Source organism: Scyliorhinus canicula, chromosome 4 (genome assembly GCF_902713615.1).
Source record: "Scyliorhinus canicula chromosome 4, sScyCan1.1, whole genome shotgun sequence".
In the NCBI taxonomy this organism is placed as follows: domain Eukaryota; kingdom Metazoa; phylum Chordata; class Chondrichthyes; order Carcharhiniformes; family Scyliorhinidae; genus Scyliorhinus; species Scyliorhinus canicula.
Window position 1 is genome coordinate 77,356,430 of NC_052149.1, and position 288,358 is coordinate 77,644,787.

The following is a 288,358-nucleotide window of genomic DNA, read 5'->3' on the forward strand; positions in this document are numbered from 1 at the left end:
GAAGCAGCAGTAAAACTCACTGTAGGCATATTCATACCCATGGATTATAATGCCTTACACAGAGAAGTTGGGACAGCCCACACGTTATAAATGATTGCAAACTGAATTGATCTAGGATGTCTTTTCCTGTTCTTCAGTTAGTACGCTTAAGAAAATGAAAATTTGGATCAATGGAGAAATTGAAGCGTGTACATGTCCATGTGTAATTGTATTAATGTCTCAATGTCTAATAATATCTAAGGGAATTAAATGTTTTGCTTGAGGCAAATCAATCTAAGTGAACAAGCAACTTTACAAAGTGTAAATTTAAAAAAGCACCAACTGATTAGTGTATTTAAGAGTAGATGCTCCCAAATTTATGTTACAAAATCAGAAAATTGTAATTGGATTATATATACACTAGTGAACACAATTTAAGGAATTAACACTACCTCCAAGATCAGTCTACTTTACCTGAAGTACACTATTGAGGTAACATGTATTTCCCAGGTTGTTCAGACCCACAAAAGGTAGAAGCTCTTCCCTCTTTTCATATCCAACTGCAGAAGATATCAATAGGGCTCCAGAAACAACTTTATCACATCTATTTTAGGGATGGGTTGGGGCAAAAGAAATGCCAGTACAATAATCAGTAATTTGGAGTAGTTTCAAAAGACCTTGCAATGTTTTTTTACAATTTAAAGTACCCAATTCATTTTTTCCCCAATTAAGGGGCAATTTAGCATGGCCAATCCATCTAGCCTGCACATCTTTGGGTTGTGGAAGTGAGACCCACGCAATCACGGGGAGAATGTGCAAACTTCACACGGACAGTGACCTGGGGCTGGATCAAACCCGGGTCCAAACTCCATGAGGCAGCAGTGCTAACCACTGCACCACTGTGCTGCCCAAGACTTGCAATTTTTGATCATAAAATCATGATATAGTAAATAAAAATAATTCAAACCAGTGAAATAAATTACTCCGAACCAAAAAGGGACACAGGCATGACAACCAGGTATACGGTGCAAGAGACAGACAGTATTAGGGGAAAGTAAAAAATTAACATGATAATCATAAATTGGCAAATCAAAATGCTCTGTTTGGGTGGAAGTCAGGTAAATAAATTTACATCTATTACCCATTATGCACTCAGTGCCAGTCAGAAGCTAGCCTGTGAGATTTGGCACGGTAGTGTAAAATATTTTAAAATCTTCTACATCAAGGGAAATTATGCAACTTAGATGTGGAATAATTCCCTATATTTATTATTTGATTGCCTGTTTATAAAAGACAACTCCTTACAGGAGTTGCTTTGGGCAGACAAAATATATATACCAAAGAGTTTCAGCAAACAAAAAAATCCTACCGCAGAGCTTTACTCATCCCAGATGCATTTTTGTCAGGAAAATATTTGGTTGATAGGGAAGGAAACTTTATGTCAGTTTACATTTTGTCCATAATACTTTCTTTCTTTCACTTCCTTTGACCACTTATAAAGCAACCTTGTGAAAAGGCCACAATATAGATTTGTTATCTTTCCATTTCTGCTCGAACACCCTTTTCAGGGTACCGAACATAATTGACAGCAGCTCAGCAACTGCCAGGAGCTCATTTGGGTCCTGGTGGAATTCCAGCCAATCATGCAACTATATCTTTTTAATAAATTTGGACAATCCAATTCTCTTTCCCCAATTAAGGGGCAATTCAGCGTGATCGGTCCACCTACCCTGCACATCTTTGGGTTGTGTGGGGTGAAACTCACGCAGACACGGGCCGAATGTACAAACTCCAAACAGACAGTGACCCAGGGCCAGGATTGAACCCAGGTCCTCAGCTGCAGTCTGTCATGCAACTAGATGAGAGGTATTGATTCTCCTTGCACATTCCTCCACTGTATTCACTTTTCCACCTTCATCAGATTTTGCATAGTTATGCATTATGTTACACGTTTCAATTTGCACATGATCCTATGTTACACAAATTGAAGGTCCTGATTATCAAAAGATCAAATATCATATTGTATTTGAAGCACCAACAATTTGTACAATAGACAGTAGATAAATCTGTAACCGTTTTAATTTCAAATGCTTTATCTTCAAATGGAATCACAAGAAATTGTTTCTTCAATTTTTGCCAGACATCACCAGGTGTGCATTGCAGGTTGCATTAAGTGTCAGAGAGGGGCGTCATGATGGTTAGCACTGCTGCCTCATGGCGCCGAGGACTCGGGTTCAAGCCCAGTCTGGGGTCACTGTCCGTGTGGAGTTTGCACATTCTCTCCGTGTCTGCATGGGTCTCACCCCCACAACCCAAAGATGTGCAGGGTAGGTGGATTGGCCATGCTAAATTGGAAAAAATAATTGGGTACTCTAAATTTACATTTTTTTTTAAATGTCAGAGAGTAGTTTGAGACAGGTTGCTGCAATTGCAGCACATGCAATGGAAACTAGCAAATGGCTTCAAAATAGTTTGGAAGTGTGTATTGAGGAAAGCTTCCTATTGTTTTTGCATGCCTAATGTTATAATGGTTTGTTCTAATTATGTTGTAACATTAGACAGACATGATGGTATCTATTTGTTCCTCTAGATTTGCCACACACCCGTCTTATCTACACCACAACCTTCTTTCCAAATATCCTCCATTTAGTTTAGTCTCGTAAGATCTAAAAATCAGAATGTCAATAACACTGACTTCCATCCAGTACAAGCACCAACAATGGAAAAATATTACTTCGTCCATACTTCCTCTAATAAAGCAGCAGGAATATGCAGTATTTTTTTTAAATTTAATGTACCCAATTTTTTTTCCCCCAATTGAGGGGCAATTTAGCGTTGCCAATCCACCTAACCTGCACATCTTTGTGTTGTGGAGGTGAAACCCATACAGACAGGGGGAGAATGTGCAAACTCCAGGCGGGTCCTCAGCGCTGTAGGCAGCAGTGCTAAGCACTGCACCATCGTGCCGCCCCAGAATATGCAGTCTTAAATAAAAATAGCATCCTGCATTGAACAATGCCAGAAAGCATTTTTATGCAGTTCCTCGTCCTACAAGTAATGTACCTCAATTGTCCAATATATTACTAAAAATACATATTAGAACAATGTGATCATAGATTTGGAATTTATTGTATTGATTAAATGTGCAACATACTTATCCATCTTTTTTGGCTCTGGAGGGCTTTGTTCATTTTCTTGCTTGTCAGTAAAATCCAGTGCCCGTTTAGCTTCTTTTTTCTGAAAGAACTTAAGCGAAAGTCGTTTCCTTTTGGTAGGGCTCCCCCTTCCATTACTCTCATTCTGCACAAGGCCTGGCATCCTATTTACTAGTGAAGAGAAACAGTAACTTTGTGGATTGAAATAAGACAGTTGACAGCTGTAGTCCAGCAGGTGTTAAATTATACATGGATTTAGCAAATGATGAGGTGTATTCCTGTTGAAAAAGTTAGAAATCTCTACTCAGTTGTCTTATGAAACCAATGCAAATTTAAAATTACAGAAACATCTTGTCAACCGAATGTACATCTATTGAATTTACACAGGTATCAGAATCCAACCTCGTGCTGTGCATGAACAGACATGTAGACAAACATGTAGACAAACATGTAGGACCCATCACCAGTAACACAACAAAACAGGACTGTGATGGCCAGCTGTAATCACAAGTACTTCCAGAGCCAACAAATAATTTGCTTATAGAATGTCAACTGAAAAAAAAATCCAGTTGAAGAGTATTTTTTTTTTTACAAGGAGTCAGTTGAGGCTAGTTTGTGATGTCATTGGCATTATGACAATGTAATTACCGTCCACATTTGTTATTGATCCCAGCAGTTCTGCACGTGAATGTGTAAGTAAAAGATGCACAATCGCTTCCATAAATGAGCTGAATAAAGTATTTGGCATGCATGCCTTCTCATACCTTCTTAAAAGACTAAATTTAATCTAAATATCTTCAATTCAGCAGCCTAGAATAGTCATTCAATCAAGCTTAATTTTGCAACAATAAACAATTTCTGCGATAATTTTCCAATCATCCTTCCCCCCATTTCCACCCCTGGTGAACCCACTCTCCCCTTCCCCGTTTCCCCACCTCGTCCGTCGATCCTCCCCTTCCCCACCCCTCTCATGAACTCGCCCTCTTCCCCGTTATCCCACCAACCCTCCCACGTTTCCATCTCACTTTCCAATTCCCCTCGCCCCCCAACCACCCCGTTTCCGCCTCTCACTAACCCAACCACCCCTTCCATTTCCCCCTCCCTCGTCTATCCTCACCTTTCATTTCCCCCTCCCGTCAACTGCCCACCCTCCTTCCCTAATCGCCCTCACCTGCTCTCCCTCCAATTTCTCCATCTCGCCTGCCCACCCAGTTTCCCCTCCGTCCACCCGCCTCTTCCCCCTCGCTCACCCACCCCCTCTACCATTTGCCCCCTTTTATCTGCATACACCTCCAGCCCCCACTTGCTTGTCCCGTTTGCCCCTTCTCACACCTGACACCCCCCCCATTCGCTCTCCCTCAGGCCCCCCCCCCCTTCACTCTCCCTCAGGGACCCCCGCCCATCGCTCCCCCCCCCCCCCATTCACTCTCCCTCAGGCACCCCCGCCCATCGCTCCCCCCGCCCCCATTCACTCTCCCTCAGGCACCCCCCCCCATTCGCTCTCCCTCAGGCACCCCCCCCCATTTGCTCTCCCTCAGGCACCCCCCCCCCCATTCGCTCTCCCTCTGGCTCCCCCCTCCCCCCATTCGCTCTCCCTCAGGCACCCCCCCCCCCATTCGCTCGCCCTCAGGCACCCCCCCATTCGCTCGCCCTCAGGCCCCCCCCCTCCCCCCATTCGCTCTCCCTCAGGCACACCCCCCCATTCGCTCTCTCCCCCCCCCCCCCACATTTTGCTCTCCCTCAGGCTCTCCCCCCCCCCCCCCATTCGCTCTCCCTCAGGCGCTCCCTCCCCCCCCATTCACTCCCCCCCCCCCCCATCCGCTCTCCCTCAGGCTCTCCTCCCCCCCCCCCCCCTTCGCTCTCCCTCCCCCCCCATTCGCTCTCCCTCAGGCTCTCTCCCCCCCCCCCCCCCCACCAGTTCGCTCTCCCTCAGGCTCTCTCCCCCCCCCCCCCACCAGTTCGCTCTCCCTCCCCCCCCCCCCATCCGCTCTCCCTCAGGCTCTCTCTCCACCCCCCCCCCCCATTCGCTCTCCCTCAGGCTCTCCCTCCCCGTTCGCTCTCCCTCAGGCTCTCCCTCTGGCTCTCCCCCCCCCCCCCCCCCCCCCCACCCACCAGTTCGCTCTCCCTCCGGCTCTCTTCCCCCCCCCACCAGTTCGCTCTCCCTCAGGCTCTCTTCCCCCCCCCCCACCAGTTCGCTCTCCCTCAGGCTCTCTTCCCCTTCCCCCCCCCACCAGTTCGCTCTCCCTCAGGCTCTCTTCCCCTTCCCCCCCCCCACCAGTTCGCTCTCCCTCAGGCTCTCTTCCCCTTCCCCCCCCCACCAGTTCGCTCTCCCTCAGGCTCTCACACCCCCCCCCCCCCACCCACCCCACCAGTTCGCTCTCCCTCAGGCTCTCTTCCCCCCCCCCCCCCCCCACCAGTTTGCTCTCCCTCAGGCTCTCGCCCCCCCCATTCGCTCTCCCTCAGGCTCTCGCCCCCCCCATTCGCTCTCCCTCAGGCTCTCACCCCCCCCCCCCATTCGCTCTCCCTCCCCCCCCCCCATTCGCTCTCCCTCAGGCTCTCACCCCCCCCCCCATTCGCTCTCCCTCAGGCTCTCACCCCCCCCCCCCCCCATTCGCTCTCCCTCAGGCTCTCCCCCCCCCCCCCCATTCGCTCTCCCTCAGGCTCTCACCCCCCCCCCCCATTCGCTCTCCCTCAGGCTCTCACCCCCCCCCCCCCCCCCCCATTCGCTCTCCCTCTCCCTCTGGCACATCCCCCTTTCGCACCCTCTCATCCCCTCAAACCCGTTCTTGCCTCATTCTGACCCCCTCCTTTCCCCCGCCCCGAGCCCCTGTTTTAAGTCCCGTTCCACTCCCGCTCCAGTTGCGCTGCCTCAAAACACCTCCTCCCCTCCTGCTCTGCCCCCAAAATGTTCCCCTACCCCTCTCCAAAGCATCCCCCACCCTCTCCCCCATGCACACCCATTTTGCTCTCCCTCACCCCCACGCACACACCCGTTTCGCTCAGGCACTCTACCCCTTTCGCCCTCTTCCTCTCCAGGCACACCCCCTTTCGCTCGCTCTCCCTCCCTCACTCACTCTCACCCGGCCTTATTGATTCCCGAGCTTCTTGCCGGTACTGTTCTGAGCGGGAGCAGGCCCGGGTCTGGCGGCCGCAGCCTGTCTGGGTGTCCCGGGCTCCGGTAAATTCACTCACTTGGCAGCGGAGCTTGGCGCCCTTTCCACCACTAGGACCCAGTGAGTCGACTGCAGAGAACGCCTGCGCTGTCTTTTCATTATTTAAAAAAGCTACCATTTACTAATAGTCAGCTATTTTAGCAGTACAAAAATAAAGTTTCTAGTTAACACTTAAATTGATTTTCATTGTTTTTGCATTTCACTTATAATTACTGCAGGATATATTTTAGTGAACTAAATGGGGCTATTTCGGAGCGAGGGCTCAGGAGCTCCCGGAGAGCAGCAGGGAAGCTGTTTGTGTAACAGACAGTATAGATCACCTAAACACACAGTATAGATCAACTAAACACACAGCATAGATCGCCTAAACACACAGTATAGATCGCCTAAACACAGTATAGATCACCTAAACACACAGTATAGATCACCTAAATACGCACAGTTCTGATCACCTAAACACACACAGTATAGTTCACCTAAACACACAGAATAGATCACCTAATCACAGACAGCACTGATCCCCTAAACACAGACAGCACTGATCCCTAAACAGACAGCACTGATCCCTAATCACAGACAGCACTGATCCCCTAAACACAGACAGCACTGATCCCTAAACAGACAGCACTGATCCCCGAAACAGACAGCACTGATCCCTAAACACAGACATCACTGATCCCCGAAATACACACAATATTGATCTCCTAAACACAGACAGCACTGACCCCCGAATCACACACAGTACGTATCCCCTAAACACAGACAGCACTGATCCCTGCAATAGACACAGTACTGATCCCCTAAACACACTCAGTACTGATCCTCTAGACACAGAGGGACAGTCCTGATCCCCTAAAGACAGTACTGATCCCCTAAACACAGACAGTACTGAATCCTAAACACAGACAGGAACAATCCCCTAAACACATACAGTACTGATCCTGCAAATACAGAAAGTACTGATCCCTAAACACAGACAGTCCTAGTCCCCCAAACAGAAACAGTACTGATCCCTCAACACCGGCAGTACTGATCCTATAAACACAGACAGTAATGATCCCCTAAACACAGATTGTCCTGATCCCGAAACACAGACCTTACTGATCTCTAAACACAGACCTTACAGATCTCTAAACACAGACCGTACTGATCCCTAAACACATACCGTACTGTTTCCTAAACACAGACCAGTACTGATCCCCTAAACAGAAACAAGAACAATCCGCTAAACAAAGACAGTATTGATCCTCAAAACACAGACAGCACTGATCCCCTAAACACAGACAGCACTGATCCCCTAAACACAGACTGTACTGATCCCCTAAACACAGATAGGAACAATCCCCCACACAGACAGGAACAATCCCCCACACAGAAACAGGAACAATCCCCCACACAGGAACAATAATAATTCCCCCATATAGAGACAGTAATAATCCCCTTCACAGACAAAAAATAATAATCCCCCATAGAGGCCCCCGTGTATGCGTAGGTCTCACCCCCACAACCCAAACCTTGTGCAGGATAGGTGGATTGGCCATACTAAATTGCCCCCTAATTAGAAAAAAATTATTGGGTACACTAAATTTATTTTTTTAAATCCCCAACAGAAACAGGAACAATCCCTGACACAGAGACAGTAACAATCCCCCACACGAAGATAGTGATCATTCCCAACAGAGGCAGGAACAATCCCACACACACAGACAGTAACAATCCTGTAGGAGTCTGCACATTCTTCCCATGTCTCTGTGGGTTTCCTCCGGGTGCTCTGGTTTCCTCCCACAATCCAAAAATATGCAGGTTAGGTGGATTGGCCATGCTAAATTATCCTTAGTGGCCAAAAAGATTAGTGTGGTTATTGGGTTACAGGGATAGGTTGGAGCTGGGGGTGCTCTTTCCAAGGGCCGGTGCAGACTCGATGAGCTGAATGGCCTCCCCACACAGAGACAGTAACACTCCCCGACACAGAGACAGTAATAATCCCTTAAACAGAGCCAGGAACAATTTCCTGCAAGAGACAGTAATAATCCCTGACAGAGACAGGAACAATCTCCTGCACAGAGATAGTAACACTCCCCCACACAGAGACAGTAATAATTCCTGACAGAGATAGTAATAATCCCTTAAACAGAGCCAGGAACAATCCCCTACATGGAGACAGTAACAATCCCTCACACAGAGACAGTAATAATACCTTAAACAGAGCCAGGAACCATCCCCCACACAGACAGTAATAATCCCTTAAACAGAGACAATAATAATCCCCTACAGCGACAATCCCCCACACAGAACCAGGAACAAACCACCACAGAGACAGGAATAATCCCCTACACAGAAACAGTATTAATCTCCTAAACACAGGCAGTAATAATCCTCTGCAATTCCCTCTACAGAGATTAATAATTTCCTACATAGAGACAGTAACAATCCCCTATATCGAGACAATAACAATCCCCTATGTAGAGACAGTAATAATCTCCCACACACTTTCAGTATTAATCTCCTACAGGGAGCCAGTAACAATCCCCATCCCCTATACAGAGACAGTAAGAATCTCCTACTCAGAGACAGTAACAATCCCCTACATATAGATTGATGCAACCATCAATTCACTCGAGACACGAGTAGAAGTAAACCGTGGCTTTAATCAATTTAGAACAGTGCCTGCCTGCGACTGAACCAATGCTGAGAACTGCCTGCAGGTCGACTGCTCTTTATACCTCCCTTCAAGGGGGAGGAGCCATGGGCGGAGCCCATACATGCCCCAACATGGTCCCCTATGGATAATGCCATACAATGGCCCATAGGAGAAGCCCACAAGGGCAACAGTATGGCACAGATACAAATATACAAATACAAGTGCGACAGCACAGATACATTCACCACATGTTAAAAAATGAAGACACCGGGGCCGATCTTACTCAGAAAGCAGGGCCGAGGGTGACGGGTTCATAAATTCAGCTGGTCCGGCGCACAGATTGTGCGCTGTGATCGCCGAAGCTCTGGCGTTGTTGTTGGCCTGGGTGTCGAACTCGTCCGTGCTGGCATCGGAAGTGAGGGCGCTGGCCCGAGTGTCAAACTCGTCCGTGCTGGCATCGGTAGTGAGGGCACCGGTGCGTGTACAGACGTGGACTCCGGGAGCTTCTCTTCTGGAGCTTCATTCCTGTGGATCGGTGATGGTGGGCAGGAGGGAGCGCGGGAGCCATATAGGGGCGGGGGTGCTGGTCGTGGTAGGTTGGGCGGGATATGGTGGAGGGGCGGTGGTGGTCGTCGCGGTGGAACCGGCGGGCGCTAGGTCCCGGAGGGAGACCGTATCCTGTCGACCATCAGACTGTTCGATATAAGTGTACTGAGGGTTGAGGTGTCGGAGCTGGACCCTCTCTACCAGAGGATCGGACTTATGGCTCCTGATGTGCTTTCTGAGTAAGATCGGCCCCGGTGTCTTCAGCCAGGACGGAAGCGAGGCCCCTGAGGTGGATCTCCTAGGAAAAACAAATAGTCGCTGGACCTCGGACCTGATAAAAGTCCTGTCCTGTATGCTATACCGCCTGCTTCTGGTAGCAGTCTGGTTTGCAATCAGCGGTGAGGTTTGCGAAGAGTGGGGTAGGGTCGACTTTTAGGGTAGCGAGGCTGCATATGATGAGTGGGGTGTAGGGTCCCCCAGAACTTCAGGGTTAGGCTCCTGAGGCTGCATTGGAAATCTAGTCCCAATAGGAGAGGAGCGCAGAGGTCTGGGAGCACATATAATTTAAAATAGACGTACTCGCCGCCCTGTATTGCTAGGGTTGCAATAGTGCACCCTTGGATTTGCACCGAGTGTGATCCAGAGGCGAGGGAGATGGTTTGGTGCGCCGGGAAAATTGTGAGCGAGCAGCGTCTTACCATGTCCGGGTGAATGAAGCTCTCTGTGCTCCCGGAGTCGAAAAGGCAAAGCGTCTCGTGCCCGTTTACCCGGACGGTCATCATAGAGCTCCGGATGTGCTTGGGTCGCGACTGGTCCAGGGTGACCGCGCTGAGTTGCGGGTAGCTGGCGTGGTCGGAGGTGCTGGGGCGGCTCCGCGATGGCTGCTCTTGTGGATTGTACGCGTCGAGTGGCGTAGCAGATGGCGGCCAAGATGGTGGCCCCCGATGGTCGAGCGTGGCGGGAGGTGAGGAAGATGGCGTCCAAGATGGCGGCCTCCATGGATTGCATGTCACCGGCCGCGTGGGAGAGGATGGCCAAGATGGCGGCCCCCGTGAGTCGCACGTGCTGTGAGGGCTGGAAGATTGCTGCCCCCACGGATAGCACGAGGCTGATAACGTGTCTGCAGGGGGCGGAGTCGGCAGACATGCTGCCACACTGCGGGCCTGTGAGTCTGAGGATTGGGCCTGTGAGTTAGAGTTCTTGGACCTGGCCAAGCAAACTTTGGCGAAATGTCCTTTTCTCCCACAGCTACTGCAGTTCGCATTACGGGCCGGGCAGTGCTGCTGGGGGTGTTGGGACTGGCCGCAGAAATTGCAGTGTAGCCCCCCCATGATGGGTGGGCGGCAGCGCGGCACAGGCCTGGGGTAGTCTTTGGTCGGGGGTCCACGAAGGGGACTTTGAAGTCGCGTAGGTAGTCGTCTAGCGATTCCCCGGGACGCTGGTGGTGAGTGGCGAGGATGTGTAGACCTCGTTCACGGGCCGTACATAGAGGCGTTCGAGCATCGCGAGGGCTTCTGCATAGGAGGCCCCGTCGAGTTGAACAGAGATTCGATGGCTCACCCGTGCGTGTAGGAGGCTCAGCTTCTGTTTGTTGGTGACGGAAGGCGTCAAGAAGGCTGCAAGATAGTCCTTGAAGCAGTGGAGCCAGTGCAAAAAAATTTATTACGCCTCCGTGGCCTGTGGATCAAGTTCCAGTCAGTCAGGTTTGAGGGCCGATTCCATAGTTACATTTAAGTTGATGCGACCATCAATTCACTCGAGACATGAGTAGAAGTAAACCGTGGCTTTAATCAACTTAGAACAGTGCCTGCCTGTGACTGAACCAATGCTGTGAACTGCCTGCAGGTCGACTGCTCTTTATACCCCCCTTCAAGGGGGAGGAGCCATTGGCGGAGCCCATACATGCCCCAACATGTTCCCCTATGGATAATGCCACACAATGGCCAATAGGAGAAGCCCACAAGGGCAACAGTTTAGCACAGATACAAATATACAAATACAAGTGCGACAGCACAGATACAAATACACTGGTGGATAATTTGTATAATACATTCACCACATAGACATTAATAGTCTCCTACACTGAGACAATAACAATGCCTTACACAGAACCAGTAATAATCTCCCACACAGCCAGTAACAATCCCCTATGTAGGCTGAGCGCCAACTCTCCGATACTTCCTCTTACCTCCCCCTGGACCATGACCAGACCACTGAACATCAAACCATTATCTCCAACACCGTTAGTGACCTCATTTCCTCCGGATGTCTTCCCCCTCCGACTTCCAACCTCATAGTCTCCCAACCCCGGACAGCCCGCTTTTACCTACTTCCCAAAATCCACAAAAAGGACTGTCCCGGCAGGCCCATTGTGTCAGCATGCTCCTGCCCCACCAAACTTATTTCCTCTTATCTCAACTCCATCCTCATTCCTCTGGTCCATTCCCTCCCCACCTACATCCGGGATTCCTCTGATGCCCTGTGTCATATTGACAGCTTCCAGTTCGTGGGCCCCAACCGCATTCTATTCACCATGGATGTGCAATCCCTCTACCCCTCCATCCCACACCAGGATGGCCTGAGAGCTCTTCGCTTCTTTCTCAAAAAGAGGCCCGGACAATTCCCATCCACCACCACTCTCCTCCGCCTGGCTGAACTCGTTCTATCTCTCAACAATTTCTCCTTTAACTCATCTCACTTTCTCCAAATCAAAGGTGTAGCAATGGGTACCCGCATGGGTCCTAGCTACACTTGCCTTTTTATGGGGTGTGTGGAACATTCCTTGTTCCAGGCCTATCCGGGCACCCTGCCACAACTCCTTTACCAATGGCTATTTTGGTGTCGTGTCATGCTCTCGCCCGGACCTGGAAAAATTCATCAACTTCGCTTCCAGTTTCCACCCCTCCATCACTTTCACCTGGACAATTTCAGACACTTCCCTTCCTCTCCTTGATCTTTCTGTCTCCATTTCCGGCAATAGACTATCCACTACAAGCCCACTGACTCCCACAGCTATCTGGACTACAGCTCTTCACACCCTACACCCTGTAAGGACTCCATCCCTTTTCCTCAACTCCTTCGCCTCCGTTGTATTTGTTCCGACGATGCCACTTTCCAAAATGGTGATTCGAAAATGTGTTCCTTCTTCCTCGACCGTGATTTTCCACCTACAGTTGTGAACAGGGCCCTCAACAGCGTGCGGTCCATCTCCCGCGCCACTACCCTCTTTCAATCTGGTCTATTGAATTCGCTGCTCCCAATGTGGTCTCCTCTATATCGGAGAGACCAAACACAGACTGAGTGATCGCTTTGCTGAGCATCTTCGGTCTGTGCGCATTCAGGATCCTGACCTTCCTGTTGCTTGCCATTTTAACAAAAGACCCTACTCCCATGCCCACATGTCTATTCTTGGCCTGCTGCAATGTTCCAGTGAAGCGCAACGCAAACTGGAGGAACAACATCTCATCTTCCGGTTAGGCATGCTACAGCCTTCCAGCCTGAACATCGAATTCAACAACGTCAGATGATCAGCCCCACCTCGACCCATTTGTTTTCATTTCATTTTAACTGTCTTTTACCATTTCTTTCTTTCCTGCACCTTTCTCCTCTCTGCTTCCTCCTTCCCCTCCCCCCACACCTACAGTTCATCCTCTGATGTTAGTTTCCCTGCTGTTTGACCTTTCACATCTTTTGTCCTCTCTGGGGACTGCCATTAGCACTCTTTCCCCTTGGTTTCTGTGACCATTAGCACCAAGTTTCCCTGGGTTTCTGTGGCTATGACTCATCTTTCATTCTCACTCCACAGTATAAATATTTCCCACTCTCTGTCTGTTAGCTTTGACAAAGAGTCATCGGACTCGAAACGTTAGCTCTTTTCTCTCCCTACAGATGCTGCCAGACCTGCTGAGATTTTCCAGCATTGTGCCTTTCATTTCAGATTCCAGCATCCGCAGTAATTTGCTTTTAATCCCCTATGTAGACCGAGTGGTCATGTGAGAATGTGATCCCATGGCTACATAAGAGGTCACGTGACAAGAGTGGGCCCCAGGAGCATGGGCAGAGCACAAGTGTTGAAGTAGCTGTTAAGGTAGTGAATAAAAGACCATGTTGAAAGTCCTTGCTGTCAGTGATTCAAGAACCCACAACATCTACATAGTGTCAGAAGTTGGCAATATGACACAAGGGCTTTGCCGAATTGACCCAATTGTCTTTGATGAAAATTTTGCAGATAATTGGGGAATGTTTGATAAGGAATGGTGGATTTACTGCGGTCCTGCATTGTCTGGCAAGTCAAAAGAAGTACGGACTTATGCTCTATTAATCTTAGCGGACCCCGAGGCTGGAGAGAAATTTGAGTGGTTTATTTTCCAAACAGAGGAGGAAAAATAGGACCCTAAAAACTTCTAAAAAAGTTTGAGAATATCTGCTTCCCGGTAAAAAACATAATCCTCAATAGGCATGTGTTCAATTCAACAAATCAAAGAACAGACCAAACAATCTTACACGGACACTCTGAAAATACTGGCAAAGAAATGTATGTTTACAACTCTCACTGATGAACTAATTAGGGGTTGAATCATTTGTGGAATTCATATTGATTTAGTCTGCAAGCAGCTGCTACAGGAGAAGGACCTATCATTCCAAGCAACCATCAGTACCTGTTTTTGTATTCTGTCATGGGATGAGGGCATCGTTGGCTTGGCCAGCATTTATTGGCCATCGCTAATTACCCTTAAGGGGGCATTTAAGAGTCAACCACATTGCTGTGTGTCTGGCGTCACATGTAGGCCTGACCACGTAAGGATGGCAGATTTCCTTCTCTAAAAGACATTGCCAACTTGGGTCACTGCCTATGTGGAGTTTGCACGTTCTCCCCATGACTGTGTGGGTTTCCTCCCACAGTCCAAAGATGTGCAGGGTAGGTGGATTGGCCATGATAAATTACCCCTTAATTGAAAAAAAAGAATTGGGTACACTAAATTTTGAAAAAGAACAATGTTTTCAAGGTCATCAGGAAATTTTAATTCCAGATCTTTTATTGAATTTAAATTCCACTATCTGCCATGGTGGGGGATTCGAACCTTCCCGCCAGACCATTACCACTTGGTCTCTGGATTACTAGTCCAGTGACAAGACCACTACATCACTGCCTCCCCTGAACCTGTATGTTGAACAAAAAATCAGAGAAAAGCAGAGATTTTAGGAAGGAAACTAAAGTATTCAAAGTACAGGAAGCGTCCTGCAATGGCCAGCACCCTCCAAACAGAACAGTTTGTCCTGGATATGATAAAAGATGCAACACATGTGGAAGAATTTCACTCAGTGCTGCAGATCGAAAACAGGGCAGCCTTTCCCTGCTATGTGGAAAGAGCTGTTCTTGGCTGTTGTCCCCTGCAGAACCTTCTTACCCATTACAGACAAGGCAAATCGTGAGGAAGACATAGACATCATGACAACAGAGGTGCTGTCCTCTCATCGAATTCAGGAATTCATAGATGCCTTACAGCTGGACATCACATGCAGATAATTGCATAACATCATCATATGGGGCTGGCCAGAAATCTCAAGGGAGCTTCCCCATGATATCTGCACATTCTTTGCCAGCAGAGATGAACTAACAATACAGGATGGACGAATAATTTTGTGGCCACGCTTTTAAAACGTGGATGCCAAATTGCTAGCTAAGATTCTGGCCACAAGAATTGAGGATTGCGTCCCAGGGGTGATAGAGGAAGACCAGACTGGGTTTGTTAAAGGCAGACAACTCAATACCAATGTGCAGAGACTTTTAAATATTATTATGATGCCCTCAGAGGGAGGGGAGTCAGAGGTGGTAACAGCGATGGCGCAGAGAACGCCTTTGACCGGGTGGAGTGGGAGTACTGGGGAAACGCTGGGGAGGTTCGGGTTTGGCGAGGGCTTTATTGGCTGGGTGAAATTGTTGTACCAGGCGCCTGTAGCAAGTGTATGTACAAACCGGCTGAGGTCGGGGTACTTCGAGCTTCACCGGGGAACGAGGTAGGGGTGTCCCTTCTCCCCGCTACGATTTGCCTTAGCTATAGAACTACTAGCTATGGCGCTGAGAGCCTCGAGGAACTGGCGGGGACTGGTTCGGTGGAGGGGAGGGGGGGGGGGGGGGGGTGGAACATCGGGTCTCGCTATACGCGGATGATTTGCTCCTGTACATTTCGGACCCTGTGGAGGGGATGGGGGAGGTTCTGCGGATCCTGAGGGATTTTGGTAGTTTTTCAGGGTAAAACTGAACATGGGAAAGAGCGAGTTGTTTGTGATCCTGGCCAAGGGGCAGGAGGAGAGACTGAAAGAGCTGCCACTCAGGATGGTAGAGAAAAGTTTTCGTTACCTGGGTGTACAGGTGGCCAGGAAATGGGATGCCCTGCACAGGCTCAACCTGACCCGGTTGGTGGAGCAAATGGAAAGGGACTTTAAAAGGTGGGACATGCTCCCTCTGTCACTGGCAAGGAGGGTGCAGACCGTGAAAATGACTGTCCTCCCCAGATTTTTGTTTGCCTTTCAGTGCCTCCCCATTTTCATCCCTAAGGCCTTTTTTAAGCGGGTGAGTAGGACCATTACGGGCTTTGTGTGGGCAAATAAGACCCCGTGAGTAAGGTGATCTCTGTTGGAGCGCAGTTTGGGGGGGGGGGGGGGGTTGGTGCTGCCGAACTTTTGCAACTACTACTAGGCGGCCAATATAGCTATGATTAGGAAGTGGGCGATTGGGTGGGGGGGGGGGGGGGGGGGCAGGTGGAGGCTGCGACATGTAAATGTACTAGTCAGAGAGCTTTGATAACGGCTCCTTTGCCGTTCTCGCCGACCCGTTACTCCACAAGTCCGGTGGTGGTGGCGACACTGCGGATCTGGGGACAGTGAAGGAGGTACAAGAGGGTGGAGGGAGCGTCAGTCTCTGGACCCCGATATGCAACAATCACAGGTTTGTCCCAGGTAGGATGGATGGTGGGTTCCAGAGCTGGCAGAGGGTAGGCATCAGAAGGATGGGAGATCTGTTTATAGAGGGAAGCTTTCCCAGTTTGAAGGCGCTAGAGGACAAATTTAATCTGCCGCCAGGAAACGCCTTTAAATATCTGCAAGTAGGAGCCTTCCTGAAAAATTAGGTAGTGGCCTTTCCGACTCTGCAACCACTGAGGATACAGGACAGGGCTGTCTCCAGCACCTGGGTGGGGGAGGGGAAGGTGTCGGATATCTACCAGGAACTACAGGAGGCGGAGGAAACCCCGGTGGAGGAGCTCAAGGGCAAGTGTGAGGAGGAGCTCGGTGAGGAGTTGGAAGCGGGTCTGTGGGCAGAGGTCCTGGGCAGGGTTAATTCCTCCTCATCATGTGCCAGGCTCAGTCTAATTCAATTTAAGGTGGTCCACCAGGCACACATGACGGCAGCGAGAATGAGCAAGTTTTTTGGGGTAGAAGACAGTTGTATGAGGTGCAAGGCCAGCCCTGCAAATCATGTCCACATGTTTTGGGCATGCCCGGAGCTTAGAGTGTTCTGGCAAGGGTTTTATTAATGTGGAGAGACTCAAAGCCCCCGAGTGTAGAGACGTGGGTTAGTGACATGGCTGGGTTTCTCAGTCTCGAGAAAATAAAGTTTGCCTTAAGAGGGTCTATGCTAGGGTTCTCTCGGAGGTGGCAGCCGTTCGTCGACTTTCTCGGGGAAAATTAAAATGTCAGCAGCAGCAATCCGTGGTGGAGGGGGTCGGTGGTGAGTGCTTCATTGGGATGGTGTGGGAAGACTGGGTCGCGTAGGGTAATGTCTATTTAATTGTTATTGTATATTCTCTTTTTGCACTATATTAATGTTCACTCTAGTTTGTTTTGCTTTTATGGTTACTACCGTTTTATTATGAAAAATTCTGCAAAACCTTAATAAAAATACTTTACAAAAAATAATAATTTTGTGGCCAGCGATTCATCATTCCCACTGCTGTTCAGAGGTACCACTGCAAGAACCACCAAGCATATCCTGGGTGTTTCGGGAAGTTTGAAGGGGTTTTAATTCTTCTAACATTTTCAGAGTAACTGTTGGTATAACCCTGTCAGAGCCATCATAAGTTTGCAATTGAAATCACATTTCCAGATGGTATAGCCCAGAGGAAGTTTGAGCTGCTGGGCAATTGGGGTTTGAACCCTTACCTGTGAATTTCCGAGAGGGATTTCCCAACACATCTTTGGGGTTCTTCCAATCCATCACTGGGAAGTTTGAAAGTTATGGCCCATGTTATTGTATTGTCTGTAACTATTTATAAATAGCTAAGAACACACGTGTTATGCATAAGTGTTCCAATGTGCTACACTTCACAGCTGCACTAGAGATTGAAGTAGCATGTGTACAAGAAACAGATCTTCTGCTTCTTCTTTGAAGCAGACAGCATGGCAACATTAAACATGGGCAGGATTCTCTGTCCCGCCGCACCAGTGTTTTGGTGCGGCGCACCCCCGCCGGCAGCAGGGTTCTCCGCCCCGCCAGCCGGCCAATGGGATTTCCCATTGTGGGCAGCCCACACTGTGGGGAAATCCCCCAGCGTGGGTGCGCTGCCGGTGTAACGTAGAATCCCGACAACGGAGAATCCAGCCCCATGAGTTCCTGATCTTTACCAATATAAAGTGTGATTATTAATAATATCTGGGATCCAAAAGATAGGAGCACACAGCATGTTGTAGCAGATAGTGTCTGTGAGTAAACCTAAAGCATTTTATTCATTTTTATTTTTAAATTTTTAAATTTACAATGCCCAATTTATCTTTTCCAATTAAGGGGCAATTTTTAGCGTGACCAATCCACCTACCCTGCACATCTTTGGGTTGTGGGGGCGAAACCCATGCAGACATGGGAAGAATGTGCAAACTCTACACGGACAGTGACCCAGAGCTGGGATCGAACCTGGGACCTCGGCGCTGTTAGCCAGCAGTGCTAACCACTGCATCATTGTGCTGCCCTTAAACCTAAAGCATTTAAAACTAATTTAGTTCCAATTTGGAAAATCTACCCACATTCGTACCAGAAGAAAAATGTAGTCATTGTGTGAAATGAAAAACAAAATGTCGACTGGCACAGCAATTAGTGTTCAGTGCAGTCCACAATGAATTAGGATGCTGATGATGTTGTAGACACATTTGCTTCAGTATGTAGCTTCCTAAAAGATACTAGCAATGACAAGAGGGCGGCACAGCGGCACAGTGGTTAGCACTGCTGCCTCACAGCACCATGGACCGGGGTTCGGTTCCGGCCTTAGGTGACTTTCTGTGTGGCGTTTGCACTTTCTCCCGGTGACCATGTGGGTTTCCTCCGAGTGCTTTGGTTTCCTCCCATAGTCCAAATATGTGCAAGTCAGTGGATTGGCCATAATCAATGCACGGAGTTACAGGGAAAGGGTGGGGAAGCGGGCCTAGGTAAAGTGCTCTTTTGGAGCATCATTACAGACTTAATAGGCCAAATGGCCTCCTTCTGCACTGTAGGGATTCTATGGTCAGCTAAAGCCTTCTTGGGCAGGGGATATAGGATTACACTTACCATATATACTCGCGTATCCTGCGATCTCGCATATCATGCGACCCCTAAATTTTCGTCCCCAAAACATGATTTTATCATATATCTTATGTATCATGCGAGTCACTTTTTTGAGATACCAGATGACACTAGGCTAGGCTTTCCGCCGTAAACAACCGAATGAGAAACAGCTGTTTTGCTGTTTCTAATCACGATAATAAACAGTTACCTAACACGTAACAAGTACCGTAACACATAACAACGATCGAATACATTCTACCCTTAGCCACTATGGAGAAAAGATCTGCGAAGAAATATACTGCCAAATTGAAGCTGCAAGTTGTTGCCGAAGCGGAACAAAGCAACAACCTTAAAGCTGCAAAGCTGTTTGGTGTCGGAGAAAGCGGTGTCCGAAACTGGAGAAGAATTCCAAGCTTCATTTGATGATGACACTGATAACAATGAAAGCGAATTTGAAGGATTTTAGTTTACCTGTAATAGTTTGTTTTAATAGTGTTTTTATTTTATTAAATGTTAATTAACCTACATATGTATTCCTGTTTTATATTTCATTATGTCCAAAAATAAATATAATAGTTTCATTAACTACTGGGTACTATTTGACTTACCGTAAATGGGTACAGTCTGCTTAACAGCCTAACAGCCTAATCTTGGCCAGCACTTCACACCCGCAAATTTTGTATCTCGCGTATCATGCGACCCCCCAAATTTAGGTTACAATTTAGGTTTTCAAAAGTCGCATGATACACGAGTATATACGGTATTTAACAGCTTGGAGTTTAATGAAGAGGACTGTTATATTACTCTTTGGTAATATATTGTTACTCTTTGCTTCGTAATCTAGAATGGTCTGATGGTGTGATTCTGAAGAAACCACCAATCTTTAACTTAAAGCAAAACTGATTTATTGAATAACGATTGATTAATATTGAGTTTGCACACTCCACAGAACTATAACTAGTAATCAAGCAATCTATATTAAAGTAATAACTAATTTAAACTACACATGCTAAATTATGCTGTGATCTATCTCTCTTACACTCTACTGTATAGTCACTCCTGGTTGGAAGAGACCCAAGATCCTTTGAGTTCTCATTTTTATAGTGGGAACTGGTGGTTGTGTTACACTGAGATGTAGTAATTAACCCTTTACTTGTCTACATATATACATATCATTACCAATATAGCAAAAATGTAGACAAAACTTATTGAAAAATTCAAGAGCAATCTTCAGGCAACATGAAATCTTTGGATATACCGGTATGAATTTCAAAATCTCAGCCAGGAATTAGGCGAGCCGATTGATAACTTTGTAACAACGTTTAGAATGCAGCTAAAAAATGTAAATTTAAGGATAAAGGTGAAAGGCTGATAGATCAGTTAAATTGGGGTTCTACACACGCAGAAGTACAGAAAGTGTCAATCAAGAAGCATGAGCGGAATCAGTTCACATTATGGCAGGCTGTACAACACTGCCAGAGCACATGAAGCTCAGAGGCAGACCAGTTGTGTACTGGATAGGCATATATAAAAACTTTGAAAATATGGTGTCTCGATGCCAGAAGTGCAGAAACGCACAGCAGTTACTGACGTACTATCCAGACCATGGCATGCTGTCCCAGAAGGAAAGAACAGTTGTATCTGGGTCAGATCCTAACCAAAATAACTGTCAGGTACCTGGGATCAACCACAGAAACCAGGAACCAACAAGAAACCAACCTGAGACCAAGAACAACACATTTCACCCCAATTTTCCAACTTGCTTAACTAGTTATGTCCGATTATGGTTTATTTGGAGCAGTTAACGTCAACTGGGGGCAGGTTAAAATCGGGCACACCCTTGACCTGATTAGCGTCGCACTAATTGTCTGTACCGTGAGCTGATTTAAATGTTGCTTTTGAGCAATGTATAATTATCAACCTCATAGTACAGGAATGGGACTGGTGTTAAATCTGCAAGGGCTTGAAACATGCTCATTTCCAAAGTAAAATTTCCACATGCAAAATATCAATATATGTATCATTTCCATATGTTGATACAAAGGCAAAAGAAATAGTGAGGGATGTGGCTGAGACCAGGCAAGGAGCTGGCAACAGCACCAAAAGAGGAGACCTCAGCACCTGGGAGTAATACCATCTTGATGAGCCTGCTGCACTTGGGCATCCTCACTCCCACTTTTCCAGCTGTCAAAAAATCAAAATATTGTATCCAATATATCCCACTGACCATGAAGCATTTACATTTCTGTGCAAAAGTTAACAGCCATTGTAGGGTTGTCAATGATGTAGATGACATCATTGATTTCCCACATCTGCGCAGAGCAGTACGCATGCACAGATGGGTACTGGTGGCCATCTTGCATGGTTTCTCTATATGTGCCACTTATCAGATGAACGGTTAATCTGCCCACTTGTGCTGGTTATGGGTGTTGTAGCTGGACGCAGTTTAGCATTGCAGTCTGGAAGTCCAGGATAGGACATGTGTTAAGCTCTGCATTTATGCATGTAATTGAATGTGGTGTAAGGTGAGGCTGCTTTATTACTCGGCAGGAGTGTCAGCCTCCACAGTCATATCTCCTGCGGTTTGAAGCTGGGTCATGACACTACAGGCTCATAGCAACTACAGGCTCATAGCAACAATGAGCAGCTCATCACCCCAGAGTGAGACAGGGTGAGTCTGCATAAGAATTCCATATCGTATTATGTGGGATTGGGATCGTTGATCAATGCACAGAATTACAAAGTACATATTTCATGGGATGGAAGCTTTGACCTGACAGAAAAACCAATGTGTTTCGTTTTTCTTCCCATTGTTTTATTCATACAGAGCATTACACACTGACAGCATAATCGACAATTTACATTGAGAGCATGTTTTGTTTAAAACAAATTTAGAGTATCCAATTCATTTTTTCAAATTAAAGGGGCAATTTAGTGTGGCCAACCCACCTACCATGCACATCTTTTGGGTTATGGGGGCGAAACCCACGCAAGCACGGAGAGAATGTGCAAACTCCACACGGACAGTGACCCAGAGCCGGGATCGAACCTGTGACCTCGGCGCCGTGAGGCAACCGTGCTAACCACTTGTGCCACCGTGTTGCCCACATTGAGAGCATGTTGAGATGTACTTAAGGAATTGGAGCATTCCATGTGGTGAGTGAGCCACTGCTGGATTTCAACTCCAGTACAACAGTTGACTACCATCTCTTTCCCTTGTCAGTTAATGTGGTGTCCACAAAACGCACATGGTGTCTGGCATGACTAAAGTAACTTTGTTTTAAAATCTCCAATAAAACTTATTTGAAAACTTATTTTACGTAGAATACAACAAAAGCTAACCAAGCTAGTTGAGAGCCACATAATTTAGGAAACGTGCAATATAAGATCTGTCTGCAATTTCCATTTTTACAAAGTCGCTTTTGCTCATCCAAGAGTCACTGCTTGGAAGTCTGAAGAAATGCCTGTGCAAACCTTTAGATGTGTACCACATTCCCTTTCTTCATCCTCCACTGGGACGTTTTACTGGATCAGCAATATTTTTAGAATCAAAACACAATGCGCTGGATTCTCCGCCCCGCCCACCGCAAGAACGCCACGGGAAAGCCATGTACAATGGAGAACTCCATTGACCTCAGGCGGGATTCTCTGGTCGCTGGGCAGACAAGGCCGGAGAATCCCGTCCAATGGCTCTAAAATGACAAACTCCTTTGCGGCTGACCGATTTGCTGATTTCTATGCAAAATCAGAGAATTATCTCTTAGCGTGGTTTCAGATCTGTACTTCAGTTCACAGAAAGCATATGGGTCCAAACCGAGGTGGTCAAAAGAAAACTTGGTTTATTGCAACGCAATTATATTTACAATATACATCAGAGCCCAGCCGAGTCTGTGCCGAAGTTTCCATACGTAGCCGTCCTTATACAGATCTCAGTCATGATTGTCCTTGGGCTCCCCGCCCCCTTAGCGGGGGAGCTCGTATTCAGCAAGATTCACAGGGAGACTGATTGCTCCAACACCGTAGGTCTCATGTGGGTTATAACATCTTGTTCACCCTAAAAAGTAACACATGCATTCTGCGTACTGTGTCCAATCCTCTAAGCTTGCATTGAGCATGTCCAATCTTCCAAGGCATATTTACAAAAAAAGACCTCTCCAACTTTAGTCCAGTGAAAAAAGGACAGAGACTCATGCGGAGACTGATTGCACCAACCCTGTAGGTCTTGTGCGGGTTATAGATCCATCCTTGTACATTCTGTAGTGCACAAGTGCCATTTCTTCCCTATTAACAATATGGCCTATTCCAACCAAAGTGGCAACCTCCCGAGCAGAGAACACTCGCAAATGGCCTTTACCTAGAGGTCCTATCGCTGCTACACACTGATGATTTCCTTTTTTTGCAACATTTTGTTTTCTTTAAAAAAAATTGAGAGTACCCAATTCTTTTTTTCCAATTAAGCGTGGCCAATCTACTTAACCTGCACATCTTTGGGTTTGTTGGGTTGAGACCCATACAGACACCTCCCGCCCCCTGTTGACCAGGATCTACTGGCTTCCAATGACCCATGGTTAACCGTATATTTTTTTTAATTAAAAAAAAATAAATAATTTAGAGTACCCAATTATTTTTTCCAATTAAGGGGCAATTTAGCATGGCCAATTCACCTAACCTGCACATCTTTGGGTTGTGGGGCGAAACCCACGCAGACACAGGAAGACTGTGCAAACTCCACACGGTCAGTGACCCAGGGCCGGGATTCAAACCCAGGTCCTCAGCGCCGTAGGCAGCAATGCTAACCACTGTGCCACCGTGCTGCCCCGGTTAACCGTCTATTAACCAGAACAAACAGATTCCAACCAGTCAAGACAGCTGGCAACAATTGGGTTTCAATTTTACATAGCACAGTTGGCTACAGGTCTGGAACCTAAGAGCTGGGGGAGTCTTATCTTGTCATCGCCGACTACTACTCAAAATTTCCTTTTATCTGCAAAATGAAAGTCTTGAGAGCCACAACAATCATCTTAGCAGTACGAGTTTGCTGAGTAAGGGATTCCTGGGAGATTAATATGTGACAATGGCACTCAGTTCACATCCATGAATGTTTTTTTTTAAATTTAGATTACCCAATTAAGGGGCAATTTAGTGTGGCCAATCCACCTAACCTGCACATCTTTGAGTTGTGGGGATGAAACCAAACACAGACATGGGGAGAATGTGCAAACTCTACATAGACAGTGACCCGGGGCCGGGATTGAACCCGGGCCCTCAGCGCCGTGAGGCAGCAGTGCTAACCACTGCACCACCATGTCGCCCTACATCCATGAAAGTTAAGAAATTTACTGAACAATATGTGTTCAACATCATCACTACATTACCCTTGATGACATGGGTTTATAGAAATGCATGTGAACAAGACTGAAACATTGCCTTATTGTCACTTGGATCCATGCTTCTCAAGGCTGACATGAAATCACCTGCAGAGTTGCTAAATAGAAGAAAATAAACGGCTCCTCCGCAGGTACAAAATACATCCTCCAAGTGACCAAGAGGAAGTGAGACAAAATTAACTGAAGCACAGGAAAAGAAGAGGTCAACACTTCAACAATAATGCTAAATCTCTGCCTGAAATCTCTCCTATTGAAAGGAAAAAGTGAAAACCTGGAGCTCAGCAAAAGTTGTTGCTGAAGCCCAGACATGAAGATGACACATAATTGAGACTCGCGGAGTGGTGCGGTGGCCAGTGCTTTGAGAGACATCCCCATGCAGGAGGCCTCCTCCATTTGGACCCAGTCCGCCTCCGGTTTCCTTAGCCACCCCCTCACTCTCTCCGCGTTTGTCGCTCAGTGGTAGCATAGAAGGTTTGGCAGGGCCAAGCCTCCCATGTGACGCCCTTGCTGTAAGATGGTCTTGCATATCTTAGGGACTCTTCCCCATCCCATATGAAGGCCATCATGAAGTTGTCGACCCTGGTGAAGAAAGATTTGGGGATGAAGATCAGGAGGGATCTGAATATGAAGAGGCAGCATATTCATTTTGATTGTTTGTACCGAACCGGTTAGCAAAAGAGGGAGCGAGTCCCATCTTTGCAGGTCCCTCTACACCTCCTCCACCAGGCTGGAGAGGTTCCATTTGTCGAGCCTCTCCCAGGTGTCGGCCACTTGGATCTCCAGGCACCTGAACTTTTTTGGGTCACTTTAAACAGTAGTTCCTCATTCCCCTGTGCAGCCAAAAGTATTTGGAGCTGGTAGCATTCGTCCGTACGCTCGCCATAAGGGTGCTGTGTGGTAGTCACCACTCGCAGTATTACATGTGTTATGGTAAGGCATGTAGAACAGAGGTACATGGGTAAATCCCTGCCTGCTGGCTCCGCCCAGTAGGTGGCGTATAAATGTGTGTGCTCGGCAGTGCTGCAGCCATTCTGGTTCCAGCTACAGGAGGCACAACATCTTTGTTCAATAAAGCCTTGATTATTCCACTATTCTCGTCTTTGTGGTAATTGATAGTGCATCAATTTATTGAGCAAAGACTTTTTTTTAAACGATGAATCTCCGCATCAAGCCTGATCGCCTGCAGCTGAGCCATCAAGCAGCCAACGCTACTCCACCTTTGAGCACTGGCTAGCCTGCTTCGAAAGCTACCTCAGAACATCCGCTGAGGAACCCTCGGACTCGCAGAAGCTCCAAGCCCTTTATTCACGGGTGAGCCCTGACATTTTTCCTCTCATCCGGGATGCGCCCACTTACTCCGAAGCGATGGAGCTCCTGAAGGAACATTACGTTCGACCAGTCAATCAACTATACGCCAGGCACCTCCTATCCACGAGACAGCAACTTCCCGGGGAGTCTCTGGACGATTTCCGGCATGCCCTGCACATCCTGGGTAGGAACTGCGACTGCCAAGCAGTTTCTTCAGTCCAGCACACAGAACTTTTAATTTGACATGCTTTTGTTAAGTGCATGAGGTCTGAATAAGTCCGCCAGCGGCTACTGGAAGGGGGTACGCTTGATCTTGCGGGAACTAGGCAGCTCGCGAACTAGTTCGAACTGGCCTCCTGTAATGTCCAGTCGTACGCCCCGACCGCGAGGCACCCTCATGGGCATCGTGGGCCCCACCAGTTGCTGACTCCAGCTCACCGCAACCCTGCGCCGTGCGGCAGCCAGCCAACCCTGGGGGGCCCAAGTGCTATTTTTGCGGGCAGAACAAACACCCCAGGCAGCGCTGCCCGGTGCGGAGCGCAACCTGCAACAGATGTGGGAAGAAGGGACACTTTGTTTCTGTTTACCAGGCCCGGTCAGTCGCTGGTGTTTCCAGGCCCGGCGTTCCTGCACCCTCCACGTGTGACCCTGGGGCGCCGCCATTTTCCTCCTCGCAAGCCACGTGCGTCCCATAGGCGCCGCCATCTTCGATGCCGCAAGCCACATGCGGCCCGTGGATGCCGCCATCTTTGATGCCGCCCGCCATGTGCGCCACCATCTTTGATACCATTTTGGATGGCGCCTCAGGACCCCTGCTTGTCTGGCTATTCATCGCTGGCCACTACCCCCACCCCCGCTGACCAGCCTGGGACCTCCCAGCATCTGCCGCAGCTCGCCTCGATCACACTGGATCAGTCCCGGCCTCGCAACCTCGCGACCACAACAACGATGGTGAAGATCGATGGACACGAGACGACCTGTCTTTTTGACTCCGGGAGCACAGAGAGCTTCATCCACCCCACTACGGTAAGGCGCTGCTCCCTCCCGGTATACCCCGTCACCCAGAAAATCTCCCTGGCCTCCGGATCCCATTCGTGGAAATCCAGGGGTACTGCATTGTAACCCTCACCGTCCAAGGCGTAGAGTTTAGCAACTTCCGGCTCTACGTCCTCCCCCACCTCTGCGTTGCCCTGTTACTCGGCCTGGAATTCCAGTGCCACCTCCAAAGCTTAACCTTAAAATTCGGCGGACCCCTACCCCCCCCCCCTATTAAGCCTCACGACCCTCAAGGTCGATCCACCTTCCTTGTTTGCGAACCTCACCCCGGATTGCAAACCCTTCGCCACCAGGAGCAGACGGTACAGTGCCCAGGACAGGACCTTTATCAGGTCGGAGGTCCATCGGCATCTGCGGGAAGGGATCATTGAGGCCAGCAACAGCCCCTGGAGAGCTCAAGTAGTAGTAGTAAAGACTGGGGAGAAGCATAGGATGGTCATTGACTACAGTCAGACCATCAATTGTATACACAGCTCAACGCGTACCCCCTCCCGCGCATATCTGACATGGTCAATCAGATTGCGTAGTATTGGGTCTTTTCCACAGTGGACCTGAATTTCGCCTACCACCAGCTCCCCATCCGCCCGGAGGACCGCCAATACACTGCGCTTGAAGCAGATAGCCACCTCTATCACTTCCTTAGGGTTCCCTTCGGCGTCACTAATGGGGTCTCGGTCTTCCAACGAGAAATGGACCGAATGGTTGACCGGTACGGACTGCGGGCCACCTTCCCGTACATAGATAACGTCACCATCTGCGGCCACGATCAGCAGGACCACGACGCAAACCTCCAAAAATTTCTCCAGACCGCCAAACTCCTTAACCTCACATACAATAAGGAGAAATGCGTGTTCCGCACCAACCGCTTAGCCATCCTTGTCTATGCCGTGAAAAAACGAGTTCTAGGGCTCGACCCCGACCACATGCGCCCCCTCATGGAATTCCCACTCCCCCACTGCCCAAGGCCCTGAAACAATGCCTTGGGTTTTTCTCCTACTATGCCCAGTGGGTCCCTAATTATGCAGACAAGTCTTGCCCACTCATTCAGTCCACAGCTTTTCCCCTGACGCTGAGGCCCGCCAGGCCTTCAACCGCATCAAGACAGACATTGCAATGGCCACGATGCACGCGGTCCACAAGTCCCGCCCCTTCCAGGTGGAGAGCGACGCATCGGACGTAGCTTGGGCCGCCACCCTCAACCAGGTGGGCAGGCCGGTGGCCATCTTTTCCCGCACCCTCCATGCCTCCGATATTCGGCACTGCTCTGTCGAAAAGGAGGCCCAAGCCATTGTGGAAGCTGTGCAGCATTGGAGGCATTACTTGGCCGGCAGGAGATTCACTCTCCTCACTGACCAACGGTCGGTTACCTTCATGTTCAATAAAACACAGTGGGGCAAGATCAAAACGACAAGATCTTGAGGTGGAGGATCGAGCTCGCCACCTATAATTACGAGATTTTGTATCACCCGGGAGCTATCGCCCGGGGAAGCTCCCCCTGACGCCCTATCCCGCGGTACATGTGCCAGCACACAAGTGGACCAACTCCGGGCTCTCCACTAGGACTTCTGCCACCCGGGGTTCACCCGGTTCTTCCATTTCATCAAGGCCCGCAACCTGCCCTACTCCATTGAGGAGGCCAGGACCGTCACCAGAGACTGCCAGGTCTGCGCAGAGTGCAAGCCGCACTTCTACTGGCCAGATCGAGTGCACCTGGTGAAGGCCCCCCGCCCCTTTGAGCGCCTCAGCATGGACTTCAAAGGGCCCCTCTCCTCCATCGACCGCAACACGTACTTTCTGAACGTGGTTGATGAGTACTCCTGGTTCCCTTCGCCATCCCATGCTCCGATATGACTTCTGCCACGGTCATTAAAGCCCTCCACAGGCAGCACGGTGGCGCAGTGAGTGAGCCCTGTTGCCACACAGCTCCGAGGTTCCAGGTTCGATCCCGGTTCTGGGTCACTGTCCGTGTGGAGTTTGCACATTCTCCCCATGTTTGCGTGGGTTTCACCCCCACAACCCAAAGATGTGCAGGCTAGGTGGATTGGCCATGGTAAATTGCCCCTTAATTGGAAAAAATGAATTGGGTACTCTAAATTTATTAAAAAATAAAAAAAATAAAAAATTAAAGCCCTCCACAGCATCTTCACTCTGTTCGGTTTCCCCATCTATATCCACAGCGATCGGGGATCCTCTTTTATGAGTGATGAGCTGCGTTTGTTCCTGCTCAGCAAGGGCATTGCCTCGAGCAGGACGACCAGCTACAACCCCAGGGTAAACGGGCAGGTGGAGAGGGAGAATGGATGGCCTGGAAGGCCGTCCTGCTGGCCCTGCGGTCTAAAAACCTCCCAGTCTCCCGCTGGCAGGAGGTCCTCCCCAACGCGCTCCACTCCATCCGATTGCTCCTCTGCACCGCAACTAACGAGACCCCTCAGAAACGTGTGTTTGCCTTCCCCAGGAAGTCCACCTCCAGGGTCTCGTTCCCATCATGGCTGACAGTTCCTGGACCCGTCCTTCTTCGCAAGCATGTGCGGACCCATAAGTCGGACCCTTTGGTCGAAAGGGTCCACCTCCCCACCTCCAACAAGCGAGCCCGCAGTACGCCTGCGTGGCACAACCCGACGGGCGCCAGGACACAGTCTCCCTCCGGGACCTGGCACCCGCTGGATCCCCACCCACAGCCCCTGACCTGACCCCCCCCCCCCCCCCGGCTGCCTCATTCACACGTGCGCCACTCACCCTCCCTCCAGCGAGCCTCACCCCAGCCCCCGCCCCAGCCGCACGCTCCCGGAGTCACAGGTGACCAAGTTGGCCCCTAGATCACCACCAGGACTGAGGTAATCGCAGGGAGGGTCAAGGCCCCCAACAAACTGAACTTGTAATTTTCTTTTTCTACCACCCCCGCCGGATTTTTTTTAAAAACAGGGGGTGAATGTGGTAGTCACGACTAGCAGTTTTACATGTATTACGGTAAGGCATGTAGAATAGAGGTACATGGGTAAATCCCGGCCTGCTGGCTCCGCCCAGTAGGCGGAGTATAAATGTGTGCTCTCGCTGGTGCTGCAGCCATTCTGGTTCCAGCTACAGGAGGCACAACATCTTTGCTCAATAAAGCCTCGATTATTCCACTACTCTCACCTTTGTGGTAATTGATAGTGCATCATGCTGTACAGGAGCTTTACCCACGTGGTGAACCCTGCTCCAAACACACACCTTTCAAGCACCTCCGTGAAGTATCTCCACTCTACTTGATCAAAGGCTTTCTCAGCGTCCAGGGAGACGATCACCTCTGGTGCCCCCTCCCTGGATGGGGTCATTATTACATTCAGCAAGCACCTGATGTTCACTGTTAGCTGTCTGCCGTTGACAAATCCGGTCCGATCTTCCGTGATCACTTCTGGTAGACAGCTCTCCAGGCTCTTTTTTTAAATATTTAGAGTATCCAATGCTTTTTTCCCAATTAAAGGGCAATTTAGCGTGGCCAATTCACCTACCCTGCACATCTTTTTGGGTTGTGGTGGTGAGATCTAGGCAGACACAGGGAGAATGTGCAAACACCACATGGACAGTGACCGAGGGTTGGGATCGACCCGGGTCCACGTCGCCGTGAGGCAGCAGTGCTAACCACTGCGCCACCGTGCCGCTCGAACCTTTGCGTCAGTGTTTAAGAGAGAGCTGGGTCTGTATGCTCTACACTCTGTCGGGTCTTTGTCCATTTTGGGTATCAATGAGATCGAGGCCTGGGCCAGCATGGGTGACAGGACCCCCTTCGACAGTGAGTCGTTGAACATATCCTGCAGGTGCGGGACCCACCAGGCCCGTAAAAGTCTATCGGGAACCCATCTGGTCCTGGTGCTTTCCCTGACTGCATGGAATTAATGCATCCCACTTCCGGTGATGGCGGGCGGGAGACAGCCGCACACTGGAGGGCTCCCGCTTAGGAATAGAAATTTTGGGGTTTTAAACGCCCGGTCCCAGGGCAACAGCGGCTGAAAAAGCTGTAAGAAGGCACAGGGAGAGCATGGGGAGGAGGCCAGTAGAATGTTTGCGCAACAACTAAGGAAGAGGGAAGCGGCTAGGGAAATAGGGAGGGTAGTGGAAGGTAATCTAGTGGGTGACCCAGCAGGGCTGAACAAGGAAGCTTTTCACTTCGGAACCCCCCCGGGGGACCATGGGGGATGAGGCGATTCCTGGACTGACTGACCTTCCCAAGAGTGGGGAGGGGGTTGGTGGACGGACTGGGGGCCCTGGTCAGCATCGAAGAGGTATTGGGGGGCCTGAAGGTCATGCAGTCGGGTAAAGCCCCAGGGCCGGACGGATATCCGGTGGAGTTTTACAAAACATTTGCCGGGATAGTGGGGCCGGTGCTGGTCAGGGTCTCTAACGAGGCAAGAGACAGAGGGAGTTTACCCCCGACGATGTCGCAGGCCACCATCTCGCTTATTCAGAAACGGGATAAGGACCTGGAGGCTTGTGGGTCATAGAGGCAGATCTCTTTGATCAATGTAGACGCCACGTTATTGGCCAAGAACTTGGCGACCAGAATTGAGGACTGTGTACCGGATGTAATTGTGAGGACCAAACTGGGTTTAAAGGGGAGGCAGCTGGTGGCCAACCTAAGAAGGCTGCTCAACAAGATTATGATGCCCCCGGAGAGAAGGGAGGTAGAGATAGTGGTAGCCATGGATGCTGAAAAGGCTTTTGACCTGGACGAGTGAGATTATCTATGGGAAGTACTAGGACGGTTCGGGTTCGGGGCGGGGTTCATCGACTGGGTTAGGCTATTGTATCAGGCCCCGGAGGCGAGTGCAAGGACGAACAGGACGACATTGGACTACTTTAGACTTAACCATGGGACAAGACAGGACTGCCCTCTCTCCCCTCTGCTGTTTGCACTGGCCATAGAGCCGCTGGCAATTGCACTGAGAGCTTCTAGGGGCTGGAAAGGGCTGGTCCGGGGGGGAATGGAACATAGAGTCTCGTTATACGCAGACGATCTGCTGTTATATATATCGGACCCAATGGTGGGGATGGACGGTATTATGGAAATCCTGAGGGAATGTGGCCGGTTCTCAGGATATAAATTGAACATGGTGGAGTCGAGTCCCAGTAAGAGTGGGGCACAGAGTTCGGGGAGTACGAACAGCTGGAAGTTTGAGTAGCTGGTGCCCTGAATCGTTAGGGTCTCGTCGGTGCACCCTTGGATGTGAACAGAGTGTGAGCCCGAGGCGAGGGAGGTAGTTTGCCGTGCAGGGAAGATAGGGAGCGAACAGCGTCTTACCAGTTCTGAGTGTATGAAGCTATCGGTGCTCCCGGAGTCAAAGAGGCACGGTGTCCTGTACCCGTTGATTTTAACAGTCATCATAGAGTTCCGGAGGTGTTTCGGACGCGATTGGTCCAACATGACCGCGCTGAGTCGCGGGTAGTCGGTGGCTCGATCAGCTGTGCTGGAGTGGCCCCGTGATGACTGTCCGCTGAGGTCGTAGTCATCGAGATGAGTTTCAGAGGTTGAAGAGGATGGAGCCCAAGATGGCCGCCCCCGTGGATCGCACGTGGCGGGCGGCGTGGAAGATGGCGGCCCCCATGAGTTGCACGTGGCCGGCCGCGTGGAGGAGAGTTGCCAAGATGGCGGCCCCCATGTGTCGCACGTGTCGGGTGGGGGCGGAGTCGGCATACAGGCTGTAGCATTACGGGGCCTGCGGGCCTGTGAGTTTGGGAAGCGATTGCTCTGGGCTGCGGGAGAGCTTGGAGTAGGAGCTTTCTTCGCCAGGCATACCCGGGCATAGTGTCCTTTGCGACCGCAGCTGCTGCAGGTCGCGTTGCGGGCTGGGCAGTGCTGCTGTGGGTGTTGGGGCTGCCCACAAACATGGCACGCTGGTGCTGCATAGTGGGTGGGTGGCCACGCGGTGCAGGCCTGGGGCAGTCGCTGGTCGGGGGCCCATGATGGGGTCGCTTGGTCCGCAGGGAACGAGGTGAGGCTGCGGAACGAGACCTCCATGGTTGTAGCTAACTCTACAGTGTCCTCCCAAGTTCTGGGTCCCTTTCTCAAGCAACCTTTGGCGCACATAGTTGGACTTGAGCCTTGCCACGTATACATCACGGACAGCGAGCTCCATATGCTGGGCGGCTGTTACAGCCTGAAAATTGCAGTCCCGAACTAGGGCTTTTAAATTGCGTAGAAAGTCTTCCAGCGACTCCGCGGGGCGCTGACGGCGGGTCGCAAAAATGTGGCGAGCGTAGACCTCATTGATGGGCCGCACGTACATTCGGTCGAGCATGGCCAGGGCCTCCGTATACGAGGTAGTACAGTTAAGTTGCGTAGAGATACGATGGCTCACCCTTGCATGCAGGAGGCTGAGTTTCTGCTCCTCCGTAGTGCTTGATTCAGCCAGGTAGGCCTTGAAACATCTGAGCCAGTGTAGAAAGATTTCTTTCGCCTCTGCAGCCTGCGGGTCGAGTTCTAGTCGGTCAGCTTTGAGGGCTGATTCCATAGTAGTTTTCTTCAGGTTTTCTAAGACTATTAAATTGATGAGACCATCAATTCACAAGACACGTGATTGGAAGTAAACAGCGGTTTTAATAGTCTTACAACTGAGCATGCCTGTGATGAGAGGAACTGAGAGCAGGCTTACGACTGCAGTGCTTTATACTTCCGGTTAGTGGGAGGAGCCATGGGCGGAGCCAAGGGTGGAGCCCAGTACAAACTCCTCACCTCCCCCTATGGGAAGAGCCGCACAACGGCTCATATACAGAGCGCACGAGGACACAATACATGTAATACAACACAGTGTGAATTACTAGGTATATAATTCACCTCAAAAGCCTCACACTCAGCTTCGGCGGACCCCTACCTCCACTCACTATCTGCAGTCTAGCGACGCTAAAAATCGACCCCCCTCCACTCTATGCTAACCTCACTCCGGACTGCAAACCCGTAGCCACTCGCAGCAGGTGGTATAGCCTGCAGGACAGGGTGTTTATCAGAACCGAGGTCCAGAAGCTCCTACGTGGGGGGCTCATAGAGGCCAGTAACAGCCCCTGGAGAGCTCAGGTGGTGGTCATGAAGACCGGGGGAAAATTCCGAATGGTAGTGGACTATAGCCAAACCATTAACCGGTTCACGCTCCTCGATGCGTACCCCCTCCCCAGGATTGCAGACATGGTGAATCAGATCGCCCAGTACCACATCTTCTCCACGGTGGATCTGAAGTCTGCATACCACCAGCTCCCAATCCGCCCGGAGGACCGCCACTACTCGGCATTCGAGGCAGATGGCCGCCTCTTCCATTTCCTCCGGGTTCCCTTTGGCGTCACGAATGGGGTCTCGGTGTTCCAACAAGCAATGGACTGAATGGTGGACCAGTACGGGCTGCGGGCCATGTTTCCGTACTTGGATAACGTCACCATCTGCGGCCATGATCAGCAGGACCACGACGCTAACCTCCATCAATTTCTCCAAACTGCCCAGAAACTTAACCTCACGTATAACACGGAGAAATGAGTTTTTCGCACGACCAGGCTAGCCATCCTCGGCTATGTCGTGGAAAACGGAGTCCTGGGCCCCGACACGGACCGTATGCACCCCCTCTTACAACTCCCTCTCCCTCATTGTCCCAGGGCCCTCAAGAGGTGCCTGGGATTCTTCTCGGATTATGCCCAGTGGGTCCCTCAGTATGCGGACAAAGCCCGCCCACTCTTTAAGGCCACACTATTTCCCCTGTCAGTTGAGGCTTGCCAGGCCTTCACCTGCATCAAGGAGGACATCACCAAAGCGGCCATGCGAGCGGTGGATGAATCCGTCCCCTTTCAGGTAGAGAGCGATGCCTCAGAGGTAGCTCTAGCAGCCACTCTAAATCAGGCAGGGAGACCAGTCGCCTTTTTCTCCCGAACCCTCTCCGCTTCGGAACTTTGACACTCCTCGGTCTAAAAAGAAGCATATGCCATCGTGGAAGCTATACGACACTGGAGGCATTACCTCGCAGGTAGGAGGTTCACCCTCATCACCGACCAAAGTTCATTTGCCTTCATGTTTGACAACTCACAAAGGGGATAAAATCCTCCGGTGGAGGATCGAACTCTCCACCTACAATTATGATATTATCGACCATGGAAGCTCAACAAGCCCCCAGATGCCCTGTCCCGCGGCACGTGCGCCAGCGCGCAAGATGACCACCTGAAAGCTATCCACAATAAGCTTTGCCACCCAGGGGTCACCCGGCTCACCCACTACGTCAAAGCCCGAAATCTGCCTTTCTCCACCGAGGAGGTAAAAGCCATCACCAGGGATTGCCCAATCTGCGCGCAGTGCAAACCGCACTTCTATAGACCAGACAAGGCCCACCTGGTAAAGGCATCCCGGCCCTTTGAACGCCTGAGCATCGATTTCAAAGGGCTACTCCCCTCGACCAATCGAAACATGTACTTTCTGAATGTCATCGATGAGTTCACCCGCTTCCGTTTGCCATCCCATGCCCCGATATGACCTCCCACACAGTCATCAGAGCTCTGCACAGTATCTTCACCCTGTTTGGTTTCCCCAACTATGTACACAGCGACAGGGGTTCGTCCGTTATGAGCGACGAGCTGCGCCAGTATCTGCTCGGCAAGGGCATCGCCTCGAGCAGGACTACCAGCTACAACCCCAGGGGAAACTGACAGGTGGTGAGGGAGAACGCGACGGTATGGAAGACCGTCCTACTGACCCTACGGTCCAGGAATCTCCCGACCTCCCATTGGCAGGAGGTCCTCCCCGACGCGCTCCATGCAATTAGGTCCCTCCTATGCACCGCCACCAACCTGACCCCTCACGAGCGGCTATTTGTTTTTTCTAGGGGCACTACCACGGGGGTTTCGCTCCCAGCTTGGTTGAAGACACCGGGGCCAGTTCTCCGGAAGCACGTCCAGGCACACAAAACTGATCCACTCGTAGAAAGAGTGCTCCTACTCCACTCGAACCCCCAATACGCTCTCATCGAATACCCTGACGGCCATCAGGACACTGTTTCCCTCCGGGACCTTGCGCCTGCAGGATCCAACTCCACCACTACTACCGCCGAGGTACCCCTCACACTACACCCCACCCAACCCTCCACGCCCTGCGCCCATAGGTTCACCGCCCGTGCTCCGCGCCCCCGCGCCTATAGGTTTCCTGCGCTCCCCATCGCCCGTCGCACCAGTCGGGTACGAAGCTCGGACCAAATCACTCCCGAATCGTACCCTCACCGACCGCCCCCACCCAGCCACCCGAAGAGGCTGCAACCCCGGTGCTCCACCGATCCCAAAGGACAACTCGGCCGCTGGACCGGCTCAATTTGTAGACCCATCACCCCTGCCGGACTTGATTTTTTTTTTACAGGGGGTGAATGTGGTGAATTATATACCTAGTAATTCACACTGTGTTGTATTACATGTATTGTGTTCTCGTGGGCTCTGTATACGAGCCATTGCGTGGCTCTGCCCATAGGGGAAGATGAGGAGTTTGTACTGGGTTCCACCCATGGCTCCGCCCATGGCTCCTCCCACTAACCGGAAGTATAAAGCACTGCAGTCGTAAGCCTGCTCTCAGTTCATCTCGTCGCAGGCAGACTCTGTTGTAAGACTATTAAAACCACTGTTCACTTCCAATCACGTGTCTTGTGAATTGATCAATGTGAAAATGGAGAATAAAATTTTTTTAAAAAAAGGAATTAATGCATTCCAGGATTTTGCCCAGCTCTAGCAGTGCTTCCTGCCCTTGTTTCCTATCCTCCCCCACCACCGGTATCTCCAGTCTGTCGAGGAACTGTTCCAGCCCCGAGGCCCCCTCCAGTGGATTGGAGGTGTATAGACCTCGGTAGAAGTTTGCAACGGCCTTGTTAACCTCGTTTGGGTCTGCTACCATCCTACCATTTCTGTCTCTAAGATGCATGCGGCTGGCCTTGTCTCCATGCCTATGGAAGGCCCCCTCTGCCTGGAGGAGCTGATGCACTACCTTCCTTGTGGGGAGCAGGTCAAATTCCATCTGCAGCTGTTTCCTCTCCACGGTTGGGGCCGTGGAGTCCCGTCGATCCACCTCCTTTATGGAATCGATCAGACGTTGCTTGGCTGCCCTTTCTTTCTCATCCCTAAGGTCCCAACATGCTATGGTTTTGCTCCTAATCACTGCCTTCAGTGCCTCCCAGAATATGGACCACCCTTTTCTGATTGTAGATTACATAACCATCAATGGCTTGGGATATCTTTGTGCAGAATTCCTTATCGACGAGGAGAGTTGGATCCAGCCTTCTTTGGGGGGGGGGGGGGGTCATTGGGTCCTTCTCCAAACTCACGTCCATGTAATGTGGCGCGTGGTCGGAGGTTACAATCACATAGTAGGCCGCCTTTCTTACCCCTGGAAGCACCATCTTCCCTACATCAAAGACATCTATGCTCAAGTGTGCCTTGTGATTGTGGGAGGAAAAGGAGAATTATTTCTCTCTCAGGTGCTTGAACTTCCAAGGGTCTACCCTCCCACCCCCTCCACACTCCCAATCCGCTCCATAAATTCGTTTAGTTCTCCTGCCATACCTGACATGGTTCCTGTCCTGGGGTTGGATCTGTCCATTTTTGGGTCCTGTCCACCGTTAAAGTCCCCCACCCCCTCCATGATAAGTTGGCGAGTGTCTAGGTCCGGGATTTCGGCCATCACCTTCTTGACAAATTCTGCATCGCTCCAGTTTGGCCGTATATATTTACCAAGACTATCAGGGCCTTTTCCAGGGGCCCGCTGACCATCATGTGTTACCCACCCCTGGATCCATCACTGTGTTTGTAAACATGAATTAAACCATCCTGTTGATTAGTATGGCCACCCACCTCACCCTGGTGTCGAAACATGAGTGAAACGTTTGTCCTGAGACATGGCCTTTGCAATGATGTACACAGAACATTTAGTTGTTTCACTGGAAAGATGATTTATTGATATGACGTGACCATCAATTCATGCGAAACAAGGAGTTGAAGTAAACTGTGGCTTTAATCAACTAGAACAGTGCCTGCCTGCGACTGCTCTGCTACTGAGAGCCGCCTACAGCAGTGTTCTTCAAACGTTTTATCTGGGGATCCATTTTTACCAACCGGCCAACCTTCGGGACCCAACCTGGCCGACCTTCGCGACCCAACACTGGCCAACCTGCGCGACCCACACTGGCCGATCTGCGCGACCCACCATTTTCTCTTACCTTGTTTGCTGCTGACAAAAATGGAGGAAATGGTTTTGGATCCCTTTGGCCCTCATACACGCTCCTCCAATGGAACCTGTTGGGTGAAGGTGAAGCCTTCCTGTGTCAGAAAGTATGGAGTCTCCATCTGTCCAAAGTTCTGCATATTTTTCCTGTAAATTTTTATCAAATAAACTGCCCCCCGAACTTGTAAACAAAAAATAAATAAATAAAATGAGTAAAATAAATGAAAAAAAATGAATAAAACCCCTCCGAACTTGTAAAAAAAATTAAAATGAATAAAATAAATGAAAAAAATGAATAAAACCTCCCCCGAACATGTAAAATAATTAAATGAATAAAATAAATGAATAAATGAATAAAAACCACTACAGAACTTGTAAACCAAAAAGTTGCAACCACTTAAAAAAAATAGCAGCCGCACTGCGCATGCGAGCCCAATTATCGGCGCGCATGCACATTTGGCAAACATGTTTTAAAAATCAGCCGCATTGCGCATGCGCGCACGATCCGCAATGCGGCCGACTTTTTCTTTTTAACATGTTCCCGGCCGCTTGCAGTCGGCGTTATTAAAAGCCGGCTGCTGCGCGGGGATTTGCGTGATCGGGAGCGCCGCGGACAACAGCTCCGCGACCCTCCCGACACCCACCCGCAGGTCACGCCGCTGACTTTGAAGAACGCTGGCCTACAGGGCTACTGCTCTTTATACCTCCCCTCAAGGGGAGGGGCCAGGGGCGGAGCCCACAAAGGCACCAACATGATACATCCCAGGTAATACCTTACAATGGTCCCTAGGTGGAGCCCTCATGGGCAACAGCGTGGTACAGTTACATACATGGTGAATGGTTAATGCAATACGTTCACCACATGACAAACACATGGAAAGATGAATAAAACAGATTACTATATGGACAAGGCTACTAAATGAATTCAGTGAATTCTCCTGGAACTAATCTACCTGCGACTATCCTCTTGTACGTCCTACTAACGACTGCCCGGTATTCAAGTCACATGATGTAGTCTGACGGCACCAGCTGGTTGGAGGTCACATTGCTAACTATCTATAGAACTGTGCACAGACATATCACCACAGGACCCTCTCTCTTAAGTGTGTCTCCTGTTCGAAGGCTACATCCAACCTCAGACTCTTGAGATTGGCACATTCCATGTTACAATTTGGATGGGGTGGGGGGGGGGGGAATATCCTTCCCCCTTCCTATGGGGTCAACCATACTCACCCTGTGGGCCTGGCCCTGTTTGTCCAGGCCTGCCCTTGCTCACGGGCCATTCAAGGCGCATTTTTTGTCATCACCAAGCATGACCTGTTGCAGCCAGCACTATACCCTCCCCTCACCTCCCCCCTCTGCTTCTCCCAATGTGCACCCTCACCCACGTGCTTTCTCCTCCAACTCCCCCCTTCCCCTTTGACTTTACCCCCCTTTGCCCTCTGTTTCCTCCAAAGCTCGGTTTCTCCCATCCCCTTTGCCAGACGCTCCCCCACCCCACGAGGCACACTGCGGCCTCCTCCTTCGCTATACAGTCGGACACCAGCCTGCTCGCTAGTGTAGCGAGCCCCTAACAGTCAATTTCCCTTATTTAATCCCCGGCTATCTCCCCCCCCCCCCCCCCCCCCCCCCCCCATCGCCCTCTCTCTGTGCCTCGGCTTGGTGGTTCACGACCTCTTGCAGCCAGTGTTCTGTCCCCACCCACTGAGCTGTTTGCCCAGTCCATTTTTCTGGATAAACTTGTTGGCCTTCTCTGGGGCATCAAAATAATGTTCTTTAGCCTGATATCTGACCCAAAATTTGGCAGGGCCAAAACGCACCCCACATTTTAGAGCTGTTGGCACCGTTTAATTCTGACCGGCGCTTGGCCAGATCTGCACCAATGTCCTGTACAAGCAGGTGGCTTGTACTTCCCACTTGAACCCTCTCCTGCCATTGCGTGCTCTTCGTCCACTACAGCACAGGAGTACAGCACAGGAACAGCCTTGTGGAGTTTGCACATTCTCCCCGTGTCTGTGTGGGTTTCCTCTGGGTGCTCCAGTTTACTCCCACAGTCCACATTTCAATTTGTGCCTTAAATTACAAGTGTCATAACTGCATAATATCAAACAAAAGTAACCATGGCAAAATTAAAATTACAAAAGAGAGTTAGACCAAAGAATGAGAAAATCAAAACACAAACAAATGAGGATCACTATAAATATTTACATCTACATGTCGTCCCCCCCCCCCCCCCCCCCCCCCCCCCCCCCCCCCCTTCTGTGGCTTTGGGCCCCATCTGACTGTTCTGCCTCAGTTGTGCTGTCTAGTGTTGGCCCCAGCATGTATTACCCCGTGTATTGCTGATCTCTCTGGTTCTCCGCTTGCCCATGGGCCTGTCCCCTGTGGCTATGGCCCTTCTGTCCCATAGTCTCTTTTGGGGGGGCCATTTGTCACCCCCTTCCCCTCCCCCCCTTCCCTTTCCTTTATGATCTGTGGCTTTGTCTGTACCGCTCTATTGGTTGCTGGCTTCGAACAAATCATGGAACAAGTTGGTGAACGGCTTCCACATCTTGTGGAAGTCCTCTTCCGACCCACGGATGGCAAATTTTATCTTCTCCAGTTGGAGGAATTCCAACTGGTCGGACAACCAGTCTGCAGCTTTGGGTGGTGCTGCCGATCGCCAGCCGAGCAGGATTCTTGAGCAGGCGATTAGGGAGGCAGTCTAAGTTGTCAGCCTCCACCCCCCCCCCCCCCCTCCCCCCCACAAAGAGTTCTCAGAATTACAGAAAAATACAGTGCAGAAAAGGTCCTTCGGCCAATCGAGTCTGTACTGCCACATGAAAGCCACCTGCTCTGCCAATCCTAATCCCATTTGCCAACGGAATCACAGAAAAGAGTTCTGGCTGATCTGAAACCCCAAAGATTACCACTTTTGGGCCTGGCTCCATCCTCACTCCCACAACGTTGGGCATTGCCTCAAAGAAGGTCGTCCAGAACTCGACAAGTCTGGGGCAGGCCCAGAACATGTGGGTGCTGTTAGCCAGGCCTCCCTGGCACCGTTCACATGTGTCTTGGATAAGAGGTCACGGATATAGGTTAAGAGGTGGTACGTTTAGAACTGAGATAGTGCAGTGGAATCTGAGGTATTAAATAGTTTCAAGAGGATATATATATGATTTTTAAAAACATGTCAAAGGGATATGGGCAAGAGGTAAGGAGGAGGATTTGAGACCAGGAAGAGATCAGCCATGATATGATTGAATGGTGGAGCAGGCTGAAAGGGCTGAATTGCCTACTTCTGCACCTAATTCCTAAGTTCCTATGTCCTCTACCTCGGGAAGAACCTGCTCATTCGGGTCTGGTTAGGAGCTCTGTGTGCACCACATTTAGCTGCATTAGGCTCAGCCTTGCACGTGTGGAGGTGGAGATCGCCCTGTGTAATGCTTCGATCCAGAGTCCCCCCCACTACTTCTGTGTCCAGTTCTTCCTCCCATTTTTCTCTCATCTTGTCCAGCGGGGAGTGTACTTCTTTTTTTTTTCCTCCTTTTTTTTCATTTTTTTCGGGAAGCGTACTTCTTCCAACAGTCATCAGTACAGGTCACCACAGTTCCCCTTCCCTAGGTCACCCATGTCCAGCAGTTCCTCAACTAGCGAGTACCCTGGTGTCTGGGGGTATGTCGTTGATTCCCAACGGAGGAAGTTCTTGACATAATTTTGTTCCTTTTAGGTAGTTGGAACCTCTCCATGAATTCTTCCAGATTCGCTAATCTGCCTTCTGCGTTCATGTTGCTAACCGTCAGTGTCCCCTCATTCTGGCTCCACATTTTAAAGGTGGCATCCATTGTTGTGGATGTGAAGCTGTGGTTGTTACAGATGGGGGCCATAGTGGACATTTTGGTTAGGCCAAAGTGTTGTCTCATTTGATACCATGTTCGGAGCATGACTACAATCACTGGACTTCTTGACTGTTTGGTTGAGATGGATGGGTACGTGGTTCTGACTAGGGCTCGGAGGGACATCCCAATGCAGGGACTCTCCTCCATCGTAACCCATTCCACTCCCGGTTCCTTCACCCATCCCCTCCCTCTTTCTGCTGTGGTCGCCCAGTAGCAGAACTGTAGATTTGGGACGGCCAGGCCTCCCATTCTTCTTTTCCTTTGTAGAACCCTTGTTCGGATCCTCAGGTACTCCCCCTCCCCCACACACAAACACCATGATTAACTTGTCTACTTTGTTGAAGAAGGCCTTGGGGATGTAGATCAGGAGGGATCTGAACAGGAACAGGATCCTGAGCAGCACGTTTATTTTTTAAAATAAATTTAGAGTACCCAATTTCTTTTTTTTTTCCAATTAAGGGGCAATTTAGCATGACCAATTAACCTACTCTGCACATCTTTGTGTTGTGGGGGTGAGACCCACGCAGACACAGGGAGAATGTACAAACTCCACACAGACAGTGAACTGGGACCAGGATCGAACCCCGGTCCTCGTCACTGTGAGGCAGCAGTGCTAACCATTGTGCCACCGTGCCGTCCGGGCAGCACGTTCATTTTGATCATCTGCACTCTCCTTGTCAACCAAAGTGAGAGTGTGTGCCACCTCTGCAGGACCTTTTTTACTTCCTCCACCAGACTTGTCAGGTTCTATTTGCGGATCCATTTCTTGTCCTGAGCTGTTTGGATCCCCAGTTAGCAAAATTTGTTTTGGGCTTGTTTGAGCAGGTGTCCCTCCAGCTCTGTCCCTCTTCATTGTAGATTCACCGGGAAGATTTTACCCTTGCTCAGGTTGAGTTTGTATCCCAATAGGGCTTCAAACTCTTTTTAAAGATTAATAATCCCTTCCATGTTGACTTGGGGGTCCAAGGTATAGAGGAACCGGTCACCTGTATGGGGTGAGACTTTATGCTCTCTGTCCCCCCTCTGGATACCTCTTCAGCCTTTTGCCGTTGGCTCCATTTCCAGGGCGTGCACCTTGAAGTATTTAGAGCTGATGGTGTTTGTCCATATGCTTGCCATGGGAGCGCTGTACTGTAGTTTCACCCAGGCGGTAAATCCTGGTCCAAGCCCAAACTGCTTCAGTACGTCTATCGTACTTCCACTCGAATCTAGAACATAGAACAGTACAGCACAGAACAGGCCCTTCGGCCCTCGATGTTGTGCCGAGAAATGATCACCCTACTTAAACCCACGTAACCCATATACCCATAACCCAACAATCCCCCCATTAACCTTACACTACGGGCAATTTATCATGGCCAATCTACCTAACCCGCACATCTTTGGACTGTGGGAGGAAACCGGAGCACCCGGAGGAAACCCACGCACACACGGGGAGGACGTGCAGGCTCCACATAGACAGTGACCCAGCCGGGAATCGAACCTGGGACCCTGGAGCTGTGAAGCATTGATGCTAACCACCATGCTACCGTGAATCTGTCAAAGGCCTTTTTGAGTATCAGTGATATTGAGGATTGTGCTAGGGTCGGTGGCAGGGCACCCATACCAGAGAGTCTGCAAACATCTTCCACAGGTGCGGGGCCAATGCTGGCACATATGTTTTATAGAAGTCTGCCGAGAACACTCCTGGCCCCGGCTCTCCATGACTTCCCTCAATTCTTATGGTGCTCCCAGGCCCTGTCTTCAATCTTCCATCATGACTGACATATCCAGTCTGTCGAGGAACTGCTTCATCTCCGAGTTCCACTGCCAGGCTCCCTTGGTGCCCGGGTTCCACCAGCAGTGCCAGGGTACCACACTGCCCAAAGGGCATGCTCCTGAGGGCATACGATCCCCTGGGAGACCCCACGAGTACTGTTCAAACTGGTCCCCATTTGTGAAGACCAGTACCAAACGGCGCTCACCCGAGGTCTCCGAGACAAAGGGGATATATTCCAATGCCTTGGATGCCTCAGGAAACTGCATATTAGAGTGAGACCTGCTCCAATTCACATCGCAACTCTCACAAGATCATGGTAGATCTCACGAGGCATTGCAAGCGAAGTAAATCACAGAACAGGGTCTCCTGGCTTCAATTGGGCACGTTGCACTGGAGCGAGCCGCTTTTTGGGCACAGCGCACCGTTCGATCGCACCCGTTACATATTGTTTTATGATCTGTAAATATTTATAATTAACTAGAAAGTATTGTGCAAGTGTTCTGGGGGGGGCCATACTTTACCACAACATATAGAGATCAAATTGATGTGCGCATAACCAGTTCAATTGCAATCTGGTTCTCGTTTTGAACTAGACAGCGTGACAAGATTAAACATTAGGAGTTTTTGACCTTTATAATCATAAAGCGTGATTATTAACAACATCTGGCACTTCACAGGGCCAGGAACAATTCCCTCCACATAGCCAGAAGCAATCCTCTACACAGAGCCAGAAACAATCCCCTACACAGAGCCAGGAACAATCCCCTACACAGAGCCAGGAACAATCCCCTCCACATAGCCAGTAACAATCCCCTACACAGAGCCAGAAACAATCCTCTACACAGAGCCAGGGACAATCTCCTGCACAGAGAAAGTAACAATCCCCTGCACAGAGCCAGGAACAATCCCCTCCACAGAGCCAGTAACAATCCCCTGCACAGAGCCAGTAACAATCCCCTGCACAGAGCCAGTAACAATCCCCTGCACAGAGACAGTAACAATCCCCTACAGAGCCAGGGACAATCCTCTACACAGAGCCAGGGACAATCCTCTACACAGAGCCAGGGACAATCCTCTACACAGAGCCAGGGACAATCCTCTACACAGAGCCAGGAACAATCCCTTGCACAGGGCCAGTAACAATCTCCTGCACAGAGAAAGTAACAATCCTCTACACAGAGCCAGTAACAATTCCCTCCAGAGAGCCAGTAGCAATTCCCTGCAAAGAGCCAGTAACAATCCCCTCCACAGAGGCAGTAACAATCCCCGACTCAAAGCCAGTAACAATCCCCTACACAGAGCCAATAACAATTCCCTACACAGAGCCAGTAACAATCCCCTACACAGAGCCAGTAACAATCCCCTACACAGAGCCAGTAACAATCCCCTACACAGAGCCAGTAACAATCCCCTACACAGAGCCAGTAACAATCCCCTACACAGAGCCAGTAACAATCCCCTACACAGAGCCAGTAACAATCCCCTACACAGAGACAGGAACAATCCCCTGCACAGAGACAGGAACAATCCCCTGCACGGAGCCAGTAACAATCCTCTACAACAATCCCCTACACAGAGACACGAACAATCCCCTGCACGGAGCCAGTAACAATCCCCTACACAGAGCCAGAAATAATCCTCTAGGCCAGTGCATCTCAAACTATCTGATGTGGTGTACCGGCAGTTTTTTTTTTTCAATGTGCCAGGGACCGGTAAGCGAAACAAGCCAATCCAGGATTACTGTCTCTTTCTTTTCTGGAAACACTCCAAGTACCAGCAGACGATGGCTTGAGTACCGGCACCGGTACTCGTACCACACTTTGAGAAGCACTGTTCTAGGCAGTCCCAGTCACAATCCACTACAGAGCCAGGTAAAATCCCTTACACAGTCTCAGGAACAATCCCCTACTCAGGGCCTGTAACAATCCCGTACACAGGACCTGTAACAATCCCGTACTCAGATCCGAGACAATCCCCTTGCAGAGCCAGGAACAATTCCTTGAACAATCACTAAAACAATCCCCTTCACAGAGACAGTAACATTCCCCTACACACAGCCAGAAATAATTCCCTTTACAAAGCCCGGAACAATCCCCGACACAGACCCAATAACAATCTCCTCCAAAGAGCCATTAACAATCCCCTGCACTTTCTCAGTAACAATTTCCTGTACAGAGTCAGTAACAATTCCCCGCAGAGAGTCAGTAACATTCTCCTGCACTGTCCCAATCACAATCTCCTACATAGATCCAGCAACAATCTTCTGCACAGCCCCAGTAACAACCCCCTGCACAGAGCCAGTAACAAGCTTCTGCACTGAGCCAGTAACAATCCCCTACACAGAGCCTGGGACAATTTCCTGTGTAGAGCCAGTGACAATTTCCTGCACAGAGTCAGTAACAATCTTCTGCACTGTCCCAAGATCAATCTCCTACACGGAGCCAGTAACAATCCCCTCCAGTGTCAGTAACAATCCCCTGCACAGAGCCAGTGACAATTTCCTGTGTAGACCCAGTGACAATTTCCTGTGTAGAGCCAGTGACAATTTCCTGTTTAGAACCAGTAACAATCTCCTGCACAGAGTCAGTAACAATCTTCTGCACTGTCCCAATCTCAATGTCCTACACGGAGCCAGTAACAATCCCCTGCACAGATTCAGTAACAATCCCCTGCACAGAGCCAGTGACAATTTCCTATACAGAGCCAGTAACGATCTCCTACATAGAGCCAGTAACAATCCCCTGCACAGAGCCATTTACAGTCCCCTGCACAGAGCCAGTAACAATCCCCTGCACAGAGCCAGTAACAATCCCCTGCACAGAGCCAGTAACAATCCCTTGCACAGAGCCAGTAACAATTCCCTGCACAGCGCCAGAAACAATCCCCTACACAGAGCCAGTAACAATGTTCAGCACTGATCCAGTAACAATCCTGTGCACAGATCCAGTCACAATTCCCTGCACAGAGTCAGTAACAATTCCCTTCATAGAGCCAGTCACAATTCCCTGCACAGAGCCAGTAACAATCCCCTGCACAGAGCCAGTGACAATTTCCTATACAGAGCCAGTAACGATCTCCTACATAGAGCCAGTAACAATCCCCTGCACAGAGCCATTTACAGTCCCCTGCACAGAGCCAGTAACAATCCCCTGCACAGAGCCAGTAACAATCCCCTGCACAGAGCCAGTAACAATCCCCTGCACAGAGCCAGTAACAATTCCCTGCACAGCGCCAGAAACAATCCCCTACACAGAGCCAGTAACAATGTTCAGCACTGATCCAGTAACAATCCTGTGCACAGATCCAGTCACAATTCCCTGCACAGAGTCAGTAACAATTCCCTTCATAGAGCCAGTCACAATTCCCTGCACAGAGCCAGTAACAATCCCTTGCAGTCAGTAGCAATCCCTTGCACTGTCCCAGTAACAATCCCATGCACACAGACAGTAAAAATCCCCTGCACAGAGCCAGTAACAATCCCCTGCACTGTCCCAGTAACAATCCCATGCACAGAGACAGTAAAAATCCCCTGCACAGAGCCAGTAACAATCCCCTGCAGAGAGTCAGTAGCAATCCCCTGCACTGTCCCAGTAACAATCCTCTACAACAATCCCCTACACAGAGCCGATAACAATGTTCTGCACAGAGCCAGTAACAATCCCCTGCATTGTCCCAGTAACAATCCCATGCACAGAGACAGTAAAAATCCCCTGCACAGAGTCAGCAACAATCCCTTGTATAGAACCAGTAACAATCTGCTGCACTGAGCCAGTAACAATCTCTCGCACAGAATAAGAAACAATCCCCCACACACAGCTAGTAACAAACGCCTGCACACAGCCAGTAACAATCCTCGACACAGAGGCAGCAACAATCCCCTGCACTGCCCCAGAAACAATCCCATGCACAGAGACAGTAAAAATCCCCTGTACAGAGCCAGTAACAATCTGCTGCACTGAGCCAGTAAATCTCTTGAACAGAATCAGTAACAATCCCCAACACAGTGCCAGTAACAAACGCCTGCACACAGCCAGTAACAATCCCCGACACAGAGCCAGTGACAATCCCCTACACAGAGCCAGTAACAATTCCCTGCACACAGCCAGTAACAATCCCCGACACAGAGCCAGTAACAATCCTCTGCACAGAGCCAGTAACAATTCCCTGCACAGAGCCAGTAACAATCCCCTACACAGAGCCAGTAACAATTCCCTGCACACAGCCAGTAACAATCCCCGACACAGAGCCAGTAACAATCCTCTGCACAGAGCCAGTAACAATTCCCTGCACAGAGCCAGTAACAATCCTCTACACAGAGCCAGTAACAATCCTCTACACAGAGCCAGTAATAGTTCCCTGCACAGAGTCAGTAATAATTCCCTGCACAGAGCCAGTAATAATTTCCTGCACAGAGACAGTAATAATCTTCTGTGCAGAGCCAGGATCAATCCCCTACACAGAGCCAGTAACAATCCCCTACTCACAGCCAGTAACAATCCCCTACTCACAGCCAGTAACAATCCCCTACACAGAGCCAGTAACACCTGCACAGACCAAGTAACAACCCCCTCCACAGAGCCTTTAACAATACCTTGTGGACACATGATAGGCAAAATCCCGGATTTAGAGTCACACAACCTGATCATGGGGGGAGACTTTAACACAGTCATTGACCCCAAGTTGGACCGGTCGAAGTCCAGGACAGGGAAACGACCAGCAGTGGCTAAGGGACTGAAGGGTTTTATGGAGAAAGATTGGGGGGGGGGGGGGGGGGGGGGGGGGGGAGATCCCTGGAGGTTCACGCGGCCGAGAACGAAGGAGTTCTCTTTTTTCTCCCACGTTCCTAAGGTTTATTCCCGCACAGACTTCTTTCTCTTGAGCAGGGCGTTAATCCCAAAGGTGGCGGGAACAGAAGACTCAGCAATCACAGTCTCGGACCATGCCCTGCACTGGGTGGACCTGCGGCTTAGTGAAGAGAGAGAGGGCAGCGCCCACTCTGGAGACTGGATGTGGGGCTGCTGGCCGATGAAGAGGTTTGCGGGTGGATTAGCAGGAACATCCAGGATTACCTGGAAACAAACGATACGGGTGAGGTCGCAGCGGCAACGGTCCGAGAGGTTCTGAAGGCAGTTGTCAGAGGGGAACTCATCTCAATTCGATCCCATAGGGAAAAGAGAGAAAGAGCGGAGAGGGAGAGACTGGTGGAGGAGACACTCCAAGTGGACAGGAGATACGGGGAGGCCCCCGAGGCGGGGCTACTGAGGGAGCGGCAGAGTCTGCAGGCGGAGTTTGAACTGCTGACCACAGGGAAAGCGGTAACACAGCTGAGGAATGCAAGGGGGCAGTCCATGAGTATGGGGAGAAAGCGAGTAGAATGGTGGCACACCATCTGCGGATGAGGGAGGTGGCCAGGGAAATCAGAGGAGTAAAGAATAAGGAGGGTAACACGGTCTTGGATCCGGGGGGGGGGGGGGGGGGGGGGGGGGGGGGGAACGTAGTCTTTAAGGAATTCTATAGTAAACTATATGAGTCGGAGTCCCCGATGGGAGCGGAAGGTATGAGGCAATTTTTGGACCATTGAGGTTTCCAAAGTTGGAAGAGGACCTGGTGGAGGGGCTGAGGGCCCCAATTAAATTGGAGGAGATTGTCAAGGGTATAGAGGGCATGCAATCGGGTAAAGCCCCGGGGCCGGATGGTTACCAGGTAGAATTCTATAAGAAATTTTCGGAAATATTGAGGCCACTCCTGATGAGGACCTTCAATGAGGCTAGAGAGAAAGGAACCCTCCCCCCCAACAATGTCACAGGCTTTGATCTCACTCATTCTTAAACAAGGGAAGGACCCGAAACATTGCGGGTCATACAGGCCGATTTCGCTTTTAAACGTGGATGCCAAATTGCTAGCTAAGATTCCGGCCACAAGAATTGAGGATTGCTTCCCAGGGGTGATAGAGGCAGACCAGACTAGGTTCGTTAAAGGCAGACAACTCAATACCAATGTCCGGAGACTTTTGAATATTATTATGATTCCCTCAGAGGGAGGGGAGGCGGGTCTCGCTATACGCGGATGATTTGCTCCTGTACATTTCGGACCCTGTGGAGGGGATGGGGGAGGTTCTGCGGATCCTGAGGGATTTTGGTAATTTTTCAGGGTACAAACTGAACATGGGAAAGAGCAAGTTGTTTGTGATCCAGGCCAAGGGGCAGGAGGAGAGACTGAAAGAGCTGCCGCTCAGGATGGTAGAGAAAAGTTTTCGTTACCTGGCTAAACAGGTGGCCAGGAAATGGGATGCCCTGCACAGGCTCAACCTGACCCGGTTGGTGGAGCAAATGGAAGAGGACTTTAAAAGGTGGGACATGCTCCCGCTGTCACTGGCAGGGAGGGTGCAAACCGTGAAAATGACTGTCCTCCCCAAATTTTTATTTGTCTTTCAGTGCCTCCCCATCCTCATCCCTCAGGCCTTTTTTAAGCGGGTGAGTGGGATCATTACGGGCTTTGTGTGGCCGAATAAGACCCCGCGAGTAAGGAGATCGCTGTTGGAGCGCAGTCGGGGGGCGGGGGGGTTGGCACTGCCAAACTTTCGCAACTACAACTGGGCGGCCAATATAGCTATGATTAGGAGGTGGGCGATGCGGGGGGGGGGGGGGGTGTGTCGTGGCAGCAGCTGGAGGCGGCGTCATGTAAAGTACTAACTAGTCTGGGAGCTTTGATAACGGCTCCTTTGCCGTTCACGCCGACCCGTTACTCCACAAGTCCGGTGGTGGTGGTGGTGGCGACACTGCGGATCTGGGAACAGTGGAGGAGGTACATGAAAGTGGAGGGAGCGTCGGACTGGACCCCGATATGCAACAACCACAGATTTGGCCCGGGTAGGATGATGGATGGTGGGTTCCAGAGCTGGCAGACGGCAGGCATCAGAAGGATGGGGGATCTGTTCATAGACGGAAGCTTTCCCAGTTTGAAGGCGCTAGAGGACAAATTTAATCTGCCGCCAGGAAACACCTTTAAATATCTGCGAGTACGAGCCTTCCTGAAAAACAGGTAGTGGCCTTTCCAACGCTGCAACCACTGAGGATACAGGACAGGGTGGTCTCCGGCACCTGGTGGGGAGGGGAAGGTGACATATATCTACCAGGAATTACAGGAGGCAGAGGAAACCCCGGTGGAGAAGCTCAAGGGGAAGTGGGAGGAGGAGCTCGGTGAGGAGTTGGAAGCGGGTCTGTGGGCAGAGGTTCTGGGCAAGGTTAATTCCTCCTCATCATATGCCAGGCTCAGTCTAATTCAATTTAAGGTGGTCCACTGGGCACACATGACGGCAGCAAGAATGAGCAAGTTTTTTGGGGTAGAAGACAGATGTATGAGGTGCAAGGGCAGCCCTGCAAACCATATCTACATGTTTTGGGCATGCTCTGAGCTTAGAGTGTTCTGGCAAGGGTTCGCGAGGGCAATGTCCAAGGTGCTTAATACACGGGTGGTGCCGAGTCCAGAGATAGCGATCTTTGGAGTGTCAGAAGACCCGGGAAAATAAAGTTTGCCTTAAGAGAGTCTATGCTAGGGTTCTCTCGGAGGTGGCAACCGTTCGGCAACTTTCTCGGGGAAAATTAAAATATCAGCAGCAGCAGCAATCCGTAAGGGTTGGGGGGGAGGGGGGGCGAGTGCTTCATTGGGATGGTGTGGAAAGACTGGGTCGCGTGGAGAATGTCTATTTAATTGTTATTGTATATTTTTTTTTGCACTATGTTAATGTTCACTCTAGTTTGTTTTGTTATTATTGTTACTAGTGTTTTATTATGAAAAAAACCATTAAAATACTTTAAAAAAACATATAAAATTATGAAGGGGATAGGATAGATGCGGGCAGGTTGTTTCGCCTGGCAGGTGAAAGCAGAACTAGGGGGCATAGCCTCAAAATAAGGGGAAGTAGATTTAGGACTGAGTTTAGGAGGAACTTCTTCACCCAAAGGGTTGTGAATCTATGGTTTTCCTTGCCCAGTGAAGCAGTAGAGGCGCCTTCATTAAATGTTTTTAAGATAAAGATAGATAGTTTTTTGAAGAATAAAGGGATGGTGTTCGGGCCGGAAAGTGGAACTGAGTCCACAAAAGATCAGCCATGATCTCATTGAATGGCAGAGCAGGCTCGAGGGGCCAGATGGCCGACACCTGCTCCTAGTTCTTATGTTATTTTAATTAAGGTGATCCTCTAAAGCCATGAAATCGAGAGTGTGAACCACCGAGCAAGATCCCATCAAATAGCCGCAATCAACAGGGGAGGTTGGCCCCATATGACTTTCTAAAGGAAGGGATAATTGAAACTCCTGATATTTAAAACCCATGCGGTACCATCTAAAAGGAAAATTAGCAAGGGGAGGTAGTTTACCCCTCAACTCCCCCCCCGTCATAGGCTCAAACTTAGTAAACTTAACCTTGTAACCATAAAAGTCATTAAAACTACCCACCACTCCAACAATAGCAGTAATTCAAAACACCAGGGTTCAAAACAAACAGCAGCATGTCATCCTCATAAATCATGATCTTGTGTTACTTCATCCCAAATTCCAACCCCAATATCAAAGGGTCCAATCTAACAGATTCCACCAGTGGCTCAATGACCAGTGTAAAGAAAAAGGACAGAGGGCACCCCTGCCTAGCCACTCTCTGAAGATCAAAGTTGGACGACCTCAAACTGTTTGTTAGCACTGCTGCTAATGGTCTATGAAACAATAATTGATCCACTTGATATTATCCTCCCCAACCCAAAGCCTCACAACGGATACACCAGATAATTCCACTCAACTAGGTCAAATGATTTCTCTGCATCTCAGGAAATCACCACCCTATCCAGTGCACATCCCTGAAAAGCCTGTATCACATTCAGCAGACGTCTAATATTATTACTCGAAAACCTTCCCCTCATAAACACAGTCTGATCCTCCAGCACGACTGTCACAAGGATGCCCTCCAAACCATTTGGCCAGACCTCAAACAAGTTTCAAATCGACATTCAGAAGAGATATTGGCCTGTAAGAGGCACACACCTGGGAACACATAATGTTAACTGTTCTCAGAGCTGCAGAGTGCACAATGCAGTTTGAAGCAGTGCAGTGGGGTTAAAAAGAAAGATGCCCAATGTTCATCAGCTGTCTCAACGCAGTCCAGGGCTGAGCGCCTTTTTTAAAAACAAAAATGAGCATGAGCTTTGCACATGCGCGGTACTGAAGCGGGCGTGGGCAGGCAGTACAGGCACATGCGCAGTCCCGATGGGGTCCCGTGGGCCGGCATTCGCACATGCGCAGTCCCGATGGGGCCCCCGTTGGCCGGCAGCCGCACATGCGCAATCCCGAAGGGGCCCCGTGGTCCGGCAGTCGCACATGCGCAGTAGGATCCGCTGGCGGGCGGGAGGGAAGCAATTGGAGATATTGTCCCGAGCGGAATTCGGGAAACTGAGTCCATATCATTCGGCACACATGAAATAGTAGAATGAAAATAAAGTCGGGGCTGTGTTGGATTTGATTGCAGGTTTATTGGTTTCTATAGCAGCGACTGGCGCTGATGATAACCCCGCGGTGTCAGCTCCAGGAACAGGCCTCCCTCCATGTGGATTCCCAACTGTTACTGAAATGTCAGATAGTTGCAGATTTTATTTCTGACTTCTCCCGCCGAAGAGTACGGAGTATACCGCCTGCCTTTTCTTTAACCTGGAGTACCTTCAAAGTGACATAAACTTTTTAAGATGTCCCAGAATTGTTTATTGGAAGAGGTCTGTCAGTGGAATGAGGAGATGTGCAAGAGGAAGATGGGGCATGTTTTCCCTGAACTTATCATATCCTTTAACAGTTTTATTTGAGGTTGTGTTCCATTGATTTGTTATTGCCAATAATAAGTAGAAAGTTAGTAGCAAACATTCTGACAAAGTTAACGGTGAGTATCTTTGATCAATTAAAAATGAGGTAATACACATTTAATAAAATATGTGATAAGCAATAAATTATGGGATACAATTTCTAAGTTATCGAAATCTTGACCAGGGCCATCTTTGGGCATGTCAAAGGAAATTCAACTGCAGATATTGAAAATTTGAATTGAAATTGAAAATCGCTTATTGTCACGAGTAGGCTTCAATGAAGTTACTGTGAAAAGCCCCAAGTCACCACATTCCGGTACCTGTCCGGGGAGGCTGGTATGGGAATCGAACCGTGCTGCTGGCCTGATTGGTCTGCTTTAAAAGCCAGCGATTTAACTCAGTGAGATATAATGTGAAAGCAACCGAAGTCTTGAATTGGAATACAATCTGACACGAGCAAAGAGGATTTATGTGCATTATGGAATCAGTTTGACACTTGAAAACTATTTGTCATTGATAACCACTGATTGCAGACATGTAGTTGCAGAATGTAGTTATAATGCAGTCTGTGTCTTGCTTTAAGTTGAAAGAAGGAAACACTTGCATTTATATACTGTAGTGCTTTTCACAACTACCAGATGTTTTGCAGTCAATGAAATACTTTGGAAGTAAAGATATTTGTAGCAAACGTGGTCATTAATGTGTGTCAGGGGTTCATTTTGCTCTCCAGGATGATCCTCTTAATTTGATCTTTAGATAGTATTGCAGTTGAGCTCTGTTTGATGGTAAGACCAAGGGGTGTGTCTTTCTTTAATTAGAGTAACAACAGAGTAATAACAGTGGCAAAGAATCAGTATGCACAAGTGCCCTTTTTAAGGGGATGCAACTAAAGAGTAATTTAATTGAGTCTAATTAAACTAATGAATATTTCAACTACAATCAGTACCCTAAGCGATGTTCACCGGTTGTAAAAAGCTCCTGTTACCAATGAAGATGTTATTCTTCCTCGCCAGGGCCACTTGGGTACGACAAGACCGTGGCAGAGGGGCAGGCAGCCAGAGCAATCAAGCCCATGGGTCACACTCATCTTCGACTTGTGATGGGGCATTTGATACACCCTGAAGCAGTGTTGCGTGTTTTGATCCAATGTAGACTTAGATTTCACAATTAGTTCTTTTAAACTTATGTAGTGTGTGACGTTGCCCCATCATGGCTCTTTATTGAATGGCTGAAATGGATATTTAAGAGTTGTGCTGTGGGAAGAGGTGGTGGAGAACAATGGTGGCAGGCACAAAAGTGGAGTAAGGGCCACAATCTGATCAACCATGATCTGATTGAATGGTGAGCCAGGTTTGATGGGTCGAATAACCTACTCTGCTTCTATTACATGTGATCTTACATGTAACTAGTATATATTTTGTTGTCAGTTCCTAGCTATTGGTAATTTTACATATTTCATCCAAGTAATTACTCAGTGATGTTTTATTAGTGATATTCTCTTTAACAACAGTTACTGTATATATCAATGTAGTGAAAGGAGTAGTGAACAATTACGTAAGTACGAACTGTACATGCTAGCAGTCTTGTATCTTTCTGTGGAGCACAATAATTAATTACGTTGACAGAACCAAGAGCTGAAATAATGCCTGTATGTTACTTTCCATTTAAATACTTAACAGCTATAGAATATTGTAGGGAAGACAGCTTTCAATACAAATGTTCTCCTCCTTCATTTTTCTTAATGTTAATTTACTTCACAATTCCCTGGGACTGATCAATTCTAGTTGCGAAATGTCAACCGATTTTAGAAGAACGTGAGATAGGAGCAGGTGTAAGCCATATGGTGCTTCAAACCACCTTCTCCATTCAATGTATTCATGGGTGATCTTGAGCTTCAACTCCACTTTACTGTTCTGATTCCTTGAAGAGGCTTTATGAATAAGCTGTTGTATAACAGTTCTGTAAAGGTGGATTTGCTCTTTGATTACAGACTGAGGGGTTCCGAAACTGGAAAATTAGTAGCAGTTGGCTATTGCAGTCTATGAATCTGCTATAGAATTATCCAGCATCTGGCACGTATGTTCCAGCTGACAAAATTATGCTGATCCATAATTAATAATCAATAAGCATGAGGACCCCTAATGAGACTAGTCACTGATGAAGACTAGAGTCGCGGGTGATGGGCAGGAAGCCACTTAATTGCATAATACTAATTGAGACACATACCTCAACACAAATAAGCATAACATATTTTTTGTGTGTATAAATAATATATAGTTTAACATGGACTTTGTTCTTAAGAAGCATCTGGTAGTTCTACACAGACTTAGGTTTCTATTTATATTGTTATTGGAAATAATTAGAACATCTACACATTTTACAGGAGTAAGCAAAATGAGCAGATGATTTCCCATACTCCTACACCTCTCTATCTCTAGAGATCCTTTCTCTCTCCCACTGCTGATCTCATATCTCAAACCTTGCACAGTCTAATTACATCTCCTCCAGAAGATATACTAGCATAATTGTCACTGTAGATCATTTCCAGCCTGCTCCTGTCCCATCAAACTGGCTTTAGAATTTCCTCTGACCCTACTCACCAAATCTCTAATGGACTCTGACAATTTATCTGGCCCCATTTTCCTCCTTTTCATTCTGGACATACCACTCCAGACTCCTCGTTCATTCACACAGCAAATAACCAGTCCCACTCCTGCATGACTACCCTCTGACCTGCATGGAATAATTCTCATGCAGCACAACTCCTTAGTTCCACTCCTTTCAAGTAAAAGGTGTTCAATGGGCATCCAATGGTTCCCATCCACAGTTATCATTTTGTACAGTTTATTCAGCATTATGCATGTTCACTCTGCTGACTTCCTATGCCATGTTGTTGGTCTTAAGCTGATCTTTTAGACTTTTAATTGTAGTTCTAATTTTCACTTATTACAAGTGTACATTATCACAACTGTCTGGATAATACTTCCTACCCAGCTTTCTGTAAAGCCTTCATCGCCATCTGCATCATATCTGTTCTGATTAGTCTGCTTTCATAAGAACATAAGAAACAGAAGTAGGAGTGGACCATATGGCCCTATAAGCCGGCTCCACCATTTGATAGAATAATGGCTGATTTACGTCAACTTCACTTGCCTAAACCAAAAATCAATTCTGACTCAACCTTGAATATACTTAACAATGTACAACCCTTCGGGCGGCACTATGGCGCAGTGGTTAGCACTGCTGCTTCCCGGCGCCGAGGACCTGGGTTCGATCCCGGCCCCAGGTCACTGTCCATGTGGAAGTTACACATTCTCCCTGTGTCTGTGTGGTTATCACCCCCACAACCCAAAGATGTGCAGGGTAGCTGGATTGGCCATGCTAAATTACCCCTTAATAGGAAAAGTTATTCAAAAAATCAATGTACAACCTTCTAGCGTAGATGATTCCAAATCTTCACAACCCTGGGAATGAAGAAATGTTTCCTCGTCTCAGTCCGAAATGATTGACCCCTTATCCTGAGACTGCCTTGTGTTTTAGATTCCCCAGCTAAGGAAAACAACGTCTCGGTGTCATTCTGTTCAGAATCCTGTATATTTCAATGACATCATATCTCATTCTTCTTAATATCATAGAGTATTGACCTGATACCTCTTAATTTATTTTTCAAGGTGTGTTGAAGATTCTCACAGACAAGTTTCTGCCTCACATCAGCTTTGCTGAGAAAGAACAGACCTTTTTCTCTCAAACATTACCCAAGGTATGTGAATTTTCCATTTTGATTACATGTCTATTAATTGTAACTACCTTTTAAAACAATTCCAATAAACGTCATCAGTTTTGTTTTATTCTGATAATTTTCTTCACTGGTGGTGTTCACTCATTGCTCAAGTACTGCTCCATAGGGACCAAGCAGCCATCAATTCATGTGTATTGATAGAATGTTCCTTCATTGGTCCTCATCTAACTTTTGCATTTTTCGTGGGGTCCACTGGCTGGTAACCTGCGGAGTGATCCCTGGTTGTTTTCTCCCCTCCCTCGCATAAGGGTAGTGAGACCCCTTCACCACCATGCAGGCTGAAGTGAACTCTCTTAATATAGTCCAGGGATCAAACCGTGGCCTTTCCTTTACATTGTGCCCAAACTATTCATTGTACAACTACTGAAGATCTAAGATCCTAATATTTTACTTTCCTTTGTTACATGGTGTGTTACGTTGAAATGGCAGCAGGGCAAACTCCAGACATGTGTAATATTGTATCTGGCATCTTATTCACTGCTATATTATCTGAGTTCACCTGGCATATGGAGTTTGCCCCAGATGCAAAATAAGCCATAAGAGTTAAAACAATTAAACAATGCTAAGTAACTGCTTTATATTTCACAAGTAATGGAATACAATGTTGACAAATGTGAGGTTATCCATTTTGGTAGGAATAACAGCAAACGGGATTATTATTTAAACGATAAAATATTAAAGCATGCCGCTGTTCAGAGAGACTTGGGTGTGCTAGTGCATGAGTCACAGAAGGTTGGTTTACAAGTGCAACAGGTGATTAAGAAGGCAAATGGAATTTTGTCCTTCATTGCTAGAGGGATGGAGTTTAAGACTAGGGAGGTTATGTTGCAATTGTATAAGGTGTTAGTGTGGCCACACCTGGAGTATTGTGTTCAGTTTTGGTCTCCTTACTTGAGAAAGGACGTACTGGCGCTGGAGGGTGTGCAGAGGAGATTCACTAGGTTAATCCCAGAGCTGAAGGGGTTGGATTATGAGGAGAGGTTGAGTAGACTGGGACTGTACTCGTTGGAATTTAGAAGGATGAGGGGGGATCTTATAGAAACATTTAAAATTATGAAGGGAATAGATAGGATAGATGCGGGCAGGTTGTTTCCACTGGCGGGTGACAGCAGAACTAGGGGGCATAGCCTCAAAATAAGGGGAAGTAGATTTAGGACTGAGTTTAGGAGGAACTTCTTCACCCAAAGGGTTGTGAATCTATGGAATTCCTTGCCCAGTGAAGCAGTTGAGGCTCCTTCATTACATGTTTTTAAGGTAAAGATAGATAGTTTTTTGAAGAATAAAGGGATTAAGGGTTATGGTGTTCGAGCCGGAAAGTGGAGCTGAGTCCACAAAAGATCAGCCATGATCTAATTGAATGGCGGAGCAGGCTCGAGGGGCCAGATGGCCTACTCCTGCTCCTAGTTCTTATGTTCTTATTAAGTGAAAATATTCTTGACAAATTCAAGCTGTTAACCGTATTTATTTCTTGATCCATATTTGAAATTATTTCCCCTCATTCTTTAGCTTCAGTAAACATAAAATCATTTCCCAGCTGAAGGATCATATTCATGATGGTTTTCTTCCTACTAGGTAATTATTTTGTTTGATGAGCTTGCAAATAAGTTATCCCAGCAGGCAGGAGGGTTGTCCAGTCAGAACACTGAACTGCAGGCAGCGCTGAGAAACACTATACAGGTAGGATTCTTTTGAGTTCAAATGGTTATTATTAGTCTTCTCCTGATTGTAGTTTTTTCCTGATTGACAGGCAGTGACTAGTGGGGTACCGCAGGGATCTGTGCTAGGATCCCAACTGTTCACATTTATATATTAATGATTTGGACAAGGGAACTAAATGTATTACCAACAAATTTGCAGATGATAGAAAGTTGGGTTAGAGGATGAGCTGTGTGGAGGATGCAGAGATGCTTCACTGGGATTTGGACAGGCTCAGTGAGTGGGCACATGCATGGCAGATGCAGTATAATGTGGATAAACTTGAGGTTATCTGTTATGGTAGCAAAAATAGGAAGGCAGATTATTATTTGAATGGGTGTAAATTGAAAGAGGTGGATACTCAGCGAGACCTTGGTGTCCTCATGCATCAGTCATTGACAGTAAGCGTGCAGGTACAGCAGGCAATGTTGGCCTTCATAGCGAGAGGATTTGAGTATCGGATTAGAGGTGTTTTACTGCAATTGTATAGGGCTTTGGTGAGGCCACACCTGGTGTATTGGGTGCAGTTTTGGTGTCCTTATCTGATGAAGAAAGTTCTTGCTGTGGAGGGTGTGCAGCGAAGGTTTACCAGGCTGATTCTTGGGATGGCGGAACTGTCATATGAGGAGAGACTAAATCAGTTAGGATTATATTCATTGGAGTTTAGAAGAGTGAGAAGGGATCTCTTGGAAACTTACAAAATTCAACAGGATTAGACAGGGTAAATTTAGAAAGAATATTCCCAATGGTTGGGGTGTCCCGAACTAGGGGTCATAGTTTGAGAATAAGGGGTAAACCTTTAAGGACTGAGATGAGGAGAAATTTCTTCACCCGGAGAATGGTTAATGGAATTCGTTACCATAAAAAGTAGTTGAGGCCAAAATGTGTAATTTCAAGAAGGAATTAGACCTAGCTCTTGGGGCTAAAGGGATCAAGGGAATATGGGGGGGGGTAGACAGGATCAGGGTATTGAACTTGATGATCAGCCATGATCATAATGAATGGCAGAGCAGGCTCGAAGGGCCCAATGGTCTCTTTCTGCTTCTATTTTCTATGTTTCTAAAAGGCATTTGAAAAAGTTTCACACTGAATGCTATTGGTTAAACTCAAACTGTGGGGCTCCGGGTAAACTGTTAGAATGGAAAAAAAATGGCTAGGGAATGGAAATATGTACTTGTTATGCCAGAGCGTGTGGAAATATTGAATGGGGTGCCCCTGGCTCAACGCTGATACTATTGCTGTTTCTAATTTATATTAATTACTTTGAATGAGAAACTCATGCAAGACAGCCATATTTGAAGATTATATCAAACTAGGAAAGGCAGTGAAATTGCAAGAGGCAGCTCAAAGTACAGGATGAATTGGACAAAATATGTAAAAGTACAATGGCAGATAAAATTGAATGGCAACAAATGTAGAAGGTAAAATCACTTGCAGCACCACATGTACTCCATGAATGCCTCTGAAATAGCTACGGTCCAAGTTGAAAGAGACCTTAGCTGACTTACATTTGAAACCTAACGTGCCCAAAAATCAGTGTAATGAGGAATCTGGAATGGAACCTTTTATGCCAAGGCTTGTTGCAATATTATTTTTATAAACTTTATTTTAACATAATTGCCCCCTGTAAAATGGTTTGAAATATTAAAATGAGATTAAGCGCAGTCTGGTATAATAAAATTGGACGTCTTATTTTTATTAATTCTACTAGGATTGCAGTGACTGAGAGAAACTACTTGAAATTAAATGCAGTTTGTCTTTAGAACTTCAAAATAGTTTTTTGAACGAGGTTTGTGATCCACCTGCATACTTATATCTGTGAATTGCTAATCTAATTTCTGTTGTTTTCTATATGCAGTCTCAGATCCAGCTTTTGGAAGTTCTGGTGAATATTGTACATCATGTGTGCACACTTGAGGAGACTCTGACCTTGGCAAGCATCCATTCACTATCCTTGGCTGCCTTTCATGTCCTGAAGAATACCTTTAGTCACTGCAAGGTGAAATACACAAAATGTACTGCAGAAATGTTTAAATTTCTGTTTGGATCATTCACCATTCCCTATTTATGAGGATGATATTTGGTGCTCTTGAACTGGCATTAGAAATATCATCCATTCTGAGCAGATTTTGGTCCCTTTTGCGGGGGGTGGGGGGGGGGGGGGCGCAGTGAACTAAATTATGTTTGTTTTACAAAAAGCAAAATATTGCAGCTGCTGAAATATTCAAGTAAAGACAGAAAAGCTCAGCAATCTCCATTAAGACTGGCTTAAGAATTAACTTGCATTTATATACAGTAAAGTCACCATGGTCCCAGATAACCATAGGCTGCTTTCCCCTTTGAGGGGGAGAGCTGACTGGTGGTGATAGGAACATAAGAATTAGGAGCAGTAGTATGCAATTCAGCCCTTCGAGCCTGCTCCGCCATTCAATCAGATCATGGCTGATCTCTTCCTGGTCTCAAATCCACCTCCCGACCTGTTCCCCATGTCCCTTAACCTGTTTTTAAAATCACAAATATATCTACCTCCTTCTTGAAACCATATAATGATTCTGACTCCACCGCACTATGGGGCAGCGAGTTCCATAAATTCTGTGAGAAGTAATTCCTCTTTATCTCGGTTTTAAATCATAGAATTTACAGTGCAGAAGGAGGCCATTCAGCCCATCGAGTCGGCACCGGCTCTTGGAAAGAGCACCCTACCCAAGGTCAACACCTCCACCCTATCCCAATAACCCAGTAACCCCACCCAACACTAAGGGCAATTTTGGACATTAAGGGCAATTTATCATGGCCAATCCACCTAACCGGCACATCTTTGGACTGTGGGAGGAAACCGGAGCACCCGGAGGAAACCCACGCACACACGGGGAGGATGTGCAGACTCCGCACGGACAGTGACCCAAGCCGGAATCGAACCTGGGACCCTGGAGCTTTGAAGCCATTGTGCTATCCACAATGCTACCTTGCTGCCCTCAACCACCTCTCAACCTATATCTGTGACCTCTCACTCTAGATTTAACCTGATTAGTCCACTCTGCCATTTGACCAGACCATAACTGATCGAATCGTGGCCTCAGTTCTACATTACTGTCTACTCTTTTTGATTCCTTTGTCAATCACAAATCTATCCAACACAGCCTTAATAAAATTCTTGAACCAGACTTCATTCTTGCTCTCTATTGCGCTCTCCGCTTTTATTCATGTAGTGCTTTGGGATTTTTATGTTCATGTGAGAAAGCAGGTGGGGCCATAAGTTAACCGTTCACCTGAAAGATGACACTTCTTGCTGCAACCCTCCTTCAGTACTGCTCTAAGGTATCAATCGAGAATACTTGCTCAAGTGTCTGGAATTTCAAGATTCTTTTTACGAGGCACAATTGTACCACTGAACCAAAGATGGTGCTGACTACTAAACAAAATATCAGAAGGCTTTAGCTGTTTTCTAGGACTGCTACTTCCACTTCCTACATGTTCAATCTCTCCCCAGAATACCCACGCCTGAGCCCTGAACCTGGGTATTTTGCTCCTTTATTTCCTTTCCTCTATGCCCTGTTGGAGCTCTCTTTTTTCACATTACCCACCCGCATAATTATTTCTCAGGCTAGAATCTAAGGGAAGCTATAGCAATACAATAGTTCTGAAAGAGCTGGCATTTGGTCTTATTCTAATTTTTTTATTCCTATTGCTGTTCAGCATAGTTTACTTAGCCTAGCAAACATCACATTTTAATTAAAACTAAAGATGTTATTCATTGGAGAAGATGGGGATATTGCCGAGCAGCTGGAGAGCTGGAAAGAACCCTGCATCTCTTATTTTGGAGTTGGTTCACTGAATTTAAGCGCCAACTAGGCAATTAACAGGGCAGGGACTGGACTTTCCTGGGACCCCAGAAGCGGAAGTCCAGCAGAATCTGCCAACTAATCAGCAGCTCTTCGTTGTTTGGCAGCAGGAGGAAGATGCTACTGCCTGTACCACACGCTCAAGAGGTCCAGGTTTGTCGATTATTTTTGGAGGGGGATTGTGAGGTGGGTATTTCAGGGGAGGGATGCCGGCAGCAAGGATGGGAGTTACTTTCAGTGGGTTCCCTTTTCCTGGTGCCCGGTCCCTTGATTAGGCCTTCAGTGCATTTGAATGAGAGACTAGCAGAAACACACGAGCAATCCCGTCAGGGTTTACTGATCAGGCTTATCCGACCCACCACTGGGCAGTGGCAGGATGAGGCCATTAAGTGGGCATTTTTCAAGGGTTCAATTCTGGGTGGGTAGGTTGTCTACTGGCTTTCCTGCCATGGACTTAATTGGGGCAGAGGCCACACCTTCTCACCTAATTAAATGCTTCCATTGCCACCAAACGTGCCATTGGGGAGGGCAATAAATTCCATCTTGAGTTTCCACTTTGGGCCAAGTACTCAAGTGTAAAACCAATTCTGAAACATTTGGGGTGAATTCAAACGCATTATATTAATAAACTGTCTTGTTTTGTGCATGGATTGGCCTTTTGCTGATAGCTCTTCTTTTAACTTATATTTAGGACAGTGAGACTTTGTATAGTGGCCGCTTGCATTTGGTTGCGGACCTGTTACAATCTTTATTTAAGGAAGCATATTCCCTTCAAAAGAGCTTCATGGAACTCCTGGATCGGATAGTTCTGGAATCGGCCGATGCTACTGGTGATATTGCATGTATGGTGATAGGTGTGTTTGGAATATTCAATTTTTGAATTTTGTTTATTTCTGGAAGTTGCTGTACTGTTGATACATGTTTATATTAATTAGAATTTCTGTATGTGGTTTCAATAAAATTTAAATACTTTTAATGCCCATAATATTTAAAATTCTTTCTTGGCTTTTGGTGACCCCTCAATTTGCAAAATAGGGTTTTTTATTTCCTATAAAACATTTATTTCACAGCGATTGAGATCGCAGTAGACCTTAATGATAATGGGCCGGATTTTATTGTGAAAATGACGGCGAAGGTAACCATCATTGGATATGTGTCCAATCCATTTCAATGTGATTGAGTTTCTTTTGTGTTGTTAATCACATGTCACTTTAACCAGTGAGCAAAAAATCAACTTCTTTTTAACAGAATACACCAATGGTGACCGAGCCCTTTCATTCTGCTGCCTGCTGTGTTATTGATTCTGAGGATGAAATTACCTCCTACTTCAATCAGAAGCTACAAAATGAATTTATTCCATTTTGTTATAAAGGCTTTGTGTATCCAGCCCATTTATAATGAACTGGATGTTAATATTATCAAATTGTGCATTTTCTTCTAAAGTGTAGTGTTCTGTGATTTTTACCTAAAATTCTTGCTGAAATGCAGTTTAGTCACTGCAGTCAGGACCCAATGAGTGATCGTATATTTCAAAATATCATAGTCATAGAATGGTTACACAGAAGGAGGCCACTGTGTTTATACCAACCATTCGAAAAAACAACTCAGTTATTCCCAAATGCCTGCCATTTTCCCATAGGCCTGCAATTATTTTCTCTTCAGGTGCTCATCAAATTTTCTTTTGAAATCTCCAATTCTATCTGCCTCCTCCACACTCTCAGGTAATGCATTTATTGCATAAAAACCTTTTTCCTCATGTCGCCATTGATTCTTTTGTCATTCACCTTAAATTGGTATAGTCTGGTTCTTTACTTTTCTGTCCACTTGATTTTGAGCTCGTATTTCAAATCTCCTCTCAATCTTCTATTTAAGGAGATCAGTGCCAGCTTCTTCAACCTATCCATGTAACTGAATCCCTCATACCAAAATCCAGCCTCGTAAATGTTTCTTGCACCCTCTCTACTGTCTTCACATCACATCTTTCCTGAAGTGTGGTGCTCAGAATTGAACACAATACTCCAGTTGAGGCTGAACTAGTGTTTTATAAAGGTTTATCAGAACCTCTTTGCTTTTGTACTTTATGCTTCTATTTAGAAAGCCCATGATCTCATATATGCCTTTTTAACTACTTTATCAATCTGCCTTGTCACCTCAACAATGAGTGCATTTATACACCTCTCTCCTAGAACATAGAACAGTACAGCACAGAACAGGCCCTTCGGCCTTCGATGTTGTGCCGTGCAATGATCACCCTACTCAAACCCACGTATCCACCCTATACCCATAACCCAACAATCCCCCCATTAACCTTACACTACGGGCAATTTAGCATGGCCAGTCCACCTAACCCGCACATCTTTGGACTGTGGGAGGAAACCGGAGCGCCCGGAGGAAACCCACGCACACACGGGGAGGACGTGCAGACTCCACACAGACAGTGACCCAGCCGGGAATCGAACCTGGGACCCTGGAGCTGTGAAGCATTTATGCTAACCACCATGCTACCGTGCTGCCCCTTAATATTATCAAATTGTGCATTTTCTTCTAAAGTGTAGTGTTCTGTGATTTTTACCTAAAATTCTTGCTGAAATGCAGTTTAGTCACTGCAGTCAGGACCCAATGAGTGATCGTATATTTCAAAATATCATAGTCATAGAATGTCATCTCCTGTTCCTTTGTTCCTGCTACCTCCTTTAGAATTGTGCTCTTTTATTTCAAATTGCCTCTATTTATTCTTCCTGTAAAAATGCATCACTTCACAGTTTACTGCATTCATTTTATTTTCCAGATTTTTTTGCAATGCTGCTTCTGAGAAATTGCCTTCAGTTCATATGTGTCTGTTAAGATGATAGCACTGCTTCTTGGATATTGACATTACTGACATAAATGTTTCCCATCAAATAATGTGAGCTCGGGATATTTTCAGTTGTACAGGGGAATGAGGCAGGGGTGCCACATGTCCCCCCCCCTCTGTCTGAGTTGGCAATTGAGACATTGTCCATTATCCTGATAGGTGGAGAGGAATAGTAAGGGGAGGGTGGGGGTGTTGAACACAGGGTGTCCTTGTACACTGATGATCTGCTTTTATATGTAACGGATCTGATCCCCACAATGGGTGATATCATGGCACTCCTCAAGCAATCGGGGGCTTTTTCGGGGTATAAATTGAATTGGGAAAAGGTGAACAGGCTGAAAGCAGACTTGCAGAGGTGTGGCAGCTTCCCTGTGTCCTTGGCTGGCAGAGTAAAAATGAATGTCCTGTCACGTTTTCTGATTTTATTTTAGTGTTTGTTGTTTTTTTTAACAAAACAAAATCCTTTTTTGAGGGAGTGGAAAGATTCATTTTGACTTTCTTTTGGGCGGGAGAAGTAGCCAGGATTAGGAAGATTGTGCTTCAGACGGATCAGCAGGCAGGGGGCTTGGCGCTGCCAAGTCTGATATATTACTATTGGATGGCAAATGCTGAGAAGGTGCTAGGTTGGTGTGGAGATCTGTAGCCTTTATGGGTGTGGATGGAGTCGGGCTCGTGCAGCCAGTTGGGGCTAAGAGCGTTGGTTAGGGTCACGGCTTCTCTCCCTTTTTCTCCTGGGAAGTACTCGGGGAATCCAGTGGTGGCCTCCACGCAAGATATGGAGACAATTTCGGTAGTACCTCAAATTGGGGGCGGAATCGAAGTTGGTGCCGGTTTGCAAATGATATGTTCGAGCCAGCGAGGTTGAGCGCGAGGTTTAGTGAATGGGAGGACAACGGGGTTGTTGTGATGAAGGATTTGTTTTTGGAGGGCTGATTTGTGAGCTTTGAGGAGTTGGCGGAGGAATTTGGACTTTCATGGACAGATATATTGAGATATTTACAGGTGTGTGACTTCACGAAGAAGATCTTTCCGGCGTTTCCAGTGGTGCCCCCTTCCTTGCTGTTGGAGAATGTATTGTCACTGGCGGGGATGGAGGAGGGGAGTACCTTGGAGGTTTATGGGAGGCTTCGAGCGGAGGAGTCAGTATCCTTGAAGGGGGTTAAGGCCAAGAGTGAGGAGGAGTTGAGGTCTGAGCTGGAGGAGGGTGTGGTGTGAGATTCTGCATTGAGTGAACGCAACGTCATCATGTGCGAGGTTAGGGCTGAGACAGTTGAAGGTAGTGCATAGGGCCCATTTGACGAAATCCAGGATGAGCAGGCTATTTACGGGGATGGAGGATGCGTGAGAGCGATGTGGGAGGGGCCCGGCTAACCATGTACACATGTTCTGATCGTGTCCTAAGCCGGTAGGGTTCTGGGTCTCCTTTGGCATCAGGGCGGTGATCCTACAAATTGAGCCTTGAGCTCTTGGGGCCATTTTCGGAACTGCCAGAGCTGCAGACTAGGCTGATGTTCTGGCTTTCACCTTGCTGATTGCTTAAAGGCGGGTGCTGGTAAGTTGGAGGTCAGCTTCTCCATCAGCGCCTCGGTGTGGCTGGGGGATCTTATGGAATTTCTGTATCTCGAGAAAGTTAAGTACTCTGTGAAGGACACAGTTGAACGGTTCAATTGAAGATGGCAGCTGTTTATTTTGTACTTTAAAGAGCTGGTCACTTAATTGTTGGGGATGGGGGGTTGGTGTTGGCTGTTGGTAGGATTTTTGTTTGGCTTTCTGGGGGTTGCGGGGGGCAGGTTTTGTGGTGGGGATGGGCGTGTGTTATTACCTGGTACTATTTTTGTTATGTATAAAGTTGAATAAAAATATATATTTTTAAATTCTCATCTTTGGTGACATTTTGGCAATTTCTATATACTTGCATATTTCTAATTATCTCCCATTTTCCAGTGGTTCACAATGTTTTGAAGATTTGTCCAGTCATTTCCAAAATGGATCATGCCTTACATGCTAACACATGGAAGTTCCTTATTAAGTAAGTACAGACTACATTGGTAAAATATTTTCTTTGTCTTCTAAAGTCCTGTTTCTCCAGAAGACTAGCGCCATTTTACAAAGACAATTTTTGCACTACCCAATTCTAAATGATATTATTGGCAAACTAAACTTGTCCACTAAATGCTGGCCATTTCTGACTATTGATGATGGAGGGGAAAGGTGTGCAATTAACTATAGCGAATGTGATAAGTGTGTAGCTAAAATTGAGTTTCTTTTTCACTCGGTTGGCCAAAGAAAAATGAGCAGTTATGATGTTTTGTGTAACAGCTTGACATTCTGTTCCAGAATAAGTGTGAAGCACCGGAAATTGATCGAGACAAAGCTGCCACATGATGAACTTGTAGCTGGTCTTTGTGAGGACATTCTCTATTCTTTCAACTCATGCCTGCAGTTAGCTGAACAAGTGAACCAACCTGCAGGAATGGTAATTATTAATTATTCGTTTTAAATAGACAACATTTAGTAGACAGTGAAACTTGAGCAGAGCAGCACAGTCAATGTCAGCTGCAAGAGTATTTCTTGGTTATCTTTTTTGAAGTACGACAACTGAGCATCTACTTAATGCAGGCAGCATTGAGGGGTAAGGGTAAGGAGATATAAAGAGTTTATCGGTTGCTGTCTGAGCTGCCAGGTACAAAAACTTTTATGCCACCCGATAGCCCTGTCTGGCAAAACATGAAATAAGGTAATGATACTTCCACTGAAAAAATGGACAACCAATCACTTTCGGAGCAAGTTTTCCAAATGTCCCTGAACAACTGTACCACTGCTAGCAAATGTAAACGACTGAAATTAGTGGTAATTAGTGGTGGTGGCAGTCTGTATCATTTTTCTGATCGAGGACAGATTGAACACTGCTCTGCAGCCCAGGAATACAACTTTTACATATACAAATAATGCACGGACACGATACTCAGGCTTGCTGGAAAAACAAGTGGTAATGCAAACAGAAGTGTGGCAAATGAGAGATACATACAGACTAAAAGAAAAGATATCTATCCTAGAACTGATCCAGTCACACTCATTTGTTATATTCTGACGAATGGCATAGCAGAACAAGGAAGTCATTGGAAATTTTATTTTGGAGCAAAAGTGATACTTCTGCCTCCGACACCAGCCACCCAATCAATATCAGGGAAATTGTCCTTGAAAATCTGGGGTTTGAACAACAATTCTATTTTAGTAATTTCCTCTCCACTACCTAACTGTACAACCAGGCTGTGCTTAAAATATAATTGAAGACACTGTTTTATGTTAGGATAACAAAAAGCCTGTAATAAGTCAAGTTAAGCAGTATGTGTGCTTAACTGCTTAAGCATTGAGTGACCACAGACTATTTAACTGTCAGGACAGCAATATATCAAAGTTAATCTTGCCTGTACAAGCACAATTTCCAACAGGTAGGGTGGCACGGTGGCTCAGTGGTTAGCACGGCTGCTTCATGGCGCCGTGGACCTGGGTTCCATCCCGGCCCCGGGTCACTGTCCGTGAGGAGTTTGCACATTCTCCCTGCGTGGGTCTCAACCCCACAACCCAAAGATATGCAGGGAAGCTGGATTGGTCACACTGAATTGTCCCTTAATTGGAAAAAGAAAGAATTGTGTACTCTAAATTAGATTTAAAAATTTTTAAAAAACAATTTCTAACGGGCGTTGTCAGGTAGTGATAAGCAGCAGGAACCATTTCTCTTTTCTCTCATCCCTCACATGATTTCTTGCTTTTCAACCAGTTAAGCTAAGATTTGTTAGAGAATGTTACTACTTTTACCCCTGATGCTATCCAAAAATCTGAAAAAATACTTTTTACACATGTCAGCAGGTTCTCTTGTACCTCCCAAGTTGTAGCAATTTCTTTCCTTATTGCACCCTTTGTCATTATTTGTTATGTTGACCCATTGTGCTGTATCATATTACTAACGTATTCCCCATGTATCTAAACAGGAGATTTGAAATCACTGGACATTTTAGACGTGCTGTTGAGACAAACTGTGCTGTTTTTGTAAACTGTTTTAACTTGAGCCAATATACTCAAATCCTGACCCTTTGTAAGAGTTTGCTTTTTCACATGAGCTTGCATAGGTCAATGTAAAAATATTGAGGTTTATATTTCACTAAGCATCTGCACTTCATCCAGGGAAATGCAAACACTACAGATTGCAAACTCTTCCAGAAGACCATGAAGCTGTGCCGTTTTTTTGTCAACACACTGGTGCATTATGTAAAGGTAATACAAGTTGTTATCAGGTGCTTATTTTTAAAATTGTGTTAGGGCAAAGAGGGTGGTCAAGAGCAGTGTGGGTCCCTTGAAAACTGATAATTGCAATATTGTATATGAACATAAAGGAATGTTCATATGTTGAATAATTACTTTGCCAGTATTTACATTAGGGGAACAGGATAGTATACCAGGCATCCCAAGGAAACCAATATTGAATTCGGAACTGGAACTCAGTAAATTAATGTAAGCAAATTAACTAATGAAGGACACTATGGTACTGAAGAGTGATAAATCCCCAGGACCAGATGGTTTCCATCCCAGGGTTTTAGCAGAAGTAAGTAGAACATTGCAGATTCCCGAACTATAATCTTCCAAAGAACACTCGATTCTGCAACTGTTCCTTTAGATTTGAAAATTGTGCATGTAACTCCGCTGTTTACGAAAGTTGAGAGAGGGAAACCAGAGAATAATAGACCAGTTAACCTAGCATCTGTTGTTGAATAATTACTATAATCTATAATTAAGGATAGAACAACACATTGAAGATTATCAGTTGATCAGAAAGAACCAGCATGGATTTGTAATGACAAATCTGATTCAGTTATTTTGATGACATGATTAAAGCAGTGGACAGAGGATTGTCTATCGATGTTAATTATATAGATTTCCAGAGGCATTTCATGAAGTCCCTAATGTGCATTGTTAACTAAAGTTGAAACTCATAGGATTGAAGGCAGACTATTGACCTGGTTTGGGAAATAAGCTAAGCCGTAGGAGACAGAGTACGGATATTGGGCAGATACTCTAATTGTAGTAACTGCCGGTGTCCCTCAACTATTCACCTTGTATATCAACAAAGCCACATATCCAAGCTTGATTAAACAAAGATAGGTAGCATTGTAAACAATGTAGATGGAAGCATAAAAATTACAAAGAGATGGTAATAGATTAAGTGAGTGGCCAGAATTATGGCAAATAGATTTCTGTGTAGGCAAATGTAACTTACAAAGGACAGAACAGATATATTCTGAATGGTAGAAGAAATGCAGTTCCAAAGAGGGTGTCCATATACATAGATAATTAAAATATCATGAACAATGTTAGCACTCCTGCCTACGGCGCTGAGGATCCGGGTTCGATCCCGGACCCGGGTCACTGTATGTGTTGAGTTTGCACATTCTCCCCGTGTCTGCATGGGTTTCACCCCCCAACCCAAAGATGTGCAGGTTAGGTGGATTGAGCATGCTAAATTGCCCGTTAATTGCAACAAACATAATTGGGTATTCTAAATTTTTATTTAAAAAAAAAATCACAAACAATTACAAGAAATAATTAACAAAGCTAATAGAATATTAACCTTCATATCGAGTGGACAAGAATAAAGAATAACAGTGGTACAGCACAGAAGAATGCTATTCCGTTCATCAGGGAGTGGTATGCTATTTATTATAGATCTCCAAATAGTGGGAAGTGGAAGGTAGAATCTGTAGGCAGATTATGGAAACCTGCAGGGCATGTAGGCTTGTGATAGTTGAGGATTCCCATTACCCTTAGGTAGACTGGGAAAAGGGTAGGATGCGGGGCATGGAAGGGGAGCAATTCCTGCAGTGTGCGCAGGAGAATTTTCTGGAACAGTAAATTTCCAGTCCTATCAGGGAGCAAGCTGTCCTGGATCTGACACTAGGAAGTGAAGCAGGACAGGTGGAGAATTTCAAGAGTGGAGGAACCGTTGGGAAGTAGCGATCATAATATAACACAATTCAATATTACGTTGGAAAAGAAGTGCAGCATGGTGGCGCAGTGGTTAGCACGGCACTGAGGTCCCAGGTTTGATCCCGGCTCTGGGTCACTGTCCGTGTGGAGTTTGCACATTCTCCCCGTGTTTGCGTGGGTTTTGCCATCACAACCCAAAGAGGTGCAGGGTAGGTGAATTGGCCACGCTAAATTGACCCTTAATTGGAAAAAATGAATTGGGTACTCAAATTTATTTTTTTTAAAGTTGGAAAAGGATAAAGGCTAAGATCCCAGATTGGAAAGGGCAGATTTTAGGGTCTAAATGTTGAAGCACAGCAGGTTGATTGGATTTGCATTTTGGTGGATAAAACAGTGGATGAGAAATGGGAGACTTTGAAAGGAGAGATGAGTAGGTACGTACCCATGAGAAATAAATATGGGGTATCCAAAGCTAGAGTACCCTAGATGACTAAGGATATTAATGATAAAATAAGGAAGAAAAAAGAGGCATGATGCATGCTGGAATCATAATAGCAATAGAAATCAGGAAGAGTATCTCAAATGCAGGAAAGTGGCTATAGCTGGAATAAGGAAGGCTAAGAGGGAGCATGAGGAAAGGGTGGCAGGCTGTGCTAAAACAAATTGTGAAATGTTCTTCAAGCATATTAATGGTAAAAGATTAGTGAAGGAAATAGAGTGGGGTCCATAAGAGACGAGCAGAACAGACTGCTCACTGAAGTGGAGGGTATGGCAGTGTTGCTAAATGAGTACTTTGCTTCTATCTTTATCAAATTAGAAGATGGTGACAATGGCCCAGTTGAAAAAGTGAGTGCTGAGCAACTAAGCCATATTGTGATAGATAAAGATGAGGTGCTAAAAAGGACTGGCAGCACTCCAGGTAGAGAAGTTGCCGGGCTCAGATGGAATGCTTCCTAGATTGCTGAGGGAGGTAAGGGAACATATTGCAGAGCCATTGACAAACATTTTCCAGGCCTTTCTGAACACATGTTTAGTCCCAGGGGACGGGAGATTGCAAATTTGATGCCGTTGTTTAAGAAAGGGGCAAAGGATAACTCAGGAAACTACAGACCTGTCAGCTTGACATGTTTGGTGGGAAAACTGATGGAGGCCATGGGCGCGATTCTCCCAAAAGGAAACAAAGTCTCCTAGCGAACGCGTTTGGCCATGTGTTTCCCGGTGCTCGCAGTGCTGAGAAACACATGGTTATTCAACGCAACTTGTGCATAGCCAAGGCCACACACAGCCCCATTTTATACAGTGGGAGCTCTGCTCACCAGAACTCCCCATTGTAGCGAAAGATCGGGACGCCATTTTAAAATGGCGTCCTGATCTCTGAGGCCCCCAAAATTACCCCTCTTCTCCCCAGACCGAACACATGATAGGAGGGACCCTGCCCCCCTGCACCCCACCGCCCCCACACCCCACCCCCCCAACACTCCGCTGGGCAACTTCGGCCCATCTCGGGCTTGCAAGAAATGCCAGCTTCGCATCCTGGCAGTACACCTGCCAGCTGGCAGTGCCAGGCTGGCGCGCAGGTGGCACTGCCGAGTGTCAGGCTGGCACTACCAAGGTGTCCAGATGGCACCAGCAGTGACAGGGTACCACCCGACCCAAAGGGCATGCAGCTGGGGGCTTCTGATACCCTTGGAGACCCCCATGAGTGCCGTTCCATCAGGTCCCCGTTTGTAAGGACCAGTGCTTAACGGCGCTTGCCGATGTCTCTGATGCGAAAGGGTTGATCCTCGAAGCCTTCGGTACCTCGGGAATCTGCACATTAGAGTGAGGCTTACTGCCTTGCACTAATGTGCAGGTTTGCTAAAATGTGATCCTGTGCATTGTGATAGTGACGTGATTGTTGCATATTTGGATTTTCAGAAAGCATTTGATACGGTGCAACATGGCAGGTTGGTTAGCAAATGATAAATGTTTGGGATTGATGGCAGCATGGATTAGAAGTTTGCTAAGAGATAGGAAACAGTAGGTTAGAAACAGAGAGTAGCTATGGATGGGCATTTCTCAGACAAGAGACAAGTTGAAAGTGTTTCCCAGGGCTCAGTGTTGGAACCCTTGTTTTTTTCTGATTTATATATATGATTTAGAAGTGGGTGTTGATGACAAAATCTCTAAATTTGCAAATGATAGTGAGCTAAGGGGAATAATAAATTGTGAGGATGACAGTAAGCAACTTCAGAGGGACAGTGACATGTTGGTCAAATGGGCAGATGAACTTCAATGCAGCGAAATGTGAGGTAATGCATTTTGGCAGAAGAAATATGGGGAGACAATATAGGCTCAATGGTACAACTTTGAGGGGAGTACAGAAGCAGAGGGACCTCTGGGTTCGTGCATAATTCTCTGAAGGTGGCCAGGCAAGTTTTAACAGTTGTTAAGATGCTTATAGGGACCTTTGGTCTAGAAATAGAGGCATAGCGTATAAAAGCAAAGAAGTGATACTACACCTCTACAAATCATTGGCCAGACCACATTTGGAGTATTATGTTCAGTTCTGGGCACCTTAGTTAAGGAAGGATGTTAAAGCCCTGGAGAGAGTGCAGCGATTTATTAGAATGATACCAGGAATGAGGAATTTTAAATACAAGGAAAGATTGGAGAAAATGGGCTTGTTTTCCTTGGAGCAGAGAAGATTAAGAGGCAATCTTATAGAGGTCACAGCTCTGAACAATTTTGACAGGGTAAAGAAGGATACCCACCAGTTGGTATGTCAGTGACTCGGGATCACAATTTCAAGACGGTCAGCAAGAGATCTAGGAGTGAGATGAGGGGAAACTTCTTTACTCAGAGTTGTTGGGATTTGGAATGCATTGCCTGGGAGAGTGGTGGAGGCGGATTCCGTCGGAGGCTTGAAAAGAAAGCTGAGGGCTACAGAGGTAGGGCTGGAGAATGGGACTAGCTCGATAGATCTTTTGGGAGCTGGTGCAGACACTATGGGCCGAATGGCCTCCTTCTGTGCTGTAAATAATTGTTTTAAAAATCAGGCCTCCGTTGGCTCCTTGAAAGAACTAAAAATAGTAAAAGAACTGGGGTGCAAGCAAGGGAGTGAGTGGTCTCAAAGGTTTTTAACTACTCAAACAGTACATTCCTGTTTGAAGCCTTTATTAGTGATTTAAGTTTTAGTTCATTGGAAACCTTTGAAAGCATCACACTTGATGCAAGCACATTGTGAAATTGAATATACCAACGGCAATAAATAGAAAAGTTGGAGAAGGATCATAATTTACAGTGCTTCAAATTCACCCCAGAGACACCCCATTAATGAATGGCACAGTTAAGGCAAGAATTTATGTTACAGTTATACAAATCCCTGGTTAGACCGCACCTAAAATAATGCGAGTCGTTTTGAACATATCACATTGGAGGTAGTGCAGCATAGTTTTAGCAGAATGATAATTGGACTCGAAGGGTTAAAGTATTAGGAGAGTTTACACAAATGATGGCTGTATTCCTGGAATTTAAAATGTTTAGATGTTGATTTGATCAAGGAAGTGATTGGATAGATAGAGAGAAACTATTTCCTCTAGTTGGGGAGTTTAGGACAGGGAAACATGGACTAAAAATTACAGCCAGACCTTTCAGGTGGGAACTTTGGAAACACTTTTATATGGGTGGCAGAAGTTCGGAACCACCTTGATGCTAAGTTAGTCATTCATTTTAAATTTGAGATTGGTAGATATTTGTTTAAGCAAAGGTGTTGAGGAATATAGGGAAAAAGTTGGTATATGGAGTTATTTTGTAGATCAGCTATGATCTCATTGAAACTCTACAGACCTGAGGGGCTAAATGGCTTACATCCTGTTCTTATGTGCTGTAAAATCTTGTACATATATTCCCCAATGAGTGCCACTCTTTTCAAGGTTGTCATTTTAGTAAAAGTTTTAATGCACGCTATTATTTTTCAATCATCTCGGGTACACTTTTATTTTAACATTATTTGAAAGTGAGAGATTGGATTTGTTACTTTGTACTGATTAGTCAGTCCTACTGCTTAAAATGGCACAAAATATAATTTCTACTTGTTACATTAATAATTAGAGGCAAAATACTGCTGTTGTACCACTGTGTGGTTTAATACTCTATGGCAATGACATGCACCTTTGTTGGCAAGTTAGTATGATAATGGAAGTGGTAGCTTTTATCTTTTGGAGAAATTATGCTGGAACACACCAATGTCTGTATCAGGAAACTGTAAATTTAGAAACATTGTTTGCCTTTCACTGCCCTTTTCAGCAGGGAAAAAATAATCTTGAGCTGTAATAATAAGTTACTGAATAGCAGAGAATGATGAAATTAGTTGTGCATTAAAAATTTTTTCTGATCGCTTTCATTAAAACCAGATGTTACTCATTTTAATTTCTAACCTGATTATAGCATTGATCTTCTAAATTCTGATACGTTTTGCACTCCCAATTTTAGGAATTCATTGATTTCCTTTCAAAGTCTTGTCACATCCTGCATCACCTTTACCTTCAAATGTACAGGTATGGCTACACATCAGTTCTGTGTCTGATCATTAACCTGTAGAGGAACTTAGAAAAATATCAATTAAGTAAATTCTGACTTTGTCTGAAGGTCACAGTTTTGAAACCTAGTGGGTCATCTTCCAGTTTTCGTTCAATAAAAGAACGGGTTGGTTTGGTTCTTTTTCCTCTGTTTTCTCCCTTTTCCTGAAGTTATTCTTGCTGGGATATGGTTTGATGAATGCTGATAGCGCATGAGTGAACCTAGGGAGAGAGAATCAAAAGGCTATTTGCCAAAGGAGGACATCACATTGAGTCTGAATCTGTTCTCTCTTGACGCACACATTTCCAGGCTCTCTTATTATTAATTTAAATTGCATCATCCTGCAGTATTTGACTTATAAAGATTTTTGCCATCTCCTGTTATTTTGTTCATTTCTGTGATTCGCCTAACTGCAAGTCGCTGACCGTGCCTCGGCAATTGAGAGACTACGCCATGTAGATATGTTTTTCTTTCGCGAGGAAAGGACTGTTGTGGGCAAGTCAACTGAAACGTCTCTTGTGCACATTTATTAGTCAGTTTAATTGCATTGAAAGTGACCTGGGAGTGAACAGCTTTACAGCCACAATACGAAGTACTGCAAATACTGAAAATCTGACATAAAAACAGAAAATGTTGGAAATATTCAGCAGGTTAGACAGCATTTTTGGGGAGAGAAACAGAGTTAATGTTTCAAGTTGATAACCTTTCATCAATTTTGCATTAACTTGTGGCCAGGTGCAACAAGAATGCAAGAAAGTTACTTTTTTTAAAAAGGGGGCAAAAGTATAAATTTGATATGTGATAATTTTTTGACATATTGGAAAACACTAACTTCCCATTTTAATTCTCTGTGCAGTAAAATAGCTCCGAGTTTGTATGCGCCAATTTTGTCTGATGGACCCTGCGATCAAATTGCTTCCGTTGTCCCAGTTGCTCTGGATGCTCTTGTTTCACAGCTACTATTCTTCAGGCCCTTTGTGGAGATGGTGCTACAAGATAACCAGGGTGAGTTCATGGAATGTGGTTGAATATTGGTTTAATCTTCTTTAAAATAATTAATCTAGTCTGTGCTGTAATGTTCTAGGTGAGGTTAAATTCTTTTTTTTAAAATGTTTTTATTGGCATTTTCAATTTTACATGGTGAAACTTTTGTCTCTGATATTTACAATTTATACAATTTCTTATGTACATACATCTTTCTTGATATATCTTCTTCCCTCTCTGTCCCTTCCTTGGTATCTCTCCTTTTTCGCCCTGGGAGTTCTATCGCTGAGCTCCTGTTTTCCCCTTTTTTCCCTCCTCCTGTGGTTTTTGTTGCTGTGTGTTGGGGGGGGGGGGGGGAGGAGGCGGGGAGGCGGAGCTTCCTGCCCTCTCTCTTTCTCCACCCCCTCCATGCTTACCCCTGTGGTTCCCCTGAGTTTTCTTATCATTTCCACCCCCCTTCCCCTTTGACTTGATGGAACACTTTTCAGCTAAAGTTGCCCTATAATAACATTAATAAATATCAGACTTGCACAATTAATCATTTTGAGATCATAAAATATCTGAAAAAGTAACTCGCGTTAATGCAGTATATTTGGTATAAGATCATAAATATGCTTGCAATACACAACAGATAAAATCCTCCATCACAATCATACAAGCAACCAGATAATAATTTTTATTAGTGTCACAAGTAGGCTTACATTAACAATGCAATGAAGTTACTGTGATTATAATGGGAATCATTGACTTTTCCAGCCAGCTGTAATTCTCTGCATCTGAAAAAGCCATAATTGCAAAGCCAATGTAGCCATATCTATGTGCAGTGTTATTCACAGTAGTTTGGCTAGAACTTGGTCCATTAAATCTAAAAAATAAATAAGTTGCCTTCAAACACCACGATTTTAATGAATTTGGGGAGAGAAATTAATTTGCATGACACAGCTTTATGGGGTACTACATAGCCATCCGCCAGTTCCCCGGGGGCAGGAAGTGCTGAGGCTTTCACCTGAATAGCCTATGTGTCTTTCTTCATCAATGTGAAGCAATAACACCAAGCAGGTAACAGCACGTGTGCTGCCTACCCTGACGGAAACAACAGTCTGCAGCACTGTGCAAACTAATTTCTCCATAAATTTGTGAAAGTCATCATGATAATGAATAGTTACACGTTCTAATTCAGTTAATCAAAACTTCCTTTGTAGCATTCCGTAAATTAGAACTGAAAAGAGGAAAAGCATTGACGTTGATAAATAGTTCATTTTCTTCTGAAATGTCCTTTTTGAAATTATTTTGGGGATTGAGTGCTTAGCTTCAACAATATGGAATAAGATAGAAACAATCTTCATTTCGATCCTGTACTAAGAAGCAGGTAGTCAAAATCCTGGATTATTGTGCAATCAATAGTGCGTTTTAACACTTCAAATGCCATTTAATAATAGTAACCTGATTACAAACAGCAGCAATATTAGTTATGCAATTATACTTGTTGATTTAAGCTTTGGTATAACAGATTTCTAATGAATTTTTAGTGTCACATATAACAATTAAATGTTTGATTCAGCCAACTGATTTTGTTGATGGAATTTTGCTAAATGTCTGTTTCCATTCATGTTAAGATTTCAGTTTAGAGCTGACCTTTCCACAATGTTTGCTGCTGATGAATGTCATGGGCAAGCTTCCATCACAGTCTTGGGAGGTTCAAAGTCTTTGGTATTCTGGCAGCCAGTTTTCAGAGGAAAGGCCAAGGTGAGGGCAATTACTGCATGAATAAAATAAAACAGGACCATGTTTAGCTGTTCTGTTACACTAGAAAATACTGAGGATCTCTTATTAAAGATTCTCCCTACACTCCACACATTTTCATTAATAAGTTAAACTTCAACTCAGTGGATAAGTGCACAATGTGGTGTGGTACTGAGCTATGCACGTATTTGATCTTCCACCCAAATCTGCTCTGCTTGCCAACAGTTTAACTCCAACTTTAACACATGTCTCTGAATAAAATACATGTTTTTTAAAAATCTTTTTATTCTCCTCATTTTCAACATTTTCATCAAATAAACAGCAAAAGAAAAAACAAAACAAAAACAAATACAATAACAATCCCCCAAACAAAAACTGCACCCTGCTCACTGTACAGACCAAAACATCCACCCGTACATTCCAGCTAAAAAACAAAAATAAACAGTCAATCAGTAAACAGTGTAATGAAAGACAACAATAACCCCAACCACCCCGCCCAATGTTTGATGGCAATGAATTCTCAAAAGTGCATATTAAACAGTCCCCATGAAGTGTAGAATCCTTCCTTTATCCCCCTCAACTTAAATTTCACCTTCTCTATGGTCAAAAATTTAAGTAGATATCCCCCCCCCCCCCCCCCAAGCTGAGGCACAGGGCGGAGAAACTGACCTCCACCCCAACAGGACCTGCCTCCGGGTAATCAGTGAGGCGAAGGCTAAAACATCCGCCCCCGCACCTGCCTGCAGCCCGGGCCGGCCCAACACCCCGGAAATGGCTTCTAGGGGCCCTGGTTCCAAGTTCACGTCCAATACCCCTGAGATGATTGTGAAAACCTCCCTCCAATACTTCTCCAGCTTTGGATAGGACCAAAACAAATGAAATGCATGTTAACTGTAAACCCAGGCTGTTGTTGTACCTCCTGGTAACTTGATCTGAATTTAGGATTTAGGAGTCTAGGTTCAAGGAAAGCTACTGCCACTTTGTATCCATGGCTGATTTAAAATTAAACTGAGGACCATATAGTCAGTAATGTTTTGATGTTTTTTAATGGCTGGATTAATGCAATGTATGAATATTGCATAAGATGTTTTATTATGCACTTTTTAAATCATTTGAACTAACCTTGCCTGACGTACTGTGGATATTTTAAATAAGAATGTTGAAGAATTCTATTCTTTGTAGAAAATGTAACTACTAACTCCTTAAGATACAGAAATAAGCACTGACAGCAGGGGAATAGAGCAGTACACAGATAAAAATATACAGAGCACAATATCCTTTCTTTACGACTGATTTTGCAGATTTCACAATTTTAGCAGATTTTCACAGAGGAGCAGAAAGAAAATCAGTAAACAAATCTAGACTTTTAAACTGCTTTGATGGTGCCCAACACTTGTGCAAGTGTTGTTGGCTGCAAGTTTATGGGTCTCACCTACGACTTGTAAAGTTTTCTGCTCGGAGGACCCTGTTTTTAGTTTTGAGTTTCTTGGAATCTGCTACAGAATAGCAGCCATTGTTGAGCATTTGATCTCCCTGTCTTGGTTTCCGAGCAAGAAATGACACCCGTGCATGACAACAGTGGGAATAGCAAAGGATTACAAATTTTCTCCGCAAGAAGAAATAATTAGCACCTAATCTTTTCCATTTTTGGTTGTCCTAAAGTTATCTGTGTTCAATTTTCTTAGCAAGGTAAAAGAGTTTACACCTAATCTTTATACTTTTGCTTGTCCTCAGGTTACCTTTGTTCAATGTATTATTTCATAACTTCCAGCGTTGCTATGCAGAGCTTTCTTTGCCAGTCCAATTGCTAGGAGTGATGATTAAGGGACAGGCTCAGCAAAACATCAGTCTTTATGAGTATGTATGTACCCAACTCTGCTCCTTCATCACATCCCTTCCAGCTTCTCTTTTTCCAGCGTTGGTAAGTGTGAACTTTGACTTAAAGTAAACATTCCATTCTTTGAGATCTTTGAAAAACATTTTTACCCCTTGTATTCCCTGAAATTACACAAAGAATAGTTCTCAAAATTATCCACAAAATGAAGATGAACATGCATGCTTTATTACTGCCTTTCCACTAGATGCTCCTCACGTTACAATTTGCAAAGCATGCCAGAGACTTTAGGTTCCCTAGATCTTGGTCCATTCATCGGAACAAACACTGTCTCAGGAACTACTTTATCAAATCTGACTAAGATTTTCATCACTTCAGTTCACTCAGCCCCTCAATTTTCTATACTCGGGAATATAAGCCAGGTTCAGATAACTTTCTGAAGCTACCAAGATGCCAACATAGTTAACTATATATTAAATATCAGTATATCCAATTCTTACCACATCTTGGACACATTGAATGTCAAAACTTAACCCAACGCAAGAGTTTGGATCTTCTAATCGGCTTTAACCACCTGGAAAATTCTGTCCAGGAGCCCGAGGGATTTACTGGATGCAGTGAAAATACTAGAATGAGGGCATGGTGGTTATACACCTGCCCCACTGCGCCAGAGAACTGGGTTCGATCCCGGCCTTGGGTGATCACCTGTGTGAGAATTTGCCATTCTCCCCGGTTTGCATGGGTTTCCTCACACAGTCTAAAAATGTGCATAAAGGGCAGCACGGTGGTGCAGTGGTTAGCACAGCTGCCTCACAGCCCTGAGGTCCCAGGTTCGATACCAGCTCTAGGTCACTGTCCGTGTGGAGTTTGCACATTCTCCTCGTGTTTGCTTGGGTTTCAACCCCACAACCCAAAGATGTGCAGGATAGGTGAATTGGCCACTCTAAATTGCCCCTAAATTGAAAAAAATGAATTGGGTACTCTAAATTTATAAAAAGAAAATGTGCATAGGTGGATTGGCCACGCTTAATTGCCCCTTAGTGTCATAAAAAGCTTAGGTGGGGTTGTGGGTTGGGGCGGGGGACCTGGCCTGGTCGGGTGCCCTTTCAGAGGGTCGGTGCAGACTTGATAGGCCGAATGGCCTCTGCACTGTAGGGATTCTTTGATTCATAGTGTTTAACGTGCACTTCAGTATTCACTGATGTAAATTGTGTTTAGTTGCAATCTCTTAAGACTAGCTGACAGATTTTCAGATAATTTATGAATCTGCGGAGTTTGTATTAACAATTTAAAATAGTTTTCCTTCTTGCTCTTCACCACTGCAAAAGCCGTTGTCAAAATGGTAAACTTATAACTGTACAACAGCATCCACATCGGGCTCCATATTCAAGCCACTACAAACCAAAATTATATTGACTTATTTTGAAGAATTGAGAACAGTTTAAAAATTGAAAAATTATTGTATTTTCAGCTAAATGTTTCAGTACAACATAATCAGTAAATATTCTACTTAAATTTATGATTATGATTACAGATATGTGCCATTTATTACAGGAATGCACCTTATTGGATGCTGTACTCAGTCCTCACATGTTAACTGCACTACTAGCTACAGATGCATGGTGTTTCCTTGCTCGGTAGGTAATGAGTAGCTAAAGGAATTTTTATTTAATTTAGAATATCTAATTTTTTTTTTCCAATTAAGGGGCAATTTAATGTGGCCAATTCACCTATCCTGCACACCTTTTTGGTTGTGGGGGTGAGATCCACGCAAACGCGAGGAGAATGTGCAAACTCCACACGAACAGTCACCCGGGGCCAAGATCGAACCCGGGTCCTTGGTGCTGTGAGGCAGCAGTGCTAACCACTGTGCCACCCCTCACAAGCAAAATGAAATATCAAGCTTGTAATCTCCACTGATCCTCAATTAACTTATTTCTGATAATGGTTTTAAAAAATGGATCATAGAATCCCTACATAGAATCATAGAGTCCCTAAAGTGCAGGAGGCAGCCCTTCAGTCCATCGGGTCTTCACTGATCCACTCTGCCCTATATCCGTAACCTAACCTGCATATTCCTGGACACGAAGGGGTAATTTATCATGGCCATTCCACCTAATCTGCACATCTTTGGACTGTGGATAGAAACCGGAGCACCTGGAGGAAACCCTCGCAGACACTGCGAAAATGTCCAAACTCCACACAGACATTCACCCCAGACAGGAATTGAACCCTGGTCCCTGGAACTGTGAGGTGGCAGTGATAACCACTGTGCTACTGTGCCACCCCTAGATGGTAAGCAACCGGCCTTAGATTTGAATCCTTAGACCGTAAGTAAATTGTAAATGGTGTTGTGCAACTCCTTTGGGGAATTTAAAATTGTTTGTTGAAAGTTTAAATGCATCCTATTCTCTGTTTGTTTCATCATATGTATTAATTTGCAGTTATGGAAGTGCGGAACTTTGTGCTCATCATATTTCTCTCATTGCTCAGCTGGTAAGCAACTTAAATTGGTAATATACGCAGAAATGATTGGCACCTGTGGGACACCACAATCCTCTACCAACTACCCTGAAAACTACCTTTAACTCCAAATTGGTATTCCCCTTCTGAGTTTAATCAAGTTCGTTGCTCACCCCCTAATTTCATCCCACTTGATCTTCTCTGGTGATCTCACATGCCAAAGATTTTCCGAAAGTCCATGTCCCATATAGGCACTGCATTTCGCCCATCTACTGAGATTTGTCATCACAAGTGTCCCCTTTTAAATTACTGCTGATTACTTGTCACTATTTTCTTTTTATCTAGTTATATGTTGACCCTATTCTTTGATTGAAGACTCTTCAATTTTTTACTTCCATAGATAATGAACTTTTCTTTCTCTTGATCTAGTACATGGTTATAGATTAATTCTGTATTCTGGCAGATTTATACCGTGGACCCAAACCCATAGAGTGCTTGTGATTGTGTCATGTGTGTATTGTAAATAGGAAATAAATGACCACTTTAGGAGAACTTTTTCCAAATGTAGTGCATTTTTTGATTTACTGATGTATTGTGTTTCCATTTTCAGGTAAAATCTTGTTGTGGAGAATGTTACCAGCTGTCCCATTTATCCTTACTGCTCCGACGTATGCTTTTTCTCATGTCAGCAGACCATCAGGTTAGTCTCTAAGAGGACAGGGCTGAAAATTATGTGGACTAACCTGCTGCCAAATTCAGATAACTCACCAGTTCCAGAATTTTGGCAATTTGGTAGTAGTGACGGGCTGCATTTATTTCAGTGGATCTTACCAATTAATTGGGTTGAGCTTTGAACAGTTCTGCTGTGTATAACCATAAAGACTTAGAACAAATAGTCTAATGGGTCTAGGTTATATAGAAAGTGCTGCTACTTTTTTACTTTACAATTATAGGGATTTTGGGTAAACCACGCTATCTTGTAAAGGAGTTGGCAGAGTTTGACTGTGGAACTTTAAATATTGAGGATAATACTATTTCTGAACCTGACCACTTAAAATCAATGAAGTAATTCATAGTTACAGTACTGCATTTGTGGCATTAATTAAGCTGAATAGTTTACTCAGTTTATTAGTGGCATCTTGTGGCTGGAATAGATATTGCACTAGTATAAAGAAACTGGGAATCCGAAATTATGTTATGGGCTGAAAATCTTGCATTGGAGAAGCGGGTAAATCAGTAATTACAAGTTTGTGACAATTTGTCACAAGTTTTAGCATTTTCTGAGATTCTTCTTTGGAAGCATGCTGGACAGGTTTCTCTGATCCTGAAGCTAAGTGTTGGCGCCGTCGTAAACGCCGTCGCGTTTTACGGCAGCGTCAAAAGGCCCCCAGAAGCAGTGATCCTGAGCCATACAGGGGGCCACCATGGCACTGGAGCGACGCACGCGGTTCCAGCTGCAAAGACAGGCGTCAAAAGGGCGCTGCGGGTCTGCGCATGCGCGCTGCGACTGGCGCAAATTTGAGCGTGCGCGCTGCGACGGGCGCGAACTCTCGCATGCGCACTAGCTTCCTTCTCCGCGCCGGCCCCGACACAACATCGCAGAGAGTTACAGGGGCCGGCGCGGAGTAAAAGAGGCCCCCACCAAGAGAGGCCGGCCTGCCAATCGGTAGGCCCTGATCGCGGGCCAGGCCACGGTGGAGGCCCCCCCGCCCCGGCGTCGGAACCTCCACCCCACCAGACCGCCGTTCGCAGGATGGACGCCAAAGTCCTGCTGGGTAAGACCACATGTGAACGGCGCCGGCGAGACTCGGGCTTTCTTGGCGGCCACTCGGCCTATCCCGGGCAGAGAATCGCCGGGGGGGGGGGGGGGCGTAGAGCGGCCCCCGACCAGCACCGTGCTGACCGCGCCAGCGTGAATGGCGCTGATTCTCCGGTCACCGGTGCATCGGCAGACCGGCGTCAGGGCGGCGCCGCGTGAATCGCGCCTGGCCCGGCGGTTTTCCGACCCGGCCCCGGGGTCAGAATCCCGCCCTCTATCTCCATAAATTGTGTTCTGCTTCAGGGCAGAGTGAAGAGCTGCACAGTTTCTGGGTGGCAGCTACATGTGGCAGAGTTGCCACAGAACGGTGTTATCTGCCAAAACATTTTGAAAGTTCTGTTTTTCCATCTGCACTATTTCAAAATTATAATTCGCAAGGAGCTGCTCATTTAGGTGGAGGTACTTTGTTAGGGAGAACTGCTGGCTGAAATTATTTGTGGGGCCTTTTTCATAATACTTGGGGTTCATTGCAGGTTTAATAAAATAATGTCCACTGTTCTGCTCAGAAGCTCTTCTTCTACATTCTGTCTTGCCCATGGAAATCATTGTAGTGAATCATTGATGTTGTACCTGATAGCAGCACATTGTTATTCTTAATGGGAATTCCATTTTGATTTGATGTACATGTGGCGAGAAGTGCTGAGGAGGCTGCAAAGTCAGCCATCTTAATTAGGCAACAGCAGAAAAGAGGCAGAACATTACATCATAACCCATCCAACAGGATGTTTAGACCCAAGTGCACTTTCAGAGAGATCTTACAAAAGCCTGTCTCAGAGGCTACACTTCAGCCATATAGTTTGAAGGAGCTCTTTTCTTTTCTGCAGCAAGGCTCTAAGCTTGAATAATTGTGACTGTGCCTTGGCGTATGTGCCATATACTAGAGATTGACCAGCAGACTAATCAACAGAGGATGTTGTGGACCTGTTAAGGTCAATGTCATGACTTTAATGAACTTTCTTGTTTTTAAATAAATTTAGAGTACCCAATTATTTTTTACCAATTAAGAGGCAACTTAGTGTGGCCAATTCACCTACCCTGCACATTATTTTGGGTCAGAGGGTGAGACCCATGCAGACATGGGGAGAATATGCAACTCCACACGGACAGTCACCCTGGGCCGGGTTCAAACCTGGGTCCTCGGTGCCGGGAGGCAGCAGTGCTAACCACTGCACCACCATGCTCTCCTCATTGAACTTTCTTGATACTAAAGAAGGAACAAATTAGCTGGGTTCCGAAGGGCGCAGGATGTCATTGATGGCACCCATATGTTGCCATCAGGCCTCCATATGACAACCTTTCCACATTAATGAATGTATCATAGTTTCATTCTAACCACCTGAAAGTGGTTTTGTGCCATCAGGATTTGATTAATGCAGGTCAATGGAATGTACCCTGACATCGGCAATGATCTATGACAGCTGATCGTTTCAAAAGTATTCATAGATGGTTGATTGCTGAATGATTTGAGATATCGTTCCCTACCCTAGTTAATGATACCAAAATAGGATCTCTGCAAGATAGCAGTGAGCAATGGAGCATGAGACTGAGATGGAATGCTAGAAAAAGAGTGCACGGGAGCTGTTGTTTCTGGGACAGTGTGTGTAAGTTGGCTGCTATAATTCTTATTGGAAGAGTGACTACATTTCAAAATTACTTAGTTGGCTGAAAAATGCTTTGAGATGTCCAGAGAACATGAAATGTGCTTTATAAATGCACTTTTTCTTTTTGCCTGTTGAATATATCAGGAATGGGCAACAAATTGCTAGTGACGCTCATATGCCATGAATGAATTCGAAAAATCGATGGGAATCACCTTCAGGACCTATATAGGGACAGGAGGAGGTCATTCAGAAACATAGAATTCCTAGAATCTTTCTACGTAAATGAATGTACTATTTAATTTTAACCACATGTAAGTGGTTTTGAACTATCAGGCCATTCAGCTCATCGGCTCTGCACCGTCCCCCTGAAAAAGCACCCTAACTAGGCCCAGTTTCCCTCCCTATCCCTGTAATCCCATAACCCCATCTAACTTGCACATCTTTGGTCACCAAGGGGCAACGTAGCATGGCCAATCCAACTAACATGCACTTTTGGACTGTGGAAGGAAACACACAGAGACACAAGGAGAAAGTGCAAACCCCACAGTCGCCAAGACCCGAATTGAAACCGGGTCCCTGGAGCTGTAGGCAGCAGTGCTAACCATTGTGCCATCGTGCTGCCCACCTGTGCCACCTTGAGCTTGTTTTGCCATTGAGTTAAATCGTGGCTAATCTGTGTTTTAACTCCATTTTTGAACTCTTTGTTCCATATCCCTTGATCTTCTCACGAAACAAAAATCTATTCATATTATTCAAAATTTCAGTTTGTCTCACATCCAGAGTATTTTTGGAGATAATATTCCAGTGTTCCACTGCCCTTTTGTGCACAAGAGTGCTCCAGATCTCACTTGTCAAATGGTTCTAATTTTAAGATTGTGTCCTCCTGTTCTGGATTCCCTCACCATCAACATCCAAAGAGTTATCCTTCACCCCAAACTGAACTGGATCAGCCATATATATATATATATATATATACTGTGGCTACAACAGCAGGTCAGAGGTTGGGAATTCTGCTGTAACTCCCATTCTGACTCACCAAAGCTTGATCACCACCTACAAGGTACAAGTAAGGAGTGTGATGGAATACTCTCCACTTGCTTGGGTAGGTGTAGCCCTAACAACACTCAAGAAACTCTACACCATCCAGGACAAAGCAAGCCTGTTTAATCAGCATCCTGTCCATTGCCTTAAACAGTCACGTTCTCTACCACTAGTGAGTGCACCATCTACAAGTGCAGTGCAGCAACTCGCTAAGACTCCTTCAAAGAAAAGGAAAAGAATTGTAACAGGCAAACTGAATTTTTTGTGCACTATGTAGTATGTCCCTGATCGACTTTGGGATTGTAAAAATAAGAATTTGCCTCCCAGGCTGAAGGATTAAAGTCAATTACTGGTCAGAGATATTGATTTATTGTCCTGGGGCAGTCAGCATCACTCAGTAAGATATGTGAGGACTTGCCTGAAAGCATGTTTTGAGTCATCATATTCCTTTCATTGTATATACAGGTTGTATTTGTGGAGAGGTTTTCTCCCAAGGAGACTAGCAATCTATTGCTATGGCGACAAGTTAATGTTAAAGCTCTGACCCCTGAGCTTCAGAAACCTGTCACTTCTGACATCACCAGGACAGCAATTGATCAGTGCCTGAAATGGCAAAGTAGCAAATGTGCCTTGGGAGAACTAGAACAAGTGGTAAGACATAATTTTATTAGAGTTCAAAAAAGGTACAACAAATAGATGTCCTTGTTTGGCATTATAGATTATGTATAAATTGCACCTTTATCATAAATTCTGTGATGTTAATGTTTTTCAACCTGGAAGTACACAGTACTCTCCTAGAAACATGAATCTTCTGCTGCAGCAGACAATTTCAGGAGTGTGAATTGTCCATTCCAACCTTTGCCCTTCCAGCATCGTGGATCTTGTGTTCCACCATCTCCTTCAGCTTCCTTTCCCAGCCCACTACCGAAAGACTGAGGTGTCTGCTTGTACTTCTGGTTATCATTCACCAAAAAACCTGTGGTATGCGTTATTCCCAATGAACTAGTAGTGAGCTGCATGTTAAGCTCATACATGTTCTCTATTACTCTTAATGTACAACCTCACATCGGCCATACTCAGCTTGCCAGACTCAACACTTAGGATCAGGGCGGGGAGGCGCTCATCATCTAATTGCTAAAGAGAAACCTGCAAAGCCAACACTAACTCTCGTAGCAGACTTTTAATTCCCAATTTGTGTAGCCATTTTGGTCAGCTTAAACTAGGATTTGCCTGAGACCACAAAAAAATTGCAGACGTTGATTTCAACAGCACTTTAATCCACTGCCCCACACAGCAGTTCAGGATACATATAGGGTTGTGGAGTGAAAGGCCAGCAACTTTCCAAATGTGCAATATGAATGCATCCTTTTTCATTCTCAAATAACTTTACTGGTATAGTACTGAACCCCCTTGAGATGCAACCTTGTCTACCAAGCTCCAGAAGTAATGAACCAACACAAGTGGAAACAGGACCCATGTACCCCTGCCACTGCCCCCATCTCTTGTAGCAACACCCCTCACAAAACAAATCATTATATTTGCAAAAATGAAGCTAATTTTGTTATGGAAGACTAATAACTGTTAACGGTTTTCATAATGCCATGGATATTTTTTAAGTGACTAGTCGATGGTTTCCTCCAATACTTAATGTGACAAATGTCCACCCCCAAAATAATTAAATAGCAATTGGTAAGGGCGGCACGGTGGAGCAGTGGTTAGCACTACTACCTCACTGCGCCGAGGACCCTCGTTCAATCCCGGCCCCAGGTCAGTGTCTGTGTGGAGTTTGCACATTCTCCCCCTGTCTGTGTGGGTCTCACCCTCACAACCCAAAGACTGGCATGGGTTGAGGATTGGCTGTCTGACAGAAGGCAGAGAGTTGGGATAAAAGGTTCTTTTTCGGAATGGCAGCCGGTGACCAGCGGTGTCCCACAGGGTTCAGTGTTGGGGCCACAGCTGTTCACCATATATATTAATGATCTGGATGAAGGGACTGGGGGCATTCTAGCGAAGTTTGCCGATGATACGAAGTTAGGTGGTCAGGCAGGTAGTACTGAGGAAGTGGGGAGGCTGCAGAAGGATCTAGACAGTTTGGGAGAGTGGTGCAGGAAATGGCTGATGCAATTCAACGTGAGAAAATGTGAGGTCTTGCACTTTGGAAAAAAGAATCCAAGCATAGACTACTTTTTAAACAGTGAGAAAATTCATAATGCCAAAGTACAAAGGGATCTGGGAGTGCTAGTCGAGGATTCCCTAAAGGTAAACATGCAGGTTGAATCTGTGATTAAGAAAGCGAATGCAATGTTGTCATTTATCTCAAGAGGGTTGGAATATAAAAGCAGCGATGTGCTACTGAGCCTTTATAAGGCTCTGGTTAGGCCCCATTTGGAGTACTGTGTCCAGTTTTGGGCCCCACATCTCAGGAAGGACATACTGGCACTGGAGCGTGTCCAGCGGAGATTCACACGGATGATCCCTGGAATGGCGGGTCTAACATATGATGAACGGCTGAGGACCCTGGGATTGTAGTCATTGGAGTTTAGAAGGTTAAGGGGAGATCTAATAGAAACTTACAAGATAATACATGGCTTAGAAAGGGTGGACGCAAAGAAACTGTTTCCGTTAGGCGAGGAGACGAGGACCCGTGGGCACAGCCTTAGAATTAGAGGGGATAAATTCAGAACAGAAATGCGGAGACATTTCTTCAGCCAGAGAGTGGTGGGCCTGTGGAATTCATTGCCGCAGAGTGCAGTGGAGGCCGGGACGCTAAATGGCTTCAAGGCAGAGATAGATAAATTCTTGATGTTGCGAGGAATTAAGGGCTACGGGGAGAATGCTGGTAGGTGGAGTTGAAATGCCCTTCAGCCATGATTGAATGGCGGAGTGGACTCGATGGGCCGAATGGCCTTACTTCCACTCCTATGTCTTATGGTCTTGTGTGCAGGGTAGGTGAATTGGCCACGCTAAATTGCTCCTTAATTGGGAAAAAAAGAATTGGGCACATTAAATTTATTTTTTAAAATAGCAATTGGTTGAGGATTGTTTGATTGCATGCTGGTTATATTTTTGCATAATGGATGAACCCATACATTTTCAATGTCTTAAGAAAATATTAAATGTTTGCAAAATGTTGTATTGCTTGGCAAATAATGTTTGCTGCTTTTGTCAAAAACTTCTTAAATTAAGGGGCAATTTAGCATGGCCAATCTACCTACCCTGCACATCTTTGGATTGTGGAGGTGAGACCAACGCCTACACTGGGAGAGTGAGCAAACTCCACACGGACAGTGACGTGTGGCCGAGATCGAACTTGGGTCCTCGGTGCCATGAGACAGCAGTGTTAATCACTGTGCCGCCCTGCTTTTGCCAAAACTGCCAACTCCGTTTGATTGTGCCTATTAGATCAAATGTTCAAATGCAAACAAAATTAATTTCCCTTGATTGGCATTGCACGCCTCTTTTGAGAAAGCATTTACTACAGGGTTCAAATATTCCTTCGAGCAATCAATATTTGTTTGCTAATTTTCCAGTAGGATGGCAGTCTTCCAATCAACCAACCCAACATATCTGGAATTGCAGTAGATGACCTCGGGAAGCTAAACTATAATATCTCAGTCAATAGTCCAAGGAAGCTAAACTATATAATATATCAGTCAAGAGTCCAATGTGTACTGCTACAACTAACAAGTCACATCTCTCTTTTCTGGTAATGTTTGTTTCTCATAATAGGTATACATTTTGTTTTCAGTTTCTTGCATGCCATTCACTTTCTTATTTTCTTTTAACTTAAACCAAAGATGACAACCAGATATTTTAACTAATTAATTGGAATTAATTTTGATATAGTAGAATTCATGAGTCATAAGCTGTTTTGTCTTTTACAGAATGTTGCCCTTGCTGCTCTGGTAGCTGTGTGTCACGCCCATGGGGAAGCCTTAAATTTGGGCTTGCAATTATCAATCACAGAAACACTCTGCCAAATGTGGACTGTCATCACTGTAGAACAGGTGAGCAGGGCAGACAAGATGCAACTAATATTCTTATGTGAACATCAGTAAAATGTGTGTAATTCTGTACTTCTAATATTCTATGATAATCTGACCAGGATAATGTAATACATCTGTTGTTAAGTGGGAAGATCTTCCACAATATTCTACTTACCTGATCGATAATACAAACCAGCCCTGATTCAGTTAGACTGGCTTAATACTATAATCATGCTGGTTGTATGTGCACTGATAAACCATTTAAAAAAACACAAGTAATGCCAAAGTTCAAACCATAGTTACTTCCTTAAAACTAGAATAGGCTATCCTTTAACACAGCACATTCCTTCTACTCCATACAAATTTCATCAGTAACTCTTCTATTTTATTTCTCCATAGTATATTCTTGCTCCTGTACACACAATCTTTCACAGGTGAACCTTTCCTCTAATACTTGTGGTTTACCCGGAGTGTGCTTTTATCATGTATCACAAGCTTCTCCCAAATGGACTGCTACTTTAATATTTTGGGGATGCTGATGATATACAGTAAGTCTTCATTTAACATTGCCCCATTTAACATCGGTAAGTTAATGGGGTAAGTTAATAGTAATCTTGTTGAAGGTCACAGAGTAATTTTAACAATGTTTCCCACATAATCCGATTGGTACCGTTTTGGAGTGGCTTCTCCTCTCTCCTTGATCTGAGTTGTGGCCTACCCCGCTCCCCAAACCCCACTATGGCAACTTAGAAGTTTGGAGAGGAGAAGAGGCCACAACTTGGAGGTCAGGGAGGGATGAGGTCGCAACTCGGAGAGGGTGAGAATCTGCAGCGACCAAGAGGATTAGGGAGTAGGAGGCTTGGGAAGCAGGATCCGTTGTAAGGAGGAGGTACAGTAGGTCAGTGCTTTTCAAACTTTTTATCCGGGGACCCATTTTTACCAGCCGGCCGACCTTCGCGACCCACGCCGGCCGACCTTCGCGACCCACGCCGGCCGACCTTCGCAACCCATGCCAACCAATCTTTGCAACCCACGCTGGCTGACCTTCGCGACCCACCATTTTTCTTACATTTAATGCAAGAGGTGAGCCTGCTTGCTCCTCATGATCTCACTCCAATCAGGTTCACAGGAGGAGAGGTAAAACATATTTAGCATCCAAGTTTCATCAGCAAACGAATCAGCCAGAGAGGACAATTTCTTGAGGAGGAAAACGTGGAATTTTGTACCTCAGTTTGTAAACTCTTGAGTAGCTCTCCTGTTGACTGATCATTACAGTAACTCTTCAAGCGGATGAAATCCACCGTCATTGGGATTGACTGGTCACTGTTTCGATTCAATGCTTTAATGTAGTCTAACGGTCAGCAAAAAACTTATAGTCACCCTTCAGTACACAGATGGTGACGATGTGATGATTTCCCATGGCTTTCATTATATCCCTTGCCAAATGTTCAGTTCTGTCCATGATTAAACCATGAGGAATATATACTCTCTCCAGATCATTTGAGTAATGTCTAGGGATGCAAAACACATCGAGGTCATAGCCTTGTTCATCATCGGTGACCACCACGCAGTCAGCCTCTGCCATGCGTCGATCGCATTTTGACCCCGGGTTCAGGTCCCAACACTCCTGTGCCGCATGTGGGCTGATGAGCGGGCACGCTTGCGATTGCGGCCGCATTTTTTTAGTTGGTCCCGACCGTAATTTTCAAAGCTGCTTGCAGCCAGCATTGTTAAAAGCCGGCTGTTGCATGTGAATTCCCACGATCGGGAATGCTGCGATGGCTGGCTCCGCCACCCACCGGGGGTCGTGACCCCCACTTCGAAAATCCTCCTGTAGGTAGAAAGTTAAATTTTATTTTATATTTTAAAACTTATTTTGTTTTAAAAGTTATTTTGTTTACCAATGTAAGAATTTAGTATTTCAATTTGAGGTTATGATGTTGTCATTTTTTTTTCAAGTAAGGAAAGTTTTACAGAACCTAAAGACAGTTTTAACATTGATTTCTATGAAAACCATTGTTTAACTTAAAAGTTGTGATATTTCAGGAATGCAATGGAGACTTACTGTATTTTTGTGTCAGCATGATAAAAGCAAACACTGTATAGGAGTATGGAACAGAAATTAACAAGCACAATTATTTTCTGTTGCACACACTGACGATCAGTATTTTGTCTCCTTATGAAAAAAGCTTTCCTTTCCTTCTCGCAGGTCCTGAGCCAGCATTGTATTCAGCAAACAGCTGCTCTGCTCCTTTCTCTTGTTGCGCTGCTGATTCGAGTAGTAGGTCCAACATCGATAGCTCAGGTAAGGCTGATGTTGGGTGGATTTACTTTGATTCTTCAGAAAAATGACCAAATATTGGAAGTTTGCAGTGTAGATTGTAGCTTTAAATAATAATCTTTATTGTCACAAGTAGGCTTACATTGACACTGCATGAAGTTACTGTGAAAAGTCCCTAGTCACCACATTCCAGCCCCTGTTCGGATACACAAAGGGAGAATTCACAATGTCCAATTCACCAAAGTCAAATAGCAGTGACAGCATGATCTAGAAGTTAATAGCTCCTGCATGCTGCTATAGAAAGCTGAAGGAGTACATGCAAATAGAAAAGAGGTGAGCCTGTGGAGATGCCGATATCTTAATTTGATTAATTGGCACAGGAAACCAATTGATCGTACGGACTTTTGGGGCGATGGGGATGTTGTCTCTTCGGGCCTGATTTTAACTCACGCAAAACCGTACTTACGTAGAGTTAAAGTCAGGTGCTTTGTGTGGGTGGCAACATAGGCCACAGCATTTCCTGTGACATAGCTTAGGAAGAGTGGAAGCAGGAGGCCACCAATGAGAATGGTCAAGAAGTCCAGGTAAGAACTGATAGAAGTTCAGGGTTTCATGTTAATGTGGAAGCACAATTTTGCATAAGTCAAAGAAAGTGACCTTGGATCAGATATTGTTAAGGAAGTCAAGTTCAGGGTTTGAACTGCTATCTCAGCCGTTGAGGCTGGTAGTGCATAAGAGTTTGCAAAAACCAAAGAAAATGCGTTATTTTTTCTAATATATGTCAGGGATTATTTTGGCTTATCCAGGTCTTACCATTGGGAAATAATGGCAACTGCCATGGGTTCAATGGAGGAAACGGTTATGTTAGTACACGGGTGTTATCAGAAAATGTGTGAAACTGGCAGCATTCTTCAGACTTCCACGTCGAGAATGATCGGGAAGGCCAAGGATAGAATCCTGATATGGACTAGAGGTGGCCATGGAAGTAACAGAGGGGAAAGCATTGGAGTTATTGACAATGTGCAACATGTGGAAACAGAACTAGGGGAGAACTTTAGTACAGAGGTAGAACATGGAGATGAGTTGTTTGAGGTGAGTTGTTTGAGGAGACTGAAATAAATAGTATTGTCAGAGGAAAGATAGAGGAAGGTGAAGGGGTACAAACATGGCTGCAGTCACATAGGATATCACTTTGATCAGTGTCATAGATGCACAATTGCAGAGGGCCAGACAGGGTGTGGTAGAATAGGGAGGGCGGTTGTGAAGCAATGATGTGCTTCAGTTCTTTAGGAATAATGGAAAGTGGGAGTTGGATTGATAATTTGGGAGAATTGACTGTAAATCTTTTTGAGGGAGAATGAAAGCTTTAAGATGGGCTGTTCACCGTTTTCATGTGTGGAGTCACATTTAAATTTTTTTTGTCACTCAAATCTCGGCAAGATACGGTTTGGTACAAAATTAAACAAAAAATTAATTTCCAAGTAATAAATTGCTTTTTATTGCAGCATGAGGCAGCACGGTAGCACAGTGGTTAGCAGTGTTGCTTCACAGCCCCAGGGTCCCAGGTTCGATTCCTGGCTTGGGTCACTGTCTGTGTGGAGTTTGTACGTTCACCCAGTATCTGCGTGGGTTTCCTCCGGGTGCCCCGGTTTCCTCCCACAAGTCCCAAAAGACACGCTGGTAGGTAATTTGGACATTCTGAATTCTCCCTTTGTGTACCCCAACAGGCGCCAGAATGTGGCGACTAGGGGCTTTCACGGTAACTTCATTGCAGTGTTAATGTAAGCCTACTTGTGAAAATAAAGATTATTATTATTTAATTGATCATTTGAAATAAGAGTAATTATTAAAATTGACAATGAAAACGTTCCAAGCAACAATAAAGCCTTTTCGCTGAAGAAGTAGAACTGAAGAGAAACAGACTCGGCCCCAAGTCCTGGTCACCAGGAAAGGGGTGGGACCAGGGCCAAGCTAAGAAGTTTGGTTTAGCTAATACTGACCATGCATCCTCCTCTCGTGGCACACACTCCATGCTGGCCTCAGCAGAATTTGTACGAATGCAGGAGTTGGATGCGGTTTGTCCTTCAGCCTGGACTTTCCTTTTCTCCTTGCCTGTTTAGTGGATAGGTTTTTGGGGAGGAAGGCGAAGGGCACAATGTGGGTGCCGGCTCACTTCCAGTCTCAGGATTCCTGCTCTCATCCACGTGTTCACTCACAGGCTACAAACAAAAAGAACAAAGAAAAGTACAGCACAGGAACAGGCCCTTCGGCCCTCCAAGCCTGTGCCGACCATGCTGCCCGTCTAAACTAAAATTTTCTACACTTCCGGGGTCCGTATCCCTCTATTCCCATCCTATTCATGTATTTTTCAAGATGCCCCTTAAACGTCACTATCGTCCCTGCTTCCACCACCACCTCCGGCAGCGAGCTCCAGGCACCCACTACCCTCTGTGTAAAATAACACTTGCCTCGTACATCTCCTCTAAACCTTGCCCCTCGCACCTTAAACCTATGCCCCCTAGTAATTGACCCCTCTATCCTGGGAAAAAGTCTCTGACTATCCACCCTGTCTATACTCCTCATAATTTTGTAGACCTCCATCAGGTCGCCCCTCAACCTCCGTAGTTCCAGTGAGAACAAACCAAGTTTCTTCAACCTCTCCTCCTAGCTAATGCCCTCCATACCAGCCAACATCCTGGTAAATCTCTTCTGCACCCTCTCTAAAGCCTCCACATCCTTCTGGTAGAGTGGCAACCAGAATTGAACACTATACTTCAAGTGTGGCCTACCTAAGGTTCTATACAGCTGCAACATGACTTTCCAATTTTTATACTCAATGCCCCGGCCAATGAAGGCAAGCATGTCGTATGCCTTCTTGACTACCTTCTCCATCTGTGTTGCCCCTTTCAGTGACCTGTGGACTTGTACATCTAGATCTCTCTGACTGTCAATACTCTTGAGGGTTCTACCATTCACTGTATATTCCCTACCTGCATTAGACCGTCCAAAATGCATTACCTCACATTTGTCTGGATTAAACTCCATCTGCCATCTCTCTGCCAAAGTCTCCAAACGATCTAAATCCTGCTGTATTCTTTGACAGTCCTCATCGCTATCCGTACATCCACCAACCTTTGTGACATCCACAAACTTACTATTCAGATCAGTTACATTTTCCTCCAAATCGTTTGTATATACTACAAATAGCAACGGTCCCAGCACTGATCCCTGCGGAACACCACTAGTCACAGCCCTCCAATCAGAAAAGCACCCTTCCATTTCTACTCTCTGCCTTCTATGACCTAGCCAGTTCTGTATCCATCTTGCCAGCTCACCTCTGATCCTGTGTGACTTCTTCTTTTGTACCAGTCTGCCATGAGGGACCTTGTCAAAGGCCTTACTCAAGTCCATATAGACAACTTCCACTGCCCTACCTGCATCAATCATCTTTGTGACATCCTCGAAAAACTCTTATCAAGTTAGCGAGACACGACCTCCCCTTCACAAAACCGTGCTGCCTCTCGCTAATACGTCCATTTGCTTCCAATTGGGAGTAGATCCTGTCTCGAAGAATTCTCTCCAGTAATTTCCCTACCACTGACGTAAGGCTCACCGGCCTGTAGTTCCCTGGATTATCCTTGCACGTAAATTTCACCGGCCTGTAGTTTCCTGGATTATCCTTGCTGCCCTAGATGAGCAGGAGGCCAGGTGGGCACTGTTGCTGCAACTCTGCCTCTCCTTGTGGCCTCCCCTGCCTGCTCCACCATTTGTGATCCTTTTGGGGACCCTGCCTGTACAGGAGAGAGAGAGAGAACGTACGCTGTGAAAAAGAGAAGCCAATCATCCTCCTATTACTCTCTGCTCCTCCAATCAGAGACTGTTTATCTCCTTAATTTGCTGCTGATAGGCTGCCTGGTAAATTTAGCAACAGCAACACAGGAGAAAACAGCCTGCGATTGGAGGAACAGTTCCTTGCAGAATCTTGCACTGAATTTACCCGTGTATTGAACACCGTGGGCCCACTGAGACTAATACACAATTTTGGGACTTTTCTATCTTTGTACCGCCTTGAGCACTGTAACCACATCCCAAACTTTGTTTCTTTCACACTGATTTCCTGTGCATGCCCCTCTTCACCCTACTTTTGGCAACCATACCTTTGACTGTAAAGGTGCCATGCTCTAAATTCCCTTTCTTAAACTCCATTGCTTTACTTTTTCCATCTCCTTAAGACCCTGCACTTTGATCAAGCTCTTGGTTACTCATCCTAATCTCTTTTCCCCTCGTGCTTGTGTGAAGTCTGAAGGTGTTTTACAAAAGCAAGTTGATAAGGAGGTGGTTACATGGCCAGTGTTTGGCATGGGGTCAGCGGAGCAGGTGGTAGATTTCAAGGTTGAAATAAGGCTAGTGATGTGGGGGGGGGGGGGGGGGGGGGGGGGGGTAGATGAAAGAAAAACAACTGAATAAAGTGGAACGGTATCTGAAGGGAGAGGGGTTGGATTTTAAGCGTGAGAATATTCATGAGTTCTTCACATATTGTTAAGCGGCGAGGATGGTGATGATTTCTGATGGAAAAATGTTTGGAGTTGTTCTTTTCATCAGGGTCGTAAAGTGGTGAGAGAACACGTTCCAAAAGATGTGCCGTTAGGTAATTTGGACATTCTGAATTCTCCCTCAGTGTACCTGAACAGGCGCTGGAGTGTGGCGACTAGGGGCTTTTCACAGTAACTTCATTGCAGTGTTAATGTATGCCTACTTGTGGCAATAAAGATTATTATATATGGACCTTGGGATGACAAATTAGTGATAAATACTTGAGGCAATTTGCTCATCGTGTTTTTCCAGTTGCAGATAACCAAATGGTTGTTGGTGGTGGTTATTGTGAAGGGAGGAGTGAGATCTGTTCAGAATCTAATGGGGACAAGAGCATTGGTGAACATGAGGCAGGTTTGCAATAATCAGAGTCAGTGGTGATATCCAGGTGGAAGGCCAGAGCATGGGAAAAATATGTAAGTGTTGGATCACAGGGTTAGCTTTTTCCAGTGGTGTAAGATGACGGTAAAAATGTTAGGTACTGAAAGGTGTATGTGGGGAAGAACATTGTTACAATCTGCATACTGCTGATTTTTAAAAAATAATTTTCACTTTGTGAATGGCTGAAAAGATCTCACAACAAGATTTCAAGTTTAAAACTTTTACTGTATACACAAACTAAAAGCAACATTGACTAAACACAGGGTTGCACGGCGGCGCAGTGGTTAGCGCTGCTGCCTCACGGCGTGAGGACCCAGGTTCGATCCAGGCCCCGGGTCAATGTCCGTCTGGAGTTTGCACATTCTCCCTGTGTCTGCATGGGTCTCACCCCCACAACCCAAAATGATGTGCAGGTTAGATGAATTGGCCACGCTAAATTGCCCCTTAGTTGGAAAAATAGAATGGGTACTCTTAAGTTTATTTTAAAAAACATTGACTCAACACTATTTCAACAGGCAATTTAAAATTCTAAACTATGGAGATGACCCATTTTTAACATTTAAAATGATCGAAAATCTCTCTCCATGGTTATACTTTAACTCTGTCCCTTAAGTTGATGTTCTTTTCTCCTGGAACCAGCCAAAGTGATTCTTGCCTCTCGATTCTTTTCTTTTCCTTTTACAGCCTAATCCCTGAACTGGCTTTTACGGTGAGGGTTACCCTAGAGATCCCTCCCTCTAGCCAAAACTAGGCGAATCTTCTAGTTTTGTTTAAATCCTCATGAATTAAGGCTCTCAAATCTGAGTATGAGCTCTCACCTGAATTCTCGTATGGTGAACCAGAGAGACTTGCTGCTTCTAATTCGCAGCCCTCTCGGATTCTTGCAAATGACACTGTCTGTGAGGTGCAGTGGTACTTTTAATAAGACATCCTGTAAGGCAATCCTACAATAGCTTCCTATGGACTCCCCCTCTCCAAGCCTCTCTCCATTTTACCCTAAATTAAAGAGACAGTCCCAAAACATACAATCTTATAAAATTTCTTATTTGTAACAACTGGGATGGAGAGATCTTGAGGCCACTTAATGATAAGATATGTGAAGGTGTGACTGTATGGTGTGTATGAATGATGTATGTAAATGAGAGAGAAATTGTCAGATGTTCAATAGGATATTATTTTTTTTTAATAAATATTTTTTATTCAGTTTTCATGTTTTATATTGAACAAATTACAAATTGTTAGAGAGAGAGAAAATAAAAAAGAACACGCAAAAATTAACATGTATTTACAGGTGAGCATCTTCGTAGTAATAACTGTGGCCTCCCCCTTTTCGGCGGCATACATATTTTACATTCCCCAACATGTTTATTGGCATTTATTTAGTTTGGTTTTGGGCCTTAGCTAGCCATCAAACCCCCGTAACGAGCCCGTAGCCCCCTCCCCCCCCCCCCCCCCCCCCCGCCGGCTACCTTCCCCCGACTATTCTTCCTCTTGTACGTTGGCCACAAACAGGTCCCGGAACAATTGCATGAATGGCTCCCACGTTCTGTGGAAGCCGTCGTCCGACCCTCGGATGGCAAATTTGATTTTCTCCATTTGGAGAGAATCCGAGAGGTCGGACAGCCAGTCTGCAGCTCTGGGCGGTGCTGCTGACCGCCAGCCAAACAGGATTCTACGGCGGGCGATCAGGGAGGCAAAGGCAAGGGCGTCCGCCCTCCTCCCCAGGAATAGATCTGGCTGTTCTGAAACCCCGAAGACCGCCACTATCGGACATGGCTCCACCTTCACCCCCACCACTTTGGACATAGCCTCGAAGAAGGCTGTCCAGTACTCCACAAGTCTGGGGCAAGACCAGAACATGTGGGCGTGGTTGGCCGGGCCTCTTTGGCACCGCTCACATCTGTCCTCCACCCCCGGGAAGAACCTACTCATACGGTTTCTCGTTTAGTGGGCTCTATGTACCACTTTTAGTTGCGTCAGGCTGAGCCTTGCGCACGTGGAGGTGGAGTTGACCCTATGCAGTGCCTCGCTCCAGAGTCCCCACCCTATCTCCATCCCCAAGTTGTCCTCCCATTTCCTTCTTGTTGCCAATAGGATATTATGATGTGGAGATGCCGGCGTTGAACTGGGGTGAGCACAGTAAGACGTCTTACAACACCAGGTTAAAGTCCAACATGTTTGTTTCAAACACTAGCTTTCGGAGCACTGCTCCTTCCTCAGGTGAATGAAGAGGTATGTTCCAGAAACATCTATATAGACAAATCAGTTCATCTTTGAATTTGTCTAAATATATGTTTCTGGAACATACCTCTTCATTCACCTGAGGAAGGAGCAGTGCTCCGAAAGCTAGTGTTTGAAACAAACATGTTGGACTTTAACCTGGTGTTGTAAGACTTCTTACAATAGGGTATTAGTTGGCTAATTAACTAGCTGTAGGAAAAAACTTGGTTACTGCCGATCCACAAAATTGCATGAGCTGTTTAAGGTGGAAAATGGTGCAAAATAGGACTTTTGTGGTTAAAGATATGGATGTAGCTATTAATCAGAAGCCAGATCCACTGATTTTCTAATGTGCTTGGCAAAATGTCACTTTCTTGCAATGAAGGTCCTATCCTGTTGGATTTCTTTACTGTACTGATTAATCATCCTATTTGTGGAATAGGTGGTATTATTTCTCAGTTCCCTTCTTCCCTTGAATCCCCCTGATCATGTTCGTCTTGCTGCGTTGGACTTCTTGGGTTCCCTAGGAAAGATAGTCATACCACCAGATGTTCAGGTATTTTGTTTTACAGTACTTTTAAAATAAAATTCAATTCCAGTGTGTTTGAATAAAGCATTATATATGTACATAAAGTCATGGGACTTTCTTTAATCCTGCTGGCTAATGTCTTTTCATGACCCCTTTAGCCCTCCTGACTCCTTGCTTAAGTTTCTTTCTACTTTCCTTGTATTCCACACTTACTTTGTTGTTCCCAGCCTTGACAAATGATTCTTTTTTCTTTTGGACTAGGCTCACGTAGGCTCTCGTAATCCAAGGTTCAAAAACTTGCCATACTTATTCCTCATCCTTACAGGAACGTGCCAGTCATGAATTCCTATCAGCTTACACTTGAAAGCCTCCCATATGCCAGATATTGATTTGCCCTGAAGCATCTGCCCCAAATCTACATTCTTCAGTTCCTGCCTAATATTGTTGTAATTAGCCTTCCCCCAATTTAGCACCTTCACTCGAGGACTACACTTATCTGTATCCATCAGTACCTTAAAGCTTACTGAATTGTGGTCACTGTTCCCAAACTGCTTCCCTACTGAAACGTCGACCACCTGGCCGGGCTCATTCCCCAATACCAGGTCGGCCCCTTCCCTAGTTGGATCATCTTGTTTTTGAAAACCCTCCACTATTCTTAGAATTCCCCCTATACCAAAAAGGGCTGACATTCTAAATGGTGAACAGGGATTCTCACTCCCTGACTCTGATGCAGGCTTCAGTGGGTGCTATTCAGGTCAAACTATATTTTCAAGTTATCCCCCGGTATAACCCATACCTTCACCGAAGATTTTATCTACTTACCACTTAGTAGCATCGATGTCTTGGGTCCTGCATTGCTAAGTAAGTAATGTAGACTTCAGGAAAAAAACACTTTTTCAGGTTAAGTTAAGTTATTTTATTATATTTTTTCTTTTAAAAGCTGCAAACACTTTCTTTACAGAAAGGTAAAAAGATTTTGCTTCTGGATCCTGCTGGTTGGTTGAAGGGACCTTCAGGCCCACCTTGACAATCAATCTTCTTTAAAGTCTGGTCTGCTTGACATGTGTTCGCTGGTTTGTTCTGTTGCTGTGTCTTGTCGATCCCATGTATTGAGCTATAAGAGCTGGCTCTGCTAGCTATCTCTCAGCTGACTCTGACTCCTGTTTAAATTCTAGTCTTCCTTAGATATATAGCTGTTTAAGATCGGCTGCTCGTCTTGTCTTTCCCATGACCGAGCTGTATATGCTTCTCTTCTCTCTCTGAGTTCTCCTCCCCTCCTGTTACTGGTCTGCTTCTGCTCCCTGGGTTTATATTCTCTTTCTACCAATTATTAAGTTTTTAGCGCCTTATTGTAAATTAACTTATTTCACTTTGATTGTTAAAAAGTATATTTGATGTTAACATTCTAATACAAGTAAATATTCATTTTGGGCATGGCCTCACCTCTCAGATCTTATTAAATTGTCCTTTGTGATGTTCAAAGTTCCTTTGTAATATTCAGAGATGCTTTGGTTTCAATAGGTGTTACTTTTAATTTCTGACAGTTGAATAGTTTAATTTTCCAATTGTCCCCAGCTCATAAATTTGCCTTTGATTTTGACTTTAAATTATGTTTCTTGTAGACAGGTTGTCTCCAATTTTCTTTTAATTGACTTGAATTTCACACTTAGAATTGACACCAAATTCGACTGAGCATCATCCATCCTTTCCAGCTGTTAACTAAGAGAGTTAATTTCAGTGAAGGTGTGAAACCTTTGCTTTTAACTGTATGCTAAAATTTCACTTGTTTATGACTTTAAAGACCTGCCTGTTTTAAACATTCGTCACTTAATTCAATTGAAACTCTCATCCATGCTTTTCCAGATACTTCCTAAGATAGTTACATTCAATGAAGGTGTGAGCCATTGTTTTAGCTTATTACATGAATCCTGTGTGTTTGCTAAGCCTGCTTGTGAGAAAGAATCTGCATTTTATAATCCTGCTCTTTGCAGCTGCTATTAACCTTTTGTGGGATCTTTCCCTGTATCCTCTCATGGTTCTCTCAGACCAGATATTGCCAGACTTCCATGTTTCAAATTACACATTTTTCTGTATTTTCAAGAACACCCCGTCTTGACATTTGAAACATAACTGTATCATTTGGTTAATTATCCCCCCCCCCCCCATCTAATTGTACTGACTAACATATATTCCGGATCTCTGTCATTTGTATGCATGTGTTGCAATTTTAAATTGTGCACCAAAATCAATTCGTAAATGTATCCATAATCACAGACCAGTGTCGATAGAGTCTTTTTTCGTTCTTTCCAATTACCGTGAACTATAGCTATAGCCGCTCAGGAAGGTAACACAATAGCTATCCGTGTGTTCCACTACCTCCAAACCATTTTACTTCCTTGGGGTAGCAGCACCGTAGAAGCTTCCTCATGTCCCTTAGAGACAGCACACAACTCAGTCCATCGGTAACCAAAAAGGTCTTTTGTCCATCACTGGCTGTTAAATGTCCCATTTTTCTGTCATCCAAATTGCTTTCTGTTTCTCATTGGAATGGTAAATTATGATATCATGTACCACCCACTGATTCCCTTGCTTCATTAATTTAAAAGGTTCAATTGATCCCGCTTGTATTCCTAACTTCCACATTAATGTCTAACATTGTCGTGAACCATGTATGTCTGCCAGTCCCTGGTTTACATGAGAGAATATCTTTCTGACAAATTTCCTTCAAGTCCCTTTCATCTGTCATCATTTCCCTTACAACATGAAAGTGTATATTTTCCATTACAGCATTTGCAACACAATATGCCAACAGCATTCGCAAAACCATATCGAACGGTCACTTTTCCAAATAAATTTTCCCTATTGTTAAATACACAGTAAAAAAAAATTAAGTCTTATCTTAACATATTACTCATTACCTAACCACACAAATAGACTGTGTTACAACTTTACATATTTTCAACTGTTAACACAATTTCAATACTAAAAATAAGATACAATATCGACACATCCCTTCGTGGCTTTGGGACCAATAATTATTACATATTAAATATGGCATGTAAACAACATCAATATTATTTGTGGTGTTCTATGCAGTTAAATCAAGAAAACACACTAAATTACCACTATTTCCCCTCTATTAGTTTAGAAATGCGGATCAAGTTCTTTAACGGCACACATACCCCCATTATCATATATAGTAGTCCCTACCAATTTACATGACATTTCTTCTTTAATAATGATTACAGCTCTTCAATGCAATATTGTTTTGCTGCATTTTAACAATTTTCCCGCCGTGGCATCAAGCTACAAAAATTCTTAAACGATTGTCATTTATCATGTTGGGGTTCCTCGTCAGTCGCTGCTATCTGCCGAGACCCTTAATAACTCCACCGTGTAGTACATACCCCATGGAGACCACAGATCATCCATCAGCTAATGTCCAGTTAGATGTCTGACCGGAGGTTTCACTGTTCAGTAATATTTTGATTTGTTTCTAACCCGTAAAGTTTTCCTCCGGGCTCTGTCATTTAATTCCCTCAAATATGTAGCCAATTGTATCATTAGTTTCCCCCAATCCTGTCTAAAATATTCTTCTCTGTAGTGTAGTTCTCTTCCTTCTTGTAAACTGGTTTGTCTGTTATTTATTTTTTCCATCTAAAAATCAAATGAACAGGTCAAGGGTGGAGAGGGCCCTAATCTTTAATTTGTACTTTCTATTTCCATTTGGTTAACCCAGAAGTGCCCTCTCCAGGACTTCCGGATTTCTTTTGCCACCATTTCTTTCCTTTTTCTTTTTGAACTGGTTTATTTTCCTTATCATTTATGTCCTTCATACAATTAAAGCCTGTTAAGCCTCCTCCTTCTGCCATTGCACCCCTGAGTGAGATTCAAAGAATCTCAAACTCCTCCTCTTTTGCTCACCCAGTGATCACATTTTTCTGTATTTTCAAGAACAATCTACATATTGTTTCAAGAAGCCCTCCTGTATGCTCCTTACAAACTCTGCTCCATCCACGCATCTAGCACTAAATGAGATCCAGTCAATATAGGGGAAGTTAAAATCACCCACCACAACAACCCTGTTACTTTTGACCTTGCCAGAATCTGTCTACATATCTGTTCCACTATCTCCCACTGGCTGTTGGGAAGCCTATAGTAAACCCCCAACATTGTGACTACACCGTTCCTATTCCTGAGCTCTACCCATATTGCCTCACGATAATGTTCGGGTACTGAGAGAGAATTCGAAATGTCCATCTTACCAAACAGCACGTCTTTCGGGACTCATGGGAGGAAACTGGAGCACCCGGAGGAAACCCACGCAATCACAGGGAGAACTTGCAAACTCCACACAGACAGTGACCCAAGCCAGGAATCAAACCTGGGACCATGGCGCTGTGAAGCAACAGTGCTAACCACTGTGCTACCGTGCCATCGTCCGAGGTGCCCTCCCGCAGTACAGCTGTGATATTCTCCTTAACTAGCAGTGCAACTCCCCTACCCCTTTTATATCCCCATCTATATGCCTGAAACATTAAGCTGCCAATCCTGTCCTTCCCTTAACCAAGTCTCTGTAATGGCAACAACATCATAGTTCCAAGTACTAATCAAAGCTCTTTTTTAAAAACATTTTTTAAAATTTTTTTATTTAGAGTACCCAATTCATTTTTTCCAATTAAGGGGCAATTTAGCATGGCCAATCCACCTATCCTGCACATCTTTGGATTGTGGGGGCGAAACTCATGCAACCAGGGGAGAATGTGCAAACTCCACACGGACAGTGACACAGAGCCGGAATCGAACCTGGGACCTCGGCGCCTTGATGGAGCAATGCTAACCACTGTGCCACCGTGTTGCCCTCTAATCCAAGCACGAAGTTCATCTCTCTTACCTGTTACACTTCTCACATTGAAACAAATGCACTTCAGTCCGGACCCTCTTTGATCAGCAACCACACCCTGCTTGCTCTTCCTCCGAGTCCTCATGGCCCTACTCTCTAGTTCCCCTTCAGTTAATTCACCTTTGCTTTGCTTCCCACCCCCTTGCCTTGCTTCCCACCCCCTTGCCAAACTAGTTTAAATCCTTCCATGTGACACGAGAAAACCTCCCGGCCAAAATATTTATGCCCTTCCAGTTTAGATGCAACCCGTCCTTCTGGTACAGGTCCCATCTACCCTGGAAGAGATCCCAATGGTCCAGATATCTGAAACCCTCTCTTCTACACCAGCTGTTTAGCCACGTGTTGAGCTGTACTATCTTCCCATTTCTAGCCTCACTGGCACAGGGAATAATCCTGAGATTACAACCCTAGTCGAATAAACCATTGTTTACTCCAGGAAATTAAAAAAAAATTGTTAATTTATAACGTAAATAAGAATGAATGTTCCAATTTCTTACAGGGCACAGTCCTTCCAAAGCTGCCGTGTCTTTTTGCATCCCTTCTGGCTGACAAGTCCTGGCTAATACTTCAACATGCGCTGCAGGGATTTACACTGTTTGCTGAGGTGACAATTGAGACTTGTCTAGTTATAGTGTTCAGTAGTTTTTCTGATAGTAGGTAATTTACTAAGTTTAGGTTATAATACATTTCCAGGTATGTCAATGGCTACCCCAGGGACAGTATATGTTTATAGACACATAACAGCCTTCAACCTGTTATTTTTCCTAGTGAGAAAATGCAAAACTTGTTGGATCTGCTCTATAGTGAATTGGGAGCTCTGTCAAGATAGAACAAACTCAGTAGGTTCCATAGATTTTGCTAGTCATTTGAATTCATTTACTACTGACTGGGCATAGCCTAGCTAATTGGAGTTTAGAGGATGGCACGGTGGTGCAGTGGTTAGCACTGCTGCCTCACGGTGCCAAGAACTTGGGTTTGATCCCGGCCCCGGATCACTGTCCTTGTGGAGTTTCCACATTCTCCCTGTGTTTGCTTGCGTCTCACCCTCATGACCCAAAGATGTGCAGGGTAGGTGGATTGGCTATGCTAAATTGCTCCTTAATTGGAAAAAAAATGGAGTTTAGAAATTATTGAATGCATGGTTTATTTTGCGCTAGTTTGTTGCCTGTCTTTAACCCTTTAGACTCGGTGGACAATATGTAACAAAACTCCTTGTTTCAGGAGACCTGCCATGAGGCAGTCGTTCCTCACAGCCTGGAGTCAGGAGGGATCAAGAACAAAGTTGTAAGCTTCTTAAACAAGGTACATAAACTGAGTGGGTCCCAGTGAATGTGGATCTCCTGAATTAATTTTCAGTTATTTCATGGTAAAACTCACTTTTTACACTATGAAAGGTGGGTGTCACTTCTCTCTATTTTATTGGTGGAGACACTGAGAAAAATAATTAGCTAAACTTCTCAAACGATAAAATGTTTAATATTTAAACCCATTTATTGTTTTGGGTTGCATGTAATATAATTGCTTATTGTCACAAGTAGGCTTCAATTAAGTTAATGCGAAAAGCCCCTAGTTGCCATATTCCGGTGCCTGTTCGGGGATGCTGGTACGGGAATTGAAACCGCGCTGCTGGCCCTGTTCTGCATTACAAGCAAGCTATTTAGCCCACTGTGCTAAACCAGCCTCTGCTCCGTGTATCGCAACTCCAATTATGTATTTCTGGAACTTCAGTTTGATCTTCCAAACAGCAAATGTGGAGGTTAGGTGGATTGGCTATGCTAGAATTGCCCCTTGCGTCCAAAAGGTTCGGTGAGGTTCAGGGGATGGGGTGGGGTCCGAGTTAGGGCACTGTTTGAGGGTCGGTGCAGACTTGATGAGCCGAATGGCTTCATTCTGCACTGTAGTAATTCTATGGTTCCACAAATATACACACCCTCCTAAAATTTCAGGTTAACTGATGTTTTCTGTATTCAGCTGTCTGAGAAACCATTTAATATCTGCTTCTCCTTTCCAGTAATACATATTTTGTTCCATATTTGCAGGTGATCACAACAGTTGAGTGCAAGGAGTTGCAAGTGGAGAGGTTAAAACAAGAAAATAATATTCTGGATGCACATTTTACTAGCCTAAACATGTGTGCAGTGAATGACCCTGTTGTAATGGAGGTATATATTCATTTCCCACCCTTCTTCTGAACAGGTTTATTGCTGGTTCACCACTTAATTATGATAGTGCCCAAGGTCTGATACTATAAATCTGGTGTCAACTCGGGGGTTATTTTGCTATTACTAGCTAATGCAGGTGAAGGCAGCAAGTGCCAGTGGCTTCTGCTAGGCCAGGGTGAAGACTGAATGAATGCCTGGAAGGAGAGTAATGTGACTCCTGGAAGAAATTCATGGAAAGGCAGAGGGGCTAAAACCTTTAATTAGTTAACGGTATCCACTGCCTACAAATCACACCAGGGTTCACTTCCCTACCTTAAAAAGGCATTGAGAACTGCCACAGGAACTCTGCCAATAGTTGAAGAATTTGTTGCTAGCATGAATCTTCTACCTATTTTCATTTTTCAGCCATCTGCTAAGCGTGCCCGATTGGAACATTGTGAAGAGTACGAGTCAGCATTGCAAACAGCAGAGAATGCTTTTAAAACATTACAGACCTTGATACAAGAAGGACCAGTACCAGAAAGGATAATGGTCCGTTTACAAGCTCTACAGACAATAATCATGGATTTGAACAATGGAAGATAATACATGACATGTGAAGAAATTACATCTTCCTTCAGACAAGGAATAAGTCATTGCTGTATAACGACCAGCAATAATGCTCGTCAACTTTTTATCTTTCGAATAGACGAGGATTGCATGTAGTTAATGGACTATATATGTTCCAGAGTTGATTTGCATCAAATTGACCAAATGTAAATGTACTTGCTGCTCACCAATACTATTTAAATGTTCAACTTGTTTCAAGATAGATTTTAAAATAGTTTTTGAAGTGTCGACGTCCTGCTACATTAACAGAAATGGAGCAGCAGTATCCGCCTTGAACTGGTCAGCTAGAAAAGTGGGGAATTGATGTTAAAATGTGGTGCACAGATTGATTGAGCACAATAAACAAGAAACCAATGTAAAAGGTAACAATTAACAATGACTGCAGTGCTCAATTTTCAACCCAGTTTGATAGCTGACAGTTAAGATTATCCAAGTGCGCATTTCACATCAATGCAAGTTTAACAACATTTTCGACTAGTCTTTTGCACCTGCAGTTCCCCATATGCATTGTTCTTGTAAATATGACACTTTCCCAAAAGAAGTGGGGGAAGGATTTCCAGTAGAATACCATTGTTTCATTATTTTTTTCTTATGGACAGTATTGAATCTCCGCTCTGCTGACATGCACCACTTTAGATTGTCATCTTGTGCATGCTTCCTGGGTAGGTCAGCCAACAAGAAGCAGGAGGGTTGATCATTTCCCCTGCAACAAAGGATTGCTTAAATCTGGGTTAAGAATGATTTTCAAGTTGAAGTATCACGATTTTGTTGTAATTAAGTACAAACCACTGATTGTTATAATGTTAAGTGTAACCATTTGGTTTTTTTTCAAATAGATCTTTATTAATTGTATAAAAATGTAATACATCTGAACCCAATAAATTATTTTACAAGTTATTTTATAATGGCAGTTTGATTATTCTGAATAACCTGAACTCAGTAGTAGCTCTCCAAATAATGTAAATTACAAAAGTAGAGATGACCTCAAATTGCAGCAAATGCCACAGCACGTAAAATTGTCACTTTAAAGGCCTTTTTTGACAACAGCATCCAGATTATCCGAGGGAAAAATTTCTGTTGGATACTGCTCAAAGCATAAGAAGCATTTGCTGTTTCAATCTATGTAATGGAGCTGGATCATGTACAGATTGTGTTTTTGACTTTTGTGAATAAGCCAGAAATATGTATTTTCTGTTGATCGTAGTTTTATCATCACACATTAGTGCATAAGCATGGGTTCTACACTTACAAAAATCAAATTCCTAGTTTGGAATATGTAAATACACTTAAGCTTTCATAAATGATTTTGTAAAATTGCAATTTGAACAAGTTAAAACTCTGTTCTTTTATCAGTGAACCTGAATATTCACGGTAATTTACTCTTAGGAGTTTCAGTCCCAAGTCTTCAGTATTTGATAGCAGTCTAGTTGAATCCTGCAGTTATCAAACCGACTAGCAATGAATAGTTTCACTTCAGGTGGTGTTTACATAACTCAAATTAAGTAATGCATGTGGGGATTGTTGTTTGAACTGATTATTGGGAAAGCAAGGTTCATCTTCAGTAATTCTACATAGCAACGGTCCTTAAAGTCTAATCTGCTGAAAGATTAAAGGGAAAAATATCAGATTTTTGTCCTCAGTGATATTAGTACTATTTAATTTCAAGTACCCAGTAGCAGCATCAAACACAGTTACTTTATAGAGTGAAGCTTTGCTTCGAATATCATGTGCTTTACTTCCCATTGGCAATTCAGTGTGGCCAATCCACCTAACCTGCACATCTTTGGGTTGTGGGGGTGAACTCAACACAGAGTGACCCGGGGCCAGTATCAAACCTGGGTCCTCAGCGCTGTAGGCAGCAGTGCTAATCACTGCACCACCATGCCGCCCTAAAAGGTAAAGATCGATAAGTGCAACATTTGTTTTTAACCAAATATCTTGTAGTCTTCAAGTGATTTCACCCCCATTGAATTTTGAGCAGGTTTGCAACATGTAGACATTCACAGTAAGAACTAGTTTAAATATCCAGACAATAGGGAGCATTTAATCCAGAGTGGATGCTTAGTCCCAGAAGTGGAAGACTTTATTGTTCCAATAGGATTTAGTTAGTTCCACACTATCCCATATACAGCTAAATACTCATTTAAAATTGGTTTATTTGCTGCTGGATACTAAAAACTAAGTTGGCTCATGCACCTGTAAAAGCAGACCTCTAGGAGCTTAAAATCTCTTACCAACTAAGTGCACATGTTTCCACAGGAAAACTTTCCCCACTACTCAAATTCATACATTTGTCCATTCACCATCCATATTCAGGAAATACAATCAAATGCTTATTTATAACTATTTATTTGCTGTGTAGTTTCTAAAATCAAAAATAAATAGTTGCAATTAAGAAACAAAGTATAGTCACTAAAATTTATCAATATTTCAGCACACGGTTATGAAAATTGCAAAATTAAGCCTCCAAATTAAGCCCTTGATTTAAATATTCTATTTGGTATTTTGAGTCAAAGCATCTACATGGAGCATATTTTAAAATCTTTACGGATCTGGTGATTTCCTGATGCCTGCGTCAACAGTATTCTTAGAAGGTCACAGTTGTGTCCAGATATGCATGACACTAAAATTGGACACAATGTAGCAGATGGTTGCAGGGTGGGAAATGTTGGCCCTGCTACAAAGAAGATCTAAAAGTGAGAATGTTTCTTCCATCTTTTTGTATCCCTGTTGCATCATGACAGTTGATACTGACATATGCTGCAACTCAAAACACCAATAGCTATTTTACAGGAAAAAGCAACTATAATTCAAACCACTGACTGCCTCCATTAAAGAGAATCCTTACCAACAGATAATATGGAGTTCCTAAGGCAGGGCTTTGCTCCAAGTGAATATACCATGTCACGTGTTTGGGAAACATTTGACATTCAATAGTAGACTCATTCCAAGTTTGATGTCTGCATGGTGACTTTAACTTCACATTAACTATAAAGCTGAACAGCATGTGCCAGGTGTTTAAACCTTGACTTCTAAACAAGATTAACTCCTCCAGGGAGTCTCATTCTACCCAATATTAGGTGGGATTGGGCTCAGGCTGCACTTTATGTTGAAGTGCAAGCAAAATTGCTTTGTTACAGTTTGTATAAATGTACACAACTAGTAATAATCCTGAATCTTTACACCTGAATCTGAAGAACCTTGCAATTAACTTATCATTTGGATTCAATGCAAGCAACAGAGGAACCACCACCAGATAATATTTAAGGTCTTCATTAAAAAAGTCAATTTCTAAATAAAGCATTTCTGGTACAGTACAGTAAACATCACTAAGATGACTGTTATCACAGTAAACACCAACAAGAAAAGAAACAGCGGATGGTGCTGTGTAGTTCCTAGTATATCCCTCTGTGGATATTCTTTAAAAACTGTTCTTTCAGATATTTGCAGATATTAAAATACCACCATCTTTATTATTCTTTATTCCAGTCAGCTATTCTTGATGTCCAGAACAAAAGCCAAATTGGTTAGCAATGGTCTTGAAAAGATGTAGTCAAAGGATGGTGAGCAAGGTGTTTTGGGGTTTGCATTTGGAACAGGTATTTAAATCAAAGATGTTGATGAAATTGTTTTGGGACAATTTCTTCCACACTACCAACTATTGTCCTCCCAGTTCAGATCATCCTCCCAGCCTTCAGTTTCCATCTGAAAAAGACAAAGTCAGTAAATATTTATGATAACCACTTACTACAATCTCTTCCACTGCTCGGGGAGAACTTGGTTTATAATAGAGATCAGAGGAGTTGAGAAATCAATGTACAGGGCAGTGACGCAGTGCTCCTGTTACCATTATTTTTGCATTTACAGTATTGGAGAAAGTTTTGCCTCTGTTACTCCTACCCTTCCGGCCAACTGTGTTCACTGCCATAAGCCGTGCATATTCATAAGTCTCGATAGGGCCTTTCCTGTCAGATGCATGACAGTTATCCATTCTAGGTATGTGCTTCTTCCCACTTAACCACCCGTAAGGATACCCCACCTCAAGGTAACTAATAAACCAAAAGGTCGATTCATTTTTATGTAAAGCTGACCCCAACCCAATTATTTCCATAGTATCCCTACTGAGCATAGCAGTTCTGAAACAGAGTGACCATCTGAACAGAGTGGCTTAATTGGGAATTTGGAGACATTGGGAAGTTCTGATAAGTATTGGCAAATGGAATCTAAAAACTGAAGTCTAGTTTAGCAGCTTGAATTTAGAATTTTAGGCATTCTGGTAACAGAACGTGCCTGCCATTGACAGTTAACAATTATTTATTTTTGAGCAGATGCTAATAACCAGGTGTAGAGCAGTTGCGTAATCACTGGGAATTTGGGAATAGTATAAAAGCAAGGGGCCTGAGCAGAGCAGTTCTGAAACATCAGCATCTGAACAGAGCAGCTTAATTGCGAATTTGGAGAGAGTGCAAAGTTGATTAAAAGAGGGAAAGACTTAGTATATAAAATCAATATAGAAAGATTATATAGACAATAAAAGTTACAACTACAGGAGCTGACCTGTGAGGATGCGGCAGAGCAAAGCACTCCCGCCACACACTAGGTATGGGCAAGTGGTTTTCTCCTCTTCAAGACTACATTATGGTGAGAGTTCTAGCTTTAAAAAAAAAATCTAAATTACGACTGGGCATAAACTAAGAATATTTTAACTAAAGTTAGGGCAGGGGAACTCAATCCTGTGTTGCACCGCCTGCAGCATGTGAAATTTCATAGATGCTCCTTGTAGTCTCGATGATGTGTGCGTGAAGTGCCATCAGTTTGATTAACTTGAGCTCTGGGTTTTGGAGCTTGAGCAGCAGTTGGAGGCACTGAGGTGCCTCTGCGAGGTTGAGAGTTATGTGGTCATCCCGCAGGAAGTATAATCAGAGAGGAAATGGGTGACCACCAGTCAGAAGAGATGCAGACAGGCAATTAGAAAAGTCACACAGTGCAAGAGAACCATTTTTGTGTGTTGAAGATGGTGAGAGCGACGGTTCCTCCGGGGGGGGGGGGGGGGGGGAAGTGGAAGAGCCATAGTGATAGGAGACTCAATAGTGAGGGGTGCAGGCAGGCATGTCTGTGGCCGCAGATGACACTCCAGGTTGGTGCGTCACCTCCCTGATGCCACGGTCAGGGATGTCATTGATCAGCTGCAGGACATTCCAAAGGGGGAAGTGAACAGAGGTTGTGGTTCACATTGGTACCAACGACATTAGTAGAGGGGTGAGGTACTGCAGCAGGAATTTAGGGAGCTAGGTAGCAGATTGAAAAGCACTACCTCAGAAGTTGTAATCTCTGGATTACTTCCAGTGCATATAGGAATGGGGGGATAGAACAGATCAATGCGTGGCTTAAGAGATGGTGCAGAAGTGAGGACTTTAGATTCCTGGATCACTGGGTTCGTTTCTGGGGAAGGTGGGCCCTGTACAAGTCGGATGGGTTGCGCCTAAACCGGAATGGGACTAACATCCTTGCAGGGAGTTTTGCTAGCGTTGTTGGGGGTGGGGGAGTGCACTAATTTGGCAGGGGGATGATGGAGGGGAGGTAGAATCGGGGGTGATACATAGCTAAATATAGAAGAAAAGCCAAGTCAAGCTGCAAGGCAGAGGGATAGACAGGCTAAAGCATGAAGGAGTAGTCTAGCAAGGCTGGATGGCATTTATTTTAATGCAAGGAGTCTTGCAAGAAAGCAGATGAGTGAAGGGTGTTGATTAACACATGGGAGTATGATATTGCGTTCACAGAAACATGGTTGAGGGAGGGGCTGAACCGGCCACTCAATATTCTGGGTAGAGCATCATCCGGAGGTGTTGCCATATTAATCAAAGAATCAATTACTGCAGTAAGGGGGATGAAATCCTGGAAGGCCCTATGGGCAGAACTTGGAAACAAAAGGGGGTCAGTCACATTGTTGGGAGTGTACTATAGGTCCCCAAACAGTTATGGAGAGATAGAAGGGTAGATATGTAAATAAGTCTCTGAGCAATGTAAGAGTAATAGGGTAATAATTGTAGGGAATTTCAACTTCCCCAATATTAACTGGGATAGTCAAAGTGTGAAAGGCTTTGAGGGGAGCAAAATTGTTAAAATCCACCCAAAAGAGTGCTTATGCCAGTACACACAGTCCTACAAGACAGGGGGCAGTGATGGACCTAGTTTTAGTGAATGAAGCCAAACAAGTGTTAGAAGTTTAATGGGGAGCATTTTGATGAGTGACCATAAGTCATAGAATCATAGAATTTACAGTCCAGAAGGAGGCCATTCAGCCCATCAAGTCTGCACCGGCTCTTGGAAAGAGCACCCTACCCAAGGTCAACACCGCCACCCTATCCCCATAACCCAGTAACCCCACCCAACACCAAGGACAATTTAGCATGGCCAATCCACCTAACCTGCACATCTTTGGACTGTGGGAGGAAACCGGAGCACCCGGAGGAAACCCACGTACACACGGGGAGGATGTGCAGACTTCGCACAGACAGTGACCCAAGCCGGAATCGAACCTGGGACCCTGGAGCTGTGAAGCGATTGTGCTATCCACAATGCTACCGTGCTGTTATGGAAAGGAACATGAATGGACCGGAAATAAAGGTTCTAAATTGGGAGAGGGGGCAATTTAAAAAAGATAAGAAAGGATCTGGCAAAAGTTGACTGGGAGCAGCTACTTAGAACATAGAACATAGAATGATACAGCGCAGTACAGGCCCTTCGGCCCGCGATGTTGCACCGACATGGAAAAAAAACTAAAGGCCATCTAACCTACACTATGCCCTTATCATCCATATGCTTATCCAATAAACTTTTAAATGCCCTCAATGTCGGCGAGTTCACTACTGTTGCAGGTAGGGCATTCCACGGCCTCACCACTCTTTGCGTAAAAAACCCACCTCTGACCTCTGTCCTATATCTATTACCCCTCAATTTAAGGCTATGTCCCCTCGTGCTAGCCACCTCCATCCGCGGGAGAAGGCTCTCGCTGTCCACCCTATCTAACCCTCTGATCATTTTGTATGCCTCTATTAAGTCATCTCTTAACCTTCTTCTCTCTAACGAAAACAACCTCAAGTCCATCAGCCTTTCCTCATAAGATTTTCCCTCCATACCAGGCAACATCCTGGTAAATCTCCTCTGCACCCGTTCCAAAGCTTCCACGTCCTTCCTATAATGAGGCGACCAGAACTGTACGCAATACTCCAATGCGGCCGTACTAGAGTTTTGTACAACTGCAACATGACCTCATGGCTCCGGAACTCAATCCCTCTACCAATAAAGGCCAACACACCATAGGCCTTCTTCAAAACCCTATCAACCTGGGTGGCAACTTTCAGGGATCTATGTACATGGACACCGAGATCCCTCTGCTCATCCACACTACCAAGAATTTTACCATTAGCCAAATATTCCGCAGTCCTGTTATTCTTTCCAAAGTGAATCACCTCACACTTCTCCACATTAAACTCCATTTGCCACCTCTCAGCCCAGCTCTGCAGCTTATCTATGTCCCTCTGTAACCTGCAACATCCTTCCGCACTGTCTACAACTCCACCGACTTTAGTGTCGTCTGCAAATTTACTCACCCATCCTTCTGCGCCCTCCTCTAGGTCATTTATAAAAATGACAAACAGCAACGGCCCCAGAACAGATCCTTGTGGTACGCCACTCGTAACTGAACTCCATTCTGAACATTTCCCATCAACTACCACTCTCTGTCTTCTTTCAACTAGCCAATTTCTGATCCACATCTCTAAATCACCCTCAATCCCCAGCCTCCGTATTTTCTGCAATAGCCGACCGTGGGGAACCTTATCAAACGCTTTACTGAAATCCATATACACCACATCAACTGCTCTACCCTCGTCTACCTGTTCAGTCACCTTCTCAAAGAACTCGATAAGGTTTGTGAGGCATGACCTACCCTTCACAAAACCATGCTGACTATCCCTAATCATATTATTCCTATCTCGATGATTATAAATCGTATCTTTTATAATCCTCTCCAAGACCTTACCCACCACAGACGTTAGGCTCACCGGCCTATAGTTACCGGGGTTATCTCTACTCCCCTTCTTGAACAAAGGGACCACATTTGCTATCCTCCAGTCCTCTGGCACTATTCCTGTAGCCAATGATAACCTAAAAATCAAAGCCAAAGGCTCAGCAATCTCTTCCCTGGCTTCCCAGAGAATCCTAGGATAAATCCCATCCGACTTATCTATTTTCACCTTGTCCAGAATTGCCAACACTTCTTCCCTACGCACCTCAATGCCATCTATTCTAATAGCCTGGGTCTCAGCATTCTCCTCCACAATATTATCTTTTTCTTGAGTGAATACTGACGAAAAGTATTCATTTAGTATCTCGCTTATCTCCTCAGCCTCCACACACAACTTCCCACCACTGTCCTTGACTGGCCCTACTCTTACCCTAGTTATTCTTTTATTCCTGACATACCTATAGAAAGCTTTTGGGTTTTCCTTGATCCTACCTGCCAAAGACTTCTCATGTCCCCTCCTTGCTCGTCTCAGCTCTCTCTTTAGATCCTTCCTCGCTTCCTTGTAACTATCAAGCGCCCCAACTGAAACTTCATGCCTCATCTTCACATAGGCCTCCTTCTTCCTCTTAACAAGAGATTCCACTTCTTTGGTAAACCACGGTTCCCTCGCTCGACCCCTTCCTCCCTGTCTGACTGGTACGTACTTATCAAGAACATGCAATAGCTGTTCCTTGAACAAGCTCCACATATCCAGTGTGCCCAACCCTTGCAGCCTACTTCTCCAACCAACACATCCTAAGTCATGTCTAATGGCATCATAATTGCCCTTCCCCCAGCTATAACTCTTGCCCTGCGGGGTATACTTATCCCTTTCCATCACTAACGTAAAGGTCACCGAATTGTGGTCACTGTTTCCAAAGTGCTCACCTACCTCCAGATCTAACACCTGGCCTGGTTCATTACCCAAAACCAAATCCAATGTGGCCTCGCCTCTTGTTGGCCTGTCAACATATTGTGTCAGGAAACCCTCCTGCACACATTGTACAAAGAACGTCCCATCTAACGTACTCGAACTATATCTTTTCCAGTCAATATTTGGAAAGTTAAAGTCTCCCATAACAACTACCCTGTTACTTTCGCTCTTTTCCAGAATCATCTTCGCCATCCTTTCCTCTACATCCCTAGAACTATTAGGTGGCCTATAGAAAACTCCCAACAGGGTGACCTCTTGTAGGAAGATCTACATCAAAGCAGTGGGACTCATTTAAAAAAGAAATAGAGCACACACAGGGCCATCATGTCCTTGTAAAAAACCCTGGAAGCTGCAGAAATTCTGCACATGGAGGCTTTGTGATCTTGATTCCATTTTAGAAATGCAGCAGAGCACAATCAAACCAATTGTACTTCCCTCAAAACACTATAGCACACATCTATTGGGCAGCACGGTAGCACAAGTGGATAGCACTGTGGCTTCACAGCGCCAGTTTAAATTCCCCACTGGGTCACTGTCTGTGAGGAGTCTGCACGTTCTCCCCGTGTCTGCGTGGGTTTCCTCTAGGTGCTCCGGTTTCCTCCCACAGTCCAAAGACACGCAGGTTAGGTAAATTCGCCATGATAAATTGCCCTTAGTAACCAAAAAGGTTAAGAGGGGTTACTGGGTTATGGGATTACGGGGATAGGGTGAAAGGGAGGGCTTAAGTGGGTCAGTGCAGACTCGATGGGCCGAATGGCCTCCTTTGGCACTGTATGTTCTATCTATGAAGTACTACATTCAACGTAACTACATTCCCTCATTTTATAATAGATTTTAAGATACTGAAGAAAGTTTGTTCAAAACCCCTTAAATCAGAATAGATCATGTAGATATCACAAGGTTACAAAAACAGAATGAAACAGCAATGTTCACATCTTTATGCTGGTATGGAAATACCGTACAGTCTTCCGGATGTGCTTCATAAATCTAGCACTACAAAAGAAGTTAATACAGTAATTTGACAAAGAATGTCCTGTTGCTATTAAGGTGCATATATCTCAAACTCTGGATGCCACCTCTTCATGTCATGATTTAGAATTTATCTGTAAGCCAATCATGCTTAAAAGCAGCCCAGGTCCACAAAATTAACATGGCAAACAGCAAATAAGTGAAAATAGGGTCAGTGCAAGTTAAGAGGTATATATTCAGAGTGCTTTGGTAGTCTCACTTTAAATCTATGCAGACCTTATTTAACTAACTTTACTCATAGAATGGAGATGTCGGTGTGGAGATGTTTGTGTTTAAATGTCAAGTATAATTTACTTAATCTTTATTTGAAAACTTTAGGCAATTGCAAAAATGCATTTGCAGTCCTTGGTCTCTAACTATTGAAGTGCAGTTTGAAATCTTGGCTTATACCATTATAACCAACAGATTGGGCAGAGTAGTTTAAGATACTCAAGAAATACAAGGAACAGTTCCTAGTTTTCTATTAAATACTAGTGGGTGAGCACTCTCGATAGAATTCTGCATAAATGAAATGTGTATTGTGCAGGGTACAAGAGCAAGCCCATATTTCTTCTACAAACAAAACTCAAAGATAGTGTATCCTACTGTTATGCATCAAAGTAAAAACTAGGAATTAATGCTAGTGGATAAGTTTCCAACTCACCTCAACAATGTCTGCTGCAGCAAACTTTGATGTAAGTGCTAAAGTTTGTGAATTATCTCCCAGCATCTTCTCTGTACATTTTGATGCTGCTTCAGTTGCTTTGGCATTATCAGCGGATTGTGATCTTTGTGTTGGCACTAACAAGCTTGTGGAAGACACTTTAATGTCTGGTATCATATCAGCAAAGAGATCCAGTTCAGGGTCTCTCTCTGGCCTTTTCTTGACACTTATGGTGAACTCCTCCCCCAGCCCAAAGTTCAAGGATTTCTTTTGCACTGTTTTCTGCCTGAAGGACGTTTTTCCAATTGAATCTGCTCTTTTACTTGCTGTTATAGGCAAGTTCTGATGGTTCCAGTCATCATTCCTCCAATTCTCACATGATGTTACAGAATGAGTTTTTAGTGCTAAAGAAAGATTCATGGCTTTGGACTGGGCCTTACTCCCAGTGCTGGATGAGACAGAACCCTGCTTTTTAATTGGCCGTTCTTGTTTTATTGTGCTAGGTTCAAAGTCATCCCATGGTTCATCATCTACAGTAATGTTCTCAGATAGATTTCCTGTACTGATGCAATCTATTTAGGCACATTCTCAATTCCTGTATTTCTTTCATTTTCCTCCGACTTGCTCCAATCTGGCCAATCCTCAGCAGATTCATGGGTCAGCACTGTGTTTTGTGTACTGTCAGCACCAGAAATGCCATTCCCACGAATACCATTCATTGACATTATGGATGTTGGTGCTGTGTTCATAAAAAAAAATGCTTCAGTTACTAACTACACCAAACATATTGGTTCAAGTAGGTTTTATCAATCTGACAATAGCTTAATATGGTTCTATCAGAAACAGTTAAACATATCAACTGAAAGGTACGCCTGAATTAGGCAAGTATGGAGATTTATATAATATATATATCTATCAGAAAAAGCACTTACAAAGGCCGATAATTCAACCACTGATTCAGCCATCATTTTCTCTTACAACCCAATGTTTTGGACTGATGGGGGAAATGGAAATAAAAGTTTTTCTTAAAACAAGCATCCATCCTGGCCAGTTAGCAGGGGAGGCAGTGGCATAGTGGTATTGTCAATGGATTGGATTGGATTGGATTGGATTTGTTTATTGTCACGTGTACCGAGGTACAGTGAAAAGTATTTTTCTGCAAGCAGCTCAACAGATCATTCAGTACATGAGAAGAAAAGGGAATTGAACAGAATTCAAGAAAATACATGAGAGCTTTAGAATTAATTTTTAAAAGGTTAGAACGAGTATAAATAAAGTTAAAAGTGGATCTGTTGGGGAGAGCCTGCAGAGAGTCGCCTCGCTCCGGCGCCATCATCTGGAGATGGACTAGTAATCCAGAGACCCAGGGTAATGATCTGGGATCCCGGGTTCGAATCCCACCAAGGTGGTGAAATTTGAATTCAGTAAAAAATTTGGAATTAAAAGTCTAATGATGACCATGAATAACCTAGCTGGTTCATTTGTCCTTCAGGGAAGGAAATCTGATGGCCTTACCCGGTCTAGCTCCAGAGACCCTCACACCCACTGAAATGACCTAGCAAGGTCAAGGGCAATTAGGGATGGGTAATGAATGCTGGCCCAAACAGTGAACGAATAAAACAAAACAGGAATTAGTAAAAGATGTACACCATAATATTTAAACTCTAAGATTACAGTGACGAGATTGGCATTTATACCAATGAAATTTCACTATTAACATATTGAACATATTAACGGATGAGGTTTCATTTCCCAATGACTCCATTTCTTAATAGTGTAATTGCCAACTTGATGTAAAATAAAATAAAGACACACCGAATAAAGATACTCTCAATTGGGTCACATATGCATTCCATATGTTGCAGGCAGTGGCTTCAGTATAATAGTCTCAGCATGTGCTGCCTTTCAAACGTTTACCTGTTTTTGACAATATCTGAAATGTTGACGGGTGCAGGTTTTGAGTGAGATTTGTTCGCCTTTTCTCCTTCCCATCCATGGGATTCTTCTTCGGCTCGGAGATCTTGGAAAACAGTTTGAATGAATTGCTGTTTAAGGCCAGAGAACTGTGACTATTGCTGACATGCGCAGGAGAACCTTCAGAAAAAATGCAAGATTCCAAATCAAAGTTGAGCTTTAGCTATTATTGCAACTTTACAACAGCAGAATAATGGCCCAAAAACAGATGTCGATTAATGTAATCTTAATCCCTCAAAGTATAATCCTAAAATCACAACTCCATGTTCACTGCACCCTTATCACATATAAAATCTTTTTAAAAATTGAAAGTAATTCTTTTCCAATTATGGAGCAATTTAGTGTGGCCAATTCACCTACCCTGCACATCTTTTGGGGTTGTGGGGGCGAGACCCACACAGACACAGGGAGAATGTGCAAACTCCACACGGGCAGTGACCTGAGGCCGGGATCGAACCGGATCCTCGGTGCCGTGTGGCAGCAGTGCTAACCATTGCGTCACCGTGCTGCCATAATACAAATAGAATCTGAAGTGGACATTTCAATTGAGGTTTAGTGATTAAGCAAATGTTTGCACGTGTCTTCGCTGTAGGTAACACAAAACAAATCTGACAAATAATGGGAAAGTAAGGGTCTAACAAATGTGAGCAATTTTTAACAAAAAACTGGATAAGTAAAGAAATAGCATTGCAGTAATGTGACTAAGTGGTGACAAATTGCCTGGGCCTGATGACCTGTATCCTCAGTTTTTAAAATAACTAATTGCGGTGGATGAATTGGTTTAAATTTGCCAGAATTCCTATAGTTCAAGGATTGCAAAGTAGCAAACATGTCCTCTCTTTTTAAAAATAGGGTTAAGAGAAATGGAAAGCTGTAGGCCAGTTAGTCTTACATGAAGAACAAGTAAAATGTTAGAATCTATTAGGAATGTGGCAACAGGGCACTTATAACATTAAGCACTGACAAAAAAGATTCTAATGAAATTTGCACTTCATAATTTAAAACAAAAGAGGTTCTGAGGATGTAATTATTATGGTAGATAAAGGGAAGCCAGTAGATATAGTATACCTAGATTTGCAAAAACTATTTAATAAGGTGCCACACAAAAGGTTAATACAGACTACAATGGCTCATGGAACTGGGAGCAATGCAGTTAGAGGATTGGTTAATGGACAGGAAGGCGAGAATAGGGATAAAAGGGACATGTCCACGTTTGCAGGTTGCAGCTAGTCGATTGCAGCAATAATCGGGGTTGGACCCTGATCATTTACAATCTAAATTAATTACTTAAGACAAAAGAGACCACAAATAATGTATCTAAGTATTCGTACAATACAAAGCTAGGCGGGAATGTAAGCTGTGAGGAAGACACAGAAATAGGTTAAGCGAGACAGCACCAAGATGGCAGAGGGGTATAATGTGGGGAAGTGTGAGGTTATTCACTTTGGTAGCAATAGAAAAACAGAATACTTTTTTAAAAAGTGTCAAACTTCTAAATATTCAACGGACCTGAGTGCACTCATACAAGGAACAAAGTTAGCATACAGGTACAACAAGCCAATAGAAAGGCAAATGGCAGGGCGGCACAGCGGTTAGCATTGCTACCTCAGGGCACACAGGACCTGGGTTTGATCCTGGCCAATGTCCATGTGTAGATTGCTCATTCTCCCTGTATCTGCATGGATCTCACCCCACAGAACCAAAGATGTGCAGGATAGGTGGATTGGCCAAGGCCAATGATATTATGGCTTTTATTGCATGGGGATTGGATATTGCAAGGGGATTGGAATACAAGAATAAGAAAGTTTTGTTAAGATTTGTATGGGCGTCGTTGAGACCATACCCAGAGTACTGTGCATTATTTTATTGTCTATATCGAAGGGTATACTTGCCATAGAGGCAGTACAGCAAAGGTTCACGAGATTGGTCACTAGGATGAAGGGGTTTCCCCATGATGAGAGGATGAGTAAGTTGGGCTTATGTTCGCTCTCATTCAAAGTAATGAAAATACAAGATTCTGAAGGGGCTTGACAGAGTAAATATTGAGAGGCTGTTTCACCTTCTGTCTCTCCCTCAGAATAGAGGTTGATCAATTAGGACTGAGATGAGAAATTATTTCACCAAGGGTTGTGAATCTTTGAAATTCTCTACCTCAGAAGGTTTAGATGCTCCACCACCGAGTATACTGAAGGCTGAAGTAGCAGATGTTTGGTCTATCAGGGATTCAAGAGATATGGTGAGTGGGCAGGAAAATTAGTTAAGGCGATGATCAGGCACAACTGTATTGATTGGTAAAGTAGGCTTGAGGGGCAGTATGTTCTGCGAATCCTATTCTTTACGTTTTGATAATAAGCAGTGAAAAGGACACCGGGGATATAAACAGGTTGGGTGAGTGCACAAGAACATTACAGATGGAATACAATGTGGTGAAATAAGTGATCAGAACGGTGAGGCTGTTTGCATTTGGAGGGCCCTTGGTGTCTTTGTAAATGAATGACAGAAAGTGAACATGCAGATACAGCAAGAAATTGGGACGGCAAATCTGCTTGTGTTTTCTTACAAGGATATTGTATTACAAGAGTAAAGAAGTTAGATTAATTATACAGGGCATTGGTGAGGCTGCACCTAGAGATAGTGTGCTGTTTTACCCAAGGAGGAACATACTTGCCCGAGAACGAGTGCAGCAAATGTTCATTGGACAAGATTATGGCTATTCTTTTACCTCGACTCCACCGTTCCTGCACTAATCCTATATCCCTTAATACCCAAAATCGAATTGACCAGTGACAGGCTTGTCTGATGAAGAGAGATCGAATAGACTAAACCTGGAGCTTAGACCAACAAGAGATGATCTAATTGGAACAAAATTCTTTGGGGACTTGACAGGGTAGATGCTGAGAAAATATTTTCCCTGGCTGGGGAATCTAGAATATACAAGGACATAATGAAATAAGAGGAGTAAAACTGCTTTAGTTGGCTCCACCATTCAATATGATTACAGCTGATTTTCATCAGCCTTAACTTCATCTTCCCATCCATTCCACATTGATTGATGTCCTGATAAGCTATTTGTCTATTCTAGTCTTGTTTTTATTTAATGATGGAGCATCCACAACCTCTGGATTAAAGAATTCCAAAGAGTGATAACCTTCGAGTGAAGACATCTCATCTCAGCCCTGAACAATCAGTCCCTTCTCTTGAGACTGTGCCCCAGTGTAATAGATTCCTCGGATAGGGCAATCAACCCACCCAGTATCTGCCCCATCCCCATCAAGTCTCTTCAGAATCTTGTACGTTTCAGTGAGATCCCTCTCATTCTTCTAAACTCCACAAGAGGCCAAATTTACTCAGCCCATCATAGACCAACCCTCTCATGCCAGGAACCAATCGAGTGAACCCTTGCTGCACCACCTTTAATGCAAGTATATCCTTCCTTAAATATGGAGACTAAAACTACACACAGTATTCTGTATGTGATCGCACCAAGACCCTGCACAACTGTAACAATGCTTCCTTATTGTTGTACTCTTGCAATAAAGGCTAACATACCATTTGCCTTCCTAATTGCTTGCTGTATATGCATGTTAACATTGTGTTCCTTGTACAAGCACATTCAGTTACACTGAAGATTTACGAATTTTACACCTTCTAAAAACATTCTGCTTTGCCATTCATCCCAACAGTGAATAGCCTCCGCATTAAACTCAATCTGTGACCTTGTTGGCCATTCCTATTCCTATATCACTTTCCAGCCTGTGTCCTCCTCGCAGCTTACATTTCCATTTAGATTTGTATTAGTAACAAACGTAGATACATCACTCAGTCTCTTTGTACTGATCCTCGTAGCAGTCCTAGTTACAATCTGCCAATTTGAAAATGCCCCAATTATCTCTTTCTGCTGCCTGTCTGTTAACCAATCCTGTAAACATGCTAAATGCATTACCATGGACCCTTATCTTGCAAATTAGCTTTTACATGGCAACTTAAATGTATTTTTAAAATCCACATATATAGCTCTCTCTTGGCTAGTCCCTCAGGATCGAGGATGATTTGTTTCCAATCTGGTCCGATATGTTGTGAAATGGCTGATGAATCCACTGTCCGAGTGCCAGATTCTGCCACATCTGGTGCTTCAAGGGGTTGGACAGATGGGATGTTTGGAGGCTTGTGTGCTCTTTGATGCCTCGACATGTCTCTATGTGTTCAGTGCCTTTCTGAATGAACCTTCTCTGCTTTGGTCTGCAAGAAGCCAATGTCTCCTGCGAGTAGACAGGTATGTTTGACCCCTTCAAGGATTTTGGGGTCATCCTTAAAGTTTTCCGCTGTCCTCCTGGGAATGTCCTGCCAGAACAGGGATCCGACTAGAACAGTTGCTGATTAAGTCCCACTGATTTTAACTAAATGCGATTTCATCCAAATTTCAAGTTAACTGTTCGTGGGAGGCACGGTAGCACTGTTGCTTCACAGCATCAGGGTTCCAGGTTCGATTCCTGGCTTGGGTCACTGTCTGTGCGGAGTCTGCACATTCTTCCCGTGTCTGCGTGGGTTTCCTCCGGGTGCTCCGGTTTCCTCCATCAATTCCCGAAAGACGTGCTGTTAGTTAATTTGGACATTCTTAATTCTCCCTCAGTATACTCGAACAGGCGGCGGAGTGTGGCGACTTTGGGATTTTCACAGTAACTTCATTGCAGTGTAAATGTAAACTTACTTGTGACACTAATTAAAGGTTATTATTATTGTTATTAAAAAGCCTCTCTGATGTTTCAAAGCCCATTCCCCGACCTACCTTCTTCGTTCAAGGCCTGGAAATGCCCTGGCTGTGGGTTCTTCCTCAATCTGGCTTCAAATTCCTGGACTTCACTGAAAATCTGGACCACTTGAATATACAATTTTTTTAATATAAGTACCACCCAATTATTTCTTTCCAATTAAGGGGCACTTTAGTGTGGCCGATCCATCTATCCTGTGCATCGTTTGTGTTGTGGGGTTAAAGCCCATGCAGACATGGGGAGAATGTGCAAACTCCACATGGACAGTGGAGTTGGGCTGGGATCGAACCCGGGACCTCGGCGCAGTGAGGTAGCAATGCTAACCACTGCACCACTGTGCTGTCCCTGGACCACATTTCTACGTCAGACTACAGAGGAAAGTTGTAAAATTCAGCTTCCAGAATCTGCTATTTTTTTTTCCTTTTCTATCCGAATCTGAAATCTATGGAAAGATCTTTTTAAAAATTTTTTTTTTTTTTTTTTTTTAAAAAGAGTACCCAAGAGTGAAAAATTAATTTACGGGATGTGGACGTCATTGGTTAGGCCAGCATTTATTCACCAACTCTAGTTTCCCTGCAGGAGGTGGTGGTGAGTTGCCTTCTTGAACCGCTGCACTCCTTGAGGTGTAGGTGCACCCACTGTGCTGTTAGGGAGGGAGTTCCAGGATGTTGCCCCAGCGCCATTGAAGGAGCTACTATATATTTCCAAGTCAGGGTGGTGAGTGACTTGGAGAGGAACCTCCAGGTGGTGGGGTTCCCAGGTATCTGCTGCTCTTGTCCTTCTAGATGGTAGTGGTCGTGGATTGGGAAGTTATTGTCGAAGGAACCTTGATGAGTTATTTCTGACCTTATGATGGAAGGGAGGTCATTGAGGTTATTTCTGACCTTATGATGGAAGGGAGGTCATTGATGAAGCAGCTGAAGATGGTTGGGCCTCAGGCACTAACCTGAAGAACTTCTGCAGTGATGTCCTAGAGTTGATATGATTGACCTCCAACCACCACAACCATCTTCCTCTGAGCCAGATATGACTCCAGCCAACGGAGCTTTCCCCTGATCCCCATTGACTCCAGTTTAGCTAGGGCACCTCGATGCCATACTCGATCAAATGCTGCCTTGCTGTCAAGGACAGTCACTCCCACATCACCTCTGGCATTCAGCTCTTTTGTCCATGTTTGAACCAAGGCTGTAATATGAATGAATGAATGAAATTGCTTATTGTCACGAGTAGACTTCAATGAAGTTACTGTGAAAAGCCCCTAGTCGCCACATTCCGGCACCTGTTCGGGGAGGCTGTTACGGGAATCGAACCGTGCTGCTGGCCTGCTTGGTCTGCTTTCAAAGCCAGCGAGTTAGCCCAGTGTGCTAAACAGCCCCTAATACGCCAGGAGCTGAGTGACCCTGGCGGAACCCAAACTGAGCATCCATGAGCAGGTTATTGCTGAGTAAGTACCACTTGATAGCACTTTGCTGATGATGGAATAGATGGTTAGGGCAGTAATTGGCTGGGTTGGATTTATCCTGTCACTTGTGTACAGATACACCTGGGCAACTTTCCACATTGCCGGATAGATGCCAGTGTTGTAGCTGTACTGGAACAGCTTGGCTAGGGGTTCGGCACATTCTGGAGCACAGGTCTTCAGTACTATTGCCGGGATATTGTCAGGGCCCATAGCCTTTGCAGTATCCAGTGCCTTCAGCCGTTTCTTCATAACACGTGGAGTGGCTGAAGATTGATATCTATGATGCTGGGGTTCTCTGGAGACCAAGATGGATCATTCACTCGGCACTTCTGGCTGAAGATTGTTGCGAATGCCTGAGCCTTGTCTTTTGCTACTTTAGCTACTCTACTAATTACATCCTCAATAAATTCAGAAATCTGTAAAACACAATTTCCCTTTCATAAAACCATGTGATGCTTGACCATACTATGATTTAAGCACACTAATACTTCCTTAATACGGCATTCCAGCATTTTCTTAACAGATCATCAGTTAATTGACCTGTAATTCTCCATTTTCTCTCCCACTACTTTTTTTTAAAATTTAGATTACCCAATTATTTTTTCCAATTAAGGGGCAATTTAGCGTGGCCAATCCACCTACTCTGCACATTTTTGGGTTGTGGGGGTGAAACCCACGCAGACACGGGGAGAATATGCAAACTCCACACGGACAGTGACCCAGAGCCGGGATCGAACCTGGGACCTCAGCGCCGTGAGGCGGTTGTGCTAACCACTAGGCCACCGTGCTGCCCTACTCCCACTACTTCTTGAATAGTTGTGTTATATTTGCCAACTTCAAATCGCCCAACGGCTGTTCTAGAATTCACAGAATTTGGGAAAATCATAACCAGTGTGTCCACCGTCTCTACTGCTACCTCTTTTAAAATCCTAGGATACAGGTCACCAGCTCTTGGAAAATCTCAGATTTAGTTGGATTTTAAGCTCTTCCGTATTTCTCTTCTATTGGCACTTATCTCGGAGCCAGACATTTAGGACTAAGATGAGGACACATTTCTTCAGTGAGAGGATTGTGAATTTTAGAATTCTCTGTCCAAGAGGGATGTAAATTCTCAGTCGTTCAGTATATTCAAGACATAAACTGATAGAATTTTGGGTATAAAGGGACAAGTGGGAAAGTGCAGGAGGTGGAGTTTAAGTGGAAGATAAGGCACGATCTTGTTGAATGAGCAGGCTGGTAGGCCAAATGAACTAGAGTTCACATTATATTCTTGCGTACTTTCTTACAAACTAAAACGTCAAAACACTGACATCCAGGTTAAGTGACCATGGAATGGAAAGAAAATGTCAGCAACATTATGACCTACCTTCAGGGGTGATCTCAGCTGATTTGAAGTTGGGCGCCGTACGTTTGAAAATCTTTGCTCTCTCACCTCCAACAACTACATTGGCTCCAAGAAGTGGCACTAAAACTGCTAGGCTGCAGAGTGTTTTTGATACTAGAGTGTTACTGGTATCTCTTAGTCCTAATAACACCTAAACAGAAAACACGAGTTTATTATTTTTCCATGGAATTCAAAAGTAAATGCTGATTGATGGAAAGTTGCACTTACTGAAATAAAGAACTTACGATATACTACGAGCTTTGTATTAACTGCATTCCCAGCAAGTAGTATTTCACTGTCAGGTGACTGCAAGTTACTAATGCTGTCCAAAGATAAGACTGCCATCGTGAGATGCTGCTCATTCATAGTACTCTTATCTTTTGAGTCAGAAGATTGTGGGTTCATGTCTTTTTCCAGAGACTGGAGCACAAAATCTAGACTTAACCTCCAATGTAGTACTGATATTTTGTAGCACGGTTATATTTCTGCGCCATTAGAAGTGTCATCTTTAAAATGAGTCATTTGGTAAAGGCCCCAATTGCCCCCTCAGCTGGGTGTAAAAGATCCTAGAGGACAAATCTGAAGAGCAAGGGTGTTCTCGCAAGTGCCCTGACAGTATTTGCCCTTCAACCAACTTCATTAGACTTGCACCTGCTCCAGGTACCTATTTTTTTAAATTAAAAAAAAAAAAAGTTTTTCCATTAAGGGGCAATTTGGCGTGGCCAATCCACCTAACCTGCACATCTTAAGTTGTGGAGGTGAGACTCATGCAGACATGGGGGGGAATGTACAAACTCTACATAGACAGTGACCTGGGGCCGGGATTGAACCCGGGTCCTTGGCATCGTGAGGCAGCAGTGCTAACCGCTGCGCCCCCTCCCCCCAACACACAAGCTCCAGGTACCCTACAGGGTTTTATATAGCAATTTGCTGTCAGCAGCATACTGAAAGATACAGCATTCTCTACGAAATGTCTGGAACCTGTGTGAACAGGGCAAGCAACTGGATCTGCTTAACCAGATTTAATAATTCCCTATTACCTGATAAATTTGTCTATTTTTGTTACATGTTTGTATATCTTTTAATCTGATTACTTAGCCTATGAATATGAATTGTCCATGTAAGCTGCACTGCAATTCAGCCTTCAGGCAGTGGTGAACATTTTTCTTGAATAAAATACCATTATTATTATGAAGCATTAATGAGCAGCAAAAATTCTGAAGCAGGAGTTAGGACACAAGTTCAATGTCAAATCAGTTAGAGAAAAAAAATTAAAAGGGGAGGTAGGATTGAGAGAAATACAAGAAACAGAAAATAGTAAAATAAAACATTTTTAAAAATATCTCAATTCTAAAATTTAAAGGAATGAGATGACCCACTTATAAAAGTTAGCTGTTTGGCAGTATTTAAGATGTAAATCTCATTAAGATGTTACTTAGACTGAATGACTTCACATTTTGCAATGAGGTTCGTCTACATCTAAGATATCAGTACAGGAATATCTCAAGTGTTCAATACGTTTGAATGGGGAACCAGCCTGTCAGATGCTGTTGCGTGCAGCTTGCAAAGCACCAGTGAATCTTGCTCAGCAAATACTGGATTTTGCGTTTAACTGTTTATGTACACTCGCCAGAAATTGCTGTCCAATTTGCACGAATGCCAATCCTCCCAGATATTTTCATAACATTAATGCATTGCTGTTTGTGGAACTGTGCTGTGTCCAGATTGGCTGCTATGTTTCCCATATCACAACAATGATGGCACTTCATTGGTTGCAAAATATTTTGAGGCATCAAGGTCACGAACACCCCAACATAAATGCAAGTCTTTTTTTTTAACAATGCAAACAAGGGAACTGCTGTGGGTTGTAAGACACTCCTATCTATCAGTGACATCACTTGAGTAGCTAGAAAGTAATGAAGCCAGACATGGTAAATTTTTATTAAAAACTTTTAAAAGTGGACAAGTGGGAGTAATTTGAACAAAGTGTACTCCTAAACATTTTTCTCTCCCTAAGATGGAAATGTTATGTTCCAACCATGGTCACAAACTAAAGGGACATTAAAAACCATCAGTTGCCTCAGGCTCTCAAGAGAAAAATGCAAGAATGTAAAGCAGTCTCAAAAACTCCATTCACAAAAGTGTTTAAGCATACCAGCTGCAGCGTGAATATTGCTCAATTTATAGGGGCAATAAACTGAGTTCAAGTATAACAATGCATTCAAAAAACAAAATGAGAATTCCATGAATCATTAAATATTTGATATAGAATTGGTTTATGTAAATCCAAAGGGATAATATTGTCTTGGTGTATCAGCATTGGCTCAGTGCCAATACTCTCACCAAAGTCAAGCAGTCGCAGGTTCACTCAGAGACTCTTTTGAAAAACATTTTATTGAAGGCATTTTCAATATATACGTAACCAAGTAGTACAAAAGCCAACTGTGGCAACAGGAAACAAACCCCTCCCTCCCTTCACCTCTTCCCCAACAAACACCCCCGCTCTTCCAATTTTTCACCTCAGCACCCCCTGCCCCCCAACCCTCCGGAGTGCTTCATTCCATATTCTGATCCTCAAAGCCCCACCCAACTCCTCTTCCACGGAAGCACCCCCCCTCTTCAACAGCTCTCCATATATATCCGCAACCTTGCCCTCCCCTATCTCACCTCGGACAGAAGCTTATCCTGCAGCACTGGGAGCGGCAGCATCAGATACAATGACACCTCGTTTGTCATGAAGTTCCTAACCAGCAGATATCTGAACTCATTCCCTTGAGCAACTGATATGTCCCCTCCAACTCCTCCAGGCGTGCAAACTTCCCTCCCACAACCAAATCCCTAAAATATTCTACCCCCACCTGCCACCATCCTCGGAATGACACATCCAACCCGCCGGAGCCAGCCTTTGATTATCCCAAATCGGCGCCCAAAAAGAGATGCCTTCCAACCCACCATGATGCCGACACTGCTTCCAAAGCCTCAGTGCCATTACCACCACTCGGGCTCGTGGAATATCTAACCGGCAATAATGGAAAACAGTGTCCTCAAGCTGGTCCCCCTTACACGAGGCTGCCTTCATCGCCCATAAACTAACCGCTCATCCACCACCCATTTCCTAACCATTGCAATATTAGTTGCAATGTAGTTCAACAAGCTCGGCAACGCTTTAAACCACAACCCCCTCTCGACCCCTCTCCACAAACACCCTTCTTCACCGCCCATGCAAATCTCAAGATCATCCCATTAACCTTCCTAAAAAAGGACTGGGACACAAAAATTGAGAAATATTGGAACACAAACAAAAACTTCCAAGTTATTTTTACCACCTGGACCCGACCCACCAACACAATCGCAACACATCCCACCTCTCGAAGTCTGCCTTCATTCCCGCCACCAGCCGTGCGAAGTTCAACTTACACAGCTGAACCCAACTCCATGCCACCTGTATCCCAAGGTAGCGAAAACTCGCCCCACCAACTGAAGCAACAGTACTCCCAACCTCCTCTCCTATCCTGTACATTAATTGGCAATACCTCGCTTTTCCCCATATTAAGTTTACACCCTAAAACCTCCCCCAAAATCCTATTAAAGCTCCCCACCAATCTGAGATATACAGCAAGAGATCATCCGCATACAAAGAAACTTGATGCTCAACCTTCGCCTCAACCCTCAAATTCCAATATGTCCAAAAACTGCCTCATCCCTTCATTCCCCACCCGGAGCCTCTGAATTATACAATCTCCGGTAAAAAGCTTCAAGACCCTGTTCACCACCTTCGGCTCCGATACCACTGTGCCCCATACCTTCCCTTACCCTCCCAATTTCCCTCGTCGCCTGCATCAACTGCTGCACAAGCATCCTTCTAGCTTTCTCCTCACACTCATGTACCACTTCACTGGCTCTATGTATTTGCCCCACCATCTTTCCCGTGGACACCAACCCAAACTCCATCTGGAGCCTCTGCCTCTCCTTTAGCAATGCCTGTTCCGGCGCCACCGAATAGTTCTGATCCAACCCCAATGTCCTCCACCAACCTTAACCTCTCCACCCACTCCCTATATACCCTAATCAATATAAACTCCCGCCTTATTACCGCCTTCTGCGCACCCCACAACGTGGAGGCAGAGACCTCCCACATCTTATTCTGCTCCACATAATTCCGAATGGCCACCTTTCGCAAACTGCCTTATCCGGCAACAATCTAACATCCAACCCCCACTGTGGCCACTGAGCCTCACCCTTCGCCATCTGCAAGTCCACCCAATGTGGCACGTGGTCAGAAACCACAATCGCCGAATACTCCGATCCAACCACCCCACCAACAGCTCCTTATCCAAGACAAAGGAATCAATCCAGGAGTACACCCGGTGCACCCCCGCCCCCACATACATTCCATAAACCCCAATAGCTGCTTTGCCAAAGCCAAAACCTTCTAGGGCACGACCGGTCCAACAACCTCCATGATCAGCTGGTGGGTGTCCAGATCCGGAATCTTTGCTAAAACCTGCCTCAGGAAATCCATATCATCTCAATTTCGGGCATATACATTCACCAGCACCATCAGCGTCCCCTTCAGCTTCCCACTCTCCATCTCCAACCTACCCCCAGGGTCATTTACAATACTTCCCACCTCAAAAGCTAATCTCTTATTGATTAGCACCGTCACCTCCCTTCAATTCCAACCCCAAATAGGACACTTGCCCCACCAGCCCAAACTGAGCCTAGCCTTGTCCTCCAACTTCAGATGCATAGACATAGAACATAGAACAGTACAGCACAGAACAGGCCCTTCGGCCCTCAATGTTGTGCCAAGCCATGATCACCCTACCCAAACCCACGTATCCACCCTATACCTGTAACCCAACAACCCCCCCCCCCCCCCCCCCCCCCCCATTAACCTTACCTTTTTTTAGGACACTACGGGCAATTTAGCATGGCCAATCCACCTAACCCGCACATCTTTGGACTCTGGGAGGAAACCGGAGCACCCGGAGGAAACCCACGCACACAGGGGGAGGACGTGCAGACTCCACACAGACAGTGACCCAGCCGGGAATCGAACCTGGGACCCTGGAGCTGTGAAGCATTTATGCTAACCACCATGCTACCCTGCTGCCCCTCCTGCATCTCCTGAAGAAACACCACTTCCGCCTTCAACCCCCTTAAATGTGTGAAAACACGGCACCTTTTACCCAGGCCATTCAAAGCCCGAATATCCCATGTAATCAACCAGGCTGGGGCCCCCCCTTCGTCGATCAGCCATAGCCTCTCTGTAACAGCACCCCTCAATCCACGCCTTGTTCACCCTCGGGCCTGCCCAAGATGTCCGCCATCGCCCCTTAACCAATTGCGCCACAGCAACTCCACCCACATCAGAGTCTCTCCTCACTCTCCCCACATGGACAAAGAAAGAGAACACCCAACCACCCCCCTGCCCCAACAGATCGACCCCCCCCCCCCCCCCAACTTCACTTCAGTTAACTAGCCAATCAGTAACATAGTGGCCCCACTCGAGACCACTGCCTGTCCCTTTCCCTCCAGCTACCCTTCACCCACAAATTCCCCCAAAACAGTAAAACACGCTTACCCACTCTGCATCGAGACGGTAAATAGAATCGGGTATACAAACCCAAATTCCCCAACTTAACATCTCCAAAGTTCAATGTCCTCACGCCTCCCAGTCCACAGTCTCACAAATTAACTTGCCTCCTCTGGCGTGTCAAAAATCTGGATATATCAGCCCGTACTTCACTCCTTTCTTGCAGAGGGCAGCCTTGATTCGATTGAAACCGGCCTGCAGCTTGGCCACCTCCATACCCAAGACCTGGTAGATCCTCTGCACGGTTCCTTCCAAGGTACACTTCTAGTTTCCTTCACCCACCTCAGTATCTTCTTGTCGAGAAAACGATGCAGCCACACCACCATCACCTCTCTTGATAACTGCCCTAAGCGGCTCCACCACCTTCACCAGGTCATCTGGGACCTCCTGCCTCAGCTGCTGGAACTTAGTATTCAGAAACTCCATCAGTTGCTCAGTAGACCATGGCAGGCATCACCACTCCAGAACCGTCAGCCACCTTTTCCTCTGTCACACCTCGAATAACCTCTCGGCCAGGCTGTTGCCTTCTACTCGTTACATTCCTCATTCGGTACTCCATAAACCTGTCTCATCAATGGAGCACGATTATTCCTTAGTTCACATGCATCTCACTAGCAAAAACCCCTTAAATCGAATGAAAAGGGGTGGCACAGTGGTTAGAACTCCTGCCTCACAGCGCCGAGGACCCAAGTTCAATCTCGGTCCATGTGGAGCTTGCACATTCTCCCCGTCTGTGTGGATCTCACAACACAAAGATGTGCAGGGTTCGTGGATTGGCCACGCTAAATTGCCCCTTAATTGGAATTTTTTTCAATAAAATAGGGTGAAAAAAGGACCAAGCAATTCCACCTAGAGTGGGAGCCACCAAATGTGCAACTACTCACTCCATGGCCACCACCATAAGTCCACTCCAGAGATTTGAGCACATATGGACTTGAATGTCAGTGCAGTACTGATGGAATGTTGCACTTTTAGCAGCGACATCTTTCAGATGAAATATTAAATCCTGTAAGATCATTCGTGAGGAAGTGAAAGGGATTTCATAACTGCAAGCATTTTCATAAAATGGTGTAGATTAGAATTTAGATACCTGTTCGCAGATTCACTGAATGATGCAGAGGGAATTAAAATCAACTTGAAAAATGTGTAACTGATAATCCAAAATTTACTAGTACAAGGCATCTCAACGAATTTACTTGCATTTTGCTTGTGCTGTAAATGAAAACTCCCAATCTTTCACCGACCTGTGGAAGAATTATTTCCTGTAGATCTTCCAGTTGAAAAAGATCTGCATAAGTGTCCAGGTGAGATAGTAATACCATTCGCACATGTTCCTCTCGCACACTATAAAGTTTCAACAGAATCGGGATCACATGTTCACGAAAGACATTGGGTGACAGGAGGCAACTGAATTCATCATCATTAGGTGAGCCTAGAGTAATATAATTCAAACAGCTTAATTGTTGCACATCTGTGCAGCAGTAAACATTTTACAGCATTTAATATTTTATTCCCCTAACAGTACATTATTTTTTAATATAAATTTAGAGTACCCAATTCATTTTTTCCAATTAAGAGGCAATTTAGCTTGGCCAATCCACCTACTCTGCACATCTTTGTGTTGGTATTGTGGGGGCGAAACCCACGCAAACACGAGGAAAATGTGCAAACTCCAAACGGACAGTGATCCAGAGCTGGCTAGCCCACTGCGCCACCGTGTTGCCAGTACACTTATTTTTGATTGATGTCGGTGTTCATTGAGATATAGAGAGAGAGAGGAAGAGCTCTTTTTCACTTTGGACATCTAGTGTCAGCATCAAACATGGCAAGTTCAATTTAAAGCAACCAAATACCAATGCTCCAAAATTATGGCCAAACCCTAACCTCAAATTCCAGCCATTTTATGGACAGGGCTTGTAAATCTATTGCTCAGAAACAATTCAAGGTTTGAGACTTTAAAAAAAATAAATTTAGAGTACCCAATTCATTTTTTCCAATGAAGGAGCAATTTAGCGTGGCCAATCCACCTACTCTGCACATCTTTGGATTGTGGGGGAGAAACCCACGCAAACACAGGGAGAATGTGCAAACTCCACACAGACAGTGACCCAGAGCTGGTATTGAACCTGGGACCTCAGCGCCATGAGGCAGCAGTGCTAACCACTGCAGCACCATGCTGCCTGAGAGTTTGAGACTTTTAACACATTTCCAATACTTGCACAGTAAATCGTACCACATGCAGCAAGTGTACAAACTAACATTACATCAGCCACAAGAACTCATTGTGTTACTTATGGCTTTTCAAGATTGACAATTTTTAGAAACCTAATTAACATGGATTGAACTCCCTTGAGTTGACAGAAAGCAGATTCCTTCATCCATCCGTCTAGAAGTGAATTTAAACTGGCAAAATTGCAGTCTGTGCCAAATCCCATCAGCACTAATCTAATGCTGGCTGCGATGCTAAAATTCTACAAAATATTTCTCTTATCAAATCAAGTAAAAAAAATAGTCACTTGCTGTTTAACAGAAAACATCACTGTTTAAACTTTGGGATGGGGAGGGGAGGATACAGCTTTAAAGGTTAACCTGCAAGGGACAGAATCATCAAGGGGCAGCACTTGGCACAGTGGTTAGCACTGCTGCCTCACAGTGCCAGGGATCTGGGATCGACTCCGACCTTGGGTGACCGTCGGTGTGGAGTCTGCATGTTCTCCCAGTGTCTGTGTGGGTTTCCTCCTGGTGCTCCGGTTTCCTCCCACTGTCCAAAGATGTACAGGTTAAGTGGATTGGCAATGATAAATTGTCCTCGAGTGTCCAAAGATTGGGTGGGCTTACAGGGCTAAGGCAGGGTTTGGGCCTAGGTAGGTGGTTCTTTTGAAGGATCGATGCACTGAAGGGATTCTATGATCAAGAAAAATTGAAGTGCTGGAAATACACCGCAGTGAGCTAAGCTACTGAGAGAAAATAACAGTTATCGTTATCTGTCACTCGATTCTAGGATGCCATTTACTCTGGGTCGCAAATTTCTGCCAGGGTCTTCATGCTGATTTTAAACCCATAGATCTCAAACAAGTTGTTTAAACTCGTAATCTCATGTGGACGCCGGAGTGAAGGACTTACTTTTTCTTTCATTCTCTGCCACAGCTCTGCCTCATCATCAAAGTGTTTGGACTCAAAATTAGTCCCAGCTTGATGGAATGTTGTAACCATTTTGAATAATTGGTAGAAAGCCCCCCCCCCCCCCCCCCCCAAGTCATTAATGGACGTGCTGCCATGCTTCAAGGAGAGCTTCAGAGTTTCTTTGAAGGGTGCAGATTGTACTCCGGATGGGGAACTCCAATGTCCATCACCAAAAGTGTCTTGGTAGCACCACTATAGACTGAGCCCCTAAAGGACATAGCTGCTAGATTGGACCTGTGGCAGGTGGTTAGAAAACCAAGAGGAAAAATATACTTGACCTCATCCTCACCAACCTGCCTGCCGCAGATGCACAGCAAGAACAACCAGCAGAGTTGTGATATGGTACGAATTAAGTAATGGCATGATGGGAAAACTGGTCAATGGAAAGACCGGTCAAAATGTTTGATACAATGTAAGAAAAGCTGCCCTAACCATTTCAGACTGTAAGACTGATAAAGCCAACTCTGCATAACTTGAAGTCTGAATAAGATCAGAGAAGGTCAAGCCATTCCAAAATACCGGACCTCGGCAACTCCTGATAAAACTAACCCAGGGCCGTAGGAATCAAACAAGATAAGTTCAGGAAGAAATAAAAGTCTCCTCCGACCTTTCAATGTTCCCTCCAAGGACAAAATAATGGTATGAGTGATGCGACAAAAAAGGTCGGTTTTATGACATTGCTTCCGTTTCTATTTCCGATCGAATTCCTGACTAAACTGTTGTCACTCAATCTTGATAATGATAATGTATAAATATTGAGCTGATCCTCTGTGAAAGCGCGGACTTGAGTAGGAATCAGCAGTGACACTCTCTGCTCTCCGACCTCAACTTTCAGCCATAAACTGCAGTCTGTTTGAAAATAAAGTCTTGTTATGTTTTCTTAACAAGCGTTGTTGAATCTTTCTACCACAGTCCAGAAGCGGGAAAAATAATGACTTTAACAGAGTCCTTTTGGGGACAAAGTCCAGCTTTACATTGAGGACATCCTCCATCATGTTGTGTGGCATCAAAGTGCGAATTGAGATAGATTTGGAACAAATCTAGCAACTCAAAACTGAGCATCAATGAGGCGCATCAGCAACAGAACTATACTTGACCACAATCTGTAACCTCAAGGCCCAGCATATCCCCCACTCTACCATTAGCACCACCAAGCCAGGGGATCAATGTTGGTTCAATGAAGAGTGCAGGAGGGCACTTCAGGAGCAGCATCAGGCAAACATAAAAATGATGCATCAGCCTGAAGCTACAACACAGGATTACTTGCGTGCTAACAGCATAAGCAGCAAGTGATAGACAATGTTTTTTTAAATTTAGAGTACCCAATTATATTTTCCCAATTAGGGGTCAATTTAGTGCAATCAACTGACCTTCGCTGCACATCTTGGGGGCGAGACCCATGGCGATATGGGGTGAATGTGCAAACTGAACACAGACAGTGACCCGGGGCCGGGATTGATCCCAGGTCCTCGGCGCTATGAGGCAGCGATGCTGACCACTGTGCCACCATGTCACCCTAAGTGACAGACAAAGTAATTCCACAACAGATAGATCAGACCCAAGGTCTGCAGTCCCGTCACATCTAGTCATAATGGTGGTGGACAATTAAACAACTCACTGGAGGAGGCCGTTCCACAAATATTCCCACCCTCAATGATGAGTCAAGCAGTTACAACAATCTTTCAGCCAGAAGTGCCGAATGGATAATCAATCTTGGCCTTCTCCATAGGTCCTCAGCATCACTGGTGCCAAATCTTCAGCCAATTCAATACACTCCACACAATATTAAGAAACTGCTGAAGGTACTGGATACTGCAAAGACTATGGACGCTTACAATATTCTGGTAATGGTACTGAAGACTTCTGATCCAGAACTTGCTGCAACCATAGTCAAGCTGTTTCAGTACAGGTACAACACCAGCATCTATCCAGCAATGTAGAAAATTGCCTACGTGTGTCCTATCCACAAAAAGTAGGACGAATCCAACCCAGTTGTTTCCCATCCCATCAGTCTACTCTCAATCATCAGTAGGGGTCATCAACTGTGCTATCAAAGGACACTTTCTTAGCAGTAACCTACTCACTAGTGCTCAGATTGTGTTCCACCAGGGTCACTCAGTTCCTGATCTCATTATAGCCTTGGTTCAAACATGGACAAAACAGATGAGAGGTGAGAGTGACTGCAGTTGACATCAAGGCAGCAATTGACAGTGTGCGGTATCAAGGAACCATAACAAGATTACAGTCAATGAGAATCAGGGAGGGAAACTTTCCACTGGTCGGAGTCATTACTAGCACAAACAAAGATGGTTATGGTTGTTGGAGGTCAATCCCCGCAGTTCCAGGACATCAAGGAATTTCCAGGCTTGTGATCTGGGTTCAATCATCTTCAGCTGCTTCATCAATGACCTTCCTTCCATCATAAGGTCAGAAGTGGGGATGTTCGTTGATGATGGCACAATATTCAGTACCTCCTCAGCTACTGAAGCAGTCCATGCCCAAATGCAACAAGACCTGGACAATATCCAGGCTTGGGCTGACAAGTGGCAAATAACAAGTGCCAGGCAATGACCACCTCCAACGAGATGTTCTAATTATCGTCCCTTGACATTCAGTGTCCCACAAAGATCCTGAATGTTACCATTGTCCAGAAACTGAACAATCTAATCTAATCTAATCCATATAAATACGATGCTACTAAGAACAGATAAGAGGGTAGGAATTCACGACAAGAGTCCCTCCCGAGTCCCCAAAGCCTATACCGGATGGGTGCAACTCCAACAACTCTCAAGAAGCTTGACACTTAAAACAGCCACTTGTTTGGCACACCATCCACATACATTCACTCCCTACACCACTGAAATGAAATGAAAATGAAATGAAAATCGCTTATTGTCACGAGTAGGCTTCAAATGAAGTTACTGTGAAAAGCCCCTAGTCGCCACATTCCGGCGCCTGTTCGGGGAGGCTGTTACGGGAATCGAACCGTGCTGCTGGCTTGCCTTGGTCTGCTTTCAAAGCCAGCGATTAGCCCTGTGAGCTAAACAGCCCCTTGTGAGCTAAACACAGTGACAGCAGTATCTATCGACGAAATGCACTGCAGGAACTCACCGAGGCTCCTTATCAAGGACCTTTCAAGCCCATGATTGCTACCATCTAGAAGGCAGTGATAGTTTTCACGGCATGATTTATCTCCCTTCTTGCAGATAGTTACAATTGTCACATCCCTGTAGAGAGTGGGGTTGGGAGAGATTGGGGGTTGCCCCCGAAATCTGAGAGATGAGTGTATGGAGTGTTGACATGAGCATAATTCCATCAGCTTTGAAGACCTAGCTAGACTATCATCAGGGTTGCAGGCTTTTGGTTTTTCATCTGATTGTTTGTTGCAGCTCTCCTATTGATGCTGGTTCATCCATGGAATTCTGTAACGGGGACTGGGACTGCCTAGTGCATGTGCTTTCAACTTTTTTCCGGTGACCCATTTTTACAAAATGGCCGCCTCTCGCAAACCACGCCACGTTCACAGTAGATTCTCCATAGTTACTTCTTAAAACATCACATTCATTGTTGGCACTTCTGTATTATTAAATGTAAAAAAATGTTAATGAAAATATATTTTCTATTTTTTGCTGTTATTTGGAGATCTAAATAACTTGAAATAGAAATCTCTGCACAGATTAGCGTGCGAGACTTTTGATCGCAGACTCCAGAGGTGTTTGAAGGGGAAATTAGGAAATTCTTGGAAACACGCCTGGATTTTGGGCTGATGGGGAAGGAAGGAGACTCACCATTGATCGTAAAGTCAGTCTCACTGAGAGAGCGACTGATCTTAGAAAGTGAGTGGAAAGTAGCTCCCAATTTTAAATATACATCAAATCCCTTTTGCACACAGCTCAACTTTAAACGTAGATCTGATTGACAGGGTTAAGAGTAACTGAAACTCGTGGGCAGCACGGTGGCGCAGTGTTAGCACTGCTGCCTCACGGCGCTGAGGTCCCAGGTACAATCCCGGCCCTGGGTCACTGTCTGTGTGGAGTTTGCATTCTCCCAGTGTCTGCATGGGTCTCACCCCCACAACCCAAAAGATGTGCAGGGTAGGTGGATTGGCCACGCTAAATTATCCCTTAATTGGAAAAAAATAATTGGATACTCCAAATTTTTTTTTATTTAAAAAAAAAGTAACTGAAACTCAACAGACAAGAAGATTCCGCTGTCGCAGAAATTGAACCAACACTGACAACGTTAATGGTACAGAAATTCAAATCAACTGACAATGGTAACAGCAGCAGACATTAAACATGCATCTGATTCAGAACCTTAACCCTGAAGTCTATTTCTTTGTGGGATCATTGACTCTGTGCTTATGAGCTGTACTTGAACAGATGCATTTTGCCCCTGACTGGAATGAATGGAGTTCCCAAACCCACACCCGTTGCCCCAGAGCAGAGTTCAGAATGGGGCAACCATGAATCAGCTTTGTGACAATGGACCAATTGAAAGGTGGGGAGATCCCTACAGGATACATCGGAATTATCTGCTAGATCCTGTATAAAGGAGTACTCCGGCTAGAAGTTACTGATTGGGGTACTTATGAAAACATATTCCAGTGAGCAGTCACTTGCTTTTTGGTGGCAGATGCAGGCTTGAAAAAGAAGAGCACGAAGCACTGCTGGAAACTAACTTTGTGCAGAAGGAGTATCTGCAGGAAATAAATTTAAAGGTAATTGATTTTTTTTCTTTTAAACTCTTCAGTTGTAGGTGCAGGTGCTGATCAACCTGGCTGATCAGCTGTTGCAGAAACAGGGGTGGCGACTGGACACTGAGTCAGTGGCGGTGACTGTAACAGTGACCCAGTGAGACAGAAAATTCACAGCACCGGCCTATACATCAGTCTCATGCGGTCACACAGTGTACTGCAGCGAGAATTTACACAGGGAGAAAATGGGAAACAAGGTCAGGCAATCCTCAGGAATCAATTTTGCAGACCTTTTGGTGTTCCATTTTACATCATGCCGAGACCCACCTGAGGGTCGCGACCCCCACTGTGAAAAACACTGGCCTAGTGAGTACCAGTACCACTGGGATTTTAGGGTTGAGAAATTCAAAATGTTCCTTTCACTGTTGACAGATGGTATTGGCATCCTCAAGAGGAATACAACCTTCCTTTCAGCAAAGGTGATTTTGCCCATTTGCCTTTGGTCTATAGGTGGCCTGATGGTCAGCATATTGTTGGACCTCTTGGGTTCACTTCCCACTTGTCCTTTACCTTTCAGATTTGTCTCTGGGTGTTAGCCTCGAGTTCTTGGAATGCAGCCTTGACAACCTTGGGTTGTTCTGCCAAGCAATAAAGGCTCCTCGGTTATGTTCTCGGTTATCACCTATTTCAGCATGGTTTTCACCAAACCAGCGCTTGTGTCGACGATGCTTAAACTCACTTGTCTGGCATAGGAATCTAGTATAACTGACTTTATTTTACCCCACTGTCCTGAAATGGAGTTGGACGCATCACGATTTTCCAGGTGGGTCATGAACTGCACTTGGAATTCTTCCCATTAGTCAGGCTGCTTTAGGGCTGAGACACTGATTTATCTTCCTCTTGGCCTTTCGGGGTCTTGCATTTTCTTGGCGCTAGGTGAAGGTTGCTGACCGACTGAACATAGAAACATAGAAGTTACAGTGCAGTAGACTAGTCGGCCCATCGAATCTGCACCAGACCCCGGAAACAGCACCCCACCTCAGCACACGTCGCCACCCCATCGCGTAAACCCAGTAACCCAACCTAACCTTTTAGACACTAAGGGGCAATTTAGAATGGCCAATCCACCTAATCTGCACATATTTAGACTGTTGGAGGAAACCCACGCAGACACGGGGAGAAAGTGCAACTCCACACAGACAGTCACCGGAGGCTGGAATTGAACCTGGGTCCCTGGAGCTGTGAGGCTGCAGTGCTAACCACTGTGCCACACGCCCTAAGGTCAGTCCCCCACATAGATTGAGTGGTAAAGACATCATAGAACATAGAACATAGAACACTACAGCGCAGTACGGGCCCTTCGGCCCTCGATGTTGCGCCGACCTGTGAAACCATCTGAAGCCTATCTGACCTACACTATTCTATTTTCATCCATATGTCTATCCAGTGACCACTTAAATGCCCTTAAAGTTGGCGAGTCTACTACTGATAGAACATAGAACACTACAGAAAAATCACTTGCCACAAGTAGGTTTCAATGAAGTTACTGTGAAAAGCCCCTCGTCACCACATTCCAGCACCTGTTTTTGGGGAGACCGGTACAGGAATTGAACCCGCACTGCTGGCATTGTTCTGCATTACAAGCCAGGTGTTTAACCCACTGTGCTAAACCAGCTAAATCACTTAGACCTTTGACTTGGACAATGACATAATCCAGGAGGTGCCAATGTTTTGATTATGATGCTTCATATGGTATTGTATTTGTCCTTCTGGTACAACGGGGTTTTGTTATATTGAGGCTAAACACTGTCTGCAGAAGGTCACCATTTGCATTGGCTTTTCCCATCTCATTTTTCCCAACGGTTCCTCTCCAGAGATTGGAGTCACCACCAACCCTGGCACTGAAATACCCCAGAAGGGTTATCTTTTCTTCTTTTGGGATGGCAGTGAGAACTTCATTAGGGTTGGGATGCAACTTTTCCTTAACATCTTCAGCGGAGCCAAAGGTCAGGGCACGAGTACTGTTGACAGAGGGATTTTCATTATGGCTGAGCTGGAGGTGAATCATGGAATTTGACAGTTCAGAAGGAGGCCATTCGGCCCATCGAGTCTGCACCAGCTCTTGGAAAGAACATCCTACTTAAGCCCACGCCGCCACCCCATCCCCCATAACCCCACCTAACCTTTGGACACTAAGGGCAATTTATCATGGCCACATCTTTGGACTGTGGGAGGAAACTGGAGCACCCGGAGGAAACCCAGTGTCAAGAGCATTTCATTCCTACAATTGGAAAGTTATCAGTGCATCTCAAATCCTACTGCTGATGGGAAAACCAACTCCACGCATACAGGGGTCAATATACTCCTGCTAGTTCTTTCAGCTGCCCCTCCCTAGGAAGGCAGGTGGAAAACAGTGCAATTTCCTAGAGGGGTGAAAGTTCAAGCTCCAAAAAGAATGATCTAGGTTTCTCTTTCAGATGTCAATCAACCATTGTGACATATCACCTTAGTCCTTCAACATGATACTCATTCCCTAACCATGTATGTGAATAACATAATATACACGATTATAGATTTTAGGATGGCTGACACAATGACTTTGCCGTCACATCTAAAACCTGAAAAAAAAGATGCTCACGTAGATGAAGTTCATAAAAGCCGGTCTTCAAATTGATGTATATAAGTTTGCCAGACACATGCTATGCAAGCTACATACTATTAGACTTTGAGGATCCATACCTTTCTTTGGTCTGAGAAGGTGAGGAAGGAAGTTTTTGATCGCTACTGGTTCTGCAAACACCAATGGAGTTAGCAGCTGTGGCACCAGACGGGAGGCCATGAGATCTTCAGGTAAAGCTTGAACTCTATCTAATAGGAACCTGTATGAAACAAAAGAGTATCAAACACCACTCCCTACATGCATAAACAGCACTTTAGGAAGCGCTTACAAATGGTGGCAAAAATATTTCAATGGCAAGATTGAATGTTGCAAAAAGAAAACACAGCAAGTCTGAAGGAATGAAAATCCCCTCTGACTATAAGGATTTTGTGCAAGTTTGGATTTTATGCAAGGTTTTACACAAAATAATAGATCCCTCTGGGAATAGTAAAAATCCTCCTCTCCTATATTCCACATTAGAATTAGAATTAGAACAGTACAGCACAGAACAGGCCCTTCGGCCCTCGATGTTGTGCCAAGCAATGATCACCCTACTCAAACCCACGTATTAATTGCAATAATTTGGAAAACTCAAAGAGACCACACTATTGAAAATGTCACACTGGTGTAGTACTACTTGCATCCCTGTTTAATGCAGGGAAATGTGTTATGACGCAAGACCAGGCCCCCAAGTTATAGTGAGATTTGGCGAAGTTCTCTCAAAGTTGCTCCAACTTGGACAGCATCAACAATAGCTCATCTCGCAGTGTTTGAATTTCATCTCCTGTGATTTCATCTCCCTGGATTTCTGAGTAGGCCAGCAGACACTCATCTCGCAGCACAATTTCCGATATTTGGCCGTGTTGAGCAGAATAGTACTGCTCCAAAGGGCACCGTTGCCCGAATGGACGACAGCACAAAATCACCAACCTTCACCGCCTTCTTGGATCTTCAAGGCTTCTTCTGAGTCCTATTCGATTACTAGGGCTTCCCTTAAGACCTCTGCTTCACATAGCCCTTTTATTATTTGGAGCCATTCATCTCTGTTCCTTTTTTTTTTTAAGTTGAACTGGGATTACTCCTCTTCTCCTTTTGGGACCCTCTTTGTCCCCTCTCGTTATCCCTGCCTGGTCACTTGAATCAGATGATTTTTGTGCTGTTTTTCTTCACGCACTTTATTCACAGGAACAATTTCGGAGCCATGGCACCCCAACCCAGATTGTGAACAAACTCTACGCTCGCCATCTCATTGCCCAATATAAAGTATGTAGAACTCCAACTACACAAGGCACCTTCATCAGAGTATGATTTAAATCTACTTAATGCACACCCTTCCAATCAACATCCCACATTACATTCTGATTCAGCAAACATTTTGAAGGTGCAGACCCTTTGCTAGCAATGAGCTGAGTCGAACCAGTATGCCTCTGGATAACAATTTTTCTAGGCTCTTTTCTCCTTCCAATAGAACCCCCTTAGAATCTTTTCAGTTCTATCTCTTCCTACTGTAAAAGCATTACTAGCAGGAGGCGAAAGAGGCCGATGTCCTAGGGGGATAGTGTTTAAGTTAATTTGCTTATTGTTAATTTATTCTGTTGTTTATTGGGGTTGGGGGGGGTTTGTTATATGCGTTGTTACGGGTGGGGGGGGTGGTGTTTATTATTATTATTGTTATTATTGTTTTGTTGATATATATTTTTCAAAAAATTTCAATAAAAATTATTTTTAAAAAAACATTACTAGCAATGGGGCTCTCAAGTTTGACTTTCTGGTGCAACTTTCTCTGTGGAAATTCCTGTCACGGCAGCGCAGTGGTTAGCACTGTTGCCTTAATGTGCCGAGGACCCAGGTTCGATCCCGTCCCCAGGTCACTGTCCGTATGGAGTTTGCACATTCGCCCTGTGTCTGCGTGGGTCTCACCCCCATAAAACCCAAAGATGTGCAGGGTAGATGGATTGGCCACTTTAAATTGTCCCTTAATTGGAAAAAGGAGAATTGGGTACTTTAAATTAAAAAAAAGAAATTCCTGTCACTTGCACCAATGCCACTGTTTTAGCATCTGTTCCCTTTACGGTTACTATCTGCCCTTCGGTTGCAACACATTTAAAATGCAATAGTTCGGATCTGATCATTTTGTAGCTGTTATGTGTGCTTTTCAACAATAGAATTCAGTAACAGAAACAGAATACCTACTTGAAAAAATCATTCTTTTCTTCCTCGGTTTTTAGTGTCAAGCTTTTTAAAAAATTGACAACTTCCAAGAACTCGTTCCTGCTGTTGAGAGACAGCATTTATTAACCGACTGTTATAACCACAGGTACAAAATATCAACTAAATGTTTTATCCATAAAATCAATTTGATCAGGGACATGTTTTTCTCATCTACAATCACTAATACTGTGAAGCTACCCAAGGTGCAGTGACCCTGGGTCTATCAAATTCCCCCAAATGACAGTGTATTACAAATAAAACACTAATTTAAAAAATATTCTGGACACAAGCAGATATTCTAGTATTTTAGAAATATAATTCTAGAATTTTACAGAAAACAATTCAGGGCAGGTGTACGCTCATTAGAAAGATATCCTCAAACATGGTTTGAGACCAATTCAAGCATGTATTGTATTCAGGAACTATTGAGCATTAAGCAAATATACATAGTGGATGGGTGAACCGAGTGAAATCAGTTTGACGTTTCTCTCTTGTTACCCACATGAAGTTGAATTTGAGCTGCAGATCCACCACTGCGCTACTCTGCATGCAAGCATTTCATGAAAATCACTTACCTCTTAAGGGATAGGAACCAGAAATCTAAATATCCATTAACATAATGAATACATTTACTGGCACTGAATACCTTTGGCAGATACATGTTGAATTGTTTAGACAAAAGGCACCTTTTATCATGCTAGCCTGCGTATGGTGAACAAAAGATAATTGTATATTCGGCAATACAATGTTACTTATGGATATGTTTTTGATAGTATGAGAAGTACTGTAGACTACACAGCTTTGATATTTTGATCACTTCTAAATTTAGCAGCCAAAAATACACACTCTCTAGTTAACTCAGGCAATCTCATTTTACTATTTTACAATACAGGTACTTCAGTGGTATTTCAAAGGTCAAACCTAATACATTTGAGTGTATTTACTCTCTCGTCTCTTTGCCACACTGAAGATGGATGTTTGCGTTGGCAGGTTGAAGATTTGATAGCATCAGTAGCCAATCAGGTACACAATCCCCAGATTCACAGATACATATGTACTTAAAGTTTTCAATTGGATCTCATGAGACACGATAGCACAACTATTTTCTAATTACTTGCTGTTTTATATTGTTAAGCAGCAATAGTTCTAAACGTCAATTCACATCCCTTAGACTATACCGATCTTTACTAAGGTGGAACCTAGAGATGTCTTCACTTACCTAAAGAACTCATGAGATAGCAAGCTCTGTAAAGATGACCGTTGCATAGGATCGGAGTTTAAGAGAGCAACTTTTAAGGTTTCATGAAAACTTGTCAGCAAATGCTCTGCAACTAGAGGATAGGCACATTAACGTTGAACCTTCACTCACTGCAACAATTTAACACACAAACGTGATTCTGCACACTGATGCACAGAAGTCAGTGCGAGTAGCTTCTGAAGAACCAAACAGCAGATTTTCACAATAGTTTACACACATTACCATTTATGAAGTAAAGTTCTTTCAGTCAAGCAACCATACAAATGTCTTATTTTTGCAGCTCAAGTTTTTTTCAAGCACATAGTGGTCAATAAACCTGATTTAAAGAATTAGAAAAAATATTCGATGTGTTTTGGGACAAAATGTCAACTGCTGATATCTGACTCCATACAATGTCAGTGTTCATAACATTGTCATCAGTATCCTGTTCAACATTCATCCGACCCACACAGTCTCCTATAAAAAGCTTCAAACGCCCCATACACCCCCTCCGGACTCGCCCCTAACTACTACCTTGAGTGCCTCCCACAGTGTGGCAGCTACAATCTCCCCAATGTCGTTCAACTCCACATAGTCGCAAATGGCAGCCCTCACCCGCTCACACCCCCCTTATCTACTAACAGCCCCACATCCATCCTCCACTGTAGCCACCTGCAAATCCACCCAATGCGGCGCGTGGTCAGAAGCCACAATCGGCAGGTTGAGTCGGCCAGCAGCGCCTTGTCCATCGCAAAAATTCGATCCAGAAGTACACCCGATGCACATGTGAGAAGTATGAAAACTCCTTTGTCCTCAGCCTCCCAAACCTCCACGGGTCCATGCCAAGCCCCTCATTCCCCATGAACCTGCACCCCACCCCCCACCCTCAATACCTACTCCCCAGATCGGCCACAATGATCCCCACCTCAAAAGCCACCCTATTAACCAACACCCCCCCCCCCCCCTTCAGCCTCGTCTGAACTCCACAGCTTCAGGTGCATCTCCTGCAAAAACATAATATCCGCCTTCAGACTCTTTGGTGTTGGGGGTCTCCCTGCTCCCCTGATCAGCCATACCCCTTTTTAAGCCAGCCCCAGCCGGTGTTGCGTGCCCCTCCAGGCCCACCCTCAGATGTCCGCCGCCATCTCTCCCTTCCCAACTGCGCCACACCAACCAGACCCATGTCAGCAACCACCAACATAACAAACCCCCCCCCCACACACACACACACACACACACACACACACACACACACACACACCTCCTGGCAACCCCCCACTTTACTCCCACCCAGCTAGCATGGTGGCCCCACCCGAGGTCTCAGACTTCCCCTCATCCCTCCAGTACACCCCTCACCCCCAATCCTCCCAACCAAAGAGAACCAAAAGGCTCCTTCACCATCACCAATCCCCCGTTGAAACCCACCCCAAATTGCCCAGTCCATGTGCCCCACAATAAATACAAAACTTCTCTCCAAAGTTCACACTCCGCCCAGTCCATGGTCCCTACTGGCTTCTCTGGTGAATCAAAATAAAATGGCTGCTTTTCATGCATCACCCACAAGTAGGCAGGGTACAAAATCCAAAATTCACCCCCTTCTTAAAAAACCTTTATCCCGTTGTGTCTGGTCCTCCTCTTCGTCAGCTCCACACCCAGGTCCTGGTAAAACCTCTGCTCACTCCCTTCCCAGGTGCATTTCTTGGTCAGCTTCGTCCACTTCAGAATTTTTTTTTGTACAAAAATCATTCAGCCGCATCACCATCACCCTCAGCAGTTCCCCCACCTGGGGCCTCCTCCTCAGCACCCTGTGTACCTGATCCACCTTGAGAGGCCGGTCAAAGGCCCCTCCCCCATCAACTACTCCTGCATGTTCGGCACATGCTTGGCAGTCTCCACTCCCTCAATGTCCTCAGGTATCCTGACAATCCTCAAATTCTGCCTCCTGGAGTGGTTCTGGAGGTCCTCCAATTTTGGTTTGAACCTTTTCTGGCTGCTCAACATCAATCCATCTCCACCTCCAGCAAGGTCAGCCGGCCCTCATGCTCCACCGCCGACTCCTCCACCTTCTGGATCGCCAGGGCCTGAGCCTCCTGCCTCTGTTCCACCCGCTTGATCGCCACCCTGAGCGGCTCCACTATCTTGGCCAAATTCTCCAAAGCCTCTTGCCTCTGCTGCTGGAATGTATTATTCAAAAACGTCACCAGCTGCTCAGTCAACCACCAGGTGGGCAATGCTGCCCCCTTGCCTTCTGCCATCTTCAACTGTGGCACACCATGAAAACTTTCCAACTCCAGCTGCTCTCTCTATCTCATGGCACTACTCGTCTGCTGATCCATACATCAGCCTCACCAGAGGAATATTACCTTCCCTGGGCACTCTTGGACCTTTTGCCCTCAAACACCACAGCATTCGGTGGGAAACAACCAAAAAAATCCATCGTGAGTGGGAGCCACCAAACGTACAACCACTCCCTCCATGGTCGCCACCAGGAGTCTGGCTCCGAGGGGGCTTGACAGGATAAATGCTTCTTCTTGTGGTAACCTAGTTCTGGGGCACAATTTAAAAATGAGTGGTTTTGTGGTTAAGATTGAAATGAGGGGCAACACTGTGGCGCAGTGGGTTAGCACTGCTGCCTCACGGCGCCGAGGTCCCAGCTCCGGGTCACTGTCCGTGTGGAGTTTGCACATTCTCCCAGTGTTTGCGTGAGTTTCACCCCAACAATCCAAAGATGTGCAGGGTAGGTGGATTGGCCATGCTACATTGCCCCCAAATTGGAAAAAATTAATTGGACACTCTAAATTTATATTAAAAAATTATGTTCTGTTAGGGGAATAAAATATTAAATGCTGTAAAATGTTTACTGCTGCACAGATGTGCAACAATTAAGCTGTTTGAATTATATTACTCTAGGTTCACCTAATGATGATGAATTCAGTTGCCTCCTGTCACCCAATGTCTTTCGTGAACATGTGATCCCGATTCTGTTGAAACTTTATAGTATGCGAGAGGAACATGTGCGAATGGTATTACTATCTCACCTGGACACTTATGCAGGAATTTATTTTCTCAGTCAATGGACGCTGGGTTATTGAACATATTCAAGGCTAGGGTAGACAGATTTTTGACCTACATGGGAGTTGAAGATTATGGGAAGATAGGCAGGAAAGTGAAGATCACAATCAGATCCAGTTATTATCTGACTGAATGTCAGGAGAGCCAATGGGCTGAATGGCGTATTCCTGCTCCTAGGAATTTCTTACAATATTATAAAAATAAGCTATATCTAATATAGCAGTGAAACATCTAAAAGCAAAAACTCAAGAAAAATAATTACTTGAATTGACCGGAGTGTTTCCCTGGTATGTTGACAATCATCAGCTATATAATTGTAAATATTGTGTATGGTCACAGAAACTTGCAGCATGAAAACTCTTACCCACATCATTAAGCAATGGAAGGAGTTTCTCAACCATCATCCCAAACGAGTAAGCATCTCGAGCATGTCCATGCATATCAGGAAGCATCTGAAAACCTGCAGACTGAATTGGACAAAATAAGTTTGCAACAACCGTTTGCTTTTGCTAGTACATGTTGCTCCCCTCAGTTATATCCGATGCCCAATCTCCTGAGTGACACTGAAATCTGATACCCGAGACAAAGCAAGTACTTTACTACATGAGCAATGTTCAATAATGGCACACATTACATTCCTAACAGCCTAACAACACACACTGGGAATATACTAAATATCTGTTACAAGATCTAAGCATTTATTTTGTGATGTATTGAACAACAACCCAACTTCTGAGTTTTAACAAAGGGGTTGCATTCAAATATTAACTGCTCAGTTCTCTCAACGTGTTGCTTGACTTCCTGAGTGATTTCAGAATTTTCTGCATTGGGTTTCAGAATGATAGTATCTGCAGATTTGTGCTTTTTAAATGTTAGAAGATTGATACACCAATCAAATGAAAAGCAACCGCACTGCACCACAGCTGTTAAAACTCAAAAGTATGCAATTTGTGCCTTATATTATCTTGTTTTGGTTACAAGAATTAGCTTAATCCTTAGTCTCAGTGCCATAATTTAATTCATTCAATCTTTTTCCTGTATCTTCTGACATTGCTTCCTGTGGAACTGTACTCAAGTAGCTTCCTTTGTCTTCTGCTTTCCCAGTACATTTCTTTGCGAACACTGTCTTGAAGAATGATATTGAGACTTGTTTAGTTGCAGTGTTATATTGTTTTTTAAAATTTGCAAATAAGAGGCAATTTAGCGTGGCCAGTGCACCTGCCGCGCACATCCTTTGGGTTGTGGGGGTGAGACCGGGGGCCAGAATCGAACCGTGGCACCGCGAGGCAGCAATGCTAACCACTGTGCCACCATGCCGCCCATGGAGTGTTATATTGTTAGTAAAGAAGTGCAATGTCTAGTGACATACTAAACAGATCAGGAAAATCCACAGTGAATTCCTTATTTCTGACGAGTAAGTGTTTTCAACTGAAATATATGGATTTGTCTGGCCTCAGCATCCTCAGGATCAGGAGGACAGTACGAGAGGATGGGAGTGGTGAGAGGAAGGTGTGCAGGGCACAGAATGGTAAATGCATGCATTTGTGGATGTCCAAACTGAGTTTCGTTTTGTTGTGATAGTCAGTCAAACCGTCAACAATTACCATGTAGGCCCATTCTTTACAGATCACGACTTGGGCAAGAGGGTTGGGAGAAGGTGGGGAGGGGAACTGATGGTTGAAAGGGGCTAATGGAAAGAAAAGAAAACAAAGGGAACGAACCAAAAAACATAAACTAAACTAAATCGGCCAGACAAAAAAAATATTTTTAATAAGTAAAATTAAAATCTGAAGCCTGAGGAAGACCTGAGCCAGCGAGAACATGAGAGCAGAAGGGCAGGGGAAGCGAGAATAACCGCAGGGTAAGGAACAGCAGCGTAAAGAGAGGAAGAGAGACAGATGGCTGGAGGAAAAGAAAAACACCAAAGTGATAAATAGATGATTTGGAGTTGGGGACCAAGTGCAATGTTTACAAGTTTTCAGACGACACTAAGGCGAGTTGTAAAGCAAAAAGTGCAGAGGATACTGGAAGTCTACAGACGGATTTGGATAGGTCAAGTGAATGGGCTAGGGTCTGGCAGATGGAATACAATGCTGACAAATGTGAGGTTATCCATTTTGGTAGGAATAACAGCAAAAGGGTTATTATTTAAATGAGAAAATATTAAAACATGCTGCTGTGCAGAGACACCTGGGAGTCGCAAAAAGTTGGTTTACAGGTGCAACAGGTGATTAAGAAGGCAAATGGAGTTTTGTCCTTCATTGCTAGAGAGATGGAGTTTAAGACTAGGGAGGTTATGCTGCAATTGTATAAGGTATTAGTGAGGCCACACCTGGAGTATTGTGTTCAGTTTTGGTCTCCTTACCTGAGAAAGGACGTACAGGCACTGGAGGGTATGCAGAGGAGATTCACTAGGTTAATCCCAGAGCTGAAGGGGTTGGATTACGAGGAGAAGTTGAGTAGACTGGGACTGTACTCGTTGGAATTTAGAAGGATGAGGGGGGATCTTATAGAAACATATTAAATTATGAAGGGAACAGATAGCGGGCAGGCTGTTTCCACTGGCGGGTGAAAGCAAAACTAGGGGGCATAGCCTCAAAATAAGGGAACGTAGATTTAGGACTGAGCTTAGGAGGAACTTCTTCACCCAAAGGGTTGTGAATCTCTGGAATTCCTTGCCCAATGAAGCAGTTGAGGCTCCTTCATTAAATGTTTTTAAGATAAAGATAGATAGTTTTTTGAAGAACAAAGGGATTAAGGGTTATGGTGTTCGGGCCGGAAAGCGGAGCTGAGTCCACAAAAGATCAGCCATGATCTCATTGAATGGCGGAGCAGGCTCGAGGGGCCAGATGGCCCACTACTTCTAATGTTCTTATGAAGGGACGGCGAGACGCAAGGAGCAGCAGCAGCATGGAACAGCACAGGAGCGGCGGACGCGCAAGCAGACGGCCCCACGAGACGAGACGGAGTTTCGGGCGAGCCTGGAAGGGGAAAGGATGGCGGACCAATCAGCGGAGCGGGAGCAGACGCAGCAACCAGCATCCCCCGCACAGGGGGAAGAGTGGAGAAACATGATAAAAGAGGAGCTAAGCACCAGAAAGGAGGCACTTAGGTCGGAGCTCCGCACAATGATGAAGGAGGTGCTGGCGGAGACAACGCACAAAATGCAGCAGACCACTGAAGGCCTGGGAAGGAAAGTGGAGGCGCAGGAGAGAGCGATTCTGGAGTTGGAGAGGGCCGCCTCAGATCAGAGCAACAGAGTGATAGTTCTGGGAGCAGAGGTGAAAAGGTTGGTAATGTCCCAGGGGAGCCTTCGAGGGAAAGTGGAGGACCAGGAAAATAATCTAGAATATTAGAATAGTGGGTCTGCCAGAGGGGACAGAGGGCAGAGACCCAACAGGCTACATCGCCAACATGCTGGGTAAGCTAGTGGGAAGGGAGGAATTTAAAAAACCCCAGAAATAGACAGGGCGCACAGGTCACTCCGACCTGAGCCCAAAGCCGGGGAACAGCCCAGAGCGATTGTCACAAGGTTCCAAGACCGGGAGAAAATCCTAGTGTGCCTGGCAAACGAAATCAAACACATGGGAAGGGAAGAACACAAGGGTGTATCAGGACATTGAGGTGGACCTGGCCAACAGAAGATCCAAATTCAACAAGGCAAAAATCAGCACTCTATAAAAGCAAGGTGAAGTTTGAGACGTTATTCCTGGCCAAACTCTGGGTAACGTTTAAGGTGGAGAGAGGTGTATTTTAACACCCCAGAGGTGACTGATGAGTTTGTTAGATCGAACAAACTGGAGCGGAGAAGCCGCAACCGCCATAAAAGTCATGGGGACAAAAAAAGAAAGGGAAAATCGGAACAAAGAGCGGAGAACAGACCGCAAACAAGGACAATAAGATCATGAACTGTGCACGTGTTTTATGTTTTGTGCAGGACTGTGCTGCCTCATTTCCGGGCTTGTCTCCTCTCTCAATGCGATTGGGGGGGGGGGGGGGGGGGTGGCACGCGCGGGCGGCGGCGGCGAGGGAAATGAGGGCGAGAAAAGCAGACTGGAGGGCAGGACAAAAGTCAGCAGGAGAAGGTTAAGCGAGGCCAGAGCTGGGCAAATACTGGGAGGAGGGCCAGGAAGGGAGGGCAGAAAGGAAGGAGGGCCGTGGCACGTCTCTCAGGGGAGAGGGAACGCCTGGCACAAGGAGGGCGGGGACAGAAGGGAGAGGGAACCAAAGGGATTGGGGGCGTGTTGGGGGGGGGGCATAGTCTTCGCCCACTTAAGAAGTCTAAAAGCAGACATTATCTATCTACCAGAGACGCACCCGAGGGAGAAGGACCAACTGCTAGTAAGGAAGGGCTGGGTGGGACAGACATACCATTATGCTACAGGACGAGGGCTAAGGGAGTAGCAATATTAATTTGCAAGAGGAAGAAGTTTACGGAAACCAAGACAGTTACGGACCCAGAGGGACGGTATGTCATGGTCAGCGGTGTCCTGGAAGGGGCACCGATCGTACTGGCAAATGTGCACGCTCCCAACTGGGACGTCACAGAATTCATAAAGAAGACCATGGCGGAAATCCCCATGACGCACACCGACTGATTATGGGGGGAGGCGACTTTAACTGCTTGCTGGACCCTCTGACCGACCGATCAAACCCCAGAACGGGGAAAAATCTGGCATGGCTAGGGAGCTAGGAGCCTTCATGGAACAGTTGGGGGCGGTGGACCCATGGAGGTTCCTGCACCCGGGAGAAAAGAAGTTCTTGTTCTTTTCGAAGGTGCACAAGGTATACACCCGTATCGACTTCTTTGCAGTGGGGAAATCGGTGCTTCCAGGGATCACAGGAACGGAATGCTCCGCGGTTGTTCTCTCCGACCATGCTATACGGATGCGAGGTTGGAGACAGGTCAGGCCCAGCACCCCAAGTGGAGGCTGGACACAGACCTCCTGGTCGACAAGGCCCCTGCCAAAAAATATCACGGGCCATAGGCGACTACTTTAGTAACGACACTCGCCCTCCACGTTTTGGGAGACACTGAAGGCCGTGATTAGAGGAAAGATCATAGCCTACAAGGCAAGCAGTGATAGGGAAGAGAGGGTGGCCAGGCAACAGCTAGTGGACGCCATTCTCGAAGTCCCCGACTGTGGGCTGCTGGCGGAGAAGAAAAAGCTGCAAATGGACTTTAACCTACTAACCGCTAGGAAAGCAGAGTACCAACTCCGCCGACACGGGGGACCGTCTACGAACACGGAAACATGGCTGGCCGTCTATTGGCTCACCAGCTGAGAATGCAGGCAGCCACGAGGAAAATAGGGCACGTTAAGGATAACAGGGGCAGACTGGTAACAGAGCCAAAGGAGGTCAATCGAGCATTTTAGACCTTCTACTGTGGACTGTACACATCCGAGCTCCCCAATGGGGACGCGGGGATGAAACAGTTCCTAGACAGACTGGAACTACCAGTTGTGGGGGAAGACAGACGGGTGGAACTGGAAGCACCGACAGACCTGGGAGAAATCATGGAGAGCATCAGCTCCATGCAGGTGGGGAAGGCACCAGGACCTGACGGGTTCCCGGCAGACTTCTACAAAGAATTTGCATCAGTCCTGGCCCCACAACTAAAGGACATGTTCACGGACTCACTGGCAAGGGGCACCCTGCCCCCACGCTAGCGTAGGCCACAATCTCACTGAAACCCAAAAAAGACAAAGACCTGACGGAATGTGGATCTTATAGACCCATTTCGCTGCTGAACGTGGATACAAAAATACTCGCAACGGTCCTGGCCAAAAGGCTGGGTACTAGAGGTGGTCGCCAATGACCAAACAGGCTTTATCAAGGGTAGGCGAACATCAGGCAGCTGCTGAATGTAATAATGACCGCCTCAGGAAGAGAACACCAGAGGTAATCGTCTCCTTGGACGCAGAAAAGGCCATGGATCTACCTCCTCGAGGTGCTAGAACGGTTTGGGCTAGGAGCGGGATTCACCGCCTGGGTGAGGCTCCTGTACAACGCCTCCAAAGCGAGTGTCCGAATTAACACCACCAGCTCTGAATATGTCCAGCTACAGAGAGGAACAAGACAAGGCTGCCCCTGTCCTCACTCTTGTTCGCACTAGCGATTGAACCCCTGGCAATAGCCCTGCAGGCGTGAAAAGCTGGAAGAGAATCTGGAGAGGAGACAGAGAGCACAGAGTCTCACTTTATGCAGATGACCTGCTCCTCTATGTCTCAAAGCCACAGGAGGGATTGAAGGCAATACTGCAAATACCGAAGGAGTTTGGAACCTTCTCGGGCTACAAATTTAACCTGGGCAAAAGTGAGGCATTCCCAGTGACCCCAAACAGGGGAGGGACAGAGCTGGAGGGGCTCCCGTTGAAAATGGTCCAGAACAGATTCCATTACCTGGGGATCCAAATAGCCAGAGACTGTACACAGATCCACAAGTGGACACTGACCAGCCTGGTGGAGGAAGTAAGAAAAGACCTTCAACGGTGGGGCTCATACCCACTCTCCCTGGCGGGGAGAGTGCAGACGATCAAGAAGAACGTACTGCCAAGGTTCCTCTTCCTGTTTAGATCCATTCCGATCTTCACCCGCAAGGCCTTTTTCCAAAACATAAACAGTGTAATCATGCCGTTAGTGTGTGGGGGGTAAGAACTAGAGATTCCCCAAACCGACACTGCAAAGAAGAAAAATCAAAGGGGGCCTGGCCTTACCAAACCTACAATACTACCACTGGGCAGCAACAGCACAAAGAGTGAGGGGATGGGTATAAGAACCCGACACTGATTGGGTACAAATGGAAGAGGTGTCCTGTAAAGGAACAACCCTCCAGGCCCTGGCTACAGCAGCACTCCCGTCTTCCTCAACACAATACACAACGAGCCCAGTGGTAGCGGCCACGATCAGAACGTGGACCCAGTTGAGACAACACTTGGGGATAACTAAAATGTCCCCCATGGCGGAAGGAAGGTGGGGAAACCATAAGAGAAGAGGAAAGGGGGGAAATTATACACCGACCGAGAGGGCAACGAAATGTACATAGAGTTAGTTAAATGAAGGATAAAATAAACCTCTCTGAACAGTAAAGTAAATTAGCGCAGCCAAGAAGAATGTAACGTATACACACAACAAAAGGGAAAAGCCAATAAAAAAGATTTTCAAAAAAAAAAAAGAAAGGGGCTAATGGTACTGTGAAACAATAGCTCAGGAGGAACAAGAGCAGAAAAGGGGGATAAATGGGGACAGGACGTGAAAAGCGCTTTTTCTTTTCTCCTCTGCTAATTGTCTTTTCAAGCAGGTCCATGCTTAAAAACAAGCTGCATTGAGTGCAGTGCTAACACACTTTGCTCTTTACCAGTGTAAATTCGATGCCAGAATTGTTCAGTGCTTGTATTCATAATTATGGACATACCTGCTCCTCAGGAGCAATACCACTCAAATCTCTCAATGACATGATGCTGGATAGGAACTGAAAGAAAAAAACAGCATATATAAAAACATTAAAATATTTTAAAGGAACTTACAGGAACTGTACAAATCAGGTTTCATTCTGGAACATTACGAAGTCACATTGTCTAAATGGAAGGGACCAAAATAAAAAATTCTCACCTCAGCTGAAGCTTGAGAGAACTGACACATGGACTCCATTCCTCCCAGCTTCCAGTGGCCATCCTCGCTTACAAACACAGACGAAATGCATACGTTATTGTGGCTCAGTTTACCCTGTGATACAAGAGACCAAATAATGTGCTTGGTAACATTTTAATTTGACTAATAAACATGATTTTCTACAGTATGCCTCTATGCATGGAGCTCTGCTTCTTGCGAAACGATTCCACCGATTTAAATAGCTAAACCATGCCATAAATGTCTGTGCGAAGTCCGCACGTTCTCCCTGTGTCTGCGTGGGTTTCCTCCGGGTGCACCGGCTTCCTCCCACAGTTTTTCCACACTTCTGCACCTGATCACTTATTCAGCACAGATCTCTGGTGCTTAATAGCTTTCTAACTTGCATCTTCGATGTTCGGAAAACTCTTATGAGAAGAGACATTTGAGTAATAAAGGAGAGAAAATGGCAAAGGAAGGATGAAACTCCATTGAAATGGGTCAGATACTTATGGACAAGCCCTCTGTATACACATGATCTGCTCAGACGAGGAGGAGCATAACAGGCATCTACAGACGCTGAAGGATGCCTTCGTACAAATGGGATATGGCATTCGACTCATCAATCGACAGTTCCAACGCACCACAGCAAAAACCGCACCGACCTCCTCAGAAAACAAACACAGGACACAACCGACAGAGTACCCTTCGTCATCCAGTACTTTCCGGAGCGGAGAAACTACGGCATCTTCTTCGCAGCCTTCCACACGTCATCGATGAAGATCTTGCCAAGGTCATCCCCACACCCCTACTTGCCTTCAAACAACCGCACAACCTCAAACAAACTATTGTTTGCAGCAAACTACCCAGCCTTCAGAACAGCGACCACGACACCACACAACCCTGCCATGGCAATCTCTACAAGACGTGCCAGATCATCGACATGGATACCACCATTACACGTGAGAACACCACCCACCAGGTACGCAGTACATACTCGTGCGACTCGGCCAACGTTGTCTACCTCATACGCTGCAGGAAAGGATGTCCCAATGCGTGGTACATTGGCGAGACCATGCAGACGCTGCGACAACGAATGAACGGACATCGCGCGACAATCACCAGGCAGGAATGTTCCCTTCCAATCGGGGAACACTTCAGCAGTCAAGGGCATTCAGCCTCTGATCTCCGGGTAAGCGTTCTCGAAGGCGGCCTTCAGGACGTGCGATAACGCAGAATCGCCAAGCAGAAACTTATAGCCAAGTTCCACACACGAGTGCGGCCTCAACCGGGACCTGGGACTCATGTCGCATTACATTCATCCTCCACCATCTGGCCTGGGCTTGCGAAATCCTACCAACTGTCCTGGCTAGAGACAATTCACACCTCCTTAACCTGGGGTTACCCCTATCTTTGGATCTGTAAAGATTTAATTACCTGCAAATGCTCGCATTCTAAGCATTGTCTGGCATCTTTAAATTGTCTATATATATGTTTCTGGAACCTACCTCTTCATTCACCTGAGGAAGGAGCAGTGCTCCGAAAGCTAGTGTTTGAATCAAACATGTTAGACTTTAACCTGGTGTTGTAAGACTTCTTACTATATCTTTTTACAGCCTCATGTCCTCTTCACAACTTAATCTCTTACCTATCTTTATCATCAGCAAATGTGCCAATCATCCCTTCAATTCCTTTATCCAAGTCACTTACAAAAAATGTGGACAATTGAAGTCCCATCACTGATCCATCTGGCAAACCACTCATTACATCTTGCCAACCTAAAAAAGACCCATTTATGCCTACTTTCTGCTTCCTGTCATCCAGCTAATCTCCTATGTATGTCAATACTATGAGTTTTTATTTCCTGCAGTAACCTTTGCTGTGGCAACTTTATCAAATGCCTTCTGTAAATCTAAGTGCAGTATAGCCACTGGTTCCCCTTTATCCACAGTACATGTTACTTCCTCAAGTTGGTTGAGCATGATTTCTCTTTCACAAAATCATGTTGACTCTGCCTGATCACCTTAAAATTATCAACGTGTCCAGGTATAAACATCTTCAACAACTAACATTATTCCTATGACAGACGTTACACCATCCAGCCTGCTGGTTCCTGCTTTCCATCTCTCTCCCCTTTTGAATAAGGGAGCTACATTCATTATCCAATCTAATGGAGCCTTCCCCAAATCTAGGGAATTTTGGAAAATTAAAACCAACACTTGGGAGTCAAACTGCTTTAAAACAAGGACATGTGAAGAATAAAAACATTGCCCAAGTGCCCAGGGAAACATGTTAAGCACTCCCTTGACACCAAAGCCTCATTCAAATGAGGCAACATCAAGACACTGAATCTAGCAAAACAGAACAGAAGGAAAAACTGTTCCATTAGCTGTCATCATACAAAGGTAACATTTGTAGTTGTTGTTAGCCAATCTCACAATTCCAGGTTATAATTGAAAGTATTCCTCAGGCGAAAATCCTTTTGATATATTCAAGAGGCGGCTGGATATAGCATTTGGGGAGAATGGGATCAAAGGCAGGATTAGGCTATTGAGTTGGATGATCAGCCATGATCGTGATGAATGGTGGAGCAGGCTCGAAGGGCCTAAAGGCCTCCTCCTGCTCAAATCTTCTATGTATCTATGTCGGTCAGGAGTGTGTTTGTCACTTACTACTCCAGTCTTCAGCCCCACTCAGCCAAAAGATAGGGTTGATACATGGCAAGTAACAATTTCATCACACAAACACCAGGTAACAACCAACAAGAAAAAAACCCAGCCAGTCCGGTGACCTTCAACACGACAATCATCGCTCAGTTCTCCATCAACACCATAAACTTAAATGGACCAGGTCTTCCCCTGCTGCAGCGATTGAGGCTACATGGGAGAGAGCTGATTGGTAAGTAATGGTTCAGGTCAGTAAGTCTTTACTACTTTTAACACTCATCACACGGAGATTTTCAAAGAGCGGGAACCAAGAGCGACACCTTTGGGCAGTGGGCTGAGTTTGAAAAACAATCGTTTGGCTGGTAAGTAACTGCTGATTTGCATTACCTACTCTATATTGCTACAGATTAAAGATAAAAAGAGAAATATTTTACAGATTAGAAAATCGAAAAGCCAGCTGAAAATTTTTAAAAATAAATTAAAATTAATTAAATAATAGAGATGCAGGACCAGGTGATGTGTTGTATCTGCATAATGTGGGAGCCCATTGTGGGTTCTAGTGAACACATTTGTCGCAAATGTTGGTTGCTTGAGGAACTGTAGCTCAGAGTTGATGACCTGGAGTCTGAACTTCGAACGTTGTGACACATCAGGGAAGGGGAGAGTGAGTTACCTGGACGCTGTGTTTCAAGAGACAGTCACACTCCTTAGAATAACTACCTTGAATTCAGCCCATGGTCAGGGACAGGAGGGTGTGACTATGAGTGCGGTAGGTAAAGGAATCAAGGTGGTAGTGTTGCAGGAACCTCAGCCGGAACCCGCAGGAACTTCTGCTGAAGGAATATGAGCAGCTAGGGGCCAAATTAAAACGCAGAACCAAAATGGTAATAGTCTCCAGATTACTACCTGAGCCACAAGCTAATTGGCACAGGGTCAATAGGTTTAAAGAGGGGAATGCGTGGCTCAAAATGCATGTGCGCGAAATGGGTTTGAATTCATGAGACATCGACACAAGTAATGGGGCAGGAGGGAGCTTTCCGATGGATGCTCTTCACCTTAATCATGCTGGGAGCAGATTCCTGGTGAATTGCATAGCCAGATGGGGCTTTAAACTAAATGGGGGGGGGGGGTTCAGTTGAACAGAAAATTAGAACGTCAAAATTAAAAGAGAAGGTAGAAGTGCAGGTTAATGATGGCGGGGGGGTTGGGGAGAGAATATAATAGGACAGAGTATGGAAAGTCGTAGGAATCCAACTTCAGGCATAGCAGATAAGGGTGACAACTATAAGGGGGGGTGGTCAACGCAGGACTGATGGTGTTGTACCTAGATACACGCAGTATACGAACCACGGTAAAAGAGCTTGTTGCGCACATTGAAATTAGTGGATACAGCGTTATGGGCATCACGGAGAGGTGGCACAAGGGGATCATGGACGGGATCTCAATATCCAAAGATATGCGTCCTATTGAAAGGACAGGCAGATGGACAGAGATGGCAGCGTTGTCTTGTTAGTATGAAATTAAATTAGCAAGAAGCGATTTAGAATCAGAAGGCATAGAATCTGTGTGGGTAGAGTTGAGAAATCGCAAAGGACACTTTGTCCGGAGGCAGGTTCCAAGTTTTCCTCACCTCCCCCCGAGGGGAGTACAGGATAAGGTAATGTCAAAAACTGGGTTTGGGGAGAGAAGGGTCTTGGAGATATACATGGAATTGATGGAGTGGGAAGGGGTCCCACCAGGGAGGTGAAGAGGAAGTGGAAGGGGATCTGGAAGTCGGACTATGGGAAAAGGCACTGAAGACAGTCAATTCTTCCTCGTTGTGTGCCAAGCTAAACCTGATCCAGTTCAAGATGGTTCATAGGGCCCACATGACGGTAGCCCGGATGAGTAGGTTTTTTGAGGAAGTGGAGGACAGGTGTGGGGTAAGCCCGGAGAATCATGTGCATATGTTCTGGGCGTGTCCGAAGTTGAGGGGATTCTGGCAGGGATTTGTGGACGTTATGTCAGAAGTCCTGCAAGGGAGGGTGACTAGTCCAGAAATGACAATATTTGGGGTATCGGGAGATCCGGGGGGTAAAATAAGGACAGGAAATCTAATATACGGGTAGTTAGGAGCCAAGGCAGGAGGCTAGTTGGGTATGTTGTTGTGATGTGGTTTCATGCATTGGGCCGCTAGGTTGTTTAGAATGTTAATTTGTTAAATTTGTTAAACTGAAAATTACAAATGCACAATAAAATATTTTCTAAAAAGAAAAAAGATCCCAATGAGGAGGAAACATGCCAAGAGGACGACAAGGCAACCATGACTGAATAGGGAAGTCAGGGACAGCATAAATCAAAAGAAAAAGCATACAATGTGGCAACAAGGAAGATGAAATAGCACTCTAAGCTAACTAGTGATATAAAAGAAGATTACAAGAGTTTTTTGATATATAAAAAGGTAAGAGAGAGACATTGGACCACTGGAAAATGAAGCTGTAGTAATAGGGAACAAAGAAATGGGAAATGATACAGTGTTGAGGAAGTGGGAGGCTGCAGAAGGACTTGGACAGGCTAGGAGAGTGGGAAAAGAAGTGACAGATGGAATACAATAGAGGCATACACTATTTTCTAAATGGGGAAAGGCTTCGAAAATCTGAAGCACAAAAGGACTTAGGAGTCCTAGTTCAGGATTCTCTTAAGGTGAACATGCAGTTCCAGTTGGCAGTTAGGAAGGCATTCGAGTCGAGAGGGCTAGAATACAAGAACAGGGATGTACTGTTGAGGCTGTACAAGGCTCTGGTCAGACCCCATTTGGAATATTATGAGCAGTTTTGGGCCCCGTATCAAAGAAAGGGTGCGCTGGCCTTGGAGGGCATCCAGAGAAGGTTCACAAGAAAGATCCCAAAATGAAGGGCTTGTCACACAAGGCGCTGTTTAGGACTCTGGCTCTGTACTCAATGAAGTTTAGAAGGATGAGGGGGGATCTCATTGAAACTTTCAGAATACAGGAGGCCCAGATAGAGAGAACATGGAGAAGATGTTCCAACCAGCAGGAGAGACTAGAACTCGAGGGTGCAGCCACAGACTGAAGAGATGATCCTTTAAAATGGAGATGAGAAGAAATTCATTCAGCCTATGGTGGTGAATCTGTGGAACTCATTGCCATAGAAGGCAGTGGAGGCCTTTAAGTCAGAGATAACATAAGAATTAGGAGCAGAAGTGGGCAATTCAGCCCATCAAGCCTGCTCTGCCATTCATCTGATCTCTTCCTCGTCTCAAATCCACCTCCCTCCTGGTCTTCAAATTCCTTTAACCTGTTTTCTATCAGAAATATATCTATCTCCTTCTTGAAAACATTTCAAGACTCAGACCCCACTGCACTATGGGGCAGCAAGTTCCACAAATTCACCACTCTGCGAGAAGTAGTTCCTCTTCGACTCAGTTCCAAACCTACCACCTCTCAACCTGGATTTGGATTTGTTTGTTGTCACATGTACCGAGATACAGCGAAAAATATTTTTCTGCGAGCTGCTCAAACAGACCATTTAGTACATGAAAAGAAAAGAAAAAGAAAAAACATAAAAGGTCAACACAAGGTCCACCATGTAAATACATAGACACCAGCATGGAGTGAAGCATACAGGAATGTAGTATTAATCAGGTCAGTCCATAAGAAGGTCGTTTAGGAGTCGGGTAACAGCGGGAAAGAAGCTGTTTTTGAGTCTGTTTGTGCGTGTTCTGAGACTTTTGTATGTCCTGCCTGATGAAAGAAGTTGGAAAAAGTAAGCCGGGTGGGAGGAATCTTTGATTATGCTGCCCACTTTCCCCAGGCAGCGGGAGGTGCAGATAGAGTCAATGGATGGAAGGCGATTTTGTGTGATGGACTGGGCTGTGTTCACGACTCTGAAGTTTGGTGAATAACAGGAAAAATCTGTAGATTGTATAGTTGATTGCTGGGAAGTATGTTTCCCTTGGTGTTTATTTACTGCAACATGTTTTGATACATGCTTGAAATAAAATACATTTAAGAAAAATAATCTCATCTCATAGGCAACCCTTTCATCCCCGGAATCAATCTGGTGAACCTCCTCTGAACTGCCTTCAATGCCACCACATCCGTACTTAAATAAGGAGACCAAAACTGGACATAATACTGCAGATGTGTCCTCACCAACACGCTATACAATTGCAACAACACTTCTCTACTTTTATACACCAGTCCTTTTGCAATAAACATTAACATTCCATTTGCTTTTTTAATTACGTGCTGAAGCTGCATACCGACTTTCTGCAATTCATGAACAAAGACACCCAGATCCCTCGGCACAGACACATTCGAATCTGCTTTCCATTTATTTTCTTTTTTCCGCCTTTCTAAAATAAATTGGAAGTACCCCACATGTTTTTTTTCCAAATAAGGGGCAATTTAGCGTGGCCAATCCATCTATCCTGAACATCTTTCGGTTGTGGTGGTGAGACCTATACAGACATGGGGAGAATGTTCAAACTCCACAGTGAACTGGGCCCAGACGAACCCGGGTCCCCAGTGCCATGAGACAGCAGTGCTAATCACTGCGCCACAGTGTCGCCCATCTGCTTTCTATTTAGATAATGATTTGCCTATTTTTTCAGCCAAAATAGATAACCTTACATTTATCCGCATTAAACTTCATCTGCAAACTTTTGACTCAATCTCTTAGCCTATTGATATCTGTAAAATCTTGATCATCTCTTCTGCCTGCTTTCCCACCTATTATTTTACTATCACCCATAACTTTTGCTATGCTATACTCTGTCCCTGCTTGCAGATCATTTATATAGATTGTGAACAGTGCAGATATAGATAGGTTCTTCTTGACTAATAGGGGGATTAGGGGGAGAAGGCAGGAGAATGGAGATGAGAAACATATCAGCCATGATCAAATGGTGGAGTAGGCTCCTATATCTTATGGTCTATAATAGAATACATCTAAAATTCCTACAATCATCACAATTAGAATATAGCTTTCCAACAAACGAGGCAATGATACTAACTGCTGTGGGCAGCAGGTTGGCGCAGTGGGTAGCTCTGCTGTCTCATGGCACCGAGGTCCCAGGTTCGATCCCGGCTCTGGGTCAGGTTTGTGTGGAGTTTGCACATTCTCCCCGTGTTTGCGTGGATTTCGCCCCCACAACCCAAAGATGTGCAGGGTAGGTGGATTGGGCATGCTAAATAGCCCCTTAATTGGAAAAAATGAATTGGGCACTCTAAAAAATTTTTTAAATTGATACTAACTGCTAACCTTCAATTCTTTTCATACTTACTCGGTCATGCAGGAAGATGAGTGCTTGCAGGATGTCAAAGATTCCCGCACATATCTCATCTGCAGAGACATCTTCAAGGACCATCTGAAGTGGCTGCACACGCTCAGTAACCAGGTGGATTCCATCGACTTCAACTGTGCTTGACAAGAACCTCAATAGGCAGGGGTGGCGTAAGGTTTTCAGATGCTGTATTATACAATGATGATACACTTTTTAAAACCACAAAACAACTACAGCAGATATCAGTTTAAGAGCAATAGATACTTCAAGTGTCACAAAACCAGTTTTGCTCCAACCGAAGACAGAGCTCACAGGTTTCTCAATGTGCGTTAATTTTACTGTGAATAAAAGAGGAAATGGTAATTACCTGCCAACTTTATAAGGAAGTTTTTAAAAATATTCTGTACACAAAGAAACTACAATATACTTCCTCGAAGTCTTCTGACGCCATTTATCTCAATTTGATTCTGACACCTCCATAGCTAAGTTACACTATGCAGTTTGCATCAAGGAAAATTAACAATATTCAAAAGACTGATCATCTCAAAACTTAAAACTGCTCCAACGAAAACTCATCAACCAAAAACACTACCTCACCCTCTCCACAGATGCTGCCAGGCCTGCTGAACATTTCCATCATTTTCAGTTTATATTTTAGAATTCCAACATCCGCAAAAACATTTTGTTTTTCTATGGTTACTTCAGTAAACTGCCAACAATAGGCCATTGATTTGCAGTCATGACTTGGAATAGATTTTAATTGGACTAAATATTATGTTTCTAATGACTCAATAATAAGCTTTTCCATTTTTTCTCTAACCAAATCGGTGACAGCTTGTCACAAAAAACATTCCTTCCCTTGTACCCAACTTGAAATCTTGCACTGTATGACCCAAGTTGCGATGGGAGTTAAATTCCACCCCAAGTTGTTGCTGGCGCATCCATTCATATACCTGGGCCCATATAGACTTTTGAGTCAAGTATCATTCCTTGCAGCTTAAATGGGGCAAACAGCAATGATGGAGCCAAGTCTTGGTTGCAACGGTAAAGTTATCAGAAAATATTACTGCAAAGTTCATTATGATTTTTTTCCCCCAAGGCCCGAGGTCCCAGGTTTGATCCCGGTCCCAGGTCTCTGCCAGTGTGGAGTTTGCACATTCTCCCCGTGTCTGCGTGGGTCTCATCCCCACAACCCAAAAGATGTGCAGAGTAGGTGGATTGGCCATGCTAAATTGCCCCTTAATTGGACAACAAAATAACTGGATACTCTAAACCCCCCCCCCGCTAAATCTTGGGTAGAGATCTTTCACCACAGTACAACTTGTTTTTGGCTCGGAAGATCAAGTACAAATTTGCACCAATGACTTGCAACACTTCCACGTACATTTTTGAAAATATACGTGGAAGTGATTTGGGATGACTGACGTACAGTTTTCTTTCAACCCATCCCTGGAAACACTAAGGCTCTGTCTATCGTCTCACCAGAATGGATCTGAGATTTTAAAAATTCAATGGAAATGGGGGATATAAACTCCAGCCCTATCACTCCATGGACAAGCACATTGGAAGCCCAGCATTGTCCAAGGGCGGCACGGCAGCGCAGTGGTTAGCACTGCTGCATCACAGCTCCAGGGTCCCAGGTTCGATTCCCGGCTTGAGTCACTGTCTGTGCGGAGTCTGCACGTTCTCCCCATGGGTTTCCTCCGGGTGCTCCGGTTTCCTCCCACAAGAGTAGAGTGCTCTTTACAAGGGCTGGTGCAGACTTGATGGGCTGAATGTCCTCCTTCTGTACTGTAAATTCTATGATTCTAAAATACTGGAAGTTTTTATTATTTTACTTCCTATTAATAAGGATAAATTTTAAATTGGCTGAAAATATCTCTGGTAAAATGCCACAAAAATAACTTTGGATAAGAAAATTTTAGGCTGTTCTGAAGTAGTATAATTCATAGGGTAGCCACATTCTGGTATCAGGCAGACTAATTGGTTTCCAGGGTGACACAGTGGCTAGCACTACTGCCTCACAGCATCAGGGACCCGGGTTCAATTTCGGCATTGGGTCACCGTCTGTGTGGAGTCTGCACTGTCTCCCTGTCTGTTTGGGTTTCCTCCAAGTGCTCCGGTTTCCTCCTAGTCCATAGATGTGCAGGTTGGGTGGATTGCCCATGATAAATTACCCTTTAGTCTCCAAAAGGTTAGGTGGGGATAAGGTGTGGGCCTCGGTAGGGTGCTCACTTGATAGGCAGAGTGGTCACCTTCTGTACTGTAAGGATTCTAAGACACAATCAGACATTCTGAATTGGTGTAAAAGTTTATCTAATTCCTCAATTTCCTCTATCTTCAGCATAGAAATCCACGTTACACCATTTTTAACGTCGTTATCTTAACACAATTATGTTTTGTTTAACGACATCCCTTCATCTGGATTGTTAACCTCATTCCATGCAAATCTTGCAAGGCTTTTATTGTTCCAGCATCTACACTTTTCACTTCAGGTCCTAATGTTTACAGTTCCATTTTAATTGTATATTGATGGTTCAGCAGGTGGTTGTTTCAATAAGGGAATTCCCCAAATGCCCTGGCCTATATCTATCCCTCAACAAACAACACTAAAATAGAACATCTCATCATTATCTCACTGTTGGTGGAATCTTGCTGTTTGCAAATTTCTTGTCATGTTTTCTTAATTCCAAGAGACTGCACTGCAAAACTTTGAAGCTGTGAACATATTCACTCTTGCTTTAATGCATCCCCTGACCTCCACCTCCTGCCTCCCACCCACCCTCTACCGCCCATTCCCAAGTCTCTCCCCTTGCCCACCACCCCCACTCTCTCACCTCCCTTTCTCCTTCTAAAACTTTACCTCTTGTTGGACTCCTCACTCTTGCTGCCTTCCCTCTCCACTGATCAACATCTCCAAGCACAACTCCTCATGCTCCCACACTCCACCCCCACTTACCTTCTCTCCCCACCCATCACATTTACCCCTTCCCACATTTGCCCTCTCCTCCTTTTCTGTCCCCCGCAATGCTCCACTTATACCTTTGTTTCTCGCTCATCCCCTCTCCATGACCCCACTCCTGGTTCCCCCCTCTCTTCCAAAGCCCCCTCTCTCCCCAACACCGCCACCCCCTCCCGGTCCTTCCCTCTAACCTCCGCTCTCATCTCACCCCCACTTGCCCCCTCCTCTAACCTCACCCCCAATCATCGCCCCCTCCTCCATCCGCACCCCCCTACTCACCATACCGCTCCTCCACACTCGCCGTAACTCTTCCTCCTCCAGCCTCATCTCCCACTCCCCACCTTCCCTCCTTGAGCCTCCCCCACACTAGCCACCCAAGCACTCCTCTAGCCTCACCCTCCCCTTGCCCACTTTCCCCCTCTCCCCATCCCTCCCCCTCTCCCTCTCCTCACACCCTCCCCCCTCCCTCCCTTGCCCACTCTCCCCCTCTTGCCCATGCTCCCCCCTCCCCCTCTTGCCCACTCTCCCCACTTGCCCATGCTCCCCCTCTTGCCCACTCTCCCTCTTGCTCACTCTCCCACCCTTGCCCACTCTGTCCCCCTCCCCACCCTTGCCCACTCTGTCCCCCTCCCCACCCTTGCCCACTCTGTCCCCCTCCCCACCCTTGCCCACTCTGTCCCCCACCCCACCCTTGCCCACTCTGTCCCCCTCCCCGCCCTTGCCCACTCTGTCCCCCTCCCCACCCTTGCCCACTCTGTCCCCCTCCCCACCCTTGCCCACTCTGTCCCCCTCCCCACCCTTGCCCACTCTGTCCCCCTCCCCACCCTTGCCCACTCTGTCCCCCTCCCCACCCTTGCCCACTCTGTCCCCCTCCCCACCCTTGCCCACTCTGTCCCCCTCCCCACCCTTGCCCACTCTGTCCCCCTCCCCACCCTTGCCCCCTCTCTCGTTCCCCTTACCCCCCTCTCTCATTCCCCTTGCCCCATTCTCTACCGTTCCCCCATTTAACGCTCCTCCCTCACCCTCACCTTGGCTGCCTTGTTGACCGCCTCCTCATTCCTCCGCTGATACACGAACACGGATACCGGTTGTCCTTCCTCCAACGCCGCCCGGTACACGTTGAGACCAGCGGGCAGAGTTACCGGCGTCTCTTCCAGCCGGCAGCTCCGGGCCGCGCTGCTCTCCGCCCCCATGGCTGCCCGTGTTCGGTGAGGGGGGGGGACCAAATTCACCGGGCAATCTTCAAACCCCAAACCTCCCAACAAAACCTGACCTCAAACTTCCGGCTAACCCGGAAGGACAGGTAGCTCCTCAGCGGCCAATCACGGCCCTGAGAGAAGACATGCGCAGTGCCAGAAGTGCTGCCTTGTCACCCTGCACTGTCAGTGACTGCTTCAGTAAAACTGCTGGCATTGACAGTGCCCTTTCTCTCCAGAAAGATCAAGGTCCCAACTGATGGTTTCTTGTCATCCTCACCCCTGTGACTGTTCCTTTATTCTCCCTTGTTTTCTTCCCTATTGAGAAAGTGGAAAACGTAAAATATGTTCAATGCCCAACTGCCAAGTGTCAAAAGATGTGAAGATTGGACTGGGGTGAGCACAGTAAGAAGTCTTACAACACCAGGTTAAAGTCCAACAGTTTTGTTTCAAACACTAGCTTTCGGAGCACTGCTCCTTCCTCGAGCAATGCTCCGAAAGCTAGTGTTTGAAACACAACTGTTGGACTTTAACCCGGTGTTGTAAGACTTCTTACAAGGGTCAAAAGAACAGGAATAGCCTAAATAGATAATTTATCACAATTTAAAAAAAAAACATTTAGAGTACCCAATTCATTTTTTCCAATTAAGGGGCAATTTAGCGTGGCCAATCCACCTAGCTTCCACATCTTTTGGTTGTGGGGGCGAAACCCACGCAAACACGGGGAGAATGTGCAAACTGCACACGGACAGTGACCCAGAGCCGGGATCGAACCTGGGACCTCGGCGCCGTGAGGCCGCAGTACTACCCCACTGCACCACCGTGCTGCCCCTTTAAGTTATCACAATTGATTCATGCAGCGTATCAGTGTAGAAGCATCTAGGCAGTAGAAAGAAGAAAAGACTGTATTCAATAGTTTGAATTTCTGGGAAAGCACGACAAATAATGCAACAAAACAGGAAAGACTAGAAGCTGAAGCAGAGTCTCCAATTCTACATTGTATGTCTACAGTGTTTTGGACCTGGTTTCCATTTGTCAGTATTTGGCAATAAAAGTTAGTTAATCTTAGTCACCTTAACAAAAGTATTTTTGCATATCCAATTACAGTTCTATGAATAGTAAGAAGTCTTACAACACCAGGTTAAAGTCCAACAGGTTTGTTTCGAATCACTAGCTTTTGGTGTGCAGGTCCTTCCTCAGGTTCATCCTCCTGCGCTCCGAAAGCTAGTGATTCAAAACAAACCAGTTGGACTTTAACCTGCTGTTGTAAGACCTCTTACTGTGCCCACCCCTGTCAAACACCGGCATCTCCACATCAAGTTCTATGCATGTCAAGGGACACCAATGTTTTGCAGGACAGTTTGAAATCATCTAAGAGCCAGGGGAAAAAAAGACATTGCATTTTTTTTAAAATCAAGGATCAGGCTGAGCCATCATTTATTGCCCATCATTAACTGTCCTTCATTTCAGAACAAATTTAAGAGTTAACCACATTGCTGTGTGTCTAGAGTCACATGTTGGCCAGACCAGGGAAGGATGGCAGATTTCCTTTCCTAAAGAGCATTAGTGAACAAGATGTGTTTTACAACAATCGACAATGGTTCCATTGTCACCATTAGACTTTTAATTCCAGATTGTTATTGAATTCAAATTTCACCATCTGGCAGATCTTGCCTTGGGTCTCTGGATTACTAGTCCAGTGACAATATCACTACACCACCTCCACATATTGTAGCAGATCAAATCCTAACATCATTTAAGATGGTGTCAAAAGCAATAGTGGGAAGATGTAATTGCAGTGTCATAGATTTACACAGGATGTTCCCATTATTACTGTAGACATTGGCATTTAAGGTGAAAAAATATTTTTTAAAAACACATATTTATCTTTAAAATGGTTCTGAAATGTATCTATGTGCCCTGAATCAATACCTCCAGGTAGGTAGGTCTGCTTCACCTGAAGAATACCCTTTTTCTTGACTCTCCATTTGCAATAATAACAGCAAATTTGGTAGTACAGAACTTGAATATTGCTGGAAAAGGCATTTTGTCAAAGTATTTTGTCTTGCATTATCAAGACAATAGCAAGAATACCAATGTGGGCTTGCAGTGTGGTGCATTTGCATGTACTGGAAGCTACATACATTAATATACAGGGCACTGTTATTTGTAGACAGAAAGAACATGTTTATACATTGCACCTGTTTCACGTAAACAAAATAAGTGATGGGCATTCACTGGTTCTGTTATATATGTGGGTTAGTGTAGTTGTGTGTGATCTCTCTTTAAGAAGGGAGTCACGTGACATGGTGACATCATTGACTACTTTGTGGGCTTTTGCCTTAGTCTAGTACTAACCCTTGTACATGAAGACCTATCTAATAAACTTCTGTTGATATTTCATTCAACTCATATGCACAGCAATCTACTTCTTTTGTACTGTTGATCCAAAGATACAACAGTTTACAAAAAGAAAACCAGCAATGAAGAACAGATAGTAAAACCTTGAATGAAGAAGGAACTCTCTTTCTCTCTCTGCTGAAGTAAAGGACTGCTTTACTGCTTTAAACCAGTGAGTGCCTGGCACACCTTTACTATATAGTTGAAATGACCTTGAATCTGCAAAAAGAAATAGACAACATTGCTAGAGAAAACCCTCTCAAACATTGAAGGATGAAGCATCTAAATGAAAGCTTGAACTCCTAAAAGACTTTAACTGAAAGCCATCTTGTGCATCGGAGATCTTTTATCCTTTTTACATTATCATCACTTTTTCCTTCCTCTCCAACACCCTTTCCTTCCATGTTATCTGTGTGCATGTAGAATGAGGCAAGTTGGAAAGGTAGGGTGGAAAAAGGGTATTAAGTAGTCAGTTATATTTTTGTCAGCTTAATTATTTTACTGTTAAATAATAAAAGGTTATTTGTGTTAAATTTAGACACCTGGTGACTGCAATTTATTGGGCTCAGCCAAGATCTTCGGGTATTTTAAAAATAATACCTAATTTCACTTGTGTGTGACTTCGGGTCAAATAGGGCTGGAATTGACTGAGCACAAGCCCAGGGGGTTGTGACAAAGATCCCTGCATTCCGAAGTATAATCGGAAGCAAAATTTTCAATTTGTTAAGAAACTTGGTTCAGCCAAAAAACCTAGGGATGTGACTTATAAGGATTTGGTTAAAATATTAGAAGACCATTATGTACCAACGCCATTAACTATTGCAAGAGATTTTGATTTCATTGAAGGAATCAGTTCGAAGGGGAAAAATGCGCAGTTCATTGCAACCCTCAAGTGACTTATAGATGTTTGTGAATTTGGCAACTCATTAGATGACACAATTATTGATTGTTTGGTGTGTGGTTTAAAAAATGAGGCCATTCTGATAAGATTATTAATGGAACAAAATCAAAGTCAGAAGTCTGCATTAGATATTGTCATTTTAAGGGAGGCTCAGTGGTTAGCACTGCTGCCTCACAGCGTCAAGGACCTGGGTTCAATCCAGACACAGGGAGAATGTGCAAACACCACACTGACAGTGACCCAGTGCAGGGATCGAACCTGGGTCCTCAGCGCTGTGAGGCAGTGGTGCTAACCAGTGTGCCTCCGTGCAGCCCATTTCTCTCCGTGTCTACTTGGGTCTCAGCCCTGCAACCCAAAGATGTGCAGGGTAGGTGGATTGGCCATGCTAAATTGCTCCTAAAAAAAAGATAATGCCGTTTCAATGGAACTCGCGGCAAAGGAGGCATCTCAGCTCGGAGCAAGCCCAAGGATCGATAAACTGGCTACTGCTTAGAAGTCTACCCAGCAATAGGCGTGTCGTTCCTATACAAAAATCGGTCATTTACAGGCTGATAGGAGCAAGCGCAGCCAATGTAAATATTGTGGCAGAACTAGCTACACAGCAAGAGCTTGCTGGAGTAAAATAACTTCTCCAGAGAAAAATGGGGTAGCACGGTAGCACACGTGGCTAGCACTGTGGCTTAACAGTGCCAGGGTCCCAGGTTCGATTCCTTGCTGGGTCACTGTCTGTGCGGAGTCTGCACATTCTCCCTGTGTCTGCGTGGGTTTCCTCCGGGTGCTCCGGTTTCCTCCACAGTCCAAAGACGTGCAGGTTAGGTGGATTGGCCATGATAAATTGTCCTTAGTGTCCAAAAAGGTTAGGAGGGGTTATGAGGTTGTGGGGATAGGGTGGAAGTGAGGGCCTAAGTGGGTTGGTGCAGACTCGATGGGCCAAATAGCTTCCATCTGCACTGTATGTTCTAATTCTCAAAGGAAGACACAGAACTCAATTCAAAGGAAGAAGCAAAATAAATTCAACTAAGAAAATTTGCAATGTGGACGGAAAGAACAACAACCACAGTGAAGCTAGAGCACTTCATTCTGATGAAAAATTGAAGCTGAATGTACTCTGAGTCCAGGGTGGTTCACAAAAGTTTTTGCCAAAACTGAATGGGCAATCTATCAAAATGGAGGTTGATATGGAAGCTGCTGTTTTCCTGATTCCTCAGACCACCTACAAACAGAAAGTTAATCACCTTCCTTTGAAGCCAACAGATGTGATTTTGAGAACCTATACTGAGGAAATAGTGCCTCTGAGAGGCTATTTCACAGTCAAGGTTGAGCTAAGTGGAAAAACTGCAGAGCTACACTTCATGTGGTCCAAGGATGTTTCTCAGCTCTCGTTGGCCACTCTTGGCTGGAAAGAATTAAACTGAACTGGAGTACTGTAAGCAGCTTAGTTGATTAAAAGTCAGACTTACAGACCCCAATGGGAAAAAATGGCAGTGTTTTTGAAGACACACTGGAGTCCATGAAAGTAATACAAGTATCCTTGAAAATTAAGGAAAATAGCCAGCCAAAATGTCTCAAGGCTAGAGCAGTGCTCTCGGATTAGGTACGTTTTGGCGCAGCCATTTGGGCGCGGCCGTTGTGGCGCGGCCGTTTTGGCGCCAGCCGTTTTGGCGCCGGCTGTTTTGGCGCCGGACGTTTTGGCGCCGGACGTTTTGGCCATAATAACATTTCTTTATTTGTAAATTAGCCTCAGTTGAGTTGGCTGCTGGTGCGGGTCCGCTGTCACAAGTGTTTCGTTCTATCACCATCTTTTTACATATTTTTTAACTAAACCAATTCGCATACCCATATGATGGCTGAGGAAGTATCAACGAAACATGGTAAAGAAAAATTTGTTCATAACGGATTCCTTTACATCTTTGACAAAACAAGCAAAGGTGACAGCGAAGTGAAATTTTGGCGTTGTGAGCAAAAAAACCGGTGCAAAGCACGGCTCCATACTAAAGCTGCAAACGTGGTGAGGCAGCTGAACAGCCATTCGCATGATGCTTCTGCTGCACAAGTAGAGGTTGCACTCGTGAAAACTAAAATAAAAAAGAGAGCACAGGAATCCCTTGAGGCACCAACTGTAGTTGTTAATGAATGTTTGACAGACATATCCCAAGCTAGTCTACCAGCCATTCCTAATATATCTGCTTTGAGGAGAATGATAAGCAGAAAGCGTAATTATGTATTGAACGCCCCCACCAATCCAAGTGATTTACAACAATTGATTGTGCCAGAATGCTACAGGATATATGTCCCTCAACCAGGAGTGGAAGAAAATGTTTTACTTTGTGATAGCGGACCAGGTCACGACCGGATATTAATCTTCGGAAGACAGAGCTGGCTACAGCACTTATTGACATCTGATATGTGGTTTGCAGATGGCACATTCAGTATTGCTCCCAGCCTCTTTTCTCAGATTTATGTAATTATGGTAAAAAAACACGGAGGAGTTACTCCTACGGTTTATGCTCTTTTGCCCAACAAGCAACATAGACATAGAACAGTACAGCACAGAACAGGCCATTGGGCCCTCGATGTTGTGCCGAGCAATGATCACCCTACTCAAACCCATGTATCCACCCTATACCCGTACTTGAAACCCAGTTCAATCGTCTGTGATTATGAACAAGCTGCGCACAGTGCTATGAAAGACATATTCCCTGATGTTCAAATAAAAGGATGTTTTTTTCATTTAGCTCAAAATATGCAAAAACATCTAGCAGATAGCTAGTATGGGGTTCCGTAGTTTGTAGAACACTGATCCAGATTTTGCGTTAAAAGCTAAAATGATTATTGCCATTGCCTTTGTACCTTTGAACAAAATCGATGAATATCTGGATGCTTTAGCGACCCAACTGCCGCAAGAACTTCAAGATTTACTCAACTGGTTTGAAGATACATATGTTGGTCGTCTGAACAGACGAGGAAATGGTAGACGAACACCTTTATTTCGCCCTGAGATTTGGAACCTTTATCAGAGAACATTAAACGGGGAAGACCGCACAAACAATAATGGGGAGGCAGCCCATCGTCGATTGAAATACGAACTTGGCATGCATCATCCCACCATATGGAAACTAATTGATGGCCTGTGTAAAGTACAGAAAAGTAGAGATGCATATTATGAAAGGTTACTAGCCGGCCATGAACCGCCACAAAAACTAAAAAAGTATAGAGATGCGGATAAAAGAATACATGAAACTGTTCTTAAATTTGAAAACATGGATGCTATCGAGTACTTGAGGAGCCTTGCTCATAATTACCAAATGAACTAAACTAAATGAACTAATTTAAGGTTTTTAACTAAATGAACTAATTTAAGGTTTTTAATTTACAATAAAGATAAAAGAATACATGAAACTGTTCTTAAATTTGAAAACATGGATGCTATCGAGTACTTGAGGAGCCTTGCTCATAATTACCAAATGAACTAAACTAAATGAACTACTTTAAGGTTTTTAACTAAATGAACTAATTTAAGGTTTTTAATTTACAATAAAGTTAGTTTAAAAACTTTTTAAAGCTCATCTTTTAATTTACAGTTTTAAACTTGCTTTTAAGTCCTTCCTTCGAATGATACTGAATATTGCAACAATTTACTTGCAACAATTTACTAGCCACAAAAACTAAAAAAATTTCTGTCGTCTGCGCCCAAACGGCTGCTCCAAATTGGCTGCGCCCAATTGTCCCATGGCGCCCAAATGGCTGCGTCCAAACGGTCGCGCCAAAACGGCCTCGCCCAATTGTCCCATACCGGTGCTCTCTGCTATATGTCCAAACGTAGAATCTGAATCAAAGGTAGTTTTTCAAATAATATTTTTCAGATGATCTATGCTATACAATATATAAATTACCTGCTCTTTGAAGCCAAAAAATATTACTATCACAGGCTCTTAGTAATAAAAATTCTATTTTAACTATTCAATTTATAAATATGACACGAATACACAATACGCAATATCACATTAACAGCATTTTCATCAATTCAACATAAATTGTGGCTGCCGGTACAATTTTAAAATTCATTCTTGGCACATAACCATCACTGGCTAGGCCAGCATTTATTGCTCACCCATCCCTAATTGCCCTTGATAAGGTGGTGATGAGCTTCCTTCTTGAACTGTTAGAGAGGGTGCTCCAGGATTTTGAGCCAGTAACAGTGATGGAATGGCGATATAGTTCCAAGTCAGGATGGTGAGTGACTTGGAGGGGAACTACCAGGTGGTGATGTTCCCATGTGTTTGCAGCCCTTGCCTTTCTTTTTTTTCAACAAACAATTTTATTGAGGTATTTTAGGCAATTAGAAAAAGTGACATTGTACAGTACAAAAAAAAGAAGTCAAGACACAAATTACAAATTAAACATAGTGCAAACCACGGCTCTGTTCACGCACGGACCTGCCTCAATATCCCCCAACTCTACTCTACTCTACCCTAGCCCTCCCCCCGCTGAAGCTTACTCCTCTGCGAAGAAATCAATAAATGGCTGCCACCTTCAAGCGAACCCTAATAATGAAAATGAAAATCGTTTATTGTCACAAGTAGGCTTCAATGAAGTTACTGTGAAAAGCCCCTAGTCGCCACATTCCGGCGCCTGTCCGGGGAGGCTGGTATGGGAATCGAAGCGTGCTGCTGGCCTGCTTGGTCTGCTTTAAAAGCCAGCGATTTAGCCGAGTGAGCTAAACCGGCCCCTTAGCGAACCTATAGCGAACCTCTCAAGACGATCTTGACTTTCTCCAGGCCAAGAAAACTCGCCATGTCTGATAGCCATACCTCAGCCCTCAGGGGCTTTGAGTCCCTCCATGCTAACAGTATTCGTCGCCGGGCTACCAGGGAAGCAAAGGACAGAACGTCGGCCTCTCTCTCTTCCTGGTCTCCCGGCTCCTCCGAAACCCCAAAGATTGCCACCTCCGGGCTCATTACCACCCCAGTTTTCAATACCCGGGACGTGACATCTGCGAATCCCTGCCAAAAGCCCCTGAGTTTAGGGCATGACCAGAAGATGTGTACATGGTTAGACGGCCTTCCGGCGCATCTGGCACACTTGTCCTCCAGCCCGAAGAATCTGTTCATCCGGGCCACCGTCATGTGGGCCCGGTGCACGACCTTAAACTGGATCAGGCTGAGCCTGGCGCATGTTGCGGTCGTGTTTACTCTGCTAAGGGCTTCTGCCCAAATACCGTCCTCCAGCTCCCCCCCCTTTGGCAGGAGACATGGGAAGGACGGCACCAGTCTGCGTACAAAATACCTCACCTGTAAGTATCTAAAGTCATTCCCTCTCGCCAGTCCAAACCTCTCCTCTAGCGCCCTCATGTCGGAAAGCTCCCTTCCAGGAACAGATCCCCCATCCTCACAATCCCCGCCCTCCTCCATGTGGTAAACCACTGTTACACCTTTATTAGGTGATGTATGGCAGGACCTGTACTACAGGTTCGCCGGTAGTCCCTGCCCGCTGGCTCCACCCAATGGGGCGGAGTATAAATAATACGTGTCCTCCATGCAGCAGCCATTTCGCCAGCTGCTGTGGGAGGCCACACATCTTAGAGCAATAAAGCCTCAGTTGTATCCAACTCTAGTCTTTGTTCAATTGATCGTGCATCCAATTATGCTCTAAGATTTTCTAAAAATGGACCTCCGGATCAAGCTAGATTGCCTGCAGCTGGATCCACAGTCAAGTGACGCCAAAAAGGACTTTAATCACTGGCTAGCTTGTTTCGAGGTGCAGTGGCGGACTGGCCAGGGTGTCAGCTTGCCCGATGGCAAGTGGGCCCCTGATGAAGTGGGCCCCCTATATCAAATAAAAATGCAATAAAGAAACAAACACAGACAACTGTTTTAGTAATAAAAAGGAATAAGAAAAAAAAGAGAACAGGACACAAATAAGCAGTGCATGAAAAGGAACGAAGCAGGGGAGGTAGTGGAAGGATGTGGAATAGGGGGGCCCGGGTCGGGCATAATTAAGGAAATTCCATGTTTTCAGCAAGAGTGTGTGAATTTAAAGATAAAGTTACAATTCGTGATTTGAGATGGTCGGCAACTTCAAAGGATATCAAGCAGTAGTCTTGGTTCAGCCGGTACATCGGTCCGGGGCCCGGAGAGCCAAGAAGGGGCCCGTGAATCTCTGAAGGGCCCTTAAAAATTATAATTAATTAGATAAATAAATCTCCAACTTCTTTCCTGAGATTTGTATTCTAACTTAATAAAATATAATTGTTTTTAAAAAGAGCAATACCAAATAAAAATGCAATAAAGAAACAAACAAATAATCACTCAGTGTATGAAGGAACAAAGCAGTGTTAAACGGATGTGAAAAGGAGTGGGGGGGGGAGGGCGGGGGGGGGGGGAGGGGCTGGTTCACCCGGGTCAGACATAGTTGGAAATCCACATTTTCAGCAGGAGTGTGCGAATTTAAAGATAAAGTTACAGTTCGTGATTTGAGATGGTCGGCAACTTGAAAGGATATCAAGCAGTACATAGGGTCGTGAGGCCACCGAAAAGGAGAAGCGGTACCTTTGACCGTGAATCATGAGGTCAAAGATATTGAAGTGATAAGCCATGATCAGTAAACTCAAAGGGTTGCGACTTGTAACACTACACTGGTATCAAACTGGACATGTTAACTTTGGTCGTGGGACCATTCTTAATGTCTTACTATAGTCGGACCAAACTTCTAAGTTTAAACAGTTGTCTCAGTTGCTTGCTGGTGTGAACACTGGACAGTGGATTGTCTCTCTTCTGAAGCTGCATAGGCCACAGTAGTATTGACTAATGAACATAGCCTATTGAAGTGTAAGTAAGTTGTTTTATATTTTTTATAAAGTAGGGGTTTATCTGGCGTTCCTTCAAGTTATTCTTGCAATCATCATTATTAATTTTTCCCAATGTGGGCTATTTTTAATTAAGTTCTATTTCAGGAATATTACCCCTACCAGCATGGAAAAGAAAAAGCATAAATCTGGGTCACTAAAACGCAAAGAACAAAAAGAAGCAGAAAGGAAGGAATCAGCCAAGCGATGCAGGCCTATTACAGAGTTTTTAATACCACAAGCACAATCCCCATCAATATCCAGTTCTGCAACAAATAATCAAGAAGCAAGAAACAATGCTCATGGTGATGCTGCAATGACATGCGAGTTACAAGAACAGAGAAGAGCTACTTTGAATGTCGAGACAAATACAAGTGCATCCATTACTAATCAACCCAGGCCCAATATTTCTTCTGGCTTCCTTGTTCCGGTATCTGTACTGCCTGTAGTTGCAACATCTGAACACATAGCTTCAACAGCGGGGCTGTTTAGCACACAGCTAAATCACTGGCTTTGAAAGCAGACCAAGCAGGCCAGCAGCACGGTTCAATTCCCATAACAGCCTCCCCGAATAGGCGCCGGAATGTGGCGACTAGGGGCTTTTCACAGTAACTTCATTTGAAGCCTACTCGTGACAATAAGTGATTTTCATTTCATTTCATTTTTTCAACTAGTGACAGGGAATCAGATATTCCTTCAAGCATAAATGACTTGGTTTCTGAAGCACATCCTGTAAATGAACCTACGCCAGAAAATGAAAGATCAATTACTGGAATCTTCCAATATCCATCACGAGCAAAGCTAAAACAGTTTTTTGCTGAACATCCACTTCAGCCACTTGATGATCTGCCATTTGATGCTCGTTTGTATGAGAGGAAAATTATGAATGACTCAGTCCCAAGAAAATGGCTAACATATAACAAAGAAAATAGATGCTTATATTGTTCATGCTGCTTAGCCTTTGAGTTTCCCAACACTTGTAATCCATCACCCTATGTACGTGGCTTTAGTGACTACAGGTGTATTAGCCAGAGCTTGACTTTACATGAATCGACAACAACACATGTCAGAAATGCTCAGCAATATATCAGTGTGGTTAATGATGGCACCTTAGATAAATTTTTTGCAGCATCACTAATTAAAAGGAAAGAAGAAGTATTGAAGCAGAGAAGTATTGTCATGAGGATTATAGACATCATAAAGATGTTAGGCAAGCAAGCACTTCCTTTTCGAGGTCACAGAAATGAATCGGCCTACACTCTAGATAATGAGGTTCTGAATCATGGCAATTTTTTAGCTACAGTGCAGTTGATGGCAAAATATGACCCCATTATGGCAGCTCACGTTTCTGCAGTGCAAAACAAGTCTAAACAAAGAATCAAAAGATTAGAGCAACAAGGAAAGGCTCAAAGTAAAGGCCGTGGTGGACTTGTTACATACCTGAGTAAAACAACTATAAACATGTTAATCAAAATTATGAAGGATATGATACAAGAAAGAATTAATCATAAAGTTTCTCAAGCAAAATATTATTCTATTCAGGTTGATTCAACACAAGATAATTCATCCATCGATCAGTTTAGCATTATTATTCGGTACGTGCTTAAAGGTATTATCTGTGAGCGACTACTTTCAGTTGTGCCAAGTAATGATGGTACAAGACAGGGAATTTTTGGTCTATTGATTGAAACATTACAGCATCTTAAAATTGACCCCCAAAAATGTTTATCTGATAGCACAGATGGCGCTGCAAGCTACCATGGCCAGTATAATGGGTTACAAAGTAAAATTGCTGATGTGCTGATCAACATGTTCATATATGGTGCTATGCCCATGTCTTGAATTTGGTGATAACTGAAACAACAAAATGTTGTGTGCCTGCAGTTTCTTTTTTCAATGTGCTCCAGAATATAGCAACTTTTGTGAAAGCATCATACAAGAGAATGGCTGTATGGGTAGAAGTTATTGGAAAACATCTAGGACAAGAAAAAATGAAACGATTAAAGCTAATTGGTGAGACCAGATGGTCAGGAAAATCCAATGCAGCAACAACTATATTTGGACGTTTTGATGATGCCGCTGCCAGTACTTTCGTAAATCTATTGACATGCTTATCAATGATACAAGATTCAGAAAAGTTTGATGCAAAAACAAAACATGAAGCAAATGTTTTACTTCAAAGTCTTCTAAAGTTTGAAACCATATTGACAGCATTTGCTTACTTGTATATATTTGAAACTACAACCCCGTTATCAAGTTATCTACAGACAAGTGGTTTAGATATGTCTACTGCATGGAGTTTGGTAGATTCAGCTACAACAAAGTTGAAGGAACTGACAAGGACATTTGATAACGTTCACAGCAAGGCTTTGGAATTTGTAAATAAATGTAATGACAGGATTTCACAGATGAATATGGATGAAATCAAAGATTGGAAATTGATGCGTTGGAAACAGCATTGCCAGTTAAGAGGCAGAGGAAGAAGAAAAGAATGGCAGATGAGCTTATTGATGATGAAAGAAATTCCTCAGATTCTCTAGCTGATTTTTGAGTAAATGTGTTTAACCTAATAATGGATCGCATTGTCCAGTCACTAGAATCACGCTTTGTACAACACAAACAGTTGTATAAAGATTTGTCCTGCTTGGACCCAGCAAAGTTTAAAACTATTGCAGAGAAGGGCCTTGAAGATGAAGCATTGGAAGGTATTATTACGCTGTTTCCACAAATCAGCAAAGATCAAGTAATATTGGAATTGTTTTCTTTTGCTTCAAACTTTGATGTATTAAAGCTATTGCTTAATGATGGTGAGAATATGGATTCCAGTTTCAACAATTGTAAAATGTGCAGCACTTGCCCATCATGTGTACTAAAAATTCTGGCATCCAACAGACTTCATGACAAGGCATATGATAACCTTTATGAACTTTATAAAGTCATCTGCACACTGTCATTTACTCAAGTCCAATGCGAGAGGACATTTTCAAAGCTAAAGATCATAAAGACAAGGTTAAGAAATTCGCTGTCTGAGGAGAATTTGGAATCATACATGTTGCTATCCATTGAAAAGGAATTGTTAGATGAATTGGATGCAGAAGCAATTATTGGCAGATTCGCACAATCATCTAGCGAACATAAACGATTGCTCTTAATATAGTGGACTGCATGTAATGCTCTATTGTGCTTTGAACTTCTGTTAATGTGTAAATTGTGCAGTAAACTATTTTAAAATATCAACCAATTACTTAAAATTTTAAAAAATAAATAAAAAATTCAATTATAACATTCTGTATTTACATTTGGTATCTACTACCAGTAATATGTACAGTACATGTACACTGTAATTACTAAGAAATACACATTTTTTTCCACAAAAATTTTAATTGTACCCTTTTTTCCATTTGTATTTTTTGAAAATTTTATTTATTCGTTATGAAAATTAAATGATAGCATTGTAGTTGTGGGTGGGCCCCTTTTGTCTCCTGGCAACCAATATTTTTAGACCCAATCCGCCACTGTCGAGGCGTATATCAACTCGGCGCCCAACACTATCTCGGAGGCTCAGAAGATACAGATCCTATACTCAAGGTTGAGCTCCAATGTTTTCCCGCTGATCCAGTACGCGCCGACCTACGCCGAAGCCATAACGCTTCTCAAATAAAACTACGCGCAGAAGACAAACACGCCCTTCGCCAGGCATGTACTCGCCACTCGCTCTCAACTCCCTGGTGAGTCCATAGAAGACTTCTGGCGGGCCCTCATCCCACTTGTCCAGGACTGTGACTGTCAGGCCGTTACGGCCACCGAACATTCAAACCTCCTTATGAGGGACGCGTTCGTTACGGGGATTGGGTCGGACCTCATACGCCAAAGACTGTTAGAGGGGGCCACGCTCGATCTCGCTGAGACAAAGAAGCTAGCGCTCTCCATGACGGTCGCCTCACGCAACATTCAGGCCTACACCCCCAGCCGTGCAGCCCATCCCTCCTACGCATCGTGGAAGCCACAGACGGCCGCCCCAGCAGGGGCCTTACCCAGCCAATACGCCTACGCCGCACACCAGCCATCGCACCTCGGGGGCCCCTGATGCTATTTTTGCGGCCAGCAGAAACACCCTTGCCAACGCTGCCCAGCCCATGCTGCACTTTGTAAAGCTTGCAATAAAAAGGGGCACTTTGCCGCGGTGTGCCAGGCCTGTGCAGTCGCCGTTGTCACCCCCACCACCCCCTAGTCTACGCACAATGGGCGCCGCCATCTTCACCTCCCTGGACCATGCGCGGCCAGTGGGCGCCGCCATCTTCACCTTCCCAGACCACGCGCGGCCAGTGCGCGCTGCCATCTTGCCCCCCCTCAGACCACGTGTGGCCCATGGGCACCACCACCTTGTCCAACCCCCGCAATGAGTGGCCCATGGGCGCCACCATTTTGTACCCCTCAAGATCTTCCGACGCCGCCATCTTGTCTTCCCCACGGCACATGGACACTGACAGCATTTCAGGACCTGGGCCCCCCAGGCTCCCCATCATCCGACGTCAGCGACGTCCGACCACGACTCGCCTCAGTGACAATCGACCAGTTTCCTCCGCACAACCTGGCCACTGCATCGACCAGCGTGAAAATCAACGGCCACATGACCTCTTGCCTGCTGGACTCCGGGAGCACCGAAAGCTTCATCAACCCGGATACGGTAAGGCGCTGCTCCCTCGCGGTACACCCCACCAACCAAAGAATCTGCCTGGCCTCCAGATCCCAATCCGTCGGGATCCGGAGGTACTGTACGGTCACACTCACGGTCCAGGGTGTAGAATTTGGCGGCTTCCGCCTCTACATCCTCCCTAACCTCTGCGCTGCCTTACTACTAGGCCTGGACTTCCGGTGCAACCTCCAGAGCCTAACCCTAAAATTCGGCGGGCCCCTACCACCCCTCACTGTGTGCGGCCTCGCAACCCTAAAGATTGATCCGCCTTCCCTCTTCGCAAATCTAACCGCGGATTGCAAACCCGTCGCCACCAGGAGCAGACGGTACAGCACCCAGGACAGGACCTTCATCAGGTCTGAGGTCCAACGGCTGCTTCGGGAGGGCATCATCGAGGCCAGCAACAGCCCCTGGAGAGCCTAAGTGGTAGTCGATAAAACTGGGGAGAAAAACAGAATGGTCGTGGACTACAGCCAGACCATCAATTGATACACGCAGCTCAACTCAGCCCTCCCAAGCATAACTGATATGGTCAATCAGATTGCACAGTTGATGAGACCATCAATTCACGCGACACGTGGTTAGAAGTGAACAGTGGTTTTAATCGTCTTACAGCAGAGCCTGCCTGTGACAAGATGAACTCCAGATGAACTGGCAGGCAGGCTCTCAGCATCGACGTTTATACTTCCGGCTAGGGGAGGAGCCATGGGTGGAGCCATGGGCGGAGCCAAGGGTGTAGCCCAGTACAAGTTCCTCATCTCCCCCTAGGGGTAGAGCCGCGCAACTACACATGATCTACTACAAGTACATGCTCAACACGTGTTGTACAATACAGTGTGGATTATTAGTGTTTATAATTCACTACATTCACCCCCTGTGAAAAAAATCAAGTCCGGCGGGGGTGATGGTTTACAAATTGAGTCTGTCCGGTGGTCGAGTTGTCCTTTGTGATCGACGGAGCACTGGGGTTGCAGCCCCTTCTGGTGGCTGGATGATCATGGTCGGTTGGGGTACGATGGCGGACTCCGGGGGTGATTCTGTCCGAGCTTCATACCCGCCTGGTTCGACTGTGGGGTGAGGGTGCTGGAAGCTTGTGGGTGCGGGGACGCGGGTCATGTGTAGCGAACTGGTAGGTGCGGGGGCGTGGGGCGCGGTGAGTTGGGTGGGGTGTAGTGTGAGGGGTACCTCGGCGGTGGTAGTGGTGGGATTCAATCCTGCAGGCGCTAGGTCCCGGAGGGATACAGTGTCCTGACGGCCGTCAGGGTACTCTATGAAGGCGTACTGGGAGTTTGAGTGTAGTGGAAGCGCTTTTCCCACGAATGGGTCAGTTTTGTGTGCCCTGACGTGCTTCTGGAGGAGTACTGGGCCCGGTGTCTTCAACCATGCTGGGAGCGAAGCCCCTGTGGTAGTGCCCCTGGAAAAAATAAAGAGCCGCTCGTGAGGCGTCTGGTTGGTGGCGGTACATAAGAGGGACCTGATAGCGTGGAGGACTTCCTGCCAATGGGAGGTCGGGAAATTCCTTGACCGGAGGGTCAGTAGGACGGTCTTCCAGACCGTCGCATTCTCCCTCTCCACCTGCCCGTTCCCCCTGGGGTTATAGCTGGTCGTCCTGCTCGAGGCGATGCCCTTGTCGAACAGGTACTGACGCAGCACGTCGCTCATAAAGGACGAACCCCGTTCGCTGTGTACGTAGCTGGGGAACCCGAACAGGGTGAAGATACTATGCAGGGCCCTAATGACTGTGTGGGAGGTCATATCGGAGCACGGGATAGCAAAGGGGAAGCGGGAGAACTCGTCAATTACGTTCAGGAAGTACACATTCCGATTGGTCGAGGGGAGTGGCCCTTTGAAATCGATAGTGAGGCGTTTAAAGGGCCAGGAAGCCTTTACCAGGTGGGCCCTGTCTTGTCTATAGAAGTGTGGTTTGCACTCCGCGCAGATCGGGCAATCCCTGGTGATTGCTTTTACCTCCTCAGTGGAGAAAGGTAGATTTTGGGCTTTAACGTAATGGGCGAGCCGGGTGACCCCCGGGTGGCAGAGGTTATTGTGGATGGCTTTCAGGCTGTTGCTCTGCGTGCTGGCGCACGTGCCGCGGGACAGGGCATCTGGGGACTCGTTGAGCTTCCCTGGTCGATACATAATGTCGTATTTGTAGCTGGAGAGCTCGATCCTCCACCACAGGATTTTATCATTTTAAATTTTGCCCCTTTGCGAGTTGTCAAACATGAAGGCAACCGATCTTTGGTCGGTGATGAGGGTGAACCTCCTACCTGCGAGGTAGTGCCTCCAGTGACGAATAGCCTCCACAATGACTTGTGCTTCCTTTCGACTGAGGAATGTCAAAGTTCCGAAGCGGAGAGGGTTAGGGAGAAAAATGCGACTCCCTGCATGATTTAGTGTGGCTGCAAGAGCTACCTCTGAGGCATCGCTCTCAACCTGGAAAGGGACGGATTCATCCACCGCCCGCATGGCCACTTTGGCGATGTCCTCCTTGATGCAGTTGAAGGCCTGGCGCGCCTCAGCTGACAGGAGAAATAGTGTGGCCTTAAAGAGTGGGCGGGCTTTGTCCGCATATTGAGGGACCCACTGGGCGTAATACAAAAAGAATCCCAAGCACCATTTGAGGGCCTTGGGACAATGAGGGAGAGGGAGTTCTAAGAGGGACCCAGGACTCCGTTTTCCACGACATAGCCGAGGATGGCTAGTCTGGTCGTGCGGAAAACGCATTTCTCCTTGTTATAGGTGAGGTTTAGTTTCTGAGCCGTCTGGAGAAAACGGTAGAGGTTGGCGTCGTGGTCCTGATGGTCATAGCCGCAGATGGTAACGTTATCCAAGTACGGGAACGTGGCCCGCAGCCCGTACTGGTCCACCATTCGGTCCATTGCTCGTTTAAACACCGAAACCCCGTTCGTGACGCCAAAGGGAACCCGGAGGAAATGGAAGAGGCGGCCATCGGCCTCGAACGCCATGTAGTGGCGGTCCTCCGGGCGGTTTGGGAGCTGGTGGTATGCAGACTTCAGATCCACCGTGGAGAAAATACGATACTGGGCGATCTGATTCACCATGTCTGCAATCCTGGGGAGGGGGGTACGCGTCGAGGAGCGTAAACCGATAAATGGTCTGACTGTATTCTACGACCATGCGGAACTTTTCCCCGGTCTTGACGACCACCACCTGAGCTCTCCAGGGGCTGTTACTGGCCTCTACTATCCCCTCACGTAGGAGCCTCCGGACCTCGGTTCTAATAAACACCCTGTCCTGCAGGCTGTACCGCCTGCTGCGAGTGGCTACGGGTTTGCAGTCCAGAGTTAGGTTAACAAATAGTGGAGGGGGGCAGATTCGCTGCGTGGCTAGGCTGCAGATGGTGAGTGGGGGTAGGGGTCCGCCGAAGTTGAGGGTGAGACTCTTGAAGTTGCACTGGAACTCGAGTCCCAGATGGAGTGGGGCGCAGAGTTCGGGCAGGACGTATAGTTGAAAATTAGAGTAACTAGTGCCTTGGATCGTCAGGGTCGCGACAGTGCGCCCTTGGAGGTGAACAGAGTGGGAGCCCGAAGCAAGGGAGATAGTTTGCCGTGCAGGAAAAACAGGGAGCGTCTTACCAGATCTGGGTGTACGAAGCTCTCGGTGCTCCCGGAGTCGAAGAGGCACGGTGTATTGTACCCGTTGACTTGAACGGTCATCATGGAGTTGCGGAGGTGTTTCGGACACGGCTGGTCCAACGTGACTGCTCCGAGTTGCGGGTAGTCGGCGGCTCAGTCAGCTGTGCTGGGATGGCCCCGTGGTGAATGCCCGCTGAGGTCACAGTCTTCGATCAGCGTTTCCGAGTTTGGAGAGGATGGAGCCCAAGATAGCCGCCCCCGTGGATCGCACGTGGCGGGCGGCGGGGAGATGGTGGCCCCCATGAGTCACCCGTGGTCGGCCGCGTGGTGGGGGTCCGCCAAGATGGCGGCCCCATGGGTCGCACATGGCGGGTGGGGTCGGAGTCGAGGTATAGGCCACAGCGTTACGGTGCCTGCGGGGCTGCGAATGCAGGGAACGGGTGCTCTGAGCAGCGGGAGGGTTAGAGGCTGGGGCTTTCTTCGCCAGACACACTCTGGCATAATGTCCTTTGCGACCGCAGCTGCTGCAGGTCACGTTGCGGGCCGGGAAGTGCTGCCGCGGGTGCTGGGGCTGGCCACAAAAGTGGCAGGCTGGAGCAGCATAGTGGCTGGGTGGCCGCGCGGCGCAGGCCTGGGGCAGTCGCTGGTCGGGGGCCCATGACGGGGTCGCGGAGTCCGCAGGGAACGAGGCGAGGCTGCGAAACAAGACCTCCATAGTAGTAGCGAGTTCTACTGTGTCTTCTAAATTTTGGGCCCCCTTTTCAAGCAGTCGCTGGCGCACGTAATTTGATCTGAGGCCTGCAACAAAGACATCGTGGACAGCAAGTTCCCTATGTTCTGCAGCATTTACAGCTTGGTAATTGCAGTCCCGGGATAAGGCTTGCAAGTCTCTTAGAAATTCTTCTAGCGATTCTGTGGGGCGCTGGCGGCGAGTAGTAAAAACGTGGCGCGCGTAGACCTCATTGACGGGCCTCACGTATATTCCATCGAGTAGGGCCAGGGCCTCTGTATATGAGCCGGTACAGTTTAGCTGAGTAGATATACGATGGCTCACCCTTGCGTGCAGTAGACTGAGTTTCTGCTCCTCCGTAGTTTCCGTGGTGCTTGCTTCAGCCAGGTAGGCCTTAAAACATCGAAGCCAATGTGAAAAGATTTATTTTGCCTCTGCATCCTGTGGGTCGCGTTCCAGTCAATCATGCTTGAGTGCTGATTCCATAGCCGTTCCTTACTATTTCTTAAGACGATTAAATTGATGAGACCATCAATTCACACGACACGTGGTTAGAAGTGAACAGTGGTTTTAATCGTCTTACAACAGAGCCTGCCTGTGACAAGATGAACTCCAGATGAACTGGCAGACAGGCTCTCAGCATCGACATTTATACTTCCGGCTAGGGGAGGAGCCATGGGTGGAGCCATGGGCGGAGCCAAGGGTGGAGACCAGTACAAGCTCCTCATCTCCCCCTATGGGTAGAGCCGCGCAACTACACGTGATCTACTACAAGTACAGGCTCAACACATGCTGTACAATACAGTGTGGATTATTAGTGTTTATAATTCGCCACAACAGTACCGGGTCTTCTCAACGGTAGACCTCAAATCCGCCTACCACCAGCTCCCCATTCGTAAATTGGACTGTCCATACACTGCCTTCAAGGCGGACGGTCACCTCTATCACTTCCTCAGGGTTGCCTTTGGCGTTTCTAACGGGGTCTCGGCCTTCCAAAGGGAGATGGACCGAATGGTCGACCGCTACGGTTTGCGGGCCACCTTACCATACCTAGACAACGTCACCATCTGCGGCCATGACCAGCATGACCACGATGCCAACCTTGCCAAATGTCTTCACACCGCCACTCAAACCTCACCTACAACAAGGAGAAGTGGGTGTTTAGCATGGACCGCTTAGCCGTCCTCAGCTATGTGGTCCAGAACGGAGTTCTGGGGCCCCATCCTGACTACATGCACCCCCTCATGGATCTCCCCCTTCCCCACTGCCCCAAGACCCTCAAACGCTGCCTGGGGTTCTTCTCATACTACGCCCAGTGGGTCCCAAACTATGCGGACAAGTCCCGCCCACTCATACAGTCCACCCACTTTCCCCTGATGACCGAGGCACAACAGGCCTTCGCCCATATCAGAGCCGATATCGCCAAGGCCGGAATGCATCCAGTAGACGAGACACTGCCCTTTCAAGTAGAGAGCGACGCATCGGACATCGCCCTAGCCGCCACCCTCAATCAGGCAGGCAAACCCATGGCATTCTTCTCATACTACGCCCAGTGGGTCCCAAACTATGCGGACAAGGCCCGCCCACTCATACAGTCCACCCACATTCCCCTGACGGCCGAGGCACAACAGGCCTTCGCCCATATCAGAGCCGATATCGCCAAGGCCGGAATGCATCCAGTAGACGAGACACTGCCCTTTCAAGTAGAGAGTGACGCATCGGACATCACCCTAGCCGCCACCCTCAATCAGGCAGGCAAACCCATGGCATCCTTCTCCCGCACCCTTCATGCCTCAGAAATTCGGCACTCATCCGTCGAAAAAGAGGCCCAAGCTATTGTTGAAGCTGTGCGGCATTGGAGGCATTACCTAGCCGGCAGGAGATTCACTCTCCTCACTGACCAACAGTCGGTAGCCTTCATGTTTAATAACACACAGCGGGGCAAGATCAAGAACGATAAGATCCTGGGGTGGAGGATCGAGCTCTCCATCTATAATTACGAGATTTTGTATCGCCCTGGCAAGCTCAACGAGCCCCCAGACGCCCTATCCCGAGGCACATGTGCCAACGCACAAGTAGATCAACTCCGGGACCAGCACGACAGCCTTTGTCACCCGGGAGTCACATGGTTGTACCATTTTACCAAGGCCCGCAACCTGCTCTACTCCGTCGAGGAAGTACGGACAATCACCAGGAACTGCCAGGTCTCTGCGGAGTGCAAGCCGCACTTCTACCGGCCGGACCGGGCGCGCCTGTTGAAGGCCTCCTGCGCCTTTGAACACCTCAGCGTGGATTTCAAAGGGCTCCTCCCCTCCACCGACCGTCTCTGTGGGAGGCCACACATCTTAGAGCAATAAAGCCTCAGTTGTATCCAACTCTAGTCTTTGTTCAATTGATCGTGCATCACTCCACAGTCGATACCCCCGTCCACGTTCCCCGGGGCAAATCGGTGTTGCCGCAGATTGGGGTCTACACCAATGCTCTTACCTCCCCTACATGTCTCTTCTCTGGTCCCAGATCCGAAGAGCCTCCACCACTATCGGGCTGGTGGAGTATCGTGCCGGCGAAAGCTGCAGAGGTGCCGTGACCAAGGCTGCTAAGCTAGTGCCCCTGCACAAAGCCGCCTCCATCCGCTCCCAAACCGACCCCGCACCCACCATCCATTTCTTTATCATCGCTTTGTTGGCCGCCCAGTAATAGTTGCTGAAGTTCGGCAACGCCAGCCCCCCGTCTCCTCTGCTCCTTTCAAGCATCACCCTCTTCACCCGCGGGGACTTCCCTACCCATACAAATCCCAGAATAATTTTATTCAGCCTCTTAAAGAAGGATCACGGGATAAAGATGGGGAGAAAAACAAACAAGAACTGTGGGAGAATCGTCATCTTATCAGTCTGCACCCTCCCCACCAATGACAGCGGGAGCGCATCCCACCTCCGGACTTCCTTCCTCACTCGTTCCACCAGTCGGGACAGGTTGAGCTTATGCAACCTGCTCCAGTCCCATGCCACCTGAATCCCCAAATATCGGAAACTCTCCCCCACTAGCCTGAACGGCAACCCTTTCAGCCTATTATCCTGCCCCCTCGCTTGAATTACCAACAACTCGCTCTTAGCCATGTTCAGTTTGTATTCGGAGAACCAGCCAAATTCCCTCAGGGTTGCCATAATACCGTCCATCCCGACCATTGGGTCCGATACATACAACAGCAGAACATCCGCGTATAACGAGACTCTATGTTCCACTCCCCCCCGGACCAGCCCTTTCCAGCCCCTAGAAGCTCTCAGTGAAATTGCCAGCGGCTCTATGGCCAGTGCAAACAGCAGTGGGGAGAGAGGGCAGCACTGTCTTGTCCCACGGTGCAGTCTAAAGTAGTCCGATGTCGTTCTGTTCATCCTAACACTCGCCTCCGGGGCCTGATACAATAGCCTAACCCAGTCAATGAATCCCGAACCCAGACCGTTCTAGTACCTCCCACAGATAATCCCACTCGACCCGGTCAAAAGCCTTTTCAGCATCCATGGCTACCACTATCTCTACCTCCCTACTCTCCGGGGGCATCATAATCACGTTGAGCAGCCTTCTTATGTTGGCCACCAGCTGCCTCCCCTTTACAAACCCGGTTTGATCCTCCACAATTACATCCGGTACACAGTCCTCAATTCTGGTCGCCAAACTCTTGGCCAGTAATTTGGCGTCTACGTTTATCAAGGAGATCGGCCTGTATGACCCACAGGCCTCCGGGTCCTTATCCCGTTTCAGAATAAGCGAGATGGTGGCCTGCGACATCGTCGGGGGTAAACTCCCTCTGTCTCTTGCCTCGTTAAAGACCCTGACCAGCACTGGCCCCACTACCCCGGCAAATTTTTTGTCAGACTCCACGGATACCCGTCTGGCCCTGGGGTTTTACCCGACTGCATTACCTTCAGGCTCCCCAATACCTCTTTGATGCTGACCAGGGCCCCCAGTCTGTCCACCAACCCCCTCCCCACTCTTGGGAAGGTCAGTCCATCCAGGAATCGCCTCAAATCCCCTAGCCCCCAGGTGGTTCCGAAGTGTACAGCTTCCTATAAAAGTCCCTAAAGACCTTGTTCAGCCCTGCTGGATCACCCACTAGACTACCTTCCCCATCCACTACCCTCCCTATTTCCCTAGCCGCTTCCCTCTTCCTCAGTTGCTGTGCAAGCATTCGACTGGCCTTCTCCCCATGCTCATAAATCGCGCCTTTTACCTTTCTAAGCTGCCCTACAGCCTTGCCTGAAGTCAGCACCCCAAATTCGGCCTGCAGCCTCTGTCGTTTCCTGAGTAACTCTGGCCTTGGGGATTCCGTGTAACTCCTGTCCGTCCGTAGAATTTCCTTAATCAGTTGGTCCGTCTCTGCCCTATCTGTCCTGTCCCTGTACGCCCGGATTGAAATCAGCTCCCCTCTCACCACTGCCTTCAGTGCCTCCCAGAGCACCACTGCCGAGACTTCTCCAGTATCGTTCACCTGCAGGTAATTCTGCATGCATTTCTTCAGCCTCTCGCACACCGCCTCATCCGTGAGTAGTCCAACTTCCAGCCTCCATGGTTTTCGCTGAAAGCTGTCCTACCAAAATTGCAGGTCTACCCAGTGTGGAGCATGGTCCGATATGGCAATTGCCGAATATTCTGCCCCCACCATTCCGGCCAGCAGGTCCCTACTGACCACAAAGTAGTCAATTCGGGAATACACCTTGTGGACGTGGGAGTAATACGAGAACTCCCTCGCCATCGGCCGGCTAAATCTCCACGGATCTGCTACACCCATTTGCTCCATGAACCCTCTCAGTTCCTTTGCCATCGCTGGCAACCTGCCCGTTCTTGAGCATGACCGGTCCAGGCTCGGGTCCAGGACTGTATTAAAGTCCCCGCCCATGTTCAACTTACGCGAGTCCAAGTCGGGAATCTTCCCGAGCATCCTCCTAATAAAATCCACATCGTCCCAATTAGGGGCATACACACTGACCAGGACTACTCTCACCCCTTCGAGCTTACCCCTCACCATAACGAACCTGCCACCCCCATCCACGACTGTGCCTTCCGCCTCAAATTGTACCCTTTTATTAATCAGGATTGCAACCCCCCTCGTCTTAGAATCAAGCCCCAAATGAAAGACCTGACTGACCCAGCCCTTCCTTAACCTAACCTGATCTGCCACTTTCAGGTGCGTCTCCTGCAACAAGACTATGTCTGCTTTCAGAACCCGCAGATGCGCAAACACACGCGCCCTCTTCACTGGCCCGTTTAACCCTCTAACATTCCAGGTGATCAGCCTGGTTGGGGGGCATTTCGCCCCCCCCCCCACCTTTGCCGATCAGCCATCCCCTTTCCTTGGCCAGCCCCCCCAGCCATGTGTCGCGCTTCCTCTGGCCCGCCTCCTGGCCGGTTCCATCCATGACCTCCTCACTGTTACCATGCCCAGTTTCCATTCCCATCAGCAGAACAACTCCCCCCCTCCTCCCCCTAGCAACACCATCCTATCACCTAACCCCTGCTCCAATCTAACTATATGGACACCCCCCACCTCGGCTCCCGTTGACTAGCTGCACTCAGCTAGCCTGGGGCTCCCAGCCTCAGCACCAGCCCGTCTCCCATCCATTTTTCCAAGTCACCCCGACCCCCGACCCTTCCACACCACTTCCCCAGATCAGCCCTACTTAAGGAAACACTCTATACAAGTCATAAACAACCCCTACTATAGCACAATTCAAGGTAAATAAGAAAAAAAAGAGATAAGAAATAACAGGCACTCTTCAGTCCTACCCATACAGACACAGAAAAAAAAAGTTCCCCTGAAGCATCCATTTTAACCCAACCCTTTTAACTGTTTTCTTTATTAATTCCCCCCCAGCCAAACTCCAACTAAGCAAAGAGCCCAAACAGGAAACAATCAGGAAAACACGCAAAAACAAGAAAAAAAAGATACATCCCAAAACGGGAGAGACACCACATATACTTAAAAGCTCTAACATGAGTCCAAACGTCCTCAGCTCAGGGCCAGCCCTTCCTTCTTAACAAAGTCCATCGCCTCTTCGGGTGCCTCGAAATAGTGGTGCTGACTGCGGTGATGTGTAATCACTATAATTCACACTGTACATTACTGTGGGCTCCACCTGTGAGCCGTTGCGCGGCTCTGGGGGAGATGAGGAGCATGTACAGGGCTCCTCCCTTGGCCCCGCCCTCTTCAGGAAGTATAAGTGCTGCGGTCCTGCGAGTCCGCACTCAGTTCAGCACAGACGCAGGCAGGCTCAGTTGTACGCCGATTAAAGAACTACTATGGAATCAGCCCTCAAACATGACCGACTGGAACTCAATCCACAGGCCGCAGAGGCAAAGGAATTTTTTTTGCAGTGGCTTCAGCGCTTCAAGGTATATCTGGCTGCGTCGACGACCTCCTCTGTTACAGATGAACAGAAACTAAGTCTTCTCCACGCATGGGTGAGCCATCGTATTTCTACTCAACTTAATGAAGTTGACTCTTACACTGAGGCCCTCGCGATACTCGACCGCCTGTATGTGCGGCCCGTGAACGAAGTCTACGCGCGACACATCTTCACAACTCATCGCCAGCGCCCTGGGGAGTCGCTAGATGACTATCTGCGCTACCTCAAAGCCCTAGCACGTGACTGTAACTACCAGGCCATGACAGCCACTCAGCACGTGGAACTCGCCGTCTGAGAGGTGTACGTTGCGGGGGTCCGATCAAATTATGTGCGGCAGCGTCTTCTTGAGAAAGGGGCCCAGGACCTGGAGGACACGGTAAAACTGGCGACCTCATTAGAGGTCGCTTTCCAAAGCCTAACTGCTTTCCCGGCCGATCACGCGACCCCAGCGTGGACCCCCGACCAAAGGCTGACCCAGGCCTGTGCCGCACGGCCACCCACCCACCACGGAGGACTATCGTGCCATTTTTGCGGCCAGCCCCAACACCCCCGGCAGAAATGCCCGGCCCGCAACGCGGGCAGCAGCAGCTGCAGGCGGAAAGGGCACTTCGCTAAGGTCTGTCTGGCCAAATCAAAAAAACTCTAACCCTAACTCGAACACGCACTCCTCCGACTCTCAGGCTCGCAGACCCCGTAACGTGGCAGCGTGTCTGCCGACTCCGCCTCCGCACAACATGTGCGACTCACGGGGACCGCCATCTTGGCCATTCTCCCCCACACGGCCAGCCATGTGCGATCCATGGGGCCGCCATCTTGGACGCCATCTTCCTCGCCGCCCGGCACGTGCGATCAATGGGAGCTGCCATCTTGGCATCACCCGCAACCCAACTCGAACAGTAATTGCGGGGCCGCTCCAGCACCGCCGACCACGCCGCCGTCTACCCTCAACTCAGCGCCATCTCCTTGGACCAGTCGCGGCCCAAGCACCTCAAAAGCTCCATGATGGCCGTCCGGATCAACGGCCACGAGACACCGTGCCTCTTCGACTCTGGGAGCAACGAGAGCTTCATTCACCCGGACCTGGTAAGGCGCTGTTTGCTCCCGGTATTCCCAACGCGGCAAACAATCTCTCTCGCCTCGGGGTCGCACTCAGTCCAAATACAAGGGCGCACCTCAGCGACTCTAACGATACATGGCGCCAATTATACGAATTTCAAATTGTACATGCTCCCAGAGCTCTGCGCCCCGCTCCTCCTAGGACTGGATTTCCAGTGCACCCTCAGGAGCCTTACACTCAGCTTTGGCGGACCCCTCCCCCCACTCACTGTATGCAGCCTAGCAACCCTGAAAGTCGACCCCACCTCACTCTTCGCTAATCTCACCACCAACTGCAAACCAGTGGCTACTCGTAGCAGGAGGTATAGTCTGCAGGACAGGGTGTTCATCAGATCCGAAGTCCGCGTCTTTTGCGTGAAGGAGTCATCAAGGCCAGTAACAGCCCCTGGAGAGCTCAGGTGGTGGCCGTCAAAACCGGGGAAAAGCTCCGGATGGTGGTTGATTACAGCCAAACCATTAACCAAACGGTTCACGCACCTTGATGCACACCCTCTCCCCCGGATTGCGGACATGGTAAACCAGATTGCACAGTACCGCATGTTCTCCACGGTGGATCTGAAGTCCGCATACCACCAGCTCCCAATCTGCCCGGAGGACCGCCACTACACGGCGTTCGAGGCAGACGGCCACCTCTTCCATTTCCTCCGGGTCCCCTTTGGCGTTACAAACGGGGTTTCGGTGTTCCAAAGAACAATGGACCGAATGGTGGACCAGTACGGGCTGCGGGCCACTTTCCCGTACTTGGATAATGTCACCATCTGCGGCTATGATCAGCAGGGCCACAACGCCAATCTCCACCGATTTCTCCAGACCGCCCAAAAGCTCAACCTCACCTATAATAAGGAGAAATTAATTTTCCGCACCACCAGGCTAGCCATCCTAGGCTACGTCATGGAAGACGGAGTCCTAGGACCCGAATCTTACAACTCCCTCTCCCTCACTGTCCCAAGACCGTCACGAGGTGCCTCGGACTTTTTCCGTACTATGCCCAGTGGGTCCCAAAATTATGCGGACAAAGCCCGCACACTATTTAAGGCCACCCTTTTCCCACTGTCAGCCGAGGCTCGCCAGGCCTTCGAGTGTATTAAGGCGGACATCGCTAAGGCCGCCATGAGTGCAATAGACGAGTCTGTCCCGTTCCAGGTGGAGAGCGACGCCTCAGATGTCGCTCTCGCTGCCACACTGAACCAGGCAGGCAGGCCAGTAGCGTTCTTTTCCCGAACCCTCACCTCTTCCGAACTTCGACACTCCTCAGTCGAAAAAGAAGCTCAAGCCATTGTGGAAGCCATACGGCACTGGAGGCACTACCTCGCAGGTAGGAGGTTTACCCTGATCACCGACCAAAGATCGGTTGCCTTCATGTTTGACAATTCGCAGCGGGGCAAGATCAAAAATGACAAGATCTTGAGGTGGAGGATCGAACTCTCCACCTACAATTACGATATTGTATATCGTCCTGGGAAGCCCAATGAGCCCCAGGTGCCCTGTCCCGCGGCGCATGCGCCAGCGCGCAAGACGACCGTCTTCAGGCGATCCACAATGACCTCTGCCATCCGGGGGTCACCCGATTCACCCATTACATCAAGGCCCGTAACCTGCCCTTCTCCACTGAGGAGGTTAAAGCCGTCACCAGGAATTGCTCGATCTGCGCGGAGTGTAAACCGCACTTCTATAGACCAGACAAGGCCCACCTGGTAAAAGCATCGCGGCCCTTTGAACGCTTGAGCATCGATTTCAAAGGGCCCGTTCCTTCAACTAATCGCAACATTTATTTCCTCAACATTATAGATGAATTCTCCCGTTTTCCCTTTGCCATCCCATGCCCCGATATGACCACCCCTCAGTTATTAGAGCCCTGCACAGTGTCTTCACCCTGTTCGGTTTCCCCAACTATGTCCACAGTGACAGGGGCTCGTCATTCATGAGCGACGAACTGTATCAGTGCCTGCTCAGTAAGGGCATTGCCTCGAGCAGGACTACCAGTTATAACCCCAGGGGGAAAGGGCAAGTGGAGAGGGAGAACGCGACGGTCTGGAAGACCGTCCTACTGATCCTACGGTCCAGGAATCTCCTGATCTCCCACTGGCAGGAGGTCCTCCCCGATGCACTCCATGCTATTAGGTCCCTCCTTTGTACGGCCACGAATCAGACTCCTCATGATCGCCTATTTGCCTTCCCTAGGGGAACTACTACGGGGGCCTCGCTTCCGCCCTGGTTGAGGACACCGGGTCCTGTCCTCCTTCCAAAACACGTTTGGACACATAAGACCGACCCCCTGGTAGAGAGGGTCTAGCTCCTGCACTCGAACCCCCAATACGTGTTTGCTGAACATCCCGATGGCCGACAGGACGCCGTTTCCCTCCGGGACCTGGCACCCGCAGACTCTACTACCACTACCACCGATGTACCTCCCACACTACACCACACCCGACTTCCCATGCCCTGCGCCCCTGCACCTATTTGCTCCCCGCGCCCCCTTCCACCCGACACACCGGTCCGCAGGAACGAAGCTCAGGAAGAACCATCCCCGGAGTCCACCCCCGGACCCGCACCGAACATCCTTCCACAGCCATCCGAAACGGCTGCAACACCAGTGCTTCGTCAGTCGCAACACACGATTCGGGCGCCGGACCGACTGAACTTGTAGGCCCATCACCCCCGCCGGACTGGATTTTTTAACAGGGGGTGAATATGTAACCACTATAATTCACACTGTACATTACTGTGCCCCTGTGGGCTCCATCTGTGAGCCGTTGCGCGGCTCTGCCCACAGAGGGAGATGAGGAGCATGTATAGGGCTCCGCCCCCTTCAGGAAGTATAAGTGCTGCGGTCCTGCGAGTCCGCCCTCAGTTCAGCACAGTCGCAGGCAGGCTCAGTTGTAAGCCGATGAAAGCCACAGTTTACTCCAACTCGTGTCTCAGAGTGAATTGATGGTCGCATCACTGATCCTTATACGTAACCCACAGTCGCGCCGGAAAAAGCAGTCCGAATTTCACCTTGTTTTTATACAGTATCTCCTTCACCTGCCTGAAGCCTCCCCTCCTCCTGACCACCTCCGCGCTCAAATCCTGGTACACACGCAGGGTGGTATTGTCCCAAAACAGCTTTATGAGCTCTTTGCCCCTTGCAGCACCCGTTCCTTGTCCAGGTACCTGTGAAAGCATACCACCATCGCTCGTGAGGTCCCCTTGTCGCGGCTGCCTCACCTGTACTCTGTGTGCCCTGTCCACCACCGGCGGACGCGGGAACACCTCATTCCCCAGCAACTTCTGAAACATACCCTCTACACATGCGGCAGCGTCTAGCCCCTCTGCCCCCTCCGGGAGGCCCACGATTCTCACGTTTTGCTGGCGAGATCTGTTGTTCAGGTCCTCCAGCCTTTCCAGAAGGACTTTTTGCTGGTCCCTCAGCCTCCGAATCTCCACATCCGCCACCGTTTGGAAGTCAGCCTGCTCCTCCACTGACTTCTCCAACTGCTGGAGCTTCTCAGCCTGATCAGCTAGCCTTTTTCCCATCCGATCAATCGACTTCTGAAGCGGCTCCAAGTTGTCACGCTTCAAAGCCAAAAAGCCCTCCTGCATAGTCTGCAGCAGCTGCTCCATTGTGGGCTGGGTTGTCGGCTCCTTGCTCTGAACACCAGCCATGCTGGTCTCTCTCACAGCCTCCACCATGCCCTTACTCGACCACTTCTTCTGCTGTTTACTGTCCCTCCGGCTTCTTAGGTCCATACAATTCTGTATGGGTCTTGTGCCTGAGTACTATTGAATTCCAGTTCCGCGCTCAAAAGCACAAAAAAGTCAGGGGAAAAGCTCTAAAAGTCTGACTGAAATGGGAGCCACTAAATGTGCGACCTACTCCCTCATAGCCACCACCGGAAGTCAGCCCTTGCCTTTCTAAATGGTAGTTGGTTTGGAAGGTGCCGTCTGAGGAGTTTTGGTGAGTTCCTACAATGCACCTTGTAGATGGTACACACTACTGCTACTGGACATTGGTGGAGGAGGGAGTGAATGTTGAAGGTGGTGGATGGGGTGCCAGTGGGCTACTTTGTCCTGGATGGTGTCAAGCTTCTTGAATGTTGTTGGAGCTTCACTCATCCAGGCAAGTGGAGAGTATTCCATCACACTCCTGATTTGCGGCTTGTACAATGTGGACAGGTTTTGGGGAGTCAGGAGGTATTTTATTGCCTGCAGAATTCCCAGAATCTGACCTGCTCTTGTAGCCACAGTGTTTATACAGCTAGTCAATGGCAACCTCCAGGATGTTGACAGTGAGGGATTCAGCGATGGTAATGCCAGGCCGATGGTTAGATTTTATCTTGCTGGAAATGTTCATTTCCTCACACTTGCGGGACATGAATGTTATTTTCCACTTGTCAGCACAAGCCTGGATATTGTTCAGGTCTTGCTGCATTTACACATGGACTGCTTCAGTATCTGAGGAGTTTTGAATGGTGCCAAAGATTGTCCATCATCAGCAAACATCCCCTCTTCTAACCTTATGTTGGAAGAATGTTACTGATAAAGCAGCTAAAGATGGTTGGGCCTCAACCCCTATCCTGGAAACTTGTGCAGTGATGTCCTGGAGCTGAGATGATTGACTTCCAACAAGGATAATCATCTTCCTTTGTGTCATGTATGGCTCAAACCAGCCAAGGTTTTCCCCATTACTCCAATTTTGATCGGGTTTCGTGATGCCATGCTCGGTCAAATGCTACGTTGTTGGCAAGGGCAGTCACTCTCACCTCACCCCTGGAGTTGTTTTGTCCAAGTTTGAACCCAGGCTGTAATGAGATCAGGAGCTGAGTGGAACTGGCAGGTCCTGAGCGGCTGTGAGCAGGGTGCTTTAAGTAAGTGCCACTTGATGGCATCTTCCATCACTGTACTGATGATTTAGAGTAGGTTGATGGGGCGATAATAGGCCAGTTTGGATTTGTCCTGTGTCTTGGTGTACAGGACATACCAGAGCAATCTTCCACATTGCCAGGTAGAAACCATTGAACCATTGTTGTAGCTGTACAGGACAGCTTTTCTCGGGACGCGGCCAGTTCTGGAGAACAAGTTTTCAGTACTATTCCTGGAATATTGTCAAGACTGTAGTCTTTTCAGTAACTATTACAATTCCAGACCAGACCCCAACAGTGTCTAAGATACTGGACTGAAATGCCAATATTTTCATTTATTTGTAAGACTGGAAAGAATCATTCGCTCCTGGAATGATTGCTTGAAGAAATAGAGCTTTGGTATTTTGTAAACAAGATTTCATTATGAATATATTAAACTCTTTAATTTCACACCCGAAAATAACAGCTTACAATTACCCCTTCAACACTACTACTCAATTTCCCATTAAACAGCATAAAATAAACATATAGCTCTCAATCTATCTTACTGTGGGACAATTTAGTGTCAGGCAGATCAGAAAGAACTTCACTCTCCAAAGATTTCTCCAAAAACTGCCTCTCTGAAGCTTTTCTGCATTTCTTGGCTCACGGTAGCATGGTGGTTAGCATCAATGCTTCACAGCTCCAGGGTCCCAGGTTCGATTCCCGGCTGGGTCACTGTCTGTGTGGAGTCTGCACATCCTCCCTGTGTGCGCGTGGGTTTCCTCCGGGTGCTCCGGTTTCCTCCCACAGTCCAAAGATGTGCGGGATAGGTGGATTGGCCATGCTAAATTGCCCGTAGTGTAAGGTTAATGGGGGGATTGTTGGGTTACGGGTATACGGGTTACGTGGGTTTAAGTGGGGTGATCATTGTTCGGCACAACATCGAGGGCCGAAGGGCCTGTTCTGTGCTGTACTGTTCTATGTTCTATACCCTGCAATGACCTCATCTCCACAAGCTGTAAACCAAATTATCTCTGCAGGCTGCAAAGCGCATTAACTCCCCAGGAACTTTCCCAGTCGAACCACAGTCCATTAGTCCAGACTGAAAAACACATTTCTTCACCTTCTGGCTACTAAAAGCACCCAGGCTCTGCAAAACAAAATTATTTTTTTTAAATGACCACGGCAGTCAAACAGACTCTAACCCCAGGCTTTTAACCCTTAAATTGCCGAATCCTTAGAATCCAATATTCCTAAAGCCATACAGTCGTCACAATAACCAATGCCTTCAGCCATTTCTTAATACCCTGTATCACATGAAGTGAAACAAGTTGACTGATGACTGACATTTGTGGTGCAAGGACCTCGGGAAGAGGTTAAATGGATCATCAGTAGCACTGCTGCGCCACGGCGCTGAGGACCTGGGTTCGATCCCGGCTCCGGGTCACTGTCCTTGTGGAGTTTGCACATTTTCCCTGTGTTTGCATTGATCGCATCCCCATAACCCAAAGATATGCAGGCTAGGTGCATTGGCCAGGCTAAATCACCCTGAATTGGAAAAAAAAGAATTGGGTACTTTAAATTAAATACAAATGATCATCCACTTGGCACTTCTGGGTGAAGATTTTGCAATTGCTTCAGCTTTATCTTTCCACTGTTCCACAGCTCCATAAACAGTGAGGATGGAATATTTGTGGAGCTTCCTCCTTCAGTGAGTTATTTAATTGTCAACCACCATTCACAACTGTATGTGGCAGGACTACAGAGCTTTGATCTGATCCATTGGGTGTGGAATCACTTAGCTCTGTCTATCACTTACTGCTTATGCTGCTTGACACACAACTGTCCTGTGTTGAAGCTACACAAGGTTGACACTTCATTTTTTATGTATGGCTGGTGCTGTTCCTGGCATGCCCTCCGGCACTCTTCATTGAACCAGGGTTGATCCCCTGGCTTGGTGGTAATGGTCGAGTTGGGTATATGCCAGGTCATGAAGTTACCAGATTGTGGTTGAGCACAGATCTGCTGCTGCTGATGGCCCTAAGCACCTCATGGTTGCCCAGTCTTGAGTTGCTAGATCTGTTTGAAATCTATCCCATTTCAGTGGTAGTGCCACGCAACATGATAGAGGGTATCGTGCAACGGTCACTTCTGTCAATACTGCAGTTGTAGTGGACGGATCGTTCTGCGGCAAGCAGATTGGTGAGGACATGGTCAAGTATATCTTTCCCACTTGTTGGTTTACTGACCACCTGGTGTCTGGGGAATTATCTGTAAGGTTTGATTCCATGAGTATGACTATGTCAGGCTGTTGTTTGACTAGCCTGTGAGACAGCTCTCCCAATTTTGGCAAAGCCCCCAGAGAATTTTCCACGGTCGACAGGGCTAAGTTTGCCACTGTCATTTACAGAGCATAGGTCGATGCCGGTGGTCCACTTTTAGACTTTTTAGTGGCTTGATACAACTGAGAGGCTTGCTAGGCCATTTCAGAAGGCATTTAAAAGTCAACCACATTGCAGTCTTACATATACTAACATTCACACTTCAAATAACTTGTTCCAGATGCAAACAAATCTTTAAAAATGAAAATAATTGGCAGTCTGCCAGAATATTAATGCTGGGCTGGAGTAAGATTTTTTTTACGAGTGTTGCAATTAAATAATTTTTTCTATTGAGACTGTTTTTTCTCATCGGGTACTTTATTTCAGCAGTGGACTTAAATGGGGGTGGGGGGGGGGGGGGGGGGGGGGGGGGGGGGTGTCATAGCAGCTTACATATCTAATTGTTGCAACCATGCTCCAGAAGACAGATCACCCATGAACAATGTGATGAGAGGTTGATTAGTTCAAAGTTGTTATCATCCAGCTGCGTGTCTATTCAGGTAGTCCTTCTGTAACAAGATTATTTGTTAATAGAGAGATTTTATAGAAATCAACTTGTTAGAAAGTAGACTCAATGCTGTCTTTATATTGGAGATTGAAACAGGATGTAAACCCAGTGAATAAATGCTGCCCTTTGTGCAGTGAGATATTTATTTACTTCATTTCCACTCACCCTTTTATTAAGTGACTCATCTTGGACCTGTCAACTTTGCTTATTTGGAGACTCATTCTATTTTGTTGCAGTGGTTTTGTTTAGTATTTTTTAAAAGTTCCATATCAAAGGATTGCAGCCGCATAACATAGAATCACAGTATCTTTACAGCTCAGGAGGCCATTCGGCCCATAGTGTCTGTACCAGTTCTCCAAATTAGTGTTATTATTTAGTGCCATTTTCCCGACATTTCCCTGTATTCTTGCACATTGTTTCCATTCAAATAATCATCCAATTATTTGGAACATACCTCCACACTTCCAGGCAGTGCATTTCAGACCTGAGCTACTCACTGCGTGAACTTTTTTTTCTCTTATCTCATTTGCTTCTTTTGTAAATCACTTTCAATCTGTGCCCTCATGTTTTCAATCTTTTGTGACAGCACAGTGGCACAGTGGGTTAGCCCTGTTGCCTCATGGCGCTGAGGTCCCAGGTTCGATCCCGGCTCTGGGTCACTGTCCGTGTGGAGTTTGCACATTCTCCCCGTGTTTGCATGGGTTTCGCCCCCACAACCCAAAGATGTGCAGGCTAATTGGATTGGCCACGCTAACAATTGCCCCTTAATTGGAAAAAATGATTTGGGTACTCTAAATTTAAAAAAATGTTCTCAATCTTTTTACAAATGGGAAGTTTCTCCCTGTAATGTTATGTGATCACGTAGGAATGAAGACAGGTGATAACTTAAACAGTTTATTACAGAAGTACTGATTGTCCTTACACATCATGCCTGCAGCCGTGATTTCCATACCCCCCCCCCCCCCCCCCGCATCACCTAAGATGCATAGCTCAGTAGGGAAATAAATACACATGCTACATCCCCTATCTACTCTGTCCAGCTGCCTCATGGGGCGGAATTCTCCGTTCCCGCGCGGCATCGGGAAGGCCACCGTGAACTCGGCCGATTTTCACAACGGCCTCGGAGGCCGCTCCTCGCACCCTATTCACCCCCCACAGGGGGCTAGGAGCGGCGCTCCGTAAATCTCGGCCGCCGGGCCTTGACATTTGTGTCAAGGCGGCGCGCCGGGAATGACGCGACGGTGGCGCCTAAGTGACGTCAGCCGCGCATGCGCAGGTTGGCCAGCTCCAACCCGCACATGCGCGGTTGCCGTCTTCCCCTCTGCTGCCCCGCAAGACGTGGTGGCTTGATCTTGCGGGGCGGCAGAGGGGAAAGAGTGCGTCTCTTGGAGACGCCGGCTCGACGATCGGTGGGCACCGATCGCGGGCCAGTCCCCTCCCGAGCACGGCTGTGGTGCTCACTCCCCTCTCCGCCCCCCCACAAGCCACAAATGAAACTTTGGCGCCATGTTCACGACAGCAGCGACCAGGTGTGGTTGCCGCAAGCGTGAACCGGTCGGGAATGTCAGGCCGCTCGGCCCATCCGGGCCGGAGAATCGGCGGTCGCCGTGAAAAACGGCGAGCGGCGATTCTGTGAGCGGGGGGCGGGAGAATCGCGGGGGTGCCAGGTCGGCGTGGCGTGAGTTGCCCGGCCCTCCCGCGATTCTCCCACCTGGCGTGGGGAGCGGAGAATCGCGCCCATGATTTTGAACACCACTATCAAATCTCCTCCCAGCCTTCCATTCTCCAAGGAGAACAGTCCCAACCTCGCTGGGGATGTGGTTGGGCAGGTTCAATCAAGGCACCCAAAAGGGGCATCAGATGACCACTTGAATAGAAACAATGAGCAGGAGTGCGGCAACAGGCGGGGGAATGGCACTAAGTCATGATGCTCGTTTGGAGGGCTGGTGCGGACACGATGGGCCAAATGATCTGCTTCTCTCCGTTACAATTCTGTGGTTCTCTCCTCATAACTGAAGTTTGGCTTCCAATCGAGATGAAAACTTTCGGGAGGATGAAGACGAGAGGACAGAACGCAACCGTTTCTCGGGGAAGAGGAGGGAGTGAGTGTGGGGTGGGAGAGGTGTCTTGCGCCGAGCAGGTGTTGGATTATTATCCTCGAGCGGGCACCACGCGGCGGAGTGCGAGAGGCGCGCGCCCGCCCGCTCCTGACGGTGGGTGCACGAAGCTCGCGCGAGCCGTTACGCTGGGGGGCGGGGAGAGGCGGAGAATCGCGGAGCAACAGGTCCGCCGCTATACTCAAGGTAATAACGTCCGGCACCCCAGTCACTGAACTGGAGAGATGGGCCGTGGGTAAGCTGGTTGTTGCCGTCTTCAATGTGCCATTTTCTATTCTAGTCTTCCCCATCCCCCACCCAATAAAAGTAAATAGCGGGTGGGTTATTGGAGCTAAATTTAGCCGTGGCTCTAGGGAGGCCTCGTTTCTCCTGTTCAGATATGGTTGTCGACGTTTGCAGCATTTTAACTGTGAGTAGCGCCGAGTCAGTGACCTTTTACTGTACTTGCAGGAGAAGCCAGGCCGCACTTGCAAGGAAAATTGTATTTGGCTGCTGCTGCAATTTTTTTTTGTTTCATTGCTGCGTGTATGTTTTATAAATATAGGTTATTCACGTATTTGGTATATTGCAACCACCCAAATGTAACGATTTGAACTTCTACAGTTAATGCTGTCGCGCGTTCTGTCAATATGAACTTTATGAGGGAGCAATTTAAAGCACCTTCTCTCCTCTGAACGTTTTATATAAATGGGGGTGGAATTTGTCACGTCCTCTGTGCTTTATTTTTTAAGGACACTGCATAATCTAGTAATTGCAATCGTCCAAACACCAGGATGGGTATGGGGTGTCAATTGCCCTTTGACTTCAAGCAATCACCACGAAAATCACTGTTGTGGGGACAGAAATGGAGACAAAAGACGAGATTTATACAAGAGATACAAATCTGTTCTCCTGTAAGAGGCCTCCTCTATCTGCACCCGTTCTGACGGCCCCCCTCTATCTGCACCCGTTCTGACGGTCCCCCTCTCCCACCCATTGTCTCACCTTCGTGTTTGCCGTTCAATAGATATGTAACAGGTTTGGGAATGCCAGCCCACCCCGTCGCCTCCCCCTCTACAAATGACCCCACTAAACCTTGGTGTCTTGCCAGCCCACACAACTTCTCCACCCTCCGGAAAAATGCCTTGGGAAGAAATATTGGGAGAGATTGGAAAATAAATTTAAATCTTGGCAGCACATTCATTTTCACGGTCTTGCGCTCCCCGCCAGTGATAGCGGCAGGTCATCTCTCCAGATATCCTTTGACCCTCTCTAGCAGACCGATCAGATTCCATTTATGTATACTATCCCAGTCATGAGCCACCTGAATCCCAAAATACCCAAACTGTACTGTAGCCACTGATGTACCATAAATTGGACGCGAGGCACGATGAAGGTCCAAACTTAGGCTTTAATCAGCTAGTTGTTAGCCCGGTGGTCGACTACAGTGAAAGGCTGACCGCCGGGAACTCTGGGTACTCCGAGGTGGGGTCTACTTGCCTCTCGACCAATTGGTGAGCAGTCACATGACTAGTCCCAGCCAATCAGACGAGAGGCACAATGGAAAACCAATGGTCTGCACCAATGGCAGTGCTCCCATTCATACCACCACATTCACCCCTTGTGGAGAAAGAAGGCGGGGGGGGGGGTGTTGTAAGGGGAAGAGAGAGAGGGGGGGCGCCGAGGACTGGTGGTATGAGTAGAGACAGTTGAGAAGATGGGGGCTGCCCACTGGCTCGTGGCAAAGTGAACAAGACTAAATACAGTAGGATGCAAAAAGATTACAATAGAGTCCAATAAAGTCCCATGGTTGCATCAGATGGACACGATCAGCCTGTCGGGTGCCGGTGGTGTTCTGGTGGACCGTCGCAGTGGAGCCGGTGATGTCGGGCCGATGGTCGTCCTTGCCTCCGGGAGCGTCGGTCGTAGATGTGTCTCCGTACTCCGGGCCGGGGTGGAGACGCTGTAATCGGGGAAGAGGGGGTCTGTGCGCTGGGTCATGGGGGCGCTGGGGGGAATTGGGGTTGGGGGGAGGTGTTGATGTAAGGGTAGAAGGCTGAACACCGGTGGGTGCCAGGTTCCGAAGCGAGACCATATCTTGCCGACCGTCAGGATACTCCACGTACGCATACTGCGGGTTGGCGTGGAGTAACTGGACTCGTTCAACCATCGGGTCGGACTTGTGCACCCGCACGTGCTTCCAGAGCAAGATGGGCCCGGGGGTGGCCTGCCAGGTCGGGAGAGGGGATCCTGAGGATGACTTCCTAGGGAAAACAAGAAGACGTTCATGAGGTGTTTGATTAGTGGTAGTACAGAGGAGAGACCGGATTGAATGGAGGGCGTCGGGGATGACCTCTTGCCAACGGGGGATAGGGAGATCTCTGGACCGTAGGGCCAGCAGGATGGTCTTCCAGATGATGCCATTCTCCCGCTCGACCTGATCGTTACCCCGGGGGTTATAACTGGTTGTCCTGCTAGAGGCTATGCCCCTGCTGAGCAGGAATTGACGCAGTTCATCACTCATAAAGGAGGACCCCCGTTCGCTGTGGATGTACGCGGGGTAACCGAACAGGGAGAAGATGGCTAGGAGGGCCTTTATGACGGTTGTTGTGGTCATGTCGGGACAGGGGATGGCGAAAGGGAAGCGGGAGTACTCATCAATAATACTCAAGAAATATGTGTTGCGGTTGTTGGAGGGGAGGGGACCCTTGAAGTCTATACTGAGACGTTCGAAGGGGCGGGACGCCTTGATCAGATGCGCTCGTTCGGGGCGGTAGAAGTGCGGTTTGCACTCGGTGCAGACGTGGCAGTCCCTGGTGACGGTCCTGACTTCCTCAACGGAGTAGGGCAGGTTGCGGGTCTTGATAAAGTGGTAAAAACGGGTGACCCCTGGATGGCAGAGGTCCGTGTGGAGGGAGTGGAGGCGGTCAATCTGCGCGCTGGCGCAGATACCGTGGGTGGGGCATCGGGAGGCTCATTGAGCTTCACAGGACGATACAAGATATCGTAGTTGTAGGTGGACAACTCGATCCGCCACCGCAAGATCTTGTCGATCTTGATCTTGCCCCCCTGTGCATTATCGAACATGAAAGCTACTGACCGTTGGTCTGTGAGGAGGGTAAACTTCCTGCCGGCCAGATAGTGCCTCCAATATCGCACAGCTTCAACTATGGCCTGTGCCTCCTTTTCCGCCGAGGAGTGGCGGATTTCGGAAGCGTGGAGGGTCTGGGAGAAGAAGGCCACGGGTCTGCCTGCTTGGTTCAGGGTGGCTGCCAGAGCTACGTCAGACGCGTCGCTCTCGACCTGGAATGGGAGGGACTCGTCGATAGCATGCATCGTGGCCGTTGCGATATCCGCTTTGATGCGGCTAAAGGCCTGGGGATCCGACAGGGGAAAGGAGGTGGACTGGATGAGGGGGCGGGCTTTGTCGGCGTAGTTGGGGACCCACTGGGCGTAATAGGAGAAGAAGCCCAGGCAGCGTTTGAAGGATTTGAGGGAGTTGGGGAGAGGGAGTTCCATCAGGGGGTGCATGCGTTCGGGATCGGGGCCTATCACTCCGTTACGCACTACGTAGCCAAGGATGGCTAGGCGGTTGGTGCTAAACACGCACTTATCCTTATTGTAAGTTAAATTAAGGAGTTTCGCGGTTCGGAAGAATTTTTGAAGGTTGATGTCATGGTCCTGCTGGTCGTGGCCGCAGATGGTGACGTTATCGAGATACGGGAAGGTAGCTCGTAAACCGTGCTTGTCGACCATTCGGTCCATCTCCCGTTGGAAGACCGAGACCCCATTTGTGACTCCGAATGGAACTCTGAGGAAGTGGTAGATGCGCCCATCTGCCTCAAATGCGGTGTACTTGCGGTCACTCGCGCGGATGGGGAGCTGGTGGTAGGCAGACTTAAGACCCACCGTGGAAAAGACTTTGTACTTCACGATCCTGTTAACCAGGTTGGAAATATGGGAGAGATGATACGCGTCCAGCTGCGTAAACCTGTTGATGGTCTGACTGTAATCAATGACCATCCGGTTTTTCTCCCCAGTCCAAACTACCAGCACTTGGGCTCGCCAGGGACTGTTGCTGGCCTCGATGACTCCTTCCTTAATGAGCCTCTGGACCTCGGACCCGATGAAGGTCCGGTCCTGGGCACTGTATCGTCTGCTCCTAGTGGCGACAGGTTTACAATCTGGGGTGAGATTAGCAAACAAGGAAGGGGGGTCCACTTTGAGGGACGCGAGGCTGCAGACAGTAAGGGGGGGAATAGGGGCGGCGAATTGGAAGGTCAAGCTCTGCAGGTTGCACTGGAAATCCAGGCCCAAGAGTGCTGGAGCGCATTGACGGGGGAGAATGAGGAGTTTGTAGTTTTTGAAAACTCTCCTCTGGACCGTGAGGTCCACTATGCAGCACCCGGTGATCTGGACGGAGTGCGAACCTGAGGCCAAATCGATCTTGTGCTTGACTGGGTGGATAGGAGCGCGCAGCGTCTTACCGTGTCAGGATGGACAAAACTTTCCGTGCTCCCGGAGTCCAGTAGGCATTTTGTCTCATGCCCGTTGAGCTGAATCGTTGTCGTAGTCTTGGCGAGCGTGCGTGGTCGCGACTGGTCGAGTGTGATGGAAGCAAGTCGTGGCGAGAGTTCCAGATCATCCTCGGTGGCAGAGTAATCGCTGGCAGGGCCTTCCGTGTTGGCCCAAGGTGGCGGCGCCCATAACTCGCATGTGGCGTCCGGGACCCAAGATGGTGGCGCCTGTGGGAACCTCGTGGCGGCTGGGGAGGGGGCAGTGTCAGCGGCTTCTGCGGGCCAGTCAGGGCAGCCGGGAGCGGGGGTAGGGAGGACCGTGGGCCTGTTGCGGGGGCTGGAGAGGTCGGTGCGCAGCGCTGGGCCCTGGGAGGGCCCGGGGGGGGGGGGGGATCCGCGGTCGATGCGCGGAACAGCAGCAACCGACTTGGTCTGGCAGACCACAGCGTAGGCCCTTCTTCCCGCAACTCTTACACAGAGGGGAGCGGGCCGGGCAGCGCGGGCGGGGTTGTCTGGAGAGGCCGCAAAAATAGCAGCGGGGCCCCGTTAGCTTGTCGGAGCGTCCCGCAGCACAGGCCGGGGGGGGGGGGGGGGGGGGGTCAGGGTTAGCGGAGGACGGAGGTGGCGCGTGCCATGAAGTCCAAGTCCAAGGGGTTGCCGCGCGGCCGGGGGCGAATGCGCGGGCGTTCAGGTCGGCGACCTCCAGGGAGGTTGCGAGGGTCCGTGCCTCAGCTAGGCTGAGGGCGTTCTTCTCCAGCAATCGTTGGCGGATAGAGGAGGATTGCATGCCGGCAACGTAAGCGTCTCTAATTAGAAGTTCCATGTGCTCTGTCGCAGAAACTTGGGGACAGGCGCACATTCTCCCTAGAGCCGTGAGGGCCTGGTAAAACTCGTCGAGTGACTCACCAGGGAACTGTTGTCTAGTAGTCAGGAGATGCCGTGCATATACTTTGTTGACCGGCCAGAGAAAGTGTCCTCTCAGGATATCCATGGCCGCGTCATAATCATTTTCGTCCTCAATCATTGAGTATACCGCCGTGCCCACGCACGAGTGGAGGATGTGGAGTTTCTGCTCCTTGGTGGGCTTGCTGGCTGCAGTTGTCAGGTAACTGTTGAAACACGCCTGCCAATGTTTAAAGATTGCAGGCGCATTTGAAGCATGTGGGCTGATGCGGAGGCAGTCAGACTTGATGCGTAGCTCCATTTCAAAATTCTAGCTGATTAAATTGATGTACCATCAATTGGACGCGAGGCACGGTGACGGTCCAAACTTAGACTTTAATCAGCTAGTTGTTAGCCCGGTGGTCGACTACAGAGACTGGCCGACCGCCGGGAACTCTGGGTACTTAGGCGGGGTCTACTTGCCTCGTGACCAATTGGTGAGCAGTCACATGACCAGTCACAGCCAATCAGACGAGAGGCACATGACCAGCCAGAGCCAATGGGAAACCAATGCTCTGCACCAATGGCAGTGCTCCCATTCATACCACCACAGCTACCTTGAATGTCAAGGCCCCAAAGTCCACACTTCTACCCTGGGCATTCACCAGGAAAACCTCACTTTCCTCACATTTAATTTATACCTCAAAAATGCCCCAAATTTCCCTAACAGATCCATAATTTTCCCCATACTTTCCAGTAGATTCACAATAAGCAACAATAGATCGTTTGCGTACAATGACACCATATTATTATTGTCATATTGTTGTTGCCTAACATTTTTACTGCTCAAACCTTAATTGTCATTTATCGACACCAGCCTGAATGGTATCCAGGTAGTTGGTGTTCTTATATGGTAAAAGTTTTTTCCTAGTTCCATAAAATATAACTTTTTTTAAATTTCAGACACCCAAACAAGGGATTGTGGAACTATCCTTTTAAAAACATTTGTCAGTAGTATAGTAACAGTACTCAGAGGACAATGGGGAATACCAGCAGTGACCGCATGGGAGCAGATCGTCATGGAGGGCAGAAGTCCCACCGTAATGATAGCATGGGATCTTCGCAGTCATCAAAAGAGAATGAACGTCCTAAAATTATGGTGGACAGCACTGATGACCCCAATATTTTTCACACGCGAGATTCAAAGGTACAGTATAAAGCTATACTTCTGATTTCTAGCCTAGTGGCTATATAAATGCCTTAATTTAAGAAGAAAACGGTTGTAAACTGTCATATTGAAATGGTGGCTTCTGAGCCAAGTGCCTTTTAACCACCAAAGTTCAAGTGACACTTTGACACATCCAGATGAAAGCATTGCCTTAGTGATAGTCTCCTCTGTTTAAAAGTATCATAGATCTAAGCTTTTCTCCAGAGACTCAAGCACATAATCTAACCTGACATTTCATGGGGGTGCCATCTTTCAGATGAAATGTTAAACAGAGGCCTTGATTGCCTCCTTCGATGTGGCATGTAGCGGAGTGGCCGCACATAGAGGACCTCCCGCTTGGGTCACGATTTTGTTCCCTTTTTTTGCTGGGAACCTGCACCCAGAACCCCTAAATCTGTTTGTTTAAGTCCCTCACAGCAAGGGGATGTGAAATAGGTGTCAAATCAGGCACCAAAAGAAGAAAGAAACAGCTTTCACATCAGAGACCTCGAGGGCATCAAAAGAAAACAAAATGGCAGCGAGGCAAACTCCCCTAACCATGGAGCTTTTGGCGGCTGAGTTGCAGGAGCTCCGTCGAGAGGTTTCAGAGGATCATGAGAAGGCGATCGAGGTGGCGATTTCCTAGATCTGAGGGGCCCTGGCCAAGGTAGACATGGTAGTGACGCAGCACGGTGTGGAGCTGCAGGTGGTAGGGGTTGCCCTGTCGGGTCAGAGAGACCAGATTGCTTGGCGACCGATAATAAGGGTATGAAGGTTAGGATAGACAACCTTGATAGGCGACCTCAAGAAGACAGAAGTTGAGAGTGGTTGGATTGCCCAAACCTGAAAGAATTAATGGCGCAGGTGCTCTGGAAAATGGTGAGGGAGGAGATAATGGTGGCCCTTCCTGAGGTGGATCATGCCCATTGGTCACTGAAGCAGAAACCTTGTGCTGGAGAGCCACCTCGGGCATTTGTGGTCCGGTATTGTATCCGAACTGAAGGAAACTGGTTTGGAAAAGGAGAAGGGTCGTTTGGAGTTTTTTAATATTTGTCCGTTTGTTCTTTTCAAAAAATAAATTTAGTGTGGCCATTCCACATACCCTGTACATCTTTCGGTTGTGGGAGTGAGACTCGCGCAGACACGGGGAGAATGTGCAAACTCCACACGGACAGCGACCTGGGGCCGAGATCGAACCCAGGTCCTCGGTGCCGTGAGGCAGCATTGCCAACCACTGCCGCTGTGGAATATTTGAGCTTTAATAGGAGTGAGAAGAGTTCCCCTTCAAAGCTATGGTAGGCACTGAAGCTGGTCATTAGAGGATAGATTATTCCTGTAAGGTGTGTAAGGAAAAAACGAAAGGGCAGAGAGGCAAAGGTTGGCGATGCCATCTTAGAGTGGACCGTCAATATCTGATCTATCAGGCACCAGAATTACTGGCTAGCAGGAAAAAGCTACAGTTGGGAGTTTGGTCTTCTATCCACAGAGGGTGGTATACTTGCTGCGACATTAGCGGGGGCTCTTTATGAACACTGGGAGAAGGCTAGTCGTCTGCTGGCACATCAGCTGAGATGGCAGGCGGCCTCTCGGGAAATTGTACAAATCAGGGATGGGGTGGTAGACTGGTCTCCACACCAACCAAGGTTAATGGAGCGTTCGAAGCATTCTATCGGAATCTGAACGAGTCCCTGGAGGATGGGTTCTCGATGTCTTGAGTTTTTAGACGTCTGGCTGTCCTGGAATCAGGAGGAGAGGGAGGAATTCAAAGCTCCTCCGACATGTCTGGAGGCTGCTCAACGTGCTTCTGTCCCCCTCTCCATCCCCGGAAACAGAGGAGGTTATTTCTCTGGATGCAGAGAAGACGTTTGCTAAGGTGGAATGGAGCTATTTATTTCAGGTCTTGGGCAGTCTTGGTTTTGGACCTAAGTTTATATCCTGGATCCGATTTTGTGTAGAGCCCCCACTGCCAGTGTCCATACAAATTTATTTAAACTGAAATACTTCCAATTGGGAAGAGGCACGAGACAGGGATGTCCATTGTCTCCTCTACTGTTTGCCCTAGCTATTAATAATAATAATAATAATAATAATCTTTATTAGTGTCACAAGGAGGTTTACATTAACACTGCAATGAAGTTACCTTTGCTGTTGCACTGCGCTCATCCACAAAGTGGAGGAGAATAGATAGAGGGGGCAGGGAGCATAGGGCGTCCTTGTATGCGGATGATCTGTTACTGTATGTGATAGACCCTTTCTCCAGTGTAGAAGAGATAATGAAGCTGCTCTAGAGTTTTGGTTTCTTTTCAGGGTGCAGATTGAACCTGGATAAAAGTGAATGTTATCCAGTGAATCCCCCAGGAAGGGGAGCCAACAGAGGAAGTTGCCTTTTCGCCTGGCCAGGTCCAACTTTCATTGTCTGAGAGTCTAGGTGGCTCAATCCCCCAGGAAGGGGGGGGGGGGTGTGGGGGGCTCGGTAGCACAGTGGTTAGCACTGTTGCTTCACAGATCCAGATTCCCGGTTCGATTCCCGGCTTGGGCCGCTATCTGTGCCGAGTCTGAATATTCTCCCCGTGTCTGCGTGGGTTTTCATCCGGGTGCTCCGGTTTCCTCCCACAGTCCAAAGATGTGCAGGTTAGGTGGATTGGCCATGCTAAATTGTCCATGGTGTCCAAAAAGGTTAGGTGGGGTTACTGGGGATAGGATGGAGGTTTGTGGGCTTGGGCAGACTCGATGGGCCAAATAGCCTCCTTCTGCACTGTAAATTCTATGACCTGAGGAGGTTGGCTTTTCGCCTCGTCTGGGTGGCCCAAGGCTGGGTAATGTTACAGAAGCTAAATTTTGGGGTCAGTCTTGGGTCGGTGAAGGGGACCTGAAGAGATGGGATAGCCTCCCGCTGACTTTGACTGGAAGGATCCAGTCGATTAAAACAAATATCCTCCCAAGATTTCTGCTTTTGTTTTGGCTAAGGCAAATTTGGACCCATTACAGGCAGTCAGGACAATTCATAATGGGAAATAGAGAAATGGCAGAGAAGTTAAATTACTTTGCCTATTTTATGCCTGTCTTCACTGAGGAAAATACAAGAACCCCCAGAATTAGGATACAAGAGATGACGGCAAATGAGGAATATACCTAAATTAGTATTAGTAAGAAGGCTGTATTGGAGAAATTAATGGGATTGAAGGTTGATGGGTCACTGGAACCTAACATTCTAAATCGCGAGTGTTGAAAGAGGTAGCTATGGAGATAGCAGATGCTTTTGGTAATTGTCTTCCAAAATTCTTTTGATTCTGGAATGGTTCTTGCAGATTGGAAGCCAACAAATTTCACCTCACTATTTAAGAAGGGAGGGAGAGTGGAGTGCAGACCTATTAGTCCTACATCAGTAGTACAGAAAATGCTAGTGTCTGTTAATAAAGGATATGATAAATGGACACTTGGATAATTATGATCTGATTGGACGTAGTTGGCATGGATTTATGAGCGGTAAATCATGTTTGCCAAACATGTTGGAGTTTTCTGAGGTTGTTACAAACAGAATTGATAAAGAGGAATTGGTGGACGAAGCTTGTGGGCGGCACGGTGGCACAGTGGTTAGCACTGCTGCCTCACAGCTCAGGGACCCGGGTTCAATTCCAGCCTTGGGTGACTGTGTGGAGTTTGCACTTTCTCCCCATGTCTGCATGGGTTTCGTCCGGGTGCTTCAGTTTCCTCCCACAGACCAAAGATGTGCAGGTTAGGTGGATTGGCTATGCTAAATTGTCCCTTAGTGTCCATAAAGATTCGGTGGGGTTACTGGGTTACAGGGATAGGGTGGAAACGTGGGCTTAAGCTTAAGTCGGCTGCTCTTTCCAAGGGCAGGTGTAGACTCGGTGGGCCGATTGACCTCCTCCTGCAAGTAAGGATTCTATGATTAACGTCTATGATAATACTTGGATTTTCAGAAGACTTTTCTCCATGGAGGTTGGTTAACAAAATTAAAGCACGTGAGATAAGAGATAATGAATTAAGGATTGGCAGAAATGGGCAGAAGACAGAGAGTAGGAACAAAGGGGTCATGGGCGGCACAGTGGTTAGCACTGCTATCTCACAGCGCTAGGGACCCGGGTTCGATTCCGACCTCGGGGACTATCTCTGTGGAGTTTGCACATAATAATAATCTTTATTAGTGTCACAAGTAGGCTTACATTAACACTTCAATGAAGTTACTGTGAAAATCTTCTAGTCGCCACCTGTTCGGGTACACTGAGGGAGAATTCAGAATGTCCAATTCACCAAACAAGCACATCTTTCAGGACTAATGGGAGGAAACCCACACAGACACTGAAAGAACATGTAAACTCTGCACAGACAGTGACCCAAGCCGGGAATTAAATCCATGTCCCTGTGCTAACCACTGTGCTACCAGATTCTCCCCCTTGTCTGTGCGGGTTTCCTCCACAATCCAAAGATGTGCGGATTAAGCCATTTTAAATTGCCCCTTTAGTGTCTAAAGGTTAGGTGGGGTCATGAGGATAGGGTCGGTGCAGACTCGTGGGCCAAATGGCCACCTGCTGCACTGTAGGGATTCTATTCTATGATTTCTCACCTTGGCGGGCTGTGACAAATGGGGTACCGCAAAGATTTTGGTGCCCCAGCTGTTCAGAATATATTGACAATATATATCAATGATTTGGATGTGGGGACTAATGTACTATTTACAAGTTCATGGATGACAAAATGCTAAGTGAACATGTGTCATGTGAGGAAGATGCAAAGCAGCTTCAAGAGGATTTGGCCAGACTTGGTGAGTGGACATGAATGTGGCAGATGGAATATAATATGGCAAAATGTAAGGTTGGACTTTGGTTGGAGGAGCACATGTGCAGAATATTTCTTAAATGGTAAGAGATTAAGAAGTACAGATGTACAAAGGGACCTCGGTATCCTCATAAGTCACTAAAAGCTCACATGCAGGTGCGGCAAGCAGTTAGGAAGCCTAATGCTATGTTGGTCTTTATCGCAAGAAGATTTAAATATACGAGTAGCAAAGTCTTGCTTCAATTATACAAATCTTGGTTGTACTGCATCTGGAGTAGTGTGTGAAGTTTTGGTCCCGTTTCATCGAGGTTTACAGCATGAGAACAGGCCCTTTGGCCCAACTTGTCCATGCTGCCCATTTTTTACCACTAAGCTAGTCCAAATTGCCCACGTTTGGCCCCGCTTTCCCAAATAACTCCATACCTAACTTTCCCAAATAACTGTCTAAATGCTTTTTAAAAGACAAAAGTTGTACCTGCCTTTCCTACTGCCTCTGGCAGCTCGTTCCAGACACTCACCACCCTCTGTGTGAAAAAACTGCCCCTCTGGACCCTTTTGCATCTCTCACCTTAAACCTATGCCCTCTGGTTTTAGGTTCCCCTACTTTTGGGAAAAGATGTTGGGCGCGATTCTCCCAGAGAGGGAGAAATCGTAAGGCTGGCGTCAAATCCGGGCGGGTTTGACGCCAGCCTCCCCCTCCCCGACCGGGAACCGATTCTGGTCCCCAGTCGGGGCTAGCATGCCGCCGCCGTAAACTCCGGCATCGCGGGCTTAACGAATTTCGTTAAGCCCGCTTGCCAGAGTTTGCGCCGGCTGACGCGTCACATGACGTCAGCCGCGCATGCGCGGATTGGAAGACTCCAACCCGCGCATGCGCGGATGACGTCATTGCGCATTTGCGCGAAACCCGCGCATGCGCGGCCCGGGATGCCCCTCAGCTGCCCCGCGAAGTGATACAGCGGGGCGGCAGAAGGACAAAGAGTGCGCGGGTATCGGACCCGCTGCCCGCGATCGGTGGGCACCGATCGCGGGCCCATGGCACCCTTGGCACGGCCGTGGTACTGCCGTAATAAAACGGCGGCAGCGATTCGTATCGGGAGTCGGGCGTGGGGGGGGGGGGGAGGAGAATAGTGGGAGGGCGTCAGACTAGCATGGCCGTAAAATTTTACGAACCCCACTATTCTCTGCACCGTCGTGAGTGCGGAGAATTGCACCCGTTGACTTCTAAACCTCTATAAGATCACCCCTAAGTCTACTATGCTCAAGGGAAAAAAGTCCTAGTCTATCCAGCCTCTCCTTATAACTCAAACCATCAAGACCCAGTAGCATCTGAGTAAATCTTTTCTGCATTCTTTCTAGTTTACTAATATTCTTTCTATAATAGGGTGACCAGAACTGTACACAGTATTCCAAGTGTGGCCGTACTAATATCTTATACAACTGAGTAGTTTCAGTCCCAATTCGATCTACCAAACTGCATCACCTCACATTTACCGAAATTAAGCTCCCAATTGCCATTCATTCGTCCACTGGTCCAATTGATCAAGATCCCATTGCAATTCTAGATCATCTTCTTCACTGTCCACTATGCCACCAATCACCATCTGCAAACTTATTAACCATGCCTCCTAAGTTCTCATCCAAATCATTAATATGAATAACAAATAACAGTGGACCCAGCATCGATCCCTGAGGCACACCTGGTTACAGGACTCCAGTTTGAAAAACAACCTTCGACAACCACCCTTTCTCTTTTGTCATCAAGCCAATTTTGTATCCAATTGGCTACCTCACCCTGGATCCCGTGAGATTTAATCTTGTGCAACAACCTACCACGCAGTACCTTGTCAAAGACCTTGCTAAAGTCCATGTAGACAACGTCAATTGCACTGCCCTCATCTACCTTCTTGGTTACCCCTTCAAAAAACTCAATCAAATTTGTGTGACATGATTTTCCACTCACAAAGCCATGCTGACTGTCCTTAATCAGACTTGCCTCTCTAAATACCTGTAGATCTTGTCTCTCAGAATGCCTTCTAACAACTTACCCAGCACAGATGATAGGCTCACTTGTCTGTCGTTCCTAGGCTTTTCCCTGTGGCCCTTCTTAAACAAAGGCACAACATTTACTACCCTCCAATCTTCAGGCACCTCTCCTGTGGTTGTCTCTGCTAGGGGACCTGCAATTTCCTCCCTAGCCTCTCATATCGTCCTGGGATACATTTCATCAGGTCCTGGGGATTTATCTACCTTGATGCGCTTCAAGACTTCAAGCACCTCCTTCTATGTAATATGTGCACTCCTCAAGACATCCTATTTATTTCCCCAAGTTCCCTAACATCCATGCCTTTCTCAGCAATAAATACCGATGAGAAATATTCATTTAGGATCTCACCCATCTCTTGTAGATGACCCCTCGCCCTCGTTACTCTTTTGCCCTTTAAAGATTTGTAGCATCTCTTTGGATTCTCCTTTACCTTATCTGTCAAAGCAATCTCATGTCCCCTTTTTGCTCTCCTGATTTCTCTCTTAACTTTACTCTGACAACCTCTATACTCTTCAAAGGATCCACTTGATCCCAGCTGCCTGTGCATGTCCAATGCCTCCATCCTTTTGACCAGGACCTCAATATCCTATGTCATCCAGGGTTCCCTACTTCTACCAGCCGGGTCCTTCATTCTAAAAGGAATGACTTACCCTGAACTCTGGTTAATAACACTTTTGAAAGCCTCCCACTTACGAGCCGTCCTCTTGCCTGCTAACAAACTCCCCCAAATCAACTTTTGAAAGTCTAATGCCATCAAAATTGGCCTTGCCCCAATTTAGAATTTTAGCTTTTGGGCCAGACCTATCATTCGCCATAGCTATCATAAAACTAATGGAATTATGGTCACTGGTCCCAAAGTGATCCCTCACTAACACTTCTGTCAACTCCCCTTCCTTATTTCCCAAGCGGAGGTCAAATTTTTCCCCCTCTCTAGTCGGGCCATCCACATACTGAATAAGAAATTCCTCCTCAACACATTTCTCTCCATCCAAGCCCTAATGCTATGGCTGTCCCAGTCAATGTTGGGAAAGTCCTCAACTATTACCACCCTATTTTTCTTGCAGCTACCTGTTATCTCCTTACATATTTGCTCCTCAATTTCCCGCAGGCTATTTGGGGGCCTGTAGTACAATCCTATCAAAGTGATCTCTCCCTTCTTTGGCGGGATTCTCCGATAATGGGGCTATGTCCTCACGCTGGCATGAAAACCAGCGCCAACCAAAAAGTGGGGGGGGGGGGGTTTCTACGACGCGCAGGGGTGAGACACGACATGGTCAAGGGTGAAGAAAGGGGCCATCTGGAATGTGCTAGGTACAGGGTGGAATGAAAGGGGCAGGAGTTAAGTGGGGAAGATGACGGACGGTAGAGGGGATTGGAGGCGCAAGCCTCCGGTAAGGTTGGTAACGTGGAACGTCCGGGGACTGAATGGGCCGGTTAAAAGGTTGCGGGTGTTCGCGCACCTCAGGAGCTTGAAAGTGGGGGTTGTCTTTTTGCAGGAGACACACCTCCGTGTGAAGGACCAGGTTAGCTTAAAGAAGGGATATGTCGGGCAGGTTTTTCACTCGGGGTTTGATTTGAAATTGAAGGGTGTGGCGATTTTAATGAGGAAAAAAACGGGATTCGTGAGTGCGAAGGAGGTGAGGGATCCAGGTGGGAGATATGTGATTGTGAGTGGGGTGTTGGAAGGGGCACCGGTAGTGTTGGTAAGTGTGTATGATCCAAATTGGGATGATGTGGGTTTTGTGAGGGGGTTGCTGGCAGCAATCCTGGATTTGGCCATGTACCAGTTAATCATGGGAGGAGATTTCAACTCTGACCTGGAGCCGAGGGTGGATAGATCGAGCCCCAGGTCGATGGGTAGGGTACGAATGACAAGGGAGCTGGGGGGGTTTATGGAGAGGATGGGTATGGTGGATCCATGGCACTTTCAGAACCCAGGGGGAAGGGAGTATTCCTTTTTACACGTCTATAAAGTATATTCGAGGATTGATAACTTTGTAGTGAGTCAGGAGATTTTGGTTCGGGTGGAGGGGGCAGAGTATGCCGGGATAGTTAGCTCGGACCATGAACCGCACTGGCTGGATATTCGGTTCAGTACGGGACGAGAGCAGAGGCCGGGGTGGAGGTTTAACTCGGGGTTGTTGGCGGATGGAGGTTTTCGTGATGAGGTGCGGTTGGCGATTAGGGATTATGTGGAGTTCAATCAGAATGGGGATGTGTCGGCGGGCATTTTTTGGGAAGCACTGAAGGCAGTGGTCCGGGGAGAAATTATCTCATTTACGGTTTGTGCGAATAAGGAAAGGAGGGCGGAACATGACCGTCTAGTGAGCGAGATAGTGGAGGTAGACAGGGAATATTCGAGGGTGCCCATCGTGGAGGGATTGGCGAGGAGGAAAAAGTTGCAGGGGCAATTTGACAGGTTGATAACAGGGAGGGCAGTAGGGCAACTGCTTAGGGCAAGAGGGGTGCAATATGAGTATGTGGAGAAGGCGAGTCGCACGCTGGCGCACCAGCTGCAGAGGCAGGCTACGTCCAGGGAAATAACGAAGATCCGGACTGGGGCTGGGGATGTGGTGTCAGAGCCGCGCTGGGGATGTGGTGTCAGAGCCAGAGAAGATAAATGAGGCATTTAGAGAGTATTACCAGGGACTTTATGAGGCAGACCCAGGAGGAGAGGAGGGGAACATGGGGTGGTTTCGAGACGAGCTGGAATTTCCCCAGGTGGAGGAAGCAAAGAGGCAGGCATTGGAGGAGCCCCTGGGGCTGAGGGAGGTGCTGGATAGTATCAGGGGCATGAAGTCGGGGAAGGCCCCTGGGCCGGATGGGTACCCAACAGAATTTGATAAGGAATTTGTGGCGGACCTGACACCACATCCGTTGGGGGCGTTTAATGAAGCACTGGAGAAGGGGGAGTTGCCGGAGACGATGAAGCAGGCAGTAATCACACTAATCCCAAAAAAAGGGAAGGATCTGGTGGAATGTGAGGCGTATAGACCCATATCACTATTGAACACGGATGTGAAAGTATTGGCTAAGTTGTCGGCAGGGAGGATGGAGGACTGTGTCCCGAGGGTGGTTGCAGAAGATCAAACAGGCTTCGTGAAGAACAGGCAGCTTGCGAGTAATATAAGATGTGATGATGAATCCGTCGAGAGCTCTGGTACCGGAGGTGGTGGTGTCCATGGACGCGGAGAAAGCATTTGATCGGGTGGAGAGGCGGTACTTGTTCGAAGTTTTGGGAAGGTTTGGGTTTGGGCTGAGATTTGGGGCATGGGTGCGGTTGCTGTATCTGGTGGCAAGAGCGAGGGTGAGGACGAATTATATGAGCTACTTTGACTTACACAGGGGTACGAGCCAGGGGTGCCTGCTGTCGCCGCTGCAATTTGCGCTGGTCATAGAGCCATTGGCGATGGCTCTCAAGGGGTTGGCAGAGTGGCAGGGGATAATGAGGGGCCAGGGGGAGCATCGGGTGTTGCTCAATGCCGATGACCTCTTGCTGTATGTTTTGGATCCGTTGGAGAGTATGGGAAGGATTATGGGCCTGTTGGGGAGGTTTGGAGGGTTCTCGGGATACAAGCTAAATGTAGGAAAAGCGAGGTGTTCCCGGTGAATGAGTTGGCACAGTGGGCTAATTTAGGGGGGTGGGGGGGATGCCATTTACGGTAGCGGGGGCTAGGTTTAGGTACTTGGAGATTCAGGTAGCTCGGGAATGGACGGGGTTCCATAAGTGGAACTTAATGAAGCTGGTGGAGGAGGCCAGGGAGGATTTTAGGAGTTGGGATACACTGCACTTAACGTTGGCGGGGAGGGTCCATGTGGTGAAAATGAATATTCTGCCGCGGTTCTTGTTTATCTTTCAGGCTCTCCCGATCTTTATACCAAAGGCCTTTTTTCGGAAAGTGGACACAATCGTCTCTGACTTTGTATGGGCGGGGAAGGTGCCGAGGGTGAATAGGACCCTGCTACAGAGGCAGCAGGGGGGGTTGGCGTTGCCAAACTTGCTTCGTTATTATTGGGCGGCGAATGTGGACATGGTGCGGCGGCGGTGGGAAGGAGAAGGGGTAGAGTGGGTTCGGATGGAGGAGAAATCTTGTAAGGGGTCTAGTTTGAGGGCTATAGTGACGGCAGCATTGCCAATGGCAATTAGGTATTCAGGGTGCCCAGTGGTGCAGTCCACGGTGAAGATATGGAATTAGCTGATGTAATGACCTCCAATTAGGGGGGGGGGGGGGGGGGGGGATAGATAGTGTATACAGGAGGTGGAGGGAAGTGGGACTGGTGAGGGATTTGTATTTGGAGGACGGGGTCGCCAGTCTAGAGGAGCTAAGGGAGAGGGTAGAGCTGCCAAGGGGTAGTGAGTTCAGGTATCTACAGGTTCGGGACTTTGCACGAAAGGTCTGGAAGGGGTTCCTTAGATTGCCGGGATACACCCTGCTGGTGGACTGCTGCTTCCGGATGTGGAAGGGGAGGGAAGAATTGAGGATATATACTAGTGGCTGGGGGAGCAAGGAGGCGAACGGGTGGTGAAGATCAAGGAGAAATGGGAAGCGGAGTTGGGAATGGAGATCAATTGGGGAGTATGGAGTGAGGCCTGCAAAGGGTAAACAGGACCTCCTCTTGTACAAGGTTGAGCCTGATACAGTTTAAGGTGGTGCACAGGGGGGTGAATTGGGCGAGAATGAGTGGGTTCTTTCAGGGGGTAGCAGATGAGTGAGAGGTGTGGGCGTGGGCCAGCGAATCATGCGCACATGTTTTGGGGTTGTGAAAAATTGGGAAGATTCTGGGCGGGAGTGTTCGTGGTCTTAGCCAGGATAGTGGAGGAGGGAGTGGACCCGGACCCTTTGGTGGCGGTATTTGGGGTTTCAGAGAAGCCGGAGCTTATGGACAGGAGGAAGGCCGATTTCTTAGCCTTCGCCCCTCTGATTGCATGGCGACAAATCTTGCTGGAGTGGCTGTCGGCATCGCCACCGGGGGTAGCAGCATGGTTGGGTGACCTGTATAACTTTCTTTTGTAAGAGAAGATATAGTATGAGTTAAGGGGCACAGCAGGGGAGTTTGAGAAAAGGTGGGGGATGTTTGTGACCGTGTTTGAGGAGCTGTTCGTCGTGCGCGCGGGGGGGGGGAAGGAGAAAAATCTGTACAAACTGTATAGTTGATTGTTGGGAAGAATGTTTACCTGGGTGCTTATTTGCTGTAACCTACTTTGATACAAGTTTGAATAAAATGCGTTAAAAAAACACCAGCGCCAACCACTCCGGCGTCAATGACCCCCAAAAGTGAGGAATTCTCCACTTTCTAGGGGGCTAGGTTTAGAGTGGTTCCCGCAGTTCCAGCCGGCGCTGAAGGGCCGGTGCGGGTTTGCGCATGCGCGGAACAAGCGGCATATTTCCGTGCATGTGTGGAACGGGCGGCGTATTTCCGCGCACTGTGGCGCGCCCCCCCCCCCCCCCCAAAAAAAAAGTCGGCCTCTGCGCACTTAGCTGCCAGGTCCCGCCGTGTGTGAGGTGAGCAATTCTTCGGGGCCCGGAGTATCGCCGGGGGGGGGGGGGGCCTGGGAATCCCGCCGGTGCTCGAAAAACGGCGGCAGGGAATAGATAAGCCGGCGTCGGGGCGGGATTTGTTCCCCCCACCCCCCGCCCCGGCGATACTCCGGGCCCCGAAGAATTACTCACCTCAACTCCCCCTCCCCTGTTACCTCCTGCTCTATCTTTCCTATGATGCGGAGATGCCGGTGTTGGACTGGGGTGAGCACAGTAAGAAGTCTTACAACACCAGGTTAAAGTCCAATATGTTTGTTTCAAACACTAGCTTTCGGAGCACTGCTCCTTCCTCAGGTGAATGAAGAGGTAGGTTCCAGAAACATGTATATAGTCAAATTCAAAGATGCCAGACAATGCTTAGAATGCGAGCATTTGCAGGTAATTAAATCTTTACAGATCCAAAGATAGGGGTAACCCCAAGTTAAAGAGGTGTGAATTGTCTCTAGCCAGGACAGTTGGTAGGATTTTGTAAGCCCAGGCCAGATGGTGGGGGATGAATATAATGCGACATGAGTCCCAAGTCCCGGTTGAGGCCGCACTCATGTGTGCGCAACTTGGCATTAAGTTTCTGCCCGGCGATTCTGCGTTGTCGCGCGTACTGAAGGCCGCCTTGGAGAATGCTTACCCGGAGATCAGAGGTTGAATGCCCTTGACTGCTGAAGTGTTGCCCGACTGGAAGGGAACATTCCTACCTGGTGATTGTCGCGCGATGTTCATTCATTGGTTGTCGCAGCGTCTGCATGGTCTCGCCAATGTACCACGCTTCGGGACATCCTTTCCTGCAGCGTATGAGGTAGACAACGTTGGCCGAGTCGCACAAATATGTACCGCGTACTTCCGGTTGCGGCTATGCCTGGGTAGGTCGCACGTTCGGCAGCTCCCGCCGATAACGGACTTTTGGGCCCTTTTAAGAAGCCTTAGCGGCATTTGTTCGACGATTCAAGGTGTGGGAAGGTAGCAGTGAGGGTTCCCCAGCAATGTATGGAGTGGACCAGGAGCGGAGTGGTCAATAAAGTGGCTTTAGAGCAGAGAGGAGAACAGGCGCGAAAAAGATGGTGGCAAGCGGGGACCAGGCACTGTGGGCCCAGTGGTCTCTGGAGCAGCAGGAGTTTTTAAAAAGCTGCTTTTCTGACTTTGAAGGCGGAGATGCTGGCCCCAATGAAGGCGTCGATTGAAAGGTTGGGGAGACCCAGAAGATGCAGGGGACGGCGATTAAGGAGGTGAAGCAGAAGGTCTCTGACAACGAGGACAAGATTCTAGGCCTAGCGGGTAAAGTAGAAGCGTACGAGGCGCTTCATAAAAAATGGCAGGAAAAGCTGGAGAACAGATCGAGGAGGCAGAACCTGCGGATTCTGGGTCTCCCTGAAGGCGTGGAGGGGTCGGATGCTGGGGCGTATGTGACCACGATACTGAGCACGCTGATGGGTGTGGGGGCCTTCCCGAGGCCCCTGGAGCTGGATGGAATGCACAGAGTCCTGGCAGGGAGGCCGAAGGCGAACAAACCGCAGAGGGCGATGGTGGTGAGGTTTCACCGTTTCATCGACAGGAAGTGTGTCCTGCGATGGGCGAAGAAGGAGCGGAGCAGCAGGTGGGAGAATATCGATATCCGTATCTATCAGGACTGGAGTGCAGATCTGGCCAAGAAGCGGGCAGGATTCAACTGGGCTAAGGCGATCCTCCACGGGAAGGGGGTGAGGTTCGGGCTGTTACAGCCGGTGAGACTGTGGGTCACATACCAGGACCGACACCACTATTTCGATATGTCGGATGAGGCGTGGACTTTTATCAAAAACGAGAAGCTAGACTTGAATTAATGGTTTGCAGTATGTTATGTGGGATGTTGGTGAGGGAGTGGGGGCGATGCTTGTTCGAGTGGGGTTTATCTTTTTTCCCCCACATTTTCTTGGGAATGGGTGGGCCCGTAGCCTGGGGCCCTCTGGGACTGAGGGGAGGTTGCAGTTAAAAGGAACTGCGCCACAGGGGGCGTGGCTTTTTCCCGCGAAATGGTGGGGGCGGTACCTGAGGGGGGGGGGTCGGCACTGTGTTTGATGTCGCGTTGGTCTATATGGGGTGCGGGGGGGGGGGGGGGGGGGGGACTTTCAATACCCCACTTGGGTGGGGGGGAGGGCTGGTGATTTGGATGGGAAATCCAAAAGGGGATCGGAGGCAGAGGCGGGAGCGGCCGGGGTCAGCATGAGTCAGCTGACTTACGGGAGTGCAGTGAGGGGGTAGGGGGGTTTAAGCAGTTGCTTGGCTGGGGAAGGGGGGGTGGAAACTGGGTTGCTGCTGTGCTGATTGAGGGGGAGTTGACGGTAAGAGGGAGGGTCGGGTCGGAGAGCCTCCGCCTGGGGGGCTGGAGAGTGTGGGAGTCGTGGGCACGTGACTGGCCTAAAAAAGGAGATGGCTAGTGGGAAGCTCCAATACGGTTTTGGACCCGACATTAGACCGGTCTAGATCGAGGCCGGGTAAGAGACCGGCAGCGGCTAAGGTTCTGAGAGGGTTTACGGACCAGATTTTTGGAGGGGGGGGGGGGGGGGGGGGGGGGAGTGGATCCATGGAGATTTGCTGGGCCAAGGGCGAGGGAGTTTTCCTTCTCCCATGTGCACAAGGCTTACTCGCGGATAGATTTTTTTGTGGTAAACCGGGCATTAATCCCGAGAGTGGAGGAGGTGGATTACTCGGCCATTGCGATCTCTGACCATGCCCCACACTGGGTGGACCTGAAGATGGGGGTGGAGAGAGGTCAGCACCCATTGTGGCGAATGGACGTGGGACTACTGGCGGATGAGGAGGTCAGTGGGCGGGTCCGGGGGTGTATCCAAAGATATGTGGAGGCCAATGATAATGGTGAGGTGTTGATGAATGTGATTTGGGAGGCGGTGGTCAGGGGGGAGTTAATTTCAATCAGGGCCCATGGAGAGGGAGAGGATGGAGAGGGAGAGATTGGTGGGGGAGATAGAGGGTGGATAGGAGATATGCGGAATTCCCTGAAGAGGGGCTGTTGAAGGAGCGCTGGAGCCTCCAGACGGAGTTTGACTTGCTAACCACGGGGAAGGCTAAGGCCCAGTTGAGGAAACTACAAGGAACAGTATATGAGTATGGGGCGAAGGCGAGCTGGATGTTGGCACATCAGCTGCAGAAGAGGGAGGCGGCCAGGGAGATTGGGGGAATTAGAGATGGGGGGGGGAACACAGTGCGGAGTCCAGCTAAAATAAACGAGGTCTTTAAGAACTTTTATGGTGAATTATACGAGTCAGAACCCCCGGAGAGGGGGAGGGGATGCGACAGTTCCTGGACCAACTTAGGTTCCCAAAGGTGGAGGAAGGGCGGTTAGAAGGATTGGGGGCTCCGAGAGGAACACCGCGTTTCACTGTATGCGGATGACCTGCTTTTGTATATTGCAGATGCAGATTCTTAGGGATTTTGGAAACATCTCTGGGTACAGGTTGAATGTGGGGAAAAGCGAGCTTCTTGTGGTGCATGCGAGGGGCCAGGAAAAGAGATTGGGAGAGCTACCGCTTAAGATGGTGGAGAGGAGCTTTCGGTATTTGGGTATCCAGGTAGCCAGGGGTTAGGGTTACACACGCTCAATTTAGCGCGCCTGGTGGATCAGATGGAGGAGGAATTTAGGAGGTGGGATGTGTTGCCACTCCCTGGCGGGTAGGGTGCAGTCTGTAAAAATGACGGTTCTCCCTAGATTCCTGTTCGCCTTCCAGTGCCTGCCTATTCTCATCCCCAAGTCCTTGTTTAAGTGGGTAAATAGGAGTATTACAGGATTTGTGTGGGCAAATAAGACCCCGTGGGTTAAGAGACTGTTCTTGGAGCGCAGTTGTGAGGGGGGTGGGTTGGCATTGCCGAACCTGTGCAGCTATTACTGGGCAGCGAATGTGTCTCTGATTCGGAAATGGGTAATGGAGGGAGAGAAGTCGGGCGTGGAAACGGCTAGAAGCATCGTCCTGTATAGGTACTAGCTTGGGGGCACTGGTGACGGCACCGTTGCCGCTTCCGCCGACGCGGTACACCACGAGCCCGCTGGTGGCGGAGACATTGAGGGTCTGGGGCAGTGCAGATGGCATGGGGGGAGGTGGGGGCCTCAGTTTGCACCCCGATATGGAACAATCATAGTTTCGTTTCAAGTAGGATAGATGGTGGGTTCCTGAGTTGGCATAGGGCGGGAATCAAAAGAATGGGGGACTTGTTGATTGATGGTACCTTTGCCAGTCAGAGGGCGCTGGAAGAGAAATTTGCCTACCCCCGGGGAATACCTTTAGGTGCATGCAGGTTCGGGCGTTCATGAAAAAGCAGGTGCGAGAATTCCCACGGCTGCCTGCTCGGAGGATACAGGATAGGGTGGTCTCGGGCGTGCGGGTTGGGGATGGCAAGATATCGGAAATATACCAGGAGCTGCAGGCGGCGGAGGAGATCTCGGTGGAAGAGCTGAAGGGCAAGTGGGAGGAGGAGCTGGGCGAGGAGCTGGATGAAGGCCTGTGGGCTGACGCCCTGGGCAGGGTCACTTCCTCCTCATCTTGCGCCAGGCTTAGCCTGATTCAGTTTAAAGTGGTGCATCGGGTGCATATGACAGGGGCGAGAATGAGTACGTTTTTGGGGTAGAGGACAGGTGTGTGAGGTGTACGGGGAGCCCAGCTAATCATGCTCGTATGTTCTGGGCATGCCCGGCACTTATAGAATTTTGGAAGGGCTTTGCAAAGGCTATGTCCAAGATCTTGGACACTCGGGTAAAACCGAGTTGGGGGATAGCAATATTTGGGGTATCGGAAGATCCGGGAGTGCAGGAGTCGAAAGAGGCCGGAGTTCTGGCCTTTGCCTCCTTGGTAGCCCGGCGAAGGCTCTTGTTAATGTGGAGGGACGCGAATCCCCCAGCGTGGAGGCTTGGGTCAGTGACATGGCTGGGTTTCTCAGGTTGGGGAAGATAAAGTTTGCCTTGTGGGCGTCTCTGCAGAGGTTCTCCAGGCGGTGGCAACCGTTCCTTGACCTTCTCGCGGAACGACAGGTGGAGGTCAGCAGCAGCAGCAACCCGGCGGGATGGTGGAGGTGGGGGATGGGTGGGCTGTTATCACGTTATTTGTTAGGGGCAGATGCCCTATTCTGTTTGGTTTGTTTGTTAAATTCTTAGCTGAATAGAGGGTTAAGTGGTTTTTGTTGACATATTGCTTTGTTTTCTTTGTATTATTCTCTTTTTTTGTAGTGTTTTGAAAAATTATTGAAAAATCTGGAATAAAAACATTTAAAAATTAAAAGAGTATGTACCGCGCACCTGGTGGGTTATGTTCTCACGTGTAATGTTGGTATCCACGTCGTTGATCTGGCACGTCTTGCAGAGATTGCCATGGCAGGGTTGTGTGGTGTCATGGTCGCTGTTCTGAAGGCTGGGTAGTTTGCTGCAAACAATGGTTTGTTTGAGGTTGCGCGGTTGTTTGAAGGCAAGTAATGGGGGTGTGGGGATGACCTTGGCAAGATGTTCATCTTCATCGATGACGTGTTGAAGGCTGCGAAGACGATGTCGTAGTTTCTCCGCTCCGGGAAAATACTGGACGACGAAGGATACTCTGTCGGTTGTGTCCCGTGTTTGCCTTCTGAGGACGTTGGTGCGGTTTTTTTGCTGTGGCACGTTGGAAATGTCGATCGATAAGTCGAGCTCCATATCCCGTTCGTACGAGGACATCCTTTAGCGTTTGTAGATGTCTGTTACACTCCTCCTCGTCTGAGCAGATCCTGTGTATATGGAGGGCTTGTCCATAGGGGATGGCTTCTTTAATGTGTTTAGGGTGGAAGCTGGAGAAGTGAAGCATCGTGAGGTTATCCGTGGGCTTGCGGTAAAGTGATCTCCGGGCAAGCATTCTCCAAGGCGGCCTTCAGGACGCGCGACAACGCAGAATCGCCGAGCAGAAACTTATAGCCAAGTTCCGCATATGAGTACGGCCTCACCCGGGACCTGGGACTCATGTCGCATTGCATTCAGCCCCCACCATCTGGCCTGGGCTTGCGAAATCCTACCAACTGTCCTGTCTAGAGACAATTCACACCTCTTTAACTTGGGATTACCCCTATCTTTGGATTGTAAAGATTTAATTATTTGCAAACGCTCGCATTCTAAGCATTGTCTGGCATCTTTGAATTTGTCTATAAATATGTTTCTGGAACCTACCTCTTCATTCACCTGAGGAAGGAGCAGTGCTCCGAAAGCTAGTGTTTGAAACAAACATATTGGACTTTAACCTGGTATTGTAAGACTTCTTACTGTATCTTTCCTATAGCATCTGTACCCTGGAGAATTGAGCTGCCAGTCCTGCCCCTCCCTTAGCCATGTTTCAGTAATAGCTATGATATCCTAGTCCCATGTACCCATCCATGCCCTGAGTTAATTTGCCTTGCAATGCAAAAGGCTTGATGGGCTCTCTGCCCTGCTTTCTCAGACCATCTGTCCAGCCATGTTTTGTACAAAATCCATGTTTTATTTCTCTTAGCCTGACTGGACCCATTCATGGAGTTCTCCACAGTCTCTGTTCTCGGTACTATGGCCCATTTTTGATTTTTGACTTTGATTTCTCTGTCTTTCACTTTTCCCCTTGCTGCGTTTTGTTTCTGTCCCCACTTTTATTCCCTCCGACTTCCTGCATCGGTTCCCATTCTCCTGCCACATTCGTTTAAACCCTCCTCAACAGCATTAGAAAACACTCCCCCTGGGACATTGATTCCAGTTTCCTCAGGAAGGATATTGCTGTCATAAAGGGAGTGCAACATAAGTTCACCAGACTTGTTTCAGGGGTGGCAGGACTGTCCAATGAAGAGAAATTGGGGAAATTGGGCCTGTATTCTCTAAAGATTTGAAGAATTAAAGATTACCTCATTGAAATTTACAAAATCATTAAAAGGATAGACAGAGTAGATGCAGGCGAGATGTTCCCCCTGGATGGGGAATCTAGAACCAGGGAACAAAATTTCAAAATAAGGGAGAATCTACTTAGGACCAAGATGAGGAGAATTTGTTTACTCAAGAGGATTGTGAATCTTTGGAATTCTTTACCCCAGAGGTCTGTGGAAGCTCAGTCATTGTGTATGTTTAAAGCAGAGATTGACAGATTTGGGCTAAGTGGCCTGTTTCTGTGCTGTACCTTCTCAGTCAAAACAGTCTCAGACAGTCACTTGTTCAAATGTGGATTAGTTCAGGAAGGCCAGCACAGATTTATTAAGGGTGAATCGTGTTTCGCTCATTTGAGTTTTTTGATGAAGTCACAAAAAGGCTTGTTTAGGGCCTGGATGTGCTGGACACACTTACACTGGTATTCTTGTGACATGTCCTGATGAGTGCAAGACAAAAAGTTTCAACATGTCTTTTTTTTTCCAGTAGTGTTCAAATTCTGTACTGCCAAATGACTGATTATATAGAAATTATATTTATATGTGCTATTTACTTTTATGTATAACTATCTTTCCATATTACTGTCTCAACTTGTTTTCATTATTTTAGGCTCTCACTGATAAGGAATTTGTGTCATGGCAACCTGACGTGGACGAATCTGTTAAATTATCTAAGCAAGCTCGTCCTACTGTCATTCGCTGGGTAGGTGGAGGAAAAGAAGTGTTGATATCTGGATCCTTCAATAACTGGCATACCAAAATCCCACTTATTAAAAGGTAAGTAGGTATAGTCTAAAACTGGCTGAGAATTCATCAAGTAGTAGAAAAACATATTTTCATATCCTTGTGTGGGAGGGAAGGTTTTCATTTCAAAGCTCTATTGATTTTACCTTTAATTTTAGTTGCTCAGATCTCTGGCTTGCTTGGAAATCCATCAACATTTTTGAGTCTCCAAACTAAATTATTGAGGAAACCCATATAAATAGCATTTTCATTTGCATGTTCCCATATCTGATCTGCAAACAACTCCTTTCCAGCCTACCATCCGAAGTCTTTGGGTTTCTTCCTAAGGCTTTTGGACAGGTATCTGCACAGAAAAATTTGTATTATGTCAGCTACTTTGGACTTTGTAATCTAGAATTTAACACTGGGTGTGAATTTCAAAGACCCAGTTTGAATTGATGATGTTTGTTTCTTTCTTTATATACATTTGTAGGTTAATCAACTAGTGCAAAAATGTAACAAATTGGGCTATTGTTAGCAATCTATCTGTGTAGATAAAACTGAGTGTGCTGTCCACTTGAATGTAGGATGATGTGCATTGCTCTATTAATTGTGTGTATATAATCATCTGGGGGAAGAAAAGTAGGTTGTTTCCTCAGACAATGTATGCAAGTTTCCTATCTCAATAACATTAAACTTAATCTGCAATAACAATATTATCACCCTAACAGGATGTATCCCACCAGCAAAGCCTTTCTGTATTGATGCACCGTTGCTTTGTCCTAAAATGGCTGTGTGAAATCAATTATAAAAGAACCGCTCTTGCATGTTTGATCTCTGATTTAATTGACAGTCGGTCTCCAGAGGCAGCACAGGCTGGGAACATAGCTAGGAGCTACTGACAATTGCATTATTTGACATAAGTTAACCACTGGCTCCATGTTACAGTGATGAAACAGAATACTACGGCGTATAAAAACCCATGTATTGTAATAGCACCTTGCATAATAATGCTGGGGAAAAGAGTTTAAAGAATCTGAAACACTTAGGGCGAAATTCTCCGCACCCGCGGAAAGTCGGCAAACGGTCGTAAAAATCGGGACCGTTTTACGACGGTGGCGAAGGCTTCATTTCCCGACCGATTCACTTCCTGGAAATGGGCTAGCAGCGCGGCCGCGTCAATTACGTGCGTGATGACGACGGAACGCGACGACGACACGAACCCGCCCATGTGACGCCGCCCGACGCCGTAAAAAGGCGCGGGCGACCACAGAATCTGTCGGGCAGGATGTCGGAGCCTAGGCGAGCTGCTCCTCGCTTTATTGATGCAGACGTCGAGGCGCTGCTCGATGCCGTGGAGCAGAGGAGGGGCATCATCCGCCCGCGGAGAGGGCATCGCCAACCTGCCAGCACGGTACGCCAGGCCTGGCGTGACGTGGCTGCTGCCGTCAGTGCTGTGGGGCAGACCCCTCGCTCAGCAGAGCAGTGCCGAAAGAAGCTACACGACCTCACCAGGTCTGCCAGGGTAAGTGCCATGAGGGTGCCCCCTAGTCACAACCATCCCTCCCCCTTAACTGCCCGGGGGGGGGGAGAGGAATTGGGGCAGAGTTATTTGAGGGTGGTTCACAAAGTTGTCACAGACCCAGCGCTCTGGCTCCGAGGAGAGATGCAATCATCTGATGACAACTTGCCCCCCCCAAACTGTGCCAGTATCAGAACGGACTTCTGATACCTACCGTTTTGTAATGATCTACCTATGTTCCCTCCCCCAACAGGCCAAGGCCGGTCATAACCACCGTGAGCGGCACAAGACTGGAGGGGGTTCGCCCAACATGCACCCCCTCAGCACCTTTGAACAGAGGGCACTGGACCTTGTTGGGGGGTCTGCCACCCGCGATATCGCGCAATGCGAGGTTGGCGGAACTGCAGCAAGTGAGACAACCCTCCCTGACAAACACCCCCCCCCCCCCCATCCTCTGTCCCTTCACACACCCTGCCCACTGGGACACCTCCCCATCCTCTGTCCCTTCACACACCCTGCCCACTGGGACACCTCCCCATCCTCTGTCCCTTCACACACCCTGCCCACTGGGACCGTCCAGCGGCCTGCCGAGCAAATCGAAATAACCCGTCTCATTCTCTTCCCTAGGACGTGATGCCGAACGACCAGGGCCGTCTGGCTGCAGACGGAGACAGGAATCTGCCGCCACCTCACCCGGGGCCTCACAACAGAGGGTGCCCGATCAGCGGGCAGCCCTATCCGCCCCAACCCAATCTGCGGACCAGGACGCACAGAGGGTTCGAAGTCCACCACCACAACCAGAAATGGCCAGGGACAACCCTCCAGTCGCTGAGCAGCCCCACACCATGGACGAGGACCTAACCATTGAGAGCGTCGGGCTTGCGGCACTGCTTTCTCCCACCATATCCATCATCCCAGAGATACACACCCCGGCGGGCCTATTTAGTGATGAGTCTGCTGGGGCACAGTCTGGTTGGCACATCACAGATGAGCAGGTACAGCAGGTGGAGGTCGGAGCAACAGAGGGCCCGGACTCGCGGAGGCCAGACCAGGCCCAGGATGCAGCTGGCTCCCAGACGTTTTCTGAGTTCCTGGAGTTTATCAACCCACCCGCACAGCCGATGCCTCAGGAAACCCAGGGAAACAATGACGGGATGAGGGCTTCCTTCCAGACTCTGCAGACGCTGTTAGAGGAGTCGAACCGCGTCCAAGAGCAGGGAGTGGTGCCGCTCATGGCAGAGACCCAGTCCGACACCGCACGGGTGGCATCCGCGGTGGAGGCAATGGGTCAGGTTATGCAAGACGTTGGGGTTAATGTGCACGCGTCATCCTCGGCCCTGGACAGGGTTGCCCTCTCACAGGCAGCAATGTGCCAGAGCCAAACCGACATTGCCGGCGCCCTGCGGGCCATGGCCGAGTCTCAGCAGGTCATTGGCCAGTCGCAGCACGCCATGGCACAGTCCCAGCTGTCGATAGCACAGTCCCAGCTGTCAGTCGCGGAGACCATCAACCGCCTGACACATGTGCTGGATGGCGTCGTGCACACTCAGGTTGAGATCGCACAGTCCCTGGCGGGAATGTCTAACTCCCTGGACTCCGTCTCTGCAAACCTTCGGATCCTGGTGGATACCGTTGCAGGCCTCCAGGACTGGCAGCGCCAGGTGTCGGTGGTGCGACGGGGAACCTCCCCGCTCGCACCTCTGTCCCAAAGTGAGGCCCGGGGGCCACCGGGCTCCCCGAGGGAGGAGGAGGTTTCGGGGCCCGTCCCATTAACTCCATCACGGGACGTCCCGGAATTCTCGGCCTCCCCCCGTCCCATCCCTGGTGCATCGGGTGGGCAGCAGGCAGAGCAGGGTGGCACAATGTCACCCGAGACGCCCGCAGAGCAGCCTGGCCCATCAAGGCCGGGTCGCCCCAGGAAACGCTTGGCCAAGGAGAAACGAGTCGAGGGGGGCGATTCGCAGCAATCCTCCTCCACTCCTGCTGTATCATCTGGGGATTCACTTAGACGTAGTGGTAGGGCCCGTAAGGCAACTAAGATAGACACTGAGTAAGTTGGCACGGGTGAAGGGCACAGTTTAGTTGTAGGGGCTAGGGCACCTGTAAATAATTGTTAATATTAACGCACTGTTCCACCTTACTTGTAATACCGTGTGATTGTTCCACAGCCACAGGAATCGTGATGGTGACCGAGTGTCGCTGGGGGTGACGGGTGGTGAAACCTCGGTGCCGGGTGTGCAGTCTCTGCCCCTACCCCCCTCCCACAGCTAGCCCACGCGGGCACGTGATGGAGTGTCAGTGACGAACTCAGCGGCCACCAAGGTGGATGGTTCAGCTATTGCCATGGGTCAGACTCTCTCTAACGATTCTGAGCTCACAGCTCTTTGCAGAGCGGGCTGTCATCATTCCACATGGCACTGATCACACCCGCTGACACAGCCATCAATGTTGTGCCATTCGGTCTGGACCCAGTGATAAGCGTCATGTCGAAGTGGAGCAGTGTACACTGAGGGGGGGGGGGTTGTGGTGGTGGCAGTTGTGTGGTGACCCTCTGCATGACTAGCGATGCAGGTGATGGTTTGGTGTTCATCGGGGACGTCACATGCGATGCGTGAACCGTGCTGCCACCATGGCGTCGCGTGCCCGCCGTCCTTGCCGGGTCCGTCGTGCCGCCTCCTGGACATCACCAGCACCTGGGTCGTGTCTGCGTGCTGCGCCCGCCACTCCGCCAGCGTCCTCCTCCTCCTCCTCCTCCTCCTCTGTGCTGGCACCACTGCCACTAGCTTCTCCCTCCGCCTCCTGCAACAGGTCATCTCCCCTCTGCATCGCGATGTTGTGCAGCGCACAGCAGACCACTACAATGCGAGCGACCCTGTCGGCCTGGTACTGCAGGGCCCCTCCGGAGCGGTCCAGGCACCTGAATCTCATCTTCAGGAGGCCAAGGCAGCGCTCCACCACACCCCTGGTTGCTGCATGGGCCTCGTTGTATCGTGTTTCCGCATTGGTCTGAGGCCTCCGTATAGGCGTCATCAGCCAAGACCTCAGCGGATAACCCCTGTCACCTAGCAACCAGCCCCTCAGCCGGGGGGGACGTCCCTCAAACATCGCAGGGATGAACGACTGCGCTAGTATGTAGGAGTCATGCACACTCCCTGGGAACCTTGCACAGACGTTCATGAACCTCATGTGGGGGTCGCATACCACCTGGACATTAATGGAGTATGTCCCCCTCCTGTTTGTGAACACGTCCCTGTCCACAGCAGGCGGGCGCATGGGGACGTGAACACAGTCGATTGACCCCTGAACCCTCGGTATCCCGGCCACACTGGCAAATCCACGGACTCGTGAGTCTTGACTTGCTCGGTCCTCGGGAAAGGTGATGTAGCGATCGGCGATGGCATAGAGGGCGTCCGGTCACATCCCGGATGCACCTGTGCACCGATGACTGGGAGATCCCAGAGACGTCCCCGCTCGGAGACTGGAAGGAGCCGGTAGCATAGAAGTTCATAGCGACCGTCACCTTGATGGCTACCGGGATCGCGTGTCCTCCCCCCGTTCCACGTGGGGCGAGGTGCGACAGGAGTTCGCAGATATGTATCACCGTCTGGCCTACTCAGCCGGAGTCTTCTCCTGCAGGTGATGTCCGGCATTGTTAGGAAAGAGACCCGACACGGTACAACCCTCGGCTTTGGTCGTCGCCTCTGACGCCGTGGCTGCACCCTCACTCTCTCCTCTTCCTCTTCCTCCTCCTCCTCCTCCTCCTCCTCCTCCTCCCCCCCCCATGCTGCTCGACGACTGGCAACTCCTCGGCCCTTCCCTCTGCTGCTGCAGCTGGCCCTGCAGCCACTGCGGGTTGTGGGTGTGGATGCTGCTGCATCTCCAAATCCAGTAGAGCTGCCCCAACCACTGCGCAGAACATAGCCGTTCTGTTCCCATGCATCGTGCTAACCTACAGAAGGGTGGTAGGAGGCAGAGAAATGGGACATGTTAGACGGACGTTAGTCGACACCTCGGCAGCCGCCAGCCATGGGATACCAGTGTGTCCCGGTGGCCTGGTCGCGCTGCTGACACGCGGTCAGCCTAACCCCTGGTCACTTTCTGCATCCAACGGCCAGTAAACTATGGCCTCCTCACGGGTGCGTCAGTGGCCTGTGGCCGGAAGCCACAGGGGAACCAGCGGCCGTGCCCTCGTCACCTGCACACCATGGCATGGTGGCAGACATTTTGTTACGGGGTTGGACGGCTCACTCTCTACCTAACCCCCCCCCTCCGTCGCCCCCCACTGCCCCCTCCGTCGCCCCCCACTGCCCCCTCCGTCTCCCCCACTGCCTCCCCGTCTCCCCCACTGCCTCCCCCGTCTCCCCACTGCCCCCTCCGTCTCCCCCACTGCCTCCCCCGTCTCCCCCACTGCCCCCTCCGTCTCCCCCACTGCCTCCCCCGTCTCCCCCACTGCCCCCTCCGTCTCCCCCACTGCCCCCTCCGTCTCCCCCACTGCCTCCCCCGTCTCCCCCACTGCCCCCTCCGTCTCCCCCACTGCCTCCCCCGTCTCCCCCACTGCCCCCTCCGTCTCCCCCACTGCCCCCTCCGTCTCCCCCACTGCCTCCCCCGTCTCCCCCACTGCCCCCTCCGTCTCCCCCACTGCCCCCTCCGTCTCCCCCACTGCCCTCTCCGTCTCCCCCACTGCCTCCCCCGTCTCCCCCACTGCCTCCCCGTCTCCCCCACTACCCCCTCCGTCTCCCCCACTGCCTCCCCCGTCTCCCCCACTGCCTCCCCCGTCTCCCCCACTGCCTCCCCCGTCTCCCCCACTGCCCCCTCCGTCTCCCCCACTGCCTCCCCCGTCTCCCCCCCACTGCCCCCGTTCTGGACCCCCTCCCGTTCCCAGGGATGCCTTCCCCGTTGTGGCCAGACTCGAGCGGTGCGCTGAACGGTGCGCTGAGCGGTGCGCAGAGTGGTGCCCTGACCTCCTCCAAGCAGTCGTCAGCCAGGCCGACTGGTTGACGAATTTAAAAAGCAGGTGTGTTTCACGACGTCCAAACAGGGCGCCATGACGTCGGGACTTCGGCCCATCCGGGCCGGTGAATAGCGGGGGGGCTCTCAGTGGCGATTCTGGTCGTGTCAGGGGCGGGAAGGAGGCGTTTGTCGGGAAACGCGACTCCGACAATTTGCGGGGTTCGGAGAATAGCGGGAGGGCGTCGGAACAGCGTCGCCGTAAAAATTTCCGACGCCCGCTATTCTCCGACCCGTCGTGAGTCCGGAGAATCTCGCCCTTACTTTTTAATAGTTTGATTGATTGATCAGTCAGAATTGAGGACTTGTTTTATATACTGACTTTTTTATTCTGCAATTTTATTTATTATAAACTGAATGAGGTTTTAGCTTTAGCCAAAGGGTCAGTCCATGTGTAATTTTCCATTAATGTGGAAAGGCCTAGCCAGCGTTGGGCTGGCTGTGCTATTTTGGTGCATGTTCCAATGGTAAGTGTGTATTATTGGTGGCACTAATACATTTCTTCATCAGATCAAGTTTTAATCCTTAGAAAGTGTGGCCTTGCATATGGAAGCTTGCATTTTCCATTCAGCATGTTTTAAATGGATTTCAAGGAACATGTAGTAACAATGTGCTGTCGAGATTCTTATTACTCACTGCTTAATCCACAACTTTGGCTTTGAGGCTGCCTTCCCTTTCAAGGTGTAGTCTGGAAGTAAAACATGAAAATTGTCCACCATATGCTACAAAGACCAGTGTTGACAAACTGAATGCTGATTGATTGATTGATTTGATTTATTGTCACATGTACCGACGTACAGTGAAAAGTATTTTTCTGCGGCCAAGGAACTTACACAGTACGTACATAGTAGACACAAGTAGGCATAAGAATAATCAACAGGGAACATTGACAAATGGTATATCAGTAAAACAATGATTGGTTACAGTGTGGAACAAGGGGCCAAACAAAGCAAACAAATCAAATACATGAGCAAGAGCCGCATAGGGCGTCTTGATTAGTGTTCTTAAAGGGAACAGTCCGAGGGGCGTCGTTGAGGAGTCTTGTAGCTGTAGGGAAGAAGCTGTTCCTATGTCTGGATGTGCAAGTCTTCAGACTTCTGTATCTTCTGCCTGATGGAAGGGTCTGGAAGAAGGCAATGCCTGGGTGGTAGGGGTCTCTGATAGTGCTGACTGCATTCCTGAGGCAGCGAGAAGTGTATACAGAATCAATGTGGGGGTGGCAAGTTTGTGTGATGCGTTGGGCTGAGTTCACCACACTCTGCAGTTTCTTGCGATCTTGGACTGAGCAGTTGCCATACTAGGCTGTGATGCAGCCTGATGGGATGCTCTCTATCACACATCTGTAGAAGTTTGTGAGAGTCGATGCAGACATGCCAAATTTCTTTAGCTTCCGCAGGAAGTAGAGACGTTGTTGGGCTTTCTTGACTGTTGCATCAACGTGAGTGGACCAGGACAGACTGTAGGTGATGGTGACCCCCAGGAACTTAAAACTATCGACCATCTCCACTTCAGAGCCATTGATGACGGGAGTGTGTGTCGTGCTGCACTTCCTGAAGTCGATGATCAGTTCCTTGGTCTTTCCAACATTTAGAGAGAGGTTGTTTTCGGTGCACCATGCAACCAAGATTTATCTCCCTCCTCTAGTCTGATTCGTCGTTGTTTGAGATGCGGCCCACCGCAGTCGTATCATCCGCAAACGTATAGATTGAGTTGGAGTTAAATGTTGCCACACAGTCATACGGAGTACAGTAGAGGACTGAGCACACATCCTTGCGGGGCTCTAGTGTTGAGGACTATTGTGGAGGAGGTGCTGTTGCCTATCCTGACAGATTGCGGTGTGTTGGTGAGGAAGTCGAGGATCCAACTGCACAGGGAGGGGTCAAGTCCAAGATTGCGGAGTTTGGTTATTAGTTTTGTTGGGATAATGGTGTTGAAGGCGGAACTGTAGTCTATGAACAGCAGTCTTACATAGGTGTCCTTGTTGTCAAGGTGTTGATTGCAGAGCCAGTGAGATAGCATCTGCTGTGGTCCGGTTGCTGTGATAGGCAAACTGCAGTGGATCGAGACCGTCTGGGAGGCTGGCAGTGATCCGTCCCACGACTAGCCGCTCGAAGCATTTCATGATAACAGACTTTAGGGCAACCGGTCAGTAGACGTTGAGACAGGCTACCTTGTTCTTCTTTGGTACTGGTATTATGGTGGCCTTGTTGAAGGAGGTGGGGACATCAGTGCGGAAGAGTGAGGTGGTGAAGATATCTGCAAATACACTCGCCAGCTAGTCTGCGCAGGATCTGAGTGTTCGTCCAGGGACTCCGTCGGGGCCCATCACTTTCCGCAGATTCACTTTCAAGAAGGCAGCTCTTACCTCTGAGGCTGTAATAGTGGGTATGGGTGTGTCCAGGGCTGTTGGGGCGGGTGGCACTGATACATTGGCTGACTGCTCAAAGCGGGCATAGAACTTGTTCAGATCATCAGATAGGGATGCTCCAGCCCTAGATATTCCTGACCTAGCTTTATAGCCTGTGATCTTGTGTAGGCCCTGCCATAGTCGTCGTGGGTTAGTGTCGTTGGCCTGGGATTCTAGTTTGATGCGGTATTGTCTTTTTGCATCCCAGATGGCTTTCCGTACGTCGTACCTGGATTTTTTTATATAGGTCGGGGTCATCAGACTTGAACGCCTCCGTCCGGAAGTTCAGCAGGGAGTGAACCTTTTGGTTGAGCCAGGGTTTCCAATTGGGGAATACCTGTATTATCTTCTTCGGTACACAGTCCTCGACACACTTGCTGATGAAGTCTGTGACGGAGGTTGCGTACTCGTCCAGGTTAGCTGCCGCAGCCTTGAATATGGATCAATCCACAGTCTCCAAGCAGTCGCGGAGGATGTCCTCAGATTCCTCGGACCAGCATGGCACGGTTTTCTTGACTGGCTCAGCACCCTGGAGTTGCTGTTTGTAAGCCGGAAGCAGGAATACCGACTTGTGGTCGGATTTGCCAAAGTGAGGGCGCTGTAACTCTATAGGTGTGTTTCAAAGGTTGGGTTGCGGGCGGGTGTCGTGAGGGTCACAGAGCAATCGGCCATGCTGTTCCTGTGGTGGTCCAAAGCACGCAAGAAGTGCCCAATAGTCGCTACCGGCTTTTAGATCGAGAATTGCAGCCGCTGTCGCCTTTTAAATGGAAATAAATGAAACTCTGTGAGTCTTCCGGCCAGAAGCGGCAGCAGAGAGCAGGCCACACGTCCTGCACGCACACTTGATGACAAACGTTCTCCAGGTACATGCTTTTGGCACCAAAGAGCTAACTCCAAATTAAAAGACTACGCTGCTGTACCTGACCTGTGATACCACAGTAAACATTCCAAAATCCCATGAGGCTGTCAGCATTCTGGTGTAGCATCTCCAGAAGTATCCAGTGCTGAGTAAAACACGCATTTTGTTGCTATTGGCCTTCATGACGATCTAGATGTACGTGGTTGGATTTTCAGTTTACATAATGATGAAGACAGCACAAAGGATCCGGCTGACGTCTGCACCTGGTGCATTGACCTCTCTTCCTTTGAACCTGATTGAAATGAGATTGGAAGAACCAAGCAGGCTCCTCTTTCGCATGAAAGGTAAACAAACGTGCCGTGGGCCGTGGAGGTTGGTAGGCATGGGTCCTGGGGAAAAGGAAATAACACTGCTCTCTAGGAGAGTTGATGTTTTCATGAGCTGAGTAAAGTTAAGAAAACAAATAAAGGGTAACTATGTTTTAATAATCATGCACCAGATAGTAAACCTAACATTTTTATCTTTTCACAGCCATAATGATTTTGTTGCTATTCTTGAACTACCAGAAGGAGAACACCAATACAAGTTCTTTGTTGATGGGCAGTGGGCTCATGATCCTTCAGAGGTAAGTACATAAACTTTTTTTAAGCACGTAACTTATAAAACTTATATTTTTAATATGCAGTATAATAAATAAAGGGGGGAAAGAGCAAAAGAGTGACATGCGTTCATATTATGTATATATTGTGGATTAGGCACTTCTTTCTTGTTAAATCTCTGCAAATTTTTAAAAAATAAATATTTTTCTTAAAGTTTGCATTTTTACACTGTACAAAAGATGGATGAAGCAGTTATTATTTACAATTTACACGTTCCTTTTCGGCACACCCTCTCCAACCTCCCGTCGCACCCCCCCCCCCCCCCCCCCCCCACCATCCCCCAAACCTCCCCGTTTCTACATTACATCTGTCAGTCACCATCACTTCTCCAAGTGGGCAGCACAGTAGTTAGCACTGTTGCTTCACAGCGTCAGGGTCTCAGGTTCGATTCCGATTTGGGTCACTGTGCGGAGTCTGCACGTTCTCCCTGTGTCTGTGTGGGTTTCCTTTGGGTGCTCCGGTTTCCTCCCACAGTCCAAAGATGTGTAGGTTAGGTGGATTGGCCATGCTAAATTGCAAGTTAGTGTCGAAAAAGGTTGGGTGGGGTTACTGGATTACAGGGATAGGGTGGAGGTGTGGGTTTAAATAGGATGTTCTTTCCAAGGGCCAGTGCAGACTCGATGGGCCGAATGGCCTTCTGTGCTGTCGATTCTATGATTCTATTGTTTTATCTGGCTATATATTTACTCTTCTAACTCCTATTTAGTGGTCAATAATACAGTCCTAGTGTTGTAGCTGTCCATTTTTTATTTCTGAGCTCAACCCATATGGCCTCATTTGATGCTTCATTTATTGTATCATCCCCACTCATAGCTGTAATTGATTCTTTAATCAATATTGCTACACCGCACCTTTTTATTATCCTCCCTATCCTGCCTGAAAACTCTATATCCAGGGATGCTGAGCAGCCATTTTTGCTCCACCTTCAGCTACGTTTCTGTCATAGTAATATCATGCTAAAATCTGTCTAAATGTGCCCTCAGCTCATTACCTTTATTTAGTATTGTTTTCATTGGTTGATGAATTTGTAAAAGGGGTGTATTTTAAGATTATTACTAGAAGAATGCAGAGGCAGAAAAAAACCCATATAGAAATAGAATGGGCGCGATTCTCCGCTGCCCACGACGGGTCGGAGAATAGCGGGAGGGCGTCCCCGACATTTTTCGCGCCCTCCTGCTATTCCCCTCCCCCCCCCACGGCCGCCCCACGACACGAATCGCTGCTCGCCGTTTTTTACGGCGAACAGCGATTCTCCTCAGGCCGATGGGCCAAGTTCCCAGGCCTTTACGGCCGTTTTTACGGCAGCAAACACACCTGCTTGCTGCCGTCGTAAAAACGGCCGCAACACGCCCGTTCTGGGCATCCAGGGCCCCGATTGGCACGGCCGTACCAAGGGGGGCATGGGCCTGCGATCGGTGCCCACCGATCGCGGGCAGTTTGTCCGTAACGGACGCACTCTTTCTCCCTCCGCCGCCCCACAGGATCAGTCCGCGGGGCGCCCGAGGGAGATGACGGCCCCGCGCATGCGCGGCTGTCGTCATCGTGCGCGTCAGCCGGCTTGACGCTTGGCGCGCGGACTTAGCGATGGTCGCTAAGGCCGCGATGCCGTGCTTCATGGGGCCCCGATGCTAGCCCCGCCCGGGGGGGAGAATCGGGTGCCGGGAGGGGGCTCGGCGGCTGCCGTGAAACACGGCCAGTTTCACAGCAGCCTTTACGATTCGCCACATTTGCGGAGAATCGCGCCCAATACTTTTATTACAAGTAACAATTGAGGCAGAGACTGTATCATTTAAAAAGATTTCAAAATATTTCAAGCTGGTTTAGCTCAGTGGCCTAGACAGCTGGTTTGTGATTCAGAACAAGGCCAGCAGCGTGGATTCAATTCTTGTACCCAGCTTTCCCGAACAGGTGGCAGAATGTGGTGACTAGGGGCTTTTCACAGTAACTTCATACTTGTGACAATAAAAGGTTAATATTATTAAAATGGTGAATGTGAAAGGATGTGGTGAATGCAAGCACAGGTATGAAAGGCCAGCTGACCTCATTCTGTGCTGTAAATCATATAATCTTATTATGTTTTTTTTTCAATTAAGGGGCAATTTAGTGTGGCCAATCCACCTAACCAACACATCTTTGGGTTGTGGGGTGAAACCCACGCAGACACTGGGAGAATGTGCAAACCCCACACAGACAGTTACCCAGGGGCCGGGATTTGAACCCAGGTCCTCAGTGCCGTAATTTCAGTGCTAACCACTGTGCCACCATGCCGCTCTATGTGATCTTTGTTTAAGGAGTATTATATATATTTTGGGAAATAGGGAAGAGGAATTTGCCATAAAATAATCTTCCGTAAAAACCACTAGAAAAAGGCAAAATATGTTAAAGGAACCATAAAGGAATCCATATTGTCTCTTTTTCTTTTCAGCCAGTGACAACCAGTCAGCTTGGGACGATCAATAATGTCATTCAGGTGAAGAAATCTGACTTTGAAGTATTTGATGCGCTAAAACTGGACTCGCTGGAGTGTTCAGATACCTCGGGTGAGGAATGTACAGTTGTGGATAATATCTGTCAAATGAAAATTGCAATTGATTAAAATAAATTTATTGAAATATAAGAGAATCTAGACAAAAACCTCTTTATTTGGAGATAGGTGTATGAAATTGATCTTATAATCTTTCAATTAATTTTTGCGTGAAGATGAAGCTCTGCATTTCTGGTCTGGACTTCTAAACTGGGCCTTTTCAGAAACGCAGAGTATACCTGTCCTTGCAGGATTATCAGGGGATGACAAGCCCAGCCCCTTATGCCACTAACTGCCGTATTTTGGTATTTTTACACAATGCTAAAGCTATCTCTGCTATATTGCATGCCTGTTAAACATTTGATTTGTCAGTGGCTAATATTTTGACGGACTCGGGGGAGATATGTGACAGTGAGTGGGGTGTTGCTGGTCGCTTTGGTGATCTTAGTGAATGTATATGCACCGAACTGGGACGAAATGGACTTCATTAAGAAGGTGCTGGCGACTATCCCCGAGCTTGACTCGCATCAGTTGATTTTGGGACGGGACTTTAATTGTGTGTTGGATCCTAGGCTGGACAGGTTGAGCCCCAAATCCTTTACAACAGCGGGGGTGGCAAAGGAGCTGCTAGTATTCATGGAACAGATTGGGGCGGTGGACATGTGGAGATTTAGATACCCGAGGAATAAGGAGCTTTCCTTCTTTTTGCGTGTGTATTGGGGCTACTTCTTTATTGATTTATTTGTTACGGGGAAGTCATTACTCCCTGGGGTTGTGGGATGGGATACTCATTGATTGTAATATCCGATCACACCCGCACTGGTTGGATACATCAGTGACCCCTGCGGAGATTGGAGACGGCATCGCTCGGACACGAGGGGTTTTGTGAGAGGATAGCTTTTGTTATTGGAAATTATGTGGATGTTATAAGAACAAGGAGGTCTCACCTTCCAAGTTCTGGGAAGCACTGATGGCGTTCATCAGGGTGGAGATAATTTCATTTAAAGCTCATAAGAGAGAAGTCTGGTAGGACGGAGAGACAGAAGTTGGTGGATTCCATCCTGAAGGTGGACCATCAATACCCTGCGGCCCCAACGGCGGAGCTGAGGCTTCAGATGGAGTTTGAGTTGGTGTCAATGGGGAAGGCGGTGAGCCAGATTCGTCATGCGGGAGGGATGTTTTACAATATGGGGAGAAGACTAGCCGTTTATTAGTTCACCAACTGAGGACGGCAGGCGGCCTCTCATGAGATAGTCCAGGTTTAGGACTCTGGGGGGAAGAGTTGGTTTCTGCTCGAGAGAAGATGAATGGGGTTTTTGAGACCTTTTACCGGGGCTTTACAAATCTGAGCCTTCGGAGGAAGACTTGACTATGCTGCAGTTTCTGGATGGGTTGGTTTCCCAGTGGTGGAGTGGGAAAGAGGACAAGAGCTGGAAGCATCGCTTGAGCTGGAAGAAATTATGAACTGTATTCATTCAATGCAGTCGGGGAAGGCACCGGACCCGGATGGATTCCCTGTGGAATTTTATAAACAGTTCGCGACTGGGTTGGGGCCAAACCGGTTGGACATATTTAATGATTCTCTATGTCGGGGGATGTTACTGGCCACACTGGTCCAGGCATCAATCTCCTTCATCTTGAAAGGGTAAAGAGCGCATGGAGTGTGGGTTATATAGGCCCATCTCTCTGAGTCCTGATGCAAAACTGTTGGCTAAGGTGCTGGCAACCCGTTTGGAGGGGTGCCTGCTGGGGGTAATTTCTGGGGGATCAGATGGGTTTTGTTAGGAGTTGACAGTTGATAGCCTACAGAGGAGACTTCTGAATGTGGTGCTGTTGCCCTCATCGGGGGTTGATCCGGTGGTATTTCACCTCCATGGACGCGGAAAAAGTGTTTTGACTGGATGGAGTGGGGGCACCTTTTTAATGTGTTGGGAGTTTGGCTTCGGACCTAAATTCAGTTTGTGGGGTAAGCTTTTGAATAGTGGCCTAGTGTGAGCGTCCGTGTAAACGCACTGAGTTCAGGGTACTTTGGGTTATACAAGGCAGGGATGTCCACTTTTCAGGTTACTGTTTGCTTTGGCAATTGAGCTGTTAGCCATATTGTGTGCAGTTTTGGTCTCCTTATCTGAAGAAGGATGTTCTTGCTATAGAGGGAATACAGAAGATTTACCAGACTGATTACTGCGATGACAGGACTGACGTATGAGGAACGATTGAGTCGCTGGAGTTCAGAAGAATGAAGGAGGGATCTCATAGAAACATATAAAATTCCAAAAGGACTAGACAGGCTAGATGCAAGAAGGATGTTCACTGCAATTCCACCACCGTTTCCTTTTTGTCTGTCTTTCCTAAGTACTGAATGCCCCTGGACATTCAGTTTCCATCCCCGCACCCTGCAGCCATATCATCTAATCCCAATTATATCACACTCATTTATGTCTGCTTGCTCGATTAGTTAATCGATAAGGCACAAAGCCTTTAAACTTGTCTTTTTAACATTACTTATCCCACTCCCAATATTTTTCACTGTAGCCCTGTTTGAATCTGGTCCGTGTTCTTTGCCTATCATTTTTCTTATGCCCCTTTGTTTTGTTTCTGCCCTTGCTTCCTCCTCCACTGACGCCTTACATAGATTACAACCCCCTGCCTTTTTTTAGTTTAATCCCTCCCTAGCCATTTTAGCAAATGCTTCCCCATGGACATCAGTCCCAGTGCTGTCCCAAGTGTAACCCGTCCAGTTTGTACTGGTCCCACCTACCCAGAACCAGTCCCAATGCCCCAGGAATCTGAAATCTTTCTACTCTGACTAGCATGTGAAACTGGGAGTAATCCTGAGATCACTACCTTTGAGGTCTGACTTCTCAAATTCCTTGCAAACTCTCTAGAATCTGCTTTTAGGATCTCATCTTTTTTTTCACCTATGCTGTTGGAACAGATGTGTACCGCGACCACTGGCTGTTAACCCTCTTCCTCCAGAATGTCCTGTAACCGTTCCGAGACATTCTTAACCCCAGCACCAGGAAGGAACATACCATCCTGGATTCTTGTTTGTGGCCACAAAAACGCTTATCTATTCCACTTTTACTTCTCACCACTGCAACAGAACCAGCCCCTGAGAGGTCATTCCCCTCAACAGTATTCAAAGCAGTATATTTGTTTTGCAGGGGAATGCCTGCCTAGCTGTCTTGAGTCTGAGCCTGAAGCGTCACCACAACTCTATACGTGCTATCCACGACACTCTCCACCTCGCGGATGCTCCACAGTGTCCCCAGCCGCAAATATAGTACAAAACAGGATTCAAAACAGTATTGGGAAAATATAAATATTGCATTAAATTTATAGCGTAACTAGTTCATATATCATAGAATTTACAGTGCAGAAGGAGGCCGTTCGGCCCATCGGGTCTGCACTGGCTCTTGGAAAGAGCACCCCACTTAAGCCCTCACCTCAACCCTGTCCCCGTAAACCAGTAACCTCAACTAACCTAAGGGCAATTTAACATGGCCAATCCATCTAACCGCACATCTTTGGACTGTGGGAGGAAACCCACGCAGACACGGGGAGAACATGGACTCCTCGCAGACAGTGACCCAAGCTGGGAATCGAACCTGGGACCCTGGAGCTGTGAAGTAACTGTGCTAACCACCCTCCTATCGTGCTGCCCAAGTGTTAAACTAATTAGTAGAACTACAGACAATAGTTGAGTCACATTTCTCAACTTGAAACCTAATTAATTCAATTAAACACCAGTAAAGATGGAAGCGCAGATGATACGTTTCAGTGGGAGCTGGTGGACACGAGTGTAACCCATGGCAACCACATTTGCAGTAAGTGGCTATACCTTGAGGAACTTCAGCTCTGAGTTGATGAGCTGGAGTCTGAACTCCTGTAATGTACTAGGAAGAAGTTACCAGAAACTTTGTTCCAAGAGGTAGTTACACTCCTAAGCTAGGTACATCACATTTGGTACATGATCAGGGACAGGAGGATGTGACTACGAGTGAGGCAGGTATGGGGATCGAGAAGGTAACAATTGAGGGGCCTCAGCCCTTTTAATTACTAACAGCTTTGAGGTTCTTGTGTGGTCGCTATCAGGGTCTGCAGGGAGGATGAACAAATTGGCCATGGCATCATGATGCAAGGGGCCATTCAAGTGTGGGGAGTAAAAATTAATGTAGTTGTATCAGGGACAGTATAGTTAGGGGAAGCAATGCTGTTCTCTTCATCCAGTTGTGTGAGTCCTGAAGGCAGTGTGGCCTGTCCAGTGCCAATGTTAATGACATCATCTCAAGGTTGGAGAGGAACTCTGGCATGGGAGTAAAAGGATCCAATTGTCACGGCCCCATGTGGGTACCAATGATTAAGAAAGAGGCAGTATGAGCAGATTGGTACATGTTTAAAAATGAGACCCGCAAAGTTAAGACCGTAGAGAAGCCGTTGGAGATGTTTAGAGATATTTGTCAACTCTTAATAAAAATATATTCCATTGAAAAAGAAGGATGCTTTCAGAATGCACCATCCATAGCTCACTATGTAAGTTCAGGATGGCATCAAATTTAAAGAAACGATGGACAACGCGTCAAGGATTAATGGCCCAAAAGATTGGAAAAAGTTTAGAAACCAGCAAAGATAACTTAAAAAAAAAAAGAGGGAGTAATTGGAGTATGTGAAGAAAACTAGCAAGAAATATGAAAACAAGTAGTAAAAGCTTCGACAAATAGCTGAAAAGAAAGAGTAGCTAAAGTAAGCATTGGTTCCTTGGAGGATGGAACTGGGGAATTAATAGTGGGAAACGAGGAAATGGCACGAGGCTTTAAATGGTATTTTGTATCTCTGTTCACAGCAGAAGACACAGAAAGCATCCCAAGAACAGTAGAAAATCCAGATGCAAAGGAAGGGAGGAACCTAAAACAATGAGAGAAAAACTACTAGGAAAACTATTGAGACTAAATGCTGACCAGTCCCTTGGACTTGATCCTAGGGCCTTAAAAGGAGATAATGGCTGCCTTGGCTGTGATCAACCAAATTTCCCAAGATTTTGGAAAAGTCCCAGTGGATTGGAATGCTGCAAATGTAATGTCACTATTTAAGAAAGAAAGGAGACCGTAAACTATAGGCCTCTTAGTCTAACATCTGTCAGTGGGAAAATGCACAAATCCATTACTAACGAGGTAATGGCGAGTTATGCAGAAGATCATCATGATACAAGCAGGCACAGCAATTGTGGTTTGTGAAATCATACTTAACTTTTATTCAAGCCATTTGAAGATGTAGCAAGCAGAATATATAAAGGGTTGTGTGAAGATGTAGTGTATTTGGATTTATAAAAAGCAGTCAATAAGATGCCACATAAATGGTTCGAGCTCATGGCATTGGGGTGATATATTAGCAGGGATAGAGGACTGGCTAACAGGAAACTGAGTTTGAATTAATGAACAATTTTCAGGAGAGAAAACTTAACTAGTAGAATTCCACAGTATCAGTCCTGGGATCTCAATCATTTGCAATCTATATTAATGCTTAGACGAAGGAATCTACTGTAATGTAGCCAAATTTATAACAAGATGGGTAGAAAAGCAAGTTGTAGGACGACACAGTGGGACAGTGGTTAGCACTCCTGCCTGAAGGAGCTGAGGACTCTAGTGCGATCCCAGCCCCAGGTCACTGTCCGTGTGGAATATGCATGTTCTACGTGTGTTTGCGTGGGTTTAACCCCCGCATTCCAAAGATGTGCAGGGTAGGCGAATTGGCCAGCTCAATTCCTCCTTAATTTGAAAAAAAGAATTGGGTACTTAAAATTTTTTTTAAAAGGTAAACTAGTTTTGAGAAGGATAGAGTCTGCAGAGGGATATAGGTAGGTCCCTTAAATGGGCAGAATATTGACAGGCAAGAGTATATTGTGGTAAAATATGAGGTTTGAGGAGAAATAGAAAAGCAGAATATCTTTTAAATGGAAAGAGACTGCAGAATACTAAAGCACAGAGGGATCTAGGTGTCCTTGTACATGAATCACAAAAGACAGCAAGTAATTAGGAAGGCAAATTAAATGCTGGCCTTTCTTACAAGAGGGATGGAATAAAAGTAGGAAAGTCCTTCCACCACTACAGGGCATTGTCGAGACTGCACATAAAGTACTGTGCATAGTTCTGACCTCCTTACTTGAGGAAGGATATACTTGCATTAGAAGTAGTTCAGCATGCAAGTTATTCAGGAAGGCTTTGCTAAGCAGATGCAGGTTATTAAGGAAGGCTTTCCTAAGCAGAAACGGGACTGCTTGGACCCGATAAAAGTGTCGATTGAGCGGCTGGAGCTTAGATTGGACGCCCAAGATCGGGCGATCCAGAAGGTGGAGAAGGCGCTGGCTGAGCAGGAGGGACATCACACTGCAGTGAAGTTTGGAGGTGGGGATGCTGAGAGACCAGCAGGAGAAGCTCCTGGAGAAGGTGGAAGACCTAGAGAATAGGTCCCGCCGGCAGAACTTGAGAATCGTTGGGCTCCCAGAGGGATCTGAAGCAACGGACGCTGGGGCACACATCGCAGATATGTTTGAGAAGCTGCTGTGGAATGGGGTATTCTCCCGACCCTTGGAGGTGGACAGGGCTCGCAGAGCACTCGCGAGGAAGCTGCGAACGGGGGACCCACCGAGGGCAATGATCGCAATGGATGCAGAAAAGTCTTTTGATTGTGTAGAATGGGATTATCTGTGGGAGGTACTGGGATGGTTCGGATATGGGTGGGGCTTTATTGTCTGGGTTAGGTTGCTGTATGAGGCTCTTGTGACAAGTGTACGAATGAATAGGACAACATCGGACTATTTTAGACTGCACCGGGTGACGAGACAGGGATGCCCCTCTCCCCACTGTTGTTCGTGCTAGCTATAGAACTGTTGGCAATTGCTCTGAGAGCCTCAAGGGGCTGGGGGGAGTATCGCTCTATGCAGACAACCTGCTTCTGTATGTATCAGACCCATTAGAGGGGATGGAAGAAATCGTGAGGATTCTAGGAGAATGTGGCTGGTTTTCGGGGTATAAGCTAAATGTGGAGAAAAGTTAGATGTTTGCGATCCAGGCGAAAGGACAGGAGAGGCGATTGGGGGAGCTGCCGTTCAGATTAGTAGGGGGAAGCTTTAGGTACCTAGGCATTCAAGTGGTGCAGGAATGGGACCGGCTACATAAATTAAATCTGGCCCGGCTAGTAGACCAAAGGAAGGACTATTTGCTGGAGGAGAAGTTTGATTTGGCGAGGGGTAACAAATTCACGTATCTGCAGGTGCGGGACTTCCTACGTAAACAGGTGTCAATCTTCCCGCTCCTACCGCTAAGGGGGATTCAGGTCAGGGTAGTTTCCAGAGGGTGGATAGGAGACGGAAGCGTCTTGGACATTTACAAGGAACTTATGGGGTCAGAGGAGATGCAGACCGAGGAGCTGAAGCGCAAGTGAGAGGAGGAGCTCGGAGGAGAGATAGAGGATGGTCTATGGGCGGACGCATTGCCTCTACTGAGTAGAGGCAACACGTCCACAACATGTGCCAGGCTCAGCCTGATGCAATTTAAAGTCGTTCACCGGGCTCACATGACAGTGGCCCAGATGAGCAGATTCTTTGGGGTGAAAGACAGATGTGCAAAATGTGCGGGAGGACCAGTAAACCATGTCCACATGTTCTGGGCATGTCCGAAGGTTAGGGGATTTTGGCAGGGGTTTGCAGCACGGTAGCATTGTGGATAGCACAATCGCTTCACAGCTCCAGGGTCCCAGGTTCGATTCCGGTTTGGGTCACTGTCTGTGCGGAGTCTGCACATCCTCCCCGTGTGTGCGTGGGTTTCCTCCGGGTACTCCGGTTTCCTCCCACAGTCCAAAGATGTGCAGGTTAGGTGGATTGGCGATGCTAAATTGACCTTGGTGTCCAAACATTGCCCTTAGTGTTGGGTGGGGTTACTGGGTTATGGGGATAGGGTGGAGGTGTTGACCTTGGGTAGGATGCTCTTTCCAAGAGCCGGTGCAGACTCGATGGGCCGAATGGCCTCCTTCTGCACTATAAATTCTGTAATAAAATTTTTTTTTAAATGTCCACGGTGTTAAAAACAAGGGTGGCGCTGAGTCCAGAGGTGGCGATTTTCGGGGTGTCGGAAGACCCAGGAATCCAGGAGGAGAAAGAGGCAGATGTTCTGGCCTTTGCCTCCCTGGTAGCCCGGAGATGGATACTATTAACTTGGAGGGACTCAAAGCCCCGAAGTTGGAGACCTGGCTATCGGACATGGCTAGCTTTCTCTGTTTGTAGAAAATCAAGTTCGCCTTGAGAGGGTCACTGTTAGGGTTCGCCCGAAGGTGGAAACCGTTCATCGACTTCTTCGCGGAAAATTAATCGTCAGCAGACGGGGGGGAGGGAGGGGGTTTAGTTTAGCTTAGAGTAGGGGGTTAATAAAGGTGGGACATGTGAGGGAGGGAGACGGTTTTTGCACTATGTTTATAGTTTCATGTACATTGTTTATTGTGTTGTTGTTATAATACCAAACAATAACTCAATAAAATGTTTATTAAAAAAAAAAGTAGTTCAGCGAAGTTTCGCTAGACTGATTCCAGGGATGAAGGGATCATCTTACGAGGAAAGGTTGAGCAGGTTAGGCCTCTACTCACTGGCGTTTGGAAGAATGGGAGGTGATCTTATGCAACATATGAATGGACTTGGCCAGATAGATGCCGAGAGGATGTTTCCCTTTGTGGACAAATCTACTCTCTGGGGTGCAGTTTCAAAATAAGGAACGTCTTATTTAAGGCACGAGGAGGAATTTCTTCTCTCAGATGATTGTTAGACTTTGGAATTCTCTTGCATAGAGAGCAGTGGAGGCTGGGCCATTGAATAATAAAAGACTGAATTAGACAGATTTTTTTATGGACTAGGGTATTAAGGATTATGAGGGACAGGCAAGAAACTGGAGTTAAGACCACAATCAGATCAGATCTTATTGAACAGCAAATGGCCTACTCTTGTTCCAATACTAATGATCTTCGATCTTAAATTGGGTGGAGTGTATTAAATGATGCCACACTCTGATCACCGAGAGATCAGCTATGCACATAGCTTGTTTTTTAGTGAATTGTATATACATTTTTCTATTGATGTAATCTTCTGTTTTAGATTTGTCAAGCTCCCCTCCAGGACCATATCATCAGGAGATGTATGTGTTGAAGCCTGAAGAGCGGTTTAAGGCACCTCCCATTTTACCTCCTCATCTGCTCCAGGTCATTCTCAACAAGGACACTCACATTTCAGTAAGTTCATTAAAATAGCTATGCTGCTGACATAGCTGAAACCAAATCTGTCATTTCAATTTAGCATTGAGGCCCCTGTATTTATGTATTATTTCAAATCTTCAGAATCCTGAAGTAGTATATACAAGACTGAGGGAGGAACGCAAACTGTTTTAAATGCATTTGTCAAGTGCTTATATGGAAGACCAAAAACACTTTTTTTTCCAGAAATAACTCCAACTTTAAATTCTCTCAATGAATTATTAAAGGTATGTTCTAACATGATTTTTTAAAAACAAACAGATTATCTGGTAATTTATCTCATTGCTGTGTTTGGGACCTATGTATGCAAATTGGATCTGTGTTTCACTACAATAGTAACTACAATTGAAAAACACTTAATTGGCTGTAAGCACTTAAGGCAGCCTGAAGTTGTGAAAGGCACTATAGAAATCCTAATTCTTCCTTTACTAATGTTGTTAATTTTTTGCCTTCAACATTCAATTTGAATATTAAATTTCAGTTGTCTGCTCAATTGAATAACCAGACTAAATCCTTTTGCAAGCTGTTATCTTTAGTCCTTATTGCTCTCTCTACTTTAGTCCTCTGCTAATTTAATAAGCTTCTGGGTGGATTCTGCATTCAAGCAATTTAGCTGTGAGTCCAAATATTGAGGTCCACAGTACTGCACTTGATATCAAAGTCAGTTCCCCCAAAGTACACTGCCTACATTGCCCACCAGTATGCACTGTTTTTTATTTTAAAAAATAAATCCTATTGCACCTTCATTTGGATTTTCTTTGACTTTTAGGTTTACTAAATATTCTCTGTGGTAAATTGTCAAAACCATTCCAAAAGTTTAAAAAGCTTCTCAACAAGGCTTTTCCCAGGGGACTTGAGGGTGTCAGGATTATAAGAGGAATACGTGCACGAGGTGGCTCCCTCTGAAGAACTAATCTTTTTGCCCTTTTTTTAGCGCCATGGGTTGTATGGGTTTTTTTTTTTGCAAACTCATGAAAGTTATCAGGGTAGAGTTCTCTCCTTGTTGAGATGCCCAAAAAAACAAGGTTAAGAAAGTTTTGAGTAGAAACTGGTTGGCGGAGTCTGAAGCCTCTCAGGGCTCAAAGAGAGATAAGATGCCGGAGTTGTTATTTTTCTCTCTGTCCACTCCACTAACAACTGAGGCTCTCACTAGTATTTTGGCGAAAGTGTTTGAGAAACACCGACAGATCGTGTCAGAGGATCTTAAAAAAAAAAATCAATCGAAGAGCTCTTGGCCCCCATTCATGTGGTTCTGGAAAAAACTAGTAAGACCGTTGAATCACTGAATAATACAGCACGAAGAGGCCCTTTGGCCCATTGAGTCTGTACCGATGCATGAAAAACGCTTGACTTGCCTACCTAATCCCATTTGCCAGCAGTTGGCCCATAACCTTGAATGTTATGACGTGCAAGTGCTCATCCAGGTACTTTTTAAAGGTTGTAAGGCAACCCGTCTTTACCACCCTTCCAGGCAGCGCATTCCAGACCGTTACCCCCTTCTGAGTAAAAAGGTTTTTCCTCAAATCCCCCTTAAACCTGCTGCCCCTGATCTTGAACTTGTGTCCCCTTGTAAGTGACACTTCAACTAAGTGGAGCAGCCCCTCATATTCCTGTACACCTTGATCAGGTCTCCCCTCAATCTTCTCTGTTCCAGCAAAAAGAACCCAAGCCTATCCAACCTCTCTTCATAACTTAAATGTACATCCCAGGCAATAGCCGATGAATCGCCTCTGCACCCCCTCCAGTGCAGTAACATTCTTCCTATAATGTGGCAACCAGAATTGCACACAGTACTCCAGCTGTGACCGTAGCAAAGTTCTATACAACTGCAACATGACCTCCCTGCTTTTATAATCTATGTCTCGATTGATATAGGCAAGTGTCCCATATGCCTTTTTCACCAGCCAATAACCTGCCCTTCTGCCCTCCGAGATCCATGGACAAACACGCCACAGTCCCTTTGTTCCTTGGAACTTCCCAGTTTCATGCCATTCATTGAATACTTCCTTGTCACATGACTCCTTCCAAAGTGTATCACCTCACACTTTTCAGGGTCAAATTTCATTAGCCACTTTTTTGCCCATTTGACCATCCCGTCTATATCTTCCTGTAACCCAAGACACTCAACCTCACTGTTAACCATCCGGCCAATCTTTATGTCATCCGTAAACTTACTGATCCTACCCCCACACGTAGTCATCTATGCCATTTATATAAATGACAAACAATAGGGGACCCAGCACAGATCCCTGTGGTATGGACACTGACTGCCAGTCACTAAAATTTGTCATCACCCTCTATCTCCTACAGCTAAGCCAACTTTGAATTCACCTTAACAAGTTACCCTTTATCCCATGTACATTTACCATCTTTTTTCAAGTCTCTCATGTGGGACCTTGTCAAAGTCCATTGCGTCATGATTAAGAGCATGGAGGCAGCTTTGTCAGACCATGGTCATTGGATTGCCGCGCTGAAGTTGTTGACGGCCGAGCTGAATGACCTGGAAAACAGTGGGCTTCCAGAGGGGACTGAGGGTCATACTGCAGAATATTTCTCGGAGATGTTCCTCAAAATGGTGGGTGAGGGTGGATTTGCATCCCCGCCTGAATTCAACTGGGCTCATTGCTTACTTCAACCAAAGTCTCACTCTGAAGATCCACCACATGCCAATAGGATTCTCCTCCTTCCATTGGTGGTGGCCGAGTACTCAGCAGTTTTATTTCGGACCAAGCGCCAAACTTTAGTGATTTGTTGCTAGAGTCTGGCCCCACCCAATGTCCACCCATGAGATTGGATACTACATTGTTAGCTGATAAAAGATTTTGTGAGCGTGTCCACCTCCATAGACAACTAAAAATCTAACCGGTCCCATTCTATCTCACCTTCCACAGTGTGGGAAGCTCTTAAGGCAGTCCTTGGGGTGACGTTATCCCTTAGGGCATACATGTTGAAGACAGCAAAGTTGGAGCAGCAGAAGCTGGTGGATTCCATTCGATAAGTAGACCACCAGAACTCGCTTAATCCTACTCTGGAGCTGTTGGCAAGTAGGAAAAGAATTATCGACCCAGTTCGAGCTATTGTCTACTCGCACATCTGCAACGCTCCAGGGCCACTTTCCATAAGTATGGGGAAAAGGCCAGTCGTTTACTGGCTCACCAACTCAAATGTCAAGCGCCCTCCCATGAGATCACTTAATAATAAGTGTCTCACGGTAGCATGGTGGTTAGCATCAATGTTTCACAGCTCCAGGGTCCCAGGTTCGATTCCCGGCTGGGTCACTGTCTGTGTGGAGTCTGCACGTCCTCCCCGTGTGTGCGTGGGTTTCCTCCGGGTGCTCCGGTTTCCTCCCACAGTCCAAAGATGTGCGGGTTAGGTGGATTGGCCATGCTAAATTGCCCGTAGTGTAAGGTTAATGGGGGGATTGCTAAATTGCCCGTAGTGTCCTAAAAAGTAAGGTTAAGGGGGAGTTGTTGGGTTACGAGTATAGGATGGATACGTGAGTTTGAGTAGGGTGATCATTGCTCGGCACAACATCGAGGGCCGAAGGGCCTGTTCTGTGCTGTACTGTTCTAAATTCTAAATAATAATCTTTGTCACAGTAGGCTTACATTAACACTGCAATGAAGTTACCGTGAAAAGCCCAGAGTCGCCACATTCAGGTGCCTGTTCAGGTACACAGAGGGAGAATTCAGCATATCCAATTTTCCTAACAGCACGTCTTTTGGGACTTGTGGGAGGAAACCGGAGCACCCAGAGGAACCCAAACTTAGATACTAATTCGGGCAGCGACCCTGTTTCCGCCCCTTCCTGGTTCAATGCGGCCGTTAATACCTTTTACCGTGATCTTTATAGATCAGAGCAACCGACAGATAAATCTGTCGTGTCCAACTTTCTGGACAGTCTACCCATCCCAATGGTCGAGGTGGATAAGAGCAGTGAGTTGGACTCCCTGTTACACCCCAACGAGATTTTAAAATATATTGGGCTGAAGCAGTCTGGCAAAACCCCGGGTCCAGATGGCTTTTGATTTAATTGTACAAGACATTCTCGGAGCAGCTTGTACCATTATTATTAAATGTTCAATGATTCACTATCCTGGGGGTCGTTGCCTACGACCCTCACGCTTCTATTTCCTTGCTTCTTAAGAGGGACACGGGGCCCAACAAAGTGTGGTTCGTATTGTCCTATCTTGCTTTTGAATGTGATGTCAAGCTACTTGCTAAGGTGTTGGCGCTCTAGTTGGGGCATTGCCTCTCGAATAAAGACTGACAGTTGTCAGCCAATAAATGGCACCTGTTAAATGTCATTCTTTCCCACTCCCCAGCATTTGAACCTGAAGTGATAGTTTCTCTTGATGCTGAAAAGACATTTGACAGAATCGAATGGGAGTATTTATTTGAAATTTATTTGGATTTGTTCATATTTGCTTCCTGCCCCTATAGCAAGTGTTCGTACGAACATTTTGTACTCTGTTTATTTTCCCTTGACGGGGCTGCTCTTTCTCCACTCTTGTTCACCCTGGCAATAGAGCTGCTCTCTATAGCGTGAACTCCTCTAGTCAGTGGAGGGTTATCAATCGAGAGGGGGTGGAGCATCAGGTTTCTCTCTATGTGGATGACGTACTTCTTTATATTACAGACCCAGCCCCTTCCATCGACAGCATAATGAAGTTGCTTAACACTTGCAGCTCCTTCTCTGGGTATAAACTTAATTTAGGTAAGAGTGAATGTTTTCCGGTTAACATCCCTGGGATGCGAGCCCAATTTGCGACGTTACCTTTTCGCCTCTCTAATACAAGCTATCTGGGCGGCCCACAACCCGGCCTCACTTCATAAGTTGAATTACACAAGCCTGATTAATAAAATGGATATGCAGAGGTGGAACAACCTTTCTCTATCTTTGGCGGGGGAGGTTTTTCTTTTCCTTTCAATTCTTCCCATTTTTCTCCCCAAATTCTTCATTTATCAAGGTTAACACATTGATATCTTCTATTTGGAAGGGTAGGAATGCTAGAATCCATAGCATTCTCCTCCAAAGGAATAGATAGTTAGGGGACTTGGCCCTCCCAAATTTATTGTTTTATCACTGGTATTATGATCTCAGATCATACCCTAACAGTGGCTCGGATACTGGACCGAAACCCCAATATTTTAGATTATTTTGTAAGGCTATGCAGAAAGAATACTTTGCTCCAGGAATGATTGCATGAAAAATAAGGATTCGGTGCCTTTAAAACAAAACTTTATTATTAACACAATATTAATTTTTTTAACCTCACACCTGAAAATAGCTTACAATTACCCCATAAACAATACTAATAAATACAATACCCTTAATTACTATCTCTCTTCACAATTAAACAACAAGTAAGGAAAAACATACAGTTGTCAATCCTTCCTACATTACAGAGTAATATTTGGTGTTCGAGAACGTATGCAGACTCTGGCTGGCTGTCTTCAAAACGCTGTTTCATCTGTTTGTTTCAGCTCCCCCCCCCCCGTCCTCTGACAAGTCTGCACTGCTTTAAATACTATTAATCTTTTGAAAGTATCCCACAAGAAGAACTAAAGATTTTACTTGTGGATTCAGTGTCAGATCCGAACCCAACTCAAAAGTCTTTCTCAAAAGGTCTCAATACCTTAGCTCCACCCAGCAATTACATAATCTCCCCAGGCTGAAAAGATATGGACTCCCCCTCGTCAAACAACAGTGCAATAGCCCAGGCTTTTACGATGGTCAATTTCACATCTGGCTCCTAAAAGCTTTCTGATCTTGCGAAACAAGATTCTTTTAAAAACATGACTACTGCAGTCAAACACACGTTGGGACCCAGACTTTTTAACCCTAAATTGCCAAATGTTTATAATCCAATATATCTAAAATCCTGTCATCGTCGTACTGGACCGTTAACATTCGAAAGGTTTTGTTGTGGATCAGTGACCCCAATTCTATTTGGAGACAAATGGAGCCTTGCTCCTGCACTACCTCTACTCTTCTAGTCACTGTGCTATTGCCTTTTTTCCCCGCTAGAGTATCCGCAAACCCAGTGGTGGTCTCCTCTTTTAGAATTTGGAAAGTTTAGACAGAATTTGAAGCTCCTTTCCCTTCACTAGCCCCTTTCTACAAACCTTTTGATTTGGACCTAACATTTAAATCTTGGGAAGTGAAGGCTCTGGAACCTGTTTGTGGAGGGGAGGTTTGCTAGTTTTGGGGAGTTAGCCACCCAACTCCAACCATTTTTGGTATTTTCAGGTTTGCGACTTCCTTCCTTCCCTTTGGCGCCACCTTCTTCCTTGAAGAAGAGGATTCTGTCCCTGGCTCAATATAGAGAGGAGTCTATTTTGGACCTATATGGTCATATTCTTTCGTCGGATTCCGCTCCACTAAGCGGTGTGAGGGCAAAATGGGAAAATGAATTGGACCCTATTCTTACCAGTGAGGCTCGAGTGAGGCCCTTCATAGGGTCAACTCCACGTCCTCATGTGCCCCGTTGAGCCTAATTCAGTTTAAGGACACACTTGACAAGGGCAAGGGTGATTAGATTTTTTCCAAATGTTGAAGATGGGTGTGATCACTGTTTTCTTGGCCCGACTTGCCACACGCATATCTTCCGGTCCTGCCCCAAACTTATAGGCTTCTGGACTTCCTTCTTTAATACCATGTCGGACATACTCCTTGTGAATTTAGATCCATGCCCGCTGGTGGCCATATTTGAGATATCAGATTCGCCAGTGATTCAGTCTGGGGAATGGGGGGATGTTGTCACCTTTGATTTGCTGATAGCCCAGAGTATCTTGTTTGGTTTGGACGACTTACCATGGCCTCTGCTTGGTTGGGCAACTTAATATCATTCCTACACTTGAAGTAAGTCAAATTCACCATCAGGGTGTCGGTAGTGAGGTTCTGCCTAGGGTGGCAACCGTTTATTTCCTTTTTTAAGGAGGGAGATTTGAGTGGGTCCAAGACTAGTCATTTAAACTTAAATAAGGGTAATTATGAGGGCATGAAATAATAGTTCGCTATAGTGAACTGCCAAATTTGGTTAAGAGATAAGTCAATAGAGATGAGGTGGTGGGCATTTAAGGTAAGAATAGATATCATTGAAGAAAAAACATTTCAAGGCAAAATCCCTGGATAACTTACAATAAAGGTAGTATCAAACTTAAAGAAAAAATATACCCAAAAATGGGTGGCAGGTCAGAAGATTGGACCAAATAAAAAAAACAGCAAAGGACCAAAAGGTTGATGAGGAAGAAAAAATTAAAGTGCAAGAGAAAACTAGCTAGAAATATGAAGACCGACAGTAAGAGTTCCTATGGATATTTTAAAAAGAAATGAATTAACAAAATGAGCATTGGTCACATAAAAGGGAGTCTGGAAAATTTAAATGAAAAATAAGGAGATGAATTGAACTGGTATTTGGCTTTGGTCTTAAAGATTGAAGATAGAAGTACCTCCCAGAAATAGCTATTAATCAATCGGCAGGCAAGTGATACTGAGAAAATTGTTGGCACTGTGCGCTGTCAAGTAACTGGGTCCTGATGGATTGCATCCTAGGATCTTAAAAATAATGGTTCGTGAGAGCGGATGTGTTGGTCTTAACTTTGCAAAATTAATTGGTTTTGTCGAATGTTCCATTTGAATGGAAAATGATTATTCAAAAAGGGAGGGAGACAGAAAGCAGGAAGCTACAGATCTGCGATAGGGAAATTGTTTTTTTTTTAAATTTAGATTACCCAATTATTTTTTCCAATTAAGGGGCAATTTAGCATGGCCAATCCACCTACTCTGCACATTTTTGGGTTGTGGGGGCGAAACCCACGCAGACATGGGGAGAATGTGCAAACTCCACACAGACAGTGACCCAGAGCCGGGATCGAACCTGGGACCTCAGCGCCGTGAGGCGGTTGTGCTAACAACTAGGCCACCGTGCTGCCCCGATAGGGAAATTGTTAGAAGCTATTATTAAAGACATTATAACAGGATTTCTGATGGCGGTCATGAGCTGATCGGAGCAGGGTGTCTCCCACTTGGAGACTTATGTTTCAGCCCTTGCCACCCGGTTAACAGGCATTTTGGTGGGAAATAGAACAAAGCAATTGAAGCTTATTCGTTTCTCCTCCAACGTGGGATGTTGACAGGTTATTATACTAGGCTTAGATCAAATAATGCCCCCACTCAAGAGTTGGAGGACCCTGGTGGCACAGCAAAAAAAGTATGGCAGACCTCATTGTTGTCGCCCTCCCCACTGCCAACGGAGTAGTTAATGGAGTTTATTCCTGGTGAATTTAAGAAACACCGGTAGGAGGTGCGGGAGAACCTGTCCAGGGAGATTGAAGCAGCAGTAGCTCCATTTCATGGGGCGTTGAAAAGGGTAGAGCAGCAAATGACGTCGACGATGCGGCAATATGGGAGTTGGAGAAGGTGGACTGAGATCACAGCAAACGGATCGTGTCTCCGGAGGCAGAGGTAACTATGCTGGTGGAGGCCCACTAAGTGCTAACCGGCAGAGTGGGCGGCCCAGAGAATCGATCCAGGCATCAAAATCAAAGGATAATTGGACTGCCTGAGGGGGTCAAAGGTACGAGTGCCATCAAATACGTGGTGAAGATGTTTGGGAAGCTTGTTGGGGAAGGAGGTTTCGAGAAGACCTCGGAGATGGATAGGGCCCACGTGTCGCTGTGTCAGAGGCCTGGAGCTGGAGAACTGCCACAGGCGGTAATCCTCTGGTTGCATACGTACCTGGAGAAGGAGTGGATTTTGAGGTGGACGAAGTCCATGCGAGACTGCAACTGGGAGGGTCATCCTGCATGCACATACCAGGACATTGGGGCCGATCTGGCCAAATATCAAGCGCCGCTCTTTGGGAGCAAGGTTTGATTCAGGATGCTGTATCCGACAAAACTATGGGTCACGTGAAAGAATAAAGAACATTATTTTAATATGCCGGAGGAGGTGAATGACTTTTGTGAGAAAGAATGGTTTGGGGAGGATTAATGTTGAAAATGCAGCTTTGATGTTGTAATTTGAATATTTGGAGGTGTTATGTGTTCATGCGTTGGTTCTTCACCATGGTCAATGCGGGGATTGTTCTGAGTCCTGTATTTTTCTCTTGCTGGGAGATTAGGAATGGGGCTTCTTAGAACATAGAACAGTACAGCACAGAACAGGCCCTTCGGCCCTCAATGCTGTGCCGAGCCATGATCACCCTACTCAAACCCACGTATCCACCCTATACCCATAACCCAACAACCCTGTTTTGCACTAGCTTGGGTGGGGGACTTGGTGGGTGGGGGGGGGGGGGGGGGGTAGTTTGGGCTGTGAGGGTGAAGGATCAGATGAAGCCAAAGAAGGGATGGGTGGGGCAGGCGTTTCACTCTGGTTTTGATTCAAGGACAAGAGGGGTTGCAATCCTGTTCAATAATCCTGGGCAGCACGGTAGCACAAGTGGATAGCACTGTGGCTTCACAGTGCCAGGATCCCAGGTGCGCAATCACTTATTGTCACATGTAGGCTTCAATTAAGTTACTGTGAAAAGCCCCTAGTCACCACATTCCGGTGCCTGTTCGGGGAGGCCGGTATGGGAATTGAACCCGCGCTGCTGACCTTGTTCTGCATGACAAGCCAGCTGTTTAGCCCAATGTGTTAAAGTGCAGACCTGGGAACCAGGTCATTTAAGCTGGCCAAAACAAAATTCATATATCTTGGTATTTAGGTGGCTCATGAGTGGATCATGATGCAAAAATTGAACTTGGCCAGTTTGGTGGAGGGGTGAGAGGGGACCTGAAGAGGTGGGATGCTCTCCCGCTTTCCTTGACAGGTACAGTCAATAAAACTGAACATCCTCCCGAGATTCCTATTCGTGTTCCAGCCTCTCCCGATCTTCCTCCCCAAAGTTTTTTTTTGTTAGGGTAGATAAGCTAATTTTGGCCTTTGTGTGGGCAAATAAGACACCTATAATTCAGAGAGCCTTTCTGCAGAGGGGACAGCGTTAGTTTTCACCGGCCAAGTATACAATGAGCCTGGTAGTGGTGGCATCCCTTAAAATTTGGAATTAGCTGAAGCGGCAGTGGCTCAGGGAGGGATCTGAAGTGAGTTACTGAATCGGGTGAACTCTTGTGCCAGGTTGCGCCTGATACAGTTTAAAGTTGTTAATAGGGACCATGTGACTATGGCGCGTATGAGCGGGTTCTTCCCAGATGTGGAGAACAGCTATGACAGGTGCTTAAAGGGGCGAGTGAATCATGTGCATATGTTTTGATCCAACCCAAAACTGGTTGAGTTCTGAGCATTGGTGTTTGAGACTATGTTGGTGGTCATGGTGGTGTGGCTGGAGCCGTGCCCAATGGTGGCAGTTTTTGGCACGTTGGAGGTGCCAGAGCTGCTAAGAGGGGAAGGGGGCCAATGTCTTGGCTGTTGCCTCTCTGATTGCTTGGTGACGAATCCTATTTGGTTGGACGTCGGAGATGCGACCCAGGGCTTCGGCATGGTTGGGGTGTGATAGAGATCCTGCAACTACAAAAAAATTAAGTATGCCCTTAAGGGGTCAGAGGAATGGTTCCATTCACGGGTGGGGGGGCGGGGGGGGGGCGTTGGAGGTTTTCTTTGGGGTTATAATTGGTTTACAAAGATAAAACTTTGCAATATGTCTTTGTGTGTTTTACATGATTGTGGAATTTTCTGTATTTGGAACAAAATATATATTTTTTTAAAAGACGTTATAGCAGGATCCTTGGAAAGAATCAGGCTGTCAAACATGGTTTTGTGAAAGGGAAATCATGTTTAACCAATTTATTGGAGTTCTTTGAAGTAAAATATGCTGTGGCTAATGAGAACCAGTGGATGTAGTTTTAGACCTCCAGAAAGCATTTGATAAAGTGCCACATGAAAGGTTATTGCAAAAAATAAAATCTCAAGGCATGGGGGTAATCTATTGGCATGATTGAAGATTGGCTAGCTAACAGAGGAGAGGGCAAGTATAAATGGACCTTCTGGTTGGCTCAATTTAAGGAATGGTGTGCCATAGGGGTCAGTGCTGAGGCCTCAACGTACAATTTATATAAATGATTTGGATGAAAGGACTGAAGGTATGGTTATTAAATTTGCTGATGGCAAAGATAGGTAGGATAGTAAGATGTGAAGAGGACTCGAGGAGGCTACAAAGGGATATAGCTAGGTTACGTGAATGGACAAAGACCTGACAAAAAGTATAATGTGGAAAAATGTGAAATTGTCCAGTTTGGCTGGAAGAATAAAAAAGAAACTATTATCTAAATGGTGAGAGATTGCAGAGCTTAGATATTGAGGGATCTAAGTGACTTAGTGCATGAATCAGCAAAGGCTATATGCAGCTACAGCAAGTAATTAGGAAAGTTAATGGAATGTTATCATTTATCATTGCTGAGACCATGTCTGGAGTACTGTGCACATACAGTATTGGACACTTTATTTAAGGAAGGATGTAAATGCATTGAAAGCAGTTCAGAGAAGGTTTACTAATACCTGGATTGAAGAGTTTTATAACAATCTTTATTAAGTAGGCTTACATGGGGTGGGGGTGAAAAAGGGAAAAGAATCTGTACAGAATTTATAGTTGATTGCTGGGAAGTATGTTTCCCAGGGTGTTTATTTGCTGTAACCTGATACGTTTGTAATAAAATACATTTAAAAAAAACAGGTAGGCTTACATTAACACTGCAATGAAGTTACTGTGAAAATGAGGAAAGGTTGGACAGGCTAGACTGTCTGGAGTTCAGAAGAGTAAGAAGTGACTTGATTGAAACATAGAAGATCCTGAGGGGCCTTGAATGGGTGGGTATGGAGGAGATATTTTCTGTTGTGGAACAATCTAGTACTGGTGTCCAATGAGTAATTAAGAGGTTCCCATTTAGAACAGGGATGAACAGAATTTTTTTCTGAGGATTGAGAGTCTTTGGAACTTTCTTCCTCAAAAGGGGAAACCGAGTCTTTGAATATTTTTAAGACCGAGGTAGATAGGTTCCTGATAAGCAAGGGGTGAATGGTTATAGTAGTTAACATGTTGCAATCCGATCAGCCATTGATGAGGGGCCGAGTGGCTTCTCCTGCTAATTTACATGTATATTCTAAATCATTGTTGACTATTTCTTAAAAAGCTGTTGATTGTTGGATAAATAGTCATCTAGACTGTTACTTAAAATGGTTTGTTATTTTGCCTGCTTCAATGGAGAGTATCTGCTCAGGCCATATATGTTACTATCTTTGCTTTTAATCAGTAGAACTTCTTCAGTGACTGGTGATTCTTTCATGAGTGTAGCTAGGAACCCACAAATTTCTTTCCTACTCTTCTGCATCTTCCTAGCATAAATAAATAACCTATGGTCCAGGGGATTTGTTAGTCCTTAAATTTTTATTGATGAAGTATTTGGCAGCACAATGGCGTGGTGGTTGGCACTGCTGCCTCATGGTGCTGAGGACCCGGGTTCGATCCCGGCCCCGGGTCACCGTCCTTGTGGAGCTTTCCCATTCTCCCCATGTCTGCGTGGGTCTTACCCCCACAACCCAAAGTTGTGCAGGGTGGGTAGATTGGCCACGCTAAATTGCCCCTTAATTGGAAAAACAAATTGGGTACTCTAAATATTTTTGTCTTACAACACCAGGTTAAAGTCCAACATGTTTGTTTCAAACGCTAGCTTTCGGAGCACTGCTCCTTCCTCAGGTGATTCACCAGAGGAAGGAGCAGTGCTCGGAAAGCTAGTGTTTGAAACAAACCTGTTGGACTTGAACCTGGCGTTGTAAGACTTCCTACTGAGCTCACCCCAGTCCAATGCCAGCATCTCCACATCACACTATTTTTAGACTACCCTAGATGGTTTAATATGCAGTAATTGGATGGCAAGTTAATATTTTCCCTTCACGTTCCAATTTTCTACTCCATATTTTATTGATGTATCCTTTGTCCTTTTCATCTCAATTCTTTTTCAGTCTGTTCTAGTATTTTCTATTTCCTTTCCAAAGTTCTTTAATTTTTCCTGAAGTTTACCTTTTCCCTTACTCCAACATCAGTATTTGATAATGGGGAATTAGTGTGGGGTTGAGTGGATACAAATCATTCAGATTGGAGTGTTATTTTTTTATTCAAAAGCAGTCCTTGGAGATCTGTGGGATTCAACTAAAGGTTGCTGTTTATTCTATAATCTTATGTAAGCAATTGAGACTCGCGTTAATCAGCATATCTGTCTTGCTCATTCTAGTGTGATCCTGCTTTACTACCTGAACCGAACCATGTGATGCTGAATCATCTATATGCACTTTCTATAAAAGTAAGTTTGTCATACATTTCAACTTCTATTCAGATTGAATATGATCAGTGTGGAAATTGTGAAAGAAATGTGCAGTTTATCCATTTCATTTTTATCAGCTTTTTGAAGCACACTAAATACTTCTGTTAATTAATCACTGTCAACACTGCAGAGAACCCAAAATAAAGACACTGAAGAGTCCATATTAGGTGCAGAGTGTACAGAAGTCCTTAAAGTGCTCAAGCCTCGATACTTAGTCAGAATTATTCAAAACTATAAACACCATCTTCCTCCGGTTAACTGATATACTTATGGAAATACTATGCTGATCACCTACAACATACAATGAAGTGTTTTCAAATTCTGCTATCTTGTGCATAGTGCCACTCGGTGTGGAAACCAATGGTGGGCTTTTTTTAAGTCTTGCATGATTATGTGGTTCCAAGTTATTCTTGCTCAGCCTCAAGATCTATACCAATCTGGAGGGAGTTTTGATTTGCCTGTCAGCAAGGCTTTCTTTGTTAGAGCTCTTACCTGACCAGGCGATATTTTCAAACATTTGCAGTGGTCACAGACAGATGATTTTGAAGGCTACAGGTTTGCTGTGCACCTTCCATGTATGACAGGAGACTGTCTGTTCTTGAATTTCTTCATAAGCACTAGTACTTGCAAGGTAATTGGTGGATTCCAGTTGATGGTGCAATGTGGTATGCTCCCTCTGCTGTTTCTTGCAGAACCTTAGAGGTGCTCTTTGGGGTTCCGTAGGACTTCAAACCAGCTCTATTTTGCCAACTTTTGCAGTGAGGTTTGACAGTAGCTGACCATTACCGTTGTCACTTGGACAAAGTACTAATTTATAATACTCACAAAGAATCTTAATGTTGCGTTAGCTACTTTACCTCATTTGCTTTCTGAAGGGAAGAGTTTGAACATTCTCAATAAAATCAATTTGCCTATATGCTTCTAAAGAGTAAAGTCTGTTTCCTTGTCTCTTTCATGCGATCCATTCCCCTTTTTTCCATGATGCCGATTGCTTTGTGGCTTACCCAAAGGAATGTTTGGGATGATTGCATGTGCTTAATGTCATCTACAGGGTCGTCAGTCTCCAAAGCCTCTCCTCTCTTCCACTGATAATCCTGCAGATAACAATCCCCCTTTAATTTGCCAATGTCCAAATATGCCAAACAAAAGTGCTGATTTTTGGCAATCTATTGGTGATATCAGCAGTTAGGAAATGATGGTCAGATTTGCACACTGTGTTGTGGTTAAGTGTATAATTCATTTTGACCTTCCATTTTTGATTTACCAGTATTTCGTTCATCTTTTTCTTTAATAGCTATTTTTAAGAGTCTTGTCCATTGATCAATGTCCTTTCTTCTGCACCTGGAGGTGGGTATTTGGAACAGAAGTAAAGAAAGTATACTATGTTCCCACTGGCACATGGTTTAAATGTTCCTTAAGAGCAAGAAGGAACAGGTTGCATACTATAACCTAAGAGCACTAAATGAGGCTGGTGCCATAACTCAACTGGTGTGATAGCTCTCTCTATTGGCTGAACACCGCAGCTGAAGTGCAGGAAGTGCAATTTCTGAGAGCTTTGGAGATGCAACTTCTGGTTCAGAGAAGATGACCAGCATCAAAGGCAGTAGGCTAGTAGCAGGGAGTAGGTCATCTGTATGTCATGGATTCCGCGTTATTATAGTGCCCCCTTGCATCATTACCATGGATGCCATAGTATCTCAGTGGCATATGCTCCTACCAATACTGCAGATTTAGTGGTCAAGAAGAATTTTCATGTAGCAGTCAAAACGGTGTACAGATTCAGCAAAGGTAATGATGCAGCCATTTGCCAAAGAGATTTTGGTACCTTGATAGAAAGTATGAGAACCAACCTAATTGAAAAGAAAACCAGGAGTGTTCTTTCATGCTTCATATATCCAGTCTGGTCTGCTGCAGCTCTGGAATTTTTTCACCCCTCCCTGAAAACTTTCACGCCCTCATCAGATGCTACTCCACTTCACACTTCAGAGGTCAGCTGGGCTGATTTGAATGACTGCAACTTGTGCTGCTGCCTGGAGAAAAGTCACCCCATTTTAAAGCTGACTGGAGAGCTGAAAGTTTATTCTCCATTCGATCTCAACTCTTTGTGCTTTGACTGTACCTCCCTTAGCCAAGTAAGAACAAAGAAAAGTACAGCACAGGAACAGGCCCTTCAGCCCACCTTCAGCTGACTATGCTGCCCGTATAACCTAAAACCTTCTACACTTCCAGGGTCCGTATCCCTCTATTGCCATCCTATTCATGTATTTGTTAAGATGCACGTTAAACGTTACTATCGTACTGCTTCCACCACCACCTCCGGCAACGAGTTCCAGGCACCCACTACCCCTCTGTGTAAAAAAAAACAACCTCCGTCGCACATCTCCTCTACACTATGGTTGGGCTATTTAATAAAAATAGAAGAAGCAAAATACTATGGGTACTGGAAATCTGAAATAAAAACAGAAAATGCTGAAAAACTCAGCAGATCTGGCAGCATCTGTGGAGGGAGAAACAGATTGAATGTTTCTAGTCTGTATGACTCATCAGATGAATAATTAACTGTACAGTAAAACTTACATGATATTGACCAGTGAAGTGGCGATGAAGCAAAATGCAAAGTAAATATTTGTGTTTCCTTTACATTCCATTGTGTAAGATATGCCCATCAATGACATTGCCTTCTGACAGACTGCAGTTGTTTGGTTCTCTTCCTGCACCTAGTGATGCACAAGGCACACTTTCTTCTGATTCCAGTGAGTTTTTACCTGGAACAGGTGGCCAACCTGTCACCAGAGTGTTATAACCTGAGGGGCATCACTTCACATATAGCATGGCTGATCAAGAGTGTCTCCCACTTTTACTGCCTGTCAAACCTTCCCTGGCCATCAGATCCTGGGACTGAACCAAACCCCGGAGCTGTTGGTACAGAGGTAGGTACGCTGAGACCTCCCATAGAGAGTGCATTTGATCATACTATAATTATATTCTCAACCTTCCAATGATAACTGCTGGAGTATGGTCTACATGTGCTGAAAAAACACTGGTACCTTGTCCGAGTACCGATTTTCTAATTTGTGGCCCAGGCCAACAACAGTCAGTGACCAATTCAACTGTGGGAATCAAAACCACACCTGATTCTGCCCCTTTTGATATCCACACATGTGCAGAATCTATGAACTGCTGATTGGGAGGATCTATGGCATCTTTCCATAAACCACGGACACTGAGACTAATTCTAGTGTCCTGACTGCTACTCAGGTAATATCAGGAGAGATTGTATGTGAAACTTTCCTGTTTGTGTGACTCAATCGTGCAATACAGTATATAATTGATTTATAAATTGCGATACTGGGGGGCACACTTTCTAGAAGCATATTGATTGAATTTCAGTGAGCTGCCTTATTGGTTAGTGCGACTTGTGAGCTATTGGGCTTTAACAGGTCATAATAAAGAAAGATTGTTACAATTGTTTGTGATGTCAGCAAATTGGAGTCCAGAATGATATAATGAGAAGATTTTAAAAAGTTATATTTTAACTGAATTATTCACTATTTGGTACATTTTGTTACCTCACTTGAGCTCAATTTGAACAATCTGGTTAGCTATTCTAAGATCAGTTCAAAGTTAATGCTGCTTTTTAATGTTTTAATAAATACTTTTTTGTCCTAGGATGGTGTGATGGTTCTTAGTGCCACCCATCGTTATAAGAAGAAATATGTTACTACATTACTCTATAAGCCAATTTGATCTTCCATCTCTGTACCAGCATGTTAATTGAATGCCTCTGTTGGTTGGCTGCTCAGTGATGGAGTTCATTAGGATTTTAGTAGTTGTGTTGGTTGCCTTCTACATAGTCGCTACAGCACTTTACTGGATCGAGGTACAAGTCAGACACTGGATACCTATAGCATGGGCAATGTAGATTGTTCACTTGTGAATTTGCATTTTGGGAAACTTGAAATGCATCTGAAATCAAGGGATTATCTTAGTCAAGATGAACTGTTATATAAGGAAAGTTTATTATTGCAACTCAAAATATATAATAATTAAATACAAGAAAAGCTTGCTTCGTATTTAATAAATATTGCATTTTAATTTGGGGGTGCGGCTTTACCTTTTTTGTTTAAATGAAGTGAACTTTGTTTTGGATTGAAACCTCAATGTTTTCTGTGTGGAAAGAAATCCTACTTTGAACAATGTGCTGTCTTTAAGTCGTGGACTATATTTTATATTGGCACACTGTTTAGTTTGTTGTGGATGTACTGATGTGAATATTTCCCAATAGAACATGTTGTCCAGAATATTAGTTTGCAAGATGTGACGTAATGAATCTCACCTGATCTGACAAATGTATTTACAGTGCTGTTAAAAGATTCACAAAATAAAATTTTCAGTCCATGAGGTTAGAGTTATCTAAAAACAGAAGTGTGAAGTGATACATTTTGGTAGATGAATGAGAAGAGGCAATATAAAGAAAATTGTACAATTTTAAAGGGGATACAAGGACAGACCATAAATCTTTACAGGAGAAAGGACAAGTTATGAAGCTGTTTGAAAATGTATGGAATTTTTGGCTCAGCAATTGAAAAGAAAACAGTTATGTGAAACCTCTAAGATGCTGGTTAGGCATCAGCTAGAATGTTGTATTCAATTTACCATATTGTAAGAAGGGTATAGAGGACTAGGGAGCAGAAGAGATTTATTCCGATGGTATCAAAGGCGAGGAATTTCAGTTATGTGAAGAGAATGAAAAAGCAGAAGTTGGTCTCTTTAGAGGGACGAAGGTTAAGAGGACATTTGATAGAGGTGTTCAAAATCATGAATGATGTTGATTTAAAGTAAGGAAAAATAATTTGAAGTGGCAAATGTAACCAGAGGGCAGAGATTTAAGATGACGGGGGAAAAAGAGCGAGGTGCAACGTTTTTAGACAACAAGTTGTGACCTAGACTTCATTGCTTGAAAGGAAGCAGGTTCAATAGTAACTTTCAAAAGGGAATTTCATAAATACTTTAAGGGAAAATATTTTACAGGAGAGTGGGATAATAACATGAAAGAACCAGCACAGGTACAAATGTACACAGGCTGAATGACCTCTTTCAGTGGTGTTTCATTCTGTGATTCTATGAAATGCCATTTTGTTTGCTTACAGTGGTATTACACTTCCCATTCTGAGATCTGTGAAGTGACAGCTGGAAGGATAGGAGAGCATTATGGGTTCACGAGCACTAATTCCTCTAATGTTCTTCAGGCCAAGTTGATCTCACCTGGTGTTTCAGCCAGCAAAACAAAACACGAGGGCAATGTAAAAAGTCGAGAGGCTTCATTACATTTCAGTTTATTTTAAAATGCAGATTCTGCTTTGATGTTTATTTTTTTATCAGCATACAGGAAACTAATCAAAAAGTGCAAATTACAAGTAGAGCGATGTGAATATTTGAAATAACTTACCTTGCTTGACTAACCCAAAGTCTGGGGTTAGTGCTCATCTGCAGAAACTATATGATAAATTGGGAAATAATAATTGACAATTATTGCAATGATTGCTGGATCACTTGCTAGCAGAGTCTAGTAGCAAAAATGGAGTACTGCAATGGTGAAGTAAAAGGCCAATTTGTACATTTGATACTTTCTGGGAACATTTTACTCAAAACTTATCACACTGCGTCTATTTCCCTTTGAAGCAAATAGGAAATTGAGAGTTGTCAGTTTTCCTGATATTACCGTTTCAAGCCAGGGAAGAGAATGACATAAACTAAAATATCCTTCGGGCAGTGTGAATGGTTTGAGGAATTCCAAAGACTTGGGTGTTAGTGATCTGAGTGGTGTATATTTTCTCCCTCAGTTTCTGCTGGAGTACAAAATGGCCTGAATGCGAGAGACAACTGGAGTGCTCTTTTTAATGTATAAATAGATGTGTATACTTTAAGATGGTAACAAAAATAAAGTAACAACTCTTTAAAAGAATGGGTATTGTGCTGTCTTCACCTGATCTCTCCCCCCCCCCCCCCCCCCCCCCCCCCTCCCACACACACCATTGACCTAAAAGTATTCACAGTTTACATAAGTCTACAAGGGTGTTAAGTTCTTCCCATCATGAGTTTAAAGGCAAAGGTGAATTTGATAAACATTTGATGCAATTGTTTTCCTCTGCAGCCGATCAGTGTTGCCATAATAGTAGCCACTTTGAGTGCTTAGTAATACAGCAATATAGTGCCGCTATTATCAATGCAGAGAAATGCTATTTAAAAGATTCATATAATTTTATGGGGCAGAAGTTCAGTTAGGAGAAAAAAACATGGAAATATGGTTTTTGATTAAATTGGAGAAAGGATGACTATTTCCTGGCTGCCTCAGTCCTTAACACAAATTTAAGTGTATCTAAAAAATGTACATTTGGAGAATAATTCTTCATTCCAACTTTAGAAGAGCATGTTCAGTCGCTGCAATTCTGTGTCAGAGCATGTGGGTTTAAGACATTTATGAGCTTGAACTCAAACTAAGTTGATTTTCAACAGAAGCCTCAGTTAGTATTTCGTTTGGAGCAGTTATGTATTAAAGATCGTATTCTGGCCAAATTTCACACATAAAAGAACACTGAGTAGTAGATACCAGTGATTGGCAGAATTGCTGTGTTCTATTTATTCCAAATGCTTTGTAATCTCAGTTGGCTGGGCAGCTGGCTTGTGATGCAGAATGAGGCCAGCAGCACAGGTTCAATTCCTGTACCGGCTGAGGTTAATACATGAAGGCCCCGGCTTCTCAACCTTGTCCCTCGCCGGAGGTGTGGTCACCACCAGTCAGCTCTCCACCTCAAAAGTGGAAAGCAGCCTATGGTCATCTGGGACCATAGTAACAGTCAGTGTGTAACCTGAGAAATATGAATTGGCAAGACAACCAAACAGATGTCAAAGCAAGGAATCCAGTATAATCAGGTAAGAATGTCAAAATATTGACTGAGACTGACTAATCAGACTGGAGACCTTCCTATTTACCTAACAAGCTACGAGTGTTAGTTTTTAAAAATCGTAAGAGCATGACCAAATCTATCTAATCAGTGGAGACAGACATCAAACAGGCACCGAGCATTTAATGTTTTTATTATTTGGACCATGAAATGAAAACAAACTATTGTTTCATACATTAAAATGCATATCTTTACATTTTCACAGAATAGGTTTCCCAAAACAATCCAGGAAACACACCACTTTATTTCCCAGAACTGTGTCATACACACATTGCTACACTCGATTATACAAATGAATGTATATACATGGGGAAAATATATACAGCCTGAAAGAGGAACACTGTATAATGATCAGTATATACGCTTTATACAGTATACAGCTGTGCTTTAGGTTCACCTGTTGCAACACTAGTCTTTTGTAACCTATAATGTTTTAAAATAAACTGTTTACAGGCTACTAAATGCAGGAACCCTATGGTCAATATCAAACATCAGTGATCAATCATAATTTCTTTAGACAATGGAAAAGGATTTCTGCCGTTTTCTCTGAATTTCCTGACGAGCAACCCCAGTCCTAATTGATCCCTGGCTTATTTTAACTTAATTAGTCAATCACCATGCAAAACAGAAATGAAAAACACATGCGACAAAGCTTCGGCACCACATCTGATTTACTGAAGAGACTTTTCTGCAAGAAATGCAGATTAACAGTTTTATGAACTTGTATGGAGAAAGTTCTCTACTTTTAAGCAGGAAACTATCATGACCTTTTCAGTAATTAGAAAAATGGCACCATACATTGCACAATAATATGTCTTAAATTATACATATAATAAAGACAGCTAACCTAAATATCCATATTTGTATACATTACACAATGACCTTGCACACACATTTGTTATATAATGAATTGTAGCAATTCTTTAAGTCCGTTCACGTGTGTGTGTGCAAGATACACAGTACATATCTGCTGGCAAGGTGTATATACAGGTCGGGCAAAAACCATACCAGTGCTAACTTTAGCTATTTCTAATAGTGTACAATAATAAATACAAAGTAATCCAGCCCTGTTTTAATTGTACCGTACTCTCACCCACCATGCTACATTATTAAATCCGAAATCTGTAAAATAACAATGTTCACGATGCTAGATACTGTTGTGACAAATATCATTTTGTCTTATTCCTGTGTTTAATAAAGCTAATGTTGTGCAAATGGCAAACTTATTGCACATACCTTTTTATGACTTTGCTTGGTGAACATTCTAATCAGTAGCAAATTTTGTTGGGATGTCTTTTTTCGGTCTTTACCAAAGTATATTTTTCTGTTTAAATTGTACAAGGTCAAATACAAGGACAATATTCACCAAAGCTATCATTAGGCTCAATGTTTCTTGTTCTTGATCTGCCATATATTATATTTTAATGTCTTCACAATAAATGCATTCATATTAATATATTAACTTAATGTCCGGGATATTTTTTGGGTGTTGAGACAGCCAAAATATATTACTTTTAACCTTTATTTAGCTTTAAGATAGCATTTTAAATGAGTCTGCAAGATTCATAGCCTTCGTGGGGACAAAAGATGATGATAACTCTCTACCCACAAGTACAAGATTTCCTGTTTCAAATTTTTGCACCAAGACAGAAAAATTAAGCAAACGTTCATTGTTTTATATATGATCATCAGGAAGTCACTGTTGGGTTAAGATTATGTAGAATAGTTCTTTCTGGAAACACAAAAGATGTAATTTACTTTTGTTTTCAAATGCTGTTGTACTAAATTATTTTTGTAGGATAGGATTCCAATATTGTTGAGTATTTTTTTTGAAAGGGGCAAATAATTAACTGCTTCAGTAGTTTGCTACATTTCCTAATTAAACCAGGTTGGGACCATATCTTTCATCCTTCCCAGACAGTGAACTTTGACCCAGTCGTCTTGCTTCAGGATATATGGGATTCATGAAGTTCCAGCTTCTGGGACAGCTGTAACCAAGTTTTGAGATTTCTGCTAAAAAAAAAACAATTAGAAAGGAAAAAATATTACCATCAATATGCTAGGCAAGGTAAAGCACAAAAACACAAAATAATATAGTAATAGTTAAACCAAGCACATATTTGATAAAATAAACATTTTCGACATGAACACTAATGGTGCTGGTACAATGAGTGATTATGCTAAACACAGCTTCTGAAACTATTTGCCCAGTTGTTCCCCTGCAAAATTTATGCAACTTGCACTCGTCTGTAAATTTGAAAAATATTGAAAAATGCAATATCGGACAATACAGCCTGTTACAATTTTTAATTCGTAAAATACCATGTCCAAAGATCCATTCCAAATTCACTTTAAAGGAGCATTCCTTACTGGTTAGGCACAAAATATAGCCCTATTCGCATAGTAGAATCACATAACCTGAATGACAATCTATACTTACATTAGAGTAAGAGATTTTCCAAATTAACATTTTAAATTCTTGCTGCCAAACTTTGTTGTAAATTCTACTGTTTGCTAAGTATTCCAATTCTAGCAAAAACATTTTAATCGTTACAGCACAGGAAGAGGCCATTTAGCCCATCATGTCCCGAGAATAACTCATCTAGTCTCAAATGACCTCTCCCCACACTTTTTCTCTGCAGATAATTTACAATTCCTTTTGAATGCCACAGTTGAATCTGCCTCGCCCATACTTTTAGGCTGTGGAATTGGAAATGCTCCTATTTATAAAGCTCAGGATCCTGTATGCTTTATTAACTTCTTTCTCAACCTGCCCTCAAATTTGTGCAAATATACCCCAGATCCCTCTGCTTCTCCTTTAGAATTGTACCTGTTATTGCCTCTCTTTATTCTTCCAACCAAAATGCATCACTTCACACTTCTCCACATTAAATTCCATCTGCCACATGGCTGCCCATTGCTTGTCTATGTCCTCTTGAAGTTTATGACTATCTTCCATAGCTTACAATACTTCCAAGTTTTGGTTATCTGCAAATTTTGAATTTGTGCCAACTATGCCCACGCCCGATCATTAACATAGACTGAGGAAAACAGTGGTCCTAACACGGGAACTCTAGCAGCGTTGGTAAGTCTGTTATGTGACTGAACAAAATGTCATATCCTATGAAACCTCTCTGATACCTCATTAAAACACCCAAGCACGTTAGATGAACTGGATTGGCCCTGGGCAAATTTCTGCTGGCTTTCCTTTATTAATCCATAATCCATATTTGTCCCAAAATATTGTTTCTAAAAGCACCACCACCTCCCAAGAGATTAAATTGCCTGACATGAAGATGCTGGACTTATCTTTACACCCTTCCCCTTGTTTGAACAAGGGTATAAAATTTGCAAATCTCCAGACCTCTGGCACAACCCCTGTATTTTAGGAGAATTGGAAAATTATGACAAGTGCCAGTGCTTCTCCAATTCCACCCTTGCTTCCCTCAGTATCCTTGGCTGCATCTCATCCGGTCCCGGTGATGCATTAGTTTTAAGTACAGCTAGTCTAATACTATTTTTATAAATTTTTAGCCCATCTAGTATCTCAACTACCTCCTTTTTCACTAAAATTTGGGTAGAATCTTCTACCTTAATAAAAAACAAATAGAACATAGAACAGCACAGAACAGGCCCTTCGGCCCTCGATGTTGTGCCGAGCAATGATCACCCTACCCAAACTCACGTATCCACCCTATACCCGTAACCCAACAACCCCCCCCCCCCCCCCCCCCCCCCTTAACCTTACTTTTTAGGACACTACGGGCAATTTAGCATGGCCAATCCACCTAACCCACACATCTTTGGACTGTGGAAGGAAACCGGAGCACCCGGAGGAAACCCAAGCACACAAGGGGAGGACGTGCAGACTCCGCACAGACAGTGACCCAGCCGGGAATCGAACCTGGGACCCTGGAGCTGTGAAGCATTTATGCTAACCACCATGCTACCGTGCTGCCCCATGTAAAGTATTAATCCCTCAGTCATGCCTCCCTAATTCCATGTGTAAATCTCCTTTTCTACCCCTAATTGGCCCCACAACTCTTCCTCCTCAGACCACCGTTTTACTACAGAAGACTTTTTAATTCCCTTTTATATTCACTAAAACTTTAAACCGACTTTTCAAATTAGTAAACATTTTTTGTTGGGTGGACTCTTCCTTATGAGTATTTCTCAGGGATGGAAAACAGAAGCAGACATGGGTCAGCTTCTCACTACTGTTGACCAATGCATTCATCAGGTTATCTTGGTCTGAATACATCAAAATCGGGTAGTGCATCAACCATCATTTGGCTGCTTTTTACAGGAAAAGAAAGAAGCTGGATCATTGGGTTCAATTGTGGGGACCACACTTTAGGAAGTGTTTTAGATTGAGGGTTTTGAGTGATGTGGAGAGACTAGGAAATTCAGATTATTATCAATAAATCTGCAGACGAGGTTAATGGAGAATTAATAGGTATTCAAAATTATGAAGGGGTTTGAGACGAGTAGCTGGGGAGAAACTATTGATATGTACCCAAAGACCTAAATCGGAATTGAATGATCTGGAATGTACTAAATTAAAGGGTAGTGTAAGTAGATTCAGTGGTAACTTTCAAAGGGGTACTGGATGTATACGTAAAGGAAACATTTTCAGGGCAATGGGGAAAGAGAAAGGGAGTGGGACTAATTGGATAATTCTTTCAGAGAGCCTATGCAGGTATAATGGACTGAAAGGGTTTTCTGTGCATTGGAATTCTCTGTCTCTCCTCTCAAATGTTCTTTAAAACCCTGTCACTTGTAATATCCCCTTGTGTGAATCAGAGTTAAATTTTATTTGATAACTCCTGGGAAAAGTCTCGGGATGTTTTACTATGTAAAAAGGCAGAGCACAAAATGCCAGTTGTTACATAATTCTGCAAAACATTGCAATCAAAGTAAGTCTTACCCTATGCTGGCTGTGTGACTGGCATCATAAATGAGAAACTGCTACTTCACTATTCGCCGAGAGTTTAAATAAACTGCAGTGGAAATATAAACACTGAATCGGCTTCCACAATGCATTCATTTTATAGGTCAACCAATGATCTCCCTATGGCAGACAGCTATTTTGAATAGCCTGTTCTATGTACTTAAGTCTTTTCTACTCCACACCCAGGCCCCCTAATGAGCTAAAAAAAATAGTAGATGGAAAATATTCTCAGGGAGCAATTTAGCAGTTCTCGTTTCTCCCATGTTATTATACTCACAAATCCAGAGTAACAGCTGCAAGAGACAGTGGTGAAAGAATAGGTATTAAACAGCTGAAAAAGTCTAACCCCCATGAGTTAGCATTACTTGTGGTTGGGCAGGGTGCTGCATTTGATTGCTCCAAATGATGGATATTGTGAGCATATATGTTTGGATAGTCTTTTCTCACTATTTTGTATTTTCAGTACTTGTGCTGAAGCCAAATCTTTAGGCTTTGGTGATATTTAAGAACAACTTAACTTGTACTATAGCCATTGGTACAGTCTACTTCTGAGTTTGTGATGTCTGGGGCATTGGAATTATAACCAATAATAAAATGCTGGTGTGTAAATCCAGTATCACCTGAACAGCTACTTTATAATCATTCCCAAATATTTGAGTGTGTCTATCAAAAATATATTCATTCAGATGTTAATGCAGACTTTACATAATAAAAGCACTTCTTGTGAATGGATGAGTATGAGAACTGTTGGATGTAAATGAGACATAGTGTGATGTGAATGGCAGAAAATAGAGGTGTTTCATGCAGTGGTTTTGCAAGCAGCAGTGTTGACACTAAGCGAAGAGACAGAAGCAGTCTGACCTTCAATGGCACATGCTGATACTAATACATCATTACCAACCTTTGCTATCATTCAAGGAGGTGCAATCATTCACCTGAACAGACTCACAAAAGAGATAAAGGACACAGGGAAGAGAAAGTCAGAAAGGAGAAACAACAGGTTCTGGCCAGGAAAGTAAACCTCCTGGAGGTTCAACACAATCAATTTCCACTGAAACTACCCGTTTTCAAATATATGCAATGATGTTTTTTTGAGCAGCACATTTTATTTTCTATGAGCAATACAGGCTTACTTTCACTTGGCTCAAGGAACCATATGGTTCAGATGTTCTTCGTATGTTTGACTTCTCCTATTTCTTATGTTCAAGTTCCTTTCCAAATGGGGAATACAGTCCTCTGCTTGAACCTCACCAGTAGCATGGACATGACTCTCAATTGTAATGATAAAATCATTATTTTCCTTTTTCCTTCTGTACTCAACAAGATGCTGATTCATGTTGAGGTCTATTTTTAGGTGAAATGCCAGAGGATCTCTGGTCCCCAAAATGTTCAATCATCAAAAGCAAGTCTAGGCAGTATATATGGGCAGATTCTTAGACCCAGGTTGTAGGGGAGTTCATGAAAGCCAACCCCAAGCTTGTCCTCCCCTAATGCCAGTTGGCTGCAATGCACGAGAAAGGTGGCGAAGATTCCTCTTCTTGACCCAAGGGTTCAAGGACAATTGTGTCACTCTATTCTCCAACCTAGTGGAGGTCAGATAACAGCGCAGACCAGCGACTGATCCTCAGAGTTTCCTGGCTTGAACGAACACAATTTATAAACTATATTGGGGAGGAGAGCAACCCAGGACCTCACATTAGGTTAGTAGCTGCTAATCCTTTTTCTTTATTAGGCCCCACAGACAAAAAGATCTGAATAGAGGCATTTTGTGATTATCATCAAACTATCATTCTGCTGCAAGCTGTACAAATATTCCTTTCTCATGATTAAAACCCGAAAGCTCAGTTTCTTCACTTTAAACAGATAAAACCATAACACTGTAATTGGTTCATGAAAACCTTGCTCGGTTTTCTGTTCTGTTGTGGAAGGCAGGTAAATGCAAGGTGATTATTTGGCTGGGGAAAATCAATTCAAATCACTGCTAGCCACTATTGTCACCCCTGGACAGATAATGAATAGGTTACAATCCACCTTTCCTTAGCCAGGGAATAATGGCTGGACAGCAAAAGAGAAAAGAAAGTTTAAGATTTAGTTGATCCTAGATCGTCCTGGGACCCCGAGAGGGTCTGTGAACATATTCTATTTGGGCACAGGTTTATGCCTATAAGTCATCACACAGCAAGCAAACAAATCACAACGTTGCTAGCAGGGAGTAGTGCTACTCCTCATGTAAGGGGATCTTGAAAGTATTTGGGATCAGGACTAAAAATGAGCAAATGCTTTAAAAAGATTACATTAATTACATTAATGCAAATTACATTAGATCCATAGTATATGGTGGACAGTGCAAAACAGGCTCTTGTTCTAATTTGACAAAGGGTCATCTCGACTCAAAACATTAGCTCTTTTCTCTCCCTACAGATGCTGCCAGACCTGCTGAGATTTTCCAAAGTTTTATCTTTGGATTCTTGTTCTAATTACTTGGCTTTGTCAGGAAAAAAAGGACCATGTTTACATGTTTTTAACAGCTACTCCAATTCGCACAACTCTGGTGAAAACCTACCTCCAAATTACTCCTTGCTTTCTTCAGAACATCATGTGTTCTTGTTACTGAAACAAAGTATTGCAGATGTTATCAGACTCTGGAACACTGGAAAAACCATCAAGTAACCACCAATATTAGGTGAACCACTGGCTGAATTACCCACTTTTCCCTCCAAATTTTTTCAAGTTGCCCCACTTTTCCCTCAAAGTTTTCTCAAGTTTCCATGTCATCCTGGTTCCACAGGATGACAGAACTTTCCTCCATCCTGAATGGCTAGTCTTCGTATACCTAAAAAATGAATATTAATAGGCCACACATTCACATGGGGCAACAAAAAGGAAATGCCCATTCTGTAGTCACCTGATATCTACCCTTTCCAGCAGGAGTTGCTGGCCAATGATAGCAGCAGGAATCATTACTATTTTGTTATCTTCATAATCTATAGTGGGACAGGTTGATAGACGGTTGAAAGGTGAAATAAATTGTTCCACCATTACTGCCCCGTTTTATTAGTTAACTAAGCACCGAGAAGCAGCCAATTCCATAGTTAATTAAATCCAGGGCAGGCTGGTGGAACGGTTCAATTGAACCTGTTGATAGCTCATTTCAATAAATTCCCTGCATGGGATTATAGCAATGATGTACATTCGTACTCCAATGTGCTTAGTCGCTGAAGTAGGACAATTTCTAGAGAATCAGAGGTCCTGATTATCATTGAGGTTTTGGAGTGGGTGGGAAGAGTTTTCATTGGGAAACCCAGACACCATGGAAGTTTAACTCTATGGCATGTGTGATTTTTTAAAAATGGCTTCCCTGCCAGAAGCTAGACTGATAGGCTTGGCTACTTGTCAGACAAGGAAAGTTCCAGAAAAGGCCACAGGCAAGGATCATGTCAGTTTGGTGAATGTTAGGGTAGAGATTGTGGAATAGTTGGGGAGGTCAGGTGTAATCATGGGGCAATACTGATTCAGATTGCAGGGGTTGATGGCATTGATGTTGGGGTGAGATTATGAAGCTCTGTCTGTAGACTGGTTTGTTGGACCTAGAGGGAACACTTCTGCTCCTCCTAGTCCACAAAGATCGATGAATCCAGCCCTTCGCACCTCCTTTTCACCTCAGGTTGCCAAGGCCGAGGAAACCCAGTCAGCAAGGGTTAAATAAGAAGCAATCAGCCCTCTTAAAAGAGTTTAATAGACATGCTTTCTGACGGTAGATTGGTCATCTGCCAGATATCACGTCTCTTAAAATTACAAGGAGATGAATTCAAGGCAGTCTTGGGTTTCCCATTTCAGCTTTTCAACACTTTAACTTCCCAGTTGATTCAAACCCACCCATGTTGGAAGTTAAAAAGTTTCTAATCTCAATTATAGTCATGTGCGTTGACTTAAAAATTTGGGTGTTTTCCCTGCAAAAGGGGGTCAGATTCAAAGGAAAGATCTCTTTGGACATATCCTTAGTTGCTCCTCACTTTGCCGTGGCAGAAAAATGGCATTCAGCCATATTAAGGAGAGTAAGAAACACACATTTGTAGAATAAACATGATTTCAGTTTTATATCTGTATAATATAAGGTAACTTGAAGTATTGATTCCACATACACTGGTTGACAATGAACTGTTCCATTCCTTCTTTCACTTGGTTTGTGGCCTTCAGCCGGCTGATTGCATTCTGCAGCAAGCTTTCCTGTTCTGTTATCTTATTCCTCAGCCTGCAAATCTCTTCTTTCATTGACTGCTCCTATAATAACCACAACAACCAAATTTAAACAATTAGGGTGTTTGCAATGATTCCACAATATACCTTAAATTGCAACGCTCCTCTTGGTTCTGACTGAATTGCATTTATATTGCTCCCTTCATAACTTGAGGATGTTTCAGTATACTTTATAGTGAATTGAAATACTTTGGCCAAATTTTCACCATGACGGAGAGATCCTCCATCGTGCCGAAAATGGCACTTCCTAGCTTCGCGGGGTGGGAATGGAACCAGGCCAGGGTTTGTGTATGCATGGTTTACAGAAGCAATTGGCCATTTAAATCATCAGCTGGTTACAAGCCAGGAGTGTGAAACCTGACGTGCAGATTAGACCTAGTAAGAGGTAGTCTGAACATTGTGGACTTATTTGGATAGCTGGGGGTATGGCGCCTCTTTGGAGAGATAAGGGAATTGCTAAAATTAGATATGGTTGTGCGTCAAAAAGGCATGAACATACTGGAGTTGATAAAGAAGTGTTAAAGCTGTTCGTGAACCATTAAAACACATTGGAACCGTCAAAGCTCACAAGGGATACTCTGGGAGTGAAAATCGTAGTGTAGTCACCGCTGTAATGGCAGCCAATTTTCACACAGCAAGCTCCCGCAAGCCACAATCTGATGGTCACACGGTCATCTGCTTTGGTGATGTTGGTTGAGGGAAAAGCCTTGGCCAGAGCACCACAAAGAACTCCCCATCTCTTCTCCAAAATAGTATCACTGGATCATTTCTGTCCACCTGACAGATGAGACTTCTTGTTATTGTGTCCTTCGGAGGACAGCACTTTGGAAAGTGCACTGGAGTGTCAGCTTATTTTTGTGCTCCAGTCTCTAGAGTGGGACTTCAACACACAAACCTTCTGACCCAGAGGTGAAAGATAGCTGGTACTGAGCCAAAGGCAACATTGCATCTGCCCTCAGTAGGCTTTCTGTCCCATCTGGTTCTGGGGTGTTACTGGACACTATTCAGCATTCTTCTAATTTTATTTGCTCTCTAATGGTAAAGCAGAAGGAAATCTACTGAGGGACAGAGCCTATCCTAGCATCCTTAGCTGAAGTAAAAGGTGCATTCATCAACTGCTCATTGCCATGATTTAAATCAGGTCTTCTCACTTTGAAACCATGGTTTTACATCACATGATCACTGTCACAGTGCAGAATTTTGAAATCCAAAGCGGAGACCTGCCCTCACATGAGCCACTGATTACAATCGGGGCCTGTGTTAAACAGTCAGTAATAATGTTGATAGGGAATGTAGACATCAATCAGTCATGTAGCTCCAACTATGTCATAATGAATGAAGCAGACTCACCCTGCCTGTTAAAGTATTTTTCACAATATTAGCATGGTTTCTGCTGATTTCACCTGTGGGAAGTGCACCCATCTCCAGCTCCTCAGAAACCGCGTTATGGAACTGGAGCTGGAGTTGGATGAACTTCGGATCATTCGGGAGACAGAGGTGGTCATAGATAGAAGCTTCAGGGATG

The 288,358-nt window shown here is 46.2% G+C and overlaps 5 protein-coding genes across 30 annotated transcripts in view; 2 read left to right on the forward strand and 3 right to left on the reverse strand.

The window, feature by feature from the left end:
• usp1 (ubiquitin specific peptidase 1) overlaps window positions 1–6,396 on the reverse strand; it is a 25,234-nt gene extending 18,838 nt beyond the window's left edge. For 2 of the 8 annotated variants that reach the window (XM_038794527.1, XM_038794526.1), the window contains exons 1-3: window positions 6,215–6,396; window positions 3,134–3,305; window positions 454–583 (exon numbers count right to left, since the gene is read on the reverse strand). In XM_038794527.1, coding sequence (XP_038650455.1) covers window positions 454–583; window positions 3,134–3,297 — 294 coding nt within the window. In that variant the 5' untranslated portion in view covers window positions 3,298–3,305; window positions 6,215–6,396. Of the gene's footprint in view, window positions 1–453; window positions 584–3,133; window positions 3,413–6,208 lie in introns of all 8 variants that reach the window. The other 6 variants (XM_038794528.1, XM_038794532.1, XM_038794531.1 and 3 more) reach the window with 6 other exon arrangements.
• A 46,588-nt stretch (window positions 6,397–52,984) lies between these two features.
• On the forward strand, window positions 52,985–110,236 carry c4h1orf112 (chromosome 4 C1orf112 homolog). 3 transcript variants are annotated; one of them, XM_038794535.1, is made up of 24 exons: window positions 52,985–53,437; window positions 54,973–55,012; window positions 57,130–57,218; window positions 58,830–58,934; window positions 60,811–60,951; window positions 63,486–63,648; window positions 67,593–67,677; window positions 67,986–68,124; window positions 69,834–69,923; window positions 76,104–76,168; window positions 77,047–77,195; window positions 78,791–78,920; window positions 80,652–80,838; window positions 82,306–82,388; window positions 83,196–83,247; window positions 83,825–83,914; window positions 88,141–88,326; window positions 91,560–91,682; window positions 93,871–93,966; window positions 101,579–101,692; window positions 107,068–107,172; window positions 107,790–107,870; window positions 108,608–108,730; window positions 109,136–110,236. In XM_038794535.1, the coding sequence occupies exons 1-24, from the start codon at window positions 53,348–53,350 to the stop codon at window positions 109,313–109,315; spliced, it is 2,706 nt and encodes a 901-aa protein (XP_038650463.1). In that variant the 5' UTR covers window positions 52,985–53,347; the 3' UTR covers window positions 109,316–110,236. The 3 variants fall into 3 exon arrangements, with proteins under 3 accessions (XP_038650463.1, XP_038650465.1, XP_038650464.1); XM_038794537.1 differs by lacking the exon at window positions 101,579–101,692; XM_038794536.1 differs by lacking the exon at window positions 69,834–69,923.
• A 1,433-nt stretch (window positions 110,237–111,669) lies between these two features.
• scyl3 (SCY1-like, kinase-like 3) lies at window positions 111,670–172,068 on the reverse strand. The gene is given in 14 exon segments (XM_038794538.1): window positions 111,670–113,044; window positions 120,014–120,588; window positions 120,591–120,752; window positions 121,931–122,107; window positions 129,585–129,753; window positions 136,446–136,633; window positions 145,820–145,959; window positions 147,933–148,013; window positions 149,170–149,281; window positions 152,624–152,726; window positions 159,676–159,732; window positions 159,873–159,986; window positions 167,822–168,007; window positions 171,812–172,068. Coding segments are annotated over 14 exon segments (2,283 nt in total). The 5' UTR covers window positions 171,977–172,068; the 3' UTR covers window positions 111,670–112,990.
• Window positions 172,069–208,547: 36,479 nt separating this feature from the next.
• LOC119964696 (5'-AMP-activated protein kinase subunit beta-2-like) lies at window positions 208,548–276,625 on the forward strand. 3 transcript variants are annotated; one of them, XM_038794540.1, is made up of 8 exons: window positions 208,548–208,681; window positions 214,837–215,080; window positions 234,957–235,123; window positions 245,396–245,489; window positions 247,949–248,063; window positions 257,184–257,317; window positions 270,571–270,639; window positions 274,330–276,625. In XM_038794540.1, exons 2-8 carry the CDS (start codon window positions 214,913–214,915, stop codon window positions 274,405–274,407), a joined length of 825 nt encoding a protein of 274 aa, XP_038650468.1. In that variant the 5' UTR covers window positions 208,548–208,681; window positions 214,837–214,912; the 3' UTR covers window positions 274,408–276,625. The 3 variants fall into 3 exon arrangements, with proteins under 3 accessions (XP_038650468.1, XP_038650470.1, XP_038650469.1); XM_038794542.1 differs by having other exon boundaries at window positions 208,649–208,730; XM_038794541.1 differs by lacking the exon at window positions 208,548–208,681 and adding an exon at window positions 208,724–208,904.
• Window positions 276,626–277,737: 1,112 nt separating this feature from the next.
• LOC119964697 (phosphodiesterase 4D interacting protein) overlaps window positions 277,738–288,358 on the reverse strand; it is a 695,800-nt gene continuing 685,179 nt past the window's right edge. For 8 of the 15 annotated variants that reach the window (XM_038794557.1, XM_038794548.1, XM_038794556.1 and 5 more), the window contains 4 exons: window positions 286,719–286,857; window positions 285,140–285,186; window positions 283,478–283,520; window positions 277,738–279,638 (listed from right to left, as the gene is read on the reverse strand). In XM_038794557.1, coding sequence (XP_038650485.1) covers window positions 279,505–279,638; window positions 283,478–283,520; window positions 285,140–285,186; window positions 286,719–286,857 — 363 coding nt within the window. In that variant the 3' untranslated portion in view covers window positions 277,738–279,504. The remainder of the gene's footprint in view (window positions 279,639–283,477; window positions 283,521–285,139; window positions 285,187–286,718; window positions 286,858–288,358) is intronic. The other 7 variants (XM_038794546.1, XM_038794553.1, XM_038794558.1 and 4 more) reach the window with 5 other exon arrangements.

What these genes read in the sequence shown, in the direction of transcription:
- c4h1orf112 (XM_038794535.1), top strand. Translation starts at nt 53,348, where the DNA reads ATGTCCCAGAATTGTTTATTGGAAGAGGTCTGTCAGTGGAATGAGGAG. An exon ending in TGGGAGAACTAGAACAAGTG is followed by an intron (nt 88,327 to 91,559) that starts GTAAGACATAAT and finishes TGTCTTTTACAG; the next exon opens with AATGTTGCCCTTGCTGCTCT. An exon ending in GTCCAACATCGATAGCTCAG is followed by an intron (nt 93,967 to 101,578) that starts GTAAGGCTGATG and finishes TTTGTGGAATAG; the next exon opens with GTGGTATTATTTCTCAGTTC.
- LOC119964696 (XM_038794540.1), top strand. Translation starts at nt 214,913, where the DNA reads ATGGGGAATACCAGCAGTGACCGCATGGGAGCAGATCGTCATGGAGGG. An exon ending in GGGCTCATGATCCTTCAGAG is followed by an intron (nt 245,490 to 247,948) that starts GTAAGTACATAA and finishes TTTTCTTTTCAG; the next exon opens with CCAGTGACAACCAGTCAGCT. An exon ending in ACAAGGACACTCACATTTCA is followed by an intron (nt 257,318 to 270,570) that starts GTAAGTTCATTA and finishes TGCTCATTCTAG; the next exon opens with TGTGATCCTGCTTTACTACC.